This window comes from Malaclemys terrapin, chromosome 7 (assembly GCF_027887155.1).
Source record: "Malaclemys terrapin pileata isolate rMalTer1 chromosome 7, rMalTer1.hap1, whole genome shotgun sequence".
NCBI classification, from domain to species: Eukaryota; Metazoa; Chordata; order Testudines; family Emydidae; genus Malaclemys; species Malaclemys terrapin.
Genome location: NC_071511.1, coordinates 96,559,399 through 96,802,441, shown reverse-complemented (window position 1 = coordinate 96,802,441; position 243,043 = coordinate 96,559,399). Strand labels below are relative to the sequence as shown.

Here is a 243,043-nt window from a genome sequence, read left to right as displayed (position 1 = left end):
GTTTGAAAACCTTTCAGACATCACTTAACACCTCAGATTCAGTTTTCTGTTATACAAGGTTAAAAAGAACATGAATAATGCCTACATTTGCAGATGTCCTCACTGTTGAGGGCTAGTCCAAGATAACTGAGATAATGTAAATTATGCATTCTGAGCCAACATTAGGGGCACAGAGTGCTGCCAAGGTCAGCTAGCTTGTGACCGTTACAAAGGAAATCATTTCTCAAAAAAAATGAGGATTAAATGGCCATTGTTTGTTACTAAAAAATTCTTATGCTATTATTAAAAACACTAGCAATATTTTTGTGCTCTTACACTTTTAAAAAAATATTTTATCCTCATTGTAATGGGCAACCTGTGTCACTGAGTAATGTGCAATTAAATACATACAGATGTAGATGTGAATTTTTAATATATGCTGAAAATGAAATGGGATTGGTAGATTCTGTAAATAAGTGTTCTAATCTGCAAGAGATATTAGCAAACATTCCCAAATAAATTAAGATACATTGCCAAGGCTCATTTTATCCCTATAATTCAGCTTTGTCAATACAGTCTCCTAGAAAGAATTCTTCAGAAAATCACAGTATTTTTTAGGTCCCAATTTATAAATGCCATGCACTCTAACCTTTTGTTTACAATGACTCTCTGTATATAATTATCTGTAGCAATGAGAGCTAGAAAGGGAAGTTCCATGTTTGATTAAAAACTGCTGCAGATGCTGGTTCTGCAAAAACAACTCTTGGGCAATAACATTTTTTTACCTCAAAGAAAGCCCATTAGTATGTATAAGAAACAGCTAATGGCGTTCAATTGCACTGTTGATGGACTAACGTACCGTGACAGAACTAATGCAGTACTCAAGCACAGCAACTGATTTATTTAGGTTCTCTTCAAGTTTCAAGGAAAAGAAGTAAAAATAATAAAAGACAAATCCTATAAAGTCCTTGCAAAAGCATTTGGTACCTATCTCATTGAGCTTTAAAGAAATGGCACTTGAGTATTTAATGTGAAGAAAGTTCTAGGACTTCTTGATGAAACATATAAATAAAGACTACAATCTAAATTCTGCTCTCAGTTAAACCAGAATACATCAGCAGTGACTCCACTGAAGTCTGTACTTGAGAGCAGAATGTGTCCCTATTTATAAAAGTGTATGTAAACAAATTCTGATTAACTTTCAAGCGGCCCTGTCATTTTTAAAAATTGCCTTAAAAATTGAAGGCATGATATGACCTAGTTATTGAGTTAATTTAAAACTAAAAATTTAAAAACTAAAAATTTGACCAAACCATTTCTGTTGTTATCCTACCATATCCCAAAGATCATAAAGATAAGTGACTCTTTGCTCAATAGCAGTATTGTGCAAAATGTTGCTTTTTTTATTTATGCTTAGGATGGGGAGAGTCTGCATGTAATGTCTTTTAAAGCAACTTTCCAAAGATTGTTTGGTGCTGGGGTAGGTTTTAATCTTCCATGAAGGTATTAGAGAGCCCGTTTATACCACAGCTGTTTGCATTATTTTTTTACCTTCTTGATGGTTTGTAGTAGGGGACGGAATTTGTCCCAGGAGTGCTCCAGGCAGAAAGTGCTGTGACAGAGCTAGTTAAACTGAACTGTGTGAGTGATTGCTATTTGCACAGGTAAAATGTGTGAGGAAATGAACACTACTTGTAGATGAGCTTGCGTTTTAGAAGATGTGTACAAGTAACTGCTACTTAAAATTCAGCTTGCTCTCTGTCAAGATTTAGTATATTTTGCACAACCACTATTTCACTATATATGAAAAATTAGGAAGTTTAATATGCTCTTATTTTTAGATGAACTACATCATTAACCATGTCATCTGTTTTCCTCTCACTGCACTGAAAATTTGGGGTAACTTCTTCTTACATTGACAAAGACCACAACATGATTTTACCTGATTGATTACAATGAGTTTTCCCATCTTTTGGCATGCTGTGGTCTTAAAACTGGAAATTCTCACAGGTGGAAGACCAGGCACTCCAAGACATAGTGGCACTAGTACTTTGTCTGAACTTGGCAATGGCAAGAAATAGGAAACTGTTCTTTAGCTTGGGAGGCGGAGGGAGAGGAAATTAAAAGCAAAACAGACTTGACTTATCCTACATATAACTAATATTACCTAGAATGGGGACCTCCTACAGCTGTAGTCAGCTCTGACTGACACTAACCAAATTTGTTATATCACACCTAGAATGCAAAATTAATAAAATAATTATATGGCGCTTTGAAAGTTCAGATATCTCTTTCAGTACCTGGCAGTCTATGTAACTTTGTATTAACATATTAACAGTGATCTTCATGCACTTCCCAAAGGCTCCAGAACTCTATGATTAAAGTTAGTTGGACAGATCCTTTATATACCCTAAAGCTGGCCACATTTAAGCCATTTTGTGCCCAGTTGTCAATGGCATCAAGGGGCTGTGCCAGCATCCAGGAATCACTGGGATATAGCCATGGTCCAGTCATGCTTCTTTCCTCCCAGATATGCCTCCTGTTGCACAGCTAGCTAGGGTGGAGTAGGAAATGCTATGGTGGCTCTATGTGGCCTGAGGAATCCCCTATGCAGGACCCAGTTCAGTTGGATTTATGGCTGCTTTGCATGCTAGAGGTAGGCCCTGGAATCTGGAGCCAGAATTGTAAATTCCTTGGACCAATCCTCCTTGCCTTATTCAGGTGACTAGTCCCATTTAAGTTAATGTGTGTCATGTGAGTACAGAGAACAGTTCATTCTATTGATTTGCATTTGCTTTAGTGTTACAAGCTGCAACATTTTGCAATATAATATTAAAATAGATTCAAGGGAGGGAATTTTTTTGATATTCATGAAAAACTTCTTTCATGACAACAGCTCCGCACATGAAAATGACTAAACGGTTGTTACAATTCAAACTAAATATGAGGTCTGGATAGAAATACAGTATAAACATTCCCAGGAGAGATTCTTAGGGCTTGTCATGTAGACCTAAGATCTACTTCACCACACTCTAAGACTGTTGGCAAAGTGTCCCATTTGCAACACTAGTATTCAAAAGTTTTCTTAGCAATTTTTAAGTGACATTTTATTTGCTTTCTTAAGTATAAGTTACTGACGCACAAGACACTTCTCTGTGTACTGATTCACGTCAGATGAGTTTTCTCTCGATAGTCACTGGTGTCTACTTTTCAGAGTTTGTTTTGCAACTGAAAAAGCAATAATTCATTCATAGTCTAGATAAAGGGCTCAAGCCCATTACAAGATTACCATCGCAGCAAAGATTCTCAGTTGTATTCATGTTCAGAGAAAGAGGGGGTAGAGACTGAACGCATTTGCTACTATAGTTCTGTTTACCTATTGTAGCTTTTTCGAAGTTGTCCATCACTACGCAATCTAAATGTGATGTTATGGTCACTCAAATGTTGTAATAATTTCTTTTTCAGTTATACTACATTTTTGCTTTTGTAATAACCTACTTCAGTGAAATGAAACCTGTTTTGAAGATGATAAAATGTTTAATTTATTTAAAATATTCTTTTTTCTTTTAATTAATTTCATTTGAAACCAAGAAATCAAACACTTCTGGATTCAGTTGGAAAAGACTGTGAACTCATTGCCATTTATCATCATCCTATGCCTGAAATCTACTAATCATTATCCAACTGATTGCATTGTTTTATCTGCAAGTGAGATCACTCAAGGGGAGGGCATGTACATGAGCTCAGAATAAAAATAGCAAATAGACCAGATTAAAGGGGAAGCAATCACTTTTAAATTAGATTACAAACGATCAAGTCTCCATTTTTGCAAGGTACTGTCCAAAGAATGGAAATAATATGTAAATCCCTGCTAGTTTTATCCTTTTCTAGCCATCAAATACCAATTTCACCCAATACTCTTGGGACTATAGTGTTTACTATTACAGTAGAAGTCAACATGTCCATATGATTGACTTGAGCACTAGCGGCATCCATGATGTAATCAGGAAGATTCACAGCTCCCCAGGGAGTAGTGTTTGTTAAATCTGCTTTGGTGAAGCCAGCAGGGGAGTGAAAGGACCTGGTCTATCCTACAAAATTTAACCATGTCTGAACTCACTTGCCAACATCTGTGTTGATCTGGGGCTAAGCACAGGTCAGTGTGGATTTAATCACAGCTAGCTGACATGATTACTCATGTTAAGTTGTAGGTCACTCACATGATTTTTTTACAGCTGTATTTGGACATGGCAAAATTTTGTGTTGTGGACTAGCATTTGTAGGAGTTCCCTAAAACAGAGGCTAGAGAGAATCTGTTGTCTACTGGCTAGCGGTGTTGGAAGCAGGACTTCTGGGATCTATTCCTGGCTCCAACAACTTGCTATCTGATTTTGAGCAAGTAATTTCACCCCTTTGAATCTGTTTCTCCAATCAAGAAAAAAATTGGCATAATAATATATACCCATATTGCTGAGTATACAATTAATAACAAAATTCAGCTGTAGAATTTTGCCTCTTTTTCTGTCCACATAAAACTTGTGAAACTCTCAGATTTATCTGCTCAAATTATTTATGCATTTTTGGTATTTTTCTGATCTGAATATACCAAACAGATCATTGTGAACTGTTGATATTTGAAATTCAAAATTTGCACTGTGTTGCTTAGTTATGTACCATGTAGCAATCTTTCTGCTCCCTGATCAGTTGACTTGTATAACTAAGCAGCACCTACCATTTTAAATTTCAAATATTAGCACCTAATATGCAATACAAAATTCACTTATGCTGCATATTTAAGCATTCATGCTTAAAATTCACTTTTTCACAAGTCTCTGTACTTGGAAATCTTGTCTGCCCAAATGTTCACAGCAAGTGAAAGGATCATGAATGTGGCTGAATTAAAATTTTGTTTTAGATTTTCGAACGGCAATTAAGCATTGCAAAGAAACCCCTTGAGGAGGAAGTAGGGGAGTTTCCTGTTGCCTATGAGGGTTTTTCCCACCGAGGAGACAATCTGGCCTTACATTTTTTGTTTTTTGTATCACTTTATTTAATCAAACTCTGCTCTCTTTAAACGGAAAGGAAACTAGTCAGTTCCAAAAGATACCTGAGATTTAGAGTTTGAACTAAGAACAGGAGTACTTGTGGCACCTTAGAGACTAACAAATTTATTTGAGCATAAGCTTTCATGGGCTACATCATCTGATATGCTATTGATACCTCACTAGAATATATATTTAAACAACTAAATATTTAATATAGTTCCTCAAATAATTATTTCAGAATGCAACTGCTCTGTAGTGAGTGGATCTGCTCTGTAGTTTGTTGAATCTTAGTCACTTGTGCTTAGGCTTTTGCAATAGCCACGTGAAAAAATAAAGGGTTATTTATTAAGAGCAGAACAGTTCCCTTTTAGTTCTGTAGCAATCATGTCTCTTTTTTTCCAGTCCATGGAAAGTGTTATCTCAGGCAGCTTTGTGCAGGAAGTTCTGTTTATCACTTCCTCACAGTTGCAGTTTGTCTAGGACTTAAATATATGATATCAGATTGCATCAAAATGTGGGCCTTTGTGTGCTTAACTCATCAAAGGAGTGGACCCTCAGGACTTGATATCACTTCACTGCATATGCAGTCATGTAGCAAAACAAAAGTCTATCTAAACAGGACAGAACTATTTCTGTTGGTGGTGCAGCAAAGCTAGCTGTAGAATTGGTATAGTTTCAGGTATCTGCACTGTTTCACTTCTTGTTTTTATATTTATCACTTTTTAAGAAGCGATATATGGTTTGCCTGCTTTTACTATGTAAACTAAGATGAAAACCAAAAGATTACTTGCACATAAAAAAACAATTGTTTTGCATTTTATAACTCACTGCGATGTCTGCTTATATTACAGAAATATGCACTAAAACTTTGAGTCTACTTCTATTTTACTTTTGATTGTGTGAATAAATCTAAAACAGTTAATGGTCATCTACACAGTTATGTGTCAAATAAGGGTAGCATGTGGTGTCCAGAAGCACAGCAAATAGCAGCAGCAACCCTGAGAAGTTTGGCTATAGTTTATAAAGCTTCTCTTCCACCTTTGTGGTTATGCTTCTATTTTCTATCACCCTGATAAAGGAGTTCCTTCTTCAGTATAGCAGGCTGCATTGCCAGATGCTAGCCTATATGGGCAGCCACAGGAAGCCTATTCAACTGTGTAGCAATACTTCTGCTCTAATCAGCAGCTCCTCCCTGCTAACTCTAGTTTTTAGTGCCAGCGCCTCCCCCATAGCCCTTTCAATACCTAACCTAAAAGGTCCAGCACAATTGCATTCAGCTAGTAGGGATGATAAGTGTCTAGCAGCTTCAGATCCTAATGTCTTCTTGGCAATCTGAAAAAAGAGATGCTGTCTGGGTTCCATTTCTATCCCATTCTCCATGTTTGTGGCTGCATGTGTTAATGATGTGATACATATAAAAGCCCAGTAATCAAAAAATGTGAATTCTACCTGACAGCAGCTACCTTCATGTCCATGATGTAACACCCCCTCTTTATTTGCCAACACCAGCTAGCACTATAAAAAGGAAGAGTCTTATGTCTACTGAAATTACTCAGCAGTAGAAGACAATACAATAGAGGTAAGTCTGTCATCTTTAAGTCTTACATGGAATAAACTATATTATTAGTAAACTTGGAAGATTTTGGTTTTTATTTTAATGACAATGGATATTGTGATTTAAAACCACAATGAACTCTATACAAGAGAGATTTACGATACTGTCCTAAATTAGCATCCCTTTCTGCAAATGCTATTGACCAACTGCAAGGGGATCCAGTTAATGGCCATGCAACTCCAGCAGGAGCCATATTGCCATGGAGAGAGAGAAGCGAGTAGACTTATACATGCAGCATGGTGGAGGTCCCTTCCTAGTGAATCCTACAGATCTGCAGGGTTGGGAGGAGTGAGGCCTCCCAATTCCACAGCTCTCTAATCCGTTCTCTTGCGCCCAGGAAACTGTGGAGGTGGTCTTGTTGAGTTTTTCTCCTCTCTCTTGCTGCCTTCCACAATTTTTTCCACTGGAGGGGTTGATCTTGCCCTTAGCTATCATCAGTGTCAGCCAATTGTGTGGAACCAAATTCAGAAGTGGCCAATGGCATTTTCACTGTGCAGTACAGTTGACCTTTCTCACAGATTTGTAAAAAAAATCTCCCCGCTTGCCCAAAAACAAGCAAACCCTCAGAATTAAGGTGTTTTTTTTCAAGCAAGCCAAATGTTTTGCTCTTCTCTCCCCCCCGCCCCCTTGAATGTTTAGCAAAAGTCATTCTGCTCCAGAATAGTTTTGCTTTGAAAATAGCCATTCTCCATGTGGCAGAATATTTTTGTCCCATGACAGAATATTTCCATTTTTACTATGGAAAAAATGGTATTTGTTGGTAAATATGGAAAATCAATGCTTTGGATCACATTTACAGATAACATTCAGTGCTATATCACATTTCACATGCACACACTTGCAAAATGAAAACTATGCAAAATGAAATGGAAGTTTTTGCATAGTTCTGCTTTGTGGAACCTCACACCGCTGGAGACCTGCGGCCCTATGGTCCAACCACTCATTTTTGGTACTCACCGTGAGTATAGTACTAACCTTTTCCTGTTGTCTGTAACTCCTTCATCATACTGTCATATATACAGAGTAATCAACCTTCTAAAGCATGAGAAGGTTTGGATGTCGGAGTTAGCAAAGATCTATATATAGCTTGGAAAAACACTTTTGGCACGTAAAAGGAGGGGAGAAACAAAGAGAGGCCATCATCCCTGTAAGCAATCCAGAAGATAGGGCTATTTATTTATACTTCTGACCAGATTTTCCTCCCAGTGTCTGGCCATGTAACTTCACAGTCCCACTTTCCCTTTTTGTGGTGTTTTGGGTGCAGTTGCTTGAAAAGGAAGAAGTTTAGACCCCAACTCATTAGGCTTTACAATTAGTGATGGGTGGCATGGTTCAGATTAAATAAAAAGGGTCCTGAACTTTCACCCTGACACTTGAACCAAAACTTTCTTCTCTTCTTTTTTGAGGTTGAAAAAGTTTGGTTAACTTTCTATTTGTTTCATTTTCACACGCTTCTCCACTTCCTTCTTTTGGCTGAAATACTTCCAACCCAGCTAGAACCAGGAAGAATCAGAAATATACCAGAGAGATTGTGCTCATAAAGGAAGGATGTTCTTGTATATAAGGCACTGGACTAGGACTCAGGAGATCTATGTTAAATTCACACCTCTGCCACAGACTTCCTGTGTGATATTGGGTAAGTCACTTAATAATATCTCTCTGTGCCTCAACTCCTCCTATTTCACTAGGAGGGTGGTGAAGCACTGGAATGGGTTACCTAGGGAGGTGGTGGAATCTCCAACCTTAGAGGTTTTTAAGGCCTGGCTTGACAAAGCCCTGGCTGGGATGATTTAGTTGGGGTTGGCCCTGCTTTGAGCAGGGGATTGGACTAGATGACCTCCTGAGGTCTCTTCCAACCCTAATCTTCTATGATTCTATATGTATATGATCATGTGATTTATTTATTTATTTTTATTTTATTTAAACATTCACCAATCATTACTTTTTTTGGGTTTAACCTGGTAGAGAATAACTGGTATCTATTTTTGTATCTTTCTTTAATAAGAAATAAATATCTTATATTAAAAATTATGTTTTGTTGCTCTTTGCTCTTTCCATGAGCAGTGTTTCCTTCCCCTAGTCTTGTTCCTTCCACCCACCATACATGGGTCCTCTCTAAGCCAGGAAAATGAGGAATGTTTAACAAATGTATGAGCTAATACGTGTGAGTAGACAGACGGTTTTTAAACAGCACCTCTTCTATGGGGAGCCTAATGCCAACCCAGTCAGCTAACCTGGGTTTTAAGTTGTTAAACACTAAGTGAATCTATGCTATGTCCTAAAGGGTGTTTCAAATAGGGCTAGCTAATGTACTGTTTTCCCAAGTCTAGACAAGGCCTATAGCTTAGCAGATCTCGAGCCAACCACTGTCGCCACATGTTTCTGACCATTAGGTTACACTGTCATATGAATCAGTGTGTGTTATGTCATACTCTTTGCCCAATCCACAAAGGATGTAAGTCTATTACTGCCTCCACCAATGGATCCTGACTCTTTAGCTCAAGCTTTCAGTTCTGGAGGCCCTGTTCAATCCCTGGTGTACTAACCAAGATGCCAGTCATCACAACAGCTCATTGTATCAGACTACTACATCACACCCAGGTGTGATTTGGATGACCACTGAACTTCCTTAATGGATAACAATAATTCAGCCCAGAAAGGATTCATGTCAGTTCCAGGTCACTGGCCTTGTCTGTGCTAGAGAAGTTAGAAGTGTTAATTCCTGGCCCACTATTAGGCTTTTGGGGGCCAGAGGACATTTTGAGATGAGGGGTTCTGAGAAGCACTGCTCCTTCTGCTTCTGGCTGCTACTACTTTCACTCTGATAATCCACAAAAGGTTAGTCAGAGCGGGATTTGCCATAGGTAATCCACAGATGGCTCACAGTCTGTGTGGTTGCAGAACTGGAACTGGGGGTCTTATTTGAGGGGGGGTTGGAGGAGTGATAGAGTTGTCTGAAGGAGCAGAGATTACATTCCCCACCAGTAATTCATGGATGGGGGATCTGGGTGTTAGAATGGGGACACTTCTGGAGGCTGGGCAAATGAAGGAGGTTTACCAGCTGAGGGAGCTGTTGTCATCTATTTATCCTGCACAGTTTTCAGTGACTGATCGCTTCCTACACTTATCAAAAACTAATCACTCCTTATACTAGGGGTGGCTCTGAAGCAAGAAGCAGAGAAAGGCAGTTATTAAGGGCTGGGCAGCTGCCAAGTTTGCTGAAAGGGAGAATGTGCCAAACTGGGGTTCTCATAACAGTTGCCATCAGCAGCAATGAAGAAACAGGAGCATGTGGCACCAGTTCCTCATGGAGGAGAAAGAGCAGGAGAGAGGTAAGATGGTGCCTGTGCGCTTGAGCTTCTTTTCACCAATTCCTAGCTGCTGTGTCTGAACTGGCTGGAGTGGGAGTGTGAGTAGTTACCTTGCTTGTAGTTAGTGCTGGGTGGGCAGCCAGCAGGCTGTGGATATAAATAACAACTTTCAATCTACAGGATCCCTATGCAGGACAGTCTCATCATGTGCACTGTCTGTACCATCTGAAAATAAGAATCTTGCTCCAAGGAGCAGACTCTTATAATACCCAACTGGGTAGAGACTATGGGATTATGATATGGTTGCAGAGTACCTGCTGCACTGTCTCCCTATTTTGTGGTATAGCTGCACCGTTATTTACTGCTTGTTAATGCTATTAGTAATCACCCCTCTTCCTCTTTTTGGTTTATAACATTTATGCAGATCAGCATCATCTTATTAATTGCAAACCGCATTGGACTCAGTGTCCATCACTTGGTGAAGTGAGAAGCATCAATCTGGTAAGTCAGATCCATTTATTGCATTTTCTTAGTGCTTTTGTCTCTAGGTGGGGTTTCCAGCCAAATTTTTAGTTGAGAGATATCTCTGAAGTGTAACTAACAGTGGGATCTGCCCCTTATTACTGACTGAAGCACCTGGCAGAAGGGTCATACTAAACACACTTGCAGGAGTTTATTGGAACTGAAAGAGTTCTAAAGTCAAACTTACTTCCCCATTGAAGATGATTTGTTTGTTTATTTTGCATTTCCCTTCTTGGACAATAAAACTAAACTGGTTTGGTGATATGACACTGATCTGTGGATTAGATCTCAGATACACCCCATTTCTAGGGGCAGTTGGTAGATACAATTTAAATGAAAATGTATGGACCTCTTTGATTTTGATAAAAAAGCGTTCAGACTTTCTATATAAAACCTTTCCTGGCAGGTGAGGATTGGGGCAGATCCCATGCTCAGAGGAAGCATTGCTAGATAACAGAGCACACCTGATTGTTTGTTGGCATATGATCCAGCATGTCTGGGTGCTTCCATCTCCCTGCTCAACCATACAGTTCAGAGGATGATGGCCTGTGTGTGTGTGAGAGTATCAGTTGGGATTATGGCACATCTGGTGCAGGTAGCAAGCACATGCTGCTGGTTGCTTAAGAGTTAGGGGGGTAACTTTTTTGTAGGGCATTCACCACTATTTGTAGATGTCTTACAGAACACTAGCTCTGGCTCATCTTATACTAAAGAGAGCAGAATGGGATTGAGCTACTATAGTTCACACTAGCAAAGCCTTTCACTACTTTCCCTCCATTTAACGCTACAGTACATATAGGGTTAGATCCCAATCTCTGATGCACCTGGGGGAGAGGGCCATACATGTCTTTCCTTGAAGGGCTGCCAGAGGCTGAATTGGCCTTGGTTCAGGTTGAATATTCTGCAAGACCCCCCTCCCCTCCCATAACACAAATTGTGCTTTAAACAAGTGTAAATAGAACACCTAATCCCACTTCTTGGCACCCTTTCCATTCTCTGTGTAGCTCAAAAGCTTGTATTTTCCACCAATAGAAGCTGGTCCAATAAAAGATATTATTACCTCACCTACCTTGTCTCTCTCACTAATTAAAAATACAAACCATAATCAGTAAAGCCATTACAAAACAGCAGCACCTACCTTCTCCCCAGCACTCAGGAAAAGATACTATAAAACAAACTCTTCCCAGTCCTCAAATTCCCAAAAGAAATCTCACAACTGCCTCAGCACTCCTCAAATGCTTGTTCAATAAAGATGGGTGTTAAATGACTGTAAGTGTTACTAAGCATCTAGAACAGTTAACTATTTCAAAGATGCCTGGTTTACATATTTGCTTCCTCTACGTCTTGAACACGAACTCCAGTTCCTTTTGAAAACTATTTTCAAATCAAGTAAACACATCAACTATTTTCTTATGTATCTGTAGTTTTTTATACACCCATTAAAAGAATCATTTTACGTCACCATTACACAGTGTATTGTCAGTTATTCATGTCAGTATAACTGCATAATTATAAAACAATACTAAAATGGCAATAAAAGTAGATACTTATCTTTACAATTAAATTCTTGGTTTTTCATAACTGTGTGTCTATAAAACTCTCTTTGAAAGGGACTTAACACAAAGAGAGATCAACTTTAACTATACATAGGTTTAGAAGGGAAGATTAATATGGAATTGTTAGATCTGACTGGACTCCATTCTAAAGATGAATGAAAGATCATATGTGAAAAGAATAAATTGCATGACATAATATAGTGTTATTTAAGGTAGAGTCTACTGGCCACAGACATAATAAATTATGATAAATGCAAATGAGGCCTATAGAGAAATTTTGGAAGTTTCATTGGGTTTACAGATCTTCCCCTCCCCCCCCACTACAAATGTGCTTATTAGTTACTATTTTGTTAGGGTATAAAAAATAAACACCTTTGCTGTAGTGTGTGTGTGTGTGTGTGTGTGTGTGTGTGTCTGTGTCTCTCTCTCGTGTGAAGAACTATATTATGCACCATAGATGTAAAGTCTTCTCTGTCCACTAAAGACAAAAAGATCTATGGGTTTGATTCTTTCATGAGTCTAGAAAAGATTATGTACCATATCAAAGAGTCACCTAAGGTTGTTGTGTTTTTTTTTTTTTTTTTTTTTTTAAAACGTGTGGAAGTTATATTTGAGGAAGATATAATGGATTTGTAGTACCTAACTTTTCCCATTTGTTACACTATATTTATACAGAGAGGTGAATTGGCCCATTAGATTCAATATGGCTTGATTTAATGAGTCAAGAACACACCTACTCAGTCTGAGAGAATTGGTAACACCCCCTAAATATTTATCTTACAGCAGTGGTTCTCAGTCTTTTTGGACTCCGGACCAATTTGTAAATGTTTGCCCTGATGTATCCCAGTAAATAGTCTGGAGTGGAGGCACTGGGGTTGTTTTGGTTGGATCCTGTGCTGCAGGGCAGGGTTGGGCAGTGCTTAATTTGTAACGAAAGAGGTGCTGGGGCTCAAGCAATTAGATGCCAGAATCAAGCAATTTTTTTTTACTTTCATAACTGATGTAGCAAGCCCAGAGGTGCCAAGGCTATGAATTGCCAAGCCTTGGGGTGCTGGAGGCTCAACCCCGGCACAAATTAAGCACTGGGGTTGTGTCCTGTCTGGCAGTCACCCCCGCGGCGGTGACTGCTTCAGCTCCTATACTGTGGGGTTGGCTCTCTGCTCCAGGTGTTGGAACCTCCAGGGTTGCAGTGATGCTCAGGTTTGGCTCAGCCCCCTTGACTGGACCAAATTTGTGAGAGTGGAATTATAACCTGACTCATGGGGTTGCAGTGCTACCTCACTCAAATTTAGCCTACCTGGACTTCTGTCATCCTGACGGCTGGGCCAAACCTGGGACCCCAGAAGTTGCATTGCCTGGAGCAGGGAGGTGAGCCCACCCAGCCCCATAGAGCCACAGGAGTTGCTACGTGATCTTTTGAAACATTCTGGTGACCCAATTTTGGGTCCTGACCCCTGGGTTCAGAAACCCTGACTTATAGTACACGTTCTTGTCTTAAATATGGCATTTGTGCACCATATGCCTGATTTAGATGGGATTGCTCTGATTTGTAATGATTGGCATAAGGAAGAAATAATATGAAGACACTTTGTACCCAAAGAGTGTGCTCACATGTATGTGTTTGTTTGTGAATAATTTGTGTATGACTTGCCTTTCAAGCTGCACAGGCAACACACAAACAATTCCTATATTAACTAATCTATCAAAATCAACTTAAAGGTCATTGTTCTTTCTGATATTTTTTGGGTCCTTCCTCTCGTGCTGGAACACTCCCTGCTTGCAATAGGGTGCTCCTGCATTTTACACGTGCTCAAACTCAGGAATCTGTTATAGCCTCCTTTCTCTTTAGCCTCTTTTGAACTGAAATTAGGAGTCTCTCTACTACCTCTGAGCCAGGTGCTTCAGTCAGTAATAAGGGGCAGATCCCACTGTTAGTTACACTTCAGAGATATCTCTCAACTAAAAATTTGGCTGGAAACCCCACCTAGAGACAAAAGCACTAAGAAAATGCAATAAATAGATCTGACTTACCAGATTGATGCTTCTCACTTCACCAAGTGATGGACACTGAGTCCAATGTGGTTTGCAATTAATAAGATGATGCTGATCTGCATAAATGTTATAAACCAAAAAGAGGAAGAGGGGTGATTACTAATAGCATTAACAAGCAGTAAATAACGGTGCAGCTATACCACAAAATAGGGAGACAGTGCAGCAGGTACTCTGCAACCATATCATAATCCCATAGTCTCTACCCAGTTGGGTATTATAAGAGTCTGCTCCTTGGAGCAAGATTCTCATTTTCAGATGGTACAGACAGTGCACATGATGAGACTGTCCTGCATAGGGATCCTGTAGATGGAAAGTTGTTATTTATATCCACAGCCTGCTGGCTGCCCACCCAGCACTAACTACAAGCAAGGTAACTACTCACACTCCCACCCCAGCCAGTTCAGACACAGCAGCCTTCCCTTCATGGAGCCTTTTCCCTGAAGGCTGTGCTAGACTGAAGGCTGGTAGGCTGGTAGGAAAGACTAAGCGTATGGACTTAATGGAAATCTGAGAACTTTATTTGGGGAATGATTTTGTTATTTTACTAAATCTAGCTCCATGGTGGGGTGTTGCTGAACCAGAGAAGAGTTTGTGTTGGTAGTTTGAGAGAGTCCTGCAAAGTGGGGAAACTGAAGTAGGGGTTTTGCTGGGTGACTTTAGGTGATAAGGGGGCATACAGCAGGTGGGGGGGCCCATTCACACATGAAAGCAATGGTGTACCTGATTTGTGGTTATCCCATCCAACTTAACTTTGCCACAGTATCACTTCTGTATTGTGTTGGAAGTTTCCCTTCCTGTCCCCAGCCATTAGAACTCTGAGGGGTGTCTCTCTGTCCATATCAATTGCTGTATGTGTATGTATGTATGTAGTTTTTTTGTTTTAATTTCTTCTGTCTGCCTACTTCTTTCCTTCTTACCTATGGTGGATGTCTGAAATACTTTTTTAATTGTCACTCAGGAGAGCAGTTACTTTGGACCATGACTCTTTGAAAATTCTTCTTCTTCTGATTGACCTAACTTCATATTAGAAGTCAAGGTTGTGAGCCTACTCAATGAATCTTCCAATGTCATACTCAAGCACATACTCTATGCTTCGGGAAGTGAATGGCCAGAGAGAGCTTCATTCATCTCTCTGCTCCCTTAAAAGCTGTGGAACTTCCAAAGGGATCAGCCATCCCCCAAGATCTGTTGGGCCCTGAGTGCTAATCCCAGCTACTCTGCTGATTTTTGGTTAGTCTCATAAAGAAATGACTAAGAAGTCTATTCTGGGCTGGGCACTCAAAGGGAGATAAATGGGAGACACACAAACACCTAAGCAGAATTACATAGTTCAGGATCTACAGTGGTACGGGTTACACAGACCACCCAGGACAGTTCCAGCTCACATAGCATTCTGAACAACCGTTTTTTAAAAAAAATATCAAAGGGCTAAATAGTAAAAGTGCCACTGCTGAGGCCAACCAAAATTGAAAGTACCAGGTTTGAAAATGGTAGAATTTGGCCCTGTCGTTCCTTTTTTCTAAATGTATGCATCTTTTAATAACCGATTGCTGGATGTACACATGATACAGTGTGCTCATCCTCTGATAGGAAGGAGTCTCTTAAATTGCTCTGCAATGACCCCTGTATCTGAGCAAGAAGAAGTGATGGGCTCAGTAGGGAGTTCTATCCTGCCCTTCTCAACCAGGGTGAGTCACTGAACTGGGGCCTTGGAGGATCACAAACTAGAAGCAATTCTGTGCCATGTTTCCCACTTTAAATGTCGTCTTTTTTTTTAAATGGTTCGCCTGAACAGAGATCCAGTAAAAGTGGTGAACTGACAGCTCTGGAACCCAAAGGCATTCATTTCTTCACAGAATAGAGGCAAGCTGCCCAAACTGCCCCACTAACATTTTTTTTTTCAACCCTGACAAGGAGGACCACCTCTAAGCCTGAAAGAGTTATCCCGTCTTGTGCGCTTTCCTGAAACTAGCTGCAAGGGTGCCAGTAGGGTTGTGGTCATCAGTCCATTGGAAATCCAAGGAAGATCACCAACCTCATTTAACATATGCCACTAAATAATAACTTTCAGTTGCTACTTAACTGGACTGGATTTGAACCAGCAACTTAGGTTCTAGAGGACAAAGGCTTTTTCTGTTTCTATTCCCAATCCTGCTGATACTTAAATATTTTAACCAGCAGTGGTTAATGACTTCTTTCTTCCTACACCAATAAATAGCAAACCTCCCCTCCTCCAGTCATGCACCATTGCACTCTACTGGCTAAGAAGAGCAGGTAAGAAGACAAGGCTGGCATCTAACCAAAAAGGTTTTTTAGCTAGTGATTCATTAGTGTGTGTAAAAATAGCTAACCTTGTTTAAAGGCACTTCTTACACAAAAAGAAAAGGGTTCAATTACCATAACTCATTTAAAGTGAAGATTAAACATTTTAACCGGGACAGTACCCTAATCCTGTGAATCTTATTTATGTCCAAATGTAGTGCTATTGGCAATAAACAGCAATTTGAGAAGTCATAACCCAAGAAAATCATTGTCAAGTGACTTTAGAGCTCCCTATAAATTTCCTCTTGTTGACCTGAGCCCGGTGTACAACTGCACAGTTAAATATTTGTATTAGGTGCTCCTGCCTTTAACTGACTAATTAAAAAGATAGAATCAAAGAATGCCATCTCAAATCGTTTTAGTTCTAATCTCTCTCCAGCAAAGTCTACTTATAAATTGAACTAAAAGTATTTTTTTTTCTGAACAGGGACTTTACAGTGTTGCAATAAATTCGAGCACTGGGAAAGTAAATGTAACTGAAGTACTCTTAATGATTCTATTGTGTAGCTGTTATGGTTATAATCCTATTACACAGACATTCACCTTGAAGGTTATAAATTCTTTGAGAAATTATTATAACGGGGAAGGGCATTACTTAAGGAAAGCATTGTGTTTAAATATAAGCAAAAGGGGATTAATTTAAGACTAGGAATAGGAAGTTTCACAGACTGAGGTAACTGGGGAGAAATTGACTTTCTGTCCATCCTATAGTCTGTCCAAATTTATATTTCCTCAGAAATGTTTAATGGGAGTAGAGAGGTCACTGAGAAAAATCTGTATCAGATTAACTAGTAAAGCACAGTTCCAGGTAAATGAATGCTTGAGGATACAAATTTGCCTACAGTCTCAAGGGATGCAGTTTCTTATTATTTGCATTGCAGTGGCCCCAGTCATGGATCAGGGCCCCATTGTGTACTGCACTGTACACAAACACACCGATAGCCCCTGCCTCAAAGAGCTTACAGTCTAAAGGCCTGATCCAAGCCAATTGAAGTTAATGGGAGACTTTTAATTGATTTCAGTGGGCTTTGCTTCAGATCCTTAGTAAGTATTTTTGAGACATTAATCAATACTGTCCCATAGTGGTAACATTTTCATGTGCTTCCATTGATTCCTTTGTCATTGCTTACAAGACACTTTGCTACTGTCAACATCTGAGTTTTTAACAAACTGATTTGACTTATTAACATGGTTTGATTTAGGTCCACACCAGCAGGTATTGACAAAATGTCACCAAATGTCAGTTCATCATGAGATTCAGCACTGAAAATGGTTTGTCACCCACAATGGACTGGAAAAAAAAAAATTAGAAGCAGAGCATCATTCTAACCCAGTTTAGTTATCGTTACTTATAAAGATAGACTTCTCTTTATGTAAAATGAGGTATATTGATTTCATTGCATGTATAGTAACTTTTTTTTTTGCATGTATAAAAAAGCAAACACAAAAAGGACCAAACAAAAAAAACTTGCTTCTGAGAAAAAGCACTTTAGTTTGCATTACTTTAGCATGATTTGGTCTGATGGCTATCTGCAGAAGTGATAGTAGAAGATTTAAGAAAGTTCTTCTAGACTGCTGTGGTCAACTGCAGAGTCAGAGCTTTCATTGGAGCATCATCAGCTGTTCTGAGGGGTGAGAAATAAGGAGAGAGGGGGAAATCGTGACAGAACAAAGGGAAAGGTAAAAATCCTACACACACCCCTTGAACAAGTTTATTCCATCGTGTTTCTGGTGCCTGATCAAAGAAGACTGATGTTAGAGACAAAAGAGCAGAAAGGAGTTGCTACCCTTTAGCCATATTGGTTTCAAAATACTATAACATATGCTAAATATAGTAGTAAACTGTACTAGGGGCTTGGGCATTTAGGCTGCACTATCTCAGCTTAGTGTGTATTGAAAATGCCAGGATGTACAGGGCACAAACACTTAACTGCCCTAACTTATTTGCTGCAAATTCTGTACTCCGCTTTCAAAGTCAACAAAGTTTGATGTGAATTGAATTAGTGTGGACTATTAATGTGCACGCAATGCTTCTGCACATTACTTTGGCAGTCTTCCAGTTGATGTCTCACACTGCTTTGCTGGTATCCTGGACAAACTTGACTGTTTAATGTGTGTGGCCTCGACTGTGCTGGAGTCTAGTTGACCGGATGTCCTCTTTTCCATTTAAAAACTCTTGCAGGGCCAGCATTGTCCCATTTAGTTCCTGGGTTCCAATATATGAGCATTACAGCAATATTAGTCCAGCAGCCATGGTGAGATTCTTGGTCTCCTCACTATCTAGGGAGGAGCAACATACAGCAAGCTCTTGTGACCAACCACTGCACTAAGGAACTTTTTGAGACCGTTGCTAAGCAGATAGCTGAGAAGAGTCATAGCTGGGACACTGATGGTGCCATATAAAGAGCAAATAGCTTAGGAAAATATACAATACACCTCCCCCCCCCAGAAACAGGTGCCCCCTGGCTGCTGCCATTTTGGGTAGATGGGGGCTTGGAACCTCTCCAAGTCTCCAGCTCTTACCTTCCTTTCTCCCTTAGCCCATGCTTTTCCCCTTCACTCTACTCCCCCCTCTCTACCGCCCCCCCCCCAGACAGTTTTCAAAATGGTGGCTGGGTGAGGCTATCGGCTTCTCTCCTGCTGAAGCACCAACCATCAGGTGTTAACCAAGTCCATGCTATGGAGATTACATTCCTCTCTACTAATTTCTTTTCCCCTTCCTGCATCTCTCCTGCTCAGCGAACGCTGCCCCCCTCCAACCCTGTTTGCATGCTCAAAATGATGGCCTCATGGTGCAGCTGCAACCTCTATTTCTATGTCCCTTCTCCTCGCTTTGCAGATTCAAATGATGAAACTACTTATTTGTGTGAAATTCAAAACATTTGAGACAGTCTTTTACAGGAAAAAATAGTTTGGCTAACTTTCACAGCTCACATGAGGTATACGTATGCATAGGCATTGCATACCTACCAAGGCATCATTAATGCTATTTGTCACTGCTGAGGTACATATGCCCTGTAACAGGAAAGGGTACAGGGAAAGAAGATGAGGTTAGAGACAGCATAGCCATTCAGCTCTTAAGGCAACTGGCTGAGCTATATAAAATACCAGTTCATCAATATTGCAGTCAAATCATGGAGGTGGCATAATAGCTTTTCACAGGCATACATATTTCATAGAGACTGGGAGCAGTTAAGCTTTCAATCAGTGCAGAACCAAATCTGTTTTTCTCTGTACTTTCTGCATGTTTGCAGAGGAGGTAAAGTAGAATCTAAAACTGAGAAATGGCTTGATTTTTAGTACAGACATTCAGCAGAAAGGCTGCATGATCATTGCCCCCAGCATAGCTTGCAGCCCCTTTCCATTCCTGCAGCACTTCTGGGGGACCATCCTGTTGAGTAACATTAGTGTATCTCGCTGGTCTACCTTTGTCTTTTGATTAAGGCCACCGTCTGCCTCCTGGTCACTTGCCACAGTGTAACATCCTCAAGAATCAGGACAGCCCAAAGGGGACGCAGAGGGGATCACTGTCCAACCCCCACATCAGGAAATTCCTGCACCAACATAGGTCCCTCCAAAGCATAGTATGAATTCTAAACCTCAAATTGGGGAGCGCACATCCTGACTTAACATCACCCTGCAATGTCCAAGGCACAGCATAAACTGCAAACTGAAACCAGAACCGTAAGTCCCAACATCCCAGTCTGGCCCCTGTGAAGATATAGCTTACCATCTCTGAGGTGTCCCAAGACGGGGATGGATTTCAGAAATCAAGGATAAAAAATGCAATCAGTGCTTCTATGGAAACAACATCTCTCAGTAATATGAACAATAACTTATTTCTCTACTCCCCCAGCTGTGGCACCTGCAGCAACAAGACTCTCAAGGACCAGGCCTTTAACAATGGTCAACCTCAGGGAGAAGAAATGGCATGTAAGAATGAGACCTTTGGAGCCCTCCTTATAGACATGCAGAAAACCCAGAAACCCACCGAGAACTGGAGGGTGTTATTGATGTCTGAGAGGGAGAAAGATAGGTAGCTCTCCAGAGACAGAACTAAAGTAGTCTGGGACAGCATTGCCATGACCAGAGACCGAGTGGACAAAGATGGGGATATGCAGAAGCGATTCTTAGAGGCAATGAACAGGCAGACTGCTCGGCTGGAGCGCACACTGTTATTAGGGCAACTTTATTGTTTGAGGGCCTCACCCAGGACCCAGCCATGTTCTGCAACCCCTGGATAATACAGGGTACTGGGAACACCATCAGATGTTCCTTGCTGTAGTCCTGCAGCCTTGTTCCGAGAAGCAATTCCCTCCCCTGGCCCTGGCGCAGGGCAGCGAGAATAACAGCATACAGGAACTGTTCAAAGCATTCAATGCATCTGGCAACTTTAAGCCCCGACATTCAACCAAGGACTAAAAGAAGCAAAGGCAAGATGTTCACCCACCTGTGAAGAGAAGCTGCCATCCCACCCCCACCTCCTGTTATGTGCTGCCCTCTCCAGCGCACTGTATTTGAATTTGACTTTGTTAGCTTTAGAGCTGTTTCATGTTGCTTTAATCAGTATGAACAAAGTTTGTAATTTATTTTAAGTGTTTTATTTTGGTAGTGGTTTCCTGGCATAATTTGTGCATTTAAAAACTGTTTAAAGAGTCACAGAATCTGCAAGTCTGTGTATACTTTTTTTTTTTTTTTTTTACAAAAGCATAAACGTGCACACAGACACAATAAAGTAAAGGGTGCAACTTCTAGCACCCATAAAATCAATTCTGATGCCCAAACTCTTATCCAACCGCCACTCCTCTGGAAATGATAGTTCATACCATTTAAAAATATTCAGCTAGTAAACTTCCAATGCCATAACTGTGCCTCTAATAAGCATAATTTCCCTTTTCACTACAAACATAGCCTTTTGTTCCTTAATGTGGTGTTTCCCCTCAATTCACTATCCTTTTGGCAAGAAAAAAATAAAAATATGAAACATTCAAAAATATAATCTCCTCTTTACAAACTGTTTTTCCTGGAAGCAAATTTTAAGTCTTTCTGCAAATATTATCTTTTCATAAACTAACATGGTTTACATGTGTTCAAACCTGACAAATCAATGTAAAAGTTTAGTTTGTTTATTGAATCTATATAATCATTCATCATACTGCCCTCTACTGTACTAATATATTTAACTGCTCAATCAATCATAACAAAAATGCAAATCCCATGTAAATCTTATCAGCACCACTAAAATAATGGGATTTTTGTTTACAAGGTGTCGATTGGGTTTAGAAGCTTTGATAATGACTCCAGACAGTCAATAATACTGAGACTTTTACATTGCCAGTAGGAGCCTAACTAAACTATCTAATCTTTAAAATGACAGACAACACAATGAACTCTGAACTTAATCCCCTCGAAACACTAAGGAGTCAGCTTAGTACTTAAAGTACTATTCAACCGAAAACCTACCTTGAAAAAAATCATTAAAGGGTCTGATTTAAACACAAAAGACAAGGGAAATTCAGAGTTAAGGCTGCAGCTCCAAGCTGGCTATCCTTCCTATTGTGCCTAGATATTGTAGAAGTCTGGCATTAGTCCTTGATGGTGGCATGGGCTGCAAAATCAGCTAGCTAAGCACCATCTTATACACTTTCAAATCTTTTTAAAGCAAGTTTTGAATTATAAGGGGGAACACAAAGCATGTTGAACAACTTAGCTATTTTGTGTCCCTACAGTATAAAACAGGACAATGGCTTTTTCTTCAAATTTGGTAAGGGCGGGCTGGGGGGAAGAGACCTATGTAGAAAGCTTATGTTCCAAGCTTCAGCCAACTGTGAATTTATACTGATCTCTTCAGAACTCCTGTGGCTTTATGAGGAAACTAGCATCATAAATGATAATGCTATAATGATATTATTTTGTCCTCGCATTCTAAAAGGACATTGTTTAAATGGTTTGATTTAGAAAAAAAATCTCATTTCCTTTCAATTTGTCTGTAACAGAATGGTTTGCTTAGTGGGTCAATTTGAAGCCTGTTTTTGTTTGGGAAAAATGGTGAAAAAGAATGGTGCAAAACGTGATCTATTTAATTTTTAGAAAAGTTGGGATTATTTCAGAAAATCAGAATGAGGTCTCAACAGGCTACTGAATCTTTCATCTCTGTGTTACTGGTTCAAATCAGGCAAGTCAGTAGTGTTTGAGGTATGTCAATACTACAGGGGTTGTACCAACATAGCTATGCTGGTTTAACCCCGTAGTGTAGACAGTATACACTGACAAAAGGGGTTTTTTTTCTGTCAGTGTAAGCAACACCGCCTGTCTGAATGCCATTAGCTATCTCTACCAAAGCCTTCTTCCGTCGATGTAGCTGTGTCTACACTGGGGGCTTTGTTGGCACAGGTACGTCAGTTAGGGGTGTGGTTATTTCACATCTCTGACCAGCGGATATTGTTATGCCGATATTATTTTTTAGTGTAGACCAGAAAGAAGTTACTATCTTATTTCCTAGGGTAAGTCTACACTACAAAATCAAGTCGACCTAAGTTACATCGATGTACAGCCACTGCAGTAATTAAACCGCTTTTGCGAGTCCACACTATGCTCCTTGTGTCAATGGTGCACATCCTCACCAGGAGAACTTGCCTTGATTTAACTGTCAGTATGTGGCACTGTGGAATGGCTTTTGAAAGGCAGCATTGATGTAAGCAATGCAGTGTCTAATTGACTCTAAGGTCTGGTCTATATTACCCGCCTGAATTGGCGGGTAGAAATCGACCTCTCGGGGATCGATTTATCGCGTCCCGTCGGGACGCGACAATCGATCCCCGAATCGGCGCTCTAACTCCACCAGCAGAGGTGGTAGTAAGCGGCGCCGACAAAAAGCGGCAGAAGTCGATTTTGCCGCCGTCCTCACAACGGGGTAAGTCGGCTGCAATACGTCAAATTCAGCTACGCTATTCACGTAGCTGAATTTGCATATCTTAAATCGACTCCCCGCTGTAGTGTAGATGTACCCTAAGTCAACCTAACTACATCAGCCTAAGCGCTATGCCTCTTGTGGAGGTGGAATTATTAAATTGGTCTAGTGGGCGAGTTACATTGGTGGGAGCTACATTTTAGTGTAGACGCTTAGTTAGGTCAACGTAAGCTGCCTTACGCCAACCTAATTCTGTAGCCTACACTAGAGTTTAGAGCTGTTTAACTATGTGAAATGAATTGGTGTTTCAGTCCATTTCCTTGAGGCCAATGGTCTAAATCACAAAACCCACCACCACAACTGACAGGAATTAGTATCCTTGTTGGTAATCTCAGCACAAGTGCCATGGGTGAAATCTTGGTTAATGGCAAAACTTCCATGGGGCCAGGATTTCACCCTGAAGACTGAATGGGTATACAGATTAAATTACCCAGTCATCCCTTGTGGGGATCTCTCTATGTCAGTGTTGCAGCATATAGGCAGGTCAGTGTGGGGATATTGGCACTGCTATTGCCCAAGCACCTATTTTGTGGATTATGGAATAGTTATTGTTCAAGCTCTCATCTTCTTATGTCTTGATTACAGCAACTTCCTTCTCTCCAGACCTAATAAATGTAATCTTACCCTCCTCAAATTCATTCAGAATGCTGCTGCAAAGATTATTTTCTTAGCACATCACTTCAACCCTATCACTCCTTTCTCTGCATATCAGTTTGGCTCTCCTTCTGTATTGCATCAAACATAAGCTACTTGTCTTCACATTCAAGGCCCTTCAAGGTCTACCCCAACCCCACCTATCATCTCTCATTCACTGTTGAGATGTCAACTCCCACCTCCAATCAGCCCATGATGTCTGTCTCCTCACCCACTTGTTACATGTTCAAACAAACACCTTTGTGTTTTCTCCCACACTGGCCCTTACATTTGAGAGGCACTCCCTGTAAACATCCACAAAGCTACATCATTATCCTCCTTCAGAATCCTCCTCAAAACTCTCTTTTTCGGTGACGTCTACAAAAAAATTTAGGATAAGGGTGTGCTGAGATCACAGCCTCTCATACTGTCTATTTCTGACTCATTGTTTCCTTGTACTTCCCTGTCTGTCTGTTTGTAGCCATCTATTGTCTCTTGTGTTGTGTTTAGATTGTAAGCTCCTTGCGGCTGGGACCATCTTGTTGTTCTGTGTTTAGTATAGGTCTAGCACAATAGGGTCCTGATCCATGACAGGGATTCCTCAGTGCTAAGGTAACAAATAATAATACAAACTGATTTTTTGTCCCTTCTCTAAAATCCAAGAATAAGAGACTTAGCCCCAGACCTCACCTTCCAATTTTGAGGCTGAGTTAAAATCCCCGCCATATTTTGAAATGCATTGGTCAAAAGGTCCATGAATTATGACATTGTAAAAATAGAGAAGATTACCTGAGTCCAAAAAGTCTTTAAAGTCCCCACCCCATTTTGAATTTAAAAAAAAGAAAAGGAGAAATCTTAAGCTTCGTTCACTGGATTCATCCAGTTGAGATCCAACAGGACCAAAGATTATTTCATTAAACTGTAATTTGAAAAGTTATTAAGATTTTAAATAATGTGAATATGGAATGTTTTTCCAACACACTTAAATTGGGATGTTAAATGACTGCTGGAGAAGTAAGATTTTATTTTTTAAAAAGTACCTAATCCTTTTTCTTGTGAGATTATACCTCAATGCATAAAATAGTCACTAAGGAGGCTTGTCAATGGAGAAAGGAGTATTTTTCTACCTAACCTGAAATTCATCAGGAAAGGCAAGACTCCTTTTAGAAAGTATTATTCACCATAGTTAAACATTCTTCAAATGCTTTTTAAAAATCAGATCTTGGTGTGAGAATAAAACTGGGAGGGTTTTTTTTGTTTTTTGTTTTTGCTAACTACCCTTAAATTACTGATATGGATACTAAGCCTTAATTTCAGTTTAGCAAAGTTTTGTTTGTTTTTTAAAATACAAATAACAAGAGCTTCATTCTCTTGGGCTGTTACCTTCCTCTAGCAATAAGCTAATTTGAAGGGATAAAACAAAACTGCTATATCATCACCAACTCTCTTGACTCATAGATTTTTAATAATTGATTTTTGGATATTTGTATGGAGTAAAATTCTGAATCCTTCCCATGCAATCAAATGCCTCTTAAGGCACAAATGAGCTCTGCCATCCCTATGTATCCTGGATTGTTATTTGTATGTTCTCTACATTAAGTCTTGTAAGTTTTCCCTCTCCCAGTACTGTTTGATGGAGGGATTCTTTTGGCTGGCTCCTTTTATGTATTTCTCCAGCTGTCTGTCAGACACTGTGGCTTCATTCTTAACACAGGTTCCAGATATTTCCATTTTCTTTTCTGGATAACTCTGTAGATAGATTTGGGAACATTCTGAGGAACCTCAGCATTTATTATAAAATTATTCCATATAATATCCAGCATTTCCCTGAGGTATTTGTCTTCAAAGTTCTTTTGATACCTGTCTGTAGCTTTGGTGGATTTCTACCTTTCACATCCATATGTTAAAGTGAAAATAACTTCAGAGTTGAAGATTTGTAGTTTGGTCTATAAATTGTAGATTTTTTGATAACCAAATATTGTTTAAGCTGATGAATGCAGCTACCATCAATTTCTAAATATTATTTCCTTCTGGATATCCCCATTGGTTTGCATTATATTGCCAAAGTATGTGCATTGACTCCTCTCTTGTATTCCTTTGCCTTCTAACATAATACTTAAGTTGGGAGTTGCTGGGTTTGTCATTAGATTTCCCCCCCCCCATATCTGATTATTAATCCCATCGTTTTTGTGATGCTGGACAGTCTTTTGATCTTTATTTGCTTACACTTTTCACTTGGCTATGAGCTGGATATGATATTGCAGAGAGCAACTAGTCCCTGACCTCAATGTACATATGTACGCATTTTAAATATGTAATGCACACACACACACACACACACAGACACGTGGGGGAGGAGGGGCGAGGGAGGGATGGGGACGTCTAAGAGGTCTCAAGGATGGGTGGAAGTAAAAATGGTGCCCTGGTTCCTCTACCTTCCATGTTCTGGAAAAGATATCAAATGGCATTTAGTCCCTGCTGCTCATCAAAGTAATGGGTATAAACCTCAACTTATTTGCTGTTCCAAAAGAGGTGACCTTGTAAGGTGACAAATTGAGTCTTGCACAAGAATGAATATCCCCCACCTCCCTCCACATTTTGTAGTCATGACTTTGGCTCTGAGGCTCCATAGCTCCCATGACCCCTGTGCACCTTCACAAGGGACATTGAAAGATTCACATAATAATACTACCCCAAGCCCTACTCTTATTTTACTTCCAGGGCAGCTCACCCTTGATCTCTTGTCCCACTAGAGAGTGGCATCTGTTGACTTACATGCCCACAAGGGGGAAATGGGTGATGAAACAGATTTTCCCCCGATAAGAATAATGGCCATCTCACTACTTAATTACCAACTGCACAGTAAATTTCGCAAAGAATATTTGCTAGTATTCTACTTCTTTAATTGATAAAAATCCTCATTTTACCAGAATTTATATATATTTTTATAACCATGAACTGGCTTTGTTTTTGTAATGCATGTGTTTTTCATAAGAGGAAAGAATTCATTATCAAATGTTGTGAGAAAAATACAGAAACGGAAGGTTATTTTATATGAAAATACTGTTGATTGTTCCTCCCCTAGAAATCTTGCTTGGCAGTTTGCTTCCTGCCAAATGAATCAGCAAATGCTGATAATGACAGTTGTTAATGTATAATACAATATCCAGTGCTGCACTTGTTCCTTATAAAGTCCTTTTGTGATCAGTGATACACATCACCTTTTGATTACAGTCTCTGAGCACAAACAATTTCTTAATCTAAATTAATGGCCTTGGTATTTTGAAGTAAACATTTCCTTTTGTTTAGCACCATTTCCTATTTTGTTAACAAAACAGTTTTATCATAATTGGTCAGTCTAAATGATGGAAAAAATAGTCATGTACAGGAATGATTAAAAACAAGTGATTAATTTCAACGTGAGAAAAAGTGCCAATGTACAAAATCTCACTTACCGTACGAATATAATGGGGATGTTAGATATGTTGCCAAAAAGTAGCTAGCATCATGTGATTTTACCCAATGAGGAATGGTTTAAGCTAAACTGCTTATTTATTCTTATTGTTAAAAGTCTGCGCTTTATTTCCAGTCTGAATGTGTCTAGGTTCATCTTACAGACACTGGATCTTGTTAAACCTTTGTCAGTTATGTTAAAGAGCTATGGCCGTTAGAGTCAAAGTAGGAAAATAACAGTCATTTTATTGCAGACTGGGCTGACTTTAAAATAAATTTTAAAAAGTCTCTCTTCTACTGTAACTTTCACAAGAAATTCAAAGCCCTCGTTATGAGTGAAGAGAGACTGTTTCATGTTGAGCCTAGAAAAAGAATCAGTTAGCAAAACATATTGAGAAATAGGATCTTAAATAACAGAGATTGGGGGGACTCTCTCTGTGTCTTTCTGTCCAGCCCCTCTAGGTTACGGAACACCAACAGAACTTGAGTTAGAAAGGAATGCAATGACCTCTCAAGATGCTGTATGTAGTGTCACTAGGAAAATACATTGCAACAAAACACTTCTTATAAAACATTGTATCATAGTGCTGAAGGTCAGAAAAAACCAATGTTCTTAAACACCCTTGGACCTATTCCTTATCTAGTACAACTTCTGTATGGAAGAAACTCTGGAAAACTGTTGAAGAGCCAGCAGAAATAAAAAATAATACTTACATGTTATTATCACCTATTTGTGAAATTCCTATCTAAACATTTTCAGACATTGTGAAGAAGAAAGAAAATAATTTGATAAAAACTCATTGCTTTCTTTTTCCAGCAATGACTTGAGTGTCTCAACCAACTTGGTACCCTATTGACATATGTCACACATCTCACAAAGTGGAACTCATGTAGATATAAGATTTATGCTGTATGTAGTCATCTTTCATTCATGTCAATAGAAATTGTGTAGTCCAAATGCATGTTATATGCATCACCTCAGTTAGTTAGGAAAGATTGGAAGATTTATTTCTACCGGAATGATGATGAGGAAAATAGAAAGGAGCATAAACACTGGAAAATGAAGTGTAAAAATACAATTAGGAAGGCCAAAAAAGAATTTGAGGAACAGTTAGCCAAAGACTCAAAACGTAATTTTTTTTTTAAATACATCAGAAGCAGGAAGCCTGCTAAACAACAATGGGGCCATTGGATGATCGAGGTGCTAAAGGAGCACTCAAGGACGATAAGGCCATTGCGGAGAAACTAAATTAATTCTTTACATTGGTCTTCATGGCTGAGGATGTGAGGGAGATTCCTAAACCTGAGCCATTCTTTTTAGGTGACAGATCTGAGGAACTGTCCCAGATTGAGATATCGTTAGAGGAGGTTTTGGAACAAATTGATAAATTAAACAGCAATAAGTCACCAAGACCAGATAGTATTCACCCAAGAGTTCTGAAGGAACTCAAAAGTGAAATGGCAGAACTACTAACTGTAGTCTGTAAACTGTAATTTAAAGCGGCTTCTGTACCAGATGACTTGAGGATAGCTAATGTGATGCCATTTTTAAAAAGGGCTCCATAGGTGATCCCGGCAATTACAGGCCTGTAAGCCTGACTTCAGTACTGGGCAAACTGGTTGAAACTATAATAAAGAATAATATTGTCAGACATATAGATGAACATAATTTGTTGAGAAAGAGTCAACATGGTTTCAGTAAAGGGATATCATGCCTCACCAATCTATTAGAATTCTCTAAGGGGGTAAACAAGCACATGGACCGAGGGGATCCAGTGGCTATAGTGTACTTACATTTTCAGAAAGCCTTTGACAAGGTCCTTCACCAAAGGCTCTTATGCAAAGTAAGCTGCCATGGGATAAGAGGGAAGGTGTTCTCATGGATTGGTAACTGGTTAAAAGATAGGAAACAAAGGGCAGGTATAAATGGTCAGTTTTCAGACTGGAGAGAGGTAAATAGTGTTGTCCCCCAGGAGTCTGTTCTGGGACCAGTCCTATTCAACATATTCATAAATGATCTGGATAAAGGGGTAAACGGTGAGGTGGCAAAATTTGCAGGTGATACAAAATTACTAAAGATAGTTAAGACCCAGGCAGATTGCGAAGAGCTACAAAAGGATCTCTCAAAACTGGGTGAATAAGCAACAAAATGGCAGATGAAATTTAAATGTTGATAAATGCAAAGTAATGCACATTGGAAAGCATAATCCCAACTATACATATACAATTATGGGGTCTAAATTAGCTGTTACCACTCAAGAAAGAGATTTTAGAGTCATTGTGGCTAGTTCTCTGAAAACATCCACTCAATGTGCAGTAGCAGTCAAAAAAGTGAACAGAATACTGGGAATAATTAAGAAAGGGATAGATAATAGGACAGAAAATATTATGTTGCCTCTATATAAATCCACGGTACACCCACATCTTGAATATTGTGTGCAGATGTAGTCGCCCCATCTCAAAAAAAGATATATTGGAATTGGAAAAGGTTCAGAAAAGGGCAACAAAAATTATTAGGGGTATGGAACGGCTGCCATATGAGGAGAGATTAATAAGACAGGGACTTTTCAGCTTGGAAAAGAGACGGCTGAGGGGAGATATGACTCAGGTCTATAAAATCATGACTGGTGTAGAGAAAGTAGGTAAGGAAGTGTTTACTACTTCTCATAACACAAGAACTAAGGGTCACCAAACGAAATTAATAGGCAGCAGGTTTAAAACAAATAAAAAGAAGTATTTCTTCACACAACTCACAGTCAACCTGTGGAACTCCTTGCCAGAGGATGTTGTGAAGGCCAAGACCATAACAGGGTTAAAAAAAGAACTAGATAAATTCATGGAGGATAGGTCCATCAATGGTTATGAGCCAGGATGGGCAGGAATGGTGTCACTAGCCTCTGTTTGCCAGAGGCTGAGAATGAGCGGCAGGGGATGGATCAGTTGATGATTACCTGTTCTGTTCATTCCCTCTGGGGCACCTGGCACTAGCCACTGTTAGAAGATAGGATATTGGGGTAGATGGACCTTTGGTCTGACCGAGTAGGGCCATTCTTATGATAGTCCCTGGACAAGAACAAATTTTCCCCCAAAGTCTGGGTGTTTCCCTAAAAGATTTGGTAGTTGGTAAATACAAATATTTTTTGCAAAACATGCACTGATGATCTAGCCATACAATATACCAGTTCATCTACCTCTTTATATAGCTACTTAAATTGCCCTCATCACCATAGTATCTCCCAGTTTAATAAAAGAATGTGAACAAAATACATTTTCGCTCCTCCCTTTTAGGAATAGCGTGAAACATCTGCACATACAGAGAGAAAGAGAATGCATTTTGGCTAGGATGATGCTTCCCTGGCCAACTTGCACTGATCCTGGCAAAACCAGGATTCCTTTGACCTCCTAATTTGGGGAGGGGGGAGCAGAAGAGACAGCATAGATCTAAACATGAAATGTTAATAAATGTATTGATCCAAAATTCCCAACATAAAATAAAAAGTGTCTGCATAATGTTTGCATCATACAATTTTTAGCTTCCTTCACGGTTCATTTTTTATTCTCTGAATTAGTTCCTTGCACTAATTGTATTCTGACAAGCAGTGAAAGAGTGTGTGGATTGCATAAATAGAAATAATTATTTCATGTATGACAAGCTATAGTACAGTATCTTCTGTAATCCCTTATTACAATCACGGCAAGGTGCTGTTGAAAATAAAAGTTATGACTCATCTCCAACAAACTTTGGTGAATGATACACCCCTCTCACACTCCAGGGGACTCCTAGCCAATATGTAAAAGGTTATCTGTATAGTTCGTACAGGTTTAATATTAAACTTCTTAGTTTGTCCAAAATGTGTTAATCTCAAAAGGTCTGGATTGCAGAGATCCAAGTGTTACAAATACAAGTTACAAATACATAACCAGCACACCATATCATTCAAGTGTTTACTTTATAATTAAATCTTATTCTTTATACAATTTCAGGTTTTGTTTTTCAAACGGATATATTATCGTTGCAAACCCCAATAATACATAGAACACTGACAACTATGAAACATATGTGGCTAAAGTAGCTCATCATTAACAATTAGCTATTGATTGTCCCCTCTGTTTAAAATCTTGTAATCACTCCCATTCAAGTCAATGGAAGTTTTCTGTGCAAAATGGCTGTAATAACAAACACCAAAAACATGGTTTCAGTGGTTTCCATCATCAGCACTCCCACTATAAAAACTGTTCCAGCACCTTGCGTGCAGCAGTGTGCTTTACAATAACGCTCAGTTAAAATGTTTAATTTCCCCCCAAGTCTTGAACTGCAACTTGGACTGCACATGTATGCTGTGGGGTGGGAGTGTGGATTCTGGGAGATGGGTGCAGGAATGGCAATTGTCACACCCAGCAGGGAATATAGAGCATCGCCAAGGGGTGGGGACGGAAGGATGCTGGGGTGTATGGAAATGGTGGTTCCATTAGACACAGCAGCAGCTGAATCCTGCGCTGTGGGTTCTGGGGAGGGGGGAATAATGCTTGGGGGCAGGGGTAATGGTGATTTCCAGGACCAGCAGAGACCATAGATGCAGCAGTATCTGAAGTCCACTCTCTGGATTCCAGGGTGGGATTGAGAGAGATGCAGGTTTTTGGGGAGGTGGGTGGAAATGGCAGTTCCTGTGCCCAGTACGGAAGCTACAACCAGCATTTGCCCACCCTCCATCACCCATCATCATCCAGTACAGGTTAGTTCTCTACAGCTAGTGATGGGTCTTTTATGCCATTCCCCTCCCAACCATTACAATAATAGTGAATTGAGTCTTCACCTAGCTGAGGCAATGCTAGTTCCTCTTTTGCTTCCTCCCTGACCTGTTTCCCCATCACCTCCCCAGGACCCCAGAGTCGTAGGTGAGGGCAGAATGGCTGTGGCCCCCGTGATGAGTGTCAGCACTGAAGCCATTGTGGCTGGTGACAGCTGTGGCTCAGAGTCATCCACAGGTGCATAGGTGCTGGAACTAGGGGTGCGGGGTGCTGGCTTGAAGTGGTTTCCATTATGTACAGGATTTACATTTTAGTTCAATGGCTCTCAGCACCCCCAATTTAAAAAGTGTTCCAGCACCCCTGCACAGTTGGTGACCCACAGACTTCCCCAGGGGCCCTTGAGCTGTCCAGGGTGTAATCATAAGTCCTGCTGGCATCACACCACAGCTGAACTGCTTGGTGTCAGCCTCAGACCAGCTAGCCACACACTGGGAAGAAGGTTTTCCCCCCGACTCATCACCAGACTGAACAAGTGCAATAGCAAAGCTAGAACAAATGCTATAGGTGCACAGAGCTGACTGCTGAAGTGGGGTATGTATCCTGGAAGGCAGAAGGCAAAGGTGCAACAAATAACCCATGGTGGGAATTTTGCAAAAGGCTTTGAGGGACTCTCAGCACTTGAGTGGATCATAAGTTGCATCCCCACTACATTACTAGCTCAAGCTTCAACCCACTCCCCCACTGGGCCAACTACATTGAACTGAAAGCACCATTTAACTCGAGAGGCTAGAGATTTTTGTGAGTGAGTCAGATTAGGGGCAACACTTGAGTTATACCTTGAACTAACAATGAAGTGACGACAAGCCCTATAACTTTACCATCAAACGGTTTATGATGATCAGATATTTTCCACTGATTTATATGGACAGCTATGAACATTAAGTCAAACCATCTCAAAACAAAAGTAGGAGAAAAAGCTACCAAAATAATCAGAGCACCAAGTCTCCTTGTTTCTCCATGCATACCCTAATACACACTGGCCTAGAACTAGCAATGTACATAGTGCTTTCAACTCAAATTTCAGTCACTGGGATTGAAGGCACACAGTACTTTCTAGGATTGGGCCCATACCCTCTATATGTCTGTTAAAAATAAACTTATGGCCCCAATTTTTGAGTAGTACCTTAGTCTGTAAGTAGGCCCATTAATTTAATGTACTTAATACAACCCACCTAGTTGTTTCACAAGCAAAAAGTTAATTTGTTCATTATATGATAAGAATGTACCAAATCCAATGAATCCATTCATCAACAGTAGCTGTGCTTATCTTCCAAGGATGGCCAGTAACATAGCTGTGAGGATGGTTGCAGAGATCCTCATAAAAATGAACCATATTGATTTCTGGATACAGTCCTACAAGAGAAGTAGCTGGATCTAATGGAAGTTAGAGTCCTGTGGTTTCATTTATTACATCTTTTGACCTTGAATCAGAAATGTAGTGTAAGTGGACAAAACCAGGAAATGTAGGTGTGACTCAGGCCACCAATTAATCATTTTAATAACTTTTGTAATTATTAAACTAACTTTTTAATGTCCTCAATTATTTTAAAAGTTAATACCTAATCTCCCTTCTTGTAGTGCAAGATTAGAACTGTTAGTCAAGCCATCCTTTCATCTGCATTTGTGTGACATCCAGTGGCCGGATGGGTCAATCACAAGTGTGTATTATCTGTTAATGATACAAAAGATGAATCCCAAACACTAGTTGTTACACAATAGTGAGCACCTGAAATATTTATTACAGAGCAGTTAACTTTTATTTAAAGAATAAAGACAGCAAGTAGAGAAGAAGCTTGTGCAAGAGATATTTGTCTGAAAACAGCACAGAATTTATAATAAAGAGATTGCTGCTAAATTTTTGGGGTCTCTGCTGCACATAACAGCTTTGCTTAAAGATCCTAGCAATCAGGGGTCAGTCCTACTCTTATTGATGTAATGGTAACACTCACATTCATTTCAGCAGGAGCAGGTTTGGGATCTAAATCAAGTTTTTATGGAAGTCTCTGAGGGAGATACCGAAATAGATAAGCTATAAAAAGACTGCCCTTTCCACACAACACTGCCTGCCAGTATTAGGCTTCAAGTCGTTTGTTTCTCAATTAATCTGGCACTCTATTCTCAAGTTTGACAAAAGAGGTTGAGATTCATTTGAGGAAGCTGTACCCGATATTTTCCCTGCTGTAGATTAATGGTTAGACAATGACTTGAAATCAGTGGTGCTCAGAGCAGAGTCAGGAGTCTACCCACTAGGTTCTCAATGCAAGATTGGGGCCTGCATAATGAATTGGTGTGAATTTTGTTTATAGCACGAAGGGACACAATCAACGTAAAAACCACATTTCTATTTGAACAGTTTACCTACTACTGTACAAATGACACCTAAAATGACTAAACTGAAAGAGATTAAAGCATAAATATTTTCTTTGCTTTTTTAGTGTACTTTTGCATTTCACAGCCCTTTTCCCTAACAATTTTCTGTTTCTGTGGGTCTTTCACAAAGCAACAGGGAAAAGACAAACATTTGGAAAATAGGAAAATGTGATTTCAAATCCACAAAAATTGATAGAGGGACTCAAAAGTAAGTGTCCTGTCTGAAACTACTTGTAAATCATATTTTGAGATAACTAAATTTCAGGTTTTTGGTGTCCCCTTTCATCTGCAATATTTATCATCAGTGAAATGTTTTAAATGTGTTAATGAATTATTCAATGCTTTTGACAACAAAGTTTCCCTGAAAATAATAAATAAATCCATCTTCAAGAAAAGACATCAATGAAGTGGGTACAGTGTAATAGGCATGTTACTAGAGGAGATAGGAAAACAGCAGCTGGGCAGCGTTCTTGGACACAAAGTCCTCAGGAATCACGAGGTCAGCCCAGGGTCTGATTTTTCACTGCTGGTTTTGCTGACTACAGATTCGTTCTGGTAATGATAGTAAACAGAATAAAAGTCCTGCCCTGAAGTTAGAACTGTTTCATGCTCTGCAATGGCTAGAAAAAGCAAACTAAACTTGCTGGAGCTTTATTCAGAAGAAAACAAAGATCAAGTATATGAAAATGTCTTTGCTGAGATTGAGTCGTTTGAACTGCCTCTTGGAACCAGTTTAAGGTAGGCATCATTTCTATCATATTATATTGTATAAAAAGGATTTGTTTTATTCTTAGGCTGTTGTTTCCCTCACCCCCAGGTACAGGAGACCTAATCCTGCACATACTGAAATTCATAGGAAAACTTCCTTTAAATTCAATGGGAGTAGGATTGGGCCCTAAAGGAACAAGCATAGATTAAAGGCCTCTACTGAACCCCTTCTCACCAGGACAAGGGGTGTCTTTACAGACTTACCACAAGTGCTCCATGAAGCAAGAAATTACTTTTATAAATGAAAACAAGAAACAATCACTGTTTTTCCATAATGGAATGCTTTTAATTTGTTATCAGCCAATGCCATCAGCGACATGCTTGAAAAAATAGGTGAATGACTTTTAATTCAGATATTTTAGACAGACGCTACCCTTGTTTATTATCAAAGTGTATTTACATGCAGTTAAGTTTTATTTAGTGAAATTCCTAAATGTCTGAAAAAATTAGAAATAATGCATTAACAGTTTATTGCATTTTCATGGACATGAAGCTTATATATTAAAGACTGGATGTTTAGCTTTATTATTGGTGTCTGCAGCAGAGTGTTAAAAATAGCTTATCTGGTATTGTGGATGTCCGTTTGTAGTAAGGATCAGACTAAAGAAAGAAACCATATATCTTCATTTAGAAATACATTTAATTTTTCCTGAAACTTGCATCTATCACCCTATTCTGTAAATAACTTGAGTGATGGAAAAAAGGAATGTAGGAAGAATTTTACTATATATCAATGATTTATATAGGGAAATAATACAGAAAAGGTAGCTAAAACCTGAAAATAGTTTCCCCACTCTGGGTTATCTCCCTCCTGCATCACTGCCCGAACCGTACTTTGGAGGAGCTTGTCTACACTTAGAAAAACTACCTGTTGCTGACTATGGATGTCACCAATAGGTTCAGCTGAACCAAAGCTGAAAATGATCTAGCTGCAAGTGTAGACAACATCCAAACCATTTTCAGTACTGTTTCATTAACTGTGGCCTAGTGCTTGATGGTGGTTTAATTACAGTTACTGAAATGATGCTGAACACAATTGCAGCTAATGAACATTCTAAGCTGGTTAAGTTACACGCAGTGCTGATAACTATTGTTAGCAAAGGTTAGATTTTCTAGTCTAGGAAAAGCCATAAACGGGCAAGCCACTTTTAAGGACCAAATTTTCAAAAGTTGGCTTCCATTTGTGCACAGATAACTTTGCACTGTAAAAAATCCAGGTCTGGCCCATGGACCTTGGCAATTTTTGGCCCCAAAACCCAAACGTACAATCAAAATAGAAATCAAGTGAGCAGCTCCTACTTCTCTGCAAAAATAAGGACTCTGATTTATCTGAGCCCCAAAGTAGTGGAAAAACACATATCTGGTACACAGATCCAACTGAATCTTGCAAATTTTTATCCCCAATCTATCTAGTTCTCTAAGCTAAACAGAGAAAAATGAAGCAGTTCTCAGTGAAAATAAATAAAAAATAATAATAACGCACCAAAGAAATCTAGAACTAGAAAACTGATCCGGCAGCACCAAAAAAACCCACTGTCCAACACTTGGATCTTCTTGGATCCAGCTTGTAATGTTTTTATCCCAAATACAATTTCTAATGTCTACTAGCTAAAGAGAGAAATACTGCTAGCTGCTCTAATTCCACTGCAAAATGAAGGCCCTGTTGCATTCTTGGTCAATAGAACCACAAAGACATATATCCAGCATCTGGAGCTTGCTGGATTCTACCATTTTTGGTTGTGACCCACAACGCGTATTGTCAAAATGGACAATGCATGTTTTTATTTCTGCTTGAACAGAAAAATCCAAGTTCCAATAAATTCTGCTGCAAAAGCAACACAAAACCACATATCTGGCACCTAGGTCTTGTTGGGTCTAGCAAATTTTGGCTGTAGGTCTCTAAGTCTACTCCACACTAGCACTTAAAAAAATCCAAATACAGGTCCAGATCCAAAACGTCCAGCTCATTCTTTCACCAATCTCCAAAGTTATCATGGCCTCTTGGAAAAACAATTAAATTGGATACACATTTATCTAATTTAAAAAAAGATAGCTACACTTGCTGTCTGTTTAGAATGTAAAAAGGCCTTGGGATCTAGATGAAAAATGGACCTTGCTGGATTCTGGTCCATATTTTGATTTTTTAAGTGCTCCTGTTCCAGAGTGTAATAGGGGACCAGATTTTTAAAAGGGCCTAGGAGCAGCTATAAGTGATCTCTTTATGGTGTAGAATTTAGAGATGAATAGCAAAACAAACAAAAAAGAACAACAACAAAACCCCAAACCAAACTGTTGGATTGGGCAACACCTGGGTGTTTACAGCACCTATGCACAAGGATGTATCAGGGTCTAGAATTTTTGGTGCAGTAGGAGTGGCCCTGGAATTTATGAGGGAGGAGGGGGAGGGTCTCCAGCAGAATCCACGTACTGAAAGGGTGTTTTTGTAGCGTTTGTGTGTTGGGATGTGTGAAGGTCCAAAATTTTTGGCGAAGTAAGAGCCGTTAGACTGGTTCTCAGTTTATGCATTAGAATTTGGTGCTGGGGGCCAAAATTTGGCTAGATCCATCCAGGTGCCGGTGCCTGATTTTTGACGAACTCAAATGTGCCAAGACTGGATTTATATGATCATTTACTATTATGATCTGGCGTGTGCGGGAAGCGTGGCTAGACTTGTTTTCTAGTTTGCTGCTGCATTTGGGAGCTAAGAGCCACGTAGACCAGCAGAGTCCTCTTGTGCGATCTAGGCAGACACTCTCTTACCTTTTCCCTCCGCACTCTTAACCCTGGACGCTTCTCTCCGGTCTTCCCTTGCCCAATCCTCCCGAGCCCCAGCAGCCCCAGTTCCTTCTGGCTGAATCCCTGCTCCGCCCTCCAGTTCCAGCAGCCCCGGCCCCTCTCTGTCCCCCCACCGCCCTCTCAGCTCAGAGTGCGCACGTCCCCGCTCCCCTGTACCCCCAGCAGCCGCTGCGGAGCGGGTGGGCTGGGCGCTAGCGGCGGACCCGGCTCGGCAGCTTTCGGGGTGGGCGCGTGGAGCACAGGAGCCCGGTCCCGGGCCTGCAGCGGCTGCAGCGCCGCCTCCCCAGCGCGTCCCGCAGCGGCGCCGCTGCCTGGTTCCCTCCCACCCAAGATGGCGGAGAGCCTCCCCGAGCATGAGCGGATCCTGCAGGAGATCGAGAGCACGGACACGGCCTGCGTGGGGCCCACCCTGCGGTGAGGGACAGGGACCAGGGCCGGGAGGCGGGTGGGGGTCTGCAGATGGCGAGGGGCTTCCCGCCCGGCGAGACCGAGGGGCTGGGCCGGGCCCTCGCACTGACAGCTCCGCCCCAGACACACCGAGTCTCCGGCAAGTGCTGTGCGGGGCGCAGCCCTTTGGGGGTTCGTCCCCGCTGAGCCTCGGAGCCCGCTCGGGGCGTCTTGCCCGCCCCTCTGTTCACAAAGCCCCCACCCCCTCTCCAGCTCCCGGCGGGGCCCTGCTCGCAGCGCTGCACCCCGGCCAGTCTGAACGGCCTCCGGCCTTGGAGGGAAGGGGCGCGCCCCAGCGTGGAGCATCCCCTGCTGCCCCGTGTTACCGGGGCCTGGCCGGAGCTGCGGGAGCTGTCAGCGGGAAGGCGCTGGCGAAGCCAGCTAGAGCACGGGGACCCCAGCAGGTTCAGGACTCGCTGGACCAGCTGGTTATTGTACCAGCACGGGACAGGCACCCCTGGAGGGCCTGGGCACTGCACCCCTCGTAGACACACTGCAGATCCCTGCCACATACGCTTCCCATAACCGACAGCATCAGCCTGACTCCTTTTTTTTTTCCTGTGGGGAGAGGGGACTAACTTGTCACGTTCCCTCCCCACTCCTGGCCGGGGCAGCGTTTGTTCTGGTGCAAAAGGCGGTCAATATTTGCTAAAGTTAACGTGCTCTGCATGGGAGGAAGGGCACCAAATGAGGCTTCAGTTGTTGGTGTTTGTATTTGCTATTTGGGAGCTGTCAAAGGAGGTGGGTGTGGCTGGCTGCTGGTTTCCTCATTGGCTTTGGGATTCGGGATGCTCCCTTTGAAGTGGTGTCAGCCTCTCCATCCCATTTCAGATTTTAGCTTTTCTTACTATCTTCGAGTCTGTGGTTGACAAGTGGCCGCAGGGTAAAATTCCAAACATGCTGTGAAACCTCTCCTGGGTGCTTGATGTAGTAAGGAGCAGCAATACTCCACTCCACATTTAAGATTGAAGTTAGTTTCTCCACTATCAGAGGGTTAGCCGTGTTAGTCTGGATCTGTAAAAAGTGACAAAGAGTCCCATGGCACCTTATAGACTAACAGACGTATTGTCTATAAGGTGCCACAGGAGTCTTTGTCGCTTGCCCCACTATGAAAATAGTTGTTAATCTCCTCTAACTTCACCCAAGTGAAACTGATTCCCCTGAAATGTTGCCACATCTCATGCCTTGGCAGATTTTTTTCTGGTAGTTTGATAACATTCAGAAAATTTTTGACTCACCATTTTTACAGTTGTCATATCTCTCAGGTGGTTCTGCCTGCAAACTTCATATAGGTCTTGTTTTCTTGGCCTTGTTGAGGAGAAATGTCTTTAGTATTTTTGTGGAGGGGGAACAGTCTAGGCTTTGTTGCAACTGCTAGTCTGCTGGTAGTAGAAAGGGTGTCACACAGACAGGCAGGTATTCAGTATATGGAGAGAATGTGGGGGACCAGGAGGGACATGGCCTGCCTGGAGCTTTACTTCCTGATCTCTGAATGAGGGAATCCAAGATTGCTGGGAGGAAGGGGAACCTGGAACAGGGCAGGAGACTTGTCAAAGCATATAAGGGGTGAGTATGAGGGTACGTGTGATCTCTGGTGGAAGACGTATCGGATGTGTGTGCAGGGAACTGAGGAGGCATAGAAGAGTGTGTGCAGGGGACCATGTTGAAACATGGAGGGGAGTAGGTGGTGGTGGGTGAGAGAGAAAAGTGCATAATGGGATGCAGAGAACTGGAGGGCTTGAAAAGGAGCAGGGGAGTTGGGGGTCATGGTTGAGGTGCACAGAGGACCTGTGAGAAGCCCAGATAGGGGACATACAGGGGATCAGGGTGAGGTATGGAAGAAGGGATGGAGAGAACTGGGGACAAAGAAAGAAAGGTACAGGGAATCAGGGAGAACCAAAGAGGGGATAAGGAAAGGTTGAATCTCCTATCCATGTTAAATACCTAATATTTTCAAGATATAAACATTTAAATGTTTGAAGTTTTCTCTGTGGGTAAAAGTTCTCCCACCTTTCTCCATGCATATTTATGGATTTGCTCATGTCTTCAAAAGAGAAGCTTTGCTTTGGTAGGTCTGATAAGTTCTGTACGAGGAGGGCATCCTTATACACTAGCCTGATTTAAACTTCTTGTGCTCATTCACAAACAAAAACTTGGCAAAACAAGAATTAAGGTTGACATAATAATAATTAATTAATAATGCCTAACTCTTATATAGCACTTTTCATCAGTAGATCTGACAGTACTTTACAAAGGAGGTAAGTTTTACAGCGGGAGAAATATTTCAAAGGCATTCAGCCAGCACCCAAAGGTATTACACTCCCTTTGCAAAAATGTACACCTTTTAAAAACAAACTACATTTAAAGTTCTGGAAATGAATAGTTAAGGGATCCAGCTGGTTCCCAACTGCTGTTTTGTAATGCATCATTCATTATTATCTGCACAACTTACACTGGACCAACCTTACCCCTCGCCCCCCAAAATGATTTCACCTAGATTTCAAACCAGATAGACAATTGGTAATATTTAGGTATTAGAATTTTTACTTGAATTTAAATAAATTATTAAATAGCCTCAGTTCTACCTGAAGCCCATGGTTCCTCTCCTTTGAATTTAGAGACAGAGGTATTCCTCTCATGGATTAGTAACTGATTGAAAGACGGGAAACAAAGGGTAGGAATAAATGGTCAGTTTTCACAGTGGAGAGAGGTGAACAGTGAGGTCCCCCAAGGATCTGTACTGGGACCTGTGTTGTTCAGCATTATTCATTAATAATCTGGAAAAAGAGGGTTAACAGTGAAGTAGTAAAGTTTGCATATGACACAAAGCTATTCAAGATAGTTAAGTCCAAAGCAGACTGAGGATTTACAGAGGGATCTCACAAATGTGGGTGACTGGGTGACAAAATGGCAGACAAAATTCAGCATTGATAAGTGCAAAGTAATGCACACTGGAAAAAATAATCTCAACTATAAATACACAATGGTGGGTTCTAAATTAGCTGTTACCACTCAAGAAAGATCTTGGAGTCACCATGGATACTTCTTTGAAAACTTCTGCTCAATGCTTAGCAGCAGTTAAAAAGGCTAACAGTATGTTAGGAACTATTAGGAAAGGAATAGCAAATAAGACAGAAAGTATTATAATGCAACTATATAAATCCATGGTGTGCCCACTCCTTAAATAGTGTGTCCAGCTCTGGTTGTCCCATCTCAAAAAGAATATAGTGGAACTGGGAAAGGTTCAGAGAAGGCAACAAAGAGATCAAAGGTATGAAATGACTTTTATGCAAGGAGAGACTAAAAGATTAGGGCTGTTCATCTTAGAAAAGAGACAACTAAGAGGGGATATGATAGAGATCTATAAAATCATGAATGGTGTGGGAAAAAAATCAATACAGAAGTGTTATTTATCCTTTCACACAATACAAAAAACAGAGGTCACTCAATGAAATTAATAGGCAGCATATTTGATACAAACAAGAAGAAGTACTTCTTCACACAACACACAACTAACCTATGGAACCCATTGCCATGGGATGTTGTGATGGCCAAAAGTATAATTGGGTTAAAAAAAGAACTGGGTAAGTTCATGGAGAATAGGTTCATCAATAGCTATTGGCCAAAGATGCAGCCCCATACTCGGGGCAGTCCAAACCTCTGACTACCAGAAGCAAGGAGTGGAAGCCAGAGGTGCATCTCACCATAATTGCCCTGTTCTGTTCACTCCTCTTTAAGTTGTGGTATGGACCACTGTTGGAGAGAGCATACTGGGCAAGATCAACCATGGTGTGACCCAGTATGGCTGTTTTTATGTTCTCTTTTATTAAAGCAAGAACAAAGCTAAATGTAAAATCAAATGATAGACAATAAAAATAAGAGAATACAAATGAGAATAACTCTGCCTCAATAGTCCAAAATAGAACAAGCTGAACATAGAGCAATGCCTTTAGACAATCATACCAGTAACAATATTTCATTTTAATTTTCCTGCAACAATGAATCCACAGGCCAGATATTAGAGCAACCACATTTTGTCATTGGATAACCACATCTGACATCTTATCTGCCCATAGATGTGATCAGAAAAAAAAAAAAAAATCCCCAGCCTCATTGTTTGTATACCAATGCAATGCTATCATCCCAAGTCTAGTGACAGGCAACTCCAATGCCTATGCTGGTGCTCACTAGACATTCTGTTAAGGCTACAGATATGTGTAGCTAGCTAATGTGTATAAGTACTTTGAAAGAATTTGAAATCTGCATAATCTGTGAGCATCCGAGTCTCATTCTAAAGGCATTTTTATACAGGTTATGTACTTTCCTTTGAGCAATCCTCTTGAAAGGGCACAGGAATATCTGTGTCTGTTAAGATATTATCACTTGGAGCCCAAGCCTGAAGTCTTTTTTCAGGCTAAATGCCCATTGACTACGATAGGCATTCTGTCGCAGTAAAATCAGGTCCTCACTCTCCATGTCTGTTCCCTAGTACTGGATAGAATATCTTTTCTTTGGAACTTCAATTGCTGAATGAAGGAGACAGGATTCCCTGCCAGTGCCACTGCTACTTCTGCTTCTTATATCCTGTATGTTGATGATGTTTTACTGATGTGGGTGCGACTTGTTCCCTCAGTGGATATCAGTTTTCTTACAGAACATACATATTTCTGAAAGGTCCTTAGCTAATTACCCTGTGTCTCTAGTCCTATTATTTCTGGAACGTCACCCATTTTGATTTTTAAGGTATACAGCAGTGCTACACTCTATCTCCAAAGATCTGTTCAAGAAACTGCAACAAAAACTGGTATTGTGCACATTTGATTCTCCCTTACAGCAGGACAGCTTTGATCTGTTTTACTAGTGCAAAAAAGCCTTAAAGTCTGCTTAGCAAGTCTTAGGAGGATTACCACAGTGTAGTGGGATCCTCAAATAGCATAGAACCAATCTAATGGCTCCTACACCCATCCCTGCTCCTCAGAGTCAGTGCAAGTAATGTGATTAGAAGAAAGGGGGCATGGCAGTGGTGTCCCTGCATTTAGTGATCTCCAGCTGCTGTAATAACCCCTTTGGGTTGTTGGCACAAGTTGGAGCAGCCTAGAAACTACCAGAATCTACTTTAACTTGCACAAAAGAACCAAATTGGTGCCGAGTGGCCTCAAGATCAAGGGATCAAAGGTTGCTTAAAATCATCTTTGCACTCTCTTTCTTAACTTGTGACGAACGCTCCTTAGCTGCAGCTGAGTATCAGCAACCACAGTGTACATGTCATATTCATTGAACAGCCAATTCTACTGTACAGAACACTATCCAAACCCTATAGATTTTACAAAGTACATTTCTTTGTCAAAACATCATCATCTCTATAGAATGTCCATGACCAGTCCCTCTTTCATGTCATATTATGAAACTGAAAGTACAATGTGTTGACAAAAGGCAGGACAATTTATAGACTTCAGTAAGATAATTTGCAAATGCAGTAATATTGTAGAATTCACGTGTACCTCAGATTAAGAAGACATCCATCCACAGTGACATTTGTACATTCATTTGTATTAAACTATTGCCTCTTTCGAATCAGGGACTGGCTGCTCCCTTCCTCACAATAGCCAGTATTAGGAAAGCTCTGAGATTGGAGAGGGGAAGAAAAGAAGCTTTGTCTTCCTTCTAGCAGACAGAGGCTGCAGATTTCAGAGAGCTGTTAGCAAGAGGCTGGTACCAAAATCCTTCCAAGGATAGCACCATGGAAAGGACCCAGAACCCTCCATTTTCCCAGGGTAGAGAGGGGAGTAGGACTAGACTTCTCACCGGGATACTGTCCCAAACCTCACTGGAATTGCTATCCTCAATTTTTAGTAGTCTAAGTTTTGTCTTCTGATTAGTTGGTATGGTAATTTTTTCAAGTGCTGTACATAATGTATTGTGGAATATAGCACACACAGTGGATGTATCATCAAGGGGAGAGGGTGTGAAGGAAAAGGTTGTCTATACTGCCTGAATACATTAGACATCTTAAAGTTTATAGATAGTCATTTATTTAAAAAAAATTGAAACTGTTACCAAACATTACAACAACAAAAAACCCCCAAAAAACTGCAAAAACTCAAGCATGACACGAGACATTGTCAAGACAGCCTTCTGTCACTCTGCTGTGCTTCACTAGGTTTTCCATTTTGGCCAACATCTCATAGTCAGCGGATATACTCTCCTCAGAAGCCCACAACCTGGAAACTGAACATCCCTTCTGAACTGGCTTTGTATACCTTCTTCCCAAAAAGAGGTTGGCTTAAAGATGACTTGTAAAGGAGTTTTTAAAAATTGTGCTTTTGTCCTTTAAAAAAAAAAAATCTGTAAAGAGGGCCTGAAAGTTTTTTTTTTAAAGAAAATGTTTAAACTATTTTTCTGTTTGTTTTTATACCTTAGAAGTATTAGGAATTCAGAGTCTGGTCTTCCTTGCTTTTGGGAAGACTACTGGGAGGCATTGGGGATATTTATTGTGAGTCTTAACACTAAGGGAAAGAGTGAGGATGATGGAATTTTAACAAAGATTTCTATTAGCCAAAATTTTAATTGGTCATTTAAGTTAAATAGGTGTTAACAAAACAAAGTTTTTATATACCTTTACAAACCTTTTCCTGCTTGGTCTACACACAAAGTGGCAGCTGTTTAAACAAAGGTGTGTTTTTAAATCAAGTTACATTGGTTTAACTTGCATCGATAAATATACAGATGCTAGCTAAACCAATTAAGTGTGCCCACACAGGGTTTTTAAAAAAGATTTCAGTTAAACAGGTGCAGCATCTGTTTTTACACAGAGGCCTTATATAGGCCTTAGTAGTTCAGTGTTCATTCTTTTGTGATAACCACTATTTCACTAGTTCCCTGCTCATCCAACCTAGACAGGACCTAATGCCTATCTATTAGAAGACCACTGTGCCTATGCAAAGTCACTTGCAGGATCTGGGCCTTATATTGTTTGTCTTTTACATACCCTATCACACTATATCCCAAAACATTTTACTCCAGTTCCATTTGATATTTTCTGTTGCCATTACAAATAGTACAACCGTTGCCACTCTGTAGGAATGCCGAAAAACTTGACCTTCATAGAGTAAATTAAACAAGTGTTAATAATGAGAAAGTTTGAAGTGTGGTTCCATGCCTTCCAGTTGATACCCCCAAAATAATAATTTTGTAAAGAAAGTAATAAAACATTAAAAAACTGTGTAAAGTCTAGCAATGAAGAGTTAACAATCTTGCCAGTTCCCATCTGCCATATAGTCTTCCTCATTCACAGCCACCCTACTTTATTTGCATTACCCACTCAACCCTTTTCTTTTGCTTTATAATGGAAAGACATTACTGGATGTTACTTTTATAGGTAATACATGTAACAAAGATTGCAGAAAGAATACAGTCCCTATATACTCTAAATCATGTCAGAGTTCTAAAAGTTTTCCAACAGTGTAATGGGTTGGTGGATTGGAAGGATATTTTAATGAACATGGAATGACTGTTTGATGTTATGAAATCTGTTGATTAAATGATGTGGTAGGATTATGAAAGTGTATATATAGGATTTGCAAGTTTGTATTGTTTATCTATATTGCGTAGCAATTTTGCAAATGTAGATTTTTTTTAAAGAGAATAATGTTGCATTATATGTTAGTAATTTAGTTTACTTGAAATGGGTCCCTTGATTTGGGTATGGGATTTTATAATTTCCTTGTAATATGATATTTTAAACTTTGCATACCAATTCGCAAATCTAATCCTGTACTAGTGCTGCCTTCTGTTGCTCTGAGTGCTCACTGTGATTGTGTCCATAAATATGTTTTGTTCCTAGTCCCCCCTTCAAGCTAGAAGGAGCTGGAAAAGTGTCTTATACCTGGGCTCTTAATTTGTGTTTGGATCAAATCCTGGAGTGTGCTTTGCTGCAGATACAGGCATCAACTTGTTTTGATTAAATTATTTGTGGTAAGCTTATGTTTTGCCACTGCAATGCTGCAGGACGATGAGAATAGTATTTCCACTGAGAATAATATATCCCAAAAGACAGGTGGCTTGGTTGTTAGTGCATGTATATGTGTAACAATGCTTTTGTTATTTGTTGTAAATTTGATGGTATTTAAATTGAGAGGTAGCCACTCAGGTAAGGCATCTCCTATCTGTATAAAGCAGTCTTGCAGACTCAATTTGTACATCGCATAATAAGTCAATAATTTTTTTTATCACTGGGCCACTTAGTAGAGTCAAAGCACATGAGAATAGTGTCCATAGGGGCCTGGTGAATCTGGAATTAATATGTTCAATGGTAGCTTCAGGTATGCAAGTCCAATTTTTCTGCACTTTGTCTCTAAAGAACCAGAAATGTTTGCCTCTTCAAATTTGCCATCTGTAGTGATAAATTTTCAGATGTCTGGGCCAGGATTGACTTTCATTACTGTGAGTTCCAGCATAGCACTTTTCTAGCTTTTTCAAAGGCTCAAACATTTCATGGTTAATTGCATTTTTATTTCATTTCTTGTTGCAAGAGAGACTTCAGCCCCAATGCTGAGTAAGTCTATCATGAAAGACATGTCCACAGATTAGACTATGTTGATCACCTTAAAAGCGCCCCTAACTTGGGCTACATCAGCCTCTAACTAGGTCCTTTCAATATGTTCCAAATGGGTGACAGCCAAATTACAATTTTTGATCACTGCCTTCAGAACTCTGACCTGACTAGCAACCCCAGAACTTGTTGGATTCTTCTGAAATATCTCATTGTAACTTCAAAGGCATCAGCAAGAGCTCAGAGTTGTTACCATGCTTTGGGACTTAAATAGTAAAATCAGAACATGTCTTTCAAAGCACATTCAAACTTTTAAGAAAATAGGGATAAACTTTTTACAACATCACTGATGAATATCTCATCTAAATATCTCACCTGCACATCGTTTGAACAACTCATTCACTGTTGCATCATCTACATTTAGACAAGCCAGTTTTGATTTGAACTCTTCTTCGCTATTTTGTTCCTAATGCTGATTTTATTTCCTATATGATACCATTAGCCATCCCACATTATGGGTCTTCTATGACCAAAAAGAATACACAGTTTCCCATCCTGCACAAATCTGATGTGCTCTGACACTTGCCTACTTACAGACCTGTCAGTGAATGCACTAACCAGCAGTAGTAAGTGTAGCTTTCTATATGTGTTTCTGAGACATTTCTGTAGAGACTTCGCAGTTACCTCTGTACTTTCACTGTGTGAATGTCAGTGTAATTTGGTTCAAGATAAGGCTATTTTTGACCTGTAAGTTAGAGTATTTCACAATCTCTAAAACGGAAATCATGTCCAGTGACTGTAAGTGCTGCTAAAAAAGGTCGCAAACTGTTGAATCTCTTCATGTTGCATTTTATGGAACAGTATACTAATAAGAAAACACATTTTCTTCTTCCAGGCTTTTCACATGAGCAGCAGAGCACGCTATATACATAGGGAATCACTTCTGAAGGACTTATACCCATCTGTAAAAAGACTACATATAAAAATTTTATGATTTCTGCAAACAATAGAATATTTAATCTCTGTGACACAAACCCCATGGACACTTAGCTTTTCATGGATTCTGGGAGGTGCTTTATGTCACATTATTTCCCATAGTCCTTCCTTGGGAGGAAGAATGGTCTATTGGATAGAGCACTGGTCTGGGAGTTAGCCTTAGTTCTGCCATTGATGTGCTGTATGAACTCAGGCAAGTCACTTCACTTCTCTGTGCCTCTGTTTTTCCCCTCCTGCCCTTTGTCTGTCTTGGCTATTTAGAGTGCACTGTTATTGAGCCGGGACTCTATATCTTTGTACAGAGCAGAGCACAATGGGCCCCAGTCTTGGTTGGAGCCTCTAACCATTACTATAATATAAATAAATATCAGCCTTCTCTTCTTTTCCATGTGCTTAATGCTTACTTGGTCCAGAGCATTCAGCATCACCATCAACCGATTAACCCCCACCCTGGTCGAAAAAAGAAACCCACCACAACAACAATGTAGTGGTGTAATGTGTCCCATGTTTCTGAAACTTTTTAAAATCAACCATGTCCATCATGTTCATAGTTCTTGTACAGATGTGTTTAAAATAGCATAAAGGATTTATTTGCAAATGGAACTGCTTGGTGGCAGCAGAAGCTAAATTTGTAATGGCAAGGCTGTAACATAGTATTAGAGGGCTAACTCCTTCCAAAAATCAAATCAAACTTCTGCAGCAAGTAATCAAATTATATTGCATTGTAATACACGGCCGGTTCTGGCTCAGTAGCTTGCCTTTATGGCTACTACCTGACTATATCTGAAAAACCTAACCCTAATTCTTGTCACCGCAGACCTGAGATAAGAGTGTTTGACAACACATTCACACTGAGGCTCTGCTCATGCATTTCTCTTTGGTCTTGCTTCCTTCTCCCAAGGAGTTACTTTTGTGGCTGGCATCAATTATGTCCTGGCCAAGAAGGAGTTAATAGTCTATCTTGGAGGCAGCTAATAGTCTATCTTGAAATCCTTACTGCACCCCAGCCTTTGCCAGTAAAATAAAGTCTGGAGGAAACTAATACTCCAGCTGAGGGAATAATAAGGAAGGAAACAAGTTTTAGAATTCAGCTGCCCTGATGGAAAAATCTGGAACTTGAGGTAGAGGACCAAGGAGGTAGGTTGAACTGCTCTAAGAACCTGCAGAGAAGGTTGTGACTTATTTATTGTTCATTCATTTGTGAAAATAAAGGCAAACTTCAGGAAGGGTGTTGAGTTTCAACCCTACACAGGACATTTGGGTTGTATTTTAGGTGGGAAAGTTACCTGCTCACAAATCCCACTGATTGCAAATATTGCAGTCCTCACAGACAACAGAGATATCTAAATGCATGTGCTCTAGTAACTCGATGTAATAGGGCATGTCATATGAGATATTTCAATCTTATAAGGAAAACCCCATGTTTTTAAATGAAATGTTTTATAGATAAATATTTTAAAAAACAAACAAATATATTGGAAACCTGTGGAAACTTCAGCATTTGTTATGGCAATAGATGGCTATGAGCTTACATCATGGGATGCAAACTTTCCTACAGATAGATTGACTGTGAAGAAGAGAATATATTTGTTGCTGTGTTGGTCCCAGGGTATTAGAGAGACAGGGTGGGTGAGGTAATATCTTTTATTGAACCAGTTTCTGTTTGTGAGAGAGACAAGCTTTCGAGTCACGCAGAGCTCTTCTTCAGGTCTGGGAAAGGTAATCCTAGAATCACAATAAAATGCAAGGTGGAACAGATTGTTTAGTATAAATAGTTAGCATATATTGTAAGGAACCATTCAAGTTAACACCTCTGCAGTCATAAGACAAAAAAAGGGGGGATAGTGGGTTACAGATGGTCAGGGCCAGCTCCAGGGTTTTGGCTGCTCCAAGCAGCCCAAAAAAAAAAAAAAAAAGCCGTGTTCGCGATCTAAAAAAAGCTGCGATCGCGATCTGCGGCGGCAATTCGGCGGGAGGTCCTTTGCTCCCAGCCGGAGTGAGGGACCGTCCGCCGAATTGCCGCCGAATACCTGGACCTGCTGCCCCTCTCCGGAGCGGCTGCCCCAAGCACCTGCTTGAGAAGCTGGTGCCTGGAGCCGGCCCTGCAGATGGTTGTTAATTAAGCCATAAGTCCAGTGTCTCTGATCAGTCCATGGTTGTTATTGTCTAGCAGAGCGAGGAATTTAAGCTCCTAGGCTCATTTTTTGAAAGTGTTGTGCAGGTTTCTTTTGAGGATGAGGACTGATAGGTCAGATATAGAGTGATTGCTTTATGAAAAGTGTTCAGCTGTAGGTGATAGGGTGTTTTTGTCTTTTATCATTTTCCTGTGAGAGTTAATTTGAGAGAGTAGTGATTGTCTGTCTGGTTTTACCCACATAGTTGTTATTGGGGCATTTAGTACCCTGGCTGAGGTACACCACATGTTGTGATAGACACGTGTAGGATCCCTGGCTCTTGAAAGCTTTGTAATGGGGGTGTTGATCACTGTAGCAGTGGAGATATATCACCAGGTTTTGCATTGTTGTTCTGGCAGGGTCTGGTGATGCTTTGAGTTATTGTGTCCTGGTCTGTGGAAGCTTGCTTCTGATGATGAGCTTGGAGAGGTCAGGGGGTTGTTTGAAAGCCAGAAGTAGGGCTTCAGGAAATATTTCTTTCAGGTTGGGGTCCCCATCGAGTATGGGTTGTAGCTGCTTGATGATACCACATCATATGGGTTCCAGTGTGGGGCGGCAGGTGACAACCAGGGGTGTGTGGTTGGAGGGGGTTTTATTTTTGTATTGAAGCAGGTTCTCTTGGGGTATTTGGGTGGCCCAATCCATGATGTGATCTACTTCTCTGGTGGAGTGTCCTTGTTCGGTGAAGATTGTTTTAAGTGTGTTAAGGTGCATATCCTGGACTTTATCCTCAGAGCACATTCTGTGGTATCTGAGTGCCTAGATGTAGGTGTGTTTGGGGTGGTTACAGGGTCTATGAAGGTAGGTGTGATGATCTGTGGGTTTCTTGTATATGGTTGTCTGTAGGGTTCCATTGTTGAAAAGCTGATCGTGGTGTCCAGGAAGTTGATGCTAGTGTGGGAGTGTTCCAGAGAGAGTATAATGGATAGGTGGTGTGGTGAAAATCTATGAAGGAGTTTAAGCTGTGTGTCCAAAGGAGGAAAATATCATCGATGTGTTTCAGGTATATCATTGGTATTGTGTTGCATCACTACTCTGTGTGTGTATGTGTGTAACTAAAAATATATGGATTAACCCTTTAAAGCCACCTAGTAGTGCAAACTTTTATTTGTATACGAATCCAGTACTCCTGATATTGAATGTGGTTTGGGTTGTAGTCTATGGAACTAGCTGGTGAAGATGTTGCTTTACGAACTTGCTTTCTAGTATCTATGATTACAGGATCTTCCCAGCTACCTCCATTATGTGAACATATGTATTCAAAACAGGGGGCAAACTTTGTTCTTGTTTACATGCATGAAGCTTCTGCTGAAATTAGGGGAGTTCCACAGGAGCATATTTTTTTCTAGTGTCTTTTATTGTTGCCTCAGTACAGCAGGAAATTAAAGAAGTAGTGCAGTGCTTGTTTTTCAATCTCTCGTTTCATACATCACTTAGTAGCACAAAAGCTTAGCAGGAAGAGACATCTCCTTGGTCAGCAATGTAAAAACAGGAAGGAGGAAGTCTATTGCAAATCTGGGTTTACTGATTATCAGTTCATGTTTCGCTACAGAGGATGTCCATTAACAGCCATCAGCGTGATACATTGCTTATCCAGAGTGAACAATGTCTGCTGTAGTGTCACTACTACAGAATATTGACCCTGGTTATAGGAAGTAATGTTAACTAACAAACTGTACTCAGCCCTTTCCTGCTCATAGAAACAGGATACTATTAGTGAGAACAATTCACAGAAATTGTACATACAGGAAAACAAGGCAAGTAAAGCATAACGGCTAAGCTAAAATTAATAAAATCGTTTTTGTGATTTGGCCTTAGCTTGAGTTCTGCATTGTTCTGGTGTATAATGTGATCTTTTAAATGGAATAGTGACATGTATTTATAAATAAGGATGGCAGAATTGGGCCCTTAGGTAGTGTGTGGCAGTAGAACGTCTGGTTAGTTATTAAGAAATGTGCTTATTAGAATAACTTTTGTTGAATTACAGGAAACAGCTGGTCATTATTTTATAAAGCATTTTAAGGGTGTATGCAGCAAACTACATAAAATTACTTCATGGAAAAAAATAACACAAAGTTTGCAGTTTCTGTAAACACAGAATATCTTTGTATATTATAGGACAAAGGAAATTGCAGTGTTTCCTGTGAAACTGGCGTTTAAAATTAATGTGTGATACAGTATCACATTAGTGACACTACAGTTGTGTTGCGATGGCATTTCCATTCTAAGGCCCTGATCCTGCATTGTGATTGCAATGGTGCTCTGTTAGGGCAGATTACTGTGCCTGCACTGAGCCCCGCTGAAGTCACAGTACAAGACGGGTCTAAATGGCTTTATTTTATAGCTTATGTCAAGGCTGCTTCCCCACTCTGAACTTTAGGGTACAAATGTGGGGGCCTGCATGAAACTTCTAAGCTTAACTACCAGCTTAGATCTGGTTCGCTGCCACCACTCCCAAAGTGCTAATTCCCTTCCCTGGGTAGCCTTGAGAGACTCTTCACCAATTCCCTGGTGGATACAGATCCAAACCCCTTGGATCTTAAAACAAGGAGAAATTAACCATCCCCCCCCCCCCCCTTTCTCCCACCAACTCCTGGTGGATCAAGATCCAACCCCCTTGGATCTAACAACGAGGAAAAATCAATCAGGTTCTTAAAAAGAAGGCTTTTAATTAAAGAAAAAGGTAAAAATCATCTCTGTAAAATCAGGATGGGAAATAACTTTACAGGGTAATCAAACTTAAAGAGCCCAGAGGACCCCCCTCTAGCCTTAGGTTCAAAGTTACAGCAAACAGAGATAAACACTCTAGCAAAAAGGTACATTTACAAGTTGAGAAAACAAAGATAAAAACTAACACGCCTTGCCTGTCTGTTTACTTACAAGTTTGAAATATGATAGACTTGTTCAGAAAGATTTGAAGAGCCTGGATTGATGTCTGGTCCCTCTTAGTCCCAAGAGCGAACAACCCCAAACAAAGAGCACAAACAAAAGCCTTCCCCCCCACCAAGATTTGAAAGTATCATGTCGCCTTATTGGTCCTTTGGGTCAGGTGTCCGCCAGGTTACCTGAGCTTCTTAACCCTTTACAGGTAAAAGGATTTTGGAGTCTCTGGCCAGGAAGGATTTTATAGTATTGTACACAGGAGGGCTGTTACCATTCCCTTTATAGTTATGACAGCTTACTCAAAATGAAATTTCAGCTTTTTCTCAAATGAGAAGTTGTGTATATGTGTCTGTAGTTTATAGAAATCCATTTGGCCATTTTTTGTGATGTGCATGTAAAGGTGTTGAGAGTCATGAAGAGCCTCTGTAGCTTTCATGCAAAATTGCTTCATGCCAGGAGACGTTACTGACACTAGAAAATACCATATTGAACATGCACAGTATGTTAAATAAGTTTTTTTTTTTAAATTTCACTTTGAAAATGACTGTAAAAATGTCACCGTGAAGTTCCTTGTTTGTCTGTGACTTCTGTATCAAAACTGATCAGTTTGAGCTTTTAAAAAATGTTTTTTCCTAACTTTCAGCATTGGAACTCTATTTGAGGAGTTGCAAGCAGTTTGGAGGACAGAATTAGAATTCAAAATGACCTTGACAAATGGGTGAATTGGTATGAATTCAACAATATGAAATTCAATAAAGTGCAAAGTATAGGGTTGCCAACTCTGACTGAAGCTATTCCAGGAGATTTTTTCCCCCCAACATGACATAATGTCATTTTCTTAAAATATCCTATTAAAATCTCCTGGATTGCTTTCAGTAGTCACCAGGAGATTGATGCCGATTCCGGGAGGCTCCAGGCCAAATCTGGAGGGTTGGCAACCCTAGCAAAATACTTCACTTAGGAAGGAAAAATCAAATGCACAACTACAAAATGGGGAATAACTGGCTATGCAGTAGTAGTGCTGAGAAGGATGTGGGATTCTAGTGGATCGCAAATATAAGTCTACAATGTGATGCAGCTGAAAAAGTAATATTATTCTAGTGTGTATTAACAGGAGTGTTGTATGTAAGACATGGGAGGTAATTGTCCCTCTCGGCACTGGGGAGGCCTTAGCTGTAGTACTGAGTCTAGTTCTGGGCACCACACTTTGGAAAGATGTGGACACATTGGAGACACTCCAGAGGAGAGCGACAAAAATGTTGCAAGGTTAAAAAAAGTCACGGTTTAGTCTTGAGAAAAGAAGACGGGGGAGGGAAGCGGGACACCTGATAAGTCTTCAAATGTGTTAAGGGCTGTGAAAAAGAAGACTGTGATCACTTGATCTCCATGTAAGACAAAAAGTAATGGACTCTGTAGTAAGATGAGGCCCTGAAACATAAACCCTTATCAGAGGCCCAGTATGAGGCCTAAGGCCTGAACCAAAGTACTTTCAGGCATTGCTAAGCAAAAGCTGGGCTGTGAGCCAGAGGCAGGCCCCACTCACAGAAGTTGGTGAGAAGAGGGTTGCTAGAAGCAGGTGCATCCACACGTAAGTGTTAATAAGAGGAACTTGTGCCAAGATGGCATCAGAACACTCCACAGAGATAACAAGGAACAGGCAGGTGCATCTTAAAGACAGGGTGAAAAGGACAGCATGATGGATAGATCTGTTTGAAACAACATGATCAAAGAGGGAAACAGCAACCTAATGAATCAAGGGGCTGTACCTCAATACGTCAGTAGGGATGAGTAATCTGTCCTGTAACTGTATAAAAATAGGTCCTGGAGTGCACATTTTTTGTCTGGCCTGGGGGCAGTGGAAAGTCCTGCCACTGACTGAGCTGGTCCATTGCCAGGGGGCACAAATTTGTAGTATGTCTTGTAGAATCTACGGGAAACTAATACTGTGCTTCGTTTGACAATAAACCTGGCTCAGGTTCCTTCGTACCTTACTAGAGTCTGTGGTCTTTGGGGGTTGTCTTGGGGTTTGCTGTGTCAGGTATCTGCGCAGAACTAGGGCAGCACACAGAGGGAACACTCACGCAGCCGATTGTAATCATCATCGAACAAGAGCAGAGCACCACACAGCTACTGACAACAGACTCAATCTGCAGTAAGGGAGATTTAGGTTAGATATTTGGAGAAACTTTCTAACTGTAGGGATAGTTAAACACTGGTATAGGCTTCCAAGGGTGGAGACTTTTAAAACAGGTTGGACAAATACCTGTCAGGGATGGTCTAGGTTTAATTGGTCCTGCCACAGTGCAGGGGGTTGGAGTCTTGGACATGATGACTTCTCGAGGTCCCTTTCAGCCCTATGTGTCTATAATTCTGTGAAAGTCATGTCATACATCCCCTACAGTAATAAAAGTTCTACAGTCCAACTTATCTTTTCTGTTACACATGCACAATCCCATCATCTTCATAGTGTTCAGATGTATGCGATCTCCATTATCTTCACTGTGTTTACATAGATGTAACTGATTGGCACTAAGTAAATGATTGTCAGTGCACTAGAAGGAATATGTGTGTGCAAGTTTTTGAGTTGCTTCATAGATCTTGTGTAATCAGGAAGCGAAAGTCCTCTATGGCAATGCAACTAGCGGGTTTGAAATTTGCAACAGAGGGAAAGGTGTGGAAGGTAGGGCATTACTAATGGAAAGGTACTACTCTGTCAGCTCCCCTTGCTGCTCAGCTAAAGGTGTAACTGACCCCACTGGTAGTTCATAGATTCTAAGTCATTGTGACCATCTAGTTTGATCTCCTATATCACACAGACAATAGAACTTCCCCAAAATAATGTCTAGGGCAGATCTTTTACAAAGACATCCAATCCTGATTTAAAAATGGTCAGTGATGGAATATCCACCGTGACCCTTTGTAAATTGGTCCAATGATTAATTACTCTCACCATTCAGAACTTATGCCATATATCCAGTCTGAATTTGTCTAGCTTCCATTTCCAGCTATTTGATCATGTTTACCTTTCTCTGCTAGACTGAATAGCCCATTATTAAATATTTGTTTCCCATATAAGTACTTACTGACTATAATCAAACCCCTTAACCTTTTCTTTGTTAAGATAAATAGATCGCTCCTTGAGTCTATCACTATAAGGTATGTTTTCTACATAAGAATGGCCAAACTGGGTCAGACCAAAGGTCCAGCTAGCCCAGTATCTTGTCTTCCAACAGGGGCCAATGCCAAGTGCCCCAGAGGAAATGAACAGAACAGGTAATCATCAAGTAATCCATCCCCTGTCGCTCATTCCCAGCTTCTGGCAAACAGAGGCTAGGAACACCATCCCTGTCCATCCTGGTTAATAGCTATTGATGGACCTATCCTCCATGAACTTATCTAGTTCTTTTTTGAACCCTATTATAGTCTTGGCCTTCATAACAGCCTCTGGCAAGGAGTTCCACAGATTGATTGTGCATTGTGTGGAAAAAAATACTTCCTTTCGTTTGTTTTAAATTTGCTGCCTATTAATTTCATTTGGTGACCCCTAGTTCTTGTGTTATGAGAAGGAGTAAATAACACTTCCTTATTTACTTTCTCTACACCAGTCATGATTTTACAGACCTCTATCATATCCCCCCTTAATCGTCTCTTTTCCAATCTAAAAAGTCCCAGTCTTTTTAATCTCTCCTCGTACGGCAGTCATTCCATAGCCCTTTTCTGAACATTTTTCAGTTCCAAAATATCTTTTTTGAGATGGGGCGACCACATCTGCATGCAGTATTCAAGATGTGGACGTACCATGGATTTATATTGAGGCAACATGATATTTTCCATCTTATTATCTATCCCTTTCTAATCCTTTAATTATCCTTGTGGCTCTTCTCTGAACCCTCTCCAATTTATCAACATCCTCCTTGAATTGTGGACACCAGAAATGAACACAGTATTCCAGCAGCATTTGCATCAGTGCTATATATAGAGGTAAAATAACCTCTCTACTTGTATTCAAGATTCCCCTCTTCATGCATCCCAAGATCCATTAGCTCTTTTGACCACAGAGTCACACTAGGAGCTCATGTTCAGCTGGTTATCCACCCTTGACCCCCAAATCTTTTTCAGAGTCACAGTTTCCCAGGATTGAGTCCCCCATCTCCTGTAAGTATGGCCTACATTCTTTGTTCCCAGATGTATACATTTACATTTAGCCATATTAAAACTATATTGTTTGCTTGTGGTCAGTTTACCAAGTGATCTAGATTGCCCTGAATCAGTAGCCTGTCCTTGTCATTATTCACCATTCCCCCAATTTTTGTGTTATCTGCAGACTTAGTCAGTGATGCTTTTATGTTTTCTTCCAGGTCATTGATAAAGATATTTAATAGTTTAGGGCCAAGAACTGCAGCACCCCACTGGAAACAGACTCACTAAAAGATGATTCCACATTTACAGTTACATTTTGAGACCTATCAGTTAGTTTTCAATCTATTTAATGTGTGCCATGTTACTTTTATATTGATCTAGTTTTTTAAACAAAATGTCACGCAGTAGCAAGTCAGATGTCTAACTGAAGTCTAAATATATTACATCCACTCTATTATCTTTATCAACAAAACTTATAATCTCATCAAAAAAGATATCAAGTTAGTTTGACAGGATCTATTTCCCATAGACCCATGTTGATTTGCATTAATCACATTACCCTCCTTTAATTCCTCTTCTGCTTTAGGCAAGCTTCTTGCACATTCCCCATCCCCCGCCCCCAGTATTCGAAGTTCTTTTTCCAGTTTCTCAATACCAGCATCGCAGAGTTCCTCCCGCTAAAATTGTCATCTTAGGGCAGATATTGGGTATATCAATCTTGTTGCTTGTACAGGGAGACTCCTAGCAGTTGTGCGTTTCTCTTTCCTCCCTACTGCTGCTGCTTTGCTCATGATATCATCACAGCAGCGCCAGCACTCTGCCTCAAACTGGCCAGTAGTGGAAGGGTCTGGAAATCAAGGAGTTCCACCTAAAATGAATAACATTAAAAAAACAAAGTCATAAACAAAAGTTGACCATTGTTGGTCATAGGTAGACACTACTAGCACATCCCGTTAGACTTCTGATGTATTTAGGTCTCAGATTTACCTCTCAGTACTATGTTCCAATGAGGACTATTACAATTCTGTACATGGGCACAACCATGTGCAGTTCTTTCTTTCTTTCTTTCTTTCTTTCTTTCTTTCTTTCTTTCTTTCCACACGGTATCCTAACTCATATAAAAGTTAAAATATCATGCATCTTCCAAATTTTCTAAACAGTCCACCAACTCTTAAAGTATACCTTTGCTGCTCCTATTCTGCTGCTGTTAGAACATATAAATACTAATGCTTAGATCCCTAGGAAGGAAGCAGTTCTGTCCAAGGGTACATCTATACTTACCCGCTGGTTCGGCGGCAAGCAATCGATCTTCTGGGATCGATTTATTGCGTCTTGTCTAGACGCGATAAATCGATCCCGGAAGTGCTCGCTGTCAACGCCGGTAATCCTGCTCTGCGAGAGGAGTAGGCGGAATTGACGGGGGAGCCTGCCTGCCGCATGTGGACCCGCGGTAAGTACCTTTAAGTTCGAACTAAGATATTTCGACTTCAGCTACATTATTCACATAGCTGAAGTTGCGTATTTTAGTTCGAACTGGGGGCTTAGTGTGGACCAGCCCCAAGAATGAAACATTCCACAGACTCCTAAAGGTGTTTCTCTTTGTGAATGTGAGATACTGTTAAAAATTAGACCAATTGCCCATTTATAAATCTTAAAAGGAATACTAAATTGCAACAAGAACAGGAGTACTTGTGGCACCTTAGAGACTAACAAATTTATTAGAGCATAAGCTTTCGTGGACTACAGCCCACTTCTTCGGATGCATCTGAAGAAGTGGGCTGTAGTCCACGAAAGCTTATGCTCTAATAAATTTGTTAGTCTCTAAGGTGCCACAAGTACTCCTGTTCTTTTTGTGGATACAGACTAACACGGCTGCTACTCTGAAACCTGTCTAAATTGCAACACTTTTTTTGAACCCTGTAAAGATTTATTATAAATTATTCTTTTTGGAGAATTTTATAATTTTGTTTATACTTTTTCTAATACGTTTGTCTTAGCAATTATTTTCCACTGGCTCTTGATCATTTAATTTCAGTTGGGAAGTTAGTCTGTCCTATGAATGTTCTTCAGCTGGAAGACTGGAGTTTCTTCCTTTGTAGATTTTATCTTTTTTAAATCAACATCTTTTTGTGTGCAGTCTTCCTTCTAGATTGTGAGAATGATTAGACACTTGAGTCTCTCCACTCCTGCTACAGGCTTCTTAGTAAAACCTTAACACGCGAAGGTGAATTTAGCAGAGACAGAAATAAAGTTGTCCTGTGAATGGCTATAATCTCAACTAAGAGATGTGTTTCTGTTCCTCCTTTGTTTCACAATAGTGGGCAGTACATACTGTCTCTCTCTGTCTGTTCTTTCCTCTGTATGCCTAACTGATTTTCAGAGTCTCTTCAAATCTCATAACATCTGTTCTCCTTGGCTTAAGACTTCTAATCTTTTCTTGCTTTAAGAAAATCCTAATCCTTTTGCTTCCCACTTTTCATTGTATCTGAAATTTAGTAATTTTAAGAATTGTGTACCCACTACATCCACAGATACTGCCTGTTTGATATATTGTAACTCAAATATATTACATGTAGTTACACTGTAATCAGCTGTAAAGTGTTCTGTGATAATGTGTATGAGTGATACTATGCGTGAATGAAGTATATGACAGTTGTCTTGTAATAGCTCAGATGAGCTGAGAAGTGAGTTTTAATCTGCATAGCTTCATTTAGAGTATCTGGAGAAGTGTTGGTAGTTCTATTTGATTAGGTGGGATATTTAACTGAATGTTAACTCCGAAGAAGTGGGCTGTAGTCCACGAAAGCTTATGCTGTAATAAATTTGTTAGTCTCTAAGGTGCCACAAGTACTCCTGTTCTTCTTTTTGCGGATACAGACTAACACGGCTGTTACTCTGAAACCTGTTAACTCTGTAGTGATCAGCCTCTTGTAGCTTTCTTATTATTAGCAATAAGGTATTTTGTGTGTGGAATGATGCCCTCTAGTGTTCCTATAGTGTGTATCAAGCCATAAAAGATTATGAAAAGTTAAGTGAAAGCTTTTATTGAATATATATACTTTTCACAGCTTGCTGTGCAACAGTTTTCAAAATGAACATCTTTGTCTGCTTTAACAACATTTTTGAATATAGATAAGAAAGTTTTAGTTTAAAAATAACATGCAGATTCCCTTTTAAAACTACAAATATTTATTTGAAAAGTGGCTCCTCCTTCATTTACTTGCTGAGAGCTGACTTTGAGGTTCTGCATTTGTTTCTCTTTCTCTCTCAGCTCAAGTGGTGAGAAGAGATAAGGGCACCAAGGTCCTTTCTGCAGTATCATTGTGGTGCCAATGATGAAGAAACTTATCTACCTTTTTGCAGTTCTTTCAAATAAGCTGTCTGTAAAGCGTGTGGCTTTCACAGCTTGCTCCCTGCTCCGCACTTGCCTTCAGGAGGTCCAAAATAACCCCATTCCTCAATTTGGCTTTCAGCGTTAACTTAAGCAACAAGGAAAACAGGACTTAAAGTGTGTGGGAGTAGGGGATGAGACCCAGGAGCAAAACGCTGAAAGCTCAAATAGTCAATGAGGAGCACAGAACACTACCTGAGTTGCTGCCTCCTACAACACCATGGACGCTGCTCCCCTATGGGCAGGCGCTGGCCACGTATTGGCCCATCTGCCATCACAAGTGGGTCTGGTATCTGTGGAGGAGTGGAGCCAAGCCAAGCCTGGAGTTGGGAGCTGCAGGAATCTGAGGAGTGGCAGGCAGCAGCTCTGGAGGGCTCCAGCCAGCCAAGTCTGCCCAGCACTTTGTTAGGGATAGGCTCCGAGCTGGGCCAACAGGGATTGGAAAGTGATGGGAGGTCAGAGGCAGCACCCTGACACAGGCCCTAGCACTCACTGAGAATCCCCACAGACTATCACTGCACCCCCTCTGCCAGACATCCCCACCCGCACTATCATGCCACCTCGAGAGAGAGATCCTCACTCCCACTGTCGTGGCACTCCCACACCTAGTGAGAGACCCCTACTGTCATTGTATCTCCATCCCCAGAGAGAGATGCCCAACCCCAATGTCAAGGCACTGCCACCATTTCTGCACTCCCATCCCCAGAGAGGGACCCCCAATCCCACTGTTACTGCATCCCATCCTCCAAGAGAGACCCCCAACCCCGCTCACTGCAGCCTCATTCCCATTGCACCCCACCCCTGAGAGAAACCCCCCATCCCCACAAACTGTCACTGCACCCTCAATTCTCTATCTCCAGAATCCCATAGAGACTCCAAATCCCAGAGACACAGTCAACTCCTCTGATTGTCACTGCACCTCAGACCCCTATCCTCATGGACCCCCAATCCCACTGTCACTGCACCCCAACCCCAGAGAGATAGGCCCAAACCCTCTGACTGTCATTGCACCCCAACCGCTGAGACCCTTAATCCCACTGCCACTAAATCCCCAACCCCATTGTCACTTTACTGCCACCCCCAAGAGAGACCCCCAACCCTACTGACTGTCACTGTACTCCAACCGCCTATCTCTAGAAACCCCCCAACACCACTGAATCTTGAAGCATCCCCAATGCTACTGAATCTCACTGCACTTCTCAGCCTCCTGTCTTTAGGGACCCACAGTCCCACTGAATTTCACTTCTAGCTCGGCCATCTATACCCAGAGAGACCCAGCCTCACTGAATCACCCGTCTCCCCCAAACTCATGGGACATATTTTGTTTTAAGAATTTGTAAGAGGCCTGTTACCTCAGTTAAAAACAATAATATATGAGCATAAATAAAACAGCATATTATTGTTTTTATATATATATGTATAACATAAAATTGTGAATTGTCTGTATCAAGTGCATGAAAATTTACTTTAGCTGGAGTTATGATATACCGCCCACATTTTTCAGACAAGTTTTAGCACTGAAGAAACCTAAATCTAAAATTAAGCTTTCCCCTGAGTTTGGCTATTCTTAGTGTTTTCCCCTTCAGGACAGTTCTATCCCTGCCTCTAATTCCCTCTGGATTAGAGAGGTATTTTTCTATACATCTGGACTGGCGGTCTACCTGATCTGTTTGCTAGAGTGAGTCTGAAGAATCTCTCTGCCTCTCTTCTCATATTGCTAGCACCCGACAACCTGTTATAGTTCCAACCCTGAAAAGATTCCTTGATTTCAGCTTGCTTCTTCATGGACGGACGATTTATCACATCAAATGAAAATGTAAACAGTACCTACCTCTGTCACTGATTCAGAGCACTACTCATAATTAGCTCATTACTCCACTTAATCAATTCCAGATTTGAAACTGAGGAGATGGTCTTATGTTTTCCTCTTGCCAAAAATCAAGTACAAGCTCCTGTTTCATAGCTGCAAAAGTGCTAGTTTATCTGAATCCTGTATAATCCACATTTGTGCAAAACTAGGATGTTTCTCACTGACATCCTGTTCAAGGGCCTATAAAGGTAGAGAGCTCTTTACAGCTGCTTCATCGAGAAGTGTATAAATCTATATAATATGTAGGAGGGGTGCAGACTCCTAGCAGCACCCTCTTGCAGCATGGCATTTCACTGGAGTTCCTTGCCTCAGTTTCCCATCATGTTCCTGGAAATAATCCACTCACAAGAGACTTTAAAAAAAAATTAGTACCCTTTTCTTGGATTCTAATTTATTAAACATAGTCTAGCTTCCTTTAGCCTGCCCCTAGATCAGAGCCCCACAGTCTTCCTTCCTGGGGCTGTGTGGTTCAAATCCTGGCCTCCCTGGCCTGAGAACTCTCCCCTTTTACACAGTCCTTCTTCTGGGACTTTGTGCTGGCAAAATCCTCCTCTCAGCCAGCTCTCCCTGATTGGGCTTGGAGCTTCCTTTTTGAGTCAAGCTCCCCTCCTCCCCCTCTCTGACCACTCCATTGACCCTTTCCAGGTGGGTCGAACTACCCCAAATACCTATCTGGGCCAGCTCGGGGAGAGGGCAGCCTTAACCTCATTCACTTTATAAGGTTTCTGGTTCCAGGCCCCTTAAGGTGGGCTGGGGTTTCCTGTACCATCCGTCTCCCAGACACTATTCTCTAGAACCATCTTCCTCTCACCCAACATCTATTTTGGTCATTCCTTCAGCTGTCTTCTGCCTTCCCTTGACACCTGGAATGGGGTAGATGGCTTCTCAGATTACCTCCTGGGGACTTCAAGTGCCAAGACCCCTTTATAGTATATATAAAAAATATAAACTATATTTAAATTGCTCTTACTAGTCCAGGCAATTTGCCATGTTTCTCTCATTGCCTGCAGTCTATTACATTTTTCTATTAAAACATGAAGCTTCTTAGAGTGAGAAATCCTCTGAGATGTATATCTTTAGAGAAGAGGTAATTAGGTGTAATTATTATTTTCTAAAATGTTCATGGAATACCGTTCACTCACCCTCCTCAATAGAAGACTGAGGATCTATAACTTTCCTAATTTATATAATTTTTAATTAGCTTTTAAGGGAGTATTTTTGCCTCATAATTGAAAAGAACTAACTATTGGAACACTAGGGACTGCCCAAGTACTTCGGCACAAAGTACCAAAGTACTGTGCGATGACGTTTCTGCATGCAACAGCTCAGATCTATCTGGGAGGGTTTCTGCCAGAACTGTGTGCAGTCCCACAGAACTCTAGAATGGTAATCCATTGGCATGTATATCTTCAGAGAACTATTACAGGTAAGTAAGTAATTCTTTATTTTCTTAGATTAATCCAAATAACATTTCAGATACAAGTGTGGAAGATAACTTTCAATATGTCAGATGTGTATGATACAGTACTGTATAGGGTTACCATATCTCATAAATAAAAAAAGAGGACCCTCCACGGGCCATGGCCCCGCCCATTTCCCCACCCTAGCCCCGCCCCAACTCCACCCATTCCCCCACCCTAACTCCGCCCCCTCCTCCCTCCCACTCCCAGCCAGGGGGAAAGGGCTGCCCCAGTGCTACCAGCATCACGGTTTCCCGGGCAGCCCCCAGACCCTGCGCCCCCAGCCGGTGCTTCCCCAGCGCAGCTGGTGCCCGGGAGGGGAAGCGCCCAGCCGGGGGCGCAGGGTCTGGAGGCTGCCCAGCAAACCGTGAAGCCGGTAGCGCTCGGGCTTTGGGCAGCCCCCTTGCCTCCGGACCCTGTGCCCCCAGCCGGGCACTTCCCCTCCGGGGCTCCGGCGGCTCTGCGTAACTTACACTGTATAAGTTACACAGAGCCAAAGAGGAGCAGAGCCTCCACAGCTGGAGGCTCTGCTCCTCTTAGGCTCTGTTTAAGAGCCGGGCTGCCCCAGCGCTACCGGCTTTGGGCAGCCCCCGTGCCTCCGGACCCTGCGCCGCCGGAGCCCGGGAGGGGAAGTGCCCGGCTGGGGGCGCAGGGTCTGGAGGCACGGGGCTGCCCGAAGCCGGTAGCTCTCGGGCAGCCCGGTTCTTAAACAGAGCCTCCAGCGGCTGGGGCTCTGTGTAACTGACACTGTGTCAGTTACACAGAGCCCTGGTGGCTGGAGGCTTTTCTCCTCTTTGTCTCTGTGTAACTGACACTGGGTCAGTTACACAGAGCCCCGGGGGCTGGAGGCTCCAGCTGCCCCCGCTCTGTTTAAGAGCCGGGCTGCCCAAGCGCTACCGGCTTCGGGCTGCTCCGTGCCTCCAGACCCTGCGCCCCCAGCCGGGCACTTCCCCTCCCGGGCTCCGGCGGCGCAGGGTCTCCAGGCACGGGGCTGCCCGAAGCCGGTAGCGCTCGGGCAGCCCGGCTCTTAAATAGAGCCGCGGGGGCTGGAGCCTCCAGCCGCCAGGGCTGTGTGTAACTGACACAGTGTCAGTTACACAGAGCCGGGCTGCCTGAACGCTCCCGGCTTCGGGCAGCCCCGTGCCTGGAGACCCTGCGCCGCCGGAGCCCGGGAGGGGAAGTGCCCGGCTGGGGGCGCAGGGTCTGGAGGCATAGGGGCTGCCCGAAGCCGGTAGCGCTCGGGCAGCCCGGCTCTTAAACAGAGCCGCCGGGACTGGAGCCTCCAGCCGCCGGGGCTGTGTGTAACTGACACAGTGTCAGTTACACAGAGCCCCAGCCGCTGGAGGCTCTGTTTAAGAGCCGGGCTGCCCGAGCGCTACCGGCTTCGGGCAGCCCCGTGCCTGGAGACCCTGCGCCCCCAGCCGGGCACTTCCCCTCCCGGGCTCCGGCGGCGCAGGGTCTCCAGGCACGGGGCTGCCCGAAGCCGGGAGCGTTCAGGCAGCCGGGCTCTTAAACAGAGCCGCCATTTTCCCGGACATGTTCCGCTTTTTGGCAATTCCCCCCGGACAGGGGTTTGACTGCCGAAAAGCCGGACATGTCCGGGAAAAAGAGGACGTATGGTAACCCTAGTACTGTATATGCAAGAAAGTGTAAAGTATGAATTCATTGCCTAAATTGTTTACAGTTTTGAGATTAAAGCAGTGAGTTTTACTATGATTGTCACAATAATTACTACTGTAGCTGTGTAACCAAGTGAGTAGGTAGTTGCTTAAAAGAGCAGAAGAAATAACATGAATAGTTATGATTCAGAGATAATGGAATGTTAGCTGAAGTACTTCTGATGAGTGAGAAACCAAACTTTTCATTTCAGTTGAGTAGATATAAACCCACCATAGGAAATTATTTACTTATTGATTTATTATGGATAAATTTAAGTTTTCCTGACACTGCAAAAATATATTTTAAATTTTGAAACAGTTCAGTTAAACTGCTTAAATCTTAATGCTATTTTTTGTAATATTGCACACCATATAAGATAATATACATCAGGTAAGTAGTATTTAAAACTAGTGAAAATTAACTAATAACTTTTTCAGAGTAATCTATCTTTGTCTTTGTTACACTTGTTTGTAAAATAGTACAAAGGGAAAGTTTCCATTTAACTTAAATTTCTGGAATAATTAAAGTTCTGTGATCCTGCATTAACATTTATTTTGTGATTCCATGATTTGTAAAGTAGGCTACAGTTTGATAGGAGAGCTAAAGGAAGTACCCATGTTCTGCAGAAAACGGCGCTGGTGATACTTTGGGTAGCACTTTTCTCATTGAGAAGACTAAATTAATGTCATAGCATAGTGTGAACGGACACTGCTACTGGAGCTATCATCTTTTGGATGATTTTTAAAGCTAAGATCCTGTGCACTTGTGGTCATCTAAGATTCAGCATTTTTCACAACAGTAGGGATGTTGACCCAGGTTCTTAAAGATATTTAGGCTTTGCTGTGCTCAGTATTGAATGCTATGCATCCGAAGAAGTGGGCTGTAGTCCACGAAAGCTTATGCTCTAATAAATTTGTTAGTCTCTAAGGTGCCACAAGTACTCCTGTTCTTTTTGTGGATACAGACTAACACGGCTGCTAGTCTGAAACCTGAATTTGGAGTCTAAATCTAGTGTTCAAAAGGAATTTAGGCAGTTAGGAGCCTAAATCCTATTGATTATGGCTAAATCTCTTTTGAAAATGAGACAGTCTCCTAAATCAGGTAGGAGTTGCAATGCTGAGTGCAGCGGCACCTAAATACAATTACAAATCTGGGCCATTAACTCTTGGTAAATGAAATATATCCGAGGAAGCTTTGTTCTTCTAGTTTACTCATTCCCTTTTTTTGTTTTCATTGCTAATCTCTCCTCTTGAATTCAGCTGTTCTACACCAGTCTACCTGTCTGTCAGATTGTTTTATCTTCACAGCTAACTTTAGATTGAAAACTCCCAGGACAGAAAATTTCTCAACCTTTTTGACTGTAGAATGCCTTTTACTTGTGGGCTTATGGAAATATTATTAGGATGCTATTGCAGAGTTCAGCCTAGACATATTAGTTCAGCCTAGACACATAACAAGCCAGTTGTAATTTACTATGTTTAGGCTGTCCTTTACTATGTCTGTACCAACTGAATTTGCAACCTTTCAGCTCTGACCTAATAAATTAAGGTAAGAGTGATTAGAATCTACATTTTTAATGTCCATAACTTAATGGTCTCACCTGAAATTGTTGAAGAGAGTCTACATCTGAGCAATAATGGATATTGAGGACTTAGAGTAGTGAAGTATAGAACAGATATATATATCATGGTTTATTATGCTAATGGTTGGGATATAAATGGAGCACACTTGAAAATCTTTGGGTATCTGGGTGGTCCAGGCATATACTGACAGAAAAATATTGTAGTCATGAGAAGTGTGTTGAGACAAACAAAATATATTTTTCTGAGTAGAATATATTCATTTTATATAACATTTCTATGTATGTAGAAGTTATGGCAGGGTTAAGAAATTAAAATCCTTCTTTGATGTTAAAGTATACTTTTAAAATAAAAGATCTGAAGTATTATGGAAATAATGGAGTCTCTTACAGGTAGGGGAAGAATAAGTAAAGATAACTCTGCTTTTACTGGCATACATAATTAGCTGTAATGAAGTATTAATTGCAAAGGAAAGTGCTTTTCTGTGTTCCACTGTTTCAACAGACCATTAATTTTGATTTTCAATAAGTCTTGGAACATGGAGAAATTCCAGAAGACTGGAAGAAAGCTAATGTTGTGCCTGTATTTTAAAAGGCTAAACAAATTGACCCGGGTAATTATAAACCTATAGATCTGACATTGATCCTGGGCAAGATAATGGAACAGCTGATACTGGACTTGATTAATAAAGAATTAAAGGAGGGTAATATAATTAATGCCAATCAACATAAGTTTGTGGGAAATAGATTCTATCAAACTACCTTAATATCTCTTTTTGATGAGATTACAAGTTTGGTTGATAAAGGTAATAGTGTTGATATAATATATTTGGACTTTTGTAAGGCATTTGACTTGGTAATGCATGACATTTTGATTAAAAAACTTGAAAGATATAAAATTAACAAGGATCACATTATATGGATAAAGCTGGCTAGCTGATGTCTCAAAATATAATTGTAAATGGGGAATCATCATTGAATGGGTGTGTTTCTAATGGGATCCCGCAGAGATTGGTTCTTGGTCCTATGTTGTTTAACATTTTTATTAATAACCTGGAAGAAAACATAAAATCATCACTGATAAATTTTGCAGATGGCACAAAAAATTGTGGGAGTGGTAAATAATTAACAGGACAGGTTACTGGTAGCATGATCTGGACCACTTGGTAAGCTGGGTGTAAGCAAACAGTATGTGTTTTAATATGACTAAATGCAAATGTATACATCTAGGAGTAAAGAATGTAGGCCATACTTACAGGGGGACTCTGTCCTGGGAAGTTGTGACTTTAAATTAAGTTCGGGGGGGAAGCAGGGGTTTGAGTTGGATAATTAGCTGAACATGAGCTCCCAGTGTGATGCTGTGGCCATGAGTGCTCATGCAATTGTTGGATGCATAAAGAGGGGACTCTTGAGTAGGAAGGTTATTTTACCTCTGTATTTGGCACTGGTGCAACTGCTGCTGGAATACTGTGTCCAGTTCTGGTTTCCACAATTCAAGGAGGGTGTTGATAAATTGAAGAGGGTTCAGAGAAGAGCCACGAGAATGACTAAAGGATTAGATAACATGCCTTATAATGTTAGACTCAAGGAACTCAATCTATTTATCTTAACAGAGAGAAGATTAAGGGGTGACTTAATTACGGTCTGTAAGTATCTAAGTGGGGAACAAATATTTAATAATCAGTTCTTTAGTCTAGCAGAGAAAGGTATAACACGATCCAGTGACTGGAAGTAGAAGCTAGACAAATGCAGGCCGGATATAAGATGTATATTTTTAACAGTGAGAGTAATTAACCATTAGAACAACTTACCAAGAGCTGTGGTGGATTCTCCATCACTGACCATTTTTAAATCAAGATTTGATGTTTTTCTAAAAGATATTCTCTAGGAATTGTTTGGAGAAGTTCTATGGCCCGTGTTATACAGGAGATCAGACTAAACGATAACGATGGTCCCTTCTGGGCTTAGAATTAATTAATTTATTAAATGAACTTTGCACTTTATTATGACTGTACATTTATGTGTCTAGGGATTTTATTGGTTTTAAAATATTTGCTTGACTGATCTTTATTTTGGGGCAAAATTTATTATTTTTCTCGCTAAATAAAGAATTTAAATATTTCTAGCTTTTCTGTTTCTACCTGTGAATGATTCACAAACTGGCATGCTACATAGCAGCATAAAACTTTTGCACCCAGTAAATATCCATGGGCATGAGATAGAAATCAGTATGGCTTTTGCTATAATGACTTATGAAACATTTTCAAAGGTAGTGTTAAAAATGAAGTCGGACCCTATAAACTGAGAAACTTTTCTTTGAAAATATCCTTGGTCTGTTCACTTATTACTTAAAAAAATTCCTTATATTAACATTCTCACTTTAAGGTATAGTTTTTAGTCTCTTAAGCCCCTTCATGTAATCTTAGTATTTTAAATAAAAACAAATTCCTTGCGCTATTATAGCTGTTTTCAGGATTTATATGTTGAATAAATAAGACCAAAAGTCTCTGAAATGTGATAATGATACCATACCTTGACATTCAGGGCTCAGTTGTGGCATTACAACAGAACATACATTGTTGGGAGGAGAGTGAAGAGGTACATCTCTGCAGTGGGAGCTCCTGGAAGCATAGTGCCTCCGGGAGCATCTTTTGAGGGCAACAGCTTCAACAACCTTAAGTAATGTTCAGTGTAAAGTCTTCCTTTCACACCACTGTTGGCCAGTGCAGGGTATGATATGGCTTCTCCTGGCCTCCTCTGTTTCTTTTGAAGAGGCTTGTCAGTGTGCCTATGGTCACTACCTGGGAAGAGTCCATATACTCCTTAAGCACAAAATCTACAGTTGTGCACAACCCACAAAATACAATAAATCAAGTTTCTACCTAATCTCTCTTGAAGTCCCTGTAATAACACTTTGCATGTCTATAACACCTCTCATCTGAGGATATTAAAGCATTTTTATAAAAGTCTGAGTAAGTCCTATATTCCCACATTACAGATGAGGAGACTGAGGCACAAAGAAGTTGTTACTTCCCCAGTTACACAGCATACCTGACCCATGTCTCCTGATGCTCAGTCCTCTGCATTTTCCGGCAGAATTAAAGTTATAATAGAAGTCCATGAGGACCATATAATGGTAAATGCTAAAAAGACCTTCTAAAATAATGTTTGCTCCTTGAGATGTTAGAGGCTGGAAATTCAGTGGAGTTGGTGCATTGAGTGCATGGGGAGGGAATCCTTGAATTGTAGATCAAATGGCCCCCTCTATATAATTAAGGCAATATTCTCTTTAATTATCTTCAGTGGCTGGGGTACAGATTGTCCAGGATGTGGGGGAATAAAGATTAGAAAATGGTGGTGGGACTTCAGGGCTCTAATGTAGGTGTGTAGGGCTGTCCAAGGAAAAAGAGTGCCTCTCTTAAGAGGGTTTGACAGTTGAACTACCAAAAAATTGATGTCTTTCTACAAGTCCTTGAAGCTTTTCTCCCTGTTGAGTTCATGTGTAAAACTGAACAGAACTATTAGGCTTCTGTTCTTGAGGTCAAAGCCCTGATATTAAAGATAAAAAGAAAGTAGCTGGTAGAAAAGTGAGAGTTGGCACATAGTTGTGCTCCAGAACCTAAGATATCATTTACAAAGTAAGCAGTTAGCCCTTGTATTTCCAAAAGATATCAGTGATTAGAGTGATAACTACACAGTAAGTCTGTACAAGTTTGTAGACAGCTTTGAAACAATAGTTCTGACGGAGATGAACTGCCCACATTAATCTCAAAAGGGTATTGACACTGAAACCTACTAAGGATGTTTTAAATGTCAGCATTGTTAACTACGTCATAGTTGTTATTTTGGCAGAAAATTTAAGCTAATATACATCTCTAGTGTTATTCAATGAACTGGCAGATTTTGGTGCAGGAGGTTGCTGTCAAGGTTGCCGTGGAGAATGAGGAATTCAAATTTCCCATCTTCTTCTTCTCCCTCTCCTGTCTCTCTCTCTCCCCCCCCCCCAGAGAAGTCATTTCCCCCCCTCCCAAATACATACATCTTTTCCCCAGTACCAAAAGCCTCAACTGCTCCCAGGCTCCCAAGCAACTCCAGTACCTTCTGCGTATGCAAAACTCCAGCTGTGAAAACCTCAGCAACTTCTGTGATACATGTTTTCAGCACAAACATATGGCACAATCAGAGTTGAAAATTTGGGGGCAGTATAAAATGTGAGGAAAAGAGAGTAAGAGCGTTTGAGGGAGACAGAGGAGAGAAGCAGTATCACATTATTCAGGAGTCCCTCCCAAATCATATAGGTCCAATAATGTGCTCTATGGGAAATGGAGCCTGGGAAATAATACAGATAATAATGAAGTGGGAGTAATGAGCTCCCACTAAATAAAAGAGACTTGATTGATTTTAAAAAAAAAAAAGAGAAAAGGAAAGCTGTTATAAATTTAACATTCAGATAAAAATTTAAATATTTAGTGATATTCTTAAAGTAGTGCATACCAGTAAAGACAAAATAGATGTAGATCTGATCTCTGTTTATACAACCTTATTTATTAATGGTACCTAGTAAACATTTTGTTTAATGTCTCCCATCTTTTCATTTATTTAGATTATAAAAATATACATTTCTTTGAAACACTGTGATATAATTATAACTTGCTTGATTTTAGAAGTTCCCTTTTCATGTTTTCCATCACAATTTGGAGAAAAAGTTTAATTTGTCATCATTCCCACAAGATGGAGCTCTTTACGTATGTAAGACATAAAAACTGTGCTGTGATGGTTACGTTAGGATCATTTTATAATGTAACTTTTTGTGTTATTTGCTAAACCTTAAGGATAGTCTATCGGATAATGTTTTAGATTAACAAAATGTTGATGTATGTATTATCTGCTTCTATGGAAAGGCAAGATGCAGTATAGAAAACAGTAAATATTTGGTGTCCCTATAGACAAATAGGATGGTCTTGTGGTTAAGAGACTGAACTGGGACATGTGAGATTTGGGTTTTCTTCCTGACTCTTGCCATTGACTGTGTGACTTTTGGCAAGTCACGTAATCTTTTTATATCTCAGTTTTCCTTCTGCAGTATGGGAATAACAATACTTTGCAACCTCCTGTGGGTGTGGTGAGATTATCCTTCCCTACCCTCTGTGAATTAGAGAAGTATTAACCCTTAATGTATATGAAATGTTTAGGTATAAAGCTGGTGAGCTGCATACAAAAACCTGTAAATAAAAAGAAATACTGGTTCTTTTCATTATGTACTGGACACTGCATCATCTTGCACCTGGATATGTGCTTCCAAGAATTTCCTAGTTGATCATTGTTTTGTCGGGAATTGTTTATTTGATAACATCTTTGATATATTGCCAATCTCTTAGTGCCCAATTATTTCCCTGTTTATGTATTCGAATAGAAAAAATTCAGTGTATGGAGTTTGTTTCATCACATCATGTTTCAAAGTCCTTTTCTGCGTCTAGGTCTCATCTATTTTTTTAGCTCTCCTTTTTTATTAGTATTAAATTGTGATAAATTCACTTAATGAAACCTCTTATTCATGAACAGTGTAGATAGATAACCTTGGAAAAGGAAGCTCTTTCTTTGTCCACATGCTATATGTAGAACTGGCAGTGCAAGGTTCCCACCACTGTCCTTCCAACATGGTCTTCTTCCAGCAATACTACAGTTGACTGGGTAATATATATTATAGGAAAACTTACAAATTTGTTCTGCTTCGTTGAAAATCTGGCCCAATAGGTTTCTCTCTGCTGGTTGAACTTGCTAAGCAGAGTGACCAATTGCTTGCTTCTGAGATTTTTCCCCCACCCCCCCACTCCAGCACTGCCTCTACATGCAACCTTTAATTCATCTTCTGTTTTAGCTCCAAGCAGATGGCTTCAGCTTCTCATAGAGTAGTCCAGCTTGCTTGATGGGCAGAAAATACCACAAGTGTGACCAAGTCCAAATTCCTTTAACAACATGTTCATAGTTTGGCAATAGTGATATCCTGGCGCAGGTGATGGGTCCACAATATCTTCCAAGCCGTGTTTTGGTGGCTTCTTTCTCCTCAGCATTCTCATTCCCTTTCCAGGAATGTACTGCAAAGTTCTTTCCCTTATGTTTCTGCTCTCCAGGTTCTAGCATGTTAGCCCCTTCCTCTTCTAGCAGAGACAGAATAGTGCTCAGATGATTGTCCCATACTAGGACCCTGGAGTACTACAGCATTTGCTGCTCCAGGTCAAGCAGCTTACAGGATTTGTCCATGATGTGGTAGGGGGCTAGAGAGTACAGTTCTCAGCACCCTGCATCACTTTCTTGCATGTATTAGTGGATCAGACTATCTGGGAGTCCAGGGATCTGCTTGCTCTTGAAAATAACTTCCTCTTTTATGCAGGGCTGCTCAATACCTCTTTTACTCCTCTGACTTCAACTGCTTTCCCCAGCTGGACATTCTAAGTGTAAGTCAGTATCAAAATGGAAAAAAATCTCAATAGTTTAAGGCTCTCCCTATAAGAGGAAGGGGAAGCTGCCATCTCTTCTCTGTCCCTTTTCTCCTCAGAAGTGCCAGGTCTTGTCTGGAATTTCAATTCTAGCTTTATTCAGCAAGTAAGTTTCTATGACTCTAGTAAACTCCCAAGCTTCCCAGAGAGTATAGTCAGAAGAAGGATTTCAGAAGGATGGGAAGTCATACTTCCCTGTAGAGACTTGGAAGGATAGGACTCTTCCCCTCCCCAAGAACTTGGCCAAGATGGTTACAAAAACTTAGAGGGCTCCAGACTCTACATTCCCCAATTCTTGAACCTCAGACTAAATTTACAGCCTTCCAGACACAGTGGAAAACTGTTGGTCTTCTTCAAAGATTAATCCAGCAGTAGTAGGTCTTTGGTGGAGTGGGAGGGAGGGGAGAAATCTCCACTTCGCTAGAGGCTAACACTTCCCCCTTGTACTCTGGGGACAAATAAATGGACTCTACCTTAAGAAAGCAATATGAATCTCCATTTAAATGTCTCAGTAGGTCCCTCAATATTTTCTGTGCTTCCCAGTTTTCCCTCTGTGGACTCGAGATCTCAGCAACTTTTAAAAAAAGGAATAAAGCTAAATCTCTTTGCCAAAGAAGGGGGGGGGGGTTGCCTTGGAGTGAAATTCACTCATAGCAAATACCCTTTTCTGAAAATTTTAAAGCTAAGTTTTTATAGTAAGTTACAGAAATAAGAAATCATATGCTATCATATAGGAAGACTCTCTTAAGGGGATGTCTGTATTGAAAGTTAATTTTGTAAGGGAGAACAGAAGCTTGTTGTTTATACATGCAGAAAAGTAAAACTAAAATATCAGGAATGTTTGCACGCTAGTGTCCTGTACAATTATGACATTCTGGGGTGCAATCCAGACCCGTGAGGAGCTATGTGACCCCTGCCCTGCACACCTGGGTGCCTCACAATGCTTTGCTGCTGTAACTCCCACCTGGGCCGCTCACAAACAGCCTTCCAGCACGCAGGTAACACCCTGAATGTCTGTGTATAGCTGCATCCTGCTAGCCACACATCATTCACACTCTGGCTTCCACCAGCCTTGATTAGCACTTCCAGAGTGATCCCAACATACTCCTAATCCTGGTTCCCCCCCCGCCCCCCCAATGTGTGTCATGTGCTGTCCAGCCCTCTCCTGGACAGTCAAGATATATTAGGTCCGTTGCCCCTTTAAGGGGATCAATATTCAACAGTTTGTTACCTAAAATGAAGCTACCCAAACAATTCACAATGTTGGATTAGTTTTAATTAAAGAATAAAACAAGTATATTTAACTACAAGAAGATAGGTTTTAAATCAGTACAAGTATAAGGCATTAAAGTTGGAAATGGTTATAAGAGATATAAAGACTAAACTTAACGAACTAGACTTGGTTCAAGGTGAAGTCCCTTACCACATGTTTCCAGAAACATTGCTGACCAAACACTCAGCCAGGATCTGCTGCCAAAATCCAATGTTTTCTTTTGTTGTCTTAGGTGAAAAGGAGAGAGAGAGAGAGAGATATAGGGAGAGATCCCTTGGAGGTGTTTCTGCCCCTCACTTTTATAGTTCAGTCACCCTTTTATTGCATTTTCCTGAGGATTACCCCTGGATGAAGTTCATTCCCACTATGAGGTTGGAGTTATGGAGTTTTGTGTTGAAAGAGGTTTCATGCTGTTGTTTGCTAAGATGCTGATCTGTTTGTTCTTGCTCCCCTTCTTTGCCAAAGAATGTCCACTTGATAGGTAATGGCCCATCAGCTTTGATGACATCTGGCTAGAGACATCAGCTTGTCCTATGTCTTTGAGAAATGGGCTTGACCACTCCCCAGACTTGTCTGATAAACACACCTCAGTTATAATTTCAGCTCACATTTATAAATTTACATATTATGTTACTATACATGTTTCAATATGATATCAACCAGTGAGTTATTAGTTTTCAAATGATACCTCACAAGGCATATTTTGTACAAAGATTATTACAGTAGTTTGTAGGGTGTGAATGCAGGGATGATTTCCATCACAACTATATCTTTGCTTATTTTAGCCTTTTCCAATATTTTGGTTTTATTTTATTTTTCCTAATATTTGAGGAACAGTGCAATAAACAACTATAATGGGGGAGATGAAAGTTGAGGTTTCCATGGAACATGACCTGTCCAAGGCTCTCTTTTATGCTATGACTGTTCGCCTATAGGTGTCAGCAAAATGGAAAATATTTTTAGTTTTGTGAATAAAGTACTCAAAATCCAGATGTATAATCTGTCTCAATACATGGCCAAAAACTCTGTCCAAGTTACAGTATCTCGGTGTTTTTTCTTAAAGCCCAGGTTAGGTGATTACATGCAGTGGTGCTGGAACAATTTTTATAGTGGGGGTGCTGAGAGCCACTGAACCAGGCTGCAACCCTGTATATAATGGAAACCACTTCAAGCCAGGGGGTGCGGCAGCAATCTCAAAACCCCTAGTTCCAGCACCTATAATTACGTGAGAATCTCGGCTTTCCTTTTGGGAGCGAAATAGTAAGTTTCTAGCTCTTCTGGTTGTGAAAAAAAGCCTGAAAACGTGAAAAGACCAAAAACTAGAAGGCAAATTAAAATAATTCAGTTTTAAAAAAATCTCATTATTTTTAAACCAATTTCATACTTTTGGGAGTTTGATGATTTTTGAACACTTGGGGTTGGCAATACTAAAACTTTCTTACTGACTTCCTTGACTCTTGCATTGTCTGTGTTGCCATTCCAACAGTCATCTGTCTTGCCCGGCACTGTGACCATGTCAAGTCACTGTTCTAATCCTTTGATTGCCTTTCCCTCACTGATCAGATTTAAGGACTCTGTCCTTTTCTCTGCTGTTTAGCTGCCCATACCTCTCACTCCTTTTTGAACCTTCTGTTGAAGCTTAAAGATTAACCACCCACTCTATCCTTTCCTTGCCCATTCTGAAATCTATGTCTTCTTCATGTGACTACTATTCTCCTAAGCAAGTTCAACAAGCTACACGTTCAATTCTTCCATGAGGCCTATAAATCCTAGTTCTACCTTCAAAGAATTAACAAACCAACCCACCAACCCCCACCCTTGCAAAAAAAACCCCAGAAAATTCCAAAACCAAATTTTATTAAAACAGGTGGAATTAACAAATCTCATTTTCAACTTTGCTATTTATTATATCTGCTTCTTAGTCCTCAATTGTATGTCATCAGTAGGATTATAAGCAGCTCAGGAAGAACAACACAGACTCCTTACTTGTCTGTGAAGTCCCATGGCCAAAGTTTTCAAACCGGATGCCTAAAATTAGGCAACTAAATCCATAGTTAGGATCCTAAATAAAAACAGCCTGATTATCAAAAGGGTTGACATCAATAGGAGTGATGGTGGCTCACCACTTCTGAACATCAGACCACTTTTGTGTGCCTAGGCATAGATTTAGGTGGAAACTTTATGCATCTGTGTTTTAAAATATTGGCCCTATTGCACTCTTGGAACTGTATATAAATCTTTTTATGAGAAAAAAAGATCTCATTTTATTAGTTACTGTTGATTGTAGTCCACTAGGGGGCTGAATGCTTCAGGATATTTCTTAACTGTGTTTGGCTAGAGTCATGCAAAATGTATTTAATTGGGCAAATCTGTTGTTAGACATACTAGAAAAATAAATATGTATATTTGCACTTCTTTATATTTAACAAACAGTGGAATTTGATGAAAAAGTGATCCATGCTATTTGAAGTGGTTAGAGAAGCTGAGTCTTTTGTACTCATATTTGAGCATAAGGGCATAAGTAACCGACCAGTGAGGCTGAGGTCAACCATGATATAACTGGTTAAGCACCGGGATTAATGCCATAAGGGTCAGGTTCAGAGCTCGGTTTTGAATTATGTCTTTTATTTAATAATATCAGCGGTGTGGATCACAAATTATGTCATTGTGATATCAAGTTTGAATTTAAAAGATGAAAACCTTAAGATTTCAGTAACGGTCCCTATCTGTTATACTAAATTATTCAGAAAAAGGAAAGTTCTGTTTTGTAATTTGTATTTAACAGGTCTGTATATGATGACCAGCCAAATGCACACCAAAGATTTATGGAAAAACTAGATGCTTGCATACGTAACCATGACAGAGAGATAGAAAAGATGTGTAATTTTCACCATCAGGGCTTTGTGGATGCTATTACAGAACTTCTTAAAGTAAGGGCTGATGCAGGAAAATTAAAGGTAAGAAACTACTTATTTAAACTTGTGTATATTGATTAATACTAGATGGAATGTTTCTTCTTTAAGGGATAAGACTTTCATGGTGTACATACACATCCTGATGTTTACAATTAAATTTTCAGATATTGTATAGCTGTTCAGAAATGTCTTATTTACTCTAATAATAAATTTGCCATGTTCATATTTTTAGGTCTCATTTTCTGATTTCTTCATTTATAATTTTTTTAAAAAAACATTGCCAAAAATAAATTTATTAAGTAATTCTGGAAGACTTTTAAAAGGCAAAGTATTGATAAAAACAATATTTCTTATAATAGGTCTTGTGTTTTTCTCAGTTTGATTACCAAATTATGTATAAGACCTCTCAATTTCAGATTCAGAAAAAATATTGTTAGAAATTTTGATTCTTTTGGAAAGCCTCCTCTTGCAGTTGCACTTTTTAAAAAAAGTGTTCTTGTGCTCTCCAAAAGAGTAGGTGGTGTTGTGGTATTCATTAGAATTGAGGACTAAGGTTTACTCAGAAGTCAGAATGCAGAATAATGAATTGTGAGACCTGTCCCTTTTAGCTCTCTTTACACTTTGGAAAGCAAAATATGCACACCAGACAGAATGAGCGTAGTTCACCAGAGGTTATGATTAGAAGAGCATTATATAAAGGATATTCAGATAACAAGAGACCAAATACAGCGTCAATGAGGTCATTGAGCATCTTTGTTTGGAAATTAATGAGATTTTTAATAAACTAGAATGTGCTTCCTTATTATGATGACCTAATGAGTCACTTAATATGTGGGAAAATCTGAGGTCGAGCTTTGCCTGCACCTGCAGCATTAAAATGTTGCTGTGGTTTGGAGATTTCCACGTTTGATGTTAATCAACCACCCAGTGTTTGCATTCAGCAAAGTATGAATGTTTAATTACCATAAAATGCAATCACCATTTCTTACAGACAATGAATGGCACATAGAGCTCATTGAGGTTATCAAAAAGGGACCAGTGGTCAATTGGGTCAATGATTTGAATTGTTTGACAGACCTACAGAAACAAGTAAAGTTCAAAAATCCCAAGTAAATTTGAGAAGTTTGCCACAGAATCTGTTAGAAAGAACTGTCATAAGTAATTGAAGTTAACAAAAGCCCTTTGCAATCAAAAGTTCAAGTTCAAGCTGTAGAGTTAATTTGAATTTGCATTTCTTTGTTCTAAATTTCTCATGAAGCATGATCTAATTACAAGGGTGAGCAGTTACATCAGGGCAATATATGCATATTTGTCTAACAAAGGTGAAATTATTTTTAAGGTCCAAGTTACTGATACCAACCGAAGGCTTCAAGATGCTGGGAAAGAGGTGAGAAAATGTTTTTTAATTGAATATTTGCAGCAAATTAAATTTGTTTGCATAATTTAATTGTAATTTTTTACAAAATATCTAAGGTGATAGCCCAAACAGAGGAAATCATCCGATGTAGAATTCAGCAGCGGAATATTACAACAGTAGTGGAAAAACTGCAGTTGTGTCTTCCAGGTGAGTTACAAATATGTGCAATAGTGACATTTGGCTAAATACAATAGCTAATGAGATAAGTCATTGTACCCAAAATGCAACAGAAGTATTTTCCTCATATTTCAATGTTCTGTAACATGAAATTTAGCAGAAGAGTTACTAGGATCTTACAAATGTGTCCAAATTTAGATCTCATTATGGTATATTTATTCTATAATAATTGTAATAGGGTAATCATACAGCTTTGTTAGCAAGCTAACAACAAGAGGACATAGATTGTACGAAAAAATTAAACATATGTAGTTTTATCATACAATAAATATGTTTTCATTTAAACCTTTGAAGTTGTTGTTTAATATTTATTTTCCTGTGGTTAAAAATTTAAGGGAAAACATTAAAAAGTTTGTGAATGTTATTTATAGTAGCATCTTTCAACATTGTGCAGTATTACAATAGTATGTTATAGAACAGCACCATCTTGAGACATTGTTTCGTATATAGTTGGAGAACATTGTATTTCATAGTGTACATTTGTAAAGACTGACTTCTGTTTATGATGTTGGCAGATAGGTTTGAATCTTGTCGTTTGTACTACGTAATCTTTCTGTTGTGACTTAGGATAATGACAGTAGATGGTACTGTTGCCTTTCTATGAACTGTTCCTATTAAGTGATAATACATAATGACATTCCCCAGGTTTTTTATGGTGTGCTATGAACATAATTGGTTGACAGATATTTAAACAAAAGTTGGTGTGTTTACATTGAGAAATGTTTGAAACTACTGTTTCATTTTAAATTCTTTACTAATTAACTTCTCTTTAATAGTTTACTTTTTTCTCTTAATCTGCAATTTAGAACCTTATTTTTTGCTACTTCTAGTTGGTCTTCATATTGTAAGATGTTATTGAGAAAAGTGTGTAAGTGAAACTAAGACTAAAATAATATACAGTATATACTTCTAATTTTAAAGTATATATTCTTTTTCTTATTAACTAGAGTATTTAATTTGCAATAAGATCTAAATGGGTTAATATTTTTGTTTTATATAGTACTGGAAATGTACAGCAAACTAAAAGAGCAGATGAATGTAAAAAGGTGAGTGAATTTCTTTCTATAACTGAAGTGTAACTTTTTTAATGAATGGGTTCATCTGCTTGTCTTTTACAATTATTAACAGACTGATAAAGACTAGTAAGGTCAAGACATAGTGAATCATATAGTCAGGTCTTTTCATCATTCCTTGCCTTTGTTTCAAGTATGCCATTACAAATTAACAGACGTTACATGAAAAATAAAACAATTCTAGGATCTTAATTAAGAAACTTGAGAAAACAATTTTTACTTAAACAAGCATGAATACAATGGAAATATATTTTATGACATGAAGTATAAACTTTTATTAATACTCTAAAACAATTTAAGGACCAAGAATAAAAGTGATCCTTAGGGAGCTCAGTAGAAATGGTAAAATAATGATCCCTTTTTGGTTCATTAATACCCTGGTAATCTATCACAGTACATGAAAATGTATAATTCAGTTTCCTATATATCTTCCTTTAGAGGCAGAAATTTTGTTAGTCTCTTATTTATTTGAAACAATTAGTGTAATGTGTAAAGATTTTCTCTTTACTATATGCACAAAAATGTGAACTCTAAAAGACATTCTCTAGACGTCAGAGTTGGATTAGTGTTTGCTGTTTACTACCTATGGGCTAGATCACTGGTTTGCAATCTTCTCAGAGTAAGGGGCAGCATGTTGTTGCAGTATCTTTGGAGCAGCCTAAGGCTACGTCCTCACTACGGGGGGGGGGGGTGTCGATTTAAGATACGCAAATTATGAATAGGGGTAAGTCGGCTCCGATACGTGAATAGCGTAGCTGAATTCGACGTATCGGAGCCGACTTACCCCGCTGTGAGGATGGTGGCAAATCGACTTCCGCGGCTCCCCCATTGACGGCGCTTACTCCTACCTCCGCTGGTGGAGTAGAAGTGTCGATTCGGGGATCGATTGTCGCGTCCTGACGAGATGTGATAATTCGATCCCCGAGAGATCGATTTCTGCCCACCGATTTGGGCAGGAAGTGTAGACCTGCCCTTAGAGGGAGACTGAATCCTTGAGTCACAGTCTCCTATCCACTGTTCTGGGAAGAGGAAGTAAACTCCCTGGACCTATACTCATTGTAGCGTATGCTCCTGCTCCGTAACTTACAGCTATCACTTTCTGCTTGCTAGAATAGCTGTTCTGTGGAGCCTGCTGCTTCCTGCATGCTGCAAGTGGTGATACAGCACACCAGTTAAAGTCAGGGCCAGCTCCAGCATTTCTGCCGCCCAAGCGCAAAAAAAAAAAAAAAAGCCGCGATCGGCGGCGGCAATTGGGAAAAAAAAAAAAAAGCCGCGATTGGTGGCGGCAGTTCAGCGGCAGGTCCTTCGAGGGAGTGAGGGACCTGCCGCCCCCGAATTGCTGCAAGTGCCGCCCCTCTCCTTTGACTGCCCCAAGCACCTGCTTGTTAAGCTGGTGCCTGGAGCTGGCCCTGGTTAAAGTGGTCATGTCCTCTCACTTCCTTGCACTGTTGCACAGGACAGGAGCAGTCTGGCTTTATAATTGGCAGGGGTGTTAAATTGCTTAGTGGACTCATGGAGGGATCACATGAGTGAGCTACAATGGCAGTTTTTTAGCAGCATTTTGATTTCAGGTAATCTATTATTTTTGTAGTTTGACTCCCATTGGTTCTTTGGGGTTGATTGGTTTTTTTTTTTACTATTATTGAGTATTCATCAGTAGTCTTCAAAGCTAAAAATAAACTTCAGTCCTCTAAAGATTTAGGGCTATGTCACCTCCTGTAGAAAAATTTGCAGGAGAGGAAATGTTACATGGGAAACTGCAAGTCAAGAACTGTGGCATTACAGAGGTATCAGCCCAACAGAGTAGGGGTTAGGACATGTCATCATCATCCCACTAGAAGGAATGCTGAAGCGGGAGGTCCTCTAATAGTATCAGTATCCTCAGAGCTGTATTGAAATCCCATGGAGGTCTAGAGCACTAGCTCTCAACCTTTCCAGACTACTCTATCCCTTTCAGGAGTCTGATTTGTCTTACATACCCCAAGTTTCACCTCACTTAAAATGATTTGCTTACAAAATCAGACATAAAAATACAAAATGTCACAGCACACTATTACTGAAAAATTGCTTACCTTCTCATTTTTACCATATAACATAAATTGATTGGAATATAAATATTTTACTTATATTTCAGTGTGATACTTACCGTATAATAGTATATAGAGCAGTATAAACAAGTCATTGTCTGTATGAAATTTTAGTTTGTACTGACATTGCTAATGCTTTTTATGTAGCCTGTTGTAAAACTAGGCAAATATCTAGATGAGTTGATGTACCTCCTGGAAGACCTCAGTGTACCCCCAGGGGGGTACACATTCTCCTGGTTGAGAACCATTGCCTCAGAGCATTCAAGATGAGAGACAGTATCTTCGTGCTACTGCTCAGGCTCCTTTCTTCTCAGTAGTATGGCTCTGTCATTAACTGTATGACTATTGCAGGGATCAGCAACCTTTGGCACGTGGACCGTCAGGGAAAGCCCCTGGCAGGCTGGGCCAGTTTGTTTAGCTGCCGCGTCCGCAGGTTCGGGTGATCGCAGCTCCCACTGGCTGTGGTTCACCGTTCCAGGCCAATGGGGGCTGTGGGAAGTGGCACAGGCCGAAGGATGTGCTGGCCGCCGCTCCCACAGCCCCCATTGGCCTGGAACGGCAAACCGCGGCCAGTGGGAGCTGCGATCACCCGAACCTGCGGACGCGGCAGCTAAACAAACCGGCCCGGCCTGCCAGGGGCTTTCCCTGATGGTCCACATGCCAAAGGTTGCCAATCCCTGGACTGTTGTTTCCTTATGACTTAGTCTTCCCTGTGGGGGAGCATAGAGGGCATGGAGTGGTATCCTGTGGAAGTTGACATTCATTCTGGTGGTAATTTCCTGTGGCTTGCCAGGCAACAAAGCCATAGAGCAGGGGTCGGCAATCTTTCAGAAGTAGTGTGCCAAGTCTTCATTTATTTACTCTAATTTAAGGTTTCACGTGCCAGTAATACATTTTAACATTTTTAGAAGGTCTCTTTCTATAAGTCTATAATATATAACCAAACTATTGTTGTATGTAAACTAAATAAGGTTTTTAAAATGTTTAAGAAGCTTCATTTAAAAATAAATTAAAATGCAGAGCCCCCCGGACCGGTGGCCAGGACCTGGGCAGTGTGAGTGCCACTGAAAATCAGCTTGCGTGCTGCCTTCGGCACGCATGCCATAGGTTGCCTACCCCTGCCATAGAGGGACTGTACACTAGCCATGTTCCCCTTAATACTGCAATGGTACCACTGGAGGGACTTCCACAGGGTCAGTGTGATGCTGCTGTTGTGGTTCTTCTTCCCTCTCTCCAACAATTCTGGTCCCATTGCAGTGAGACTTCAATGACTTCATCTTATATCTGCCAAGCAGACATGATGTTGTGTTCTTTAAGTTTTGCTAAAGTAGCTGAGGAACAGGGATTACGTCTGCATAGGCTTCTTATGTCACAACTCATGTCATGTACCAATAATCCAGTATACTTACTAATAGTTCAGTATATATTGCTACTGAAAGGTTGTACATAGTCTAAGCTAATGCTTATAATTGAATATTAGAATATTTGTAATTTTAAAACTGACTAAAAAGCTGAAAAGCATAAACAGATGGGCACTTCAAAATAACACATTAATAGAAATTCTTGGAAGCCATGAGGCACAGTTTTTTTCCACAGTGGAGTGTGAGGTGTATGGGATAGTTTATTTTGAATTCAATTTACTATTTTTCCATTTACAGGCATGTTTTGTAACACAAAAATATTTCACTGACTTAAAGGCAACATTCTATGGATTTTTTAAAATTAGATTTGTCCTCTTTTTTTGCCTTTATGATGTGTAAAGGAGGTATGAAGCTTTTTCTCCTCTGTTTTTTTTTTTTAAACCATACAAATATAATGAATGGCAAGTCTGGTCTTACTTATTTTTGCAGGAAGAACTTCTTGAGAGTGTCAGAGATGTGGAATGTGAATGTTCATTGAACTGAATCTTAATTGAAAAGATAAGGGTGTTGACTCTTTAACAAAGACATTTTTTCTCACAAGAGTTTATTGGATATTAACATTAAATTAATTATAACAAAAACAAAAAACTAATAAAAATACTTTTCCTCCTCAATTTCTCAGATTTCTATCTTTTAAAATGCTATAATTTCACTAGTACTCCAGTTTCCATAAAATGGCAGACAAGATCAGAATTGCTAATGTAAAAAAAAAACAAGCAGAGAAAAAGGTGTGGCATTTTTTGGTTTTAGGACAAAATCCTTTTAAGACTTCTTTACACATCGTAAAGAAGCCAAAAGAGTAGAAGCTCATTTACTTCCAACTATAGACATCACCTTTTAAGATAATGCAAAGTATGTGTCTGGAATATGTGTTGCTTTACTTTGCCAGAATGAAGGTTCGCAGTGGATTCCAAACAGCCATCTGTTGGTAACAATTTTTGGTCACTACCAACCTGGGCTGGATTTGAACTGGTGACCTAGGGGTGAAAGGCTCTGTATCCCATTTAACTATCTCCTGAGCCATGTATAATGCAAGTTGACAAGAATTATAGTTGTGAGGAAAAATAAATGAGGAGTCTGCTCTAAACAGACAAGACTCGTTGGAGAGTTTTATGGAGGGGTTAACTCTTGGGAGAAAGGGGCTTAAGGGAAGGGGTGTTGGTGCTCCCAGTGTTTTATTACTCGCTATGGGTTTATAGATTATAATGAATCTTCCAGGCTTTTATTTTTTTTCTTTTAAAGACTGATTTAAAGTGACTTAATCATACCATGCTTTTTATTTAACCGTATTATATCTTATAGCTTGTGGCTGCCTGTATGTGTCTTTGAATAAGGTTACAGATTTTGCTTTAGAAAATGATGGATATACAACTACAACAGGATTTGTTAGAGAAAGAGATACAAAAGCACTGACATTGTTAGTGTACTGTAGGAAGCACTCAGTACTACAATGAGTGCAATAGAAATGTCTGTAAACAAATAAATAGATTGCTAAGGCTGTTGTTGGACCTTATTTAAGCCAATGTAGGAAAGATGGATGGGACTATGATCTTGTGGGTGAGGTTTAGATCTGGGTTCTTTTTCTGGCTTTGTCATTGACTTTCTGTGTAACTGTGGGACAGTCACTTAGCCCTTCTGTGCCTCAGTTACCCATACATTACAATGGAGACAATGGTTCCTTATCTCATACAGAGTTGAGATTCGTACGTTTTACCAAGACTTTGAGATCCTCAGAGGAAAGGTGCTATATGAGTGCAGTATATAACCACAGCACAATGGGACCAAATTCCACAGCAGCAACCTCTAAATTCTGTGGCAATGTAAATTTATTCTAATTCCCATTCATCTCATCCCCAGACAAACAAACGCTCACAGTTGAAATATATGAAGTGACATTAAATTCGTTGTTGATTATTTTCAGCTATGACTATTTTTGAGGATGGATTTTTTCATCGTGCTCTCTAGATGAAGCTCCAAGTCTCTGTTCCCATGCCGTTCTCCACGTAGCCCAGCTCAGAATTTCCTTTTCCAGTGTACCCCGAGAAGAGGGAAGCTGATAGCTGACTACAATGGCTAATGTCTCTAGTTGAGCGGTTCTCAACTGCTGTGTTGTTTTCTAAATCCCCCAGCTCACCAGTCTGTGCTTGTGGTTCTCCTGGTTACGAGCTGGACTCCAACTCTGCTTCTATGATCCAATTTTGCCTAGCTTCATGGAGCAGTGCAGCAAGCATGCACTGTAATTCAAATAACTTCTTTTAGGGAAAGCTGGAGAGCAGGAGTCAGATATAGGCATGTCGTCACAGTGCAAGGAGAGAGGGGAAAAAAGTATTGGGAGTCCTGATTGCAGCAAAATGGTGAAGTGCTTGGCAAAAATGTTGAATTCTATGGGATATTGGGAAAATGCCCAAATTGTGAAGAGCACGTGTCCCTATTTAGGATGAAAGGGGCAGGTCACAAATCTCAAAGTTTTAGTTTTAGGCACTTTGCAGACTCAGGCAAGCATCACTACATCAGTTTATGCTTGGTTTGTGTTTTTCACGTTATCTCTTCAAGAACCAGAAACATTTTCAAAATGAAAGCTGAGAAGCTGGGACACAATTCTATGGCAAAGAGTAAATTCTACAGCAAATTATGTGGTTGCAATATCACAGAATCCTAATAGTATGATATAGATCATTGTACTACAAGGCTGGTGCTGCTTTAGAAAGGCAAAACATAGGCCAACTAAAGTAATAACAGATATCAATAATTTAACTTCCAAGGAAAAGATGGTGGCTCAGTCTTGTTGTAAAAAAAGATACTTTGTGATGTTTTCAAAATTGATAGACTGATAGTTTCTTAAGATAAATTATTCACAATGGTAAATGGTTCAAAAAGTAGGTGGCCTTTCATAAAAAAAGATGATAGTGGGAGTGAGCAGGGAATGAAAGCAGAATTTCTCCCCCCACCCCAAATGGTAATAAACTTATAGAGTATATTACAGTGGAAAGTTGGTCAACATAGAATACAAATGAGTTTGAGACACCTGTTCCTATAGAAGGGAAGGGATTTAAAGGTCTGGTTAAATAACAAGTGGGAAGCATTGAGATGGACCAAAAGTAGGCAGGTGGGTTAAGCCAGGTGGTGCTTTCCTATTCTTTCATATTGTGTTTTTTTTGGTGGTTTTTTTTTGTATTTGAGGTGACTCAAGTTCAATCCCTGTGAAGAAAATAGCTGTAAACGGTTGCTGTCCGAGGAAAACTACAGAAATTGCACAGTCCCTATTGCAACCACCCTCGTGGATTGCTTGAATAGTATTTTTAAAGGAAGTGCTTTAAATCTAAAAGTTTTTAAGCTGTGTAGTTGGCTGCAGTGTTTCTCAATGATTGGTCTGTGGACCGGCGCCAGTCCCTGAGATCTCCCTGAAACAGTTTAGGAAGGCAGCAAGCTGTTGCCTGGTATTGAAAAGGTTAAGAAACACTGGGCTACAGGGATTCCCTTCCTTCACAAAAGTAATATTGCAGTCAAGATGGTGACTCTTTGACGTTAATTTTTTTTTTTTACTTTTGTAGCTGTACCCAGGTCATATGGCTTTCTTTCTGTTAGCACTGACCATTTTTAAAACCAGTTTGTATGAACATATTGAATATGAAATTCATTTTATGTAAGGTTGTTTTTTTAATTAGTATTTGTTATTTATATACCACCAGCAGCAAGTTAGGTGTTTTTCAGACTAGTACGAGGACAGGACATACAAAGAGCTTACAATCTAAATAGGCAATACACTGAGTCAGGAAAAGGAAAGGAGAGTAGTGCCAAGTAAGTTTCTTTGTCAAATATTGTTTCAAAATTTGAATCAAGCCTTCTGGAGTTGTGTTAAAAAAAAATCCCCAAAATACCAAACAAAAACTTGTGATATATATCTTCAGAAGTAATGTTTAAAACTGTTTAAATATGACATGCTGATAACATTATGTTTTCTCACTGTCATTGTTTATGATATATTTAACTTAACTCAACACCAGAAGTCTTGATAGTCTAACTGGTTTTTTTACTGATGCATTTTTTGGCACTTAGACAATAAAAGAAGCTTAGGTGATTTCAAGCCAATGATAACCGAGAATATGCGTGTAGATATCTTAAAGTAGCAACTTTCCAGATGACCCCCCCGAAAACATTGGTTTTCCATATTGCTTGCTTCTATTTGTGTATTCTGACAGCTGCTTTACATGCCTCTTAACCCTTTGTCAGATTTATTCGTGAGGTTTCAGAAAATTACTGGAATTTAGTAAATTACTGAAAATTAAGGATGAATTACCAAATCTTCATAGTTTATACGATTTTACACTTTTTCCACCTCTCCTTATATATTGAGAGATCTCTATATATGAGAGAAAAAATTGCTCCAAAAACAAAGTTTAAAAAAATGTTTTTGTTTGAAGGATGAATTAAATTGTATACCTACATAAGTGCATGTCTTTGCCAACCCACACTGTGCCTTGGCCGTAATAACCTGTACTTCTGAATCAGTGCTTTGCTGTCCAAAGTTCTAGCATGCTCCATGGTTAAGGATTGTTCACCTTCCTTTTTGTAACCAATCAAAACTTTCTAAAGAGTTTGTTATGGTTATATTCTGACTTGTGGGTCCCTTTAGAGGAAACCACAGTATTTGTATCTCCTTAAATAATTTTTTTTTCAACATGTTGAAGGAAAGGGTTACTCCCCCTTAATGGGACACTGCCACCTTGAATTTTTTGAAGCTGATTAAATGTTTAAAAGTTTTCTAACAGATTTTTTGAATATTTGGGGCCTTTTCTTAAGACAGGACATGCCTTTTTCCCATTCTGTTAGCTTTTTGTGCCCACTCAGAAGTGAGCATGTCTTCCAGGAGGAAAGGTTTGGTCAGAGGTAAAGGAAATGCTAGACTTTGGGTTCCCCAAGACTGATGTGGTGTATGCTTCTTTGCCTTAAGTATTTCATGCAGTACCCCAGTGTTTGTAATCTGCGTTGCCTTCTTTATGATCACAATAACTTCTTTGGATTACTTCCCCCGAAGGAACTAAATAGAGATTACTAGCCCACAGATGGCTCTGAATCCCCACCATTACTATGTAGCTTTTTTGACTTGGTTGAGAGACCAATCCCTCCTTCCCGAGGAAGATGGCTTAAGCTTCCCAGTTCTCTCAAAAGACCTATACCCCTCATCCTGTTCCCCTCTTCCTCATTTGCATCCTGCAAGTCTGAGGACACTGATACCTATGGTCTTGAGTCCTACAGATCTCAATGAGTACATCATTTTTGTTCCTAGAAAAGCTCAGGATCTCAGCTCTTTTACAAGTCTGGGCTAGGCAACACTCTCAGAAAACGGGAAAGTTTCTGAGAAAGAAAGTTCAAATCACTTTTATCCACAGAGGAATGTTTGTCATTGCAAATGTTCCCCTAATTTATCCATGGAGGAAAGAGAGCTCTCTTGCTATGCTTCAGATCAGTCTGAATCGAGTCATGTAGAACATCCTAAACACTGTTCCTCTCACTAGCTCATCCTTCTCTTGAGGGACCATCTGTGTCCAGGAAGCAAGCATGGTCTCCTGCCTCGTGTAGACCACCTGCATGTTGGGTTGCTTCTCCCCCTAGAATCTCCTTCCCTAGCTTGTTTTCTCTCCTGAATGTGATGATTTGGGGAATTTGTACAGCCTAAGAATCTGTGTGAGACTGAGCTCTTGCTCTGTATTTATCTATACCAGGCTGCAAACTCCATTTTGAAAGATATATACAGAGAGCTCATAATATGTGACCTGCAAATTTTTTACTGTAGCAGATGCAGCTTCTCCTGCTACAATGTAGATCAACTCCAGGAAGTCCTGGTTTGGATCTGCTGAAGTCAGTGCCAATTGCCCTGATGCTATACTGGGGTTTTCTCCTCCCTACTCCCATAGAGGAAAAACACATCACCAGTATCATTCCTGAGGTGTAGGGGGAGAAAAATTTGGCTTTCCCCTAAACATTACACTATTTGTAGTCCTTTCAATTCCTGCTTGAGGTGTTGCATCCTCTGATCTAATTGTATCTTATGTTAGAAATATCAGTTTTACTTAAAAAAAAAAATGTTGTCCTGCCCTGTTGCATAATGCGTGTATGCATTGGGAGGAGCGGGGAGGGGGGCAGGGGACAGTGCACACGTAGTGATTTGATACAGATACAAAAAATTTTCCTCTAAGTGCCACTTCTTCTATGGCACATCCCATAGCAATAATGCTAGTATTCCCATCATATATCATTCCAATTTATACACTGAAAAATATACTTTTTATTTTTTGTAACTATCTTTAGGTTTTATAACTTAATGTTCAATGCTTGCTTTGTTTTTCCTCCTACAGTTTCATCAGTAGCCCCCACTAGGTAATGGAATCAATAAATAATACTGGTGCCAACTTTTACCTCTTACATAATTGTACAAAAATAACACCTATTCTAGAGGTAAACATTTACTAATTAAATAAAAAGTATTGAGCTACACTCTTATTCTGCAAAAAGAATGCTGTCGGACCCTGCATGATATGAATTTAATTAGAGAAGAGAAAATTATTATAATTTCCTTATAAAGTAAAGATATTGTATAATTGTAAATTTGAAACACATGTGAATACTGCAGCTATCTCTTTCCCTGTCTATAGCATCCTTTACCACCCTTATTTTTTAATGTTTCAAACAAGTAAACAGTAAACACGCACTAATGAGTTTTTAAAAGTTCATCTCTTTTCCTCTTCTCTGGCTTATCTTTCAGTGGCTATCGGTTAGGTTCACATGTTAGTTATTTAGATACCTTTTGATTTTCCAAGATATCACTATACTGCTGGAGAATTTAATTTGATTTCTATAAAGTTCTCTGAGTTAGGCAGGATATGAAAGAACAAAGAATATTCTCTTCTCATTCAGTCTTTTTACAGTAGTATATATAGCATTCTTCTCCGAGTGGGCACACACATGTCAGAGAAGAACATTATTTTTTCCTTTTTTGTAGATTCAGTCCTCTTCTCTGGCTAATTAAAGCTTTTCTTTCTTTGCCATGGAATTTTAAGATTCTTTCTTTCTTTCTTTCTTTCTTTCTTTCTTTCTTTCTTTCTTTCTTTCTTTCTTATTATGATTATTAGCAGCAGCAGGTTTTTGGAGATGGCTACAATTAACTCGGTCTTAAATCCATGGTCAGAAGGCTCTGTTGCAAAGATTTTCTTGCTGAAGTACTGTATGAAAAAAGCAGATCTCCTTCAGCGAGATTAAATTTTCTTGCTCTGTCCCCCATGTTTTCCATTTTTTTCCTGGATTCTCTAGCAATTTTAGTTGATTTTACTAGTTTGAGCTTGAGCCAGGGGCGCTGGAACAATTTCTATAGTGGGGGTGCCGAGATCCATTGAACCAAACTGTAAACCTTGTATATAATGGAAACCACTTCAAGCCAGGAGGTGTGTCAGTGCCCCCAGCACCTTTATTTCCAGCAGCTATGGCTTGAGATGAAGATTCAGTGCCCTCAGTTTGACACTCCACCTATGCATTTCTCTCTTGGAACTCCTCCATGCCATTTTTAGTATCATTTATTGTTTTATGCGCAGAAGTAATTTAGTCAGCAAGGAGGTTCATGCCTTTCTGAACTTCTTTTAGAAAAGTGTGTGGTGTAGCCTCTGTGTTTCCCAGGTGGGCCTCCCTACCCTATAGACGGGGCTTAGACAATCTGTAAGGGGTCAATTAAGTATCAAAACAAGATAGTGAACTCAGATATAAATAATTTTTTTCTTTTTGTTTTCCCACCAAATCTGCTTCCTTATATTATTAGAAGTTTTTGTATTTTGGAGGTGTCAGTGGGGATCAAATCAATCCTATTGGTGGATTTCTGGTCCTGATGGGACGATTTATCAGCCCTCTGCCGTCTTATGTCATATGATTTTTATTGCTACTTCACATTTTTATGTCCTCATAGTTTCAAAACTTGGGTATTAGTTAAGTTACTCTTGCAAGACTTGCTCAGAGGAGGTAGTAACCATGCACTTCTATATCTTAAAGGAGGACATTTTAAAATGTTTAAATTGTTGCTTAACTCATTTATATTAGTCACTTTCAGTTTGAACATTTCATTACATTTGCTGAGAGCTAATAATGTTTATGACAAAGTTCTTGTGTCCCATTTATACATAAATAATATTTTCTAGATAAAAAATTAAAATAAATAACACCATGAAATGATATGCAAAACTCTGTAGCTTAAATCCTAACCTGCTGGTGACTTTCAAATTATGTCTTCAGTGCTTTATCAGAACAGATGTTAAAGGGGCAAGGTCCTGTGTATGTGTATGCATAGAGAGAGAGAGTGCGCACGCGCTCAGGACCTTATATATATAATTAGTAAGCAACTCTAGAATGGATTGAAAATGGATTATGTTAATTTTGATCTTAGAGACAGCCGTCAAAACCTTCCAGATGAACTAACTGTGCTCTGATAAGCTGATTTGTATAATTTAAATAAAAACCTTTTATATGATTTTGATGCTATTATAGACTTATTCCTCCTTAGAAGTTTCACCATGTGGCCCTCTTGGACATTGTTATTTTAAAAAACAAAAAACCAGACACACACACAGACCAAAAAACCCTTTTTATTGAAAACATTCTACTTGCTTTATATAAAATAAACAGAAGGCAAATATACAATAAAGCAAAGGCTCCTAATTTACACTTGAAACTACTTTGTTTGCAGTCTACTGAAAGCAGTTGTGTTCTTGGAGAAAGAACAATTCCCCCCCCCCCCCCCCCCATCCTTTGACTATACTGAATTCAACCGTCTTGAAGTGAGAGAATTTGTATAGAACCAAAATTTACAGCTGAAATACTCAGGTGGTTTTTGCTTATGTATTCACAAAAGTTTTATGTACTATTATTTTTAATTAACACATAAAATTACCATAATTGAAAGAGATGTTTTTTTCCAGTTTTACTTTGTATGTTTTAAAAGAACTTTGTGTATGTTAAATTTTCCATCATGTAGTCAGTCAGTTCCCTTATTGATTGTGTGGGGCTTATAAGGAGAAAGACAAGCTAAAGCTACAACACAAACAACTAAAATTGAACTAAAGGGGTTATCTTGCATATACGCTAAGAAAAAGATTGCATTTAGAAAACATATTAACTAAGCCTGACCTAAACTTGACCCCTTTTCCTTCTTGACTAGGAAGTTTCTGTACCATTACTCTTAAATTACAGAAGTCAGGATTCTGCCCAAAATAATGTTTTTTTTAAAAAATTATTTTAAATGGCTTCCATGCTGAGTGATTGGCAACATTTTTGTTGACAGAACAATTTATTATCATACCTGCTAATATAGTAGGCTGTCTCATATCGTATGGTTTGTATGTTTCCTGTGCCTCTCGCTTCGCCTTGGGTTCTAACAGTTCATGGTGTTTGTGAGTCTGACTGTGGGGGTGAATGGAAAGTATGGGGCAACTTGTTGGGTTCTAATGAGAACACATTGGAAACTTTTTGAAAAGAGAGAGGTTCTAATAATAAGCACTTAGCGCTTTATGTGTTCAGAATGTTGTACAAAATAAAATGAAAATGAACAAAGCCATCTATTTTTAATCTAAAAGGCGTACACTGCATGTTGCATCTGAGGGGTTTCTATTGTTTCCTCAATTTAGTACCACTTTATGCAGGGGATTTTTTTTTTTTTTGACTACTTGGTACTCTTTTTATTTTGCATCTCTGTCTCCGTATATTAGTTTTCCACAGATTACAGGCTCTTAGTGTAATGAAGAATTTGGATAGATAGCATGGAATTGTGTGAAATTTTGATATATCAAGCTAATCATAAAAAGAGGCATTTGATGACTTTTTTCCTATTATTTTAAGTCTGTGATTTCCTAATTAACATTATACTAAAATCTGTACATCATTTAAAAGTCCATTGTGAGTAATTTTTTGTTATTGCAACTTGTTGGCCTAGATCATAGCAAATTTAGACGAGTGCTCGTCCTTACTTTAAAAAAAAAGAAAAAAGTTGTATTTCTGTGGATAAGACTGCTCACTTGGCATACAAGTTTGGGAGTTCAAATTATGGTGGTTGTACAGCATTTTCAGAAATAAATAATCATTTTTCTTTTAATTTGATATATGACAAAAATTCTCAATTTATTTTTCTAAGCATTTATTTTTCTACATTAATAGCTGATGAAAAATAAGTGAGCCATATAAAGATGTAATATTTTAAAAAGGGAGACTGTTGAAATGGGATAAGCTGTCTGAATATCCTTAAAAAAAAAAAAAAAAAAAAAAAGATAGCTAAGGCTAACTTGTTCTCCCCCAAATCCTTTAAGGTCATAAATCCACTTACATGAAGTGAGATGGGTAAAAATCCTAATTTTGTCTTTTAAAATTTGACCTGTTAAAGGAATACAGTTAGCATAAAATTTACATTACAGTAGTTTCTGAACAATTTTTGTCTACTATTGTTACAAATCATATCTAAGGTCAGATCTTGCAAACATGCACACTTTATTCACATGAGTAGTTTCTTTTTATGTCAGTGTGGGGGACTATTCACATAAATAAGGGTAGTTATGTACAGCAGTGTTTGCAGGGAGAGAAGCTTTACGATAACTGTAACTGAAAGATTAGAAAAAAGTATATTTATCAGTTTATTTTATACACTGACTGTCACTTTGAGTATAATCCGTTTCACTGCATTTACCATAGGCAATCATTTTTTCTTATTGTTCATGTGGGGACTTAGCAGCAACTGAAATTAGTATTAAATCATGGCTTGCAGCAAAAAAGTGCATTGTTGAACAGAATATTCATAAAGGAAAAAGGTGGTGTATGTATATATTTATTTCTCTAAGGATGGCGAGGCAGATACTTTTAGAGTTAATCCTCTGTGATTTATTTTAAATGTATGGGGTAGGCACCCCAAGCACTCACCATTGTATTTTAGAAAATCAAAGAAATTAATAAAAATATATTTAGTAGCGATGAAACAATAAATTAAGCTAAATAAACAGAACTAACTAGATTTTATTATAATATTAAGGTCCCAACTCTTCAAGCTTTTGCGAATAGTACAAGGGGTTAGTTTGAACAAAACAGTTTGTACAGTGGAGCCTAATTTTGTACTTAAGAGTACTTTTAACTGTTTTGAAAATGACTGGATTTCAAATTGACAGGTCACTTTGGCTAACTTTTTGTAACTAAAAAATTAGAAACGCTTGTCTTGTTAGAAAGCTTGTCTCTTTCACTAACATAAGTTGGCCAATAAAAGATATTAACTCACCCACCTTGATTTTCTAACTAAACTAACAGCTTTCTAAGACTGACCTTTTTTTAAACATAACTCTTTTGTAAGTATAAAATGCTTTAATCATATATTGTATATTGATATGTATGATTCTGATGGCTTACAGAAGCAAAAATAACAAAGCACGCTTCCTTAAAATTTATAAGATGTCTTCATAACCTGTTTTTAAACTCTTTACAGATATTATTCTGCTTTAAAAACAATGGAACAGTTAGAAAATACGTACCTTCCTAGAGTTAGCCAATATCGTTTTTGCCAAATAATGATAGAAAATCTTCCAAAACTGCGTGAAGAAATTAAAGAAATTTCCATGTCAGATCTCAAGGACTTTTTAGAGAGTATTCGAAAACATTCTGACAAAATAGGGGAAACAGCAATGAAGCAGGTAAGTTACATAAAATAATTTCGTTCTTGTGAAAAATTATTAAATTAAGATAGACATAGCATCAGTGTATTAATCTCATTTATTATACAGATACTTAAAATATGCTTTTTTCCACTTGCACTTCTCTTTCTGATTTTTCTCTGTTTTTTTCTTTTTTTTAAAACAAATTTGAGCAACATTCATTTAAAGCGGCTCAAAATTCAGAGTATGTTGTGTTTTGGAAAAATAATGATCAGCAGATGTATTCCTTTTTTTAAACACAAAAAATATAATTTCAGATTTCTAATTGCAACGTGAAGTGTGAATTTTATAGATAGTGAGTGTCTCTTTCCCCATATGTTATTTTAGCAGAATAGGAGACTATTACAGTTTAAGTCATAAATCTATTTAAAAGTGACTGAGGCCCCAATCCTGTGAACCCCTTAAGCCTTGAATATCCTTAGAAAAATGAGATGCTTTTTTCAGTTGAATTAGATAACTTGATCTAGTTAGCGTGACTTGAAACATCCCTTAACACCTACAGTATGTCTAGACTTCTAGACACACATTCATCTACGCATGAAGCCATCAGCCCATAGGAAACTCCTAGTACAAAATGCTACAATGCATCTCCTCAGCAGCACAGATTACCATGATTACTCAAGCCTGTCCTCTGCTCCATGTAGTGGCTTCCTATAGAACACCGAGTCAAGTGTAAGGTCTCGGTTCTTATCTTCAAGGTTCTCAGTGGCCTGGGTCCAAGATATTTAAAAGATTGCATAAAGCTCAGAGATGAGAACTGTGGTCAACAACTGTGTAACTTCGGCTCAATAATGCTTTCTTCCACTGGTAAAGGTCATCTGTGTAGGAGAAAGCTTTCTTGCAGGTTCATCTAAAACTGTGGAATGAACTCCCACTGGAACTGTGGACCTTCACAAACCTTCTGCTCCAAGTGCAAGGCACACTTCTTTGACTTTGCCTTCTCTAACACTAACACAAACACATAGCAGCTTGTACATAAAAAAACAACCCAACAGCAACAATAAAAAAACCCTACCAAAACAAAAAACTTTACTGCACACGTATATTTTTTCCCCCTGAAGAAAGGATGAGAGAGAACGAACCGCACTTGACCGATGTTAGTCATGTGGTTTGATGCACTACTGGAAGGCACTCAGATATTATGGTTATGAGGACAGTATGTCTACGCTGCATTGTAAACCTGGGTCTGTGGTGCGTGTGCTTGTGGATTCTGTTTCCAAACCTGCAGTTGAGTGTCTGCACTGCACCATAAATCTGGATTTACAGTTGCTGGACCTGGGTCTCTCAACTGTGCTAACATGTCCATACTGCACTACACAGACCTTCTGATTTGGGTCTGTGGCTTGAGGTATGTCCACAGAACTGAATACTAAGACTTGGACTCAAGTGTCAGTGGGACTTGGGCTCAGGCCTGCCCTCCCAGGTGGGTCCTAGGACCTAGGTCCTGAATGATTGCCAATCAGAGTCAGACAGATTTGTGGGTGGATGATGGGGGGCTTTGGGCTCAAACCTGAGTGGGCCCGGGTTTAAAATGCAATGTAGAACGGAATAGATTTTTTTAACCTGATGTTAATTGATTACCAGTTAACTTGAAAGAATTAACATGTTTATAAAGCTAATATGGACACTCCCCAAACATGTGTCCAGATTACCAGAATTTGTATTTTATGCTAGGCTGTGCCAGCAAATGGGTTAAAACTACAACTGTCATTTCTTCACTACGATTTAACACGTTTAAAATACACTTTCTTTCCTAGTGTAGACACAGTTTAGCATCTGTACAACTGTGTTAGCTGGTCGAACATAACCAGCAGATGCAATTGTAGAGGTATTAAACTGTGACTACACTAGTGCTTTGTCTTCACTTAGGGAAAAATAAGTGTGTTCTTAACTTGAGTTAACCAACTCTAGGTAAAATCCTAGTGACTACAAGGATTTTTTAGTTTTTCACAGAAGTTAGCAGATCAAGTTAAAGTCTAGGTTCCATAGTGCTTTTGAAACTTTTCATATATATTTTAAAACTCTTAATGTGTACTGAGTTACATACGGTACATTATAGTTTTTTAAAGCCCCACAAGTTAGTCTTTCCATGTACTGAAAGAAAGAATATTTGTTGAGCTATTTTATTTTTGAAATAAATTAAAACGTTTCTAAATCTCATTTGCAGTACAGAGGTAATAAGTGAGAAGTTCCTAGTTGTGGTTCCAATGGGAAATTGTCACAAAAACTTTTGTGAAAAATTGTCCTGTTTTCCAGCAAAATTTAGACCAGATTTAGTTTCCAGTTTACTGATCTTCTGTTGAAAGCCAGTTTTACTTTTGTATTTAAGATAGTGATGAGCAAACAACAAAACGTTTGACGGTCCAATTTAAACAAGCATCCAAAATTTAATATTCTTATTGGAAGCTTAGCTGTACTAATCTTTGAGACTAGAACTCCCAGAGCCTAAAATCACTTTTCACATACACATGGTTCACTTTACTTACTAAACACTCTGCCTGCATTGTCTTTTTGGGTGAAAAGGGAGATAGAAACCAAGGAACTTTTTACCATCTCTGATGAGTATCCTGCTTCTTAAGAAGGAGACTTTGGGCCTGCTACTCACCTCCAGCTGTGTAGACCTCACAGGTTGCTGAGCCCACTGGTTGGTTATCTTCCTTTTCAGAGGGAGGCCCAAGGTTATATTATCCTGACCTGCCCTCAACATTGGGCCTTCCTCGGGGTGTTGGCCAGGAAGTTTTCCTTCCTTTTATTTCCCTCAAAATTCCACTCTTGGGTTCACTTTTCAAGATGTGGCAGAACTTCCAACTCCTGCACTATGGTGCTGCAGGTCCTAGTAACCCCTCCATTAACTTCCATTTATCTGGTCACTTTGAAATGTAAAAGGGATTTGTGAGGTTTGTAGCCCTGAGTGAGGTGCAATATTATAATTTCCTAGAGTAGGTATGATCCCTTCCTCCTTGCAATATTACTGTTTTTTGTGGGAATGGAAGGAGAATTGTTGCACATTGACATTCCTGGTTCCTTTGATATTTTAAAGCAGTGAGCTTAATGGAACCCAAGGAAAGAGATTACTGTGTCCTATTGCACCAGATCAGGGAGATCAGTTATCTGGTCTCATATGATGATTAATAAGACATAAAGGTGGTTTTGAGATTGGGAAGGGAAGATGACAGCCCTAGCTCCTCTCTCAGGTACCACCAGTACTGGGAGGAGAGAGCAGATTGCTGGCATCTCCTGAAGGAGAGAGACTGCTAGAGGCAGGGAGTGGACTGTCCAGCAACTCTTCCCAACCTAAAATTATCTGCCACTTCAGCAAAGAAGTAGCAGTGGTTTGGTGTGTGATGTGGTGATTGCAATAGGTAAGTTATTAACCAAACATTTATGATCCTTTAAGTTTAGTTTGGGCTGATTATTTTTTCAAGCTGGTTTGTCCTTCTGTAATTTAAGCTTCCTAATTCTGTTTTTAGTATACGGGGCATTCTCTTTTGGCTTACAAAAGCAAAATTTCAGTGTAAACGTAGCTATGGTGTTATGGATGAAATATGATTACAAGATTATACTGAGTCACATTTTCATATTTCTTGTAATAGTAGAAAGTATAGACATAAAATAAGTTCTTGATTTCTACATATGACTCTTCTCAGTTAAACTAGGCCAAAATCTATGTAGTTGGAGATAGCTAACTATATAATCATTTTATTATATTTAAATGTTCATATTTTATATGCAGTATCTGGTTAATAACATAATTACATTATAATTATTTTGTGATTATTTCTTTAAAATTACATTTTGAGAATTTAAAAAAATGGTGAGGTTAACCTTTGAACTCATGATGATTGCAAGTTGATTAAGGACATTACTTTTGATATTTGCATGATGTATGCCTTGGAGTTATACTGATATGTGCCCACTAAAACCAATATTTGCCAAGTGCATAAAACATCACAGTCTGCCTTTACAGTCATAGCGTATATTCAGATCTGTGATCATTAATGAAATTTGCAGTCCCTCTCTTTTGATATTAAATATATGTCTTGCTAAAACAGGCACAGCAACAGAAAACCTTTAATACAGCTCTTCAGAAACAGAATAATGTAAACTATGGGAGGAATATGTATGTAATTAATGGCAGAGTTCCAGAACCTAAGTATGAAATTACATTCAAGCGAACACTTGAGGAAGAGGATGAACATGAAGAAGAGGTAACTTAGTATTAATTCAATATTAATATCATTTATTTAAAGTGAAGTCTATAGCATTAATTGAATATTTCTGTTGTACAAATGTAGGCCTTTGGTCCTGCAATAAGCACAGCATGGATAGGGTCCCCCCCCCCATTGAAATCAATAGGACTCTGAGGAGGAACAAAGGTCCCCCTCATGGAGAAGTTTGCTGGATCAAAGTCTTTGAAAAGAAACAAAAAAAGATGTTAATTATATTCATGCTACTTGTAGTAACAATTTTATGGACATTAATGTAAATATAACTTGTAATTCTATAGAAGTTCAATTGTAACTTATCACTTACTGTACCATATCTAGTCACTGTATATGATACGTAACCTGTTAGAATTGTCTGACGTGAGAATATTCTGCCACTGCTGTAGCCATTATGTTTCTGTGTTTTTAGTGGATATTAACCTATGTTAAAAGAACAGTTCTTTGAGTGCTGGCCCCTATCTGTATTCCGTTGTGGGTGTGCATGCACACCATCATCTGAGACTAGAGTGTCCTTCAATCCTGCCTCTCCAGGAAACCGGAGAGGCAGTCGTTCTATACTGCCACTTATACCCTCCGTCTGCTGTGTGAGGAGAAGAACTGCACAGGAGTAGATTGAAGGACACTCCTAGCAAAAATGTTCTGGTCTCTGACTCACGATGCTCATGCTCAGCCCATGGTGGAATACAGATAGGGATCGTGCATCTCAAAGATCTCAAGTTACAGAGTTTCCTTTCAGCTACGATGTGCTCCTTATGAGTTTGGTCTTCTAAATGACGCATGAGGGATTACACCCTAAATATTATTTCCTGAAAATAGTGAATGAAGTGTCTGTTTTCTAATATGAAAAAAAGGAAGTTCTAATCCTGTAATGGAAAAAGGGGACCTGAACATTTAATCTACCCTTCTGTGAGAAAACCAACACTTTGATGAGGCCTGAAGTTAATAGTAAAAGAATGCTACAAGCCATTCAGGCATATTTTTTTCTATCGCTTGTCCATTAAAACAGTGTTTTTAAGTGGCTATAAAATCTACCAACAGAGATGACTCTGACTGTCTTGAGTCTCTGTTTACTGTGGTCTTGTGTTTCAACCCACAGTTTTTGCCTAAAGTGATGTCTGAATTCCATGTTCACCAGTCTACTAACCTTCCAGTATGCTTTCCTAAACCTCAGGAATTATTGGAGGAAACCAAGATGCACAAATTGGATATTAAAAGGGCACTAAATAATAATAATGATATAACAAAATCCTTTTATTGGTCTCCATATGTATATTTTGGTTGCATTTGGCTCTCCCTTGGACTTGTCTTGAATTTCTTTTCAAGATTGTCTAAATCAGTTTGGCTGTATAATCAAAATACTTATGAACTAGAAGGTATAGCATACCCCAAGGTCTAAGAGCTCACTTGTTCTTTGAAATGTATAGGACTCTAATTGGAATTCCATTCATGCAGTTAGGCTACACTACTTTTAACTTAACTGCAAAGTATGGTGCCTATTTTGGGAGAGCAGAACTATAGTTTTAAATACTCTGCCCACCATGTGGGATTTATGATTGCCAGTCATTCTCCAAAGGGTAAGGATCTAAAGAAACAATTCTCAAAAGAAAAAGGAAAGTTACTCCCTCATAACAGAAGTTCTCAAAGTATATTGGTTTTATAGTTCCATTCTCTTTCCCCCACTTTTTCGAAGTCTAGTGTATGGAAGTGACGGTTATTGGAACTACAGTCTCTTTTATCATAGCCTTGCTCCACATGTTTGGATCCATGAGGAGGTGCTCATGTAGCCCCAGTGTTCACTGATTTGAAGATAGGTCTTAGCTCAAGATGCTGAGGCCCATGGATCCCAAGAATGTTGAGCTGTAGTAGTGATGTACTTCAAACTAGTCACTGGTGATTAACCTTCCAATTTGGCCAACTAACTTTAAAATGCGGCCAGTTCCTTACCTTTATCCTCACATTCATGTTAAGCAAAATAAGATGTTAAATTTACTGACCAGTTTGTAAGACCAGTTCTGTTCCTAATGCACCAAGTTATGAGACTGATTTTTTTTTTCTCCTGCAGGTTTTGACTGCTCATGATCTTGTAGATTTTTCTCCTGTTTACAGATGCTTGCATATCTATTCAGTTTTGGTATGTATTACTATGACTTAAAATAATCAAGAACGGTTATATTTTAAAAAGTCTAAATATCTTTTTTCTTACCTTTTGCACTTTGTCAATTTCCAAGTGAGCAGACACATGTGAACACATTTCATCAGAGTCCAACTGTGCTGAACCAGACAAAATAGATCTGACACTGGTACTCACAGGACATTCTTGTATGGTTTATTTTTATAGTGCCTAACAGAGTAGCAGTTAGGTAATTACAGTACATAAACATTTTTAAAATCACACAAGTTATGTATGCCTCAACAGATAGTAATACTTAAAGTGCCAGTCCTTTAACTGTTCCCAATGTTCCTCAATACCTAACTGTTTAAAAAATAATAGAGTAAAACATAAAATAAAAATTTGTCCTAAAACTGACAAAACTCAGGTTCTGGTGGACCACCAAGCAAATGCCAATGACTCAGAGATGCTTGCTACCAAACTCATAAGCGTTTTACAGTAGGAATCAACAACAGAGGCCTGACAACACATCCCCGCTGTTGGGGAAAGTAAAAAATGATGGGCAGTACACAGGGTAACCAGGGCAAAAAGAGTGATTGTTACGTTGCATGTTCACTATGTCTGAATAGCTTTTGTACTCAGTTTATGTGTAATGTAATTTTTAAAAAGATTTTCTTTCAAACTCCTAATCCTGTAAACTCAGCCTGGGCTCTGACAGTCAAGATGGATTTGTTCCTTCTCACAAGTTGCCAGTAACAAAGATTCTGCAGGACTAAATAAACCCTCATTTACATCTGTGAAATCTCATTGTTTTCAGGTTATGCACCCCAAAGATACCTGCCTGTGCAGCTTTCCCTTTCTCCTTGCCATTAGTGGCTTTGCAGAAATGTAGTTGATTGGAACTTAATAAAAAAAAAATTCAGTGATACAAAAGAAGGAATAGAATCCAACTCCTTCTGTTAGCTGTGTTGGCTCTGCAGTGTTAACACAAATAAGTAACAGTAAAAGCTTGTTTTGTCACTGAAGTCAGCAAAGTTAAGTGATGGCACCAAAGGAGAAAATCTCTAGTTAATTGCTATTTTTATGTAGTCACTTTTCATAGGAGAACTAAACATTAAAGAGATTACAGTAGAACCTCAGAGTTACAAATGCCTCAGGAAAGGAGGTTGTTCGTAACTCTGAAATATTCGTAACTGTGAACAAAACATTATGGTTGTTTTTTCAAAAGTTTACAACTGAACATTGACTTCATACAGCTTTAAAACTTTAATATGCAGAAGAAAAATACTGCTCTCCCTTTGTTTTTTTTAGTAGTTTACATTTAATGCAGTACTGTACTGTATTTGCTTTTTTATTTTTTTTTTTGGTCTCTGCTGCTGTCTGATTGTGTACTTCCGGTTCCAAATGAGGTGTGTGGTTGACAGGTCAGTTCGTAACTCTGGTGTTTGTAACTTTGAGGTTCTACTGTACCAGCACTTTGAATTGTGAGGAAGCCAATAGGGAGCCAGTAGAGAGATTAGAGAATGGCTCCATGCTCATAACAGCCCACCCCACTTAGTGTATGCCTACACTGCAGCTGCAGCACTAGCCGTACTCTAGCTAGCTCACTAAAAATCTAAGTGAGGCTGCCGCAATGCAGGCTTCAGTTCTGGCTGCATCAGCCTACCTGACCCCCCAGGTGCACACTCACTGAATTCCACACCATGGCACCTGTGCTTCTATTTTAAATGAGCTAGCTGGAGTATAGCTAGGGGGGGACATCTGCACAAGCTGCAAATCACACTGACTGCTGCAGGGTAGATGTACTTTTGGGATACAGGTAGTTGCATTTCAGGGAAGGCTCTATGTATTTTGCCGCCCCAAGCACGGCAGTCAGGCGGCCTTTGGCGGCATGCCTGCAGGAGGTCTGCCGGTCCCGCGCCTTCAGCATACTTGCCGCCGAATTGCTGCCGAAACCATGGGACCGGCGGACCTCCCGCAGGCATGCCGCCGAAGGCAGCCTGACTGCCACCCTCACGGCGATCAGCAGGCCACCCCCCGTGGCTTGCCGCCCCAGGGACGCACTTGGAGCGCTGGTGCCTGGAACCGCCCTTGTTACATTCTGCATCAGCTGACGCTTCTGGGCAGTTGGTGCGGATTGCAATAAGCCTTGTGGATACAATGTAAGGAGAGAGGGGGACAGGGATCCAGGGGCGGCTGCCCAGAGGCTGGGGCAAAGCAGCCTGATTTATTGAATCTAATCCACAGCTCTTCCCATCCCCCTCTTGCAGTGTGGGCACGATACCTTATCTCTTTCCCTGGCTCAGCCAACTTCAGGCTCCATAATCCTGAGGAAGATTCTTTTCATATGAGAGTCAATGGCTAATACAGGGCTTTGTATTTTGAAATAAGAATGTTTAAAGCTTATAATTACAGGCATGAATCCCTAAATCTGATGTCTGCTGTGATGTGGCAGGTCCTGTGGGACACTGCACTTCATCCTGTGGGTCTGCCCGCACACTTTATTTTGATGGTGGCACTGTCAGATTTTATTATATCAGTGACCACCCTATCTCAATGGGAGATGTCAGAAATAGAAGAGGCCAAAAGATGGGTTGAAAAATCTGAAGAGAACTGAAAAAGACTGGGACTGTTTAGTTTAGAGAGGAGTTGGCTACTTTTATTTACCCTGTCTCATAATACTAGAAGGGAGCAACCAATAAAATTGGAAGGCAGCAGCTTAAAATTAATACAGTATAATTTAATCTGAAATGATCATAAATAGGTAACAAATTACAACTGATTTTATGGTATGGCAACACCCATTTTTTCATGTTCTCTGTGTATATATATGTTCCTACTGTATTTTCCACTGCATGCATCTGATGAAGTGGGTTTTAGCCCACGAAAGCTAATGCCCAAATAAATTTGTTAGTCTCTAAGGTGCCACAAGTACTCCTGTTCTTTTTTCTTTGAAAACTAGTGGCCACTAGATATAACTGAAGCTTAATAAGATTTACAAAAGAGATTAGCCATTTATATTATCCAATAATATTGGATAAAACATTAGATTGGATGTGGATAAAAAATTGGAGAGATGTTAAACTCTCTTGCTTCAGGGCATAAAGCTAGTTAATAACTCCTAGGGTTGGGAGGAAACTTCCCACTTGAGGCAGGTTATTTCATAATGTTCATTATGAGTTTTTTCATAATTGCCCATTATGAGGATCTTGCGCCTTCCTCTGAAGTGTCTGGTCCTAGCTACTGTTAGAGACAAAATACCAGATTAGATAAATCACTGGTCTGACGTAGTATGGCAGTTTCTGTGTTTAAATGTGAGGGAGAACACAACCATAATTCGGCAATTTAAACTTGTAGCTTGTAACTATGTATTAGCGAAGTTCAATCTCTGCTTTAGTCTTTTCCTGCCTTTTTTTGGTTCACATTTTTTAGTAGGCTAGCCTAGATGCAGAGTTTGTTTAAGCACTGTAGAGTAGAGTATAACCAGGGCTCAATGTGTTTTGTAGAATGCTGTATTTAAATTCTATAGTAAGCTCCCGTTCCCCCCAACCCGCCGACCCCGGGTTCTGTGGTATACAACACTAAATTTTGAGGCAAATAAAAATTATATGGCAGGATAAAATGGAAAAAAAAATCCAAAACAGGATTTCATGTGTGAGCAAATTTCCAATCATTTATCATCCACCATAAACTGATTTGTTATTTTATGTATGTGAATTTAGGAACTTTTCAAAGATGAACAGCTGCATCCATTATATTGGGCATTTTCTGTTTTGACTCTCCTTTGCTACTCCTGTGAATACATGTCACGCCACCAAGGCTATATTGCTTTAGTTATTGATAAGAGTCAGAGGATCTATTAAAGTGGTTTCTATTAAAAACTATGATCTTAGCTGCCTCCAAGTAATCCTGTCTATTGCATGGTATATGGTGGTGATTCAACACCCATCAAGTATTTTACATATCAAATTTTATTTTGTGCATTTGGAAAGAGCAACTATTCTTTTTCACAGTAGACTTCCACTAAACTCATGCACAAATATGATATTAGAAGTAGAATTCTACATTTCTGCCAATTTATTATGCATTTAAGAATTACATCATACTATTTGGCTGGAAAGTAATGATTTACATTATGACAATAAATGTAAGTGATAATGTCCTGAATAAAATATTACAGTAATAAAAAGTGATCTAGTTAATATGTATCACACAACATGAAGAACTTGATTTTTTAAATCCCCACCCCCCTTTATTTTAATTTCAGGCTTTGCTTCCTTCTGTGGTAGGTTATCTGCATTTTGGAGAAAGAAAACAATATTCTTTGTATACTTGAAAATATTAATTTAGAACTTTACTTAGATTATTTCTTACTGAAATAGTACTGATTTAAGAATATGCGGGATCTCTTATGTTTTGATTTGAAGCTTTTTGGAATCCCAAGTAATGGAATTCTAAATAGCTCTGTCCTAGCAATAACCTCATGGAGTAAAAATGAAACTTAAAATGCTAAGCTGCTTAATTCTGCTTGCATACAGATTATGTTGCATTCAATAGGTAGATGAGTCAGTGTTGTAATGGTTTCAAATGGACAGATGGTTTCCACTGAATGAATCATCTTAATGAGAATACCAGGATGTTGCTTGAGGTCTTAACAATATAATCAATAGGCATAGAGAATATTGCCTATGTATTAAATTTTGAGGACTGTTGTATGACCAAAATCCAAATCTTTAGTCATTATATTTACTAAGTACCAAGAAAGGGTAAGCAAATATTAAATTTTGTTTTAGATTTTGCTCAAGGAATATTAATGCATTCAAGAGTCAGGCTATATTATGAATTTCTGTAACATTTAGCATATAACTAAACTTTACACGTCACAAAAGTCAACATAAACTAAGTTTACTGTATAACTTTAAAAAAGCAGTATTGTAGTTAAAGCAGCTGTATTTAAATTACAGAACAGGAGTTAAGATTTTTAAAATTTTGATAATTAGTTTGATATTGTTACCTTAGTCATTTAAAAGATTTGTATTTGGTATCATAGCAGCATGACATAAGTAAAAATATGGGCTGAAGAGCACAATTCTCCTCTTCGGTGTACATTGTGGATCTCTTTCATGTGCTTTGCACTCATTTCAAGTATGCAGAACTTCGACTGATGTCATTGGGAGTTCCATATATGGAACAAATGCAAAATATATGGTTGTGACTTACAGTGGAGAACTCTGCCCTTAATTTCAGAAGTACTTTTTCATCATATGAAGAACATTCCTCTTTTAACCACATTTTGTTTGTCTTGTTCTAGGGTGATGGAGAGACATTTGAAAACTACTACAGAAAGCAAAGAAGGAAACAAGCAAGATTAGTTCTGCAGCCGCAGTCAAGCATGGTAACGAATACAATTTTTATTAAGTTGCACTGACTTGGAATTTTACTTAAATATTTAGTGGTATTTTTATTCCTCAACATTTTTGTTTTTTACTTAAAGCATGAAACAGTAGAAGGCTACAGAAGATATTTCAGTCAAATTGTAGGGTAAGTTTTCTAAATGGAAATCTGTTGCCCTTATTCTTACCCCCCACAATCCTCTCCTCTGTGTAAGACCCATGCCATCTGTATCCAATTGCCACATGGATAATGGCTGCTGCTTCTCTGGAGTGGAGGATTCATCTGTCCAGGAACACACATCCTTCCAGTGTAGTGACAGATATAGCCTCTCCATTGAGCTGGGCTCCAGTTGGCAGCGGGTGTGCTTCCCACATCCTGTCCAGAACAGCACCAAGGGCCTGATGCAAAGTCCATTGAAGTCCCAGTTGTTCTGTGGACACGGGCTTTCCGTGCTCCTGTGCAAAAGGATAGGATTTGCTCCATACTGTAATAAATATTTGAAAATAACTGTTGGTTATTTAACTTAATTCTTGTAAATTTTTGTTTTAGTTTCTTTGTAGTGGAAGATCACATTTTACATGTAACCCAAGGATTAGTAACTAGAGCATACACTGATGAACTCTGGAACATGGCACTGTCAAAGATCATTGCTGTTCTTAGAACCCATACGGTAAGTGAGAAGACCTCATGGTAATTCAGTGTAAATCCATTGAAGAGTGTCTGTGTGTTTAAAAGTAGGATAATGTCAAAGTGAAAAATTACACCTACATCATTGTGGGGTTTTTTGTGATTAAAAATTGCTCACATTTGGGAGAGAGCCTGCCAAGCTTTTGTTTTTCCCAGCAGTATCAGGCTGTGAGCCACAGCCATGGGCTATTTGCATAATCCTCCACTGATTTACAACTCTCTGGGTCTTCCAAAAGTGCTCTTAGTCCAGCAGTTTAGAATATGCAGAGTTAATCTACTGTTATTATTGCAATCTGTCCTCATTAGTTTCAACTGACCTCTTCATTAGATCAGATTGAATAGTTCATCACTGAAAGCACCACCAGGAAATAATTCCTAATTATCATTCCAAATACCCTGTTTCCAAAATAAACTCTACCAACAAAACCCTTAGAGCTACCCCTTCAATGCCCCTGTAATAGTATGTTTACATTGCAGTAGAGGCATTACTAAAATCTTTAAAATGCTAAAGTGTTATTAACTTAATACTATATTTAGCTGAATATTTCAGTATTTTTAAAATGTATCTCAAATAGTGAAAGTTACCTCTCTATTATCCACCCACAAGAAAACTGGCTATCAGCATGCTGTTTCTGATCCCCCTTGAAAAACAAGGGAATACAGTCATTGATTGTGGTTGACTGCATTTTATCCTGGTAAATTACTTCAAAACTTGCCAAAAGGGTCATAGATGGCATGTTCAGGAAGAAAAATAGAAGATTTGTAACATATACAAAGTGCTGTTATTTCATGTCTCGACTTGTCCTTTTCAGTGTTCACTAATCTTCATTAATTCATGCAAAAATATGTGCTTAAATCATGGAGTTTGGATTTTGTTACCATTTCCCTATTATTACAGGTTGTTTTAGGTTTGAAGAATATTTTACATTTTATAAATATTTTAGGAAAGCCTGAAAACAATTTGGTTTTTCAAATTGCAACAACTGTATTTTCATCAGGAACATTTCTGGTGAATGCCAGTTAAGTTTTCTTTCCAATCCCCAGCTCATTTTAGAAGGCACTACTAGCAAGTTCAAATTGTTTAGAGATTTCTAAACCACATATTTTGCAAGGCAGGTGAATGTTTAATCTATTGGTTGACAACCATTTATAAAAAAGTGACAATTTAAAGCATTCAAATGTTCTTAAATCTTGTTTCTTATAGAAATAGGACCCTTCATTAAAGGTTTTCTGATATAATTGAAATTGATGTTATTATTTGTTCTCAGGATGCGTAACTCCCATCACAATCAATTATATCATGCTAGTCTGTATTGAGGTGACTAGTGCTCTTCTTCTTTGAAGAGTACTTGCAAGAAGCAAAACTATTAGCTTATTTATATAATTACTTGGAGAGTAAAGACACAAAAAATACTGTAAGGCAGACATGTGGGCTGCATTTCAAGCTTGTATTCTTATCCTGCATTACATTGCATGGCCATAAATATTATTTGTATTTTTTTATTAAAAAAAAAAGATGATGATTAAGACCAAAATATTCAGAATTGGGGACATAAAGATAGAAACATAATTGCAGGATAAATGTAGCCTTATTTTTCAGAGGTGCGTCAACAACTCCCCTTTGACTTCAGTAAAAGCTGCAGATGCTTAACACCTCTGAAAATGAAATCATATTGCTGTAGCTGCCTAATCTTATACACCCAAGTTTGCAGATATTAACATAATATGTAAACATTTTGCTCAGAACTTTTCCCTTTAGAAATCAGTCTTGAATATGCTATTGTGTTAACATTGGTTAGATTGAGGCTTAATGTTTGAAAGTACTATTAAGGTTCCTGATTTAGCAAAACACTTCTGCATGTACTTAGGTCCCATTGACTTCAATGAATGGAGCTTCAATGCATCTCATTCATGGTGTGCATAAGCACTGACTCCATGGGTGCTCCAGGGCTGGAACACCCATGGAAAAAAAATAGTGGGTGCTCAGCACGCACTGGCAACCTGCGAGTCAGCATCTCTCCCTCTCCCTCCCCTCCTCCCCCCTGCACCTCCTGCTCACTGGTGGCCCCGCTGATTAGCTCCTCTGCCTCCCGCCCGCTGCGATCAGCTGTTCTGCAGCATGCAGGAGGCGCTGAGGGGGAAGGGGGTGAAGCAGGGGCAGGAAGAGGCAGGGGGAGGAGGTGGATGGGGGTGGGAGCTTAGAGGAGTGGAGTGGGGGCAGGGCCTGGGCAGAGCAGGGGTCAAGCACCCCCCGGGATCTGAGTAAGTCAGCACCTGTGATGGTGTGCATCACTTTTCATATTCCAGCTGGTCTTGTCTGAGCTCTTCCTGTTAGGACAAATTTTGTAATAGCTTTGTGATATGAACAAATACTGTATATAATTGGACTAAGTTAAGAAAAGGTGGGTGAGGTAAATCTTTTATTGGACCAACTTCTGTTAGTGCAAGAGACAAGCTTTCAAGGCTTGCAAGAAGCTGGGAATGGGCGACAGGGGATGGATCACTTGATGATTATCTGTTCTGTTCATTCCCCCTGGGGCACCTGGCATCGGCCACTGTCAGAAGATAGTATACTGGGCTAGATGGACCTTTGGTCTGACTCAGTATGGCCATTCTTATGAAGAGCTCTGTGTAAGCTTGGAAGCTTGTCTCTCTCATTAGCAGAAGTTGGTGCAATAAAAGATATTACCTCACCCACCTTGTTTCTCTAATATCCTGGGGCCAGCAAGGCTACAAGAACACTGCACACATAAATTAAGATATGTAAATCTAAATTGCTTTGATCAACACAAGAACTTTACTAGTGGTATAAAGCTAGTAAGTTTAACCTGCTGTACCACTGTAAGTTGAAAATGTATTTACTGTTTGATTTAAATAACTTTTACAAAATCAATATTTTTTATTTCCAGTCATATTGCACTGATCCTGATCTTGTTTTAGAGCTGAAGAATCTCATTGTTGTGTTTGCTGATACTTTGCAGGTTGGTGTTATTTTGATAATTGAATTAAAATACCTGGAGCCAAATTCTGCCTTTGGATATGCATGTGCAACTGCCACTGGTTTCAGTGGAATTGCATGCATGTACCAAGAACAGAATTAGGTAAGATGTTTTAAATAATGAAAATATATTACCTAGCTTTCTTCTGCTGGCTCCCCCTTAACACAACCTTCTTAATTTGTGCCCACCACAGACTGCCTAGGTGTCCAGTTGTGCACTGAAAAAAATCTTTGATTGTCAGTTTTTGTAATTTGTTCGAAAGGGTATTACATAGCATTAAAATAAATGTAAATATTATATTTTTGTAAACATTTCATTTCTAATTTATAGCAAGTAGTATTTCAGTTCAGTCATTGAATTTGATGCTTGGAAAACCAGTTATGTTTTATTGCTGGTCTGCTCTTGAATCATTGATAAAACAGGTAAAACACATAGATTAAATACCAAGTTAAAAACATTTAAAAGTAATTTGTCACATTTTGCCAGGAACACTGTAGTATTTCTAAAATAAACAGAGTATCAGGTTTACAAATTAGTAGATCATGTTTAATAGTACCTTTACCTGTTGAGTCCTGTAACTTGTACAATAGTGGTACAAAATTGCATGATAAAATAACCCCTCTTAACATATTGAAGCACTGTATGATAAGTGATCATAGTAGTTCTTGAATTATTTGTCCTTTTTATTTTTGTACTTTAGGGTTATGGGTTTCCTGTGAATCGACTGTTTGATCTTTTATTTGAAATAAGAGATCAATACAATGAAACACTGCTTAAAAAATGGGCTGGGTTGTTCAGGTTAGTATTACAAAATGAAAAAACATCTCAAAATACTCTGTCAATTAGGGTTGGTTTAACTACTCAGTAATTGTGTCTTTGAATCAAATCTGCTTTTTTCTGTTAAATTACAAATTTATTTAATTAAATACTCATTTTCTAAATTTTAGTTAACTGAGTACAGTATACTATAGCTTGACCCAATAGGACTAAAGGTCTTTTGGCATTTTTATTATGAATTGACCTGAATGGATATAGAACTTGCAAACTGTAAAATTTACTTTCCTCCAGCATGAAAGTTTGCATTCATTTTATACAAAAATTAATATCAGGTTGGATCATTTTGCTAGAGAAAGGTGGTAAAATTAATAATCTCTTTCCTATTTCAGTAATGCTGCGACTTTTTCTAGTTTAAAAACAACATTGAAAATGAAATATTACAGATTTTCATAGATTGAGTTGGGCTGATGTCATTGTACAATAATTCTAGGCAATATGACATGGGGAGGCTAACCTTGAGTTCTTAAATATTATGCTATTATAGGAGCATCATAAAAGTGACGCCTTTAATTTGGACAGGAACAAGGGTACAGAAAAGGTTATTGTTTTGTTGTTAGTGAGCATTCCTTTGTATCTCTCTTGGCAGAAACTGGGTGCTTTTGATGCAACTGCTCTGCTTCTATGTCTGCCTTAAAAATAATTTGAGAGGGAAAATGGTAAACCCAGAATTAAGGGGGTTTTGAAGCTTTAATCTGAAGTTCCTATTTCAGATAGAGAATGATCCCAAGGTGCCCTGGGTGCATTTACAGTGGAAAAAAATACATTTGTGTTGATCACATTAACTAACACAATGTTAAACATTCAGTGTAGACAAGGACTGCCATATTTATTGAGTTAGCTGTTCATAGTTAACCATAGGGTAGTCCAGCTAATATGAAGTCCCTGTCTATACTGATTTATATGATCTGAAGAGAAATTAGAAAATACTAAGCTGTGCTTTGCATTGTGTTAATTAAAATATGTTCTAAAATGGTGTAATATTCCAGTATGGACAAACCTTCTAGGGTCATGTAGATTGTGAAAAAGTCATTGCATGGATAAATGCGATCCCAGTACTGCAGTAAGTATTACTCAATCTCCCAAAATGCTGTTTGGAATTCTGGATCAATATTGAATTCAGTTCTCCACTTTTGGAATTGTACATCCAATCTGAAGTCAGTGAAAAGCTTTGTATTCATTTATGTGTTCACTTATTTATGATGTTTTTAAGTATTAATCCATCTCCTGACTGTGCTGATTTTGCTAACTCTGAACAGGGATATTTTTGAAGCAGATAATTACAGCCCTATCCCTGTAGCAAATGAAGAGGAGTACAAAATAGTGATTAGCAAATTTCCTTTTCAAGATCCAGAACTTGATAAGGTAAGAACAAGTTTTATATTACAAAAGTTTACTTTAAACCAATTAAACAGAGTTAGGAATGTAATGAATTTTGTAATTAAAAAGTAATTAAAGTTTGAATAACAAGGTAGATTAAGAGGCTAAATCACCTTTTTCATGGGTAATTATCTAGTTATAAATAAACATGAAAATTTAAGATGCAGTCATTTAATCTGAAATTTTAGTGAGTAATGAAGCCTATAGTTTTGTAAACAAATTAATAATCAACTTTTAATAATTAATACAGTTTTTGTTTAATGACAGTTAACTTTTAAGTTTTGCTACAGCATATCAGGTTTCATAAACCACAGTCTATGAGGTACTGTAGCGTTACAAAATGTAACAAACAACTACAAGGTCTATTAAAAATATATTTTTTATAAATTAATTGTTTGGGTGCTGCTGAGCTCATTCGTTATGTGGGACAAAACATACCTGAGGTTCTTCCCTATATGAACTGTGTGTGTTCCTTTGAGGCCTTAGCATTCCAGTAGAGAGTTCTTGTGGATTTCTCTATGTACAGCTACAAAGTTCTTAAAGAAAATTTGCTCCCTTAAAAAAAAAAAAAAAAAAAAAGAAAGATGAGACTAGTATGTTGTGCAAGCCAAATGTGTTGTGTAGGTAGTAGCAGGCAGGAAGTAGAGGACCCAGGTTTGTGGTATTAGTTATATCTCACTAGTTCCTAGAAGCCCCAAACAAAACTGAGACCCAAATAGACAGTTATTCCCACTGTTTACCATAAAACAGTTTTTTGTAGGGTCCACCACTGTAGGTATCTTCTTAGTCTTGCAGATATTTTGAATCTGCCATTCAGCTGTCATTTATCTTTCCAAATGTAACAGCTGAATACCATGTGTATGTTACTGCAGTGAAGTGGAAGAAGATTAAAGAGGGTTTTATGATGCTTAATGAGCGTAAGCTTTATTTATAGATGAACATATATGATGGACTATAACAATCTATTAAAAATGTTAGGATGGTCATGACTTTGATAGTACTTTAACTCACTGTCATACTATGTTTACCTTTTCAAATTGTTATTTTTTATTAATAATCAGTTTTCTTAACTGTATAATAATAAAGCAATACCAAAATTGGAAACAAATAAATAAAACACAATATTAGCAATATATAGCACACCACATAGGTCTTACATTTAGTCTTATGAATAGTATTTGTCATGACAGACTTAGCCAATAGGGTGCCTTAATTTTATATTGTATTAAACCACTATAACTATTCCATTACTTATACAAATACACAATCTTAGACCATCCGCTATGCATATAAATGAGCCATGAGAATTCAAAATTGAGTACTTTGTCAATGAGGGTAGAATGTCATTCACTAAAAAGGGAATGCATTCTATGAACCATTCGTTTTCCGTTTGACTTATAACTCAGAAAGGCACTGTCATTTTAAACTGAACAACACTCGGTTTACAGATTTTTCTGTGGACCAGATTTCAGTCTGGTATTTAGCTGCAGTCTAGTACGCTTGAGAATACAGGTGGGAATTGGGAGTTGCGGCTTCTGTTCCCAACTCTGCTATTGACCTTCTTTGAGGCATTGGGCAAGTCACTTCACATCTGCATGACTCTGCTAATTCAGCTGTACAATGCGGGATAATGATTCCTACACATTTGTAAAGATCTTTGAGAGCTATAGATCTAAAGCATTGCATAATGCAGGATATTATTAAAAATAACATGCTCTAGATTGTTTTATCTCTTGTGTATCCATTACTTCTTCCCCAGATAGAGCTAATGCTCCTGTGTGTTTTTAAATTGACATATAGCCATAATGCGTACATTCATGGCCCTTGCACAAAAAGTATCTTAGTTTTTTGGTGACCATTGTTTGAAGCATCCCCCTCTAAGGTACTGGGTTTTGCAGGCCATTCTGCAATTTGGTGGAATCAGGCTGTCTGTTTTACTTGACCACAAAGGCAGGTAGTGTTCTGCAGACATGTGAGAAACTTCTTCACAGAATACCCTGTGTCCTAGGAGAAAATGCACTGAGTTAAGAGCCAGGAGGCCATGAGTTAAGATATTGCCTTTGTTGACTGCTGTTTATATTCCCATATACTTGAGAGCCCTGTGCTGCCTAAGGGTTACAAGGCAGTCAGATATTAGCCTGCATCATTTTACAAATAAGTTAACAGAGGTTGCATAAGGCCACTTCAGGCAGAGTTGGGAATAGGGACCAGATCTGTAATATGGCAAACCCAAGTCTTATGCACCTAAGTTGTATTGACTTTTAGATTGAGTGTGCTAAACCTGTAATATTTTGTTTATGCAATCTCTAATCACTGTGTTACACTCCCCTCTCACATTCAGGGATACAACCCATGATTTCTGATCACTGTTATTCTCCTGCTGTCTAGCAAATTCTTGTGTTACCCACTGGGAAAGTGGGTAGTGTGGCCTCCTGTAGTGGTTGGTCCTCACAGAGGATAAACAACTACTCCTGTCTGTCCAGTGGTAGAGGATCTGAAGGTTCTAGATTTAAACCCTGCTGATAACCCATGTGGGGAGTCTGTTTAATGGCATGATATAACTTGTTTTTTTCAGTTTTTTTTTTAATGGTCTGTTTAGTTCTCACACAGCGAGAAACAGGTTTTGTAGTTAAAATAGTACATGATCATCGGTCAGTGATAGTGTGATGCACAGCACAATACGGATGTCCCACATTGTGGCCATTTGTTCCACATGTTGGTAGGTTTGATGGCTGAGGGGTATGGTTTGAAGAGTGTCAAATTAAGTAATCCAACTTTTTTTACATCATAACTATTACATGGTGACTCTGATCTGTTGTTACTTCCATTTTCTTGTGTGAAGAGACCTGATAACTGTCTTGTGGTAATGCCAGTTGTGAATTATCATTGTCCTTGCAGATGGGTTAAATTCTTCAGTCACTGGAAGTCAATGGTCATTGAGAATTCAATTATAATGAATTCCATACAGAAAAGGCTATTGTTTGGGGTTTAATAACATTTTTGTTTTCTTTTTATACTACAAAATAAATGTAAAAAGTATCAGTGTGATATGTTATTTCTTACAAATTACTATGGCTTACAAAATATATTTATAATTAATTTGAAATTGTATTATGATATTTAAATGAAATAATATATACGTATTGGTTGAGATTTGCAAAGCAGCCTAGAGCATGTATGCACAGTAAAATTAATGGAATATTTGTGTCTAAATCCCCTAGGCTGCTGTGCAAATCTCAACCATTGTATATCATTTGGACTTTTTTTTAACATCCTTGATCTGAGAACGGCACAATTCTTCTCAAAGTGCTTGTCCATATAAATGTTCCTCTCTTGGTGTGTACTTGTCTCATGCACATGAGATTGAAGTCTTTGGCCAACAGTGTCTTTTGGAGCCACATTTGTGCCCTGAGTGTGTCCTTGTGCTCCTATACCAAGGGCATAAAGGGCAGAGCAGCCCAACTGCTGCTCACTTCCTTTTCACCACCTGTGGTTGCGAGATATCCATATCTAGACACATCCCTTAGCTGTTTACTCTTCTCCAGTTTTGTGTAAATATTAATGTCAGTTTAGGAATAGTTAATTAGAATTAGTTGTACACTGGAACATTTTTGATAAATTTTAGTTTGAAGAAGTTTTTATTTTCTTCCCTTACTGGGAACTTCTTCCCAACACTGGGGCTTCAGGGTGTCTAACTCCACGTCTCTTGATTTTAAGTAATATCCTTTCTGCAAGGCAGCAATACCTATACATGATGGTCTTACCAGGTGCCTTTTTTGTTGTTGGGAATCTCATATCCCCAGCATGTGTTCCATCTGTAAATCCTTTTCTAAAAGGATTTTGAAAGCTAGGGAGGCTCATGTATAGCTGTTTTCATTGGATTGTTCTATGCGACCAACTTAAGATCAGGGTACAGCTGACGCCACTGGACAAACTGCATATCAGCACAGGAGTTCTTGTGCATGGGTTCTTGGAGCTCTTGAGCCCCATCCTCTAATGCCCCAACTTTGGACTCAATAGGACAGTTAAATCTAAGTCCTCACAAGGAAAGGAGCATCACTCCTTGGGTAAAGTGAAAGGCAGGTTTCCTATTAAAACCTCCAGTAAAAAGAGGTCCAAGTCACCTCACAGATCCTATTCCCAAGAGATTCCTCAGCCCAAATTGACTACTAGCTGGTACTGGACTTCTGGTACCGTATTGGCATGGTACTGGACTGCTGGTACTGTATTGGCATGCTAAATCAGTGGCTACCTTGACACCAAGTAATTCAGCTTTAGCAGCCCCTCCCTTAGACTTTGAATATCAATTTTTCTCATCTTCTGAGTCTCAGCATAGTGGACAGGAATCCCTTACTTTTTTCTCTAGGGCAACTTCCTACAAATTTTATGGGTTGGAAAAGGAATTGGGAGTTTCATTTAGATCCATATCCCATTGGGAGAATAAGGGTAGACCTCCCCGGTATCCTCCTCTGTGGCCCTTGGGTCTCCATCCATATAACATCCTAAAATGGCCCTATTGGAATCCTGGGGGTTCTTATCATCCAAGACAACATACCTATATACCACCATCTACAGGGATATCCTACTCTCGTACTTGTCAGGAACTGCAATCGCTCCATTAACAGCACATGAACCTGGCTTGAGGGAGGGATAGTGGTTTGAGCATTGGCCTGCTAAAACCCAGGGTTGTGAGTTCAGTCCTTGAGGGGGCGATTTAGGGATCTGGGGCAAAAAAAATCTGTCTAGGGATTGGTCCTGCTTTGAGCAGGTGGTTGGACTAGATGACCTCCTGAGGTCCCTTCCCAACTCTGATATTCTATGATTCATGGGAAATTTCCGAGGAGAAGCTGCCTCAGACTGGAGATGTAACTATGTTTGTATCATTCTTAGGTGAAGCAGTGCTCCCCTGTATACTGTCTCAGCTGGATTTATTTCAAATATTTCAAAGATCTACTTAAAAGTGTAATGGAAGGGTAGCAGATTGACTACAAATTCCTCTAACAGAGGTATGAACATAAGAACATAAGAACGGCCGTACTGGGTCAGACCAAAGGTCCATCTAGCCCAGTATCCTGTCTACCGACAGTGGCCAATGCCAGGTGCCCTAGAGGGAGTGAACCTAACAAGTAATGATCAAGTGATCTCTCTCCTGCCATCCATCTCCACCCTCTGACAAACAGAGTCTAGGGACACCATTCCTTACCCATCATGGCTAATAGCCATTAGTGGACTTAACCTCCATGAATTTATCCAGTTCTCTTTTAAACACTGTTATAGTCCTACCCTTCACAACCTCCTCAGGTAAGGAGTTCCACAAGCTGACTCTGCGCTGTGTGAAGAAGAACTTCCTTTTATTTGTTTTAAACCTGCTGCTTATTAATTTCATTTGGTGACCCCTAGTTCTTGTATTATGGGAATAAATAAATAACTTTTCCTTATCTACTTTCTCCACATCACTCATAATTTTATATACCTCTATCATATCCCCCCTTAGTCTCCTCTTTTCCAAGCTGAAAAGTCCTAGCCTCTTTAATCTCTCCTCATATGGGACCCTCTCCAAACCCCTAATCATTTTAGTTGCCCTTCTCTGAACCTTTTCTAGTGCCAGTATATCTTTTTTGAGATGAGGAGACCACATCTGTACGCAGTATGCAAGATGTGGGCATACCATTGATTTATATAAGGGCAATAATATATTCTCCGTCTTATTTTCTATCCCCTTTTTAATGATTCCTAACATCCTGTTTGCTTTTTTGACTGCCTCTGCACACTGTGTGGACATCGTCAGAGAACTATCCATGATGACTCCAAGATCTCTTTCCTGATTTGTTGTAGCTAAATTAGCCCCCATCATATTGTATGTATAGTTGGGGTTATTTTTTCCAATGTGCATTACTTTACATTTATCCACATTAAATTTCATTTGCCATTTTGTTGCCCAATCGCTTAATTTTGTGAGATCTTTTTGAAGTTCTTCACTGTCTGCTTTGGTCTTAACTATCTTGAACAGTTTAGTATCATCTGCAAACTTTGCCACCTCACTTTTTATCCCTTTCTCCAGATCGTTTATGAATAAGTTGAATAGGATTGGTCCTAGGACTGACCCTTGGGGAACTCCACTGGTTACCCCTCTCCAATCTGAGAATTTACCATTAATTCCTACCCTTTGTTCCCTGTCTTTTAACCAGTTCTCAATCCATGAAAGGACCTTCCCTTTTATCCCATGACAACTTAATTTACGTAAGAGCCTTTGGTGAGGGACCTTGTCAAAGGCTTTCTGGAAATCTAAGTACACTATGTCCACTGGATCCCCCTTGTTCATATGTTTGTTGACCCCTTCAAAGAACTCTAATAGATTAGTAAGGCATGATTTCCCTTTAGAGAAACCAGGTTGACTTTTGCCCAACAATTTATGTTCTTCTATGTGTCTGACAATTTTATTCTTTACTATTGTTTCGACTAATTTGCCCGGTACCGACGTTAGACTTACTGGTCTGTAATTGCCAGGATCACCTCTAGAGTCCTTTTTAAATATTGGCGTTACATTAGCTATCTTACAGTCTTTGGGTCCAGAAGCCGATTTAAAGGACAGGTTACAAACCCTAGTTAATAGTTCCGCAATTTCACATTTGAGTTCTTTCAGAACTCTTGGGTGAATGCCATCTGGTCCCGGTGACTTGTTAATGTTAAGTTTATCAATTAATTCCAAAACCTCCTCTCGTGACATTTCAGTCTGTGACAGTTCTTCAGATTTGTCACCTACAAAAGCTGGCTCTGGTTTGGGAATCTCCCTAACATCCTCAGCCGTGGAGACTGAAGCAAAGAATTCATTTCGTTTCTCTGCAATGACTTTATCCTCTTTAAGCGCTCCTTTTCTGTCTCTATCATCGAGGGGCCCCACTGGTTGTTTAGCAGGCTTCCTGCTTCTGATGTTCTTAAAGTATGAAAGTCTTCATGCAAATTGGTGGACTTTCTCCATACAGCTATGCTAGGGCTTGTGGCATTCACTATTAATGAAGCCTTGATTCACCCTGCTATGGTCACTATTACCTTAAAAAAGACAGACAAGTTATCAGGTGCCATCTAATGGAGAAGAATATTTCTATATACAACCATTATCAGGCCCGTTGGTGGTGGTTGCTGCTAATGAAAAGACCATAAAACAGCAAAGAATGAGCCAAAAGAGAGAGAACCAAAACATCTTGATTTATTTTGACATAAAGCTATTCCTCAGAGAGCCTTCTGTTCAGAATTTCAAATTACCAGGTGTTATTGGCACATTAAGATTTCCAGAATTATAAAAACTTCCCTAACTGTTTAGAAGAATTGACACAAGAAAAAAGAAGAGTTTAGAGCTATAATTTCAGAGGGTCAGTTAATTACAAGAATGTCTCTCCAAGGTATTTCTGGTTGATGTTGACACCTCATTGCATTCTACCACCACTTTGGTGGTGAGGAGGAACATCTTGGCTTCAAAGATGAGGTTTTCGTCTTGAGGTTCAGGTGACCATGGGAGATCTTCCTTTTGAGGGTCTGGATCGTTTCAGTTCAAAGAATGATGATGACCTTAATTCCTTGCAGGCGGCCATCCTTTACTCTTTTGGGTACGCCCATTTTCCCCAAAGAAAAAACAAAGAACACCTTGACAGAGACCTTCATCTGGCACTTTTTCCATCAAAGAGCTTCAGAGCACCTAATAAGGGACAGTGTCATCAGAGAAAGAGACCTTCTACCTCAGCTATGTTCTCATCTCAGTCTATATATCTGCACCCAAGCAACCATTTTGATGGGTTGGTCGGGAGTTGCAATTCAGTCAGTTCTCAGGATCTAGACTCTTCCTGTTCCCTATTTGGGAATTCTCTCTACTTCTTTGAGGATGCATGGAGCATAGCTAAAACAGATCACTGGGTCCTAGAAATAGTCTCAGTCAGCTACTCCATCCAGTTCCATACTGCTCCTACCACTACCTTCCTCCTAATCTTTCTTAAGGGGCTCATCTCAGAAGTGGCTGTTGCATCATTAGATGCTTTCAGTTCTGTCCCTTGGAGCATTAGAAGATGTTCTGCCTCAATACCATGGGAAAAGTTTTATTCCATCTAGTTCCTGATACCAAAGTAGGGGAAATAATATCCCATTCTGGATTTGAGGATCCTCAACACCTTCATTTGCTGCTTCAAATTCAGAATGGTAACCCTAGCATCCATAATTCCGACACTTGCGAGATGCTTACTTCTATATCACCATACATCTGGTGCACAGGAATATATAAGATTCCAGGTAAGACAAAATTATTATTAATACACGGTCGTCTCCTTTTGCCTCTCTGCAGTGCTGAGGATATTTACCAAGGTCCTAACAGTTGTCACTGCTTACCTAAGAAGGAAAACTATATTAGTCTATCTGTACCTGGATGATTGGCTTATTTGGGGAAAGTTGCTGCAGCAGGGTGGAAACACCATATAGCAGATTCTTCATCTCTTCCTTACTCTTGGCCTGAGAATGAACAAAGAAAAGTCCAGATCAACACTACCGCAACTAATAGAATTCATAGGTGCAATAATAGACTCTCTATGACAGCCAGAGCCAATCTTATTCGACAAATTCAACACCAGGACCAATCTTATTACTCCGATATAGTTTAATCCTCACACTACAGTAGGGACTTGGAAGCATGGCCTCCTGTATGTTCTTCACACAGTATGCCAGACTGCATCTACATTGCATGCAGGGTTGGCTGAGTTCAGTATATGTTCTGAACAGGCATCATTTGGTCATGTCGGTCTCTTCTAGACATCCTGTTGTCACTGAAAAAGTACAAGGACTCCAAAGAGGTGCAAGGGAGTACTCTTCTCATTATCCCTTCCAACCAAGATCACAGTGATGGATGCGTCTCTTCTGGGATGGAGAGTGCATGTGAATGATCACCAGGCACAAGGTGTCTGGACTCATGAAGAGATTTGACTGGCCGTAAATGAGTTAAGAGCTCAGAGCAATTTACAATGCCTGTGCTGTGTTCCTACTATTCATTAAGGGCAGGTCTATTCACATTATGACATACAACATGACAGCCATGTTACAAGCAAGCAGGGAGGAGCACGATCAATCCCTATATGTCAGGAAAAAGTTTGACTATGAACCTGGTGTATCCATCACCAGATATCTCTCATGGTGACTCACCTCCTGAGTCTACAAAATGCTCTAGAAGACTTGTTTTTGGTCAGAAAATCAAGGACTCTGTGATTTATATCACCATCTAGGAATGGGGTCATCCAGCAATAGGTCTGTTTGTGGTGCATAAGAACAGGAAAAGTCTTATTTTCTGCTTCAAGGAAGTCAATGTCCAGGGTCCCTTAAGATGAATTTCTCATTCCTTAGTTTGTAAATCTCGTGTATCTTTTTCTGCCAAACCATCCCCCTGCCCTGCCCCAATCCCCAAAGTACTTGGGCGGATCAGATCAGACAGGACGTTGCCAGATTCATCATGATTTCTCCCAGCTGACAAAGATATTTTTGATACCCGGAGTTAGTGCAGTTGTCTGTTTATCCTCCATAGATTCTTTCCCTTCTGCCAGACCTGATAGCTCAAAACCAGGGAAATGTCCTTCACCCAAACCCAGTCTCCCTACATCTTTTGGCCTGGCTGCTGGCTGAATATCAGGCTTAGAGAGATCATGTTCCTTGGATGTACAGAACATTTTAATCCATAGTAGAAAGGACTCCACCAGACAGACCTATACTGCTAAATGGAAAAGATTTTCAACCTGATGTGAGCAAAGGCAGCTGCACCCTATTGTCATTCAGATCCCTGTCATTATTAGACTACTTACTCTTGCTAACAGACTCTGGTTTGGCCATTAGCTTTATTATGCTGCATTTAGCAGTAATTTCTGCACATCACTCACCTGTCAAAAACTTCACAGTGTTTTCCCATCCTATTATGACAAAATTCTTACAAGGTCTCAGTAGGGTTTTTCCACCAGAAAGAAATCTTCTTCCCAATTTGGGATTTTACCAGGGATTAAAGTGGCCCCAATTTGAACACATGACATCCTGTTCTCTATTGCATTTATCTATGAAGACCTCTTTTTTGGTTTCAATTACATCAGCCAGATGGATCAGGGAGATACAGCCCTTATGGTGGATCCACCTCGTACTATATTTCACCCAGATAAAGTGTCGTTTAAAACCCATTCCAAATTCCTGCCTAAGTAGTTACAGACTTGAATATAAATCAAATAATCCACTTTCTGTCATTTTTTCCTAAGTCATATCCTAGTAAGGGAAAAGATCGGCTGCATATTCTAGATGTTCAAAGAGCCCTAGCCTTCTGTTTACAAAGGATGAAATCTTTCAGGGCTTCCCCGTGATTATTTGTGGCATCTGCTGAAAGAACAAAGGGTCAGCCAGTATCAGCAAAGGGTCAGCCAGGATGGGTTTAGGGTTGCATTAAGGCTTGTTATGACATAACTTGTCTAGATCCTATAGCTTAGACTAGGTTGCATTCTACTAGAGTTCACTTCCTTGCACAGTGTATGCATTTCAGACAGCTGCAAGGCAGCCAGTTGGAGTCTGATTCATACTTTTACAAAACACTCTTTTACTGGAAAGGCATCGAGGTACGATGCTTCTTTTGCAGACCTGTATTGCAACCTCTCTTTAACTATACTATGAGAACCTACCTCCTTAGATCAGGTCACTGCTTGTGAGTCACCAAGAGTGGGATGGACATAAATATATGGACAAGCTCTCAAAGAAGAAAGAAAAGTTGCTTGCCCTACAATAACTGAAGTTCTTTGAGTTGTGTTATCCATATATGTATTTTCCACAGTTCTCCCTTCTTCCCTAGTACTAGAGAGTCCTATAATATCTGGATTTTGTGGTAGCGAAGGAACTAAGTGGTGGTTGAGCCACTCCACCCCTTATGCTGTCAATACAGGAGCACAAGGACGCTCGGCGCATGACAGCTCCAATGGATGTGCTGACCAAAAGACTCCCAAATCAAGTGCCTGAGGCACATATGCACCAAGAGTCAAATATATGTAGAGAGAACATATTTTGAACAACTCCAGTTACTGTAGGATAAGAAACATTTCTGTTTTCTGTGCCTCTTTCCCTCCCTAGTCCTTTTCTGGCCTATTTAGATTGAAAGCTCTTTTGGGCAAGAACTGTTTTTACTGTGTGTTTGTCCAGTAGGGTCTCAATCTTGTCTGGAATTGTTAGGTTTTATTGTAATACAAATAAATAATTTCTGTTATGTTATAAATTATTTTCATAAGTGTGATGGTCAGTCTAATACATACCCATGATTATATTTGATGAAAAGCAGAAACAAAAATAAATTGGATTAAAATATTTAAATTATAGTATTTGGCATTTATTAGATTGCCACGTGTAATGTGAATATCTAGTTAGAATCAAAGTTTGAAATATAATGTATAATTAATGTTTTGTTTCCATAGCAATCCTTCCCAAAGAAACTCCCAATGTCTCAATCGGTGCCTCAAATTTATATCCAGGTTAAGGAGTTTATCTATGCAAGCCTTAAATTTTCAGAGTCACTTCACCGCAGGTAAGCATTGATAAAGTGGTATATATATATTATCTTGGCATGTGCATGTTTTTGTTTCGTAATTGGAAGTTAATGAGCTATACATATAATGTGATCAAATGTAGCATGTGCATATCATATGTGTATGATAGTTTTGCACAGAAAACTGTCTACAATTTTAGTATCATGTTAGACAATATTTACTGGTTTGAATTGTATGTAGGTTTTCTTCTTTTAAAAAATCATGCAGTAGTTGAAAAAAGTAACCCGGAACTAGATAGTTCAGCAAAAGCTCTTTGTTTTGCTAATGCAGATTGGTTTTGCTGGTACACCTACTTCGATAGAATGCTGTCCTTGGGAGCCAAAAAATCTTACCGTATTATAGGTGAAACCGCGTTATATTGAACTTGCTTTGATCTGCCGGAGTGTGCAGCCCTGCCCCCCCTGGAGCACTGCTTTGCTGCGTTATATCTGAATTTGTGTTCTATTGGGTTGCGTTATATCGGGGTAGAGGTGTATCTACAATATAGCTGTAGAAATTTTACTCTGAGAGGGTCAGTGAAAATAGAGAAAACGTAAATAGAGTGCAAGAAGAAAAGGGAAAATTACATACAGATGAATATTTATCATTTGTAAAAGTTTTGTTCTAGTTAATTCCTGGAAGTCCTATTGCCTGTGTTATACAGGAGGTCAGACTAGATGAACACAATGGTCCTTCTGGTTTTATAATCAATGAATCTCTGAGTTAAATGCCAGTCACCTGCATCAATGGATGGGGGAACTTGATGGGGCCAGCAGTGAAAGGGGGACAGCCAATCGCATGTTTAGAGGGTCAGGAACAATTTTTTTTCTTCCATGAGCAGAGGACCAGGGTGTTTTTTGCCTTCCTTGCAGCACCTTCAAGCTACAGTAAGTTGAGCAGGAACAAACTTAGTGCCTAACTAGGGTGGAGTTGTTTGTTTGTCACAACTTGCGGCCTGTTTCCAGGGCAGTTAAGAGAATAAAATGAATGTTCCCAGAGGTAACAGACCTAGGATTTTGGTGCTGGGCCTTGAGCTCATGTGATAGGGTGAAACCTTGTGGCCTTTGCGGACCGAGGTCCCCTCCCAGCTGCATCCTCTGTCCCCTTCATGCGGGAGAGGGTGTGCTAGGACTCAGACAGAGCGGACTCCTGTATGGGGTAGGCTGAGGAAAGCCTGCCCAGCATTATAGGTTATATGGTAAGGACTGAAGCCCTGTAACCCTGGCACCAGTTACGGGTTATACAGGGCCAGTGCAAGGATATTTTGCACCCTAGGCAAAACTTCTACCTTGCGCCCCCCTCCTCCGTCCCCTCCCCCCGGAGCATCGCTTATTATAAACTTTCAAAAATGAATACTGCATGATGTGGCATTGTTCATTAGAATTAATACACATGGAAAATTTATTAATTTCATTATTTAGTCTACATATTTAATGAAAATAAATGGCCTTGGGTCTCCTGCACGTGGCTAGTGTCCCTTCTGCCCTCCCCCCCCATGGATCTGGAAAGGGCTGTTTTGGGGATCAGAGCACAGATCTCGGGGGCTCGGGGAGGAGGCAGCGCCGGGCTGGCAAGGGGGGCACGGGCTCCTACCAGCTGCAGCCCAGGAAACAGCAGAAAGCAGGTAACGGCTGGGAGCTCCCAGATTCACCCCCCAGTTCCTCCCGCGCCCCTGGCCGCCCTGCTGGAGCTGCGTGCGGAACCCACTCCCTACACAGCGTCGTCCAAACCCCTCAAGGCAAACCCTGCCCTGGCCCGGCCGCGGACCGCCCCTGTGCAGGGAGTGTGAAAAATATTTTTTGGGCACCACTTTTTGGCACCCCCAAATCTTGGTGCCCTAGGTGGCTGCCTAGTTTGCCTAGTGGTTGCACCAGCCCTGCCTGGGCTTATATAGTAAGGATCCGTGTAATACAAGAACTAGAGGTCACCAAATGAAATTAATAGGCAGCAGGTTTAAAATAAACAAAAGGAAGTATTTCTTCACACAATGCACAGTCAATCTTTGCCAGAGGATGTTGTGAAGACCAAGACTATAACAGGGTTCAAAAAAGAACTAGATAATTTCATGGAGGATAGGTCCATCAATGGCTATTAGCGAGGATGGGCAGGGATGGTGTCTCTAGCCTCTGTTTGCCAGAAGCTGGGAATGGGCGGCAGGGGATGGATCACTTGATGATTACCTGTTCTGTTCATTTCTTCTGAAGCACCTGGTATTGGCCACTATTGAAAGACAGGATACTGGGCTAGATGCAGTGATCAGTTGCCAAAATCTTAACAACTGGTTCCCTATAAAAAGTTCTGATTTAAGGGATGTGCCACAGTATGTATTTTTTGTACCAATAGGGTTACCATACGTCTGTATTTTCCTGGGAGGAATCCCGGGAGGCGATTTAAGAACCCAAAAGCCTGACATGTCCGGGAAAATACAGATGTATGTTAACCCTACCTAAAGTTCTTTTTTAAAAAGATGGGCCTGAGCTAGAAATGAGCTCCATTTCACATGTGTGGGTCCCCGCCACTCCCTGGGGGTAAGCAAGGGTGACCAGATGTCCCGATTTTATAGGGGCAGTCCCGATTTTTGGGTCTTTTTCTTTATATAGGCTCCTATTACCCCCCCACCCCACCCCCTGTCCCAATTTTTCACACTTGCTGTCTGGTCACCCTAGGGTGTGCACATGTGTGGGTCCCAGCTGCTCCCTGCCCCCCTCATTGAAGCAGGTGTGCAGGGTTACTGCCCTGGGAACTGCAGGGCACCAGTGGACGTGGGGCTGGCTGCAGACAAGGGCGTGGAGCAGGGCTAGCTGGAGGCAGGGGGTGGAGGGCTGGCTGCGGGCAGGGCAGAGGGTGCAGAGCCGGCTGGAGACAGGAGGTTGTGGGGTTGACTGGAGACGGGGGGTGTGGGGCTGGCTAGAGGCAGGGCAGGGGCTGACTGGAGGTAGGGCTGGCTGCAGGCAGGGCAGTGGGGTGCGGGGCTGGCTGGAGACAGAGGAGTGGGGGGCTTGCTGGCTTCGGGCAGGGGTGTGTGGCAGGGATTGGCTGGAGACAGGGCAGGGGGTGCGGCAGGGGCTGGCTGAGGGCAGGGGGTGCAGAGCTGGCTGCAGGCAGGGCAGGGGGTGTGGGACTGGTGCAGGCAGGGCAGAGGGTGCGGGGCTGGTGCGGGCAGGGCAGGGGGTGCGTCAGGGGCTGGCTGCGGGCAGGGGGTGTGGGTACTCACGGGGAGCGTGTCTTGGAGCAGCCCGAGCAGCAGGACGCAGCCCAGGCCCAGCAGAGCAACCGGGAACCCACCAGGCAGCAGTGGGAGCCAGAGGTTGGGGGAGCAGCAGCAGTAACAGGGCCGGCGGCGGCCCACATGGCTCCCGCAGCACAGCACCGCTGGCAGCCGGAAGAGGAATTACACGCTTCCCGGCTGGAGTCCATCAAAGTCGCAGCGCCCCCTCCTCGCAGGGAAGCGGGTTAACAAGTGGTTCTAAAATCGCTTCAAAATTTAACAACCGGTTCACGCAAACCGGCTCCAGCTCACCACTGGCTAGATGCACCTTTGGTCTGACTCAGTAGGATTGTTCTTATGTTCTTAACTCTGGCTTTGGAACGAATTAAATGTCTGGTCTAGGAGAATATGAATGATGGGTGGGTAGTGCCCCTCCCCTGTGTTAAAGTTTAATAAAAGTTGCATTCTGCCACTTAATTTCATGCATGTGTCTATCCTCATTTTGTCACTGTGTCCACATTAACATGATGCATACTGTAAAACCATAGCATACTCATATACTTATTTATCTACTTTCTTCTTCAATCTTGCCAGATATTTATTTTCCCCAGTCATTCTGCCTTTGTCCTAGTTTACTTAGACTGTGGGTGCTTTGGGGCAAGAAACATACCTTTACTTCCTATACAAAGCACTGTGCACACTAATGGTGCAATACGCAAGTATAAAATAATAATGTGGTATCCCATCCCTACATTGGACCAGAATTCTTGAATGTATGTCAAACTGTTCTTACTTTGAAGATTCTCTTTGAAGTCACTTAGAGAGAGAGAGAGAGTCTGATAAAACGAAACTAAATATAAACTAAAGAGAAAGCTCTACAAAATGACTTTCTTCAGTGGAAAATATTTCAACACTTCAATTCTCCCCCCTGCTACCCTCGCGCCCCCCCCCCCCAAAAGAAGCCCAGCTTGGTTTTAATTACATAAAATAACATTTGTAAATTAGTCTTGAAGGCTCAAATTTGCTATTCACAGCTGGTCATCCACTTTTGCACTGTTAACAAATGTAAATGACTCTCCTTTCACACATTCTTAATTGATACTGTTTATAATTTACACGTACTAATGAGTGCCTGTTGACCCCCATATCTAAACAGTGACTCATTAAACACACAAATTACTCTTTCCTAACTGCTATGTTAACAAACCTCCAAGAGCTAAAAATAACAGATTTTTGCATCAGTGCTGAAATTCAGTTAGTGGTACTGGGTAATTGGGTGGTGAATGGGGTGTTTTGTGAGACAGATCATGGAACACTCTTTTTTTTTTTTTTTTGGTAAATTCAAATCAGAAATGTTTTCTTGTCATGCCAATCTTTATAAGCATTACCAAATTGTAAACAGATACACAGCCTGGATATCTGTCAGATAGATACTGTTTGCAATATTGTAGCCCTGTTGGTCCCAGATATGAGAGAGACAACGTGGGTGAGGTATTATCTTTCAAAAGTTTGTCTCTTCCACCAACAGAAGTTGGTCCAATAAAAGATATTACCTCTCCCACCTTGTGTCTCTCAAAGGTGTTTTCTCTCTTTCTGTTCCACAAGTTTTGGGTGTGTGTATATATCTGTATGTACAGATGTGTGTATATATTTATATTTATACTATAAGTACTGTGTATGCTTTTTGTGAAATATAAGGATTTTATCTTTTCCCAGGTTGATCTCTGAATCCATTATATTGTTGCAGCATGTTTGTAGTAAATGTGAATTCTTTTGGGAACTGTCCTGAATGGGTATAAGCTGGCATTTTATCTGTGTCTCATTTATTTGGAGCACTGGGTTTGGGGACTTAGTTCCACTACTGTTGCTAACTCATTGGTGAGTATGTTAAAAAAGTTAGGGCTCAGGTTAAGTGACATGTCTCTATGAGTGGAACTGGGACTCTTGAGTCCTGAATTACCATTCCTCAAATCTGGTTGTTAGCCTTCCAAGACGAAGGAAAAATTGGCTTAATTTCAAGGTATAATTATAGGTATAATGTCTCATCGAATCTCTGTTGTTATATCAACACCTCTTTATACCACATAAAAATGTGGATTTCAAGGATTTTGTTATGTGAGATGAGTGTGTTCAGATGGTGATTCATTTATTAAAGATACAGTTTTGCTTTTAAGTGTTTTGCCTGATGTATTTCTTAAGAGTAGAGTTGGTGTGTTGTACAAATTTAATCAGAACATAGCAACTGCAGTTTTCTGGAGATGTAAAATTTGCAGTAGCTCAGCGATTTAACACTACTATTAATTTTGTTCCCATTCACATTTGATATGTTGAAAAATAAGTATTTAAAGATGCCTTGAAAGCCAGCTACAGGTTATTCCCAATTGGAAGAATTTGCTTGAAATCAAAGATGCAAAGTCTACGTGACTAATTAGAGATGAAATACTCAGATTTGGGGAGAGAAAGCTGTCTAACATTCGTTTGTAGTTTTTTAACTTGAATTCTAGAAACTCTTCATACTTAATTTTATTGACTTTAGTGTAATAAAGAGGTATTGAAGTTCTATTTGTATCTTTCAGACAAATGTAAAGTTTTGCAATTGTTTGTTTTTATGCTCTTTTATGATAACTCTTACAGTGTATGGCTATAAAAGGATGAAATGGATCACCTTCAAATTATTATTTGCATTTTGAAATTATATATTCTATTAAGAATTCCTAGATCTAATATATGAGACTTACATATTTCTAAAAAATTCATGGGGGAAGAGAGAATATTTAATCTGCAGTGCAATCTTGAGCAACATGAGTTAGTTAATAGAAAATGGAAAAAAATCTATAACTTGGAAAAATCCATTAGATCTGTGAGAGGTTAAAAAATTAAGGAAAGTGATTAACATTTAAAATGTGCATGGACTGGCCTGTAAATCAGGGATGTCCAAAATATGGCAGTGGCTTGAATCCAGACCTTGATGTTTTTAAATCCAGTTTGTTGTCTGCTGAATACGTCAGTTTGTAGCATAAATTACAAATAATAATTTCTAGTTCTTATATAGCACTTTTAATTTCTTAGGTCTCAAAGCATGTAAAAAAGAGGGTCAGAATCATTCTTTTACATGCCCTTTAATTTTTTGGCCTCCTTTATCTTCCTCTGCAGCAGTGGATTATCACCACTATCACCACCACCATTAGAAAAAGCATTTCTTCTGATTGAATATGAGAGCTGTTTCCAGGACAGTTATCATCAGGGTTCAGCAGTAGTATTGCCAAATATATTCTGGAAACTTGGGCAGTGATTTTCAAAGGAGCAGAGGGAATTAAGTGCCCATCTCCAATTGACTTTCATTGGAAATTGGGTGTCTGTGTTAGGTTTCCTTGAGAATCCCAGCCTTGACTATTAATTTTAAAAGTGAAAAGAAGCTGAGAGTGACCCCCTGAAAGGATTCGGGATGTGTAGATTGGAAAGTGACTTATGCTGAGCAACCAATCATTTTTAGTTCATTACTTAAATGTGTTTTGCACCCATGTTATTTCTTCTGCTCTGTCAAACAACATTGGGTTTTATTAGCAGTTTGACACAGTATAGATCAAGTAAATCAATCCAAATTAGTTTCCAGCAGACTCTAACTCATATTAAAAACTCATCAGAGTAGCACTGTATCTAAAATATTCCATAGAATCTGTCAGTGTAAAAATGTTGAATGATAAGACCACACAGTTGAATCTTGGGGTATAAAACCTAAGTGGTAAGAATGTAAATGTGTTAGTAGGGCATCCCGAATAAGAAAAAGATAGAGTGCACAGTATTGAGAGAGATTGAAGAGGCTGCGAAATTTTACAAAATGACCCATATATAAACCAGGCAAGTTACACAATATGACAAAATTTAGAGAAGCAATTTCTCAAGATTTTAATGGTTGCTCTTGGAACAGCTTGTTCTTAGAGGACACAAAAGGGAGTGGCTGTTTTCTTGACTTAGTCTTAAAGTAACAGCATTTTGTAGCCATGTTGATCCCAGGATATGAGAGAGAAGGTAGGTGAGGTAATATCTTCCATTGGATCAACTTCTGGCATGATCTCCAGGTAGGTTTCCTGATTTTTTTTCCTCCAGGGTGTATGAGCAATTAAGGAAGACAGGACATTGCTAAGAAGCTAAATGGTTTATTTGCATCAGTCTTCACCATAGAGAATGTTAGAGGGATACGTACTCCAGGCCTGATTGTTTTTGATAATAAAAACAGGTTCTATCAGAAATTGAGTTACCAGAAGAAGTGGTGGAACAAATTGATTATTTAAAAAGCAACAAGTCACTAGGCCCAGATGGTGTAAATCTAGGAGTGCTGAGGAGCGTGTATGAAGTGGCTGAACTGCTGGCAAAAATATGCAATCCCTCATTAAAAACAGCTACCATGGTATCCTCCAATACTCTAATGTTCTACTTATTTTAAAATGGCTTTGGGGTGATCCTTGAAATAGAATAATTAATATATGATGGAGTCTATCCAGCATGATTTCTGCAAAGAAAAATTGTATCTCACTAATCTATTAGAATTCTTTGAATGTGTCAATAATATTTGATACAGATAACCAGATTGACATAGTTTTAGATTTTCAAAAAGCTTTTGACAAGGTCCCTTGCAAGAGGCAACTAAAGAAACTAAATAGTCATGTGGTCAGAGGCAAAATATTGTCACAGATCAGAAACTGGCTAAGAGACAGAAAACAATAGGAAAAAATGCCAATGCATCATGCCAAAAGGTTAACACCAGGATGCCACCAGATTCTGTATTGCGTCTGGAGTTTAATATATTTATTAATGATTGGAAAGAGGGACAAGCAGTGAGGTGGAACAATTGGCAGATGACACTGATATTTAGATTGGTCAAGACTAGAGAAGACTGAGGGACTTCAGAGAGTTAGGCAAGCTAAGTGAATGGGCAAAATAATGTCAGATGAAGGCCAGTGTTGATAAATACAAAGTAATGCTCATTGAAGGGGGAAATGTGTGTTGATTGTGCACCTCTTAGGGTTCTAAATTGACTATATCAACTCAAAAAAGGGACAACTCCATAAAGGCCTCTGCTCAATGTGCAGTATGGTCAAAAAAGCAAACATTCCATGAAATTTAAAGGTGGCAAGTTCAAAACTGATCAAAGGAAATATATTACACAATGTATAATCAGACAGTGGCACTCATTGTCATCAGACATGGAAGCCAAGAATTTAGGAAAATTCAAAGAGATACTGGATGTTTATATGGATAAGAAATAATAATAGTTAATAATAACAAAAAAGGTATGTCAGGGTTTACGGTAATCTCTTACTATTCTGGATTAGGATGAGGCCTTTGTAGGGGAGCAGATTACCCCATATCTGCCCACTGCAGGGTTTCTTACACCTTCCTTTGAAGCATCCAGTGTTGGCCTCTACCAGAGATAGGGGACTGGATATGGACCCTGGGTCTGATCCAGTATGAAAGTTCCTATGTTTCTGATTTTTAAACTGCTTAGCTGCTGGTGACACAGTGCTAGTAGTGTGTGTTTCTGTTCACCTGACACAATTTTCCTGGCCAGTGATTAGTTCCCACTATGGTGTTCCATGACCTACCAGTACATGTAGTGGCTTTGATTATCTTTCTTTCTTTCTTTCTTTCTTTCTTTGGTGGTGTTAAATGTTGGAATTAGAGGGAATGTTTTATTCATTGCAGCAATGATACTGGGGAGGAGGCACCCCTCTGAAGCCAAAAAAAGAAAGAAAGAGGTCTTCCTTGTGATTGGCTGATTACAGAACTCCCAACCAGTCACTTCAGATTGGAAGCAGGTTAATGTTCTGATATCTGATTCTGTTGAAAAGGATGTGAGAGGCATACTTTTGTCCTTGCTGTGTATCAGAAGAGGACAGATTAGTCACTTTAATTATACTGAAGCTGATTAAATTTCTTTAACTACTTAACCAAGTCAGTAGACAGATATTATTTCTGCAACATGTATAGAAATTTCCTGACTCCCAGTTGCCTTCTGATCACCACACATTACCTTTATGTGACAATGAGGAGCCACTAGACTTCATCACTTCCATCAATGGGATTTTTATGGGGAGACTGACAGGTTACTAGTTAATGTGATTAGATGGCCTGAACATCTGATACCACAAAATACTGGGATAACCCAGTCAATGCCTTTCCTAAGTGGTTGTGACGCACTGTTGGTGCAAGCTCAGAAATTCATATAGCATAAGTGCAGTGAGTGTTTGAGTAATTTTGATCCTGGATTTTGGTGTTGGGATTTTAAATCCATCTAATTAAAAGGATATAATTCTGAGATATGTTGAATATTAAACTGTGGCACAGCCATGAGTTGGTAAAGGAGAAAATAACTAGGTCAGGAGGAAAACAACGGAGAACGGAGGAAAGGCCTGAAAAAATGGAAGGACAGTAGATGTTGGTGCCATTTAAATAGCAGAGAGGGTTTGTTAATGTTTGTAAGCCATGTTGAAGATGCTAAGCATGTGAAGATGTAAAGGTGCTAAATATGTCAATTAAAGTATTGTAACTTTATTTGGATACGGTTTAACAGTATCCAAAACTTTGTTTTTCAGTTCGACAGAAATAGATGATATGCTTAGAAAATCTACAAATTTGCTGCTAACAAGAACTTTAAGTAGTTGTTTACAAAACCTCATCAAAAAGCCACACATAGGTTTAACAGAGGTAAGTTATGAAATACATAGCCCAAAGATTTTTTTTTTTATAAAGGACAATTACTGCTAAACATGTTTTCATAAATCCAGATATATTGTAGTACTAAGCTTTATATCAGGTTAACAAATGTAATAGTTTGTTTGGTTTTAAATCGCAAGAAACACTTTTATGTATAAATTCAAGAAATAGAAAAAGAGGAAGATGTATAGATGTATATTTCCATATGAAAATGACAACGCTATAGAGTGTTGGGTCTAATGAAATATATATTTATATGTGGATGCATATTGAAGGAAGGGTTGCATTGAAGGAGTCCTGTTCAATAAGACATAGGTGTGCAAGGAATAAGTTAAGGGCTCCTGCCTCATTGATTGCACATTATTCAGTGCAGAGCATTCTTCTGCTATGTACAAATAGAGAACATGGTGGAATTTCTTTCTTAATATTTTTAAAAATAGGAAATTACACACACACACACACACAATTACAGCTGCAAAGTGAAGCGATCAGTTCAAGAAACAACAAAGTTAAGGTTCCCTATACCACCTGTCCTCCTTTTGTGTGTGCATTGCAATAAAATATTTTATTACATGATCACATACTGTTTTTTCTACAGGACCCCAGCTTCATTCAGGGTGTGTATTGGACTGAAAACGAGACAGGTTTGAAAAGTGAATTAATGCTTGTGTACGTGGCAAGTTAGTGTGCAGCAAGCCAGGGGGTGAATATACAGTTCTTTGGCTAGCTATGTGCTAATATCCCATGTGGGGTGTACATTAGGATTTTCATTCTGCTGTGGCTGTGATCACATGGGATGTTAGTGCACAGAAAGCTGGTGTGCTGTAGATCATGTCCTGACTTGCAGAGCACTAACTCACTGTGTAGATGAGCTCTTAGCCTGGTGTCTCACTCCCTGTAGTTATATGCTGTGCTATGGTGGCAGCACGGGTCTACTGAAAGCTGATGAATGATACTGCAGTTAAAGGAACTGGGCTGAGGCTATGAAATCTGGGTTCTATGGGTTCTATAGTATCTTGGGAAGGCACATGATCTCTCTGTGCCTTAGTTGTAAATCTGTAAAATAGGGTACTTCCCGAACTCTCAGGGATGATGTGAAGATAAAATCTTTATTATATTTGAGGTGCTTAGTTACTAAAATGAAGAAGGGCCATAGAAAAGACTGTAAAGAGAGAGAAGAATCCTTTATATTGGGCAGGGTTTGGTTGCCATCCAGTAAATGAGGCATGGGGCCACACACTGTACAATGATGGTTTAAGAAATGTTGAAATGCTGTTTCATCCACGAAGCCTTGTCTGTTTTGTGTACTGAACAAGGACATGGGTCCAGCAGAAAAAGAGAGTATCATATAATACTGGGTCATAGTTTATGCACAAAGGTGCAATCTTAACTTTGAAATTTCCTAACTTCTGACTTTCACTTTGTGACCTTAACATTTAATGTAATGCAGAGATTTTTGTGGTATGGAATTATTAATTTGACTATGGTGATCTTTTTTTAATCATAACAGTCTTACAATGTAAAATGGAATTTCTTTTTAATGAATTGATGGTTATAATTTTTGTTTTTAAACTGTAGTATGACTTGTGAGCAGTATTTGCATTCTGACTTTAAAATTGGCAGTTATTCAGTTGTATCCTGTAATACTATAATTATCTACTAGCAATGCAGTGGCTGAAAGCAATAACTCTTAAAAAAAAATCAGGTGATATTTGTTGATACAAGGGCATTTTACCGGAATTTTGGTCTTTTGTAGCTGGTGCAAATCATCATAAACACAACACACCTGGAACAAGCCTGTAAATACCTTGAGGACTTCATAACTAACATTACAAATATTTCCCAAGAGACTGTTCACACTGCAAGGCTGTATGGTCTTTCCACTTTTAAGGTATGTAATATGTCCACCATTTAAATTATGAAGTCTAAAAATCTTTGCATTAAAATCACCATACATTAACTGTAAAAAAGAAAAATAAATGAGGGCCCAGGGGGTTCTTACATGTTTTTACATTAACAGTTTCCTAAATGTTGAGAATTAAAGATAAATTATCAGTATTAACAATGAACAGGTAAATGTAGTTTTTCTTTTATGGCATTTTAAACATTAATAGGACATGAAAATGTGTTTGTATGTACATCGAAACAGCAATCTCTTGCAGATAGTTCATGCCTTAGTCTTGAGGTAACTTGCGATTTTATTATTTACTGTATCATAAACTTTAATAGATTGTACTTCATATACTGCAAAATGTTTAGTTTCAGAACATATCAAACAAACAACGTTTACCTTTTTCTGCTGTACTTCATGATATATTTTCAAGCGTTCTTACTTAGTAATGTCAAAGAAACAGAATTTAAAAAGTGAAACTGTTGTAGTATAATTACATTTCAACCTGAGAATGAAAACGTGATTCTGATATTGCACTGCTAGAAAACACGTTGTTTTGAAGGCTCTTAGGTAACAGCAAGACAGAATTCAGAACTTCACTTGTGAAGTTTAGAAATGGTTTGTAAAGCAATAATAGTTATATATTTGTCTTTTGAGAATCAGGTTTTACTGAATTTTCATTTAAAATAAGAAATAGTATTCATTCACAATAATATATGCAAAAAATGTAATTATATCTGGCTCTATACCACCCTATTTTATTTATACCGATGTCTGTTGTCTAGTGTTAAAAGGTTTGAGTCAATATAATTCAATGATTAATACTATTCTAAGTGGGGGGCAGAAGGCGGAAAAACTGTGTTGGGGGGAGCTATGGGCGGGAAACAATTGCTGATTCCTAAATTCTAATATTAGCTGATCATATGCATCTATCTGGCCTAATGGTTAATAAGATTGTAATCCTAGAAATTGTTTATTCATAGTGTAAATTGAGGACTGGCTTCCATATAGATGTCAATCTTGTAGCACACAAAAAGAGCTACATATAAGAAGGTTAATGAATCACAAATCTAGTCACAGCACAGATTTTCATTGCAGTTCATCAAGCTAAGGGTTTGTCTACACAGCAGCTGTGAGGGTGCTTCCCAGAACGGGTAGGCCGACATGCTAGCATTAGTTGAGCTAGCACACGAAAAATAGCAATGTGGCTGCGGAGGGACGGGCGGTGACAGAAGCTAGCCACCTAGAGGATTGGGCAGGATTGTACTTGAGCAGCTAGCCTGAGCTGCTGCCCATGCTGCCCTAGTCACACTGCTATTTTTAGCATGCTACCTGGAGCAGAGCTAGCGTGTGTCTGTCTAACCATACTGGGAAGCACACTCCCAGCTGCTGTGTAGTTGTACCATTAGCCTGTTGTGTGGCATCATGGTTCTGAGCTGTTGCTTCTTCCATTGATTTTTGGCAAGGTAATTGTTCAGGAAGGGTTTAATGTAAGGGAATATTATGTTCGTCTGAGTGCTGGTTTCTAGTATGAGGTAAGCACAGTATTCTAATCTAGACTATAGTTGTTATGGAGCAATCCTGAATCATATGTAAAATTGTTGTTTTGTTGTTATTTGTATTATGTTAGTGCCTAGAGGCCGCCAGTCAAGGATCATGGGCCCATTATCTGAGGCTCTGTACAGTCAAAAAAATAGTCCCCGTCCAAAAGAATCTAGCCATATCCAAGCGACTCTGACAACTTTTATTCTCTATTAGAATACTAATTTTATATGTGGGAGCCCAGTAAATTCTGTAAATCTATCCATTATAGCTTCATGTGTCCATATCTCTTTATTTTTTGTACTTTTACACTCATAAATACGTTTTTGCCACAGTTTAATCTCTAAAATGTTCAACTAGACAAGAATTGCCAAGCCAGATTAGACCAGAGTTCTGTCTAGTCAGATATCTTGCCTCTGGCTGTGGCTACTACCTGACAAATACTTTCTGGAATGTAGGCGGTGGTCAATTTATTGCATGTTACTACAAAGTACATATATCAGCACATGAAAAACACCTTTCCACCTGCTTTAAAATACTACTTCACTTCCACTTGCATAACCTTAATTTAAAATTGCTACCTATACAAGGGATGCAATGGCTAAACCAAAATTTCAGGAATGTGGAAAGAGAACAGTCAGATCAGAATCTACAGAATGTCACCGTTATTATCTTATCATCTGCTAATGAAATATGCTGTGATTTTGACATCACAACTGTTGTGTACTGCATTACAATTTTGTATGTTCCAAGATAGACATCTGTGACTCCAAATGGAAACCATTCCTAAATTTACACTGAATATGTGATTTCTGGGATCTATTTATTTATCTATTGCATACAAAAAAACTATGTTAAATTATTCAGAAAAAATATGCATGTGATCATGTAATTAAATCATGTATCATAATGCATGCACACAAGGGACAGGACTTGAATTAAGGTTGCATTATGGCATTTCATAACTTTTGACTGCTTGACCTTGCAACCTTAATTATGTTCTTTTAATGTAATCTTGTGTGTGTAATTTCCTAGATTTCTCAAAAAGCAAACTGAGAAAATAGAAATTCCATCACGTGAAACATATTGACACCCATGTTTCAGTTTAGAACCTTTAGATCCTCTGCACAGATCACTGCTACCTGAGTTTATGGAGCAACTGGTGAAAGTAGACTGTTATTCTCAGCCCCTAGAGGGTTTCACAGTTATTTGTAGATGGTCAAGAAATAATGTTGAGACTCAGAAATCCTGGTTTCAATTCCAGATTGTTAAGAGGAATGTTCCCTAGTGGTTATAAGTCCTTCTGCCTCAGTCTATCCCCATCCTGTCTCTGTTCCCCTCTGCTTCTATCAATTCCACACACCAACTCCTATGTCTGTCTCTCTCTGCTCCTGTCCTCTTCTGACTCTCTGCTTCTGTCCCCACCTTGTCTTTGCTCCTCACTACTCTGCATTCAAGTCAGGCTGCTTCCTCCTCCTCTTCACTGCTTCGGTGCAAGCAATGGATACATTGAAAGCACAGGAGACACTATTTCTGTTTTCATTTCTGGTGCTCTGCGCCACAGTAGCTCTCAGCTGCCAAGAGGAACAATTGCAGGGAAAGTCCTGCTCAGCCCCTATAGCCTTGGGATGGAGCATACATGTGCAGTCTGTTTGGCACATAGCAGCTGTGCAGGGATAAAGCATGCTCAGTGCAGATGGACTCTTCAGAGAATTTAGCTGCCAAACTCTCAACAAGCCTCTATTGATCATGTGTAACCTGAAACATTTTCAGAGGTTATAACTTGACCACAGGGTTGGCCTTACCATGAGGCGAACTGAGGTGGCTGCCTCAGGTGCCAGACAGTGTGTGTGTGGGGGGCCACTAGGACCCAGAGTGTAGAAAATTGTCTGCTGCTGGTGCATATGTATTCTCTCTGCTCTAGGTGCACAGAGATGGTGGAGGAAGGAGGGCACAAGAGACATAACAGGCACAAGAGACAATGCAGGAGAAAAGGTGAGAGGGAATAACAGAAAGCAGCAGGAGCTGCAGGGAGAGAGAGGAGGAAGAGCCTCTTATGTACCTCTCTAGCACCCCCAGGAGCCTGAACTGATTAACACCAGCTTCTCAGGGAGCTTCCTGTTTCCTGCTGCTTCCCTGAACCCACTTGAGGAGAACAGGCAGTCAACTGAAGTAGTAGGAGCCAGTTAGGCCCTTAAGATGCTGATATCTTCCCTCACTCAGGCCCTGCTACCAGCCTGCTTATTTGTCGCCTTCCACTGAGTGTTGAGAGCCACTATAGCTGGTACAGAACAGCAGTCATGAGGGGCAGCATTCAGAAAAAGAAAGAAAGCAAAGGAAGCTTTTCTATCTAAGCAGGAAGGAGCTCTCCTGAGATACATAGACACAAATGTTCACGGTGAGTCTTCCGGCTCCAGTGAGGATGTGAGTGGTGAGGAGATGTCTGATCTTCCAGTTAGTCAGAGTGCAGGTGACCTGGCAGCTACTGCAGCATCCATATCTCCATCTCAAATGGATGTAACCATGCACACTCCTGAAGAAAAGTGTAGATCAGAGAAGAGTGTGGTGGAGGCGCAAGAAACAGCTGCTGCTGAGTTTAGTTCCTTAAGTCTAGATGATCCAGGACTGTGGACCCACTTGAGCAGTAGCCTGAGAGACTTCCTTGTACTGCATGGGCCACAGCAAGTGAAAAACTTCATGTTCCCCAAAGACAATGAAAATAGAAGTTTCCATCCAACACATTACTGGCGTGACATCCCCAGTGGTGACAAAGTGGAGAGGCCATGGTTTATGTACTCAAAAACCCAGAATGCTGCCTAGTGTTTTTGTTGCGGTCTAATAATGTTCCAGCCACACTGGGTTCTACAGGAACAAAGGACTGGAAAAGTCTGGCATGCCGTGAGAAGGCAGCAAATCACCAGAGAGCATTACGTAGGTGGAAAGAACTTGAGATGAGACTAAGGTTAAAGGCCACCATAGATGATCAGCATCAAGAGAAGATTGCATCAGAGTCTCTTTACTGGCAAAATGTTCTGAAAAGACTCATTGCCATTGTGAGAATGCTTGCTACCCAAAACCTAGCACTGCATGGCACTTCAGATCAGCTGTATGTGCCAAATGATGGAAACTTCCTTAAAATTGTGGAGCTGATGGCTGAGTTTGATGCTGTACTCCAGGAGCATCTCAGAAGAGTCACCACCCAAGACATGTATACACACCACTACCTTGGAAAAACAATTCAAAATGAGATCATACAGTTACTGGCAACGAAAGTCAAACAAAAGATTGTGGCAGATCTGAAGTCAGCAAGATATTACTCTGTTATTCTGGACTGCACACCTGACATCAGTCATACGGAACAAATGAATTTAATGGTGCGTATTGTAACAACAACAGAACCTAGTGAAAATGTCCCTGCAATGGTGACGGTCAGAGAGTATTTTCTAGAATTTATTGACATTGATGATACTACAGGAGCTGGTATGACAAATGTGCTTCTTAAAAAGCTGGAAGATACGGGAATTGCGATAACTGACATGAGAGGTCAGGGCTATGATAATGGTACCAACATGGGAGAAAAGAACAGAGGAGTGCAGACATTGATCCAAGAGTTAAACCCTCAAGCATTTTTTGTCCCATGCAGTTCTCATTCATTGAACTTGGTGGTCAGTGATGCAGCATCAGCTTCTAGTGAGGCTGCTGAATTTTTTAATGTAATTCAAAGCATCTATGTATTTTTCTCTGCATCAACTCATAGATGGCAAATTTTGAAGCAACATCTGCGAACATCCTCTCTCACACTGAAACCACTGAGTGCCACACGATGGGAAAGTAGAGTGGAGGCGATAAAGCCTATCAAACACCAAATTGGGAAGATAGATGTTGCCATTATGGAGGATAATGCTATGACAAGAACTGTTCGTGGGAGAACAGTGGCAGAGACAAATGGAATCCTGATACATAACTTCAAATGTCTGTGTGTCTTAGTGTTGTGGCATGACATGAAATAAATGTTGTAAGCAAGAGACTCCAAGGTGTTGACCTTGATATATCTGGAGCAATGGAACAACTGGACAAAGCAAAGTCAGACCTATAGTCTTACTGGTCAGATGAGGGATTTCAAAACGGTCTGAAGAGTGCACAGAAGTTAGCAGAGGAACTTCACACTGAAGCTATTTTCCCACCCATTCAAGAATACAGGAGTCACCGAAGAAAGAAGACATTTTGATTACCAGGCATGGGATAATCCCATAAGAGACCCCAAACAACAATTCAAAGTTGAATTCTTTAACCAGGTGCTAGATTGTGCAATACAGTCAGTTGAAGAACGTTTCATGCAGCTCAAGGAACACAGCAGTATATTTGGAATGTTGTATGATATTCCAAAACTCCTCACTATAACTGAAGACGACCTACACCAGCAATGCAGGGCACTAGAGACTGTGTTGACACATGATGACATGCATGATATTGATGCGAGTGATTTAGGTGATGAACTGAAAGCCCTTTCAAGATACATTTCAGCAGGATCAACTCCAAAGGCTGTTCTGGAATTTATGTGCACAAATAAGTTGACTATCCTCTTTCCAAATGCTTTTGTTGCTCTGCGCATACTTCTAACACTTCCTATAACAGTTGCCAGTGGAGAATGCAGCTTCTCCAAGCTGAAGTTAATAAAAACACATTTACACTCCACAATGACACAGGAGAAGCTGGTCGGCCTTGCAACCATCTCAATAAAGCATGAGCTGGCCCAGACTGTGGACCTTCAGGAACCAGTTCAAATCTTTGCAACCAAGAAGGCACAGAAAGCACCACTTTGTTTATTCAAACAGATAAAAATGTCAGTGTTTACTATGCAGACAAGAAAAGTTACATTTGCTGTTCAGGTGTTTGAATGTTAAGTGTTACTTAACATTTTTGAACAAGACATTTTAAGTTGTTAGTTCTCCTTTATTGGGGTAGGTAGCAGAGCAGTACCATGAGACGAGTAGAACAGGAAGAAGGCAGAATTGAGACCTTTCAAAGTTTTGGCCCAAGCGAGGGGGCATGGGAGCGTCATTTGAGCTCCCCGCCTCAGGTGCCAAAATGTTGTGGGCCAGCCTTGCTTGACCAGATTTGAGCTGATTTGCATCAGCACTGCAGAAGACAGATCCCTGACACTAGAATAATTCCCCTCCTTGCCATCCTGGCAGTTGTCAAGTCCCTGCTTCTCAATGAAACAGTTGTAAAAATATGTAAGATGGGCAAAACAGCCTATTTTCTCCTTTTCTGTTTCTCAGAAATAGCTGGATCGTTTTAGCTGAAATGCTCTGATAAAGTTCAACCCGAGGCATACACTCAGCATGGAAAATTTCATCTTCAGCTGTTACTTTGACAAAGTTATAAATAACTAGAAAAAAAATCATGTAATGGGAACATGTTACATTCTCTGCCTCTCTTTAGGTACTTAAATAGCCTTCATCAGCATAGTAGCAGACCACCTCACAGTTAATGAATTTATCTTCACCCCAGAGAGGTAGGAAAGTACTATTATGTCCATTTTCCAGGTGGGGGACTGAGGCACAGACGCTAAGTGACCTGTCCATTGTCACACAGGATGTCTATGGTACAGTGGAAATTAAACCTGTGTCTCTGGATTCCAAGTCCACAACCTTAATCACAAAGCCATCCATCCTCCTCAGTCGTAAGTCAGATAGGTGCATGTGGTTAACTCCAAACCTAGCCATAGCAATTAAATCTTTAAAGACAACTTATGTGAGGAAGCTCCATTCTAGCCAAGTAATTCAAAATGTCCATGACTAAGAAAAATTACACCAGATTCTGGTCCCTGCTTGGTCTGTATTACACCATAGTGACACAAATAAGCCAGAAAGATAGCTCAACTGACCACCTGGGGATTCCTCCTGAGTAAGAGGAATTTCCATATGACATAGAGCCAGTGTCGTGGCACTATGCTGTAAACTTTTCTGGCCCGGACACAGGGGGCATTTTCAGAGGAAAGGGGACTTTGTGCTCCAATGGTCTCTGGCTGCCAGAAGAGTCCCTTGGAATGTGGGCAGCTGTACATAAAATAGAGCAGATTTTGGACTGAAAATCAGCTGAAATTACTTGATTTACCTACAGTGGTCAGGATCCTTACAAGGTCCAGGGGAAAGTTGACCCTAGGAATACAGCTGTTGGTTCTTCTCATAACAATACAGAAAAACAAAAATATATGCATGCATTACTCACATAATATACGGGGTCCTTGGAAATAGCTTAAAGGTGTCAAATACATAGGAGACCTATGTTTATTGGTATTGGGGAGACAAATCAGGTTGTCACAATAATTTGAATAAGAAGTTGTATGAACACAACATAGGCTTAGAGATGCTATTTCAATATGATCAGTTGCCTTGTGATTTACAGTTTTAATATACTGGTAAAATAACATGCTCTACTGGATTTTAAAATGAAACAGTTCATCTAGACTATGTAGAGGTTATTAAGTGGACTTATGTTAATAATGAGCTTAGCCTTACAATGGTAAACATGTCAGGATATGAAAGTCATGTCTTTCTTGAGAATTACAGGATGCTATAAATTAAAATGTCATGCTTTGGGTGTATGTGTAATAATCCCATTATAGGTCACCCCCAACAAACTGTATCTTTGTAGGTATTGATGGGTTCATATTTGAAGAGAGACAAACTGGAAGATTGTTTATGCCAAATATTTTTGAGGTTACACCTACCCATTTCTCTGACTTGATCACGCATGTTGGCTGTTATTTTATATTTGTTTTCAATTTTTATTTATAGTTTGCTCATGACAAAAGAGGAGATAAAGTACAGTAATCACATTTAATGTATTTGAATATATATTAAAATTTACAAATGTCTGTTTGTTGACCAATCTTCCAAATTATAAAGGTCTTTTCTCTCTAGAACTTTAAAAAACCGAATAATATAAATCCATCGTAACACTGTGGAAGAAGCAGAGATCTCACCTACAGTCAGAGTTACAATTCAGAATAATGGAATGGAAAATCTTCATAGCTACTAATAGCCATCTAGTTAACTAGTTGTCAATTAAAGTTAAAATTACAATTATCCATGCTTTAAACATGGGATCATTTATCTTCTAATATCTTGAGACACTTGTATGGAAACTGTGATCTAATAGTTCAGAAGAAGTGAATTTAAAACTGCCCATGGGAAATCATTGAAGAATCCCCAAAACATTAGAAGTTCTCCTTTGAGAAATGCCTATATGGATTCCCACTCTTGAGGATAAGTGCACCTTTTTTGGATTAGCTCCTGGAGAAACTGAAAAAGGAAGCAAGGTCTATAGTAGCTGAGGTTCAGATGGAGTCCATACATTTTCTGCAAGCACCATACAGTGCCTGCTGTATTGTTGCCAGCTTAATGACCATGGCAGTTATATACTGATCCTTTTGGATTTTTATGGCAGTTTTCTATGTCTATGAAGAGAAATGGAAAAAGTGGAGAGAGGTCCACAAGAGACATTTCTTTTCTCTGATTCTCTTTTGACAGCTTGTGTGATGGTAGAAAGAGCTGTGAAGTGAGAACTGTATCTGCACTATTCCTATCATGTTTGATTCTTTGGCAACAGGTATAGTTCTGAAATCCAATACTTAATAATACTTGCCTAATAAATTGTTGACTATTGAAGTAAAAGAGACTTCATCGGGTATAATTTTGAAAGTCATAAAGACTTTAGATGTTTCTCACATTTAGCCAGACCATAATTTGTAGAGTTTTATTCTGGAAAGTCATAGTGTGGTGATTCAATTTCCTTGTTATGATATATATTTTGAATAAATATCTCCTTATTGTTTTGTACATCTGAGGGACTGTCTCCCAAAGCATAATAGGTTAACTTTATCAAAGGAGAACTCAAGGATGTTTTAAATTTTATGTATGAACAAATGTACTTTCAAACACATTCTAACCTAGAAAGTGTGCATGGTGAGTTCACATTCTCTCCAGCAAAGGCTGGGTTTGGTAATTACTGGTAATTATTAGGTAACTCTTAAGAAGTTGCAACTTGAATATTAGGTATTTAACTATTTATTTATATATATTTTGGTACACCCAAACAAAGGAACAGAATTTCTTAAATTAATCGACTATAAAGGATTAATCCTGTTGAGTAGTTCTGTTTTGTACCTAGATGCAAGACTAAACCTATCCGATTCTAATATCACCTCTGGCACAGATGTTAAAGTATGGGTGAGGTACAATGAGATATCATCATTGTAGAGCAGTGCATTTATGTTCTATATTTTCCACCTGGAGGCCTGCAATTTTCCCATTAGCTCACATTTGTTCTGCTCGGGGTTTTGAAAGTAGAGTAAAGAGCAAAGGTGAAGAGGGCTCCCATTCAGTGTGGCCTTGCCAATTTTGTCTCCCATGTGAGTGCGCACATATATGTGTCTATAGATATATATTATATTGGTTATGGATATAGATTCATCCTTCCAAGTATTTAAATTACCCACTCAATCCAACCAAGGGCTTTCCATAAATCAAGAGATAAAAAAATTATCCAGGTGCTTTAATCTGGCCAGGTGAATACAGTTTAATGTTCACCTCAAATTGTCTGCTGATTTCATTCTTGCAATAAACCCTGTTTAACTTTTCTGTGAATCTCTCAAGCTTTATTAGAACCCATCACAGAAATTTTGTGTCCGTATTTAGTGAGGATATTGGATAAGCATGCTAATCCATTACATTTTGTCCTTCAGTTTTGTTAGTTTATTCCACGCTGTGTGTTAATTCCTCTATTTTTCTTATTTCTTTGTAGCTTCTTCCTATATTTCAACAATTCTTCTCTGTGAATGCCTTATAAAACGAGATGCCACTTGGCCATGGGCATATTCTAGTTTGTATGGATATATTCGTTCATCAAATTTGTATTTGTTTTTGCTGCAGTTAATTTGGGCACAAAACGTTTATCCAAATAATTCTGTATCAGAGCAGTTCATTTTGTATATTGTGGGTTTCCTCCCATACATTAACAAGGTGCAAGTCAACTAAGCTTTTAGGAACTCTTATTTTCTTACACATCTCCCTCTCCCTCATCCTATACAGGAATGTCCTTACTTTAAGAATTGTGGATGCATGTTTTAGAAAGAATGGAGGTAAAACACTGTTATTCAAAATCAGTGTAAAGACAAAATGCCACCTATTTCTATCTCAGTTTTCTCTGCCTCCTTTGTCCTGGAATAATTGAGTGCAACCTCAGACCACAGTACTTTGATCTAATTCTTTTTCTAAACTTTTCTTACAACTTTTGTATAGAAGAGAGACAAGAAGACAAGAAAGAAGAAAATAGGAAATATGGATACTGGTAAAAGGAGGGAGTGGACTCTTTTGCTTCAGAGATGCTCACAGATAAGGGTCTCCAGTCATTCAAGAAAATATTCTTCAAGTAACTAGCTGAAAAATTCACCATCTTCATAAGTTCCCTTGGAGTTCTCTGACCTGGGATGTGCCCAGAGTAAAGCAGTCTCCTTGAAGTAATAAGTGTTGTTCTTAAGGCTCAGTTTAATCTCCCTGAAACACTGCCTAGCTTTTCTGCCTGCTCATCCAGCTTGCCATACAACTTAAGACCTGTTCATCCATTTGTGTCCCTCTTGAGTCCTGGCTGTCATCACAGCTGCCATGGTCCCATTTTTGTTTTCTAGACACTCTGGGCCTCTGCACTTACAGTGTGATCTTTCCCTCACTTCTGCTGTTACAGGCTGGTTTCTTCCTAACATGAACACTTGTTGCGTTGCGTCTTGTGCAGTACTGCCAAAGAAAAGAACTTCATGCTGGTTAGTTCCACCTGTGAATCACACTCAGACAGAGTCCTTTCCTCTTCTTCCAGATTCATTTCGTGGTCCTTTCCTCCTTACCTCACATATCCCAACTGAGAGACCATCTGGCTTCACTTCTGACTTGATGTTGCAACTAACACTTCCTATATGACTGTCTTCATGACTAATTTTGCCTACAAGGACTCTCACTGGCTGGTGACTGCTCTCGTAACCAAATTGTCCAGTGGTTCATTCTCTCTCTCTGTCTCCAGAGTCCATGACCAGGTTGTTTGCAGACTGGGAACTTCCACTCCTCCCCAGACCCAAAGCAGTGTGGATGCTGTTTCCTGCCTAAAGGAACCTTCTCTTCTTCCTTTTGATGGCTGTAGATAAGATCTTCTATCACTAAAGAAAATTCTGTCCCACTGCTGCTGCTAAGAAAGCAGTCTGCCTTAGCAGCTCCAATATGCCCTCGTAGCCTACAGCTTTCTCTTTTCACTGGAAATGCTATGCCTGTAGAGACAGAGTATTTTAAGTTTCAGAGTAGCTCTTCTTCCCTAGGAGATTGAAGGTTGGCACACAGCTGCCCTATTCTTGCCCCTTCTCAGCACCCTTTCTCCTATTTGGTGAGGTGCTAGGCAGGCATCTCTTCCCCTATTCAATGATAATAGACTACTTTAAACTAACTCTTAATCTCAGATAATTTATAACCACCTACTTAGGGCTCCCAAGTATGTTAGGAATGACTGAACTTAAATTATCAAGGAATTATTTTGTGGCAAAAATTGGGGTTTTCTGTCCACAGTCTCTGGTAAGAGATGACCATGGACAGCTTCTAAGGTGGTTCCTCTTCTATGGCATAGATTCTCTTCTTTCATTTGTTTGGTCCAGTTCTCACAGTGGTGTCAGCTTTCTGGGAAAGTCAGTCTTCTCTTTAGCCACAGTAGTTAACTACAATGCCTTGTTTAGTCTTGCTTTAGTAAGGAATTCTATAGAAATATCACTTAACTTAAATATGTATGTGTTAGGTTCCTTCAGTTCTGCACTTTGGAATTTCTTGATTCTTGAGGTCTATGTGATTTCCTTCACTGTTCTATTTTTGGGCTCACAGTCTTGGGAACTTGAACATATAAACTCTTCCTCGCTCAGTTCAGAATTATCAGCTGTTAAAGTGCTCTCCTTGGGATGGTTCCCCTTCCAAAATTTCTTAGGCTGAACTGATCATGTTAAACTACATCATACCAGCCATTTTTTCTATTCTGCTTTCTCCTGACCATGTTTCTCATTCAAAATTAATTAGCTCAGCCAAACCCTCTTTACAGTGTCAAGCAAGCAAGAGAAGGCTTTTAACCTTCAGGAACATATTCACCTAGTGCATATGGGATGATGCCTCTTTTCTCTGTACCTGTGGTCTGGCTAGCTCTTTGACAGAGAAGGCTGATTACAGTGCCCTGTTATTATTTTTTAAATTTGGTCTCTCTAATTAACTAGTTCACTAAGTCACGTTGGAGCAAAACAGGGATGGAATATATGCTTTTGGCAGCTCCACAAGAGAATCCTTCCTAAGTCTTAATGTTTGCTGAATTTGCATAACATAAAGATGTCATCTTAATGTTTGTTGTATGATGGGGAAGAGAAAACCTAAAACAAGGGGAAATTGTTTATGGAAAATTCTGTTAGTCTTAGTCTTCCTATCCTAGATCTCTATCACCTCTAGTCAGGGATTGCTTCTCAAGTTGTGGTATCTCTTTCAATATTATATTTCTCCGTTTTCCTGCTCTGAAAGTCTTTTGGCTGAACTTAGAATTAGGATGGTTATGTTAGTAACACTTGTGATTGACAGTTTTTGACTGTTTTCTGGTGGGCGGAGCCTTTGCATTCAATGTAAGGACTTTGTCATGGTCGCTCACTTTCCCTCTCCTTCAGTAATGCAGTGTTGTAGCCATGTTGGTCCCAGGATATTAAAGAGACAAGGTGGGTGAGGTGATATCTTTTATTGGACCAACTTCTGTTAGTGAGAGAGACAAGCTTTCAAGCTGTAGGGTTCTGTGTAAGCTTGTCTCTCTCACCCACAAAAGTTGATCCAATAAAAGATATTATCTCATCCATCTTGTCTCTAGAACTTAAGTCATTAATTTTCCTTATTTTTCTTCACTTTAGTCTTTATCAGTTATCTTTTTTCTTGTCCATATTATGGTCAGGTGCCAGTTTATTAAGTACTCTCACTTATACTGTTTCTGGAGTGTACTGTGCACAGTAACTTCAAGGAACACTTATTTATGTGTGCCATCAGAACTTTTTCATTTGGGATTTAGACAACAACAATATGACTTCTTGTGTATGGAGCTAGATATACTTCATTTAATTATCTAGGTGTTCATACTGTGCCTGTCACTGTGGTATCTAAGCACCAGAAAAAAGATCATAGAATTAACTATAAGCACAGACAGCAAGGCTATAAGATACCCTGTATGGTTTCTCTCCTCCTCGGCATGACATAAAAGTATTATTTTTTCCCCCAGGGAACCACACTTTAATATAACATGCTTCATTTGTACTGGAAAATCCTTTTTTGATTAATCCCTTTTTCTTTTTATGAAAAACTGCATACACCTTACCAACTCAGCCATTCTGCAATTTGGTATGTACCATTATTATTAAGTACATCTCTTGGAGGCAAATTATATCAGATCCCATACATTTTAAGTGATGAAGAATATCCTTTTCTTATCGATCCCACTTATATTCCATAAGATCAGTTTATAAATGTCTCTACCCTATGTGTTAAATTTTTCAAAATAGAAATCTCTTCACTGCAGAGGATGTGAGGGAGATTCCCATACCTGACTCATCCTTTTTAGGCAAAAAAATCTGAGGAACTGTCCCAGATGGAGGTGTCAGGAAGGAGTTTTGAAACAAATTGATAAATTAAACTGTAAAAAGTCACCAGGACCAAATGGTATTCATCCAAGAGTTCCGAAATTGCAGAACTACTAACTGTGGTATGTATCCTGGTGCTTAAATCAGCCTCTGTACCAGGTGACTGACAGATAGCTAATGTGATGCTGATTTATAAAAAAAAGCTCCAGGGGCGATCGTGGCAATTACAGGCCAGTAAACCTGACTTTAGTATCAGGCAAATTGGTTTAAACTATAGTAAAGAACAGAATTCTCAGACACATAGATGAACATAATTTGTTGGGGCAGAGTCAACATAGCTTTTGTAAATGGAAATCATGCCTCACCAATCTATTAGAATTATTTGAGGGAGACAACAAACATGTGGACAAGGGTAATCCAGTGGATATAGTGTACTTGGACTTTCAGAAAGCCTTTGACATGGTCCCACACCAAAGACTCTGAAGCAAAATAAGGACTCATAGAATAAGAGGGAAGGTCCTCTCATGGAGCAGTAACTGGTTAAAAGATAGTAAACAAAGGGTAGGAATAAATGGCCAGCTTTCACAGAGGAGAGAGGTAAAGATTGAGGTCCCTCAAGGTTCTATACTGGGACCTGTGCTGTTCAACATGTTCATAAATTATGTGGAAAATGGGTAAACAGTGAGGTGGCAAAGTTGGACGACAATACAAAATTACTCAAGATAGGTAAGCCCAAAGCAGACTGCAAAGAATTATAGAGATCTCACAAAACTGGGTGACTGGGCAAGAAAATGGCAGATGAAATTCAATGGTGAGAAATGCAAAGTAACGCACATTGGAAAACATAATCCCAACTATACATACAAAATGATGGGGTCTAAAATAGCTGTTCCCCACTCAAAAAAGAAATCTTGGACTCAATGTGGATAGTTCTTGGAAAATGTCCGCTCAATGTACAGTGGCAGTAAAATAATCTAGCAGAATTTTAGAAACAGTTAGGAAAGGAACAGATAAGGCAGAAAATATCATAATTTCACTATGTATGCCCACATCTTGAGTGCTGCATGCAGTTCTGGTGGCCCCATCTCAAAAAAGATATATTTGAATTGGAAAAAGTACAGTGAAGGGCAACAAAAATGATTAGGGATATGGAACAGTTTCCAAATGAGGAGTCTGGAACTGTTCAGCTTGGAAAAGAGATGACTGGGGGGTATATGATAGAGGTCTATAAAATCATGAATGGTGTGGAGAAAGTGAATAAGGAAGTATTACTTACTCCTTCACATAACGCAAGAACCAGGGGTCACCCAATTAAATTAATAGGCAGTAGGTTTAAAACAATCATAGGGAAGTACTTCACACAACATACAGTCAATCTGTGGAACTCATTGCCAGAAGATGTTGTGAAGGCCAAAAGTATAATTGGGTTCAAAAATGAATTATAAAAGTTTATGGAGGGTAGGTCAATCAATGGCTATTAGCCAAGATGGTCAGGGACACAACCCCATGCTCTGGGTGTCTCTAAACCTGTGACTGCCAGAAGCTGGGACCGGACGACAGGGGATGAATCAATTGATAAATTACCCTGTTCTCTTCACTCTCTCTGAAACATCTGTAACTGGCCTGTTGGAAGACAGGATACTGAGCTAGATGGACCATTGGTCTGACCCAGAATGGCCGTTCTTATGTTCTTAAATTTTATTCCATTTTTAACCTTTGAGAGGTTTGCCTATTTTCCTCCATGATATCACTTTAATATATATCTTATTTAATTTTATTAGACAGTGTTTCATTCAGACACTAGGTGAGTGGTTCAGTCTGGTTTAGACAAGATAGAGATATAAAGCTGGGTGTCATCAGCATATTGAAGCCTATGTCCCCCCACTAACGGGTTGTCTACACTTAGAAGTTAATTCAGTTTAAGGTAGGGTGTAAATTTAAAATTATTCCTAATTAACTCCCTATGTGGACGCTCTTATTCTGGAATAAGAGTGCTTTGTTTCAGATTATTATAATCCAGTAGATTAAAGTAATTCAGAATAAAGCACTCTTATTCCAGAATACGGCATCCACACAGGGAGTTAATCAGGAGCTATTTCAGAATAACTCCCCATGTAGGCAGACATGGTGATAAAATGTATATTGTAGGATTCCATTTTATCACCATGTCTGCCTACATGGGGAGTATCCATAGTATGGAGTATCACATGTATATTGTAGGGTTCCATGTGATACTCCATACTATGGAAGAGTTGTCCCCAGGAGCCTCTCACAAAGAAAGGAGCGGAGTCATTGAAGAAATCAGCCCTTCCCATCCAACTCACTGTTTTGATGGTGGGTAGGAGTTTTGGGAGCTCCCAGAAGTCCCTTGTTAAAATTCTGTTACCAAATGAAAAGGAGAGTTGAGGTGATTTTGCCCCATTACTAAACACTGGTAAGCCATGTCTGTTTGATTTAGCCCGTGGGATCACAGTAGTACTTCTGAAAACTAAACTGTTGCTTTTGGAGTGGACCGCATTACCCCAAAAGGTTGGTGTGTTCAATATTTTTCCTGGGTGAGAATATGGAGCCCTTTGTTATTAAAATATTGGCAGTACACTATTGGTATTGTAACTTTATAACTAAAGCAAAATAGGTGGGTGTAATCAAAATCTGGCTACAGAGGACAAAAAGGGGGACGGGTGCTGTCACTGTTTAAATAGACCTGTGCCAGCTGTTAGACCTAGTTAGCAGGTGGTAAGGTACAACCAATCCCTTAGTGTCTGCTTTTTTTCAAACCATCAATCACACTAGGGTCAGGAAGCTCACTCCTGCAGGAGTTAATGTACAGTTCTTGTTATTACAGATTGTTATGAATTAAATAAAAAGATCAAGTAAAGGTTTATCATTAACTGATGTTTTTACAGTCCTAGCAATCTACAAAATAGTAAATGCCAATATAATACTTTGACATTTTAACAAGTTGCTAGACTCTTAAATGTCAAATTAGGAGAGCTGTTTGATGCTTTTATAGGTTGCTTTGATCATAAAATGCCATTTTAGGATAATCTTTTATTTGACATTTTTACACATTCAGTAAATGCTTTTCCTCCGTTAAAAGTTCCCCAAGGAAACTCGAGGCAAAGAACTGTAAATGAAAGAGAAATTAAGATTCTCAGTTCATATACTTTGTATTCTAATGATTAAGAATAAGGGAATTATGCCAGGAATAAGATAGTAAATTTAGTTGCATGTCAGTTGATTTATATAATCTGACAATTTAATACCTATGTAAATACATGTGTACATTTACCTGCGTTGTTGTTACTTGTTTTCGTTAGGTTTTTTTTCCCTACACCTGAATAGCCCATATAAGTTTTGGGCAAAATTGTATGTCACGTTGTTCAATGTCATGTTGTGATACAACAAAAGACCGTATTGGCATGTCCTAAAATAGGGCCTAATCCTGTTTCTTTTTAAATCAGTGGGAGTTTTGCTGCCAACTTGAATATTGGTTTGTCTGACTTGACCAATCTGGGCCTGAATGGAGGAAGAGTAAATACTTAATGACTACAAGCAAGAGGGTAGAATTAAGAATGCCATAGAATATTTAATTACGAATTTCCTGATATGTTAAAGAGTTAAATCATAAATCAAATTATTTTTTTCATGGAAACAGTGAGATTCTATCAGTATTTTTGTTGTAATGAAAATCTACATATGTACAAGTTAAAGCTTCTTTCTCTTTCACCCTGGAGCATCTTTGCAGACACGAGGAACAGTATAGAGTCGTCATTCATTCCTGTCCATGGTTTGTTCCTCCATTAACCCCAGCCTGGTCATGTCCCTGCATATGATGTCCCACCATCTAGTCAGTGGTTGGCCTCTAGGTTGAACTGACCTTGGCTGTGCTTGCATTATTTACTTTGGCATCCTGTTATCTGCTTATCTTCGGCAGTGTCCCCACCCCTGTAATCTTTTCAATTGTAACCAATCGTGTACCCTGATTTCACATCCTACCCTCCTTCTAACTTTACATTTGTCTTAAAATCATTCCACTTTACATCCACCATCTTTCAAAGAACTCTTCATCTCCTCTACCTCCAGCCTTCTCATGTCTGTTTCATTTAATGCAGCTGCTTCCAGACCACAGAGTAATATTGTTAGTATGCTGGTTTGATAAATTTTCCCTTTAGTACCAAATATAATGTTTGTACCAGTCCATAATTTCATCCATTTCTGTGCAGCACTTGTAGCTAAAGCACATTTCCTTGTAACCTCATCCTTGATGGAACTGTCCTCACTAATCAAGTGTCATAGGTATTCACAAGATTCTATTTGTTCTATGATGTAGCTTCTGCACTTTATCTATTGTCCCTTTTCCAAGATGCAACCACTTTGTCATTTTGGCATTTATAGTAAGTTGAAGTTGACTACACCAGTTTTCCAAGAGAGTGAAGAGTATCATCATCAATGCAAACATGTCTGCCAGTTGTGCAAGGTCATCTGCGCAAGTTAAGGAGCTTAACTCTCGATCAGAGGTGGGCATGTGGCCTATCAGGGTAATTCACTGGGGGGCCGCGAGACAGTTTGTTTACATCGACCGTCCGCAGGCATGGCCGGCCGCAGCTCCCAGTGGCCGCAGTGCACTGTTCCCGGCCAATGGGAGCTGCAGGAAGTGGTGCAGGCCGCAGGGAACAGTGCACTGTGGCCACTGGGAGCCGCGGGCAGCCCTGCCTGCGGACGGTCAATGTAAACAAACTGTCTCGCGGCCTGCCAGTGGATTACCTTGACGGGCCACGTGCGGGCCACAGATTGCCCACTACTGCTCTGGATTATTCAGTGTCACACCCTCCAACTTGTCTAATGCTCTTAATGTCCAGTTTAATAACATGATGAAACATGACTGATTCCGTGGCCTCTTGTCTTACACCAAACTTTGATTTGAACCAGTTGCTTTAGTTCCCACCAATTCTTATGGCATTGCAGGAATCTTTGTACTTAGGTTTTATAACGGCAATTCTTTTATCTGGAACTCCATATGATTTTGCTGTTTTCCATAATGCTTCCCTTCAAACTGAATCAAATGCCTTTGTAAAGTCAATGAAAACAGCAATTTCCATTTCTTTAATTTCCATTTTTGCTTTTTTTTCATCAACTAAGGCCAGGTCTGAAACCGCACTGTTTCTCACTTACTTTTTCCTGTAAAATTGTTCTTACTCTGTTGACAATTACTTTCATCATGATTTTTTCGGAACCCAACCATAAGCTTATACCTCTATAATTATTGTATCGATAGGATCTCCTTTCTTCATGATCGGTACAGTTATTATTTTTAGACAGTCATCTGGTACCTCCTGTTACTCCCATACCTTCTTTATGGTTTTCTAGTACTTTGATATCATTGTCCTGCCAGTTTTTAGCAGCTCAGCTATTTTATTGTCTGTTCCTGCAGTAGCAAGTTAGAGCAGCCTTACTAAATTCTACTTGCCCATTCATCTGGCACAAATATATTTATTTATAATTTAGAGGCAAGTAAATATAATTACAATGTTCCCTAATTTCAGAGTAACACATTTTTGGCTCCTGCTGGAGCTAGTCTCACTATGATGTGAGAATGTCCAACTTTAATTCGGTTTTCAGATTACTCAGGAAGAAAAACTCTCAGGCTGTCTTCCCCACTTTCTTGCCTTTTGGGAAAAAGCAGCCAATCACAGCTACAGCAGTAGACAGATAGAGTTCTCTTCCCATCCCCTCAGGAGGGGGAAGAAGAAGCAGCAGACACCATTCTACAAGAAGGGAAAGAAGAGGGGAGAGCAGAAAAAGCCCAGTAGCCCAAAGCAGCTCTCTGCGCCTCCCCTACTATGAACAATATATCAGTTCCCCTGTATCCTCCATCTTCCATCTCCCCTCTCCTGCCCTCTAATATTATAACCCCAGGTCTGGGAAGTAAGAGAAGACTAATCCCTTGGAGCTGCCTTCCCCTCCCCCCACCAGGTATAAGAGAGTGGGTAGGCATGAAGAACCTGTGAGCTACTCCCCCCTAGGCCCACGAGAGAGGGAATAAAAATCCCCAGGGAGCTTTCCCTCCCCCCAGGCCTGGTAAGGGGTATGGTACCTCTAAAGTTGCAGGAGGAATCTAGTTGAGCTGGGAGGAAAGGGCACGTGTGAGGTTGGGTGGCAAAATTATGCAAAATTGTGTGGCTCTGTGGGTGGAGTTAACGTGGAAGCTGGGGCACCAAACTGATGTAGTCTGCCAGAAGGTGCATCGTTCCAGGGATGGCACAAATACCTCTCTCCAAAAAGGAGGTAAACAGCCTCCCCTAAGGCTCACTCCTCTAAAAGTTTGAAGGTGAAATCCCAACCGATGTGCCCACGCTGAAATCCAAGATAGCACTGACTGTCTTTTTCCCATACCAAGGACCATGCTGTCTCTGGAACCAATAGCAAGGCACCAATCTTGGCCTCATCCACTTTGGCATGAAGGCCCATTACTGTTGTAACACCTGAGACCCTGCCTATGGTCATCCATGGGATTTCCATTTTGGAGTAGAGAGACCTTTCTGAGGGATCGGCACTAGAATCACTTGTCATCGAGAAGCTACAGGATGTTATTGCCAAACCACCCTTCAGTGCTGATTGCAAGACCGGGCAGGGCATGCCTGACAGAACTGCCCCAACATTGGAAGACGTGTATTCATTTTCTCTTCCTCAGAAGAACATAGCAAGATTTCCTTCCCTGAGCATAGCCCCTAATCCCCATGGCGGCACAATGTGAGTTTTGCAGAAAGTAGTGGGAAGACTCCTTGAGGGTTACCAGGGCCATTTGTTGTATTTGAACTGGTGAAGGGACAACTCACATCCTCTTACACATCTCCAAGCAAATAGGCGACTGCTTGTTAGTCACAAAGAATGGAATCTGTGTGAAGAATAACTAAAAGAAAGAACAGTTATGTACCGTGCAGTGACTACGTATATTTTTTTGAGATGTGCATGCAGATTCCGCAACCTGCCTTCCATCCCTGCTAATCAGAGACTACTCTTATGGGATTTTAATTGGCAAAGGAACTAAGGCACTTGAGGCCTCTCCACTCCATGCCCTTGGCTTTGTGGGGTGAGAGGTAACTCAGGGCACAAGCATGGCCCTATTGGACACTGCTATTCGAAAAGAATCCGATCTTGCCTACATGGGGTGCATGTGCACCAAGAATATAATCTGTGTGGACAACATATCTCAAAGAACCCCACCCATACACCTAAGATGTATGAGAAGTTCAGATGCTATGTGGGATGTGACCTGTTCTGGGATTTATCTTATATATTTAACTGACTCCTATTAGCATAGTATCTGAGCACCTCATAATCTTTAATATATCCATCATTACAATGCCCCTGTGAAGTAAGAAATTGCTGTTATCCCCCCCAAAAAAAAATTGATATTGCTGAGGACAGATTGATAATGGGTGGTGTTCTGAAACCTGGTGTGTTATACTGTCATTTATGAAGAGGAAACACATATTCATATAATGTGCATTTTTTATTATTTAGAGTGTATATTGTTAATGTAAAAACTTGTGAATCCTGGCTGTTCAACCATAACAGATATGATAATTAGTTTTTTCATTATCAGTTTTCTTTGTAAAGGTGGGCAAATAAATTTGTTCCTGGTCCGGTAAATTTTCATTATAGTTTTCCAAAACGGAGTTAAAGATTTTCACTGAAAAGAAGAGGAGACTGACTGATTTTTGATTCTGTCTCCAAGTCTCCTGGATGAGTCTGAAGAATACTGATGTTGCTCTCCAATGAGATTCATTTATCAACATCTTTATAGTACACGTAACCATAGTATCTGAAAAACTATATTCAGGATGGCACTATGTTGATCGTCTTAAAAAAAAAAATTACAAAACCAAGGATTTAATTAAGCTGCCACTGGCAACGTTGTGCTTTCAAGCCACAAGTTACAGCATGGATTTAAAAACTAGTCAATGTTTTACTTGATTCCCAAAAAGCCATATGATCCATTAAATGACACTTCTATCAGTGGAGTTATATCAATTTTAATAAAGTTTTGAGTGGTGATTATGCAGTATTGTTTTTTTTTCAGGATGCAAGACATGCAGCAGAAGGAGAAATATACACCAAACTGAATCAAAAAATTGATGAATTTATTCAGCTTGCTGACTACGATTGGACAATGTCTGAGCCTGCTGGAAGAGCCAGTGGATATTTAATGGACCTTATTAATTTCTTAAGAAGCACATTTCAAGTTTTTACTCACTTGCCTGTAAGTATACAAAATAGGCTTTGTCTTCAGATTATTGGAGTCCTATTTTCTATACATTGTAACTTCTGATTTTTGGAAGAAAATAGCTTTTAAGTAAATATTTTAGGGGGATAGACATGATTTCAGATTGCTTACATACTAACTGATACATTATTCAGTGTAGAATTATGTATATTATGATTAACGAAATTATAAAATATTTGTGAAATATTTTACTTTCAAAGAACAAAATAAAATGCAGTACCCTCAAAGCTTTTTTTTTACTCAACTACTACTAGTAGTAAACATTCATACTGTTTTTTAGATCTCATAAAACTTAAATCACTTCAGGCCAGATTTTCAAATGTTCATTTTAATTGTGCCTGCAAATTCTGTGGACAAGTCCACTGATCCACAGAATGCAAACCTAATTCGACTCATGCACATTGTGCGTGTGATTTTGAACAGCATCTAAAAATTTAAACCCAAAGCTCTGTTTGAACTAAAATATTTTTTGTCCATAAAAACTCCATAGGCTTCTACCTGTCTGACTTCCCACTGAAACTAATCTTCATTCATGAGTCAGATAAATTCCTTATTTTCCTTAGCTCCGAGTAAAGGGAGTATTGTCCATCTGATTTATGTATCAATTATTATACATAATTATTATTTAGATCTCATAAAACTTAAATCACTTTAGGCCAGATTTTCAAATGTTCATTTTAATTGTGCCTGCAAATTCTGTGGACAAGTCCACTGATCCACAGAATGCAAACCTAATTCGACCCATGCACATTGTGCGTATGATTTTGAACAGCATCTAAAAATTTAAACCCAAAGCTCTGTTTGAACTAAAATATTTTTTGTTAAAAGTGACCAGTCTGACTGGTCACTTTTCAAGACAAGTGCACAACTACTAGGGTGCATTCTGCTCTTAGTTTATACCATTGTAGATCTGGAGTAACTCCAATGAAATCAATGGAATTACTTCCAGTTTATATCAGTGCCACAGCAGAATTTGGCCCAAAACATCTAGCCTTTATGGATTCATTACATTGTGCTTCAGCATGTTCCTTGTTGCTATTGCTTGATATGTGATTACTTTACCCACATTCAGTGCCTCTGGACAGGTGTACAATCTTATTAATAAATATAACATATTTCTATTAGTCTGGAGTTTCCACATCTCTGTTGGAAGTTAAATCAAGAAAAGAATTTCACCTATGAATACTATAGCATAATTACAGTAGGCAAGGGAATTAGAGATTTTTTTGCTTTCCTCTGAAGCATCATATATTTGGCCATTTATAGAGGAGACAAGATATTAGAGTTGGTGCACAAAGGGACAGATCTGGTATTCCAAATCTAATATTAAAGTGGCTTTGATTTTTCTCTGTCTTAGTTTTCCCACCACTCTTAAAGTATTCCTTTTTCGGCACATAAGGTTAATAGCTGTGTGAAATATGAGGGATGTGGAACATTTCTAATCCTCTTTTAGGAGCTATGCTTTATTAGTCATAACTGATATACTTATATGGCTTATGGCCATTTGCACTCATGGTGGGATGCTACATTTCGGTTTGGTGACACTGTTTTACATGTTAAGCAACCCTGGGTTAGTGGGCTAACATAAGTGCCATTTCCTTGCAAGAAGTTGCCTATCTGTGCCAACATTGTAGCACTGAATGGGAAAGAATGGAAAGAAGCAGTTATATCAGTTAACAATTGAATAAAAAGAATGGAAGGGATATACATTCATATTTTAGAGCATAACCTAACCTCTAGCTGAGAAGGTGAGGAAGAAACTTCCCCTGATGGACAGGTTATTCTGTAATTCCCTACTTTGGGTTTCTTGCATTTGGTATTGGCCACTGTAATAGACAGGATACTGAGCTAGATGGACTACCAGTTTGATCCAATATTACAGTTCCAGTAAAATGTAGGATGGTATCTTTTTGTCTTATTCTGGGCATCTCTAATAGAATAACCTAGGACACATTTGCTTAACCTAGTTGATTGATTTATGAACAAGTCAACAGAATGTGGAAACCCGTTCCACAGACCTCTGCATATAAATATTAGTGTGAGAGTTGTAGAAATGATATGAAAATTAGTTTATTATTTAATTCTTTTCCTTACCATTGGTTTCAGAGTTTGATTTGTAATAGTGGGAAATATTTGTCCTAAAAAGGATGTTTATAATAAAGGTATTTTCAATAGACAAGCCCACAAAACTGCCTCGTTTTCATAATTAAACAAGTTAATAAAACATAAACAAGCCTAACCTTAGAGATTTTGATGTCTTAAGCAAAGCTAGATTGTAATGTGCCACATATAGGATTTTGGATGGGATAGTTTTTAGAAGGACTTTATATTAACAAAATAAAAGCTTCACAATTTTACTTCAAGAAATGTTGGTGCCTTATTGCATTGGTAGTAGAAATATCATAGATATTCAAACATATATTAATAGTTCAGAACTCTTTATATCCAGAAACTAATTTTAATTTTAAGTCCTGCTCATTTGGTTGTGGGTATGGTGAGGAAAGAAAAAGGTAAAGGGAGCCTCTTCTCCCTCCACCCCTTGTGTATCCACATAGCAGAAAGGCAGAATATAATTCAGGTGTTTGCTAGTCTGGAGACCTGGCCGCCTTGCTCCCATGAGCTCTCCATAGCCTGATTCAGACATGGTGTGCTGCTTGTTGGAGGATGGTTAGACTCCAGTCTGCTTGTGCACATGGTTTCATAAGCATATGCACATCAGAAGGTTACACATTTTGATTCCTGTGCATCTGACATTAGAACCTACTTCATTTTTGGAATATGTATAAGTACCTCTAAATGTATAGAGACAGTCACGTCCGTGTGTGTGTGTGCCATGCTTGCATATGGGCATATACTTAGATGTGTTTGTATTGATGGGGACATAACTTTAAAAAAACTGAATATAAAATGTAAAAATTTGTTTTATACAGTTATACTATTTTATGTTTGAATCTAAAGAACACAAAACAGGCTCACTATGATCTAAGTTACTACATCTAGGTACGGCATGGTAAAGGTGACAACCCAAACTGTTCAGGTTTTGCTCTGATAGCAACTGAGACATCGCTGAGAGAGATGTCTCTCTAGCATTGTTTCTCCTTAAAGTTCTCATATACTCCAGGGATGTAGGTGTACTGTACATTAGCAACAATGTTAGCATAAAAGGCTTGAAAAAGGAAAATATTTTCTTTTCACATTTGTTAGTTCATTCAATTACCATTAATAGTAAAATCTGCGAAAAAATAAATTACTTATGGAACAGAGACTTTATTTAGCGTTGCAGTGTCCTAAAGCATTCCTAAGTATTGCTTGAATGAAATAGATTAATAAATTACTAATAACCATGTGCTTTGTAGTTTGGACGTTAAATATACATGATGAAAATATTTTTAAGGAACCGTTTAATTTTTATTTTAAATATTTTAATAAATATATCATTAATACTTATTACAATTAAAAATTGCTAGAAGATCAACTCAGAAAATGTTACTTGTGGAATGTGTTACTTTGGATTTTTTATTTTGGCATACAGCTCATTCCCACTGAAAAAGACAATCTTTATATTAAGTACCCCATTTCAATTTAGTCACTTTTTTGTGTCTCTTTGCAAAATAATAATTTTTAATTTGTTTATACCTTTTTTTTCTTACATTTTCCAAGGAATTTTGACTTTCTTTGAATTTTAGAAAATTTATCAGTTTGATATAGCAAAATATTTTTGTCTTCTGTGAGTGTTAAGAATATCAAAACTTTATATAGCAAATTAAGCCTTCCTAGATCTAGGTATTTTTCATTCATGCAGACTATGGCAAAATAATTTTAGTACTTAATAATTAAGTATCAAGATTCGTAAAATAAAAGTTTTCTGAAGAATTTTCTTCCCTTTTACTGATGCCAACATTTCTTTTGATGTTGACAGTACATTTTAATTTTTTGTTTTGATTGCCTTACTGGTTTCCTTCTCAGAATAACAACAATGACCATGCAGCTATGTCGGTAAGTAGATGAAAGATGAAGAAAAAGCATGTAAACTGAAAAACTATGAACTGCCTGCAGGCTTATTGCTTCAATATTTAAATCACTTAATAAATCCCCTCACCCACAAAACCCTTCCATTTGTTTGATGACTCACTGGATACCTCGTTGTGTGGTTGCATGCAAGAAACGGGTTAATTACTAACTTTGGTCTTTCGTTCTTTGGGACAGAAGGAACCCTAAAAGCCTTGCAGAAACATGATAGGGTGTGCATTGTATCACAAATGAGATAATTCAGAGGAGACTTTAAGACCTTTTGGAAGTGAGGTCAGGTGTCAAAATGCAGCTGTGGGATGTGCATACAGAATAAGGTTAAAATGGAAAAACAGTGGCACAGAATAAAGATTTGGTGAAAGTTCTATATCCCTTTTGGTGCACATGCTGGCTGGAGTTGAAGGAATGTCTGCACTCAAATGTTTTTGTGTAAAAAGATGATGGATTGCATTTAGGGATTCATCCACGCCCTGGTTATTTTCAGGTCATCAAGTTTTTTTTAAAAGCAGTTTACTTTGAACAACCACAGATTATTTCCATGATAATGAATAATGAAAATTGTGAAATTAATATTGGGTTTGTTAGCAATTGTTTCGGAACATGGAGTGGCAGATTTGTCTTTTTTTTTTTTTTTTTGGTAATTTCACATGCATGTAGAATTTTGATTTATCATACCCAATTTGGTTTTATTTGATTACATTATTCTCATATTTTAAAAAATGAAAGATTTTGTAAGGCATTTATTATGTATGACATTGAAGTAAATGTTAAAAACATTTTATTTTTTAAAGATAGTACATATTTTATATCTTTATTTTTGTGGAGAAATATATTTGAAGTATATTGAGATGTTGGTTATTTTGTTTTTGCTGAATCTAGCAAAAGCTTTGCTGCTAAGTATCCAAAGAATTTCCAGAGTCCAGCTAACATAGGGTATGTTTTTTATTGAACGTAAACATGGAGATGTATAGAAACTGCACTACTAGAATTACAAAAATGATGTGCTTTTAGTAAAATAGAAACAAAAACACATATATTAAGTTTAAAGGAATATGTCCAAGTTTTGTGGGCTCAAAATTATTCCCTTTAAATGTTTTTTTCCTGTAGTTTTTTAAAGGGCAGGATTCTTCTGTGTCTCCTTCAACAACAGTCCTCCATCATAGTGTGTATGTGTATATTGTAGTTCACAGCTTTGTATCTGGAGCAGACAAACAGTTGGATTATTTTTAATAACACATCACTCCTAGGACTGGCTGTCAAGTTGGAGTCGTCCTGATCTCCAAATTTGGGGGGAGGGAAGGAACTAAACTTTCAAAGTAATTTGGAGGGCAGGGGGATGCATAAACCTGAATAGTGTCACTTAAATTGTTGCTTCTTTTAACAAATGGAAAGGAATTTTGTTGTACGTATATGAAATTATATTATTTTCCACCACTCTCCTTTACCTTTTTGACTCGCATCTATTTAGGATTATTTTCATTTTATTAATTCCAATTTTTAGCATCCATCCAAAGTTTGCTGTGGGTACCGTATTTTATGCAATTTAAAACTAAAACGTAATGGACTGCTGATGCTCACCAAACCCCTTTAATAACAGTAACCCATCAAACAACCCACCATATTCCATCAATCTGCCTTCCCCACCCTCGAATGACTGGGGGAAAAAAGTGGGCTCTGAAGAATGTTCAGAAAATAGACTCTGGTAGACCAAGGAGGATTAGGACCAATTTCCAAAGCCAAGATCCCTCTGGAAAAATGCCCTACGAGCAGCATTCTCTCTTCTTTACTGAGACAGCTGAAGTTTGAGTAGCCATCACCAACTCCACCCAAAAATATATTGGCGGATAGTGTGGATTCTGGAACACTGGCAGTAATGTGTTTCCTCTGTGAAACAGAACCTTAAATAAACAGGCAGCCATGTTCTGTACTACCTTCAGTTTTCAAATGAGCACAGTATATATCCCCATGTGCAGTGCATTATAGTAATTTAATCTGCCATTGATAAAGGCATGCATAACTGTAGCAAGATCTGCTTCCAAAGGGTATTTCTTGAAAGTCACATTTGGAAAAATGCACTTTTGACCAAAACTGCTACCTCAGTATCCAAGATTAGCCCAGAATCTTAAAAGGACAAATACTTGCCCTTAATCAGGGGTGCTTATATTAATTGATAATGCTTCCCCCACAGCACTCAAGTTATTTCTGTCTTGTCCAGGTTGAGCCTTATCCAACTCACAGTTCATATAGATAGTGGTTCACTGTACAGGGCATCATCAGCATGTTGAATGCACCATTGCCTTTGTCCCCTCACTTATCTTCTTAACCATCTCATAACACACACAAATTTAATTTAATCCTGTTAATGGATTGGTAATGGTTTATTTAGCAGAGGCCTCAGAACAGCTTCCTTAAGGATAGCCAGCATGTTGCCTTCCATCCCTAGGGAAACATTAACTGTCTTCACCAACAAAGATATTCTAGCACTTCCATGTATCACCAGTGAGAAAGGACATGGATCTGATTTGGTGACTGCTGGCTAAAACTTACAAAGAAAACTTGGTATATGTTCCCGTGAGATCATTTCCTGATCCACAGTGGTAAAGAACTCACTCCGCATTTGAGCAATTTGTTTTCTTCAAAGTAACCTGAAAATTCTTCACAGCAAGAAAGACTTTACTGTTTTCTTAAGTGGCAGCAGTCCAAATTAACCAGACTGTCAACCACTCGGAAGAATTTCCCTGGGCAAGACTTTGGATGCTGTTTTGAAGGTGAAAACTACTTTCTTCGCTTTCTGCACAACCATTGTTGTTATTTATTATTTTCATTATTGTCAAACACATAACAAAGAGACAGTCCCCGTCCTGAAGAGATTACAGTGGCATAAGACTTCAAAAAAGTCTTTTTGGCAACTGGTCACTCAGCAAGAGACTTTTTCATTGATGCTCAAGTACTCTCCCCTGTCATTTCACCTGTTGCAGATTATCTCTAAATCAAGATGACCCAAGAGGATAAAGACAGCAGCGAGGAGATTTAGATGCCACTATGCAGATATCAGAAAACAAAAGTTAATTAAACTATCGCTAGCTCAATAAATTGGTTGCGGAGTAGTTTCTTGAAGATCTTCTGGAAATTCCTCAGTTCGATCAATTTTTGAGAGTAGACCATCATGCCAGGTCTCTTGCCCCAACAAAAGAAAGTGCCTAACTTCAAATGAAGACTATAATGGTTTATTCATGACAAAAATGTAATAGCCAACTCCATTCAATTGAATCCCAGCCCAGATTCCAGATCCAGTGTGCTCATTTCCATTCTTAGAGCCAACAGTCAGGATTGTGGCTGTCAGCCATGAAATTCTGAGTTGATTCAGAAGAATTATCATCTGTTTGAACATTTGAAGTCCCCATGACTGGTTGGTCTCAGCAACTCCAGCACCTCTCTATATGAAATATGTGCATCGAGCCAATGTGTATGCTAATACTAGCCCCACCTTAGCCCCAGCTTGGGATTCACAGACAAGACTAACAGATCTGATTTGGGAGTTGGAAATTTCCCATATGTGAGGTCAGAGTTCATAGCCTCATGCTGAACCATCAAATTGTCTGGAGATAATTGCACCAGCAACATTAATAGAAAATATTTCTATATAAAATGTTCAACATACTGGCCATGCAGGAGGCATATAAGAGTGCAGGGAGGATCATGGTCAATCATGTCTTGATTGCAAAAGCCTGGGAGTACTACAGAGGCTTCAGAATTTAGGGGGAGGGGGGCACTTCACATGGTACTCAAGCACCCCTTCTAGCTGATGCTCAGACAAGAATCCAGGGTGAGGAAGTAAAGAAGGAAATAGGAATACCCAGAATTACCCTTGCTCTTGAAGTGAAGAAATAAAATTAATCTTAAAAACCACAGATTATGATTTATTTGTATTAAATTAGTGCCTAGAAATCCCAACTAACAGGCCTTGTGCTAGGCAGTGGATGCACACATAGTAAAAGAGAGCCCCTTCCCCGAAAAGCTTGCAATCTAAATAGAGAAGACCAGATAAAGCACAAGAATGAGGAAGTATAATTATCCTGGATGAAGGTGTATGCTGGTTCCATAGAAGATTAGCTTGTTCAGCAGGAAGTTGCCCTACATTCGAAGAATCCCATTTCCTTTTCCTGCACAGAAAACCAGACAGACTTGTAACTGACATTGCATGGTGCGGAAAAGGAGGAGTGTGTAGTCCACAGTGCTGGACTCTTGCTTCCTCTTTAATCTACATCCTAACACCTACCCTCTCTTTTAATGGCAAAAAAAGCAAACAATATTCAGTCAGCTCCAATTAACATAAAAATCAATTACCACATTTAAATGTTGAACTCTTTGGAATGGAAAGAATCTCTCTCTCTTTCTCTGGTGAATCATCTAGCATACATTTAGGTGCTATAAATTTACTAAATCATGATACCTGTTATGTGGCAGTAAGGGAGTATGAGCCTCAACAGGTCACGCAAACCAGCTGTGCCCTGGGCTGACTGATCCAGAGTCGCAGAAGTGAGAAGGGCATCTTCTTCAGCTGCACATATGGGAGGTGTAGCGCAGGTAGAGAGTTCATGTAATGAGCTTCCTGTTCTGTTGAAGGAGCCAGCACGTCTCCCAGCACCACCACCAACACTCCTTGCTGCTGGGGTTGGAGTAATCCTATGTGATTTGTAATGGATCAGTATCAGATCTCTTAGCCAATGGTATGGAGGTGCATTGTCTTTTGGAGCTGTGCAGCCCTTGTGTGTCATGAAGTTCCTGCTGCCTCTGCTTTGCAGAAGCTACTAGGATTTGGCCGTATGGGTTTATTTTAATCTTCGAGTTCTTCTCACATAAACATCCTATATAAGCTTCACTTTTGTGGTTTATAGTGGCACTATACCTATAAAAATGTAGGTCCTCATCCTAAAAATCCATATGTATGTAGTCTCATTAAGTCAATGGGATGGCTTCTGTGAATAAAAGATGCAGTCTTGGGCCCTTATTTGGAAAGTTCAGGATATATTATAGCTTAAGTTCTGAAATAAATTAATTTGAAAACAATAGTGGATAATACTTGGTTCACAAGGATAAATGGAAATTTTTTTATCTAATAAGTGGGCTATCAGATAGTTGAAGAGTTCTTTCAACAGTGATGCATGTAGTTTGTTAATACAAAGTTAAAGATCCTTTGCTGCTTTAGAGGAAACTGTGGCTACTGAAAAAAGAATGATAAATTATTTCTCTATGTGAATTTTTAGTTTATTTTGATCAACCCTTTGGGGAGGAGAATTACATAAATAGTGAAATTATGTATTTTTAAAATTCTCCTACTGTTTTAAGAAATAAAATTTTCATCTATTATCAAAAGTTGGATTTGTTACTGCAATTGTTAAACAAAACTATTAATTAATGTGACTATTGAAACGTATGTATTTTAGTTTTCTTGCAGTTTCAGTAAGTTTAAAAATTGCTTCATATCTTTTAATATAGTTAAATTAATTTTGAAGCTTAACTTTTTAGATTTAACAGACAAGTTTTCTTATTTTCTTTTTCATTGGGGATGGTAGTTTGTGTTGTTTTATTGTTCTTGTGATTGGCAGTGAAAGCCTTATTTCACAGCTTGCAGTGAGGAACTATTGGGTAAAGGGTGGTGGTGCTCCACAAGCTATAGTCAAAAGCTGTCAATCAGAAGCCCACATAGGCTACTTAGAGAATGGGTTTTCTTACTGACTTCTCCAAATGTCACCTCATGCTGTCTTTGATTGGCACTGCCTGGCAGGGAGGATGGATGAATCTGTCACCGGCTGGTTAATTGTGTTGCTGGTCTTAGCCTGACATCAGGTCTTTGACTCTTAAGTGGCTCAATACAAAACAAATTAGCAGATTGTAGTCATATTTCTCATTCTATATGCTTTGACTTTGTTGAATGCAGTCCATAAATCATATTGACTGACACCCTAGTGAATGATGAAAGCTGCTTTTGAGACAGCAAGTATGGATGTAGAAAGCAGTACCGTGAAGGTGCCATGGAAGGATGCATATGGCTGACCCTTTGGGAATTTCCTAGGAGCCAAATGTCTCTTTACTACAATTGTTCTTAAGAGAAAAGCTTTTGGGTACTACAGAAAGGATTTAATATGTCAGCAGATTCTTTTTTACAAGCTCCTTTGAAATATAAGAAGTTTGTCTAAGGGTTTTCTCTTTTTACAAACTTGTATTTCAGCAAAATGTAAAGGGTTGGTAAAAGTAGTTGCCTTTAAAAAATTTAGCAGGTGTTTTTGCTTATAGAATAGGGTCCTTGTTTCCTGAAATTTGCGTTGGTGAAATAAAATAATATGCTTAGTAGATAGCGGCAATTATAACTTGTGTGAAGATGAGATGGTAGTAGTTTCTTCATAGAGGTCTGCAATAGTAGAATGCAATAAAACTGTTGAATTTATGCATGACATACTTGCTTGAAAGAGTAACTTCAAAAAACCCCAAACTTACAAATGCTAAATAGTAAGAATGCTTTAAAATTAACTGAACTAGTTTTATTCTGAAGTAGTAGTACATTATGATAATATTCATGGACGCGTAAGTTTACTTTTAAAAACATCCATTTTGAAAAATATTGAAAATAGTGATGACAAATTGTTACGTTATATAAGTTGGAATATAAATATAGTCAGACCTCATTTATCAGATATGAATTTGAAATAATGTTTCACATTTTCTAAACAAATTACTTGAATTTTTATTTTATTCTCCTTTGAATAAGTGTTATAACCCTGTGCATTTTGAATTTGGAAATACTGAACATTGCAAAGTAAATCTATAAAGGAGTTAAAATTAGTTTAGTAGAGTAATAACTCAGATTCTTGTGTGTGGAAGAAACAATAAGTTTAATAGATTTAGCCTTACTTTTTTTTAATGTAGACTTACAAAAACCTAGTGATCTCACTGAATAGTTGTAAATTGTGTACAGTAAACTCTCCCCTTATCACTCCTCGGCTGTACCATGAGAACAATAAGCCTGTAGTTCAAGTGCATAGTTGGGAGTAATTTAAATGTTAGGATGTTTGCATTTTGTCATTTAAAATAAGCATTAAATGAACATATATTGATACTTATTTTAAAAAGTCCAACAGAATTATTTCATATCATGTATTTCTGTATCGTCACCGTTATCTTGTGCTCCAGTGCTATTGATACATGCCAGTTTACAACAATTAAGTTCAGAAGTTTGGTCAGAAAGGTAAAATGGAATCTTTTGTTTATAAGAATACACACTATGTTTGCATATAAAATAAATTGAATGTTAAATTTTTTCTTGACAACCTATTAATCTGCTTATACTGTTATTACATTATGGTGGCAGCATAAATAGGACATGGAGCTGATTTGATGGAGCAGTACATTAAACTGAAATGCACTAGTTGTTCCATTAAATCAAAATGACATTTCCATTAAGTATCTCAAACCTACTACATTGTAATTAAATGAATTGTGGCCCATTGGTTATCCTCCTCCCCTTTTTCCCCCCCATTCATATTGATGTTGTTTTGCTTGGGGAATAGAGCTGCATGTCTCCCAATGTAATTACCATTGGGTTTGGGAGACTTTTAAGCATGCTGTTCTTGCATTGTTTCTTACATTCCTTGTTGGCAGTTCATCTGTTTCGGTCAAATATGTTATTTGCTCCTGCTTTACTTTTTTAAGGCTTTCAACTAAGAAATTGACATTTTAGATATGAAGCTCCTTACAGTTCAAGGTGTCCTAGTGCTAAAGATATATTAGTGAAAGTTGTTGGAAGTTCCAGTTTGACATCAGAACAGAGTGCATAATGTAATATCCATGAACAAAAGCAGGAAAAGTTCAAAGAAATTCCAAAATGATACCCTGTATTATCTATATATTCTTTTGATAAATTCAATTATTACAGTAAATTATGAAAGCAATGCAAAATATTTAGGGCCAGATTTTGCTCTCCGATATTCATAAACATACAACTCTCATTGAAATGAATGAGTTGTACTTACATAACTAAGGGCAAAATCTGTCTCTTTATCCTTTAGAAAATAGTCTTAATTATTTTTTGGCCTGTAATTAAAATTATAGTAATAATTTAAAAGGTAAAGTTATTTGTATTGCACAAGGTATACTAAATCATTTCTCCTCTATAAAAATATGGTATATTAGTACTTGAGCTATGTTACAAAATAAATTATATCATTAACTGAGATCATTACATTAAAACATGTTTATTTAAAGGTACATTAAACCACAAGTTTATTAAAGCATAACATTACAATTTAACACAAAGATTTCTATGTTTAAAAATATTGCAACATTATGGGTAAAAGATAGCTCTAGTGAGATAGTCATAATGAATAATTGTTTTGAAATTTCATCTTAATTGGTTATCCATCTGCAGTGCAACTTTCATATTTGGTTTTAAATTAACATTTGATTAAATAGTTTAGCATGGTCATAACTAAATTGTGCTTTGTTTTATTAATATCTTGCAACAGTAAATAATTTCTTTTGAAGGATTCTGTAAAAATTGTAATGAAAATGTAAATAACTGGATTGTGATTAGAAAATTATTTCTGTTTTGTACAGCAGAGGGCCACTATTCATTTTGTAAGTAGTTGATTTCCATGGACCATTATTTGACCTGTCAAATACTTTAAAAGTGCATGGACAGGCTTGAAGTTCGAAAGCAGCAGATTTTTGGGCTGGAAATCAACAGTTTAATATTTCTGTAATAATGAGCTATTATAGTAAAATACCCAGGTAAAAGCAAATGTTTTGGTTCTATAAAGGTATTTGTCTGTTTTATGGTGTTACACATATGCAATGTGTCAATTTTCATTCCAGTTTTCATTGTGTTCAAAAATGTCGTCAGAAGGTTATCAACATATTTCAGCAACGAATATTTTTCATGATACTCTTCCAGTCTATACTCTTGAAAAATATTTGGATTTGTCTATGAGTCCAGAAAAATTACCAACTCTTGCTTAATACATATATGGGTTGTGTTTAATGCTCCTAAAGATTTAATTATATTCAAAACTGATACAATTGCATCAAATAAATTTTCATTAATCTTCAGTGTCTATTCTAAGTGTAGTTGTATTAAGAATTTGTGTGTGTATATAAAATAAAGTAATACAGGCCATTATCTGGTGGTATATAATTTGCTTGCTATCTTACAACGTGTTACCCTTTTTATCAGGGAAAAGTGGCCCAGACAGCTTGCATGTCAGCCTGCCAACATCTTTCAACATCCCTGATGCAGATGCTATTGGACAGTGAGTTAAAACAGATAAGCATGGGAGCTGTTCAGCAATTTAACTTAGATGTCATACAGTGTGAATGTAAGTAGAGAATTCCGAATGTTACAGTATTTGTATGTTTCATTATAACTGCCATGACACTAAAAAAAATTTCTTTATCTAAGCGAAGTAGTGATCCTCTTCTATAGCATACAAATTCTTTGTCTTTTGCTTATGCTTTTATTTAACCTATATTTTAAAGTACGGTACCATTTTTGGTTATGTAGATAACTGTGAGAATAATTTTCCAAATGAAGTTAAATTATTTAAATGAAAATATTAACTTATGACATCTCAATTTTTTTAAAGGGTATTAAATATTCAGGACCCAAAAATGCTGACAGTTAGATGGTTTTAAATAAAGACCCTGAATATTAAGGCACCTGGAAAGCCTTTTAATGAAACTAAGCATTGCTTAGATTGAATTGTCCTTCTATTGTGTCTTCTAGTAGCATAATAATCATTATGTAATACAAAGCTATAATCTACCATAAAATTACATACAAAATACTATGTTAAAAGAACATTAAGGTTTCATAGTCAGCCACTGAAAACTTAGGAAACGCCAGAATAGAGGTTGCCTGTGCAACCTTAATTCAATCCCCTTGTGCATCTGCATTATGATACAGTCTTTAATTATATGATCACGTACTGTTTTTTCCACAGACCCTGCCTCATTCAATGCACAAGATGGATGGTGCCCAATTAATGAGCAGCTGTTAAATATTTTGTCTGAGTGTTCAATGTGTGATCCCAGACCTTATTTACCTTATTTACTATTGAAATCTTGCTGTAAATACAGAATAATAATTACCTCATATGCTTTCTATGGTACTCATTACTATACTTAGCTGAGTGCTTCACAAACATTAATTAATTAATCTTCACAACATCCCTATGTCATGAGTGGATATTATTCCCATTTTACAGACAGGGAGCCGAGGCATAGAAAGAGTAAGGTCAAAAGTCTGTGTTCCAATCTAGTCTTTTTCCTCTCCCACCATCTGGCTCTTGTCTCTTCTGCGTTCAAGTCAGGCAGCTTCATCCTCCAGGGTGCCTGGAGGAGGAAGCACAGGAGAAACAGTCTCCATGCTCTCAGTTCTGGTGCCAGCCTATACCCCAGCCCAGAGCAGTTGACAGCAGCAGTTGCAGGGTTAGAGCAATGTTCAGTTGCTCTCTAGGGATGTTGCATGCCAGTCTGCTCAACACTGGGAGCTGTCAGGCAACCAAGGAAGGAGTCTTTAGATAATTTGGGTGCTAATCTCTTAAGAAGTCTTTGCAGAAAACCTGCAAACTGAGTTTTTTTTCAAAGGCTTATTACTTGGCTAAATTTGGTCAGATTTTCACAGGAATATCAAAATGCACATCTTGACACACACCCCGCCCCTATGCCAAATTTTAAATACCTACCCCAAAGCATGGGGGTACTAGAGCTTTACAAAGGAAAGGTCACCACATTTTTTTTAAATGTTGAAACCTATTTTCCCTAGCTTTGTTCTCAAAAATGGCGGAACCATTTTGGCTGAAAGTTTCAAAAAAAAAAAAAAAAAAAAAATCAACTTGAGGTATTTTCCAACTTGGAAAATTCTAGCCCAAATAGTAAAAGTTTGGGAAAGTTATAAACTGAAAACAAGGGTTATAATATTATGTTAATAACAGGCGGTGCTACCAGCCCTGTCGATAATAAAATGTAATGTGTATGGCTTTATGATTCAGAAGTTGGAGGCTATTTTACGATGTCTAGAGTGATTTTTACAATGGCTGAAAATGTTGCTCAGGGAACCATTACATATAGTAGACCGGAAGTTCCAATCATTCAAGAGAATACATTAGAATAAACAGAACTGTACTGTGATACATTTCATATTCCTGAGAGGAAAGACCTTACTAGAAAATGTTTTGTTATGTTCATTATTAGAGCCCCGTAATTTTTTTTAAAAATGTATGATTATTTGTTTGATTTTTGGGGAAGTTTATTTCATTTTATTATGGGAGGTCCTGAGGGAATGGGAGGGCAGGAGGGGCCCTGTGTGGAGGGTGGGTTCTGATCCTGGGGACTGGAAGGCCTTGACCGGGGAGTGGGGGGAGAGGTGCAGAAAAAGGCTGCCTTGCATTCACCGCACAGCAGTGGCTCCGGTCCCATGGGACTGGACGCAGCTCCCCTCACTAGGCGTTCCAGCTTAGCACCTGGGGTCACGGTGCTGCTCAGGATTGGCCTGGCCACCTTGCGAGCTGGCACACAAGATTGTAGCACCACTCGGGTTTGGCCCATCCATCCTCTGTCATGACCGAGGGGCTGGGGGGCCAAGTCTGAGTGGTGTTGGAACCTTGAATGCCAGGTTACAACGCCCAGAGTGGGAAGTCAGGCCCGGTCCTGTGTTGGGATATGTTTTTCATTTTATTTCTCTTTACAGGTTGTTTTTTCTTTTATTGCATATTATTTTGCATTTGTTAAAAACACACAGGGTGCTATTCATTATCTCAATCATCTCCTGCTTACCCAAAAACTGGCTGCAACAAGCAAAGCATAGCAATTTACTTTTTGTTAGAGAAAAAAAATTAAACATAGATTATGCTACCAACAAATTAACTCTTATGATAGTTCAACGTAGTAACAAAGGCTAAGGGCTGTCCCTCAAGTATGGGTTCACCTGAAGCCCACCACTGGGTATCTTCTCTGGCACTTTTGTGGAATTTTTCAATTGTTTCACTTTTTTCTCTCAAGCAGTGAGTTAACTAAGGCCTCTGCATAATCTAGCTCCAAGTCAGAATAGTCTTGCTGCTTTCATTATTTTTATTTATTTATTTATTTATTTATACATTTACGTAGCATTAAAGATGAACATGGCACTTTGTAGAACAAATAATAGATTCCCTAACTAAAGAGCCTACAATCTCAGGATTCTCGTCCTGCAAATCCTTCCTCATTAATAGCTCTTACCCATGGAAGTAATTGCATTAAATGAATGGCAAAAGAGTTTACAGGATCAGGCCCAAATTAAGACAAGAACAGGAGTATATGCCAGTATATTTAGGGAAGGTGATAGAAGTTTAAAGGGCAGACAAGAAGACAAGTTCATGGAGTTGCTTGAGTGAGTAGTGCATGATCTTAAAGATTGCAGTCTTATTCGTCATGTTGCTGAGACTAGAGTTTACTTTGCCTTCTTAAATAAATGTGTTTGAGAAGTAGTTTAAGGGCAGGGTGGTTGGGTTCAAGAAGCTGGAAGGCCTGGTCATGCCTCCAAAGCACTAACAGTGCCTCCATGATAGCTTGCTCACACCTTAGCATTCCAGGGCATTCTAGGTCTATGTTTTGCTTAGTGCTCTTTCACTTCCCTGCACTGACTTACAAGTATCCAGAGCTGCAGGGGATGGCAGCCTCCACTGGGGTTCTAATCCCCATCCTGCAGGCAGGGAATAGGTGGGCAAGACAGAGGGTGGGCAGAGCCTTTGTCAACCCCCAAACCCCACCAGCCTGCACAGCTGAGCTGGTGCAGAGGAGGTAATCTGGTCCAACTATAGGGCTGGCACAAATTACTCCCATTTGCTCCTCTTCTCCTCCCCTCTTCCAAGCAAGGGGGAACCAGGGACCAGATTGTGACTCTGGCACAATAATGAATAATGAAAAGTGTTAGGCAACTTTAACTACAGCCCAGGCATTGCTAACAGCTCTACCTATAATTCTGATACAATTAATACATATGTTTGTTATGTATAAATATTTTAGAGTTTTATTTAATTCTTTGAAAAAATTCTTCCTCTCCATCCCTTCCTGAGATAGTTATTCATTTTCTGGCAGCATCTTTGAGGATATGCTGTTTACATACAGATAATTATGTGGTTTATGACTATAAGACTCAGCATGTATGTGTAAAAGTGATACTTGTCCGTGTGTACCACATTAACTTCCCACTCCCTTCCTTCCTAAAGAGTTGTACCTGAATATAAAGACAGATTTAGTAGGAACTCCAGAGCCACTACCATATTGCTCATTGCTCAAATGCCATGGGGTTGGCTGAAGCGGTGATGTAGCGTTACTTTTTCTCTTAGATACTTTCACAACATAATGACCTGTTCATTGCTTGAGACCCAAAATCTAATCCTGAATGTGGGTTTTCTGCCCTGTATTAGGTTGAGAGGGAATGCTTTTCCTTTTCCAACTTTTACTTAGGATAATTAACTTACATTTTCTATATTTCTAGACATGAAATTAAACTTTAATAATCTTCCATGCCCATGGTTTTATTGGCCTTTCTTTTAGATTTCATTATATGTTTCAAAGAGACTTTTATAGTCTACCTCCTGAATATTATCCCAGCAGCAGGCCCTCCCACCTCAGGCCATACAAGGAAAGTGTGCCATGATGTCACAGAGAAGGTAGAGTTCCAGTAAACTGTGCTATAATCTTAGCAGCTCTCTAGTGAGAATGCTCTAAGTGACTTCTCAGTCACATATAACTTTATTGTTTACTTTTTCCTAACCAATTGAAGGATTTTGTTTTTCATCAGGACTATGTCTCTACAAGTTCTAGCTTTTTTGCTATCGTCCTGCTCAAAAACATGAGGTTAGAATGTTTTTACGGTGAGAAGTCTGATTTTTAATTTTCCCATAACTTAAAATTAGCCAAAAGGATGATGTTCTAAGTCCCCCAAAAATTAATTTAGCATATAGCAGAGACTAAGCATGGAAAATTTCAGAACAAAATGTGAATGTTTCCAAAAGTTGTGTGTGTGAGAGGTGAGGGACCGGGGGAGTAATAATTTTATGGAAACTGTTTTCATGCTTAACTATAATGGATAACCCCAGGTGCCTTGTAGTATTTTTTTATATATATACAACTGTTGGTAAAATTTTAACTCTTTCTGCAATGTTTTTAATATAAAGTATAGCAATTTCTTTGCAGATATATTTGATCAAATATTCAATATTTCCTTTGAAGTGTTTAGCTACAGCTAAATAAGAGTTTATTTAATGTTTTCTGAATAAGTATGTTACAAAAAATACCATCTTATAATGTGCAGAATAAGGAGTAGGCACCATAGTCTGCCCAGAGATTGCTTTGTTGTTGGAGATTCATTCATAAGGTCTGTCACAGTCACATTCCAGACATCACTGTGCTGGCTGTGATTTATGTTCTTGCTCATCACCCTCATCCAGCTTTATTCTTTGACATTTTTGGATTAATGGCTATGACAGTGACATTTCCATTAGCACTCGGGATGTGCAAATAATTCACAAATGGCAGGTAGCTTCCTACTGTATTTGATAAATGGACTTGATGTTTTACTGACCCAGAAGTGGAGGGTATATCACATGCATTCTGAATTCGAAAGTTTTCAGGTGTAATGCAGAAAGTTCAGTTCTTCTAAATAGCCATTTTAATTATTTTAAGTCTTAGCAACATTCTGGTATCTAGACATTTGTTCTGATTTTAATGATACTTTTTTTTTTTATTCTTTCAGGTTTAAAAGTAGTATATTATATAAACCGGAGATGGAAATAACAATGGCAAAAATTTGATTTCCTGTAAAATTTGTTTCCTTCAAAAAATTGTTAGTGAATTTAGTGTTTGAAAAAGATTCTGTATTAACCTCCCTGGAGACTGAAGTTTTGTTAGTCATAAAATGAGTACAGGGACTAATAGTTCTTGTGGGAATGGAGGAAGAGCTCTTATGGCATACTCTGAGATTTCACAATCCTGCATTGCATTTTGAGGATCCATACTGGTTTACATTTTAAAGGGGCAGATCAGCAGGGCTCAGCAGCGAGGTTACTTGCTCCTGATGCCAGAGAACAGAAGGACCAGATTACCTGGCTGCTTCAAGATGAACTTCCTCTGATTCTAAAAGAGGAAATTATGTTGCCAGGCCTCCCCATTTCCAAGGAGACAAGGGTGTGAGAAGAAAGAGGAATGTTAAAGAAGGCATGTTGTGACTCCTCTGTCTCCAGGAGAAATTTTTTTGGGGAGGTTGGGGAACTTAATCAACCTTTCCCAACATTTTAAAAGTTTTGGATTTGATTCACGGGATGGGTGGAGGTTTTGCAGGTGTTCTTATTGGAACTGAAGTAGTTGTTTTATTCCCTATATATCATACAGTGTCTTTTATATCTGTGGTAATCTGCAGATAGTATGAATGGGATAACTTTAGGGTTTCCCAGTTTTTTTTCTGATAATCATTATAAGAGGGGCCACTGAGGCCTGTTGCAGAAAAACCACAGAGAAATCCTCCTGCTCGCACCAGAATACGAGTACCCTGGGGGGAAATGGGGTATTTCAGTCACCTGAAGATAAAACTCACAAGCTGTGGCAGGGGCAGACTGTTTGGGTCTCTCCCTGCAATGCAGTGGATAAGAGTAGCAGGAGTTTGTTTGGGGAAGGGAGATTGCTAAGAGAGACTGAGCACTGGTTCTGGTGGAGAACCACAAGAACACATAAAAAGCTTCAGGAAAGCATTCAAACTTTTGGATTTTCTGACTTACAAACACGTTAGATGTGTGCCCGCCACTAATAATATATAATCAGATGTATATGTATTTAATGTTCTAAAACAACTGTCATTGCTAAAATTATTTGGTAATTTATACTGTTAAATATAAGTAGAAATGTTCCCTATCTAAGGTGACAGGAACTAAAATTGCTTTTTGAAATTAAAAACTATACCTGAAAGTATGTTTAGATCCATAGCATTTGAAACCATTTAAATATATTTATTAAAATAGAATAAGACCTGCAGCAAAAGACCTGTTTGTGGGTAAACTTGACTTGCCATGGACACTGTCTGTCAAAATATATATTTAAATTTGGGCTTATGCTTGGCATAATTGTAGAACTCAGGGTCTGTGGTTTAAGGGAATATAAAGTTTTAATTTAAAACATCATGCCATTCTGGATATATTGACATCAGCATTTTTTAATGAAATTGTAAGTGATTTAGAAATATTAATAACTAAAGAAAATAACCAGAGAGTTTCGCTATATCATTATTTTTAAAAAGTAAAGAGCTAAATCCTGATGAAGGATTAAATGTCAGTAAGAGGCACACAAGATTTAGCAGGCCTCATAACCCACCTGTGCATCAGCCTGGCTGACTCTAGGGCAGTTAGGCTTGTGTGTAAGAAAGAAGGAAGGAATTTGCACCCTGTCCATAAAAGGACATAGAATTGCTGAAACTGCTTGGGAGATAAGGGGATTAATGCAAATCAGCTCCTGCTGTCATTCCTGACCAACCGCTCTCTCATAGATCTTCCCCTTTTTCACCATATTGTGCCTGGATAGGGTTGCAGCAGCTTTAGGGGGAAGACATAATTTGGACCCTATTTCACTTTATTTAGCACGTTTGCAGGTGGCCTCACATACAGACAAGTAAGAGGTTGAGGAGCCAAAGCCCTGTTGTTTCTTTGCAGGAGACCGTCTCCTGCTCGATAGCCTACTCAGTCTGCTGGCTGAACTCCCCTCTCCTGGGAAGTCATGTTGGCGCTAACTCACCTGAGGTAATCCTTCATGGCAATTTGGGGGAAGAGAGGGACGTCTCGCATTCAGTGGGCAGAGTTGGGTGATGACTTTTAAGTGCTAGTTGACAGCCACAGGGAAGGTCCCCTCACGGTATGTTGAGCAGCTGGAAAGTCCAATAGTGCTGCAAAGGTGCTAAAGGCTCTGTGATGCTGAAATGATTTTTGGGTCAGGATTTGGCCTTAAATCTTCATGTTCTGGGGTTAAAAATTAATTTACAGCTTTGCTATCTTGAATTAGAATCCAAGAAGCAATGCTATGAAGGTGAAGAAACAGCTGTGTTCGGTTAACTTATGACCTTAAGCATGTACCCAAATTTAAGTTTCTGTCACTTAAATGCAAACTATTCATTTATGCTCTCAAAGTAAATGTTGAATTTCCAGTCCTGTACACTGAGCAAGTCACAGACATGAAGTGATGGTTGCATATGCTTAGGGATCATTAATAGGTATAAAATAAACAGTAGATCTTGTCATAAAATAAACAGTAGACCCTGGCATTTTGTTAAATATAGAACTACAGAGAGGCTCAGTATTATCACTGTTTACTGTAACAGATAACCTAAATTTCAACATAGCAGAGATGTTCTTTGTCTTAAGATATCAATTAAAATAATTGTTTGTGTACTTATTGGCTGAGTTTGTGAGGCCTTACAGCTTAACTCGATGGCATTTCTGTGTTTGGATGTAACACAATAATATTTGAACACCACATCCAATCAATTCCAATGAGCAGAACCCTATTGATTTGGGGGAAAACTGGAAAACCAGAAGGGGAGAAGTGGGGAACACACAGAGCCCTGGCCATCTGTTTAGCACAGCCACAGCTTCAAGCACCTCTGCAATTGTCTGTAGATCAAAGAACTGGTTAATGACACCAATTAATACTTTCCAGCATAACAATACCCCTATTTCATCTCTACCCATTTTCCTAATGGGAGAGGGGGGATGGGGAATACTGGCAGGGAGGATGGGGGGAATTGGGGCATACACACAGCCCCTGCATGAGGAGAGAATGGGGGACCCTGGTAAGAGATGGAATGGGGGAATAAGGGGAAGAGAGGTATGGGGGCAAAAGGAGGGAAGGAGGCAATAAGAAGTATGGGAGGAAAGGAGAGTACACAGAATCCCTGGCAGGGGGAGATTCAGGAGCCCTAGTGTGGAGGGAAAGGGGGGGCATGGGGGAAGAGGGAAATGGGGTGCACCCAGAGTCCCCTGGCATGGAGGCACAGAGCCCAGGTATGAGGTAGGGGAACAGGGGGAGTGTTGCAGGGAGTCCCTGATATAGAGTGGGGATGGGACGGTGGCACAGAGAGAGATTGTTGGGAGGAATGAAGGAATTCAAAGAGCCCCAGATTGTACACTGAGGTTGGCCTATAAAATCTAAAAGGTTTGCCACTCCCTAGAATTTATTATTTAAATGCACATCCATATTTTATAAAGAAAATTTAGTTAAAAGAACAAACCAGTCACACCAGAAAATACCAGAGTTAAAGTTGTCTGCACAATCTTAAAACTTGGCCCCCTTTTGCATACATTTTACCATCCATCTTTTAATTGCATAATTGCAAATTATTTCTCCTTTGCTCCCAAGCTTCATTAAGTGTGTGGGCTGGAGGATGTTGAATGATTCAGGGTTGTGTAGTGAATGCACTCAGGTGGATTGTGTAGATACACACACACTCAAAGATCCTAGTCCACATACACACAGAAAATGGAATTTCACTCTATTTACATATTTATGTTAAACAGTTCCATTAGTATGCTGGGAGACCTGTGAACAAAATCAGTGTGCGTGAACTAAATACTGTACATTTTCTTATGAGGTGGTCAAACCAAAGAAGATTTTTACCAGACCATCATAATGCATATATGCAACTTAATTCCCTACCAGACCAAACTCCTGAGGATGTTTTTAATGGCAAATCTTTGCAGTTTTCACTCTGTCTATCCTATACAAAATGGCTCAATCAGTTTTGGTCAGAGTAAAAAAAAAAATTCACTCTCAGGCTAAGAACAAATATGGAGGATTTTTTCCCTGAAAGATAAAAGTATGGCAACGTTTTATCAGTATCTAGAAAGGACTCTCTAGAATGGATATACTGACAGCCTTAACTCTAAATGTTACTTTTGGTCCTCTTAAAACATTCTGCAGTATAAAATACCTAATTAGCCTCATAAAATGGTCATGGAAATGTGGTAACCCAGACAAAAATCTACTTGCCTGACCTTTCCCATAACTAGGGTCCCTTCTGGCTTCAAAATTATATATCTATAATCAGAGGTGATGCTAGTCCATTGGGGGCCCTAAGCAGGAATATTTTTGGGGCCCCACCCCACACACAATCAAAAACTGTCCATAAATTACATAACACATTTTTTGGTGATTTTCAAGACCCACCCAGACCTTGTAACACTGAAACAAACACACAAAATTAAGGACCTTTCCTCCTCCTCGCGTTGCATTATGTAATTTATGGACTGCCCCAAAAGAGTAGATCTTTGGGCTACACCTCATTTAATTCTCTTCCTTAGATGTTCTCTATGGCAAGTTGCTGAAGAAGTCCCCAATGTAAGAAACCACTGGGCTTCAGGAACACATCAAATGTAATTCCCATGAGCTTGGCACTGTATTTGACAACTGGGCTGGACAGAATTACAGTCCCAGCCCTTGGAAAAAATGGCAGTCCCAGACAGTCATAGAATGCCTACAGAAGATAATAGCAGGATATGTTGTCATTTAGAGTCGGAAGTAGTGAAGAAGCGTCGTTTCACAGCCGAGGAAAATATGAGATTTCCATAGGCTAATAGGTGTGCAGGCAATATTTTCTTGATATGGTTTGTTTAAATAAAAAAGCTAATACTTTGTCTTTAAAATTTAATTTTTGGCAGCTCTCCTCCCACCAGTGCTTCAAACTTTATTTTTTTACAAAAATACTTCTACAATGAATCTTTCCCCATCCTCTGCAATGTTAGCTATATCACTGATACAGTATGTTTCCTAATACAGGAAACACATGCAACTCAGAAATCAAATACGTTGGTCACTGTTAACCAATTAGTACTAACCAACTGTTAATGAACAATGGTATATGACTTACCACCCATTTCTATTGGTCTTGGATCTGGTCTAAAATGCTGATTTTTTTTTTAATGAAAACTTTGGTTAGTGAAAATTAAACTAATTTTTATTGTAAATTAATGTATTTGTCCAAATTAATAAATTTGGATATTGCTTTATTGTATAAAAATTTTATTTAAATTTTTCACAAATGCTTTGGCAATCACCTTTAAATGTCCTCAAGAAGGGCCTTGATCCTTGACTGAGGCCAGAGCACTACTGTAATGCAAATAATAAACTATGCCTCTAATAGTCTTACTCTACATGTATAGTTGACAGTTGCCCATTAGGATATTCTTTATTCTCTATTTTGCCAATTTGTACAAAACATTGTATTGATATGGTATCTAGGCCCCACTACTGCAAGCACTTTCACACATGCTTAACTTTATGCATGGGACTGATCTCATTGAACTCAATGGGACTGCTCCATGCTGAAGTTAATTGTATGCATAGCTGCTTGGTTGATTGGGGCCTTTTATTATTTTTTCTTTCCATTAGTTGAACCAGTATCTCCTTTCTGTATGTCAGCTTTCATTTGACTTTCAAAATTTTCTAGCTAACTTCTTTTCAAATCTGCATTTTACCCTTCCAGGGAGGCAATGTGGATAGGGCACTGGACTTGAGAGTCAGGAGACCTAGGTTCTGTTTTCAGTTCTGCCACTGACCTACTGTACACTTCAGTTTCCCCTCCGTAAAATTAAGACAGTGGTACCTACCTTCTTTTGTAAAATGCTCTGACATCTGCAGATGAAAAATGTTGTATTAAAAAAGTTGCAGATTTGTGGCATAACAAGGCAAATATAATCACTCTCTTCATTCTTGAAAACAGCTAAACCATTTGTATTTAACTGTTCTTCTTTTTAAAAAATCACTCTCATGCTTAGAACAAACCTGCTAAATGTCAGCCAGGAAGGTAAAAAACAGAAAGTGACCCATTAGAATGGAAACACTTTTGCAGCCTTAAATAGTGTTGCTATATGCACCACTAATAATTAAATAACAATAACCTAGTGTTCCATATGAGCACTACTTACTACTGTATTTAAGACAGTAAAGACCAATATTTATGAAGGTAAGAACCTACTCTAGAGTAAGAAGAATAGACTTGCAAAAAGTTATCCGATTTTAAAAAGCATGCCCATATATGATTTATTAACAATATGCTTCTTTAAACATCTCTAGTACAGCAATGTTACATAGCAAAAGGTTGAAATTTGGTGGGAAGATAATCTCCAGGTTGTAAATGTGCCTTTGGTAATGAGATAGAAACTGGGTGTGAATGTTGAAGTTATATGGCTTTGTAAAATATACTTTGTGCGTACACACTGGATTTGTAATGTGACCTTTTATTGGCCTGCCATCATTCTGTGGATTCAGTGCATGTATAAATAGCTAGGAAAGTTCAGAGACAGTGCTGGGAAGGTGTGTGGGGAAGACTTCTGCCTCCTGCTATACAATAAGTGTGGGTGTAAATGTCTTTTTCCATACAGGGTAGAAAGGTGTGTATGGAATGAGGCAAGGGCTTTTTCCTCTGATGACTGGTCATATTGAGCAATACAGAGCATTCCACTGACATCTAGCAAATAGTTGAATATGGTGAAAGAAATTCTTCATTTTTCTATTTTAAAAATGTATGAATTTCCATATGTGAAAGCTGAATTACAAGAATGTTAAGATAAAAAAGCACTTAGAAGTCAGAAAATGGCGATGTTAAGGTGCATGCAGAAACGTGTACGTAGACAGCGTTGAGGCAGTCCTTGCCCCAAAGAGCTTAAATAAAGACATGATGCAGCAAGTGAATGTAACAAGAAATAGAAGGATGAAGGAAGAGTAATAAGATCTTGTGGTCCACTAGCTTTGCAATGTGCACAACTTTTTGGCTCTGAATCAATGAATGTGTCAAACCCATAGCCTATGCTTTCCCTTAACATTCCTGCTCCCAGAAAGTGTCCATTTGTTTCCTGCCTGTTATTTGCTTGGTTGGTTTTCATCCCTGTATACAGTGGACTATTCCCAATTTCCAGTCTACTTAGTATCATTAGTTCCTTTTTTTTAAATATAAGTCATCCCCACAACTCCTGCAGCTGATGGGCCCCCTCCTCTTTGGGCACTTATCCTAACTGGGACTGGAAGGACACCATGCACCAATGGTTTTCCCACTCTATTGCTGTCCAGAGGGGCTAGGTTGGGTCCCTGCAGCTGTCAGGTGCAACATGGTAGAAATTCTATAGATCGTATATGAAGTGTATGCTCTGATGTCCCTGTGGTCTAGGTTTGGGACAATGCCACCAGGGTCTTAAGCATTCAGTTATTCCCCTTTCCAATATCTCCTGCTTCCAAAAGTCAGTCTCACCACCCTACAAACAGCACAGAGTGTCTGGAACTGATGATTCATTGGGGCACCTGGGCTTTTCCCCTTCCTCTAGTGCTACTGTTGTTGGTGTGGGCGAGGTGTGCTGCTGGGGTCATGTGCCCCCGAAGTCCTAGCTCCATAAAGGGACAAACAGGGATCAACTTGCCCCTGGTGGCAGTGGGTGCTGCTGCTGCATCCAGGAGCCACCTTAAAATGGCCATTCCTGCTGGAAATTCTGTGGAGAGCTTCAGCCAATGTGGTGCTCCTGAGAGGAAGGGAAGGAACTGCTGGGGCATTGTACCCAAAAAGCTCCACAAGGGGGTGCAAAGGGAGGAGCAGAAGTTGGTCTGGCTAGCACCTTGGTGCACTGCTGATAGTGGCTCTTTCTTTCTCCTTCCTGAAGGATTCATCATCTTCCACTGGAAAATTTTAATTAGATTAGATCATCTGCTCTGCCTTTTTCCTAATTGTGGGTTCATTTGTGTTGCATCTTATTGTGGATATTTTAATTAATTTTCAAGTTCCTTGTAACTTTTATTTTACAAAGACAAAATCTTCAATAAGCTGTGCCCTTTTCCTGCTTTCTTTCCTAAGTCACGAGCTTTATTTTAAACTGCCATAAAATAAGTTGTTAAAAATAAATCTGTTTGATTTTTAAAACACTTTAACAGCAAATATCAATGGTCATACATCCTGCTGAAATAATGCAGCTAGTTTTTTAATATATGTTTTGTTTTTGTTTTTTGCGTTTTGAACATACTTCAGCCTTCCAATTTTGCCAACCTACTTCCGGCTTTTTAAAGAGCAAAATTCCATTATCAAAAAACTTGTTAAAAGGCATGAGCAGACATTCCACCTCTGTTCTGATTATGGTGCTTAGAACTTTCCACCTGTTGTCTGCACATTAAGCTAACTCCCACCTAAGTGTCTGCCTTTTATTGCTGTTTGACTAGAGGTGGGATTTTTATAGAGCAGATGCTATGACAAAAGCAGATGTTTAAAAATACATTGACGGCCATGGAATTGGTATAGTTTCAAAATACTTTTGTAATCATTCACCTCAGGACAAAAGTGTAAAGTCTGCTGCTCACATGATTGGAGTATTATTACTGGTTTTGAACTTTATGTAGGATAAATGTATCATAATTAAGGATTATAAGAGTTTAAAATGATGGAGAATGTGAATTAATAGTTATAATCTTTGATTTCTATCAGAATAGTTAATGTCTACTGCTTTGTAGTATTCCACATTTGTAACGAATAGAAGTTGCTGTTAGTTTGTTTTTTTAATTCTGCCTCCTTAATATTTCTAAATTTTGCTTACAGTGTTTGCCAGTTCTGAGCCTGTGCCAGGATTCCACGGGGACACCCTGCAGTTAGCTTTCATTGACCTCAGACAAGTAAGACATTAGTTGTTTTTCTATCTTATTAATTTTCCCCTTTTGATTAGTGCCAAAGTTGTTACAATTCAATTATCTCTCATGTTTTTAGACTTCAGTGCAACCACTGTTGAAAAACAGCAATTATTTTAAGTGGTATTAGTGGGACTCTTCCCTATGAGTTAGTATTAAACTGTTTCCCAAGCATGGTTAGGGGGCACTGTGCTACCAGAGGTGCCATCTTGTGGATAAAATGTTAAATTGAGGTCCTCACAACTTGTTAAGATCCCATGTCACTTTTTATGCAAGAGTATACATGTCGGTGTGCTGGCCTGATTCCATTTCAGGCAATTACCTTCTGTCTACTGAATTACATCCTGCATTTTCAATTTGACATAGTATTGTTCCCTACTGCCTGTCCTAAATTGTTATGTAGAATTGTTTTACCCTGATAAACTGCTGCCACATTCCTAGTGATGACTGATTTCTAATGCTATGTCCATTTTACTTTTAAATGTCTTCAGTGATGAGCTCCAAACTCCTCCCTTGGGAAGACTGTTCCACAGATTTCACCATAAGGAAAATTTTCCAGACTGAATCTTACTTATCTTTGTTTCATCCCATTACTTCTATTTCCTGTTCTCGTTAGATTCTTATGCTACGTCCATCATTAACAATTCATCTTCCTCAGTTTTTTTTTACTTGACATTACCTTTTTTTTTAAAAAGGATTTATCATATTTTTTGTTTTGTTTTATTTCACAAATATAGTAAAAGTGTTACCTGAACTGTGAAATGAATAGTTAACCAAATAAAGATGGGATTGACTTAAGCGCTGCAAGGCCTTTGACAACATTATTCAGCAATGTTGCCACTTGACAAAAGTCATCTAGAAAAAAGGGGTAATCTAAGAAGGGTTCCATGCCAGATTATCTGTTTATTCACAATGTTTTCACTTCTGCATAGCTTTCTCATGGCAATCCAAAACTTCTCAAAAAATGAAAATCCTGTTGTAAAATTATTTTGCAGATAGTCTTCCCCTCTCTCATGCTAATGAGCAAAAAACTGGGGGTGGGCGGGAGCAGCTTTTTCAGTGATAAAATTAAAAGGTAGGGTCAGATTCTAAGATCACTTACACAGGTTTAATGATACCTTTATAATCAGTGAAGTTACAATGGTGTAAATCTGGAATAAGTGAGCAGAGGCTCCAGGCCCATAGCCTGTGTTAAAGCTATACAATGGAAATGTGATGTCTGTGGATAAGAGAAGTGAAAGAAGAGTTTCAGAAACTGCAATTCGATGTGTGGAAGTATAGTTCTCCTTTTGGTATTCTACATCAGAGGTCCTGGGTTGACAAGTAGACGTTATCCTTTGGATTTTTATATCCTCCCTTATTACTAGCGTTATAGGTGATTAAATGCCTTCCACTTTGTACTACAGTAAATAGTTTAGTTGAAGGGAAGAGAGGTTTAAAGATTGATTTCATTGTGGCACATCTTCTTTGCAACTTTCATTATCCTAAATGCTATAAATCCTTGAAGAGCCTACATTTCTTTCAGGGAAAAAGTAATTTCCAGCAGTGCAGGAGATGGGGCGAGTATGTGTGCATTTACTATAGGAAATAAATAATATTTTTGTATGTTTAAGTACCAGTTGTTGAATATACGAGATAAATATTTACGGTACTGCTTATACATGATTATTTAAATTGTGCTTGGATTAGCAACGTGTGCCTAGAATTCTTTTTATGCTGTATAATACTTCACAGAGTGTCTTTTTCACATACTGGGAATCTACTACATTTCAGATATTTTATAAACTGCAAAAATTTAGGCAATTAGCTTGTTACTTGAGCGTCTAGTTATAGAATAGTTATAGAGTATTTTGTTTATTTTTTCTTTTATATTTCTTGTGTGTCTCATGAGAGACTCATAGGGATGCAAGTACTCATAAAGAGCGACAGTTACCTTTTAGTAAGGATTTAACACTGTTTTCCCTCTCTTCCTTTTTTGTCATCCATTTCTCTCTTAATAGGGTAGATGACAGTTCTTTTCAAGAAAACTTAGAAAGGCAACATAGCCTTTTTCAGAAACTTCTTATGAAAGGTCATGCTTCTGTTTTTTAGTTTGAATTTGATACTTCTTCATGAATTGTGGGATATGAAAGATAAGGAAGTAGGTCCACTGGTCAGGTTTTACCTGCCCACCCTGACTGTGCCCTGAGGTCAAACTCCTGATATTTGCTGTTCAGTACAGAGGAGTTGATGACAGGTAGGGGCTGATACAAGGGGGAAAGCTTGAACCATATCAAAGCTAAAAGGCAGGAGAATTGGGACTCAGTGAGAGACTGTAGCTAAAAGATGGATCAGCAGGATTGCCCTTTTTATAAAAAGTAGCTGACCTGTGATGGAAAAGACTTTATCATCCTGCCAATCACATGCTTGCTAATGGAAGCCAGTTATTTCAACAACAGTTTACTCCCTCTGTGTCGTATCAGGACAATGTATAAGATTAACAAGGATAGGGCAATGTAGTATTGGAGCACTCTGCCACAAGAAATAAATCTAATTTATAAGGAACCAGCTTTGGAAGAACCAGGAGGATAACTAAGCTTTCATAGTTACTATGGGGTGCAAGGAGCAGACTGGGCAAGTAGCTGTTTCTAAAGAGCACACTGAAAGTGCTTTCCTCTTAGCAGCTCCTGATCCGCTATCTCTCCCTGCCAGTAATAGCTCTGAACAGTCAGGTCCCAGTCCTCACATTGCAAGCCCAGTTCCCCCACATCCTCTCCACAGCTCTAGGAGAAAAGCTGTCAAGAAGAGCTGCACCTAGCAGCAGCAGCTTTCTGCAATCAGGTCCCATTCCTCTTCCTGATTGAGGTGCTCTCATTGTCTTACCATGACCTCAGACACCCCCACCAAAAAATAACAACTTTGTTCCTTAAGGACCATGTTTTTTTCCAATAGCATACTTACAGAAACTCGATTCTGCTTAGATTCTCGTACCATTTCTATCACAATGGTATCTGAGCAACTTCCAGCAGTGCATTAAGTGACTAGCATGTGTTGAACATGGTTCTGTCATTTTCCCTTTCTGCCTTCCTCTCTCAAGGGAAAAAGTTTTGTGCGTGGATTTTCTTCCAATTTTTGTTTTATTTTTACTTTTTTATGCTGTGCCTTGTGTATTTATTAGTGAAGGTATGGCAAAAAAACATGCCCTGAACTTGGAATGGTAAGTAATGAGGTTTGTAGTGGTTCTTAGGGGTTACCTACACTTGGATTTTTAATTTTTTTATTTAATACCATTGCAAAATATTTGTATACTCATTCTTTTAAGAAAAGAAGGCAGAGGACGTGATGTAAAAAAAAAAGTGGGTAGTGGGAATGGAGCAGGAAGGAAATGTTGACTATGGGTTGCATACTCTTCTTCTTGCTAAAAGAAATTATGAAAATATCTACGTTGATTGGTGTTATTTATATAGCTATTAATGTGTGCTTAGCATTTTACAAAACCAAAAAGAGAGAGTCTCTGCCCAAAGGAGCTTATGTACTAAGACTGGACATTACGCTACAATGATAACAGCTAAGGGAAGGACAGGGGTAAGTGAAAGTAAGTGTTATGTGAAGATCATGGAATTGTTTATCTTTGTAGGCAACTTGTTGGCTAAAGACAAGGAATCGCCCCTACATTGAGTGGGGGCGCAAATCAAACAAGGAGATCAGTAAAAGTCAGCAAGAGCCAATGGGATGATCAACATGGAGGCTGAAGTCCCAAGGGTGGAGGACTGGAAGGAGAGGAGAAAAAAGGAAACCAACATTGCTGAATGAGGATTTAGGAGACTTATATAGAACAGCAGCACTGATGCCAAACGCAGATGAGCTGGATGATATGTAATTTGAAGAAAGAAAGGGAGTGGCAGAAATGAAGGGAAACAGGTGGAAAGGGCAAGAATAGGAAATAATTATTATTAAACCTTTCTCCTTTGCCTGTTAGGTGGGACTTTTCAGGCTCAACCTGCAGCATGTCTGGTTATTCAGAGAAACCTATCACTCCTGTGAAGCCCTACCGCAGGCTGTTACGTAAAACGGATTTGTGTTTGTCTGGCTTTCAGGGAAAGGGGCTCAGAATCTCTGCCCTTCCTTCTCTCCATAGGCTGGTTTCACTGAAGTATAAGGAGCACTTCAGGCAGTCCCTGCCCAGAACAGAGGCACATGAGGGCTCCATTCCCCACACAGCCACACCACCTTTTGATTTTAGGGAAGCAGGTGAAAAATCTCTTCTCACATTCAAAAAGACTCTGGCTTGACTACATGGGACATTACTTCGCAGTAAGCCCGGGTATGAATCTACAGCTCACTAGCTTAGCTAGCCACACAGAAATGTCCTGTGTGGACGCTGCTACCAAATACTAAAAGTTCCATAGTATGCTTTTACATCCTGATCTTTGAAACAATAGTACATCAAGCTGCATTCTGGGACACTGTGCTGTAGCAGTGTCCACACAGGATGTTACTTCATGGCAGGCTGGGGCACTGTAGACTCTCATCCTGGTTTGCCATGCAGTAATGTCCCATATAGACAAGCCCTGAGTGGTACTAGGTCTCTCCCGAAGTACTGAGATGGGTACTAGCCATCCTGAGGGAGAAGGCAGGCATCCTTTCAGGTTCCTAGATCCATCTAGTGGACTATTCCCACAATTGAGGTACCAGTGCCCCTTCTTAGCTGAAAACAACCTCCTGAATCAAGGATGGCATCTTGGTCCCAGACCTGGACGGTCTGGCTATGGTTAATAGCTTGGACATCGGAAGAGAAGTTTAGCTCAGCAGGGTTTTTTCATTAATCTCACTGATACTTTTTGGTATCCAGACAGAATTCAACCAGGAGATTTTGTTCGTTGGTCTGATCAAATTATATATTTGGTGTGAAACAGAAAGCTTTCTGGGGCAGGAACTGTCTCTTTATTTGTACAATGCCCAGCACAAAGGAGTCCTGGCCTCTAGATGCTACCATAACTCAAATAATTACCACAAAGTTCTGGTAATTTCACCGAAACTAGATGTGGGCTCACCTGTGCATTCTCAATTGAAGACTGCAAAGTAGTGTCTGCGGGCCTGGGCCTGTTCAGAGCAGTGCCCCGGACTCTGACCGAGGGCATATAAGGCAGGTATAAGCCTGCCTCCCCTCAGTTCCTTTTCAACGACCAGCTTGAGATGCAGAGTTCTACTGTCTGCTGTATTCAGTTTCACAAACTGCTCCAAGATTGAGATAATTCCAGTACCATCAATATACTTTCCCTAAGCCTCTGGAGCCCTTCAGGAGAAAGGCCAGACCACAGAAACAGAGGTCTCCACCCAATCAGTGGAGACCTCTGCTAAATGCTTTAGCATTGGCCTGCTAAAGCCAGGAGTGTGAGTTCAGTCTGGGATCTGGGGCAAAAATCTGTCTGGGGATTGGTCCTGCTTTGAGCAGGGGGTTGGACTAGATGACCTCCTGAAATCCCTTCCAACCCTGATATTCTATGATTCTATGACACCTTGGTCAAGGGCATCAAGCAGTCCTCTCCACCAGATCACATATTGTGTCACTACCCCCCATTTGGAAACCGACTATTACACTACCTACCTACTGGGGAGTACCTTATTTCAGATAAGTGGATATTGGAGGTCTTCAAAGTGGGCTACTCTATCCACTTCCATTCTGTTTCTCCTTCCAACCCACCCCTCCATCCCCATTCCTTTTTAGGGACCCTTCTCATGAGTAACGCCTAAAACAAGAAGAAGAACAGGAGTACTTGTGGCACCTTAGAGACTAACAAATTTATTAGAGCATAAGCTTTCGTGGACTACAGCCCACTTCTTCCGAAGAAGTAGTCCACGAAAGCTTATGCTCTAATAAATTTGTTAGTCTCTAAGGTGCCACAAGTACTCCTGTTCTTCTTTTTGTGGATACAGACTAACACGGCTGTTACTCTGAAACTTGTCATAAAACAAGAAGTTAATTCTGTCCTCATTCTGGGAGCAATAGAACTGGTCACACCAGAGTTCACTGGAAGAGGATTCTATTCCAAATATTAATTTGTTCCCAAGAAGGACAGAGGCTGGAGACCAATGCTCGACCTCAGGAAATTGAATGGCTATGTTCTAGCACAATACTTCAGAATGGTGACATTAGATACCATAATTCCATCCTTAGATCCAGGAGATTGGTTCGTTGCCCTCGACCTACAAGACGCCCAATTTCATGTAGCCATCCCCCACTCCCACAGATGTTTCCTAAGATTCATGATAAGGGCAGATCACTATCGAGTTCTCCACTTCAGACTCTCCACATCTCCGGGGCACTCACAAGATTCTCCCACTGTTCCCATGTATGGACATCTGGCTTCTCAGTGGCTGGTCTCCCCAAGAGGTCCAGTCAGCAACATCCAGAGCATTAGCAACTATTCCAATGTCTGGGCCTCTCCATCAACTACAAAAAAATCCATACTAACTCCAGTGCAGACAATAGACTTTATAGGAGCTACTCTAGACTTCACAACAGCAAGAGTCTGCCTACCCAAGGAGAGATTCTCCACTCTATCCAACCTAATGTCAGCATTACAGTGCAGCCCATAAACCTCAGTGAGGACATGTCTACAGGTCTTGGGACACATGTCAGCCTCCACGTTTATGACTCCCCACACAAAGATGCACCTCAGATGCCTCCAGACATGAATAAGAACAGTGTATACCCCAAACAGACACAGCCTCTCCAAACACATCAGTGCTTAAAAATGTGTTGGACTGTCTTATGTGGTGGAAGGACCCATGGAAGGTCTGTATTGGAACCCCATGTTTGCATCCAGCACTTTTGAAGACCCGTCAAATAGATGCATCTCTGTTAGGATGGGGAGCTCACCTAAAGGGGGAGACAGCACAGGAAAAATGATTGGCACAGGAATCAGCACTCCATAGCATTAGCCTGGAGCTGAGAACAGTACAATGTGCTTACCAACACTTCCTTCACACCACACAAGTTCACTCAGTCAGAGTAATACTGGACAACAAGACAGCAGTGTATCACATCAACCACCAGGGTGGAGCAAGATCCCAGTCCTTACGTGAAGAGTTGCTTAGGCTGTAGAACTGGTGCATCTCCCATCAGATAGAAATATCAGCAATATATCTGCCAGGCCTCCAGAATACAATTGCAGACTCCCTGACACTTCTGGCAAGATCATGAATGGGAGTTCAAAGACTCTGTCTTACACAGCATCTGCCAGACCTGGGTATACTGCAATATACCTCTTTGCCACTTCAAACAAAGTGAAATGCTCCACTCCAAGGGAGGTTACAACCAAAACTCTCTGGGGGATGCCCTGATAACATCAGGGCCCTGTACCCTTCTTTTTGCTTACCCACCTATACTGTTAATCCTCAAGCTGCACTGAGAAGGAGTGAGAGCTAGCTTCATAGCACCTGCTAGGCTGAGGCAGGAGTGGTACTCAAACCTCATCCCCTCTCGGAGGTAACACCCCTCAGACTTCCTATCACAAATGGCCTATTGAGGCAGAACTCAGAGTCCCTCATCCATCCCAACACCCCGTTCTCTGAGTCTCAGAGACTGGTTTTTCAGTCTGTCTCAAGCATGGAATTGACCTTTTGGCTAGAGTTTAGTCAGTTTATCAGTAAAAGCCCAATACTTGCAAGACTTACCTCCAAAAGTGGAAGCACTTCCAATCCTAGTGCTCCCTCCCATCTTTTCAAGCCTTGGGAGTTCCGCTTTCCAAGATCATCGAGTACCTATTGGGATTAAAAACAGAGACAGTCTCAGTGAGCGCTATAGGAGTACATCTTGACACCATTACAGCCTTCCACTCACCCATCCAGGGCTTCTCAGTCTTTTGCCCACTGTACAGCAACCAGATTTATTAAGGGCCTATACAACTTGTTTACTCCTGTTCAACAACCAGCCCCTGCAGTGGGACATCAACCTGGCTTTAAACACCGTCCTTTTAAAGCGGTGGTGACCTGCTCCCTCCTCCACCTCTCCCTCAAAATTTCATTCCTAATTGCCATCACCTCAGCAAAGCAAAAGAGGGAGCTATGATTGTTCATGGCAGACCCACCATACACCACCTTCTACAAAGATAAAGTCATACTATGGCCCCATCCTCACTTCCTCCTATAGGTCTCCTCAGAACATAATATTAACCAGGAAATTCATCTACCAATTTACTACCCAAAACCTCATGCCTGCAGAGAAGAATCAAGCCTGCATTCACTGGATGTCAGAAGGGTTCTTGTCTTCTATTTGGACAGGACTAAATCATTCTGGGCCTCTCCCAGGCTATTTGTATCAATTGCAAATAAGATGAAGAGCCAACCAATTTCCACACTAAGCCTGTTCAACTGGGTTTTGGGTTGCATCTCGACCTGTTATGAAAATGCTGGGTTACAGCCTCCTCAGATTAACAACACGTTCCGCTAGAGATCAGTCCACATCTGTAGCTGTACCGAAGGATGTTCCTTTACCAAAAATCTGCAGGATTGCTACTTGGTCTTCTGTCCATATCTTCCCAAACATTCCAGCATCTTTCCTGCTTCTGGAGATGACACTGCTTTTGGTGATACAGTTCTTAAAACTGTCCTGAATTTACTTCCTCAGCACCTACCTCTTCATTGAGTTACTGCTTCAGAGTCTCCTACAGTAGAGCACCCATAGGGGTATATTCATGAAGAAGACGTAGAGGTTACTTCCCTTACAATAACTTGAGTTCTTTGAGATGTTTTGTCCCTGTGATGCTCCACCTCCCCTGCTCATTCCCATCTGCTGTGAAGTTTGGCTTCGCGGTCGAGAAGGGAATGATTGATGGTGGCTCTCGCACTTCCCTACATGCCCTTATTCAGAGCATGAGGTGCTGCTCTGCACAGGCACAGGTCTGCAGACTCTACTTTGCAGTCTCTGATTAAGAGCGCACAGGTGCACGCTCATGCAATGGTGCAAGGACAAAACATCTCAAAGAACTCAAGTTACTGTAAGGTAAATAACTTCCCCTTTCTTTCCCCTAAAGTTATAATATGTCTAACTTTGATTTAATCAATAGTATCTTTGAATTTTTAATTTGATGAATAGTAGAATAAATCCAGCAACCTGTATGAATTCACATCCTGTATTACTTCCAATTCTTTCAGATTCCATCCTTCTCTAAATTATCTGTCAATCACAGGTAGCATTTAGAACATACAACAAGAATAGGAATCAACAGATTGTTTTTCTTCACTGCAGCAATTTTCCTTGTGGAGATTGTTAATTTGGCAGTCACCAGACGTTTCTCATAGGACTGAATGCAAAGCCCACTGAAATGAAAGAAAGTCTTTTGCAACAGAAAGTCACAACAGAAAGTATTGTAATGATTTTGTGTTTGAAAGCAAAATAATCCATTTGAGGAGATGGCGGAAGCTTTTAGCAGGCATGCAGTATCATTACATGTGGGATTACAGGCTTCCAAAACATAGAGAACACAATATGGCAAGGCTGTAAAAATTCTGATGCCCAGCAACATAAAAGAAGTGATGTGTAATTAATGCCTTCTAGACAAACTGCTGCCCTTCACTTGGACTTTTACCTCTTTGGGACAAAGTCTGTGTCTTCATAAATGTTTGTACAGTGTCTAACATAGTCGGATCTTGATTGTGGCCTCTTGGTGCTACCATAAAACAAACAATAAATAATAATCCTGGGTTCCTTGATTGACTACCATCAATGACCTAAAACGAAAACTGACTTCCTTCCACAGTTTCCTTGTACTGGTCCTTTTCATTGGGTCACTTGTGCTTTTACACTAGGTTCCAGTCCAGGGAGTACAGGAACTCTTTTTGAAGATGAGGGTGTGTAGACCCTGAAATAAAATCCCTGAACTCTTGGAACTGGCCTAGCCCAGGGCATGGGCAAAGAAAGAGGTCAGCACCATCTTGAAGACCCCACAGTCAAATTGGGACTCAAAGAAAGAGACAGGGAAATCGGAAGAGGGGTGAGGGGGAGGGTGATGGTGGGGAACCAGAAAAGGGAATATGGGGAGAAAAACAAGGGAAATAAAGAGAATAAATGTTATGAAGCTGAATGTGGTAGATGGTAGAAGAGACAGATAACATCTTAAATATAAGGGAGGAAAGAGAAAAAGACTTACTTAGAAAAATGTCCCTAAACCTTTATTACTGTTATCTTTATCCTTTTTCTTTTCTCTGTACTTATCACTTTTTAAATGGTATGTACTGAGATACAATAAGAATATTCTTAAAAAAGAAAAGAGGAAGATGAAAAGAGACTGGAGTCTGTGAAATAATTGTTGCCCAGGAGATTGGGGCGAGTTTTCAGGCCAGCTGTGGCCCATTGAGAAGGACAAAGTCTTCGGGCTGTCTTCACTCTTAGGATATGTAAAACACCTGCAGCTGGTCCGTGTCAGTTGACTCAAGCTTGCAGGATTCAGGCTGTTGGGCTATAAGATAGCAGTGTAGACTTCAGGCTGAGGCTGGAACCCTCTGGGATACTGGAGGGTCTGGTTGGCTCCAACTCAAGCCCAAATGTCTACACTGCAACTTTATAGCCCCACAGCCTGAGCCCAGCGAGCCCAAGTCAGCTGATACTAGCCAGCCATGGATGTTTTATTGCAATGTAGATATACCCATAGTTTCAGTTTAAGTATTATGTGCTCAATACTGCACTTGGGAAGAAGTGCACATGTCTAGACCTTTATTGTATGCACTTCCCCCAAAATGCAGCATGGTTCATTCTGCAGTTTGTTGGCACATCCAAAGAAACAAGAATGAGACATTAATTTTCAACTTTCAGTCCTAGATCTGAGGTGCCAATCAGTCAGTGCACCTGAGATTTGTAGGTATGGGTCAGGTCAGCACTTTGCCCTTGAGAGAGGAGCATGCAATAGACATACAACACAATTTAATTTTTTAATGGACTTGTGTGCTTTACAGAAAATATCGAACCACCTTATTTTTGTTAGTCATGTCAGAGATGCAAGCTGTGGTTAGATAAATCACCCCAAAAGAAATTTTCCTAGCCTCAGTAATGCCAAAAAAGTTGTCATTTTTATTAGAAATAAAAAGGTACTTTTTTAAGAACACTGCCAAGCTGGAGTTTAAAGAGAGGGCTCCTTAATTCCTCATTAGCAGCCCACTGATGCATTGTTGCTGTTTTGTTTTACGCACCAACAGGATAGAAGAATAGACATGGACCCCACAAATGCAGTTCAGACCCATACCCATATAATACACTAGGGAATGGTATACACTCACAGTGATGCCTAAATCTTACACACATTGAACTTGAGGAAAGTGTAGAACTCTTCACAACGAGGGAGAATCATGCTGAATATTTAGTCCACAGATACATAATTATGTAACTTGAAAGAAAAATTTGTCAATAGTAGATTGAAAAGGCACAACCATAGTATATATATATTAAAAAAAACAAGCTGAAAACTCAAAGGACAATGTAAAACATTCCCAACAAGCTTAATTAAGTAAAACCAGTAATAGACTTAAACTACTTTGAGTTCAAATTACTTTAATAAAGGTGTTAATTACTAGGGGATTAACACTGCTTACATGTGATAATAGACATAGTCGGTCAATAATGGATGACAATATGCATTTAAGAAGCACAAGAATCTAGCACAGATTACTTGCTCAGAATCACAGGTTTCAGAGTAACAGCCGTGTTAGTCTGTATCCGCAAAAAGAAGAACAGGAGTACTTGTGGCACCTTAGAGACTAACAAATTTATTAGAGCATAAGCTTTCGTGGACTACAGCCCACTTCTTCGGATGCATATAGAATGGAACATATATTGAGGAGATATATATACACACATACAGAGAGCATAAACAGGTGGGTGTTGTCTTAGAGTTGGTAAGACAACTCCCACCTGTTTATGCTCTCTGTATGTGTGTATATATATCTCCTCAATATATGTTCCATTCTATATGCATCCGAAGAAGTGGGCTGTAGTCCACGAAAGCTTATGCTCTAATAAATTTGTTAGTCTCTAAGGTGCCACAAGTACTCCTGTTCTTCTTTTTGCTCAGAATGGATAATATTGCAAAGTAGCAGGAAAACAGAGGAAGGAGGACAGAGGCAAAAGTCCCATTTTTAATACCTTATTGCTCAGGTTATGAGAACCAGGCTAATTCTTGCAAAGTTACATATTGCATGTCCTTTCGCATCACCCAGTGTACCTAAACAAATAACAAGAATTGAGACAAAATATTGTTTTATCGAGATATGTCATCTTAAGTGATGGGAAGAAGACTTTTCCAAAGAAAAGAGCTAAGATTTTGCTGTGGGCCCCAAAGCTTGCTGAAATGTTTGTTAGTACAGTTTAATATATGGACTATAGAGGTAAACTTAAAATGGCAGGTGGGGAGGGGATTGAGAAATCCCTGAAGATAGTCCACCAACAGCTACATTATCATACCTGAACAAGTGGTTTTGGCTTCACTTACAGTTTGGCTATAATCAATTCCTAAACCAGTGATTTTGGCTATACTTGCATTTCTGGTCCAGTGGTTCCCAGGTCTAGTATAGTTTTGCCTAAGGGATGCAACTTCATCAGCCAGAGAGTAAGTGGTGCAAGCATACCGTGGATTACTGTAATGTGTTTCTCATGAGGCAGCCCGTGAAGAAACTTCAGCTAGAACAGAATGTTAATGAGTTTATCACACTGTGCTTCACAGATTTCACTGACTTCTGCATAGTTTCTGGGTGCAATTCAAGGTATCGATTTCTGACCTATAATAAAGTCCTTTAAGTTTTTGGTTATGGTGTGTGTTCCCTCATGGTCTAACTCAGATGTAGAGCTCAGCTGGACACTTCATCTAATGGTTGACATGGTTTTATTGGCTTTAGTTTACCTACAAAGGGGTCTCAGTGGAAAGCCTCCAATTTTGGAACTTGCTCTTGGATTGACAGAGCCCATGCTTGTTGACCTTTAGGACATATTTACCCCGGTTTTCTCCAAAGGTTGGGTTGAGCTGTTAGGATTTCAATTGTCTAGTTGGTGGAGTCTTTAGTTAGTATTATTGACATTTGGTCAATTATTGCATGTTTTTAAATTTGTATGGATGTGCTTAGAGCAGGGGTCGGCAACCTTTCAGAAGGGGTGTGCCGAGTCTTCATTTATTCACTCTAATTTAAAGTTTCGCATGCCAGTAATACATTTTAACATTTTTAGAAGGTCTCTTTCTATAAGTCTATAATATATAACTAAACTATTGTGTATGTAAAGTAAATAAGGTTTTTAAAATATTTAAGACCCTTCATTTAAAATTAAATTAAAATGCAGAGCCCCCCCGGACCGGTGGCCAGGACCTGGGCAGTGTAAATGCCACTGAAAATCAGCTTGCGTGCCGCCTTTGGCACGCGTACCATAGGTTGCCTATCCCTGGCTTAGAGGTACTACTGTACCATAGATGTGCTGTATACATTGAAAAATAAATACCAGGTGGTGTAAACAATATTGCTCTGGAGCAGAGCTTCAGGGAACAGATTAAAGACATAGAGTGAAGAGGCAGAATGTGGTCTCAGTGATGTATTGTACTAATTTTGGTGCCAGATGTTGGCGGCTTTGATGGTCATCTAACATAGGAATCCATAACATTGGACCATGTTACGTACCTCAGTGTGAGTCTTTACATTATTTCTTGTATTTAGATTTACAGTTTTCTGAGTGCTCAAGTGAAACAAAGGCACTTACTTTGTAAAGCCAAACAAAATAAGTAAAAAAGACTCACCACCAAAACAAACTACTTCCCTTCACCTACTGCGGAGTCCCAATTAACCTCTGCAGAAACAGATAAACTCTGCAGCATATCCAGAAGGTCAATGAACTCTCTGGGGGTGGGAGGGCAAGACATTCCAGAGTGAAGAGCCTCCTCAAAGAAAATGCCTTGAAGAATCTGCATCCAGTGCTAAGACAATATCATCATGAACCACCATAGCTAGCACAATTGCAGTGTTCTTCCTAGATACAGCTCCATTTTATAGCTTGGTCTGGTTTATGTGACGTATAGTTTGGTCTGAATCTGAAAAATCTTATTGCATAATAATTGGAAAACTCCCCACAGAAAGAGATACTCTGCTCAGTCACCAGATATGAACTATCCATATTAACCAGACTGTTCACCTCCTGGAACAGTTCTGCTGATTGGGACTTCGCAAATGGAAGTGAAGAAATCCTTTTTTGCCTCCTGCACAGTCATAATTTAGATTTTTAAAGCTTCTTATGTCACAGTTGGTCACATCAGAACTGGACTTCCACAAACAATGCTTAAACTATCTTCCCTTTTATGTCATTTTACATAGCCACATTCTCAGATCATAGCTGTGTCTTCAAAACACCAAATTTTCAATCCCTAGAAATAACCTGACTAGCGTTTCAAACTTTACACTATCATTATTGCACTCTTGGGCAGAACACTTCAGTGTTTAGTTCTGTAGTATAGTAGATTCACTTTGTAGATTTGATGTGCATGTATACAAAGACAGATTGGATTAGCTTGTTCAAAATGGTATTTTTCCAGACAGTTTGACTTTTTGTTGGTTAAGAGTCTGTGTATCCAGGTTTTGTTTAGAATAAATTAAGGTTGTAAATACCTAGAGAGACCTACATTGATAATGCTGAAGTTAAGGCAAAATATAAGACAACAGTTCTTTGTTTGAGGGGAGAGCCACATAGAACGCATTCACTGGATATGCTAGCAGTTCCCAGTGGCTAGTAGTAGGATATCCAAATGGCATGCTGACAGTGTCTCTCCCCTTTGAAAATAATGGATTATACAGTGAACATGACTTGTGTTTAGAAACGGCATATTCCAGTTACACCAAAGTTTAGACAGCATTTAGAGGAAAGCAAAGTGGATCTGATTAAAATTATGGATTTTATTATTCCTAGATATCAGCAGCTGTAAACACACATTATCTAAAAGATTGAGGCAAATAATACAATTTTAGTACAGATACAACAAATGTTATTAAAAGAAACTTATATGCCATATGTATAATATGACACTTTTCAATCTTCATTTTTCAAAACAAGTGAAGTATTTACGATTAAGCCAGTTTTAAACCTCATGTAGTTAAAAAAGCTACTTATAGAAAAATATAGCTTCTTATAGAAAAATATAACTATATAAACCCAATGTGGGTAAAAATTCACTCTCCAGATCAGATATTACATGCTATATTTCACCCCAAATAGAGCTTATAAACCCCTGTAAAAAAAAAGTCAACATAAAAGTTATAGCTTTAAATTCAGCTAAAATATTGTAAATGTTTCCTCATAATTATAGCATGTAAGTTAGATTTTGAAAACATTGTGCAGAACAGAGGTATAAGTTCTGTTTTGGGGGACTGTGCACATAATTCCCTACATGATCTTTAACAGCGCACGCCGTTGCGTCATAAGCTCAAAAATTGATGAATGACCCTGAAACGTGCATAATACACAATTTTTCATCCACCCAAATTTTATCATTGACATAGTTTTAGGCTTTGTTTGAAGGGACTTGTTGTACAAGCTAACCGACTACGCAAGAACAATTTGGCCAGAACCCCTGCCCTCCGGAGACTGACTGTCTGCCAGACTGCTGCTTTTGAAACTCTTGTCTGTTTCTAAACTCAAAAGACAGTTTTCTTTTGTTTTTTTTTTGTTTTGCCACTAGACCATTATTCTTTAATGATGAGGAAGAAGGCACTTTATAATAAAGATTATTTGCACTGTAATTACACAAATCTTTGTATTGTATTGCTATATTATATATTGTACTGGCCCGCCTACTTATATTTCCTTCAATTACTACTTCACAGCAACTTTATTCAGAAGACCTTGGCTTCTTAAAGTATTAATGGGATTTGCAAAAGTTGTAGGAGCTGAATGTTTTTCTGGTTATGCTAACAGAGCAGCAAGCTTGTTCACATAACTCCAACAGCGTGCATTTTTTTTCTGCAGACAGTCCTAAATTCATTTGAAGTGCCAAAGAATTAGAGGTGTATTTGGGTTTACTCATGAATGTAACAAGACCAGGCATCTCACAGAATATACCTTAAGGTCTAGATTTTAGGAAAGTATTCTGCCCTTTGGGAGAATTTAGGTTATAAAGGATTAGTTTGAACTTTTGGCTTTTTTCTAAGCAAAACAACAGTTCCCTCTGGTTCAGATGTCATAACCTCTGAGTTTACATATTATACACTTACAAATGTGTGAGAGATTATACCCTAACATTCAAGATAGTGACAGCTACTATCTTCACTTACGGACATAAATTTGAAACAGATGTAAGTATTTAAATGTAAAAGTAAGGTTTCATTTTTTGGTAAATGTTTAAGTGTTCTCTTATAAGTATAATTTCTAAATGTAATATTTAAGTTTGTTGAAAACCATCAAACTTAAGTGCAGTGCTCTAAAAACTGGAGACTCAAGACATTGCCTTGCTAACACACAAACTGCCCTGCTTTTGAAAACCTAGAGGTCAGTTTTCAAAGCATGCCCAGGAGTTTACCCTGCGACTCCCATTGACACTAATGGGAATTGCATAGCTAACTCCTGGAACATCACTTTGAAAGCATATTCCTTAGATGGTGAGCGATCCAGAAAAAGGGTAGCATAAACTATGGAGAGACATTCACTGATCGAGAGATCAATTTACACTTTGAAATATTATACTAGTGTGTATTATTCCTGTTATGTGATCAGTGAGAGGATTTTAAAATTCACCACATTCACAAAATAAGTCACCAGGAGTAAATAAAAAATACTTTGGCAAGTGGCAGGCAGACTTGCTAACCAGTTTAAAGTGATATTTGTCAGCATTGAAGAGATGAATTGATAATTGGAGCTGTTTGGTGCTGATATTATTCTACAGTTAGTGAACTTTTTCTTGTTCTGAGCAGATTTAAGTTGCATATCTGTATTTTTAAACATTTTTGTTATTTGTTTGGTGTAAAAAATATCCAATTCTGCTTCCTTTTGTTCCCATGCTTTTCAGTTCTCTTCTAGAAGGTAATTTCATGGTGTTTATGCTTCAGTAAATATGGAAAGGATACATTTTGTGAACTGACATTATTTAGTGTCTGAAGCTTTTTTCATATATAACCTGAAAATGTTGTAACTGGATTTTATTAATTATTATTTTATTATAAATAATTATACATGTATTGTACACAAAAACATTGTGCTTGTTTATATTTTATACCCACTGACTAAAGAAGACATTATTTTTATTATTATTATTTTATTACTTGTATTGTGGGTATGCCTAGAAGCCACAGCCATGGAGCCAGAGCCCCATTGTGCTAGGCACTGTACAAACATAACAAAAAGACAGTCCCTTCTTCAAACTTTACAATCTACTAGGGCTATAGTAACAGTTCCATTGAGATGTTCCAGTGATATCATAAACCATGAAAGTCGTGCTTAAGTAGTGTGCATAATTATCTAGAACTAAGGAATGTAATACAGAACATGGATACTGTCCCTTACTCTCCTGCTTCTTTCAGATACTACTGATGTGGCTAGGTCTTTGAAGCTCCTCCAAATCAGCTATGTTTTGAAAATACTGCTTGAGCTGAGTTCAGTAAGAGTAGTTGATGGTGCATATACTGATGGGGTGAATCTCTGTAATTCAGGGATGTAACATAAATACCAAAGAATGTAGTTGGATTCTCATAATTCATAGACATGATATCATACCTACTGAGAAGTTCACAGAGTAACACTAGTAATCAAATCCTTACTCACACAAGTAGTCCCATTCACTTCAGCAAGCTCTTTTAATAAAAAAAAGATTTTGCCGGATATGTTTAAAATGTTTGGATTGCAAACATATTCATGTGCACATTCACAGTGCAAGGGATTTTGTTTGTTCTAGAGCAGTTTTTCCTTACACTTTTAGGCAATGATTATCAAGATAGTATCATATAGTGATGTTGGTGTAGAACGGCTGGTGTCATCCACTCCTGGAAGGTCTTCATTTTGTTGATGGTTGAAATATTTCCTATGTAGTCTGCAGAGTTTTGGATCCTTCTGAATGAAGGCCGTAGACTGTAAACATCTGTTTCAGTCAGGGACTGTCTTTTTTAGAGGTGGGCAATGTGTGTACATTGCCTGGCATGATGGAACCCAATCCCTCATTGGAGCCTCTAGGCACTACCACAATTAAAATAATTATAAATGTGTTGTTAATATACTTGCAATACTTATCTTATTTATTCAAAATAGATATATAATTTACAACAATTACATGCAAATGTTTAGATGAAAAGCTATAGATCCATATTTAAAAACACACATATGTAGTTACAGAGTAGCAGCCGTGTTAGTCTGTATCCGCAAAAAGAAGAACAGGAGTACTTGTGGCACCTTAGAGACTAACAAATTTATTAGAGCATAAGCTTTCATGGATGCATCCGAAGAAGTGGGCTGTAGCCCATGAAAGCTTATGCTCTAATAAATTTGTTAGTCTCTAAGGTGCCACAAGTACTCCTGTTCTTCTTTTTACATATGTAGTTAATCTGTATTCTCTGTTCAAAAGTGTCTTAGGATAACTCATAATTGTATATGCTCAACAGCATTATTTTCCTGGAAGTTCACCCAGCCTTTTAGGTTCTGGGGTTTTTTAATTAAAAAGGTCACAAACCATTATATCTAAATTTCAAAGAATTTACCAATTAGCTGTAGTCTGCAATGCCCAGCAGGTGGCTTTTATACTATTAAAAGGAGATTGTTTCCATCTCTGATCAAAGCAGAAACAAAAGTAAGGAAAATGTTAAGTATTTTGTTATGTAGCGCAAACCGTATGGTGTGTAAATTATAGGTAAATTGTGGTGAGGGGGATTAAATTGTAGCATTGCAGGAAATATTTTCTTTTGTACATTTTTAACACTATTCTTCATGAGGATTTTAATGGTAATAATTAAATATCTGTTTAGATTATTGATTGGCTAAGAAGATTAAACAGCCTGCTATTTCTTAAAATGAAGATGTGAGAGTTTTCAATATTTAAAAGTAAATATAAATGCACTGTAGTCGTTTAAAGTATGTATACAAGTATTAATGTCAAATTAGAGTAAACTAGATAAGAAAAGATTTTTTCTCAAGATACTGAAAAAGTTCTAATTTGCACTTTTCAATTAATTTAACCTTTCCAGATTTGTACCTACTTAGAAGAATGTTTGTGGCCTTTTGACCCTTTTGTTATCCCTAACTCAGAAAGGCTTTTATTCTGTAGGGCTTAGGTATAAAAAATAAAAAGGAACGTTAATGGCATAACAGTCCTTTCTGATCACTCTGTGTAAGATGTTTATGCAAAGTGTCAATAGAAGCAATTGGCCTAACAGTGTGACAACCTACTTTGCTTGGAAATGGGCTAATCTCCTGTTTGGGTTATCCAGAGGTCAGGTAGGGATTTCTTTTTGCACTCCCCATAGTGCATGGGTACACAACTCATAAACACTGTTGGGAAGAAATTAGAGTCTACTGAGCCCTAATGAGTCACAGTTAAAATCCCAAGAATATAAGTCTCACAGCTTTTTTTAATTAATTGAATCCCCCCATCTCCTTTTTAGTTTTTTTTTTCTTTTAGCACCATACCAAACACCGTACTTAAACATATACATATGATACTGACCCTCACGGATGTTCTACCAGTATCATTATCTGGTGCTTCACTTTCATTTTTTTCAAGTAGACATCATCCCACTCCATTCTGAAGTTCATGTGGAAATTTACGTTAAATCTCAGTTTTCCAGTGTTACCACTGTTGCCCTGTCACAGCAGGTTGGAACTCAATAAGCGCTCAGGCAAGCATGGCAGGCCATGAAATAGGCCTTGGCGGGCTTCATGCTGTGAACTCCTGCCTTAGTGAATCAGCTTCTGTGTGTTTTTATAACTGCCTTTTTTCTCTGTTAATTATGCCCCAAGGCTGTGGAAAGACAGCATTTATCTGTTGAAACAGACTAAGCAGCAAGTGTTCTGACATGTTTATCAGGCAAATTGTACCTGACAAAAGGTAATTACACATGCAATCAAGTCTAGAAGTAACTGGGTGATTAGGGGTTAATAAACTGTTTAGCATAAGAGATATCCTTCTTGTGTTCAAAGAAAGTGGCTAGAAAAGGATAACTAAAAGCAAAGCAGTAAAAAATAACTTTTTTTTTTCAGTATGTGGATTTAAGTTCACAAAAATCAAAACAGGTTTCTAAAGTAGCAAAAATATGCAACTCGTCTTTCTCACAAACTCTCAAATAGCTCAAGTATCAGAGGGGTAGCTGTGTTAGTCTGGATCTGTAAAAAGCAACAGAGGGTCCTGTGGCACCTTTAAGACTAACAAATGTATTGGAGCATAAGCTTTCGTGGGTGAATACCGCATGCGTCTGACGAAGTGGGTATTCACCCACGAAAGCTTATGCTCCAATACATCTGTTAGTCTTAAAGGTGCCACAGGACTCTCTCTCAAATAGCTGGTACCTAGCTGGGCAAGCCAAAGCTATTTGTTGGGTCAGTTGATAGCAAAACACAGATAAAGGCACCATTCCATCTGTACACCGCTATTTAGATCATTTAAAATTATTCTAGAATTACTTCACGAGAAATGATCTGGTTTTGTTCTCTAACTGGCACAGCAGCACACATTCCCTTCTTTGCTGGCCAGCTCTGGACTAGCCCTAGCTGCCTTAGGGGACCTCCCAAGCAGGATTGTGCCCAGCTCTTGCCCAAAAGCAAAAGGGGAAGACAACTCTTATGCACCTGAATAGAACTAACCACAGTGGAGACCATAACATTTTGCTGCTTACAGTATAAATATGTAGCTGTTTGCAATATATTAATAAAAATATTTGAATGTAAGAAGACTCTGTTTCTCAAGGATAGTTCAAAGGTGGGTTCAGGTCTCATGAAGACAATCACTGCAAATAAATCCGCTAAATAAGGTTCTAATCATATATGCAGATCCCTCCAAACTGAATTTAAGAGCCTACAGGTAGAAAGGAAGATCCTAAAATATGTTCAGAGCAGGTGATAAACACCTTAACTACCTTGAAGAAAAAGTGCATGACTGTGGTGTATTTGAGAGGTGAATTAGATTCATAGAGTGATGCAGCTCCAAGAATTCTACATACAAAACCTCCTTCCCACACATTTTCTATACTTATAAGATCTGAAGGACTCAGACTGAGCAGCGTAAGGCTCTGAATAGCAGCAGTTAATGCATTACTGAGCATCGATTACTATAAATCAGTTCACAAGCAGTCATATCACGAGTTATTGGAAGACAGCAAGAGCTTTGAAACCATAACATATTCACAGCTACCTTACTTAGAGCCTGAACCTTATCCCTATAGCCCTTATAGAACTTTTTTTTTGACCTGTGGGATCAGTCTTACTACAACATTTCATGTTGATCAAAACAGCATTCTTGATAGTCATCAATTGACTAAGTTGGGAGCTCTTTTAATTGAGGAACAGTTCAGTATCTGCTACAAGTGGTACTTAAGGTATCAGAAACCTTTCAGTAAAAAGGACCCGAATCAGTCCACATGATGCAAGAGATGGCATAGCTTTCCTTTTGTCCAAATCCAGTTCACCTGAAACAGTGTAGATGTAGGGCATGTGTTGGTTGTGTGAAGAGCATTTAGAAAATATATAGACAGGACCAAGACTCTCAGGAAATCACAGCATCTTTTCATAGGTATCATTCAAGATGCCGGGGCAGAAAAGTAGCAAAAGACTACTAGTAAGAGTATGTAAAGCTGGGAACATGATACTTCCAGAGGGTAACATAGCACAGGCAACAGCTACCTTGTATGTGGGAAGAGTATGTGCCTTAGCAGAGAAAATCATCAGTCCTGATGTTCACTAAAAGTTGGACCAGGAAGGTCTCCTCCTCAGACTCACCTTTTCCATAGGCAAATCCTCCAAGAAGTGGCAAAAGTTGTTACTGACATTTTATAATATTTTTTCATTAGCTTCTCTATCTGGAGAGAGCATGGAACTTTCCTCTTGCTCTTCCTCCTTTCTCATGCACTTGTATGTGGAGTTGTTTCTGTGCTCTCCCCTTTCCATACTCCTTGTTAGCTATGTCACAGTGTGAAAGGCTGACAGATATGCTCTATCTTGATAATAGCTTGATATTTCTCTTAACAGGGATATTTGTTCTGCTTACCTGTAAATTTCTCTTCTCAGATGTAGCTTGCCTCGCTGTCTTGGCCCACTCTTGTTTTCCATGAAGGTTACAGGAGAAAAGTGTGGGATAAAGTGTTTACAGCAAAACCTTTCTCATGTCACAGTATGAATATAGTTATCTTTGTATATATGACAGTATTTTTCAGCCTTGTGCTAAATCTGTTCTAATCAGAGGTAGACAGGTGGATCCTCAAGTGTGTGTGTCTGATGTTGGGGAGTAGAGGAAAGCTGCCAGAGCTCTGCACTGCCTCCACGCTGGAGAGGGGAAGGACCCATCCAGTTTGAAGGATTGCTGTACATGTTATCTTTGAGAAGATACATTTACAACTAACATGAACAAATTTCCCATTATACCTTTAAAAGGAAATCAGATGTTACTTCTCAAGGACCAGTGTGTGTGAGTGAATACTCAACACTAGAAATCTGACTTTATAGAACCGTATATTTTTTTAAGTACTTGTTAACTGTATTTAGCTGGTACTTCATAAACAGATGGAAAAATAACACTTCATTTCCTGCTGACATCTCTAATTACATGCATTTATTTCTCTTATTACCATGCCTACCATTGTGGTCCATTCACCATTAGATAGACCACCACTCTTCCAGTCATAATCACATAATGTTCCTGTAGCAACTACAGCAGCTAACTTTTTTTTAGTGGAAAAAGTAGCATTAGGAAAATACTGAATGTAATTTTAGTTGTCTTAAATGTGTTGTGGCAGCTAGAAGCAAGGAGAGCCAGCACCAGGTGATCAGCAAATTCTCCATAGACTTGTGTCACGTAATTTAGAAAGCACTGGGTGGGATCACGTAAACCTGTATGGCAATCAACAATTTATATTTTTAGTTGATTTCCATTTTTGGCAGAATTAGCCTTTTTGTGATTAGACCTGCCCTCAATACATTTTTGTCCTGTTCCATGCTAATTAATTACAGGATTTAAATCCCCAAGGATTACAAACCTCCTTTATTTCAATGCAATTTAGCATATTTAACATATTACATCTGCTGTATTATGAGTCATGTCAATGTCGGATGCCAAATCTAAAAAGAGTATTACCATTACATCTTTACCTTGGTGAGGAATCTTGGTTATTGCATAACTTCACCACATGTTGAATCTTATTGTGGTTTTGCATGCACCTAATCTCTGTCACATAAAAAGATAAATTTAATAGGTGTCCTACGGTGGACAAAAAATAGCTAATGTAGGGAAAAGTCTTGTTCTTTTTCATCTTGCTTTTCTATTGAAGGTGCAAGCAAATGTCAGATTTTCGTGACATCTTACTTATATCTAGGTGTTTTTATGAATTGAAGAAAAGATCTTTTTAACCCTGTAGTTCTTCTGTTTTTAAAAAAACAGTGTAGGTGTGATTCTCAATATGTTTCCATTCTATAAATAAAAGGGGAACCTTCCTGTAGTTAATTCATCACAGAAATTCCCGTGCTCTTTCGTGAAAGATTGCATAGGCTAGTGGATAACTGTCACCTTCATGTTTCAAAGAGTGAGTTAAAATACCATGAAAAATGCAGTACTCATAAAATTGCTATTACTGTTTTCATCTATGAGAACATAGATTATGCTCCAGACCATCCCCCATGTAAAAATGCCATGCTGTTTTGCAAGAGAATTCATGATTGTCATGCACAGTGGAAAACCTGCACAAGGAAGTAAAAGTTGAATGAGAATCTATGTCTCGTACCTCTGCAGAGTTCCCATATACACCTGGCCATACAACTGAAGGAGACTTAAGAGCTGGGTAAGGGTTGATCTGAAGATACTTCCCTTGCATCTGATGTTCCTGGAATCAGCTATCTATCCCTGCTAGTGTGTTGGCTGCTTGCCAGCCCTCCCCACTAGCAAATTGCCTGCATTGACATTACATTCGCGAAGTGCCAGATCAGATGCAGGTGACATGAATGGCCAGGACATGAATCCAAAGAATCGCAGACCAGGCAGCTCTTGTCCACCCACGCTGTACAGTACATGCTCTCGAAGCCCATTACATATAGCAGTATGTCACAGCAATACATGCAGCTGTGAGTGGGACAAAATGCACAAGTATAGAGTTGTATGCAACAGCAGTCCAGCCTTCAGCAACCGCTGTCGTTATGTCCCATTTCCTCCAGCAGCAGTGAATAATTGTCACACTGGAGCCCCTGAACCTGTGTACAGAAGCAGGAGGGGAGTTATGATTGGATGACATGTCATTTGATCGCAGGTCCATCATGGTTCACTGCCACAGTGTAGTGGCAGCTGCTCTGGTTCAATAAACAAATCAGGATGAGTCTGGCTGCTGTGTAACCATTTGACCATGTTGGGGCTGTGGGGGAACTGTACTAGAACCTGACTCTCCCTTTGCTGATACTCCGGTTTCTATCTGTCTTAGGTACTTACCTGGCACCCATGTAAGTACCATACTCTCTGAGCACCTCACAATCTGTAATGTATTTATCCTCAGAAAGAAGGACTAAGTGACTTGCCCAAGGTCACAGACGAAGTCAGTGCTGAAAGCGGGGACTTAAAGCCAGGCCTCCCAAATCCTACACTCGCACCCTAACCCCTGGACCATCCCAGTTGTTTCCTCTCTGTACCTTGAAACAGGTTTGGAGTGCATAGGGTGTGCCTGAGGCACTGAAGAAGGTAGGACATTTCTCCACATTGAAAGTAAGACCTTTGGGTGGGGAAAATATTGTGTATACATCCTGTTTTTAGGAAAATGAGCATGTATCCCTGCTTAATTGAGCCCTAATCTTCCAACAGGGCCTTCACTATCACTAAGTCATGAGTGCCTGGAAGCAATCAGCAGCTAGACCAAGAGAAGTTGGCTTTAGAAAAGACTGAGATGATGGTAGCAGGAAAGGGGAAGCACTTTTAACTTTAACACTCTAACCTCATCAGTGACCAAGGGCTTTAGACTACAAATTGTTACAGTGATGCAAAGCCTCAGGGTCATTCTGAACTCATCATGAATCCACGTTCTACAGATTACAACAATGATAAGGAATGTTCCTTCTATCTGTGACTGGCCAGGAGATTGAGCCATTTTCTCTCAAATGGATTTAGCCACAGATTAGATTATAGTAGCTCAGGTTTTCTGTAGGTAAACACAACCACTCAGAGAAGGCTGAAGTTGGTCTCTTAAGAAACGCCTCTACTGTGATGCCCATGGTAAACTTCCTAGTGATAAAGGTAGGCAGGTGAGATAGTGTTTTATTAATATATCTTGTTTGCTTATTTTATTAAGAAAGCAAAGCCTCCAGGTTGTACTGTTGGTTAATATTTGTTCCTATTGCTGTTATCCTTGTTCTTCCACTCTCCACCTTGGTTCTCCATCTACTTGTGGCATCTCGTCCCCCTTTGGTGTACACACTGCCTTTTATTGTATGCTTTTACAGCATTCATCACAGTGGGACTCCAATGCAGATTAGGGCCTCTGGGCACTACTTTAATAAAAATAAGTAAAAAATAAACATGCAGGAGCAAGCCTAGCATGCATCAAAGGTTGGTCTGAACATAATCTGTGCTTCACAAACTCCACTGATTACCAATCTGCCTCAGAACAGAAGTCAAAGTCCTAGTTCTATCTACAAAACCCCTAAAGTACTGGAATCTAGCTACTTCAGAAACTCACCCTATCTGACTTTCCAAAGCAGTTAGGGTGAGCACCACAAAGGTACTTCTGTACCTAAACCCCAGATTTAGGCACTTTAATATGTGGTTTAGGTGCTTAACTCCAAGTTTTGGCTTCACTGCAATCCACAAAAGTCTCACTGTAGGCACTTAAACTCACTCAGCACTAAGTTTTCAGAGTACAGGTTCCCTAGCCACCTAGGTTTCTGCCTCTGGGCATGTACACTGCTGTCCCCTCTAGGCATCTAGACACCAGTCTTCTGCCTAAGACCCAGAGCAATTCACAAACCAGGGAAAGAGAGGTGTTTGGCCACATAATTCAGGTGTGGGCCCTAATCTGGTAGGCAGCCTCTGAGCATGCCTACTGGATCAGGTCCCATTCAAAACTGGAGGAGGGTGGAGAGGCAGTGCCATGACTGTTTTGTGTGAAGTGCCTAATGTGGTCCCACAAGAAACTCCATAGGTGCCAAAGCACTTGACTCCAGGCAGCAGGTTCTTGTTCATGGATCACTAAGCAGAAGAAGGCACTTCCCTGCAACCTGGATTTAGGGGCCTATCTCCATGAGAGGGGTGGGGCTTAGCACACACTCCTCTCCTCCTCCTCCTCCTCCTTTGGCTAGTTTAGGTAGCTCCCCACCTAGTGGGCTTGTCTATACTTACGCGCTGGTTCGGCGGCAGGCAATCGAGCTTCTGGGTTCGATTTATCGCGTCTTGTCTGAACGCAATAAATCGAACCCAGAAGTGCTCCCCGTCGACTCCGGTAATCCTGCTCGGCGCGAGGAGTATGCGGAGTCGACGCGTGAGCCTGCCTGCCACGTCTGGACCGCGGTAAGTTCAAACTATGGTACGTCGACTTCAGCTACGTTATTCACGTAGCTGAAGTTGCGTACCTTAGTTCGAATTGGGGGGTTAGTGTAGACCAGGCCTAGTGTGCTGTCTTATGTGGATCTCATTTGCAGGCACCTATCTCTTCCCATGCATTGCACAAAATGTTGAGTTGTCCAACTCAGCTTACATGCACAGATATTCCACTGCCTTTCAAAAAGACCTGCATCTTCTATGTTTATGATGGAGGATCCCCAAAATAATGCATTGCTTAACTAAAGAATAATGTTACAGTGCCAACTTAAATAATTAGCTTTTGAGCTAAACTGAGTGAGTATTTGCTTAAATTGGCATTTGACCCTGAGCAGGAGTAACATGTTCTTTAGCTATATCCAGATATGTAACCAATAGGAAATGAAATAGTATCCTCAATTTTTACACATCTTTCACTTAGATTTTGTTTGAATATCTCATTTAACACTCATGAACATCTTTGTGGCTTGTAATGCTCCCTAGAGAAGTTTGAGACAACAGATCAATAAATATATCACAAATCCATTATACATCTATCTATGGGGAAGGATAACAAATGTTAATATTATCGTATTAATTCAAGCATAATTGTGTAGATATTACTAATTTAAGTAATATGTGTTCCTTATTTTATTTAACTGAATATAATAAAATTTAACTGAGTTTTTTTTAAAAATAAAATGTAAAAGCTATTATTTCACCGTTTGTATTTAATGCATAATGGTTATTAATGTATTAGTTATTAATTCATTAATAGATCAAGACTTTAAAGGAGGACTTGGGTTCCCGAATTTATTTGTATCATGTTACTCTTCAGGGCAGGGCCTGCCTTTTACTGTGTTTGCAGGGAACCCACTCTAATGATCCCTGATATTGATTGGGGGTTTGGGGCATTTTTATAATACAAATAGGTAATAATATTGCTAGTGGCTTGCCACAGTTACATAGTCTCCTTAAACCAGCTTGGCCACACCCCATCTGGCTACCTTTTAGAAAAATCTGAAAATAACCATGATTTAATCTTGTCCAGACTAATTATTTTAAGGAAACCCGTAATTTAAATACGATTGAATGATCTGGAGTGAATTTCTGAGTAAACAGCGGCCAGAATGGTCACAGCAGTCCTTTATTTGGATAATGTTACACTCAAAATAGATGGGGAAGCCCTTTGTTGGAGGGAATTGAATCTCAGATGGTGTCTTTTAGAGAGTTATAGAGGAAATTTTAGTCTGGAGTATACTAAAATAAGGTATAGCAAATGAGTGAGAGATTGTATTATTCAGCATTTTCTTGCCTCTCCTCTAGTCTTCCCTTGCGCCTTATTATTTGATTTTCAAAACCCGACATCATGTCAAAAATACAGTCTGATGGAGTTTAATTATCCCATTACTTTACTTCAGTCATCTGACTTTGATTGGTAGGTATTTCTTGCTGGAAATAGTATGAGAAATCGCTTCTGGTGGATTATTTTTCTATTTGAGGAATATGTTTTAATACTGTAACACTCCCAGACCAGTGATTGAGTGCTTTTTTGCGATAAATGGAAAGCCGACAGTAAAAGAAAGTTGGAATGAGAAAAGAGAATTGGGAGTTTGTTCCCCAACAGTTGTCCGGAAAAAAAATTAAACTTTTGTTGTTATTGTTTATTTATTTATTATTAACCAAACCTATTTTCAGGGAGTTGGTTTGAGGCGTTGCCTATAGTGAGGATTTGAGCCATGGTGTGCTGTACTGGTGCTTTGTATCAGTGTAGCTGACCCCTGCTTGAAACCAGGACATTTTCTCAAAATTATTCTCAAGGAAAGATTGGATAACAGAACGGTTTAAAACAAGCAGCCTAAGTGGACTGATGCTGTAGATGTGGAAGGTGGAAGTTGGATTCATATGCGCTGACCCTTTCCTAGAACTAGTGAGCACTGGACTAGGCTAATAGAAAACATTGGGGGGGGGAGATATAGTATTGTAAATAGCACACAAGCCGCAGTTGTTGATTCTACTTGATAAGCCTCTTTTCAGGGAGTTTTCGAAAGTGGTTTATTTCCTGTGTATATCTGCTGCCAGGGAACTTTTGTCAAGGCATTGTTGGGACCAGTACTTAATAATTGATACGCAGGTATGGGCGATGTTGCCACAAATGAACTTTGTTTTAAAGCTGCGGGGTGACGTATCAAAGTCTAGTGCCATTTGAGAGACATTTTACTGGGGGAAATAGCCAAGAATGGAGTAGTAAGTGTGGGGGTCGGGGAAGCCCAGACTCACGTTTATTATGGAGTTTGTAATTATGGTTTGAATCTTGGTTGTCACTTTAATTTGCGAGGATTCAGTTCTACTTACTAATGGACTCCGGGCAGGTTTTTCACGTGTCAGTAACTGGCAAACGAGCTGTCCTTATCCTTCAGACGGTGTGTTTGCAGTGTAGATTTAGTGGCATTTTACTGTTCCATTTAAAAGGATAAAATATTCGATAGAGTAAATCAAACATTGAGGGCTTTAATACGGGACTGGAGTGGGCTTGCAGCAGCGAATCAGTTCTGAGGAACCGCCTTTCTGCTGCTCAGAGAATGAATTGCAGATCCGCAGCTTCAATTTCGGCTGCTCTTTATTCATAAAGTAACGGGAACTGCTGATTTCTGTACGGCCGCATTAGCCTCCAGAGAAGCGTGACCCGCTCAGCGTGATTTTAGTCGGTGTTCATTTGCAAAGGGGGGACATGATGGCTTAGAAAGGACGGCAGCCTGCCCCAGCCCGCCCGTTGAAAAAGCGTGGTCTTCAGAGACCAAAACCCTCAGCAAAATTCAAATTACAGGGGCTCGCCCCTGGCTTCTGGAGGCGCCCAGAGCTCCCACTGAGACACAAGCAATGCAAGATTGGGACCAGTCAGGAAAGCAGATGCACGTCTCTAGGCTGGTCCTTTCCTCGGGGTATCAGTGTGTCCGGGTAACCAGAAAATTCAGTGGCTAACCACTGTTGAATGCATCACTGGGCAGATCTAACTGCTTACTTTCCAGCGACCCCTTCACTTCAGTGGGCGTTTTCAGTTTGCTCTGCTTGCAGCGTCCCATTTGTTAAGATGCTTTTTTCTCTGGAGCAGCGTATATGGTGCCCGCCCTGCCTTTGCGAAGATGCTCCGTCTGTATTGACTTAAGCCAGCTTGCTGGCCCCTGAGCCTGCAGTCTGTACTCAGGCAAAACTCCCATTGATGTCAATGGGAGGTTTGCCTGAATGAGGCCTGTAAAATCGTCCTCCCGGGCGGTTTTTTCTTTTGTTTCCGAGTTAAACTCTTCAGCTAGCGATGGGGAAAAGTTTAGCGGGCATCGAAAATTAGTGTTTGCTCCATTTGTATCTTACTCAAGCAGGGCAATAGCTATTGACTGTGATTGCTAGCAAAACCAGGGTAGTAACTGCCCCAAACGGGGCAATGCCTCCTTTGCGTTGAAGGGAGTCCTGGGGAACTTTGTTTAACATCGCAGAGTAGCGGGCACTACTGCAGGATTTTCCCATTTCCCATCGTTATAGCCAAATAGGCAATTACAGATAGACTCACACTAATAAATAATGGGAGTGCTCTTTTGCCCTCTCTATTGTTTAAAGAAGCAAAAACAAAACAAAAAAGCAACAGGGTAAATTAAAACGACAAGGTGCAGAAATAGGAAGCCGAACTGACGATACTAAAGTATTTAGCTGTTTGAAACAATTAAAACGTGGATAGGAAGTAGGTTTTAACTGGCTTAAAGGGGATTATGGTTTTAAAGTTGGATAAAGGGGTTGCTGCTTTAGTTTAGATATCACATTAGCTTTTAAAAGATTACTTTTATATTTGACAACAGCTCTGACGGGAGATTATAAAGCAAATACTCGATTTTAAAATGCTACCAAACACAGGGCCTGGGTTTTTTTTTCAATTTGTTTTATATTTGTTTGGACTAAAAGAGCTCCCAAGGCTAACAAGCAGAATCTTGAACCCGCCCTTTTCCAATCCCTGGGAGGATCAGTCACCATGGAGAATCCAGCGGGGGTTGTTTAATGCACTTAATTAAGATTATCTGAACCTCTGGTTTAAATTACTGTGGAAAAAAGTAGAGTTGCAAACTCTCTTTCAAAGGTAAAATGTTCTGGTGGGCTAGCAAAATGGGAAGCTTAAAACATTAACATTCTCCTGCTAGGTTGGTTTACGTCCAGCAGCCCATGAAAATATAAGGTAGACCCAAGCACGGGAATGAAACGAAAAATGCAGTAGGAAGAGAAGGGAGATCGTTAAACAATTAAGGTGTTTGCTGCCTAATCCTTCGCTTTTAATTATTTATTTCTGGTGAAGAATGTTAAGTGACTTGTGCAGAAGGATTCCGTGTAAAGTCGCAATGCTATGAGACTCGCTTTGCAAACACCACTGGAGTGATCATATTGTTTCCTGGTGGGGATGTAAGACTGTTTTAAAATCCATTCTAGGGCGCCACTTGTCTGAGAAATCGCTAGTACTTCGGGGATGTTAAAACGTATCATTCTCCCCTCTACACCAAGAGAAGAGAGACAAACCTAGGTCTGAATCTTAACAGCTTGTCTTTCTGTCTTCTTCATGTAGCTTCTGGACCTTTTTATGGTGTGGGACTGGTCAACCTACCTAGCTGATTATGGTCAACCTACTTCTAAGTACTTACGAGTAAATCCAAGCACAGCCCTTACCCTCCTGGAGAAGTGAGTATGTAGTGCCAACACTTTGTGGGGGGTTCTCTTGAAAATATTACTGTTCATGTGAATAAGAGAAATAGAATGCGGGCTGATTCCAGCAGCTGGCGTCCCTGTTGCTGATCTTCTCCCAACAGCTCTTGCTACCTCGGTTTTAAAGACAAGCTGAATTTAAATGCTTCTGCCCTTTCTCCTTTCCTTTAAGGTTAGCAGCATAGTCTGTACCATAAAGTTACTGATCATGTTAACATGAACAGCAAAGCGCTAGCCTCTCTTAGGTTGTCAGGCTCATTTTATAAAACTGAATCTAGAAATGTGCGTTTCAATTTGTTCTTTGTCCCAGTTTTAAACAGAGATGTAAATGCCAACTGTTACTGTACTTTATAAATCAGTACTGTACTATATTACACTGACTGTATCGCGATCTTCCCAGGTTTGCTGTGCCCAAGAGAAAATTAAGGTATTTTGGTTAGGAAATTAAACCAAAAACACCACTGAATGAGCTCACAGTCTCATTCAAAGTTTTCCGGTGCCTTGTAGCTCAATATAGTAACATCACGGGACCAAGTTTCCACTTTGTAAAATAAAGCATTTAAAACTCTGGGTGTTCTGCACATTCTCATACTTGAATCTACAGTAGCTAATTAGATTTGAGAAACAGTCTGAAAGGGGAGCATATATATGTTTTGGCTAAAAACAACTTGTCAATCTGCTGCATATAACTGAATCATAAATATATTATGATTTAAATGCGTTATCTGATTTTGTTTCCTTTCCCCTCAATGAATGTATGTTTTGCAGAGTGCATAGAGGGTATGTATTTCCCTATCATGTCATACATATACAATTGTTTTTTTATTTTGACATTAGTTTCCTGTATTTCGATTTTAAATCACCACTATATTTCATTTTCAAGTTTCAGTAGTAGTAATAAAGACTTCGGATAATTTATCAATGAATGGCACACCATTTCATTGAGAATGAACTCAAAAATGGAACCAGATGGAGAAGGATCTAAACAACCTTCAATTTTGTTCATTTGCAAATGTAATTTTTAGTGTTATGTTTCCTGTTTATGTAATGTTTAGCTTAATGGTTGTAAACGGTTTTTAAGTCGTATTTGTTAAGACTGGGTCTGTATGCCTGGGATTTAATTTAAAAAACACTGCTAGGCTAAGCACAGCTAAGAGAGACTCCAAAAGAGATTTGTGTAACCTTTAACTCTTATTAACACGAAGTGAACACATCAACAAAGAGAAAAAGTAGCGCTGAATTTATTTTAGCCAGTCCGATTTTCTCTTGCTAGTGACATTTCTAACATGCCTGTGTCATCCACTTTTTTTCTTGCAGAATGAAAGACACTAGCAAAAAGAACAATATTTTTGCTCAGTTCAGGAAGAATGATCGTGACAAGCAGAAGTTAATAGAGACCGTAGTAAAGCAACTTAGAAGTTTAGTGAACGGTATGTCCCAGCACACATAGACCTGTTAGATCGTTTGTATCTCATCGTGCCGAGATGTATTTCTTGGCCACCATTTCTACATAGCAGGCAGGGATGGTGATTAGGACTCTTGTTTGGTTGAATAGAGGTGGCTTGTATACGGAGATAGCAGTAAATAATACTTTGTATGTATTTTTAACGAATTGAATACTATTTTATATATTGTAAACAAATGGTGGAAATGGGACTGTAAAATAAAAAGCAGGTCACTCACACTGTACATGAAATACCTGAACTGTAAATACATTATTTAGAAGTGGGTAGCCGTTACATACAATTTTTTGCTCCAGTTAGAAATTACTGGAAAAAAGTTTTGCTATAATCCTTTAATTGCCGTTTTCCGAATAAATCCTAATTTAATATTTTTAAACGTTGAAATACATGCGTTTCAGATGTTGCCTGGTCGTTTTCTTTTTATTAATTGTATATTAGCCTTAAAAGTGATTGGGACATAATTTTGTATACCAATTTTGTAGTGTGGAGGTACGAAAAAAATCTTCTGATTTTTTTGTACACTTTAAAACTACCTGAAAACCAGACTTGATATATATTCAGTGTTAGGGCTTATAGCTTTGTTCTTCAGAAGTGGTTTAATCTTGAGTTTATGAATGTAAATAACCATTTGAATTCTCTGCAATGTGCTTTGGTTTCTGTTCCTCAGGGGTAACCTTTATAACTGTACTTTTGTAGATGATTCCCGGTCCCCTGTTTTCCCCTCCAGACTAAAGTAAGGGATACAAGATTTACGATATCTGATCTCATACCAAGTCCCTGTGTGTCAATATGTATGTTTATACAAATAGAGCCATCCCCATAATTAGAATTCCCTCCTACGACCAATATCTATGCCCTGTAGTATCCTGGCTATTTTAAACATAAGGAGAATGTATAATAAATACAAACCAAACCATCTATGGAACATGTAAAAAGAATGTACATTTCGCTGTATTTTAAGTTATTGACGGTCTAAATACAGTAATATAAATCTTACCCTTATTTTTGAATTTTATGTATTAAAATGCATCTCAGACTTAAATTTCATGTCGGACTGTACAGCAGAGTTCATTTCCCCTGTTTTCTATCTTTCAATTATTTACTCTCCTTTTCCTTTGTAAGCTGAGACTGGAAAGGTTCCTGTGTACCCGCCTTCACCTCCGTGATGGAAATATTAAACATGTTCAGCAAACTCTCCATACGGTGTCATTGTCCACATCCGTGTTTGTTTGTGTGTCCCAGGAAGCTTGGTGCCCGAGTATCTGCCCTATGACCGCTTCAGCAACGCAGCAGCAAGAATTTCTGTTAGACCTTGGGATTTCACTTGGTGTGAAACTGGAGCTGAAATTCCCAGTCGGGCTCAGCGTGGCCTAGAGATCTCGCTCCCATCTGAGGTGCAGAGTCAGGAAAGTGCAGAGGCTCTCCTCCTGTTGGGTCAGTTCTCCTCCTAAAACCATTGTTAGATGTTTTCCAGGGAAGAATGGCGCAGTAATGACCAAAGAATGGGGCAGTACGAAGGGATTAGCTTTGAGAAGCGGGACCCGATGCGCTGTCGCTTCGGCTTTGCAGTGCAGCCTCTCCCGTGTCTTCCTTCCTTTCTGGTATCCTCTCCAGGCGCAAGTGGCTGCTACGGAAGGACTTTGAGCCCAGGTTCCCCGTAAGAAGCGAGCAGGGCTTGGAGGCTCCTTCGCTCTTCCTGCGCTCCCCATTTGGACTGAGGGGCTCTACAAAAGAGCAGCTTTCCCCAGCAGATCCGCAAATGATTAACTCGGAAGGAACCGCTCAGCCCTTATAAAAATCCATGTTGAGGGGGTGGGTTGAATTTCAGCCTGAAAATGCCCGCAAGGAAAGGGAGCGGCTCAGGGGACTGCCTGGCAGGCGGGGTGCGAAAAGCGGGGGGATTTTATACCTTCGGGATCATTCAAATGTCTCGCATTAAAGGGGACTACAGACGTTTGAAACCAGAGTTAGGCTCTGGGGAGTTGCTGACCCAGCTCGGGCTCTGCAGGGTTTGTCTGGGGGACGCGCATTGCTTTGAAAATAGAGGGTGTGAGTGTGAATGGAGAACTGCCGGTTACGAGAATTGCCCTTTAAGCAGCGTGTTTTCCACAGCCAGCAGAACGGGTTTGTGTTGCGCCCTCCTGTAGCTCGCGTTACACCCCGGCCGGTGTGCTGCTGTAGCTTATTCGGCCCCTTTGTAAATGCAGACCTGCCCTGTAAGAGTTGCGGACCTAGACTGACCGGCGTCATTTTCCCACAGAACCCCTTCTCCTACATAGTAAGGCTCTGCGAACCGCCCAGAGCCTCTTTACTCCCGGGTCACAGGGGCAATACATGGAGTGAGCTGGACCTCCAGCAAACAGGATTAATCAGGCCTGGAGCAAAGGAAAGCGGAGACAATTCTCCAGAGGGGCCTCTAGATTGCAGGGAAGGGAGCGCCACTGAACCTTGGCATCTAAACAAACAACAGGTGTCTCCTGTATGCTGCCGCGCCAACGGATGCAACTGGAGCTGTGTTAGCAAGCGGAGATGGGGTGCAGGGCTACTGCGAGAAAAGGCTGCATCAAGCTCCCAGAGACTAGAGCCTTGGGAAGTACATGTGCTGTGCATACGTTGTATAAAGATGCTGTTCTGACCTAAGGAGGGAGAGTTTTCGTTTGGACCAGCAGGGTAAGAATAACTAGAACCCAGAGAAATTTGTTCCCATTGACGCCAATAGGACAACTCCGATTGACTTCCGATGGGAGCAGGAGCCGACCCCGCATTGAGCCAGCAAGGCTTTCCCGAGGAGACAGTTCCGGGAAAGCCCAAGCTTTCCTGCTGCGCAGCGATTTGCTTTGCGGTAATACCGCTCATGCGAAGGACTTAGCGGAGAAACTGGCTCGGATCCGAGGCACTGGCCCGTTATTAGCCCGATCCCATACTTCTCACGCAGGCAAAACTCTCAATGACATCAGGGAGAGCTTTGCCTACGTGCGGAATATGGCAAGAGAGTGTGTCATACCCGGCCCGCCGTTAAAATGCCTGCAGCAGCTTTTAGTGCGGGAACGTGTTGGTTCGGATTTAGAGCGTTACCCTGCGCTGTGTTTGCTGCACAAGGCATTAGGCTACCCGCTCTTAATGGTCCTTTCATGGGAGTGTAGCTGCACTGTAATGACTTGCTGAGCCGTGAGTCATAGAGGAAGCTACAGGTAATGTTAGCTGCGAGCCCGGAACCCAAGCGGCTGTCTACCTGCAGTTCACTGGGAACCCTTTCCCCGGCTCGTGCCAACACACACAGGGTTGTGTTCCGTTAGCAGAACTCCCATGTGTCTGCAGCTTCCTCCCCGGGTGTGTTCGTGCCCTGCTCGGGCTGGGCGGGAGCGGGGCTGGCCGGCGCTCCTTGGGGTGGGGAAACCAAGTGTGCAAGCCTCAAGCATCTGTTTGCCAGCGCTGCTTTCTAGTGTAAAACACCATCCGCCTACACATGGGGGGCCTGGATTAACTGCAAACGAGCAAGGGGCGGGCGTGGGGGACGGGACTCAGGGAGAGCCCTGGAGAGGAAAGGGGAGCTGGAGAGCAGCGTTCCCTTTGAAACACTATTAAAATAACGGATCACTTCACGTCGATCGGGCTGAGACTTTTGTCCCATCTTGAGTAGCATCAAAATCAACGAATGGCACGGAGCATGGGGGGTTCAGTGGAGTCAGCGGTGGAGAAGAGGCTCTGGGGGAAACGCGAGGGGCTCCCAGGCTGCTGTGCTCTGCCCCGCTGGACTCCGAGGGGCATGCAGGCTTGCTGTGGTGAGGATGAGAATGTGAGTGACACTGTGGATTGGCTGTCATTGGTTACCTGGTTCCCAGCCCTCCAGCTGCAGGGATCTGTCACAGCAGCTCTCCCCCCCCCTCTTCTGCTCCCCACACTCTTTCAATCAATACCCTCACTTCTCACGGGCTCCAATCATTGCACTTTGTCACGCTCTTTAAGTACGCAGCAAAGACGTCATCTCTGAACGTGGATCGGATAGTAGGCACCCAATATCTATATAAAACTGCTCAAGGCAGAGAATAGTTAAAAAGGGACAGAGACGGCGAGAGGAAGGGGGCAGAGGAACTGGGCTGCAGACTTTTCGCCTTTATGATCGCCACCAAAGTTATGGGAAGCCGTGAGTACCCAGCTTCTTTCTCTTTCGCCCCGCAGGGTCTTTGACAGATGTAGCCTTGCTGGGGCCGCTGCGGCAGAGGCGCAGCTTTCCCTTGGGGGATAAAGTTAGAAAGTCACCAGGATGCTGGCTGCAGCACCTGGAAGTGCTGGCTGCTCCAAGCTAGGGGAGTCGCCAGCAACCGCCTAGTAAGCCAGGAAGTTTCTCCAGCGGAACCCAGGGTGGCTGCGCTCAGCCTCCTGAAGCTCTGATTTCTAGCAAACCTGGGGCTCGTGGGGGAGGAAGTGAGACGCACCCCTTAGTTTAGAGGAGACTCCCTTGCTATATAGTGTCTTTGTTGGGTTAGCGGATCCGGCTTTGCTAGGAGAAAATGAAATATCATCCCGCAAACGTTAGTGTGTTGAAGTGCGGTTTGTTTTGCGGGCAGAGCAGTTTTTCACCCCGGGCAGTAAATCTATCGCACCCCAGCTGCTGATTTTTTTACTCTGAATAACTCCTCTCTGCCAAGTGGACGGTTTCACCTTCCACTCACCCGCTCTAGGGCACTTAGCCCAGGCGGCATCCGAGAGGGGCAGGGACAGAGCGTGGGCACCTTTCTCCAACCCCTGAACAGCTCCCAAGCCACGCGCGCTGTAGTGGGGCTTTTCCAGACGAGGTGAAATCTTGTTCCTTCCCTCCCGACAGCCTAGTCCCCCGCTCCCCCAGCCCGCTGCAGAGGTGACAAGCGACAAAGGGCATCCGGCTGCAGCAGCCGCGGCTGGGAGCCGAAGATGTTGCTGGCGGGGATCAGCATGTTGTCCTGGCTCGAAGCTGCGCTCACTGCCATGCTGGCCCTGGGGCTCCTCCTCACCCTGTCCCGGCACTTGTGGACTCTCAGGTGGACTCTGAGCAGGGACCGGGGCAGCGCTCTGCCCCTCCCCAAAGGCTCCATGGGGTGGCCGTTCTTCGGGGAGACCCTGCACTGGCTTGTCCAGGTAAAGTACAAACGAGAGCACGTGTCCCCCTGCGGCGGGGGCTGTGGGCAGTCTCCGGGCTGGTGACTGCTGGGGGCGGGCGGGGAATGGCCTGCCGGGTGGCTCACCACCCCCTCCCTTCCGACCTCTACCCCCCTGGGATCAGGCTGCTCCTGGGACGCCCAGAACTAACTGAAACGTGGGGAAGGGATTTAAATGCTTTTCATTCCTGAGCCACGTGGGTCCCTGAGCTGGGCTCCCTCCTCCCCGCAGGTTTCGCGACGGAGGGCGCCAGGCTCCGCGCAGCTAGCTCCCCTCTTGTTCCCGAGGAGCCGCGGGCGTGTATGGGGCGAGGGGCTCCGCAGCCAGCAAATCTGAGCGCGGCCGGGTCTGTCCCTGGGGTCGGGCTGGCGGGATCCAAGCCTTGCCCCGATGGTGGCTCTCCGCTTGACCTGTCGGCTGGTTGCAGGGCTCTAGCTTCCACAGCTCCCGCCGGGAGAAGTACGGCCACGTGTTCAAGACCCACCTGCTGGGCAAGCCTGTCATCCGAGTGACTGGGGCCGAGAACATCCGCAAGATCCTGCTGGGGGAGCACAGCCTGGTCAGCACCCAGTGGCCCCAGAGCACCCAGATCATCCTGGGCTCCAACACCCTGCTCAACTCCATCGGCGAGCTGCACCGCCAGCGGAGGAAGGTGCGCTCCGCAGCGACCGTGCTCGGGGAGGGGAGGTGGCCATGGACCCAGGGCCAGGGCAAGGACCGGCACAGCGCGGCTCACTCGCGCGTGGCCGGGGAATTCTGACCCGGGAGGTGGTGTTTGGAGCCGTGTGTAAAACTCCTCTGTGGTTGTAGGAGAGGGCCAGGCAGTGAGGGGCTGTGTGAGCGGGGCGGAGGCCGAGGGTCCAGGGAAGGCGGTTGTAATTCACCCCTGTGCAGCCTGCGAAGCCCACGCTGCTTAGTGGCCAGGCTGTCATCACTGAGCCGGCAGCTCCGTCCAGCAGGAATCCAATTGGCGACGGCTGCCAAGCGGGTAGCCCCAGTTCCCCTGACTGCGCAGCTGCAGGTTGGAGACAGCGCCACTAGCCTTTTCTCTCTCCCTAACTCTCTTCCCTCCCCTCTCCCTAGATCCTGGCTAGAGTCTTCAGCCGCGCTGCCCTGGAGAGCTACCTCCCTGGGATCCAGAAGGTCGTGAGCTGGGAGCTGCGGGGCTGGTGCAGGGAGCCTGGCTCCGTCGCGGTTTATTCCTCCGCTAAAACTCTGACTTTCCGCGTTGCAGCTCGGGTTCTGCTGGGCCTCAGCCTGGAAGAAAAGCAGTTTAAGGACCTGGCCAAAACCTTTGAGCAACTGGTGGAGAACCTGTTCTCCTTGCCCCTGAACATCCCGTTCAGTGGGCTGCGCAAGGTACTGTTGCCGGGTTACATTTCCGACTCGCACCGCTTTGCTTCCCTCTGCTCTGCCTTTTTGCAACTTACCGAGTATAGGCTGCATTGCTTTAAAAAAAATGTCCAGTATGTAGCCAAAAAAGCCGAGGTTGGTCTCCGGACCAGCGCTGGAAGTTAAAGAGAATTGTAAATAATACAGAGCCACGAAAGCCCAGCACGCACTGTTACCCTGTCCTATAAAGGTGCATGCATGTGTTCTAGCTTTCGTAATGCAAGGTGGATGGCTACTGCCATTTTAAAATACAGTGAATCGCCTTTTTCCCGTCCCCTCAGGAATTCCCTCTTTGGATATCTTACCCCTGACATGTCCCTGAGTGGGTAACGAGTCACGTTTTAAATAGGTTTCATTGCTGTATTAGTTGCAGTGATCAGTTAGATTTTGCCCCATTTCTTTTGAACTGGTTTCTTATGAAGTGTCGGATTGTTCTCTTATTACAGATTGTTCTCTAATTACTCCTCGTCGTAGCCATTTCTTTTTCTTTCCTGTATATTTGCTTCCAACACCTTTCTGCGTTGTTGGCGTCAATGTATTATATAATGTTTGATTGCTAAGCATGTTACATCTGGACTTTTCCCTGGAGTAAATTTCAGTTCTGTGATGCTATATTCTCAGAAGGATAGTGACCGGTCCAATTCCTTTCCACAGATTATTGGCTTTGCTATTATCATGGTACATCACCAGCACACGAGTTTTCCGCACCTGTGGGCTGGTTCAGAGAATGCCACTTCCTTTGGCTGAGATAGTCCTTGCTAACATCTATTTATTACCTGAATAGTATATAATCTGTTTACCTGTTTGTGCTGTAGTTCTGTGGGTTTTGAGGTGGGAGAGGGCTAGAAAGGGATTAATAGATTCTAATGAAAGACTGGACCATTGTGATCTTCTACTCTTGTATAGCACAGGCCATAGAACTTCCTCCAAAATAATACCCTGAGCAGATCTTTTAGAAAAACATCCTATCTTGATTTAAAAGAGTCCAGTGATAGAAAATCCACCAGGACCCTTGGTAAATTGTTTCGGGGCTAATCACTCTCACCACTTGTATAATCCAGCTTCCACTGGATTGTGTTATACCTTTCTCTGAAGAGCCCATTATTAAATATTTGTTCCCCATGTAGGAGCTTACAAACAGTAATCAAGTCACCCCTTCTCTTTGTTAAGTTAAATAGATGGAGTTTCTTGAGTCTATCACTATAGGGAGCTCCATCTATATATTTGATTATATTGAATGATCTCTTGGGTGTGTGCATTACACACAATTTTGTGTGTAATTTCCTAGGAGTTTGAAAAAAAATGGGGAAAAAAAGAACTTCTGTCATGTGGCATCATATTGACATTCACATGGGTCATCAACAGGGTTGGAACCTTTAGATCCACCCAACAGACCTCTGCCACTTGAGCTAACAGAATAACTGATCATTCTCTATGTAGACTAGCACTAGAGGAGCATGAGACGCTCACTTTGCCAGTGGGTTTCAGAGATATTTGCTGACAACAAAGGAATGGTGAGATTCAGGAACCTTGGGTTCAATTTTAGGCCCTGGAGGAGAGTGTGCTTTAGTGGGCACAGACTCCTCTGCCTTGTCCCTCCCCCCCACCACCGCAAGCTTTATCCTTTCTGCCTTATCCCCTTCTACTCCCAATCTCTCTTCCATTCCCAATCTCCTTGCCCAGCCAGTCCCAGTTCACCCAGGCCCCGTGGCTCCTTACCCCCAGTGTCCTTGCCCAGTGCCCAGCCAGTCCCATTTCCCCGGACTCCTGGTCCAGTGTTCTTCTCTCCCTCCCCTCCCCAGACTCTTTGTCCCTATCTGTTTGTTCAGCCAAGCCCAGTTTTCCCCCAGCACCCTGATTCCTTCTCAGATCTGTCTTTCTTCTCCTCATGTCCTTCCCCACATTCCATTGGTTCCCATTTTCCCTGTCCAGCTAGTCACAGTCTCCTCTAAGGTCACATTAGATCTGATGGTTCCTACTGGCCTTAAAATCTATGAACCCTCCATCCCCCCTCCCACCCAGCTTCCAGTCCATTTTACCCCACCGAGCTGCCAGTCCTAGTCTCTTTGCCCAACTAGTCCCAGTCTCCCACCATCAGTCTCAACACCTAGTACCAGTTTATCCTCTCCTCTTTTCCCCCGGGGACAGCCTTTAGTCTCAGTCCTGTGTCTTTTCTTCACAGCCTCCTTCTAATCTACTCCCCCATCTGGCTTTTGTCCCCTCTGCATTCAAATCAGGCTGCTTCCTCTTATATGCTATCTTGATGCCAGCAGGGGGAGAGGGCATGAAGAGCGCAGGAGAGATAGTTCTTGTGCTTTCAGTTGCAGTACCTGACTCTGGCATGGCCTGCAGCAGCCCAGAGTTACAATTTCAGTTGAAGTCATCTCAGCTCCCTGCAGAACCCAAGCTGGAGCATGCCCAGGGCATATAGAATTTCCAGATGTTTTAGCTGAGAATATCTAGCAAGATTCAAATGCTTACGTCTTGTCCAAATTTGGCGGAATTTTCACAGGGATGGCTCATCCCTGACATAAAGGCCACTCCCTGCCAAACTTATCATCACTGCACCAAATCCCTGTGGGAGCTAGGGACTCTTCAAGATCGCCAAAATCTTTTCACATGGGCAAAACAACATATTTTTCACTAGTCTTGTTCATGGAAAAGGCTGAGCCATTTGGGCCAAAAATTGCTAAAATACTTCAGCCTGATGCAGACACCTGGCATGGAAAAATTTCATCCTAAACAGTTTAAGTGTGGCAAAGCTATATGCATAAAAACAGGGTCTTGTAATGGGAAGAGTTGAGCAACCTTGGCTATAATACTTTGGTCTAATTTCGGTTGTTAGGTTAACTGTGCAGGTGCTGGGTGGTGTTGGTAGCCTGTGACCATGTTATTATGGAGTCATAGTGTTCAGTGCCTGAAGGGACCACCAGCTCATCTAATCTGACCTCCTGTATATAACTCTATTATAATATAATCCGAGCAAAATCTGTGCATGGATTTCTTTCAGGTTAGATTGCCCTGCCTCTGGGCTTCTGCAGTAGGGTGATCTCTAGTAGGAAGAGGCCCACACAAGACAGGCTTCTTGTTACAGAACCACACACCTTGCATTCCGAATGCATTTCCATGTCACCTAGTGACAGCTTCGGAGCGGACTCCTCCATATCCTATTAGATGTTTGTAGCATGGAGGGTTACTTTAATGGAAATGCAGCCTTCTGACAGACACATTTACACACAACCAGTTGGGTGTGATTATCACATATTGAGCTAACATACGCACCTGGAATAGTGAACCCCTTTGTCACTGCCTTTGAAAAGCCTCTGGAAGTTTCTGGAGACCAACATTAGATGGGGATTGGCTTGTTAAGTCATCCTCTCTTATCCAGGTACCAGAAAGCTCCCTTTGGACATGGCAGAAGCTGAGTTTGTTCATGGCAGTCAGCAAGAGGTCACTGTGGCATCAGCACTCTAGCTTCACTGTTCCCCTCCTCCCCAAGTGTTCCTTTGGCAGTACTTCTCTTTACAGGGTGTCTTGGAATATCACAGGGAGAAATTACCCAATTCCCAATAGTCTAGCTGCCCAGTGCCAAATAATGTCAACAAAGACAAACCCAGACCTGAAGAAGAGCTCTGTGTGGCTCTGAAGCTGGACTCTCTCACCAACAAAAATTGGTCCAATAAAAGATATTACCTCACCCACCTTGTATCTCTAGCATAGACAAATTAATTTGTCCTTCCTAGTCTTTTAATTGTGAGGTGTCAGATTGAAGCACCACTCAGAGCACAAAAGGAGCATGGATTTGAGGTATTGGTATTAGTTAGAATAAGAGTGATGGGATTCTTGGGGTCCTTGAGTGCCATTCATCCTGGGTAGGGTCTTTTTCCGGGTTTTTTCTTACAGTGCTTCACTGGACAGTCCCTGAACAATCATGTCTGACTCTTTGCAGGGGATCAAAGCCCGGGATATGTTACATGAGTACATGGAGAAAGCCATAATGGAAAAACTACAAAGAAAGAACTCAGAAGGTCATAGTGATGCTCTGGATTTCTTAATAAACAGTGCCAAGGAGCATGGCAAAGAATTCACCATGCAGGAGCTGAAGGTAAAGAGAATCTCCTTTGCTGTTTTGCTTCTAACAGTCTTTAAAGCAGTTTGATTGGGGGGCAACTGATATCTGCTAGCCTCTGCCTTTGTTTTACCCACTCTGGGAGAATCCATCATGAACAATAACAAAGCTTATAGTTAACCATCTTCCTCACCTTAAGTGCCCCTGGGCACTAAACATTGCTTGTCCACCTTGATGAAATAAGGGTCTTGAAAAAAACCCAAACGCCGTAGAAATGCAAGGATGTTGAAAGAGGGATTGGACACCCAACACTTAAGGTAGGTGTGTTGTGCAGAGAAAGGTGAGCTTTGTAGCATCTTACCAGTTGCCAAGCCTGAGCAGACAGCAGGTGAGGCGGACACTTAGGAAGAGTGTGCCAGACCTACAGACATCCTTTTCATGGTTAAATTGCTTTGCATTTGAACTGAGTTAATATTTTAAAAGTAAATTAAATGCCTCTTTTGCCCTCCTACCTTATCCTCCTGGCTTTTCTTCCAGGCATCTGCCTGGTTTTACTAGAATACTGCTAGGTTGTCCAGATCCAATGGGACTTCTTGCGTATCCATGTATTCTCAATACACTTCAAAATACTATCTTTGACATGATAGACCCGATTGTGCATTCCTTGCACACCCCCACTCCTATTGTAGCAGAGTCTATGGATCAGGCCACTGTGTTCCAGGGGGCGGTAAACATAGATATCTTTGAAACAATATATCAAAATGACTCCTGAGCTGGAATGATGGATTCTGGGTCATTCCCTAGGATCAGCTCGTTAATTATATTACTCAGAATGTGGATGTGCTCTATGGAATAGTGAACATGAGACAGCATGATTTAAGCCCAAATGTTATCGTTCTTACTCAGGAAAAGCTCCCAATTGAAAGCAATGGGAATTTTGCCTAAGAATTGAGGAAGTATTTGCCCTTGGTACTGAGTCAGTGCCTACCACGAGGCTATTCCGAGTGTCACTATTGATGTAAAATATAAAAATCTGAACTAGTGTTTATAAAGGTCTGGGATAATTCTGAGCGTGTGCAGTAGCTGATTTAAGTATATTTATAATGCTGGGTTTTAAAATATCATATCGAGATATCAGTCCAAGATCAGTTTCTATCCCTATTGCCCTGGGCTTCCAAAAACAGGCATGTTTGGCTGCCATATTGCCAGAACTGCCAAAATACTGACAGCCTTCCAAGTCACCTTCTTTTCCGAGCATATATTTCAGGGCATAAGATACTGTTAACTTTTATGGTAAAAACGCTGCTGCTTAGCCTCCTCCGGGATGAAATTCTGGCTCAGTTGACTCCAAACGCCTATGAACTCCAGCAGGGTCAGGATTTCAGCCCGGATCTTTATTTCCTAGGAGCAGGGGACCAGTTTTTGTAAAGTTTCTGAATCTTTGCTTCTGAAAATCTGGAAGTGTGTGTACAGAATTGCATTGTCTCCACATGGAAACTCATCACGGCCTGTTGGCATCCCTCCTCATAACAGCGGTATAAGTCATTATGCATTTCCTGCAATCCTTAGGCATTTAGTGTAGGCAGCGAAATGGACAGCGACAGAACACCCAGCTCCGTCAGTTTAGCTTATGCTACCGTGCAACAACATCATAGCAAATTAAGTAACAGAGACCTTATGCTACCGTTCCATTCCCAACAATGCTGCGTTGGCAGAAGGAACCATTCGGGGGTCTTTTCTGTCTCCGATCTTTCCGATTTCTGGCATCTTCTCACTTGAGTGCATTACAAAAAGGAGCACCGTTTGGCTCCAAGCCAGGGGGTAGGATTCCTTGTGCGGCGGCAGCGTGGCCGAATAGACACTGGACTGGTACTCAGGAGATGTGGCTTCTGTCACTTCCTATTCACCTCTCCGTGGTTCACTTTCCCGGTATTTACAACGGGATAACGATCTCCTCATGAAGAGGTTTGGGTTGGTTTATTTGTTTGTGTTCAAATCCTATCCTATGTGGAACTCCATGAAGGGGAATCCAATCTGCAAATAGGGAACTGTAAGCTTCTGAGTAAAAGAGGGTGTTTGCCACGGGTTATGTAGCACAGCAGTTTGTGGGAGGAACCCCTGTACATTGTATAACTAGTTCACCGGGAGAATAATCTATTTTAGAGATTAATTAAAATGTCCCAAAAACCGATCTCCATGTTTAAGAAAATCTAAACTATCGGGCAAAAAGAATGCGCTAATTTGTAAATAATGCTCAACGATATTCTCTAGGAGCAGCGAGATGTGCTTAGAAGAGGTATAGGTGACATTAGTCAAAAGAGATGAACATAACTATCTTTGTGAAATTAAACACGGGTATCTGTAATGTAATATTTGTCAGATTATACCCAGGCATCCCTAATGCATATTATGCAAAAATAATTATATGAGCAACTGGAGAGCCCCCACGGATAGAGCCAAGTTAAGAGTCTGAGTGGCTCATCCCAGTCGAGATAACAGTGATGGGCAGGGAGTCAGCATGTGTTAGTATATTGATATGCACTTCTGTATGCTTAGAACTTAGAAACTTCCTACATCAGCTGCATTTAAAGAAACTTTCCTGCGGATTGTAAAATAATTTATGGTTACTGTCTAATGTGGCAGCGCCTTGTACTAAAATAAAATGACAGCGGAATATTAATCTAGTGGAATGATCTGCCTAGGTAAAAAAATCGTAGTGGCTTTACAGCACTGGATACAAATCTCTGAGAGACACGCCAAGCACGAGTGTACACTAATTTCCTGATTCGCTTTGTGTTTAAATACTTGTCAAAGAGCACTTTCCACCCCCGAGAGATGCTGGGAATTGTACTCGGGGAATGAATGCAGCATGTGCTTTACAAAATCAGGACTTGTAACAATCCAGGTTAAAAAGCCCACCGTTTTATCGAAACCACCAGAAAAATCCGAAAGCCAAAAGGGAAAAGAGCACATCTTTTATCATAGCGGCGTAGAGATCTCACAGAAGGCAGTGGGGGATTGGGCATCTTGCTTTCTGAGAATGCACTAACATAAATTAAACTATAAACCACTGCAGTAAAGTCACAATAAAGGTGAGATTTAAGTTTGAAGGAAACAGGATAATCCTGAGGCTGTTTCCATAATGAACCAGACTGAATAAGAGGCGAGGTGAGGTCTACAAGACACCCAATTGTACTGGCTATAAAAGAATAAATAAAATACTATGTAGATTAATAAAATATTCTAGCGTCAGGACGTTCTTTCCAGCCACATTAATACGTTGCGAGCGGCTTTATTTTAATCCTTTGTGCGGTGATACATTAGCATTGTAAAGACTAACAGTGAGGAACTCAGCATCACCCTGATTCAGCAGTGCCATCCGCTGCTATGCGGCGGATGTAGAAGGTGTTACACTTTACTACGCGGAGCTTTCCCTGTGGAACTTCGCATTGGGAGAACCAAGACATTGTCGTCACTAGCACAAACGGTGTACTGTTCTCGGGAATGCCCAATTCCTGCTAATGTCTGCGGGAGCTATGTGCACAGATACAGGGGGAAAGCAGCCCCCGTTCTGCCAGCGTTATATACATCCTGCAGGTGTCCCGGAGAGCCAGCACACTGACAAATCTCCCTCCCCCGCCAAACCAAGGAAAACAAGCCCTAGCTAAGCTGCAGTGCCTCGGTCTGGTAGCAAAGGAAAATCCTTGCTATGGGACCCCTGCAATGCCCCGGCATAGCGGAATTGGCTCCGGGTACTTCAGGGCTTTAAGCGGAATGGCCTTGTGTGTGTGGCTTTCCCGCTCCCCTTAATAGGAAATCAGATCTTTTGGCGCTGCCAGGTATTCCCAGGCCAGATGTATATTTGTAAAAGGAAACAAACTCCTCGGGAATCCTGTAGCTCGGCCCCGCCGCTGGGCCGGTTTGTAGGGAGAAGAAACCTGCGCCGGGGTCACACTGAGTCCAGTCCGCTTCTCCACTAGGGCTTTTTCCGTGTCCTCCTGCAGTCCGCCAGCTCGCCGGTCTTTACACGGGAGCAGCGCCATAGAAGCTCTGCGGAAGCCTTGGGGTGGAGTCCTAGCCTCATTGAAGTCAGTGGGAGTTTTGCCAGGATTTCGCCGATGTGTTTTGGATTCACCCCTTCCCTTCTTATAGGCTTTCATCTGGGGGAGGGGGGGGCTGTGGGATCATTCTGTGGCTTGGCTGTGAGTTATCAGAGCCACACTGTGACAAACATGTATGTAAAGCATCGTATGGACATAGTACATGTATAACACTCGGGTCCGTTGTTTTCCTTTGCAACACACCTCAGGTTTTGGTTCTAGGAAGCAATTGGAATCATTGGATCCTTAGGCTTGTTTTTCACGCAGCACTAAATAGCATGGGAAGGGGGCATGCAGGGGACAGTGTCTGGAGTTCTTCCGTGGTTGTCCCATGACTTGTTATAAAGGTCTAGTTTCTGCCAGATGCTGAACACCGTGTGGCAATCCAGCAAAGCGCTTAACTTGGCGCACGTGAGTAGGAGAATCCCCTTAATGTTTAGCTCAGCACCTTGCAAAAGCCAGCCCATGGCGATTTAGTTCAGGTGGCGGCACATCTATGCACAGTGTGGGTGCATGGGAGAAAGGTTGATAGTCTCAGGGAATTTTGAACCATCGAAGATCATTGACAGGATTTTAGATGTTCCACTAATGTCATCGAGCAATAAGAAAGTCTGTTAATCTACAGACTCTGACATGCCCTTGCCTCTGGGGCAAGCGAAGATCCCGGGATTTGTCAAACATCTGTATCCAGGTAACTCTCTATTGGCTGCAGAGCTGCAGAGGTTCACATACATAAATTATGATGGCACAGCAAGTTTCTTATTACTTTTACTCACTGTTGGCCTGAGTCCAGTTCTATTCCTGTACATGTCTTCACATTGACTTCAGGGGGCGTTTGAACAAACGTTACCTGTTTTAGATGGTAGCATAGGAACCTAGGACTCCCGGACTAATATCCACATCAGCGAAGTAGAAGACATGCCTATCTGGCGATGATTTCTTTAAGAGAGTGGAAGAATCTGTACATATCCAATGTAATGTCTGGCAGCCGGAGATCCAAATCTCTAAGGCTAAGTGTGAGGATAACCACAAAATTCTCAGCCAGGTTCTTTCTCCTTTTCTTTCTCTTTTTACTGATAATGTTTGCAGGTTCGTAGGGAGGAGTGGAATAAACAATCCATTACATAAGTGGTAGACGTGCAATATAATGCTCGGTAAGCAAAGGAACGCAAGTCCTGTAAAGTTACAGAGATTTGAGTTTCTAGACACTCAAATGATGGAAATGAAGACGGGCCACGTGGGGCTAGACAGCTCTGCTCAGAGGGAACAGGTGGGAGTATGATTTGAAGATTAAAACACAAATGCATTTAAAACTGTCACATTTGATTATCTCGCAGGAGTCAGCGATTGAGCTGATATTTGCTGCTTTCTTCACCACTGCTAGTGCCAGCACTTCTCTGATTCTTCTGCTACTGAAACACCCCTCGGCGGTAGAAAAAATAAGACAGGAACTGGTGTCCCATGAATTGCATAGGCAGTGCCATTGCCTTTCGCCTGCAGTCTCCCAAAAGAACCACCCATATGTTGAACCCTGCCAAGATACACCGATGGTCCAGGAGAAAGAAGGGAAGGACAGTGACTCTCAACAGCGTCTCCTCTCCACGCCAGAAGGGACGCCGAAGAATCAAAGTCAGCAACTTGATCTAAAGGCAGAAGGAGAGGCTGGGGGTGGTTTTATCCGGCGGCCTCCTCTCCTTAAGGAGCTCACGTTAACCAGAATGACACAAGAAACAATTAGTTTGAATACAAACGATCATTATTCAAACCACAGGCAAGAGGAAGCCGGCCAGCCGCCCAGCAGGTTCGAGGTGCCCACAGGGCCAGTGATTCCAGAGGCAGAGTGTCATTGTCAGCCTCAGATGAACTTGGATAAACTGAGCCGTCTGCGCTACTTGGACTGTGTGATTAAGGAGGTCCTTCGCGTGCTGCCGCCCGTTTCTGGAGGCTACAGGACTGCCCTGCAGACCTTTGAGCTGGATGTAAGTTATCTGTTCCGTTTTGCAATTGTTTAAAGACTCGGGTATGGCTTTGCGCCAAGCAGCTTTAGTTCATTTATGTGTATCTGCATGTCTTATCAGACAGTTTTACACCATTGTCTTCTGCCTCTGTAGTGAGCTCTGGGTATTTCAAAGGGCTGATTTACTAATAATGGCAGCTGTGCGACTATTAAAACTTGTCTGTAGAACGAGTTTATCTTTAGTGTGAAACACTTGTTAAGATGTAAGATATGACATTTTGCCAACTGCAGGTGCACCTGAGTTAGTGCAAAATAAATTTGCACCGAATCTGTTTTTTTGCATTTTACCATTATAGAAAGCACAGAATACAGGGGCATGTTGCACACAGCTAACTGGCCACTTAAAACAGAACATGGAAAACATAAAGCATCTAGAAATCAAATCATTGGTTATTTATTTTTAATTTATTTATATAGTGCACAAAAATGTATTGGCTGCTTCCCTGAAAATCAAATGATACTGATTTTACTAAATCAGCAAATACCGAAATGTGACAATATCACAGCGTGAATACATGAAATGACAACGAAACAGAGCACTATCGAACCGCAAAATCACACGGGAGGCCCAGTTCTACAACTAATAGGAGAGTAAGTCTTGCTCAGGCACCGTAGCCCCAATGAACACAACAGGAGTGGGACTGCTTGTCTGAGTAGGAGCTGAAGGAACAGGCCCTGGATCCAGCTGGCGTCATCACACGTCCTGTTTGTGCCCTTGGGACTACAGGCGTGAGCGAGGCGAGCAGGGTTCTGCACGGAGGAAGAGCAATAGGTTATTTCCATTAACCCCGGTGTCCTACGGGGAGGGGGGGGGGAAGCTTGTCTGAAGCTGCCGCATTAGACAGGGTGGTTAGTTAGCATCCAGTGTCCCCCAGAGGGAGGCACCCCGGCCCCGATCGAATGAAACATGCCACCCAACTCCCCCTCCTTCCCGGAGAAAGCCAGAGCCGGTTTCTAGCGGAGGGCCGTGGGAACCGGGTCCGGGGCTCTGGGCAGGGCGGAGTGTCGCCCTCTGGCGGCCGAACGGGACGGATTGCTGGCGGTGGGGAGGCCCGGATCGGGCAGATTCTAGGCGAGGCGGGTCCCAGGGCCCCAGTCCTTAGCAGGAGCAGCAGCAGCACAACCTCAGGGCTCCCTCTAGCAGCTCAGCAAGGCCAGGGCCCCCCAGCGCCGGTGCCAGCTGCCCGCTAGCTGATGTTCCTCTCCCCGCTCCCCTGCAGGGCTACCAGATCCCCAAGGGCTGGAGCGTGATGTACAGCATCCGAGACACCCACGAGACCGCGGCCGTGTACCAGAGCCCCCCCGAGAGCTTCGACCCGGACCGGTTCGGCTCGGCCCGGCAGGAGGACGGCAAGGGGGCAGGACGCTTCCATTACATCCCCTTCGGCGGGGGGGTCAGGAGCTGCATCGGCCAGGAGCTGGCCAAGGCCATCCTCAAGCTGCTGGCCATCGAGCTGGTCAGCACGGCCCGCTGGGAGCTGGCCACCCCCAGCTTCCCCGAGATGCAGACGGTGCCCATCGTGCATCCCGTGGATGGGCTGCAGCTCTTCTTCCACCCCCTGCAGCCCGGCGGCTCCAGCACCCGCCGCCAGGTGTCCCGGGAAGCTTGAGCCTTCGCCGCGGCCTCTGGCGCTGGGGCGGGCTGCGGGCAGGGCGAGAGCGGACGCCGCCCGCAGCAGATCTCAGAAGGGCCGGGCGTGGGGGACAAGCACCAGGATTTGTACCGACCGGGCACAGAAAGCTGGACACGAGCCCCTGGCCCCGTTTCCTTTTCGCAGTGCCCTGCAGCGGGGCTGGGATCCGGCTTCTGAGAGGGGGCCTAGCCCATCCATCCCCTCCTTCTCGGTGCCCTGCTGCTGCCCACCACGGCAACAGGAGAGGGGCTCCGGATGCAGCAGCAAATCCGGTGAGATCTCCTTTTCGTCCGCTTGCACATTAGAAAGGCTTGGTTTGTGCCATCCTCACTGAACCCGGGGTGGGGAAAACCAGGGCCCCGATGCACTCCGAGGGGTCCAAACCACCGAGAAAGAGTGCAAGATCCAAGTATGCAGTTTCCTTAAACTTCAAAGTGTTGGCAGACCTAGAGGTGTTGGCTGGGGGGAAGAAACCAACGGTTCTAAATTTTAAAACAGACTCTCCGGGGATTTAGATTCACCTGCTACCTCTCACCTGACTCTTGAAAGTTTAGGGGAACGCCCTATCCACTGAACAGCCTTCCAAGCCACGCTGTTGTCCTGATCAGCCCTCCTGCCCCCTTCCTTCTGATCGCATAGAGAATAATGCAGAAAGGAGAGAAAAATAACTGTCTCTAGCACATTTTCATTACAGCGCCTGGCTAGAGATGGCCTGGAATTTCCTGTTCCACATGCAGAAGAGTTATGCCGTATGGGATACATGTATTTGTAAGGGGGGAGTGGGGTTTTTCACGTTGTGCCATAGCCTTTTAGAATTTTCCATGGATATTTAAAAAGAGAAAAATCTAAGGGGTCGCTGCAATCTGACAGGTCCAAACCTGTCAGATACATCCCAATTATCTGTAACTTTCTGATAACTCTCTAACTTCCGATAGATTAATGTAAAGAGTTTGTTTGTATTTCATCTCACGCCGACACTTTCCATGAGAGTCCAGATGATAAAGATGCATTCTGATAGTTCTGTATATTAATATTGTACATTAACACTGTATCATAGTAAGGACTGTGCTGCTATTATTAAGGATCCATCATTAAATCCCATTTTCAAAGTAAATGTGCCCTAGACTAGAGTTTAGTTGCAGGTTGAAACCTGCATGAGAGAATCAGATTTCAACTGGGAAGTGATCTTTTTAAAATAAACATTTAAAGAGTCAGGACATTTAACTATTTGATTCTGAAAAGTTCCTGATTTTAAAGACTGAAAACCATTTCTTGTGCATACAGTCTGGTCTCTCTTCCAGAATAATGATTTCAATATTTATAGTGATAGTCACATTACAGTAACTATCAGAGCAGCACTGAGCAACAAGACCACTTGTCATGCAGCATATGGTGTGCAATGACTTAAATATGGATTCATGTGGAGTTAAGGTTGGGTGCTGACTGACCTGTTAGAGGGTCTCTGAATACTGTCTGCACTGCCATTTCCTGCTCTTCAATTCCAGTATTTTTCTTTTTCCCCTTGTAAAAGAATTTCTCACAGATATTTTGTAATGGTAAAATGAAAGGTCTGTGGTGCCTACCTTTCATGTCCATGAATGGAAATGGCAGTTACATTGGAGCATTGAGAGGAGAGTTTAGGGTAATACTAAGTATTATTTGTGTAGATTAGTGAATACATTATTTCATTTTCACTTAGGGCATGATGGCAGCCCACTGGTGTCACTGGGCTTTGGCTAAGGCACATCGTACATACTGTCTGTCTAAAAGGTGGGGGGAAGCAAGGAAATGGAAACATCTGATAATTACTTTTCATACATGTTGATGGAAAATATGGCTACTCCTGCTCTAGGTCAAGCTCTTGTGTAATATTAAAATGTATCAGATCGCTGAGAGGTCGAACAGAACACCTACATCCCCAAACCTGTTATCCGTAGGATGAAGTTGCCCTTTGTGAAGGCTGACACATTGATTTCTAGGATAATTTCTCCCACGACACTTCTGCCCTAAATAAACTTTCTTGTCCTTCTGCAATCTCCCAAAATGAGGAAAGTCAAAATATTTGAGCCCCCTTGCCTTAAATGGTAACCCACTGCCTGAAAACCAACCGGAATGATTTATTATTCTGTTAGCCAGAGTGTTAGCAGCCACCGCCCAGCTAACTTACCTGGATCAGTATTCCTAATTAAACACCAGAAAGTCGGGTAACATAATTTCACTCCATGCAGCATCTCAGCTACCTAGAGCAGAAACATGGCTCCCAAATGTGACAAGTCAAATCTGGAAAAGGTTGTACTGAAAGTCGGAGTTAAGTGTTGTTGGCAGGTTGACCCTTTAGTGAACCAGAAGCCTCTGCCCTCCTGACCTTGTCTTTAAGGTGAATCTTTGTGGTGAACGGAGGGGAAATCAGTAGGCGGTGGATACAAGTGTCAATGACTAACTTTAATTAGCACAACCACTGAACTGATCTATCCAAACGCCAGTGACGCTATTGTGATCCTCTTAAAGAAAAGTAGGCGAACCTTTGATCCACCTCCAGTTCCGTTTTATTTCGGTGGGACCTGGCCGCTCACCTAGGCAATAATCGGCTGGGGAGCCCACTGGCAAATGCAGCTCTGGAGCCTCCTCCCGCAGCTTGGATGAGAAGCAATCGTAGATTCTTCAGGACAAGCTCAAAAATTACCCTGAACACTAACACTGTAACCGCGTTGTTGAATAACGTAATGTGAATCTAGTAAAAAAAAAAAAAAAAAAAAAAAAAAAAGACTTGAAACTGATGTTGTTTTTCTAATAAACATGAGCATTTGCAAGTGAAGCATTTACTACTTGTAATCAAAGTTTGTTCCTATCAGGCTGTTAATTTCTTGACCCCCTTCCAAGATGTCTTTAATTATCCCTTTCACTCTTTACCATTTGATTCTGTTCGGACTGACGACTGTAGAATAGATGGCTGTGGCGATAATAAAGGTTTCCTGTGGTAATTATCGGTGCTCAGGCCACCGTATCTCGTTATTTGATGGACAGTGAACTTGGCGAATTTGCTGGCAAGAGTTCATTCAGATGTCACGGTCCGTGTTGTAGGTCACAAGCAGGTCAGAGTATGGGAATGGGAAAGAACCCCGAGGTCATGCCACTGCTCCCAGCGCAATTCACTGAGGATACGGAGACACCAGAAAATGATCATCCCTATTAGGCAGAGAACTGCCTTGCCAGCTTTGGAGGGCTCAGAAGCCGCCAACGTAACCACTGGTTGGTTTATTTAGGTCAGAGGAGGGGTGGGGGAATGGGAACAAAGTGAGCCTTTTAAACAGAAAATAGGGAAATTTACCAGATTAAATTTAGGCTGAAATAATATAATATACAATTATATCACGTCTGAGCACAGCAAACAACCCGCATACACATGTTTACATTATATGCAGGCATGTGTACAATAATCACCGCATGCTTCAACCCTTTACCGAGAAATGTTTTTAAGGAACTAGGAGTTCACCATTTCAATTAAACTCTAAACTTTAAAAGCCCTTAGCCCTACCGGGTCAGGTCGTTTGCTGACGCTGCACCATCTAGAAATAAATTTGCGTTTTTAAGCGTAGGTTAAGTGTCTTGTCCCAGAACTAGGAAACAGTCAAAAGAATATGCATGCGGCACAGAAATATTGGCGTTCAACGACTACATTGCCAGGTATTGTCAAAGCAACCAGGCTACTAAATACTAAGCAGAAATACTCCCCGAGTCATGTCTTCCAGAAAACATAACAGGGGGTACATTAGATAACATTTAGATTCCGTTAAAAAATCGCGCTCGAATGTTTATTGTGGTTAGGCAGGGAATTAGAAAGCGAAATTGACTAGACAAAAATGAAACTGAATAGTTTACTTGTGCCGTCTAAGCTGAGTGAAATAGGGTAAATAAATATATAAACATATGACAAACAACAGTGACAGCTCTTTAGATTTTGAAACTTCTTTCTCTTTTAATATATTATCGATATTAGATGCAAGGACATTTTCTAGATACAAATATTACTTTGAACCTCGGAGTGCCCCTTTAAACATTTCCCAGCTTAGTCACTAATTTACAAAAGAAATGGCGAGGGTGATTTCAGCCAAGTAGTGAGCAACAAACACGGGGAGAAAAAGTTCTGTGATTTGAAGGTTATCGAGGATCTTGTTTGTATTCATTTGCCGTATTTCTACGAAACGGTGCCCAAGCTAGATACAGATGTAAGACTTTATGATAAGTGTTTGTCATACTTCAACTACTTACTGCTGCATTTATTGTAATAACGGTAACCGCGAGTCAGTGATTTCTGGACAGGTGTTATCTGTGTAGGTGTTATATAAAAACAACAAGGAGTCCGGTGGCACCTTAAAGACTAACAGATTTATTTGGGCATAAGCTTTCCTGGGTAAAAAATGTTTTTTACCCATGAAAGCTTATGTCCAAATAAATGTATTAGATGCCACCAGATTCCTTGTTGTTTTTGTGGATACAGACTAACACGGCTACCCCCTGATAGATGTTATATAGTGTCCCCGAAGCTACCACGTTTCCGAATACCAATACCTACTGATTGTAAAGCTACCGATTGCAATCAGATGGG

The 243,043-nt window shown here is 40.1% G+C and overlaps 2 protein-coding genes and 1 long non-coding RNA gene across 6 annotated transcripts; all 3 read left to right on the top strand.

The window, feature by feature from the left end:
- Positions 1–9,789: 9,789 nt before the first annotated feature.
- On the top strand, positions 9,790–21,172 carry LOC128840633 (uncharacterized). The gene is made up of 2 exons (XR_008445677.1): positions 9,790–9,971; positions 20,259–21,172. It is a non-coding gene; the product is annotated as an uncharacterized LOC128840633 (long non-coding RNA).
- Positions 21,173–35,211: 14,039 nt separating this feature from the next.
- On the top strand, positions 35,212–220,180 carry EXOC6 (exocyst complex component 6). Of its 4 annotated transcripts, none has more exons than XM_054034886.1 (23): positions 35,212–35,375; positions 77,907–78,078; positions 79,376–79,423; positions 79,510–79,600; positions 80,631–80,676; positions 95,706–95,910; positions 99,984–100,139; positions 102,220–102,288; positions 107,579–107,662; positions 107,762–107,808; positions 108,211–108,331; positions 111,258–111,329; positions 112,048–112,145; positions 113,441–113,546; positions 125,021–125,130; positions 134,933–135,044; positions 136,810–136,944; positions 159,261–159,440; positions 163,431–163,460; positions 172,723–172,864; positions 187,135–187,208; positions 218,490–218,602; positions 219,944–220,180. In XM_054034886.1, exons 1-23 carry the CDS (start codon positions 35,254–35,256, stop codon positions 220,074–220,076), a joined length of 2,466 nt encoding a protein of 821 aa, XP_053890861.1. In that variant the 5' UTR covers positions 35,212–35,253; the 3' UTR covers positions 220,077–220,180. The 4 variants fall into 4 exon arrangements, with proteins under 4 accessions (XP_053890861.1, XP_053890862.1, XP_053890863.1 ...); XM_054034888.1 differs by lacking the exon at positions 35,212–35,375 and adding an exon at positions 38,421–38,615; XM_054034887.1 differs by lacking the exon at positions 163,431–163,460.
- A 4,820-nt stretch (positions 220,181–225,000) lies between these two features.
- LOC128840901 (cytochrome P450 26C1) lies at positions 225,001–239,401 on the top strand. The gene is made up of 8 exons (XM_054035437.1): positions 225,001–225,204; positions 225,653–225,877; positions 226,309–226,584; positions 230,567–230,722; positions 236,124–236,285; positions 236,448–236,454; positions 236,605–236,765; positions 238,024–239,401. The coding sequence occupies exons 1-8, from the start codon at positions 225,001–225,003 to the stop codon at positions 238,411–238,413; spliced, it is 1,581 nt and encodes a 526-aa protein (XP_053891412.1). The 3' UTR covers positions 238,414–239,401.
- Positions 239,402–243,043: the final 3,642 nt, after the last annotated feature.

Coding starts and splice junctions, on each gene's coding strand:
- EXOC6 (XM_054034886.1), top strand. CDS start 35,254: ATGGCTAGAAAAAGCAAACTAAACTTGCTGGAGCTTTATTCAGAAGAA. Junction 79,601..80,630: donor ACTGCAGTTGTGTCTTCCAG/GTGAGTTACAAA, acceptor TGTTTTATATAG/TACTGGAAATGTACAGCAAA. Junction 107,809..108,210: donor TATTTCAGTCAAATTGTAGG/GTAAGTTTTCTA, acceptor TTTTTGTTTTAG/TTTCTTTGTAGTGGAAGATC.
- LOC128840901 (XM_054035437.1), top strand. CDS start 225,001: ATGTTGCTGGCGGGGATCAGCATGTTGTCCTGGCTCGAAGCTGCGCTC. Junction 226,585..230,566: donor CGTTCAGTGGGCTGCGCAAG/GTACTGTTGCCG, acceptor GACTCTTTGCAG/GGGATCAAAGCCCGGGATAT. Junction 236,766..238,023: donor TGCAGACCTTTGAGCTGGAT/GTAAGTTATCTG, acceptor GCTCCCCTGCAG/GGCTACCAGATCCCCAAGGG.